Source organism: Lepisma saccharinum, chromosome 13 (assembly GCF_977018435.1).
Source record: "Lepisma saccharinum chromosome 13, izLepSacc3.1, whole genome shotgun sequence".
In the NCBI taxonomy this organism is placed as follows: domain Eukaryota; kingdom Metazoa; phylum Arthropoda; class Insecta; order Zygentoma; family Lepismatidae; genus Lepisma; species Lepisma saccharinum.
Window position 1 is genome coordinate 15,034,903 of NC_139241.1, and position 221,898 is coordinate 15,256,800.

Genomic DNA, 221,898 nt, shown 5'->3' on the forward strand with positions numbered 1-221,898 from the left:
TGATTTGTCGAAAAGGATATATTTTTTTAAAAATAAAACTTTTAAACAAAATGCCAAGATGCCATTTTTTTTAAGAATAATGAATAATAAAATATCTGTTGAACATCCAAGGATGGATTGTGTTCATATTACAAGCAAACGCTTGACTATTTTTTTAAAATACACATTTATGTTAGTCTTAAATCTCGCCTGTACGCTGTTCGAGAAGCTCCAACTAATCCACAGTTTCCAGGTCACACTGAGTCCACGTGGTAGCTTCTGATTAATTATCATCGTGAATGGAACTAAATCTTAAACACCTGCATAAATCATAGCCATGAATTTTAAATGTGGCCCACGGTATTCATCACCATATGTGTGTTATTTGATGTACATTTTGAGCCACTGAGCAGATTCTAATGCACAATGAAGAGAATGATACTCATTTAAAGAAAACGCGTAGTTACAAAACACACAAATAATCACAAACTATCAAACGTCAAGTATCAAAATATGTGTTTTAAACAAATCTGAAAAGAAACGTGTTTCAAACGCCTTGTGTAAACATTTGAAATAAACAAAGATATATGTTTTAAACGGAGAAAACATGTTGTTTAAAACACTTTGTTTTGATCATACTAACTCTGTTTCCATAGAATCCTCTCTGTGAAGTCATTTCCATGTTCGGCTTCGTTGTGAAATGACAACAGCATTTGGGAATTTAGCAGCAAGCGCCCATACAGATCCTCCTGTGTGCAAATTTGAGAAGGTGAGAGATTATCAAGCTGAGCAAGAGCACACATTTTCCCCTACACTTTTCGTTGTGTTTGCTAATCGGGCTCAGTTTGTACCAAGCCTTTAGAATAAATAGTATTAGACTCGTTTGTTGTTCCCCTCCACGGAAATCTTTAGTAAAAGGCGAAAGATTTTTGCGTATGAAGGGAAACCAGAGTTGTTTTCAGGATTTTTTTTTTGGATTTGACTTCAGGATTTGTGTATCCTAGCATATTGTTTATTTAACATTAACTGGAATCGACAATAATTTACAATACTGTTACAATAATTACTTTTCTTTACATCAATGTTTTACAAAAACTAACGCAACTGTCGCGTTAGTACAATTTACAATGTTCCCAGAAAATCCCCAAAATCTACTCACTACTACATATATATGAACATTCACAATCACAATCATTACATTAACTTGCTTGTCATTTCATTTATCTGGTTTATTGATTGATTGATTGAATTAAAATTTGTGGGTGCGTCGGCACTTAAAGCCATTTCGCACCCTTCTGTGTATACGGGGAAATGTCCCCTTATCTAAAATTCTGACTTAAAATTTAAAAAAGGGGTGTAGATATCCCCTTGGAAAAAACTAAAAGTGCAAGGTAGTAAAGAGACCTGCACGAGACAAACACAACACATTAAAAAGTCAGAAAAAACAAACTAAAAACCTCCTTACAGACGGTGGAAGAGTCCAGCTCTTCGCAAAAAACTAAAAACATGGGATAAAATACTGCTGTCATCACCCAAGAGGGATGACAAACAGCCGGAAAGGTTAAAAGTCTGCCGGAGGTAAGCAAGATCGACACATTCAACGAGAATGTGTCGGATGCCTAAAATAACATTACAAGCACGACACAACGGAGGGTCCAGCCCTTGGAGCAGGTGACCATGCGTTAGACGGCTGTGTCCTATACGCATGCGGGTAAGAATAACTTCTTCTCGCCGAGAGGGACGGGATGAGGAACGCCAAGCACCTATGGTGGGTTTAACAGCATGAAGCTTGTTCCCCGTTTCCGTATCCCACTCGGCCTGCCAAGTGTCAAGAAGGCGACAACGGAACACGTTCTGCAGGTCGCTAGCAGGCAAAAGGTGGACGAGAACATCGCCATCTGCATCAGCAGACTTGGCAGCAGCATCAGCTGCTTCGTTCCCCTGGATGCCCACGTGGCTAGGGACCCAACAGAAGTGTACATCCGCACTGGCTGATAAGGACACAAGCCGTCTGAATATGCGTTGCGCTACCGGATGCCGGGAATACGGCGAATCCAGGGTCTGTAACACGCTGGTCGAATCACTGCACACAAGGACTTTCTTCAGACCATTGACGTCTGCAAAGTCCAGTGCCTTTAGAATTGCATATAACTCTGCCGTAAAGATGGAACACGCAGGATGAAGCGAGTAACTGGAACTTTGAGAGTCTAGGACGAAGGCGCAACCAACTGATTCCACTGTCTTGGACCCATCCGTGTAAAATACATTAAAATTGGGGTGCTTCGCACGAAGTTCTAAAAACCGTTGCTGGTATACAACCATTGGTGTTTCTGCTTTTGGAAGAGCAGTTAGAGAAAAATCGATGGAAGGTGCAGGAAACTCCCAGGTAGGGAGAGGCAGAATGAGTGGAGAGACGCCAGGAAGATCACTGTCAACACCAAGTGCTGACAGGATCTCGTCTGCACGAACACCAAATGGTCTAGTGACACTAGGATGGAGCCGATACCTTTCCAGCCTATTCATGTCTGAGATGGTGTGAAATGAGGGATGTGAAGGCATCGAGCGAAGATGGAGGAAGTAGTTCACTACCAGCCGCTGTCTTCGCAGAGACAGCGACGGCTCAGATGCCTCTACGTACAAACTGGCGATAGGGCTGGTCCGAAAAGCACCAGAGCACACACGTATACCAGCATGGTGGACGGTGTCTAGGATGCGAAGTCTAGATGGGCGGGCAGAAGAATACACAACACATCCATAATCAAGCTTCGACCTGATGAGTGCACGATACAATCGAAGCAGTACCGTCGTATCAGCACCCCAGGAAGTATGGGATAAAACACGTAAAAGGTTGAGAACTCGAAGACAAGAGAACTTTAACTGGCGAAGGTGAGGTAGCCATGTTAATTTCTTATCGAAAATGAGGCCCAGGAAGCGGACCTCATTCACGAAGCACAGGGGAGATTTCCCCATGTACAGGTCAGGATCGAAATGACATGTACGTTGACGACAAAAGTGAACACACACGGATTTCTCGGATGAGAAGGTGAAACCTGTTTGGGAGGACCACTCAACCAAACGGTTTATCGTCAGTTGGAGTTGACGAGAAGCTGCCGCGAGATTCCGTGAGCGACAAAAGATCGTGAGGTCGTCTACATACAGAAGACCATGTACAGGGGCAACAATGCTCGCCATAACACTGTTCACTGCTATGGCAAACAGAGTCACACTTAATACGCTGCCCTGCGGGACACCGTTCTCTTGTTCTTGAAGATCCGAAAAGGAGTTCCCAACACGTACGCGGAAAAAACGATCAGATAAAAAGTTTTTAATAAAGTACGCCATATGGCCACGGACGCCCCAAGAATGGAGCTGCTTTAGGATGCCAAAACGCCACGTTGTGTCATATGCTTTTTGGAGGTCAAAGAAAACTGCAACTGAATGTTCCTTGTTGAGGAATGCATCCTGAATGTGTGTTTCCAGCTGAACCAGATGGTCCAGTGTGGAACGGTTGGAGCGAAAACCACATTGAAAATTACTTATCAAGCAGTTTTCCTCCAAAAACCAGGTGAGACGCTTGTTGATCATGCGTTCCATCAACTTGCACACACAGCTAGTTAAGGCAATAGGTCTATAACTCGAGGCTGCGGTGCGTTGTTTACCTGGTTTCAGGATGGGAACAATAATAGCTTCTTTCCAGGAAGTGGGGAAAGAGTCCTCCAACCAAAGCCTGTTGAATACCGCCAAAATGAAATTTCTTCCTCCAATGGGCAGATGACGAAGCATCTCATAGTGGATCTTGTCCACTCCAGGAGCTGTGTTCTTAGAATCTCGAAGTGCCTGATCGAACTCCCGTTCAGTGAATGGAGAGTTGTATGGCTCGGTGTTATGACTTCGAAAAACGAGAGGGCGTCGTTCCTGACGGTCCTTCTCACGGCGGAAACGTGGTTCATAATTTACAGAGCTAGACGCACCAGAAAACTGCGTGGCCAAGATATTAGCTATGTCTCCGGAATCTGTGTACAACGTCCCATCGTGCTCCAGAGCGCTCAGAGGAGTAGATGCACCCCCCTGGATGCGACGTACTTTGGTCCAAACGGCTTTCGACGAAGCCTGCTTCGTCAGAGAAGACACGTATTGGACCCAGTATGACGGTTATTGTCATATGGCATCATAATATTAAAAGAATGTAATGAATGTTGAGAACATTTAAATAACCTACTTACGTCCGTAAACCGGTACAATACGAAGTTCAGAAAATAACGCTAGATGGCACCATTTGTAAGTCATTATAAAGTAAAATTCTTAAATCACATTTTACGTGAATGTTATTTTGAAGTTAAATTCAAAGTCACGGTTTTGCAAGTGCCTTTATAACAAATTTTAATCTCTTGTTGTTGAAGATCTCATTGTCGTAAAATTTACCGCCAAAAACAGTTTGCTTTCGCTATGCACAAGGACATTTTGATGTGACGGCGGCTGCACGCAAGGACAATTTGCAGTGATGGCGAAAACCTATAAAAGTTACAGCGTAATATTCTCCATGCTATCGCATGAATATAGGTAGACAGTTTGTTCAAACGTTTATTACAAAAATATCTTGGACATATACATCTGCAAGTATTGTGATAATATACAACTATTTTAACTGACAAATTATCCGAGTTAATTCTGTTGTACAAAAAAGACGGTGGTACAGGTTAGAAGAAGAGAAAGAAAGAAAGCGGTTGGTTCTGGAGCGGAAGAAGCTTGTTGGTGAAGAGAAGGGATAATCTTTTCCCGTAAAATTTGGTGATCACACATTTGTGAAACAAGGACTGAGTGTTGTTTCCACACCGGCAATGGGTGAGGAACGTCTTTAAGATTTGGAGAAGGAAGATGCGTAAGTGATATGTTAAAAATATCCTTGCTGTTGTTTTCCAAACTTTTAGCATGAGCTCATGTCGACGCAAATTAGGTAGATCTACCAAAAAATAACAGTGTACAAATATGCATGCATTCGTGTGAGGCGTGTGTTGCAAGATAAATTACACAAAAATCGTGTGCAACGTCATGATGTACATCAACTGACAGGCGACGTTTTCATTATCTGGTTCGAGCATTCTTTGTTAAAGAAACAAGAATCTTGTATTTTTCTATGATTAATAGTTGAACTGTGTACAGTGTGTTTGTAACTCATTGAGAGTGCATTAAATACCATAAGTGGTAAAGGATTTATGGTAATTTAAATTTTATTCAGAGTGACCTGTGGGGGGGCTTCCTCCAAAACAAGGGAAAATTACTTGTTGGGGTTCTCAGTTCTCCTGGAGCGTAATACGAAAATTACTTATACTCAGATGGGGTTTCTGACGTCATATTTTATTTCGGGTAGTTGATCTCCCCCGGCAAATTTCCTCCCACCTGCGCTTTCAGGCGCTGCGAGAGTGACCTGTGGGGGGGCATCCTCCAAAGTAAGGGATAATACCGGTTGGAGTTCTCAGTTCTCCTGGAGCGTCATACCAGCACGCCTTCTTACTGGCTCGAATGAGCTGACGGGCACGGGCACGTTTAATGCGGAACTGCTCGAGGTTTGCGGCAGTGTGGTTCCTATTAAATCGATCGAGAGCATGATTGCGGTCCTTGATGGCTGCACCGATCTCCGCAGTCCACCAGGGGACTGGGCGTCGCCTCGCAGGTCCACTGGGATGTGGAATGGAGGTGCGTGCAGCATCATGCACTCCTGATACAAAGATGTCTAAGGCGTCGATTGGTGGTAAAGTCGATGCAAGATCGACCTCAAGGTCCACTGCACGCTCGAAGGCTTCCCAGTCGGCCCGACTGAGATTCCAGTGAGGGTGTTGCTCACGTGATTGCTGAAGATGTTCGATGGTAAGAATGAGAGGGAAGTGATCACTCCCACAGAGATCAGTATGAACGCTCCAAGATGTGGTAGGAGCAAGGCTGGGACTGCAAAAGGACAAGTCCAACGCAGAATATGTGCCAGAGGAAGGGCTGAAATATGCGGGAGTCCCATCATTCAGCAACGTTAAATCTGATGCCTCACGGAATTGATCTACAATTTGACCCCGGGGCTCTGTACGAACGGAGCCCCACAAACAATGGTAGGAATTAAAATCGCCCAAAAGAACTACAGGAGACGGAAGTTGTTCAAATATAGAAAGGAGGTCCTCAAGAGAGAATCGCTCCTCCCTTGTGATGTAGACACAGCACACAGATATTGGCTGTGGTAGATGGACCCGCACGGCGACAGCTTGGAGGGGGGTGGTGAGAAAGATTGGCGTTGAGTGGATGTTATCTCGAACACCGATTGCAACACCACCGTGTGCACGACGACCCTCAGGAAGCTTGTCGGTGCGGTAAAGCGTGTATCCGTTCAGAATCACTGATTCATTTGGACGAAAATGTGTCTCTTGGAGACATATAATGGCAGGGTCAAATTCAGATGTTAGAATTTGCAGTTCCTCGAGATGTGTACGGAAACCGTTAAGGTTCCATTGGAGACAATAAGCCATAGCTGTAGGTGTGATTGTTACCTTTTAAGGCGTACTCTATTTCTAGGCCCTGTCACCTTGATAAATTCTTCATCCGCGGCTTCGTCCTGTATCATGTCCTCGGGTAAGGACACAGAGGGCGAAGGGGATGAAGGAGGAGGAGTGGGGGCGGGTGCTTTGAGCTCCCGCCGGGCAGCTTTCAGCTGCGCCTTAAGTTTCAGGGTGGTGGCTGCCACCCTGACTGGAGAGCTACTGGTCTTCAGGAAGTATTCTTTTGTGTGAACCTGCTTCAACTGCTTCTCTGTGGAGCGAGGAGTGGTTGCTGGTTTCCTCGAAGCAGGACGAGCTACTACAGGAAGTGTTGTTGTTTGCGTGGACACGTCGCTGGTTTGTACCCCTATACTGCGACGGGTAAGAGCAGCTGCAGCAACTGTAGCGAATGGCACAGGTAAAGTGGTGCGTATACTGTCACGGAGACGTTGTTTCGCTTCACCAGCAGAGATTTTCTCTGTGACGACCAACTCTCTGATTTTCTTCTCTTGTTGGAAAGAGGGGCAGTCACGATGCCAGACTGGGTGCTCGCCTTGGCAGTTAATGCATTTGGGACCTGAAGAACAAGGTTCGGTCCCATGATCAGGCTTACTACACTTACCACAAAGGGCGGTAGTTGCCTTGCAGGAAGGCTGAGTGTGCCCAAAGTGCTGGCATTTGAAACACCGCATCGGGTTAGGTATGTACGGACGGACTTTGAGTCTCAAATATCCAGCCCGTACAATATCTGGGAGAGTGGTCGTTTGGAAGGTCACTATGAGTGAAGCAGTTGGTACTAGTTCTCCGGACTTACGAGTCTTTATTCGCTGTACTGCGGTCACATGTTGGTCTGAGAGTGCTTCAAGAATCTCTTCCTCCTCAGCATTTAGCAGATCACAGTGGCGAATCACACCTCTACTACTGTTAAGTTGACGGTGAGGTTCAACATTAACAGGGAAGTCGCCCAAAGATCTTAGCTTTAAAAGGTTGTTTGTCTGGCGATCTGTGCTGGTCTGGATAAGTAGACTCCCGTTTCGCAGCTTCTTTATTTCTGGAACATCGGAACCAGCGGCGTAGTCTAGCTGTTTCTTGATAAGGAATGGTGACAAGTCCTTCAATGTAGCAGCTCCGTGTTTCTTTGTTGTTGCAGAAACATCGTTACTATCGGTCTTCTCAACAATACTGATAACAAGGTAACGTGGCACGTTACTTGTCTTTTCCACTAATTGGAGCGGGCTCGAAGGCCGCGCTCGTTTTGGGGGTTTCCCCCCGTTTGAGTTGTTTTTTGTACCCATATACAAAATTATTTTATGGTGGAGGGTCCATAAATTGTCGCCTCGACATGCCCTCTATGCCGAGGAAGGCCTACCCCCAAAAATGGAGGCTACTCGACGACCAAACCGAAATCCCCGAGGCCACGTTCGCGAATGCACCTACCCCTGCAGCCAACACTGTCCCATCGGCACGTGCAACTCACACCTTGGGATAGGGTTTTTTTATCGAGGTTGTCTCCTCTAGCAGGACCCTTAGTTATAGGGAGGTCAAAGATATGGAGATGAATGACGTGATGGAATGGTGAAAACGTGAGATATGGATGTGAAGAATGAGTGAAATGATGAGATGAAAATGACCTCAATACATAAGTTTCTTAGAGGGAGGTCAAAGATATGGAGATGAATGACGTGATGGAATGGTGAAAAACGTGAGATATGGATGTGAAGAATGGGTGAAATGATGAGATGAAATTGACCTCCCTACTAAGCCCCCTCGCCCCGTCAAGGCAGTCCTACATGGAGGGGGATTTATCTGGTTTATATAAACAGTCATGGACGGGGAAGTGAAACCCTCTCTACTCTGGGTTTTATTTGACCTATAGCTTGCACTAATGGGTTTGGATGCATCGTAATCCATCTTTACAGGTTATCCCGGGCGATATGTAGTAAATCTTCAATCCTGGGCTGGTCCATGTTTTCGTGGAGTTGTTGTATACGTGTCGCTAACGGGTAATGTCCAATGTATCTGAGTGCTCTGTTTTGTACATATTGCAATTTCTGTAAATGCGTTTTAGCGGCCTGTAACCATGTAGGGCCGGCATATAATAATATAGGTCTAATCATCATTTGATACAGATGGAGTCTTGTTTCAATTGACAACGCTGGTGATCTTAGTAGAGGCATGAGGTATCCTGTTCTTTGTTTTGCCCTTCTTGCCACCTCATCTAGATGTGGGCCAAATGTCAGTCTTGTGTCAAGGCTTATTCCTAGGTACTTTATCTTATTGAGCATAGGGACTGGCGTCTGGAATATTTGGAGTTTGATTTTCTCCCTAGCTCCACTCGATGCAAAAACTAAGGTGTTGCTTTTTGTTGGATTTATTTTTATTTTCCATTTCTGAGTCCATTTTATTAATTCTGGCACATACTTGTTAATTCGTTTTTCGCAAGTGGACAGTAATTTTGCATGTACTAACAATGCAGTATCATCTGCATATGTTGCTAGTAATCCTTCTTTCGGATATGGAATATCTGCCGTATATAATGAGTATAACGTAGGGGAAAGGACAGAGCCTTGAGGCACCCCTGCTTCAATAGATCTAGAAGTAGATTTCTGCCCTTGTACAGCTACTATGAACTTTCTGTTTTGCAAATAATTCATCATAATTTTTAAGTAGCACTGAGGTAGCGGAAGTTGTTGTAATTTGAGCATTAGTCCACCGTGCCATACTCTATCAAATGCTTGCTGCACGTCCAGAAATAGACCAGCGACACGATGCTTTCCAATACTGGAGAAGTGTTTGGCGTAGGTAAAGTAGACATGGTAATCGTTGTTCGGCTCCAAGATGTTTTAATAACCTCTGCAAAGTTGTTTACTGCTTCATCGATCTCCTCAGCCGTATTCATTGATTGATGGAGGTTCAGTCTCATATGTGATTGCCGGCGAAAAGCATTCCAATCTGTTTTGGGTTCCTGTAGTGCCTGGAACCTATGATAGTAGATGCCCTGGGCAATAGCTGCGATAACAGGGAGATGATCCGAGGTAAGAGCGTCTTCAACATGTGGTGCAGTACTAATGCCTACTCCTTTGTTCAAAAGTACGTCTAAGACATCAGGTGTTCCTCTTCCCCTAGGGTAGAAAGTAGGGTCCAATGGAGCAGATATAGAAAATTCAGTATCTGGCAGCGCTTGCAGTAGAATATTTCCAGACGGGTTAGATATTCTGGAGTGCCATATAGGATGCTTGGCATTAAGATCGCCTCCAACAATAACGTTTGATCCCAGTGTGTCCAATTGTAGTACGTCTTGATAATCCAGCACTGTAGCTGGAGACCGATACGCTGCAACTAATATCAGATCTTCTGAAGTAGTATGCACCTTAATTGCAATTGCCTCAATTGATGTAAATGTGGGTAGTGCTATTCTTGCCGCGTTGATTCCTTGTCTTGTTAATATGAGAAGTCCGCCTTTTCTTTGTTAGAGTCGGTCTTCACGGAAAATTCTATAACGAGAGATGGTCCATTTCATATGTGGTTTGAGGTGAGTCTCGTTAATTAGTGCAACATCTATATTTTTATTGCAAAGTAGATGAGTGAGTTCAGGTGTCTGATTTGCTATGCCATCGGCATTGTATATCAGCAAATTGATGTGTTGAAGCAAATTATGTCGACTAAAAACAGCCATCAGATTGCATTTCCATCAGTATTTGTATTATGATTGGTATTATAGACATTCCAGAGGTTGCTTTGGAGATCTTTTGTAGTCCTCTGGATACATGTTGCCATATCTTGGTAAAGTTCCATGTATTAGCCAGATCCAGGAGTATTTGCAGACCTTGGCCAGCTTGCCCAGTATTTGTTGTAGGTTGGTGACGTTGTCCCATTCGAGACTGTGGGTCAACTCTGTATGCATAAGATGTATAACGTGCTGCTTCAGTGGGCCTGATAGATGTTGAAGCTGGAGCTGGAGCTGAAGCTGCTGGAGCTGTAGTGCTGGTTCTGACTGGCAGTTATCATCTGAGGTTTTCTCTGTTGTTGATCTATTACAGTGAAGATCCGACAGCCTCTAAAGTTTGCCGGATGTTCTCCCCCACAGTTCGCACATGTGGGGGGATCATCCCTCTTCTTCTGACATTTATATGCTTCATGTGGTTTACCACATTTAACACAGCGTGGTATGGTAAAACATTGTTGCTGGGTGTGGCCTAGACGTTGGCATTTATGGCATTGTATGACTGTTGGGGGCTACGACCTCAATCCTACAGATGTTAATACTTTCCAAATCGTAGATCGTTGATGCTGCTGGTGATCTCTTGAGAGTAATAAGGAATAGTGGTATGTTCTTCCTTCCGGGACCTTTTGGGTTACGCTGGCTCATTTGGTGAACAGTCATAACTTCAAATTCATAATCAATGAGCTCCGACATGATGAACTTTGTATCTAGATCTATAGGAAGATGTCGAAAGACAAACCGAAGTGGACGATTTTGACGATTCGGAGCTATGGCGAATCTTTCTCTGTTTGTTTGAAGATATGTTTTTAATTTGTTGAAATCATTTGATGAAGTACATTGGAAACGTATACTATCCATTGTGTAACGCACCCTTGGGTTAATCTTGGTAGTTTCGATAGTTTTCATGACAAAATTATGAGGTGCCGGTTGATGATAGACATAGATCAACGGCTCTCTGGCAGGTTTTGGTGTGGAAACGGAAGGCGATTTCGTTTTCTCCCTCTGTTTGAATCTGCATATTTTCAGGTTGTAATTCCGGTTGGTCTGATGTGAACGCATCATATCTATTTGATGTTTCAATTGTTGATGGTGGATCAGCAGTCACAGTACTGGCCGGAACTGTCTTCCTTGGAGGTACGCGTTGAAACCCATCGGGATCAACGGTCTTGTTTTGTGTGGATTGCATATAACGTTCTCTTCTATCCGTTGGCTTCATAAATAACTTTTCGGAAGATCTGGAATATACTCGTCGTGGTGGGCGCATTTTCCCTCCTTGCGATTTGGGGATGGCTCCCGTGTGAGCGGATACTCTTCTCTCTTCATTTACAACAGAATCTGATGTGTAACCGTACTACGATACAATGCCCCGAGGTTCCCGGTTGTCGATATTGTGCATTTCAGAATCGCTAAGGCGTTCTGTATCTATCATTGGTTGCCTCGATAGCCTATCAGAGGGAGAAATTGGGAACACGATTTGTCCCCCCTGAATGGTTGAGCTCGTTGGCCTATCGGATGATTGGTTTGTTGAACGTCTTCCGTTATTTCCCTGGACGGGGTCGGGTAGGTTGAAATTCCTCACTGACATCGCGTGTCTATGCCGCGGCGATATCGACGTTCGATGGTCTGGAGCTTCGTTGGGCACCGTGAGGTTTCCACTCGAGGTCCCTTCGGACAGAGGGTTTTCAGGCCACCAATTTTTCCTAGCATATGTTGCAGTTCAATTCACTGCTCACGGGAACGTGTAGGTTCCGTAGGAAGTTGCTGTTTTACTTGTTGAAACATAAAACCTTCTTTTGTGTGATTTTCGTTTCTTAAAACGACAGAATAAGGATATAAATCCGTGCCGATTTCTAATTTGCGTCATGTGCACAGACCAACGTACACAAATGATAAACCGACAGCAAATTCTGCCATCTCTCGGCCACCATTTCAACTATTGGGGACTTGTACTTTGACAACAAATTCCGTTTCACGTAGAATTTTCAGTTTACATGTTCTCATATACAAGACGATTATACTTTCGGGTTTCTCCCACAGGCATGCTTAATAATGTTTCGTAAAGAAACCAAACCGAAGCAAGAAAGAAAATCACCGCAGTTATTTCGGTTGTGACGGGACACTTTCATGTCATGCGATTCTTGCACGTATATATGTAGTGATGGAATCTCGAAATTTACTGTAGATTGGGCAATAGCCATGAATATAGAACAAGATAGTTCCGTGAAAATTACTTAATGTAATAATTCTCGGCATCAAAGCAAGTTACATTTCGACAATTGTAAATTAGAGAGAAAGAAATAAGTAACAGGAATTTTGTGTTCCAAAATTTCCTATCTTTCGCTAACGACTTCATTTTCACAATGTTACTTCCATACAGGGTTGGCAAAATTTGTGTTTTTTCTTTGTTTTAACATGCTTTTAATGTTGATTTGTCGAAAAGGATATATTTTTTTTAAAATATAAAACTTTTAAAACAAAATGCCAAGATGACATTTTTTTTAAGAATAATGAATAATAAGGTATCTGTTGAACATCCAAGGATGGATTGGGTTCATATTACAAGCAAACGCTTCACTGACTTCTTAAAATACACATTTATGTTAGTCTTAAATCTCGCCTGTACGCTGTTCGAGAAGCTCCAACTAATCCACAGATGCCAGGCCCCACTGTATCCACGTGGTAGCTTCTGATTATTTATCACCGTGAATGGAACTAAATATTAAACACCTGCATAAATCATAGCCATGAATTTTAAACGTGGCCCACGGTATTCATCACCACATGTGTGTTATTTGATGTACATTTTGAACCACTGAGCAGATTCTAATGCACAATAAAGAGAATGATACTCATTTAAAGAAAACGCGTAGTTACAAAACACACAATTAATCACAAACTATCAAACGTCAAGTATCAGAATGTGTTTTAAACAAATCTGAAAAAAAAACATGTTTCAAACGCTTTGTTTAAACATTTGAAAGAAACAAGGAAATAGGTTTTAAGCGGAGAAAACATGTTGTTTTAAACACTTTGTTTTGATCATGGTAACTCTGTTTCAATACAATCCTCTCTGAGAAGTCATTTCCATGTTCGGCTTCGTTGTGAAATGACAAGAGCATTTGGAAATTTAGCAGCAAGCGCCCATACAGATCCTCCTGCCTGCAAATTTCAGAAGGTGAGAGATTATCAAGCTGAGCAAGAGCACACATTTTCCCCTACACTTTTCGTTGTTTGCTAATCGGGCTCAGTTTGTACCAAGCCTTTAGAAAAATTGTATTAGACTTGTTTGTTGTTCCGCTTCACGGAAATCTTTAGTAAAAGGCGAAAGATTTTTGCGTATGAAGGGAAACCTGAGTTATTTTCAGGCCACCAACATTTCCTAGCATACGTTGCAGTTCAATTCACTGCTCATGGGAACGTGTAGGTTCCGTAGAAATTGCTGCTTACTTGTTTAAACATAAAAGTTCTTTTTGTGTGATTTTCGTTTCTTAACACGAGAGAATAAGGATATAAATCCGTGCCGATTTCTAATTTGCGTCATGTGCACGGACCAACGTACACAAATGATAAACCGACAGCAAATTCTGCCATCTCTCGGCCACCATTTCAACTAGTGGGAACTTGTACTTTGGCAACAAATTCCATTTCACGAAGAATTTTCAGTTTACCTGCTCTCATATACAAGACGATTATACTTTCGGGTTTGTCCCACAGGAATGCTTAATAATGTTTCGTAAAGAAACCAAACCGAAGCAAGAAAGAAAATTACCGCAGTTATTTCGGTTGGGACGGGTCACTTTCATGTCATGCGATTCTTGCACGTATATATGTAGTGATGGAATCTCGAAATTTACTATAGATTGGGCAATAGCCATGAATATAGAACAAGATAGTTCCGTGAAATTTACTTAACGTAATAATTCTCGGCATCAAAGCAAGTTACATTTCGACAATTGTAAATTAGAGAGAAAGAAATAAGTAAAAGTAATTTTGTGTTCCAAAATTTCCTATCTTTCGCTAACGACTTCATTTTCACAATGTTACTTCCATACAGGGTTGGCAAAATTTGTATTATTTTCTATGTTTTAACATGCTTTTAATGTTGATTTGTCGAAAAGGATATATTTTTTTTAAAAAAACAAAACTATTAAAACAAAATGCCAAGATGCCATTTTTCTTAAGAATAATGAATAATAAGGTATCTGTTGAACATCCAAGGATAGATTGTGTTCATATTACAAGCAAACGCTTGACTAACTTCTTAAAATACACATTTATGTTAGTCTTAAATCTTGCTTGTACGCTGTTCGAGAAGCTCCAAGTAATCCACAGCTGCCAGTCCCCACTGAGTCCACGTGGTAGCTTCTGATTAATTATCATCGTGAATGGAACTAAATCTTAAACACCTGCATAAATCATAGCCATGAATTTTAAACGTGGCCCACGGTATTCATCACCATATGTGTGTTATTTGATGTACATTTTGAGCCACTGAGCAGATTCTAATGCACAATAAAGAGAATGATACTCATTTAAAGAAAACGCGTAGTTACAAAACACACAAATAATCACAAACTATCAAACGTCAAGTATCAAAATGTGTTTTAAACAAATCTGAAAAGAAAAATGTTTCAAACGCTTTGTTTAAACATTTGAAAGAAGCAAAGAAATATGTTTTAAACGGAGAAAACATGTTGTTTAAAACACTTTGTTTTGATCATGCTAACTCTGTTTCCATAGAATCCTGTCTCTGAAGTCATTTCCATGTTCGGCTTCGTTGTGAAATGACAAGAGCATTTGGAAATTTAGCAGCAAGCGCCCATACAGATCCTCCTGCCTGCAAATTTCAGAAGGTGAGAGATTATCAAGCTGAGCAAGAGCACACATTTTCCCCTACACTTTTCGTTGTGTTTGCTAATCGGGCTCAGTTTGTACCAAGCCTTTAGAAAAATTGTATTAGACTTGTTTGTTGTTCCGCTTCACGGAAATCTTTAGTAAAAGGCGAAAGATTTTTGCGTATGAAGGGAAAGAAATGTTGTTTTCAGGCCACCAATTTTTCTTAGTATATGTTGCAGTTCAATTCACTGCTCATGGGAACGTGTTGGTTCCGTAGGAAATTTGCTGTTTTACTTGCTGAAACATAAAACCTCGTTTTGTGTGATTTTCGTTTCTTAAAACGAGAGAATAAGGATATAAATCCGTGCCGATTTCTAATTTGCGTCATGTGCACGGACCAACGTACACAAATGATAAACCGAAAGCAAATTCTACCATCTCTGGGCCACCATTTCAACTAGTGGGGACTTGTACTTTGGCAACAAATTTCATTTCACGAAGAATTTTCAGTTTACCTGTTCTCATGTACAAGACGATTATACTTTCGGGTTTGTCCCACAGGAATGCTTAATAATGTTTCGTAAAGAAACCAAACCGAAGCAAGAAAGAAAATTACCGCAGTTATTTCGGTTGGGACGGGTCACTTTCATGTCATGCGATTCTTGCACGTATATATGTAGTGATGGAATCTCGAAATTTACTATAGATTGAGCAATAGCCATGAATATAGAACAAGATAGTTCCGTGAAAATTACTTAACGTAATAATTCTCGGCATCAAAGCAAGTTACATTTCGACAATTGTAAATTAGAGAGAAAGTAATAAGTAAAAGGAATTTTGTGTTCCAAAATTTCCTATCTTTCGCTAACGACTTCATTTTCACAATGTTACTTCCATACAGGGTTGGCAAAATTTGTGTTATTTTCTATGTTTTAACATGCTTTTAATGTTCATTTGTCGAAAAGGATATATATATTTTTTTAAAAAATATAATATTTTTTTAAATAAAACTTTTAAAACAAAATGCCAAGATGACATTTTTTTAAGAATAATGAATAATAAGGTATCTGGTGAACATCCAAGGATGGATTGTGTTCATATTACAAGCAAATGCTTGACTAACTTCTTAAAATACACATTTATGTTAGTCTTATATCTCGCCTGTACGCTGTTCGAGAAGCTCCAACTAATCCACAGTTGCCAGGCCCCACTGAGTCCACGTGGTAGCGAGCCTCTGTCGACTGGCACTATGGCCAGTATAATTTTGTGTGTATTGTCCTGTTTTTTGTCCTTGTGTGTGCTGAGTGCCTGTTGGCAGCCTCAGGTTTTAACAGAAGTCAGAACTTTTTAAGATTTTTAATTATGCAACGTTAGAGTTGTCATATGTAATGGTAAGGGGCTGGCCCCCGTATAATGTGACGGGAGCAAAATAGCCTAAGTGCTGACGCTCCCACAATTTTAAAATCAAATTCAAATTCAAAATCCACGTGGTAGCTTCTGATTAATTATCATCTTAATGCCAAGCATCCTATATGGCACTCCAGAATATCTAACCCGTCTGGAAATATTCTACTGCAAGCGCTGCCAGATACTGAATTTTCTATATCTGCTCCACTGGACCCTACTTTCTACCCTAGGGGTAGAGGAACACCTGATGTCTTAGACGTACTTTTGAACAAAGGAGTAGGCATTAGTACTGCACCACATGCTGAAGACGCTCTTACCTCGGATCATCTCCCTGTTATCGCAGCTATTGTCCAGGGCATCTACTATCGTAGGTTCCAGGCACTACAGGAACCCAAAACAGATTGGAATGCTTTTCGCCGGCAATCACATATGAGACTGAACCTCCATCAATCAATGAATACGGCTGAGGAGATCGATGAAGCAGTAAACAACTTTGCAGAGGTTATTAAAACATCTTGGAACCGGACAACGATTACCATGTCTACTTTACCTACGCCAAACACTTCTCCAGTATTGGAAATTTTACTTTGTTTGACACGATGGGCCCGACGTCGCTGGTATAGAACTCAATCACCCCACCATCTTTACGAATGGAGGTTGCTTGCCAAAGAATTACATAATTTCCTAGTAAGAGAGCGGACCTCCCAATCGGATGAACGTCTACGAAAACTGGAACCACAAGATAGGCAATTTTGGAAGTTAGCGCGCACTCTCAATGCAAGAGATAAGCTAACGTTGAATTCCTTAAATTCTCCAGAAGGACCTATAGTGAATCCTCAGGAATTAGCGGAAACTCTTGCAGACCAATTCCAAACGCATTTCAAACTTAATGCAGAACTTAATGATCAAGAAACAGAGCAAGAGGTTCAAAATATATCCAACCAACTTCTACAACATCCATCGATTCTTGATGCTCCACACGTAATACCTCGTGAAGTCCAAAGGCTGACAAAGAAGCTTAAACCGAAAGCAGCACCTGGCCTAGATGGTATTCCACCTGCGGCACTTCAGAATCTCACAAGAAAGGGGTTTGTGTAACTTGCCAAACTTTTTACTAACATTATACGACTGGGCTATTTTCCAACACAATGGAAAATGGCAAAGATCATAGCTATTCCAAAAATGGGAAAGAATCCGCACGAGAAGACAAACTATAGGCCTAAAAGTCTATTATCTCAAGTTAGTTTGCTTTTCGAAATTGTGTTGTGCCAGCGTCTCACAGTTATTATAGACGAACATCAGCTAATACCAAACCACCAATTTGGCTTTCGGAAAAATCACGGTACTACCGAACAACTTGTCAGAGTCGTTGACTATATTGCTGTTCATAACAACAGAAAGCATCGTGTCGCTGGTCTATTTCTGGACGTGCAGCAAGCATTTGATAGAGTATGGCACGGTGGACTATTGCTCAAATTACAACAACTTCCGCTACCTCAGTGCTACTTAAAAGTTATGATGAATTATCTGCAAAACAGAAAGTTTATAGTAACTGTCAAGGCCAGAAATTTACTTCCAGATCTATTGAAGCAGGGGTGCCTCAAGGCTCTGTCCTTTCCCCTACGTTATACTCATTATATACGGCAGATATTCCATATCCGAAAGAAGGATTACTAGCAACATATGCAGATGATACTGCATTGTTAGTACATGCAAAATTACTGTCCACTTGCGAAAAACGAATAACAAGTATGTGCCAGAATTAATAAAATGGACTCAGAAATGGAAAATAAAAATAAATCCAACAAAAAAGCAACACCATAGTTTTTGCATCGAGTGGAGCTAGGGAGAAAATCAAACTCCAAATATTCCAGACGCCAGTCCCTACGCTCAATAAGATAAAGTACCTAGGAATAAGCCTTGATACAAGACTGACATTTGGCCCACATCTAGATGAGGTGGCAAGAAGGGCAAAACAAAGAACAGGATACCTCATGCCTCTACTAAGATCACCAGCGTTGTCAATTGAAACAAGACTCCATCTGTATCAAATGATGATTAGACCTATATTATTATATGCCGGCCCTACATGGTTACAGGCCGCTAAAACGCATTTACAGAAATTGCAATATGTACAAAACAGAGCACTCAGATACATTGGACATTACACGTTAGCGACACGTATACAACAACTCCACGAAAACATGGACCAGCCCAGGATTGAAGATTTACTACATATCGCCCGGGATAACCTGTAAAGATGGATTACGATGCATCCAAACCCATTAGTGCAAGCTATAGGTCAAATAAAACCCAGAGTAGAGAGGGTTTCACTTCCCCGTCCATGACTGTTTATATAAACCAGATAAATGAAATGACAAGCAAGTTAATGTAATGATTGTGATTGTGAATGTTCATATATATGTAATAGTGAGTAGATTTTGGGGATTTTCTGGGAACATTGTAAATTGTACAAACGCGACAGTTGCGTTAGTTTTTGTAAAACATTGATGTAAAGAAAAGTAATTTTTGTAACAGTATTGTAAATTATTGTCGATTCCAGTTAATGTTAAGTAGTAGTAAATACAATATTATAAACTCAAGAAAGTATGAACCCCCCTCAAGCAGAATTGTCTACACTTAAAACAAGCTCAACATGCCCATATGAGTTTTTTGCTCAAGTGTGGAACCCTGTCTAATCCAAGATTTTTGTAAAAAAGCCCTCATGGATTCCATGAGAAAGTATGAACCCCCTCAGATTGATGTGCCTATACGTACAAAAGGCACTTTTGTGAGATTGCTGTCCATAAACTTGTCAAAAATATGCCCCTCTTGATGGCCACACTTAAAACTAGGCCAGGACACACACACACACACACATATATACACCCATCCACACATACACATATTTACTTCTTGTTTAAGTTCAATTGGATACCAGGTTCAAATTGTATATTAAAACAATGCAATATGCAGAGACCCTCTAGAATTGCTCCGTGACTCTCTCATTTCTTACATCATAAACATATGATTTTTCTCCTATGAGAATAACACTACATATGGTGTTATCAGGTAATGCCTCATGGAATTCACAGATAATTTTAATGTTTGTCCTGTCATTCACCACAACTTGTTTTCTTTTTGAAGTGTTGATTACAAACATGGGTCTCTGTGCTTTGAATTCATCTGGAGTGTAATACATATCAGTATTGCCTGTAGTGACACGTTTGAAGGAAGAAAATGCCTCATATAATTTGAGGAAATCATCCTTGGACATGTCTAAATTGTAATTTTCTCTAGGAAAGACCTCATTTCTGCCATTTTTAAGATATATGTTCTTGATGTTGCAGGTATCAAATTTACTTGAATTTTTTTCCTGATTGTTGTGTCTTCCAGTCTGAAACAATACCACTACAAAATCAGGCATGTCGTATTGTATGCTGGAGAATGAATTTGTAGCATCAAATTCATAATATGTACCAGTTGCGGGCTTCTGTACACATTGATATGTATAAAATTGTAGAGGAATCTGTGGATTTTTTATTATATCTGCTTTGTATTTAAGAGCATAACTGGCTTCATATTCAACAACAGGGATTCTTAACTCCATAGTCTGAATAATGCATTTGCCTGCATCAGGTAGGGTATTGGGCAGAGCTTCTCCTGTGGGGTTTATTGCACTGTACCTCATCAAAGCATTGTTATCATTTGCAGCTCTTCTAAATGTAATTCTTAACCCACCCTTCCACATAATTTCTTTATAATCTGAGAAGAATCCTGGCAATAGGCGCATAGGGAACAGCACAGTGTGGTTTTTAGATAATATCTTATCACCAGCCTCAAATCCACCTATTTTGTAGTATGAAGCCTCGGTTTTGGATAATTTTAATGTGGCCAAAGCTGTGGAGGTAATGCCGGGATAATCTATTCTGTTTATAACAACGCCATGCTTTCTGATCTCAATTTCAGAGAACAGATGAGGCACAAAATTATCTACAAGTCTTATATTTGTATTTGCCGGATAATCTGTTCCATCGAGCTTTACAACATCAAATTTGATGTATAGATCTGCTCTGTGGGGGTGTATAAATCCATCCCCTACATCAAGATCAACCTCAATTTCTGTGTTGGGTTGATTTAAATTTGCAAAGGTCCTCCTGTTTGGGGGGAATGATTGTAGCTCATAACTCTCAATATTTTCCATTTTCTTCTTGTATGTATTTTTATTTAAATGTTAATCTCTATGATTGCAGTTGTTGTGGCTCCGGCAAAATCAACTAATTCTTCTTTTTCATTAGTGACCATCAATTCAATATTATCTATTCTGTTATGACACACAGGAAAATATAATGTTGGGGATGGATTGTAGATAATAGGCTCCATGAATTCAGAATTAGGCTTGAATGTTGCAATGATGCCTGTTTGTTTGTGAGTGCCTATGCCATTTGATTTGGTGATCATACCCTCAGCCACATTGCAGTGAATATTCAGAGTCTCTATGGCTAAGAATTTAGGTATATTCATAGCAGTGTGTTTGATGCCTGGTTCAAGTTTTGTGTTGTTCTCAAATCCCAACAGCTCTCCTATAGTAGCCAGATCCACTGTTTCTGTAGCAGATACAATCTCTACTCTGTGAGTGACAGAATTTTGACTTAATACTACACCTCTGGGTAATTGAGCATTTAGAGTGGAGAGATTATATTGCCCTGGAGTGATGACAATTTTTTCATCCCCTACTGCAATTGTGTTGTTGTGGTGTGTAATATTAGGGATTAGGTACATGCCATAAAATGCTCTGAGAGCTATTGTTTTGGGATACACTATGTCATCATGTAATTTGAGTTTCAATATTGAATTTTGGCTGGTGAGATGAAATACCCCCATGATGTTTCAGATACCACAAGGCTTTTTGAAAATCTTCAATTGATGGTTTATTTATTTGAGACATGTATCTAAGAACAGATAAACACAAATGTCCGCAATTAACATCTCTGAAATTTTGAACACGGGCATTATTGTAATAAAGATTAGATGAATTTAGATATTTTATTAAATTTTCAGGTGGAACACCTCCAAATGAATCAAACACAAATGCCTTATTTTTTAAATATTTAAGATAACAGATCCAGTGAGTGCCCTGATTTTTGTACTTATCCAAATTGACAATGCCACACTCTTTGTTGAGTGGTTGTTCTGGTAAAGAATCAGACATGTACACACCTCTAAAATGTTTGATGCCCAGTGGCTTGATTAAAGCTTCAATATCTTGGTTTGTAAGCGGCTCTTGTTTTTTTTAAACTTATTCATGGCTCTCTTAACACCTTTGCCTTGTTTCTCCATGGCCAGGTTATGGCGCTTCTGCTCATCTAATTCTGCCCTATTCTTCTTGGCATCTATTACTGTTTTTGCTATGGCAGCTGATCCCCCAGCCAAGCTCCCCACAGCCCCGAGAGCAGCTAAGATGGCAGGGATGGTAAATATAAATCCCCCCACATGTGATTTTTTCCTTGATTGCTGTAATTTTTTTAATTGGGGGGTACTAAGCAACAATTTCATACCATGCCCCTTTGCAATACAAGAATTTTTTTTCTTGCGCTGCTTTTTTGTTAAGAGACTGTCAATAGTTTTAAGAGATTTGAGACCTGCATAAGGTACTTGATACATAACACCCTTGGCCTTCATTGTAGGTTTATTATATACATATTCACAACCCCCACCCCAGTTTTTGTTTGGTGCTCATAGCTATGGTGGTTCCCAATGCTGCTATTTTTTCACTCAAAGAAGCATCTTTGCTTACAAATCTGCCAAATGCAGCCTCTTCTAATTTCTTGTCTGCAACATGTCTCTTGTCAAGATCAGAATGTGTGTTGTATGCAATATCATGGTCTCTACAAGCAGCATCTAAGGGATTAACACCAGGATCCCCTCTGTTTAATCTATGGTCCAATTTTGTACCGGGACCACAATATTGATAGCCTGGAATATGTAATTCAAATGGCAGCTTGTTTATAATATCATTAACAAGGCCCCGACCCTCAGAAATATTCCAAAATTTAGGTGGTAGAGTGTTAATAATTTTTATAAGATATCCAATCCCTTTAGTGTCATTTACTATAAAATTAGACAATTTTGTGCTTATCATGTCCATAATTCCAACCTTTTCATTGTAAAAATTGTGATTCCCAGCATTTTCCTCCCCAGCTATCACCAATAACCTATCTACAAGTTTCCTGACATCATCAACCCACACAAATTCTTTAGGCAGGGTGTTGTATTGTTTGATTCCACTGCCAGTCTTGATTTGTGACCATATGGGCTTGATTAAATTGTTGTATTTTGCCCCACTGCTAGACTTGACTCTTTTTTTGTGTGGGATCATTGTTCTGGTATAGAGCATCTGATTTTACTAATATTTCTTTGTAATGCTCATAATCTTGATCTGTATAGCTGCCAGGTCTCTTCCTGGTCATGAGTTCCCACAATCCAGGTGTTCCGGAGTACTTAACAAAAGCACTTTTTTCTCCAAGTCGAGATTCTGAATATACAATTATATCATCTCCCATAAATGTTACTCTGAAATTGCCAATTCTATGTATGATGCTGCCATCAAGCTCTGTGTCAGCATATAAGCCAAAGACCTCATCTTTATTGTCTTTAGGTGTGGTTAAATATTTTTGAGCAAGAAGACCCAATTCAATAGGATCCTGACTAGCCTCAATTCTTCTAGGAGCAATAGGACTAGGTGTATGAATACTGGAAAGTGGGGTGAATGGATAATCTAATATGTTCCTAGCAGCTACAGGTACAAGCTCTGTGAGCAAGTTTTGATTTTGCTCTGTAACAGTTTTGATATTCTTACCTAAATTATTAATAGCATCAATTACAGGCTGTTCTGTTTGTTTGTGTTTTTCATAAATTCCACGGTTCTCTGATTTCCATCCCTTAAATCTTTTTACAAGATAATCTCTTAACTTAAGATCATCAATGATTGGCCTTTTCATGGTTATTTATATATGTTTCAATATCTAAAAAATTGTTGATTTTATTTCTGTATTTGCCACTATTGGGTGTTCTTGTCATATCAATTGTAACAAACCCATAACTGTCCTGGCTCCAGCACTTGCTGCAAAATTTAGAAAAATCATTGTAGCTCAAGTCCCCACCTACATATTCATCATGTATGTGTTTGAGGTTGGTATGGTCTTGATGAAACACACATATAAAATTGCTGTTGTCTCGAATCAGTTGCTTGGGTATTTTTGAAAAAGTCTGTGCCAGGTAGAAGCAATCAATGTTTTTGTGCCGGCCCTGTGTAAAAAAATTCCTAACCTTGTTTTGATTATCTAATATAATATCATCAAACACAACAACAGAATTATCGAGATAGTCATGAAGTGGCTTAACATCTGGTTCAAAAGTGGCAATATCCAATCCATCATATAGCTTCATCAGCTGCTGATATTTTAATTGTTCCAAGCTCTTAGAGAAGATATACAAGTGCCTGTTTTTCCAGTCTAACCAGTTGGGTGCCAATAAAAAATTATCAACCATTAGTGTAGTTTTACCACAAGCAGATGGCCCAACAATAAGACACCTAATATTATCAGGTAGCAACTTGCCATTTCTCTTATTCTGCTGTTCAGGTTCTGGCAGCCTTTTTATAACATCCCAGGTGTTCATATTATCACTTTGTCTGCATCGATCCAGCTGTGTTCTGGAAGTCCTAGCCATTTGACAAATAACTTGTTGCCTTTTCTGCGGATAATTTTTTCTATGAGATATGTGTCAGGCTGTTTAGTTTTGCTGAGCTCTTGTTCATAGAACCTGCCTTTGAGAATTTCTCCTCGGTGATCCTTTATTATATATGTGTTAAGGGTCCCGGGTTTAACTTGAACCACTGTAAATAATTCAGTGCTCCAGTTTCTTGTAAAGCCTCTCTTGAATAAGTGCTTATATTTGCTGATTCTTACTTGATCACCCACCTTGTATTTGGCCTTTCTTGTTGTTGGCTGATATTTAGGATAATAAACAGTGCTGATCAATTTTTGCTCATCAGATGAAGTTACTTCAGAGGGTTTCATGTTGATTGTGGAATGGACCGAGTTGTTATATTTTTGTAGAAGTTCTGGAAGAATATTAATCCATTTATAATTACCTTGAAGTGTAAATTGTTTATACATAAGATTTTTTAAGGTTCTGTTGAATCTCTCTACAATTGAGGCTTTGAGATCACTGTAACTCGAGTAATGTTGTATTGCCTGGCTTTTAATAAATTGTTGAAACACTGAATTATAAAATTCCTTGCCATTATCTGTTTGCAAATAGCGCGGGGATCTTCCACTCTGATTGATGATTGTCCTGAGGGCTTCTGTAACACATGTTCCAGTCTTGGATTTGAGTGGCACAGCCCAGGCAAATTTTGAAAATGTGTCTATTACAGTGAGTAGATACTTGTAGCCCTTGTTGATTTTGTCTAAGTTTTTCAACTGTCCACTTGCCATTTCAATCAAGTCGCTCTGCCATAAATCATCTATGCTTTTTGTGACTACTGGGAGTCTCTTAAAATTATGTCGGGCTTGTCTGTGTAATTCATCAACAATAATTTTTCTAGACATAATATGTAAACAAGAATATTGCAACTATAGGGTGTTCAGCAGCTGAGACTGCAGGATTTTCTAAATATAATTTGTCCCCTATTTGTATTTTAAATTCCAAAGAGCCATCATCTTCAACATAAGATGTTTCTAATGTATTGGGATCTGTAAAATCCTCCAATTCTACACTGGTGATTTTCACTTTGTTATCAGCATTTGTTATTGATAAGGTGGGGTAGTGGTGTGCCTGTGGCTGAAGCCAATATTTGATCTTGATTGGTCTCAATGTGCCCCCAACAAAAAATTGGTAATAAAATTGTGCAGGGGACAGCATATATATTTTGCCTCCTGGTGTAAATGGAGAATCATATTCTTTGTTGGGGATGCTGTACAATTCAAGAATTACTGAATGTTTTGGATTCTCGATTATGCCTGTTATTTCTTTTTCTGCTGTAAGCAATCTGCTTGTTACAGATTCAAGGTGCTCATTGATGGTCCTAACAATCTCATCGTGCCCAGGCTTGATTCTTATGTCAACAGCAAGTTTTTTGTATTGTTGCACAATTTCTTGGAGCTGGGTGGCAAAAACAGACACAGCATTTGCTTGATTGGATTCCATGATCCCTAGCTGTTGCTTGATATTAGCAACAATTTGTTGCAAATTTTCAACAATTGCCAATTTTGAATTTTGAGCTGTAAGATCATGGACCTGTCTTCTGATATCCTCAAACAGGGCATGCAGTTCATTAATATGTTGATTTGTTGGTAGAGTGGCCACTGTCTGATTGAGTTGTTTGATCTCTGCTTGGATATTCTTGATATCTTCTGATTTCAATATCCTATTCACTGCTCTCTTAATATTTTTAAGTTCCTGTGATGTAGGCAGATTTGACACTGTATTTTGTAAAAATTCAAGTGCCAATTTTACATCATTTAATTCAGAAGCATGAGCCACATTTTGCATAGCATTTTGGAGCAGGGCTATATCTGCCTGAGAGGGTGTGGATTGTTGTAAAATTTCAAGTTTTGTTTGGACATCATCTATCAAGTGATGAAAATGAGATAGTTCAGATTCAGTGTTGAGGTTTTCAAGCTTTGTGATTTGTTGCTGGACACTGACAAGGGTATCTACAATCCCAGGCAATCGGGATTCTTGTATATTTGCCAAATCACTTTGCACTGCTGCTATTGTACCTTCAAGATGGGTTATGGAACTTTGAATTTTTCCAAAATCTTCATATGTTTCAAGTTGCAGCTTAATATTTGCTACACTCCGAGTTATTGCATTCAAAGCATCAGAAGATGGCAAGTTGTTCATAAAATTTTCAAGTGTCTCAATTTTTTCTTTAACCTCGGCTATGGCATTGTTCAGAGGATCCAGATTAGGTATTTGGAGTGACTGAATCTGTTCCTTTAGAGTGGAAATCACTAGATCAAAATCTTCTTGTGATTTTATGCTTTTGACAATTGTTTGGAGTTGTGTCTGGACATTATTTATTTGCTCTTCCAATTGCTGTTTCAATTGCTCAGAGTTGTTAGCCTGGGTCTTAAATCTGGCTTGAAGAGCTGCTACAGCCTCTTCCAAACTTTGAAAATTATCCAATGTCGCCAGGTCAGTATATTTCTGAAGCAATAATTTGAGTTCAGAATCAATTTTAAGAAGAGGGTCCATGCATTGTGATTGCAAATTTGTAATTTCTAATTGAAGACTGGCATTGAGTGTGGTTTGTAAAGCTTGTAAATCACTTCTTAATTTCTTGACTCTGACATCAAGCATCAGAATCTCATCACTGTGATCTTCATGTCTTGTATGGCCAAAAATATCATTAGGCATTTTGTTTAGTGGTTATTTATTATTGAATATCTGATTCTTAATTCTATAAAAAAGGGTATAAGCTTATCATAAGATCCAGGGACTTCAATATATAAGCAGTCACCAGCAGAAACAGTATAAACAGTACCAGAAATCATGTTTGAGTGCTTAATTCTGTAAATATTTCTCCCTACTGAAATTTTAACATCACCCTCAGGGGTTGTAATAAATTGCAATTGCCCACCTACAGGTAATTGGTAATGATTTAAATTATTGTTAAATATGTACAATATTTTGCCTGTTTCATCATCAACATCTGTAAATATGCTGTTCAGATGAATAATTAACAAGCCACTCAGTTTAGACATTATATCAGAAGAGGGTTGTGGTGTTGGCAGCTCCATAATACCTTGTTTTTTGAACCCAAATAAGTTCATAGGCATGTTTATTTATTTCAAATCATGCTCTGTACTTGTGCATTGTTTGCCATTTTTCAAATCACAATGACCCCATGGTAGAGTATGTATGCCACATGATAAAATGCATCTCTTATCATCATGTGGGTCCAGAGCCACTTTTCTTACAATATTGCTAGTCAATAAGTGATCCACACTCTGGATTCTGGATTCTGATGTTTTGATTAAATTCTGGGATTTGATGCAATTTTTATAATCTTCAAATTGGAGCTCTTTTTCAACAGTTACTCTGCCAATACCCTTGGCTTTTTTGACAACAGCACTACATGTTTTAAAACTATACATCTTGGCACTTAACCCAGCAAATTCCACAATAACATCACCAAGTGTCTCATCTTTTAACTTGCCAGGCACTTTTTTGTTGTGGTGGTGTTGAATCTCTGTATGTTCACTGGTATCAAAGTATTTAATCAATTCAGGCTGTGCTATATCTTGATAAACATTTTCTGTTTGAATATCAAGAACAAAACTATCCGTGTCCATGTACATCAATTTTACTCTATCACCATAAAAAGGTTTCAACACATCATAATACAATATTAACATATGTAATTTGGCCAATTCCAATATTGCAGCCCCTACATAAATAGGTTTATCAAACTTAATCTTTGTTTTTTTCATGTTGAAAAGTGCCATATTTTCATCATAAATTCTTCTATAATTAAAATTAGGCTTTGCAACCAATTTTTTGCTCAGGCTGGGGTCAGTAATTATTTTAACATCGGTATGTTTTCTGACATTTTCAATAGTTTTACCATACACAGAATTGACCATCAATTTAAACAAGGCCTTATCAAATTGGCTCTTTGCAGATGTTCGAAGCTCCGTGTTTGTATCAATATATGATTTCAACCATTTTGAGTGCCTGAACCTCAAAACTTTGCCAAGTTTGGTCACTTGAACACCATGTTTCATCAGGAACTGGAGGTTCTTGTAATATATGACATAGCCTTGTTTTGGATCCAGTGTCATCATGAGCTTCTTCTGTTTAGAGCCAGGTGAGCACTGAACCTCGGGAATTGGGGGCAGATCAGAAAATTTGTTATGTAAATGATCTGGAATTATCAGATGAACCTCTAAGAAGAGGCCATATTCACGGTCATCATAGTTCTGAAGATCCTCAATATTAAAATCTTCAACCCATTCAAGCCTTGCATATGGCAGTTTTTGCATCATGGCATGACCATAGAGGCTGTTTGCATCTACATACACTATATAATTTGATGGCCGTGCTGGATCATAATCAGGCATATATTTGTTATTTGCTCTGGCATATCTCTGAGAGCATTGCACCATGCCTCCTCTTATATCTTCCTCGATAAACAGATACATATTTTGATCTTGGATCAGATCCAATTGCTTTTTGGTGTTGAAAAACATTGAAGACCATGCTAGGTCCGGTGCACTGAAAAAATACACTGGGTCCAGTTTATAATTTTGCATCGAAGATTTTCTGAATGCCTGCATTATATCAGCTAAGAGAGTGACATCAAGTTTCAAATATGCCATGTGATAATCACCAAATGTCTGGCATTTTAAATTGTTCCACATCAATTGGGCATGGTGATAATCATCATCAGTGATTCCAGATGCTCTGATTTTGCTGTAAAACTGTTCTTGTGGTGGCAGGGAACACTCATCAAATTTAGAAAAATCTGTAACATAATCATATGGATATACACCCTTCCGCCTAATTAATTTCAGGTCCTGATTTGGAAACAATGCACGTGTGATTTTGAATTGATCATCAGATAATTGAGTGGCCAGTGTAGCCAGGCTAGCAGATAAAATTCTGTAAGAATCAAGAAATCTTATGTGAATAGGAGCACCATTAACTTTAATTATTTTGCTAATAGATATATATTTCTCATCATTTTCAGCTAAAATATTTAAATTCTGCTTGTCAAACCCCTCATATCTGATCAGATGATGGAAATCATAATTGGATGCTCCATGGCAAAATATGGGGACAAATCTTGGTCTCTTGATCTTAATATTACAGCTATTACACAGGGCCATTAAGAATTTACCATCTGTATGAGAATGGTGTTTCACCTTGATTTTTGTATCTGAAAATTCAGAATCACATACCGGGCATTTTTCTGCATTGTTGAAATCCTCAATCTGTTTCTCTGTTAAAGGCAACATGGGTTTTGATTTTAATAAGATGTTAGATGCTATGTCACGGCACTCATTTTCTATTCTATGTGCAAATTTTTTGATGGCATCTGGCCCCAAGTATGAATATTCTTTAGTAACAACACCATCCTGTACAATCACATAACAAAAGCTGGAAGGTTCATGTAGCTGGTATGGTGTAATTGAAGATTCTTCAGGATCTGGATTGCAGGATGCAAGAGATTTGAGGATTGATTCAAAATCACAGACAATATATGCTGGGTGTTCCAACAAGGCTTCAAACTTTTTGAATTTGCAATTCTCACTTGGCATTGGCATCACCATATGAACAGGTTTATGATTGCCACAATATTTCAGATGCTCAATTAACTTGTTTTTTGCAATTTCTGCATTTACTTCCCGAACCCCCTTCACTATTTTTTGACCATCAAAAACAGTTAAGCATCTTCTGCACAACTTGAATATTGTATTGGATTTGTCTAGTTGTGTTCTCACTAAAGCTTCAAGATTATGTATCAGAGTGTAATGATATGTGCCATCCCCTTCAATTAAGAGCAAATCAATCGGAATAGCAGAATCATCATCAAATGTACTGATTCTGAGAGGTTCTATCGGGCAATTGCCAGTGGAACAAATAAATACATTAATAGATAATTGTTTGCCATTGATATGCCTGGCCTTTTTTTCAAATTTATCAATATTCTGAACAGACATTGGATATTCTAAACCCTCCATTGCATCGTCAAAAAGATGTTCATGTTGTTTGTAATAACTTATTCTCTGAGGATTCCTTGAAACTGGATACAAAACAGCTAATATACACCACAAAAAGCATTTCTGGTCGGTATTTTCAATATTAACCACGGCTCTTTTGTTTTTAATATTGTCAGGTAATGGCAGATATGTAGATCCTTGTAATGGGCAGAATTCAGAAATATGAACATATAACTTGTGTGGAGAACCGCATAGGCTCCATCCAGACTCTTTTGCCGCAAATTCAGAGTGTTTAATATTCAATTGATCTATCAACCTGCTTATTATTCTGTCTGAATTTGTATTTGAATATACCGGTACAGTTTCTGTTTTGTGGGGCTGTGTAAATTTTGTGCCGTTTGGCTTCTTATATTGTGTAAACAATTTCAGGGAGAGCTTATAAGAGCCATTTTGTGCATTTAGAATTGCCTGCAGATCAGGATTTACACTGCTCAAAAAATTCTGAATACCACATCTTGGCTCTGATACAAACCGATAATCCCTAAGTTGGGCATTAAAACTGCTATGGATGGGTGCATAGCATGGCTGCTTTGCTGCTCTGGCATTAAGAGGTGCTTCATGCTTCCTTTTCAGACCAGATGTGGATGGTTGTGGGGGCAATATTGATGACTGTGCAGAACAAGTATCTTTATGTATATATGAGAAGTATTGCATGTTATATTTTCTATTGCATTTGGGGCATATTTTTGTGGGAGTTCTGTATTTGTCTGGGTCACAAATCTTTTGGTGCTTGGCCCAATTGGGCTTGATATATTCTTATTGCATTGATTACAATATTTTTGATTCGGCATTTTTGTTCTTGTTTATTATATACAATTTCCTGGGCTTCAATTCAAAATTCTATGCTGGATAAAAATATCAGTTGGGTTCAGCACTGTGCTTTGTGTGTGTGTATGTGTGTATGTGTATGTGTGTTAATATTTTTGGCTTTGGTATTTATATACAATTTCTTGGGGTTCAAATCAAATCACTATACTGGATAAAAAATATCAGTTGGGTTCAGTACAGACAAAAAAACTGCATAGCTCTATGTCAATTAGTTCTTGATTCCCGGGCGAGGAATATTAATCCCACAGCTCTGCGGGGCAAGAATCTGAGAAACTGCCCCGAATATTGATCCCACAACTCCGCGACGCGAGAATAGAACTGCCCGGGCGGGGAATATTGATCCCACAACTCCACGGCGCAGGAATCTGAGAAACTGCACCGAGTATTGATCCGTGCAGAGGAACTGTCCGTGCCGCAGCTCCTCGGTGCGAGAATCTGAGAAACTGCCCCGAGTATTGATCCGTGCAGAGGAACTGGCCGTGCCACAGGCTCTTTTTTCCCCCTTTTCCCCCTTTTTGCCAAAAATTGGCTTTTATTGTATTAGTGTATATTGTTTCTATGACCTTACTTGGGTTATTCCTCCAAATTATATGCTTCAATTCTCCTATACTTTGGTGGAGCCTGTTCAGGTTCTGCCCCCCACTTGTGGGTTCCACTGCCGATCCAGCAATAGTGAAGAATCTGCACTGTGCCCTGGCTTATATAGATTTATACAGCCAATAGGAGCCCTGCTTATTTAAACCAATCAAAACTTTGTTTGTTTTAACTAATCAAAATTTCTGTTTATTAATTGTCCAATCTTGTTTATTCTTGTCCTGTCTTGTTGAATTTTGTTTGGACTGGTTCTAACCTGTAATATTGTGTCCTGTCTTGTTGAATTTTGTCTATTCTTGTCCTGTCTTGTTGAATTTTGTTTGGACTGGTCCTAACCTGTAATATTGTGTCCTGTCTTGTTGAATTTTGTTTGTACTGGTCCTAACCTGTAATATTGTGTCCTGTCTTGTTGAATTTTGTTTGGACTGGTCCTAACCTGTAATATTGTGTCCTGTCTTGTTGAATTTTGTTTGGACTGGTTCTAACCTGTAATATTGTGTTCTGTCTTGTTGAATCCTGTCTATTCTTGTCCTGTCTTGTTGAATTTTGTTTGGACTGGTCCTAACCTGTAATATTGTGTCCTGTCTTGTTGAATTTTGTTTGGACTGGTCCTAACCTGTAATATTGTGTCCTGTCTTGTTGAATTTTGTTTGGACTGGTCCTAACCTGTAATATTGTGTCCTGTCTTGTTGAATTTTGTTTGGACTGGTTCTAACCTGTAATATTGTGTTCTGTCTTGTTGAATCTTGTCTAATCTTGTCCTGTCTTGTTGAATTTTGTTTGGACTGGTCCTAACCTGTAATATTGTGTCCTGTCTTGTTGAATTTTGTTTGGACTGGTCCTAACCTGTAATATTGTGTCCTGTCTTGTTGAATTTTGTCTATTCTTGTCCTGTCTTGTTGAATTTTGTTTGGACTGGTCCTAACCGGAAGTAAATATGTGTGGGTGGGTGTGGGTAGCTCATATGAGTATTTTTGGCCTAGTTTTAAGTGTGGCCAAAAAAAATATCAAGAGGGGCATATTTTTGACAAGTTTATGGACAGCAATCTCACAGAAGTGCCTTTTGTAAGTATAGGCACATCAATCTGAGGGGGTTCATACTCTCTCATGGAATCCATGAGGGCTTTTTTACAAAAATCTTGGATTAGACAGGGTTCCACACTTGAGCAAAAAACTCATATGGGCATGTTGAGCTTGTTTTAAGTGTAGACAATTCTGCTTGAGGGGGGTTCATACTTTCTTGAGTTTATAATATTGTATTTACTACTACTATGTTAAATAAACAATATGCTGGGATACACAAATCCTGACGTCAAATCCAAAAAAAAAATAAAAAAATTGCGTCATGTGCACGGACCAACGTACACAAATGATAAACCGACAGCAAATTCTGCCATCTCTCGGACACCATTTCAACTAGTGGGAAGTTGTACTTTGGCAACAAATTCCATTTCACGAAGAATTTTCAGTTTACCTGTTCTCATATGCAAGACGATTACACTTTCGGGTTTCTCCCACAGGCATGCTTAATAATGTTTCGTAAAGAAACCAAACCGAAGCAAGAAAGAAAATTACCGCAGTTATTTCGGTTGTGACGGGTCACTTTCATGTCATGCGATTCTTGCACGTATATATGTAGTGATGGAATCTCGAAATTTACTATAGATTGAGCAATAGCCATGAATATAAAACAAGATAGTTCCGTGGAAATTACTTAACGTAATAATTCTCGGCATCAAAGCAAGTTACATTTCGACAATTGTAAATTAGAGAGAAAGAAATAAGTAAAAGGAATTTTGTGTTCCAAAATTTCCTATCATACGCTAACGACTTCTTTTTCACAATGTTACTTCCATACAGGGTTGGCAAATTTGTGTTCTTTTGTTTGTTTTAACATGCTTTTAATGTTGATTTGTCGAAAAGGATATATTTTTTTTTAAAAAATAAAACTTTTAAACAAAATGCCAAGATGACATTTTTTTAAGAATAATGAAAAATAATGTATCTGTAGAACATCCAAGGATAGATTGTGTTCATATTACAAGCAAACGCTTGACTAACTTCTTAAAATACACATTTATGTTAGTCTTAAATCTCGCCTGTACGCTGTTCGAGAAGCTCCAACTAATCCACAGTTTCCAGGCCCCACTGAGTCCAAGTGGTAGCTTCTGATTAATTAACATCGTGAATGGATCTAAATCTTAAACATCTGCATAAATCATAGCCATGAATTTTAAACGTGGCCCACGGTATTCATCACCATATGTGTGTTATTTGATGTACATTTTGAACCACTGAGCAGATTCTAATGCACAATAAAGAGAATGATACTCATTTAAAGAAAACGCGTAGTTACAAAACACACAAATAATCACAAACTATCAAACGTCAAGTATCAAAATGTGTTTTAAACAAATCTGAAAAGAAACATGTTTCAAACGCTTTGTTTAAAATTTGAAATAAACAAAGAAATATGTTTTAAACGGAGAATTCATATTGTTTAAAACACTTTGTTTTGATCATGCTAACTCTGTTTCCATACAATCCTCCCTGTGAAGTCATTTCCATGTTCGGCTTCGTTGTGAAATGACAAGCGCATTTGGAAATTTAGCAGCAAGCGCCCATACAGATCCTCCTGCCTGCAAATTTCAGAAGGTGAGAGATTATCAAGCTGAGCAAGAGCACACATTTCCACCTACAGTTTTCGTTGTGTTTGCTAATCGGGCTCAGTTTGTACCAAGCCTTTATAAAAAATAATATTACACTCGTTTGTTGTTCCCCTCCATGGAAATCTTTAGTAAAAGGCGAAAGATTTTTGCGTATGAAGAGAAACCAGAGTTGTTTCCAGGCCACCAATTTTTCCTAGCCTATGTTGCAGTTCTATTCACTGCTCATGGGAACGTCTAGGTTCCGTAGGAAATTGCTGTTTTACTTGTTGAAACATAAAACCTCGTTTTGTGTGATTTTCGTTTCTTAAAACGAGAGAATAAAGATATAAATCCGTGCCGATTTCTAATTTGCGTCATGTACACGGACCAACGTACACAAATGATATACCGACAGCAAATTCTGTCATCTCTCGGCCACCATTTCAACTAGTGGGAACTTGTACTTTGGCAACACATTCCATTTCACGAAGAATTTTCAGTTTACCTGTTCTCATATGCAAGACTATTACACTTTCGGGTTTCTCCCACAGGCATGCTTAATAATGTTTCGTAAAGAAACCAAACCGAAGCAAGATAGAAAATTACCGCAGTTATTTCGGTTGTGACGGGTCACTTTCATGTCATGCGATTCTTGCACGTATATATGTAGTGATGGAATCTCGAAATTTACTATAGATTGGGCAATAGCCATGAATATAAAACAAGATAGTTCCGTGGAAATTACTTAACGTAATAATTCTCGGCATCAAAGCAAGTTACATTTCGACAATTGTAAATAAGAGAGAAAGAAATAAGTAAAAGGAATTTTGTGTTCCAAAATTTCCTATCATACGCTAACGACTTCTTTTTCACAATGTTACTTCCATACAGGGTTGGCAAATTTGTGTTCTTTTGTTTGTTTTAACATGCTTTTAATGTTGATTTGTCGAAAAGGATATATTTTTTTTTAAAAAATAAAACTTTTAAACAAAATGCCAAGATGACATTTTTTTAAGAATAATGAAAAATAATGTATCTGTAGAACATCCAAGGATTGATTGTGTTCATATTACAAGCAAACGCTTGACTAACTTCTTAAAATACACATTTATGTTAGTCTTAAATCTCGCCTGTACGCTGTTCGAGAAGCTCCAACTAATCCACAGTTTCCAGTCCCCACTGAGTCCAAGTGGTAGCTTCTGATTAATTATCATCGTGAATGGATCTAAATCTTAAACATCTGCATAAATCATAGCCATGAATTTTAAACGTGGCCCACGGTATTCATCACCATATGTGTGTTATTTGATGTACATTTTGAACCACTGAGCAGATTCTAATGCACAATAAAGAGAATGTAACTCATTTAAAAAAACGCGTAGTTACAAAACACACAAATAATCACAAACTATCAAACGTCAAGTATCAAAATGTTTTTAAACAAATCTGAAAAGAAACATGTTTCAAACGCTTTGTTTAAACATTTGAAATAAACAAAGAAATATGTTTTAAACGGAGAAAACATATTGTTTAAAACACTTTGTTTTGATCATGCTAACTCTGTTTCCATACAATCCTCCCTGTGAAGTCATTTCCATGTTCAGCTTCGTATGTGAAATGACAAGAGCATTTGAAAATTTAGCAGCAAGCGCCCATACAGATCCTTGTGCCTGCAAATTTCAGAAGGTGAGAGATTATCAAGCTGAGCAAGAGCACACATTTCCACCTACAGTTTTCGTTGTGTTTGCTAATCGGGCTCAGTTTGTACCAAGCCTTTATAAAAAATAATATTAGACTCGTTTGTTGTTCCCCTCCACGGAAATCTTTAGTAAAAGGCGAAAGATTTTTGAGTATGAAGGAAAACCAGAGTTGTTTCCAGGCCACCAATTTTTCCTAGAGTATGTTGCAGTTCAATTTACTGCTCATGGGAACGTGTAGGTTCCGTAGGAAATTGCTGTTTTACTTGTTGAAACATAAAACCTCGTTTTGTGTGATTTTCATTTCATAAAACGAGAGAATAAGGATATAAATCCGTTCCGATTTCTAATTTGCGTCATGTGCACGGACCAACGTACACAAATGATAAACCGACAGCAAATTCTGCCATCTCTCGGCCACCATTTCAACTAGTGGGAACTTGTATTTTGGCAACAAATTCCATTTCACGAAGATTTTTCAGTTTACCTGTTCTCATATACAAGACGATTACACTTTCGGGTTTCTCCCACAGGCATGCTTAATAATGTTTCGTAAAGATACCAAACCGAAGCAAGAAATAAAATTACCGCAGTTATTTCGGTTGTGACGGGTCACTTTCATGTCATGCGATTCTTGCACGTATATATGTAATGATGGAATCTCGAAATTTAGTATAGATTGAGCAATAGCCATGAATATAAAACAAGATAGTTCCGTGGAAATTACTTAACGTAATAATTCTCGGCATCAAAGCAAGTTACATTTCGACAATTGTAAATAAGAGAGAAAGAAATAGGTAAAAGGAATTTTGTGTTCCAAAATTTCCTATCATACGCTAACGACTTCTTTTTCACAATGTTACTTCCATACAGGGTTGGCAAATTTGTGTTCTTTTGTTTGTTTTAACATGCTTTTAATGTTGATTTGTCGAAAAGGATATATTTTTTTTAAAAAATAAAACTTTTAAACAAAATGCCAAGATGACATTTTTTTTAAGAATAATGCAAAATAATGTATCTGTTGAACATCCAAGGATTGATTGTGTTCATATTACAAGCAAACGCTTGACTAACTTCTTAAAATACACATTTATGTTAGTCTTAAATCTCGCCTGTACGCTGTTCGAGAAGCTCCAACTAATCCACAGTTTCCTGGCCCCACTGTGTCCAAGTGGTAGCTTCTGATTAATTAACATCGTGAATGGATCTAAATCTTAAAGATCTGCATAAATCATAGCCACGAATTTTAAACGTGGCCCACGGTAATCATCACCATATGTGTGTTATTTGATGTACATTTTGAACCACTGAGCAGATTCTAATGCACAATGAAAAGAATGATACTCATTTAAAGAAAACGCGTAGTTACAAAACACACAAATTATCACAAACTATCAAACGTCAAGTATCAAAATGTGTTTTAAACAAATCTGAAAAGAAACATGTTTCAAACGCTTTGTTTAAACATTTGAAATAAACAAAGAAATATGTTTTAAACGGAGAAAACATATTGTTTAAAACACTTTGTTTTGATCATGCTAACTCTGTTTCCATACAATCCTCCCTGTGAAGTCATTTCCATGTTCGGCTTCGTTTGTGAAATGACAAGAGCATTTGGAAATTTAGCAGCAAGCGCCCATACAGATCCTCCTGCCTGCAAATTTCAGAAGGTGAGAGATTATCAAGCAAGAGCACACATTTCCACCTACAGTTTTCGTTGTGTTTGCTAATCGGGCTCAGTTTGTACCAAGCCTTTATAAAAAATAATATTAGACTCGCTTGTTGTTCCCCTCCACGGAAATCTTTAGTAAAAGGCGAAAGATTTTTGCGTATGAAGGGAAACCAGAGTTGTTTCCAGGTTTTTTTATTTTTTTTTTTTTTATTTATAGTCAGGAATTTTCATGTCCAGCATATTGTTTATTGACTGGAATGTGGGTTGTTTACATAATTTTTGTGTACAGGAATCATTGATAATGACATTTACATTTGTGTTTCCTGCTACTGTCGCAGGAGACAGGTCGTGGGTATGTGCCCAACATATACAATTAACTACAAACAATACATACAAGAGATACAAGATATACAAGGATTAATCATGATAATTTACACGAAATTTGAATACAAGCACAAGTGCACAGATTATACATTTGTTAAAAACCATATGAAAGATTACTTAGGTTCCCTAAAATCTGAGTGTAATTCACTTCGTCATGGTCGTGGTAGAGGTACCTTACGCCGTCGGGGACGGAGTGTCCCGATGGAGTTGATCAGTGGATTGGTGTGGGCTCGAACCTTGGCCCATATGCGTTGTTTGGCGATTTGGAGCGTCTCCTCTATCATGGGATATTGCAGATCATCATGAATCTGGGTGATACGGGTGTCCATGGGGTAGGAACCAATCATGCGTAGCGCTCTGTTCTGCACAATCTGGATCTTCTTGTGATGGGTCTGTGCCATCTGGGTCCATACCGGGCTGGCATAGAGTAGAATAGGACGAACCATCGAAGTGAACACATGGAGGCGTGTGGCAAAAGGAAGAGTGTGCGCACGTAGCAATGGAGATAGGTAGCCAAGACGCATGCGCGCGCGCTTGCAGGCCGCATCTGTGTGAGGGCCAAATTTCAGTCGTCTGTCCAGGAGGACACCCAGATACTTCACTTGATCACGATGAGGCACTCGGCGTCTGAAGAGGGTGACTTGAGCTCGTTCTGGTACGGGGCCCAAGCCGAAGACCGTAACAAAACTCTTCTCTGGGTTTATCCTGATCTTCCATTTTGTGGCCCATTTCTCGAAACGGGTGGTGTACTTCTTCAGTTTGTCTTCACAGTTTTCAAGACGTTTGTCCCAGACAAATACTGCAGTATCATCGGCATACGTGGCTAGCATGCCTGTTTCAGGTGGTGGAATGTCAGCTGCATAGAGAGCAAACAGGAGAGGGGAAAGCACTGCACCTTGTGGAACGCCGGCCAGAATGGGACGTGAAGACGACTGGTGGCCGTTGATGGTGGTAACAAAACTTCTCCCGAAGAGGAAACTGGACAAGATCTGACAATATGTGGTCGGAATGTGCATTCTGTGGAGTTTGTACAAAAGCCCGTGGAGCCACACACTGTCGAAGGCCTTTTGCACGTCCATGAAGAGTCCTAATACTTTTTGCCTGCGGTCAAGTTTGACCGCCACTGTATCTACCACACGTAACAGTTGTTCCGTTGTGCCGTGATGTAACCGGAAGCCAAATTGGTGGTCAGGTATCAAGTGATGAAGGTCACAGAAGTGTGCAAGTCTGGCTCGAAGTACTCGTTCGAAGGTCTTCCCCACATGGGTCAGGAGGCTGATCGGTCTATAGTTGTTGAGTTCTTGCGGGTTTTTACCCGGTTTAGGAATAGCGATTACCTTTGCTAGTTTCCAGTCTCGTGGGAAGTAACCAAGGCGAAGCATGTGTGTGAACAGTTTGGCTAAGAACACGTAGCCTTTTCTTGTCAGGTGTTTGAGCGCTGCTGCAGGAACACGATCGATGCCTGGGGCCGAGCGGGATTTCAGCAGACGAGTCGCTGCAAACACTTCTCGTGGAGTTACATGAGGCACGTCGAGACCGAGTGGCATACGTTTGAGGGAGCGTAGTCCCTCGGTTACCAAACGTGTTGTGGAGGCATCCCGCAAGTCACTGTTGGGGGTGAAACTCTGGGCGAAGTGGTCAGCCATCAATTCGGCCTGTTCCTGAGGATCAAGGACAGGACCATGTTGAGTGTTTATTGCGGAAAGGGGCGCTTTGTCCTTGGTGATCAGCGATCGCGTCAGCTTCCAGAAGGAAGGGTCCATCTGTGAAAGATTTCGAAGTTTGTTGTCCCATCTTGCAACACGATCCCGAAGAAGGAATTGGTGAAGATGCCTTCCTATGAGGGTCCATTCCGCATAGTGTGGCAAATATTGTGTTCTCTGCCATCTTCGGCGCGCCCATCGTGTTAATTTCAGCAGGATGAAGAGCACCGGGGAAGCTGTCGTGGCCACAGGGTCAGGCTTCGTACGGGTGTTTCTTTTCCAGGCGTCTACCAGTACGTTGGAAAAATGGAAGATGGCCATGTCGATCTGCCGAGGGGATCGCAGTGGAATACTGAGATCGAGTTGGTGATGCGTTTCACGACGGAAGTTGTTCCAGTCTGTGATATGTTCCTGCAGGGGACAGAATCGCTGGCAATAGACTCCCTGTGCGATGGAAGCAAAGACTGGCAAATGGTCGGAAAGAAGATCTGTTTCCACATAGGGTGTGGTGCTGTAACCGACTCCTTTAGTAAGGACGACATCTAATACGTCTGGCTGGCCTCGCCCTCTTGGGTAGAAGGTGGGGTCAAGCGGTGCGCTGATGGAAAACTCCGTTTGCGGAAGAAGATCATAAAGTCTATTTCCAGCTGGGTTAGCCACTCTGCTGTTCCATGAGGTATGTTTCGCATTGATGTCTCCCCCTATCACTACGTGTTGGCCAAGGGTCTCTAGTTGCAAGATGTCCTCGTCGTGGAAGGGCACCCGCGGTGAACGGTAGGCTGCGACAAGGATGAGGTCGGAGGTTTTGGTTTTAACTTGAATGGCCAGGACTTCCAGGGAGGTCATCACAGGGGTGGCAATTTGCGCGGCTGGAATGCCCTTGCGCAGGAGTATCATTAATCCACCTTTCTGTTGTCCTTGGCGATCTAGGCGAAAAATTCTGTAATGAGGGTGTCTCCAATCCAGATGAGGTTTGAGGTGTGTTTCATTAATCAGTGCTGCAGTGATATTCTTGGAGTTGAGTAGTTGGCTAAGTTCCTGAGTTTGGTTTTTTATCCCGTCAGCGTTGAAGATGAGCAGGTTCATTTGAGTAAGGTACGATTGTCTATTGAAAGCAGCCATCGTCTTGCATTTCGATCAATGTTTGGATGACTGCCGTGATCATGTTCATACCAGTCGAAGCCTGACTAAGTTTTTGCAAACCCCTCTTAATATGTGTCCAGATTTTGGAGAGGTTCCATTTTGACATTGTGTCGAGGAAGGAAGTGAAGTCTTGATTGGAAGCAGCTTCTTCTTCTCGTCGTTTGTTGGTTTGGCCTCGTAACGCAGCTTGTGCCCTCCCTGCGTAGGATTGCGGCTGCGATCTTGTGATAGGTGCAGCAGGAATCTGAGCAGGGCGAGCTGTGGCGGAGGTCGAGGTGCTTGGAGTCGGTGGAGAAGGTGGGGGTTGACGATTTCTCTGCCTATATTGTTCCATGTCTGTGAACACTTTACATCCACGGAAGTTGGCAGGGTGGTCTCCGTCACAGTTGACGCACTTTGCGGGTCTTCTGCGGTCTTTTTTGGAGCACTCGGCAGTTGGATGATTCATCGCACACTTCACACATCGGGGGGTGGCGTTGCAAGAGGACGCGGTATGCCCGAGCCGTTGGCAACGGTAGCATTGAATGATGGAAGGTTGTTGGTAAGGTGCGATGTGTACATGATAGTACGATATGAACTCTACTTTATAAACACTTGATGAGTTCGGGCCCCTATGGAGAGAGGCTAGATATAGCGGCATTCGCTTCCGCGAATTTGTCTTGGCGTCATATTTGTACATCTGCTTGACAGATTCAACATCAAAGTTCTGTTCTCGAAGGGACTGCACAATCGTCTCACAGCTGTAATCGATGGGTAGGTTGTAGAGTACCACTTTCAGTGGCCGATTTTGCCGTTGAGGGGCAATTGCAAATTCAGTTTGTTTTTCTCGCATGTAAGCAGTAAGTTTGTCAAAGTCAGTTTTACCGCGACACTGGATTCTGATGTTATTCATGGTGATGCGAACACGTAGCGGGTGAATGCCGGTGCGTGCAACAGCATCACCTACGAATCTATTAGCTTCTGGCTGGTTATAGACGAAGATAGGTGGAACCCGAATCCCTGGGGAAGCGGGCGGTAGGTCCAGGTTGTCGGGTTCGACCTGCATGTTGTCATCGTGAAGGTTGTCCTTCTCGGGTGCTTGGATGGAGGAATTGGATAATGCTTCGAACATGTTTGAAGTCTGGACGGTGAATGCCGGAGGTAGTACTGAGTCGTCTTTCCCAGCATATTTGTGCTGCACGTGTTGGAAGCCGTCGGCGTCGTATTCCGGCCGGGTTCGCTTGTTAGGCCGAGATGAATTGTCCTTAATGTCCTTCCGGGCGAGGGAAGAAGCAAGTGGATTCTCTTGTGTCTTGTCCCGCTTGGTGTTGTTGTTCTTGGATGTAACAGTTGATCGCTGCTGCAGCGGTTGGAGTGCAGACAGACAGTGTGGTGATTGGGGTTGTTCATCAATGATGAGCTGGTATGCAGATCTCGAGTCTTGATCTTGGAGTTGTGCATCTGGAACCATGGCGGCCCAATCTGAAGTTCGGACGAATCCTGGTGGATGCGTTCTCGTAGGGCGGCTGTTAGCGGCCCGTCCTGAGGTACTTGCAGCGTCTGACGTCTGGCTGGAAGTGCTTCCGCGGCTGGAGTGCCGCGATCTGGATCTGTCGCTGTTCCGATCAATCGATGACATCGCGGGCGCGTGCTGCGCAGGCGCGAGCGGTGAGTGACCAAGGCTTAGTTGTGCACCGTGAGGTATCCACCTTGGGAACGATTGCTCTGAGGGGCTTCGTTGTGAAATGACAAGAGCATTTGGAAAATTATCAGCAAGCGCCCATACAGATCCTCCTGCCTGCAAATTTCAGAAGGTGAGAGATTATCAAGCTAAGCAAGAGCACACATTTCCACCTACAGTTTTCGTTTTGTTTGCTAATCGGGCTCAGTTTGTACCAAGCCTTTATAAAAAATAATATTAGACTCGTTTATGTTCCCCTCCACGGAAATCTTCAGTAAAAGGCGAAAGATTTTTGCGTATGAAGGGAAACCAGAGTTGTTTCCAGGCCACCAATTTTTCCTAGCCTATGTTGCAGTTCTATTCACTGCTCATGGGAACGTGTAGGTTCCGTAGGAAATCGCTGTTTTACTTGTTGAAACATAAAACCTCGTTTTGTGTGATTTTCGTTTCTTAAAACGAGAGAATAAGGATATAAATCCGTGCCGATTTCTAATTTGCGTCATGTGCACGGACCAACGTACACAAATGATAAACCGACAGCAAATTCTGCCATCTCTCGGCCACCATTTCAACAAGTGGGAACTTGTACTTTGACAACAAATTCCATTTCACGAAGAATTTTCAGTTTACCTGTTCTCATATGCAAGACTATTACACATTCGGGTTTCTCCCACAGGCATGCTTAATAATGTTTCGTAAAGAAACCAAACCGAAGCAAGATAGAAAATTACCGCAGTTATTTCGGTTGTGACGGGTCACTTTCATGTCATGCGATTCTTGCACGTATATATGTAGTGATGGAATCTCGAAATTTAGTATAGATTGGGCAATAGCCATGAATATAAAACAAGATAGTTCCGTGGAAATTACTTAACGTAATAATTCTCGGCATCAAAGCAAGTTACATTTCGACAATTGTAAATTAGAGAGAAAGAAATAAGTAAAAGGAATTTTGTGTTCCAAAATTTCCTACCATACGCTAACGACTTCTTTTTCACAATGTTACTTCCATACAGGGTTGGCAAATTTGTGTTCTTTTGTTTGTTTTAACATGCTTTTAATGTTGATTTGTCGAAAAGGATATATTTTTTTTAAAAAATAAAACTTTTAAACAAAATGCCAAGAAGACATTTTTTTAAGAATAATGAAAAATAATGTATCTGTAGAACATCCAAGGATTGATTGTGTTCATATTACAAGCAAACGCTTGACTAACTTCTTAAAATACACATTTATGTTAGTCTGAAATCTCGCCTGTACGCTGTTCGAGAAGCTCCAAATAATCCACAGTTTCCAGGCCCCACTGAGTCCAAGTGGTAGCTTCTGATTAATTATCATCGTGAATGGATCTAAATCTTAAACATCTGCATAAATCATAGCCATGAATTTTAAACGTGGCCCACGGTATTCATCACCATATGTGTGTTATTTGATGTACATTTTGAACCACTGAGAAGATTCTAATGCACAATGAAGAGAATGATACTCATTTAAAGAAAACGCGTAGTTACAAAACACACAAATAATCACAAACTATCAAACGTCAAGTATCAAAATTTGTTTTAAACAAATCTGAAAAGAAACATGTTTCAAACGCTTTGTTTAAACATTTGAAATAAACAAAGAAATATGTTTTAAACGGAGAAAACATATTGTTTAAAACACTTTGTTTTGATCATGCTAACTCTGTTTCCATACAATCCTCCCTGTGAAGTCATTTCCATGTTCGGCTTCGTTGTGAAATGACAAGAGCATTTGGAAATTTAGCAGCAAGCGCCCATACAGATCCTCCTGCCTGCAAATTTCAGAAGGTGAGAGATTATCAAGCTGAGCAAGAGCACACATTTCCACCTACAGTTTTCGTTGTGTTTGCTAATCGGGCTCAGTTTGTACCAAGCCTTTATAAAAAATAATATTAGACTCGTTTGTTGTTCCCCTCCACGGAAATCTTTAGTAAAAGGCGAAAGATTTTTGCGTATGAAGTGAAACCAGAGTTGTTTCCAGGCCACCAATTTTTCCTAGCCTATGTTGCAGTTCAATGCACTGCTCATGGGAACGTGTAGGTTCCGTAGGAAATTGCTGTTTTACTTGTTGAAATATAAAACCTCGTTTTGTGTGATATTCGTTTCTTAAAACGAGAAAATAGGGATATAAATCCGTGCCGATTTCTAAAATGCGTCATGTGCACGGACCAACGTACACAAATGATAAACCGACAGCAAATTCTGCCATCTCTCGGCCACCATTTCAACTAGTGGGAACTTGTACTTTGGCAACACATTCCATTTCACGAGGAATTTTCAGTTTACCTGTTCTCATATGCAACACGATTACACTTTCGGGTTTCTCCCACAGGCATGCTTAATAATGTTTCGTAAAGAAACCACACCGAAGCAAGAAAGAAAATTACCGCAGTTATTTCGGTTATGACGGGTCACTTTCATGTCATGCGATTCTTGCACGTATATATGTAGTGATGGAATCTCGAAATTTACTATAGATTGGCTAAAATAGCCATGAATATAAAACAAGATAGTTCCGTGGAAATTACTTAACGTAATAATTCTCGGCATCAAAGCAAGTTACATTTCGACAATTGTAAATTAGAGAGAAAGAAATAAGTAAAAGGAATTTTGTGTTCCAAAATTTCCTATCATACGCTAACGACTCCTTTTTCACAATGTTACTTCCATACAGGGTTGGCAAATTTGTGTTCTTTTGTTTGTTTTAACATGCTTTTAATGTTGATTTGTCGAAAAGGATATATTTTTTTTAAAAAAAATAAAACTTTTAAACAAAATGCCAAGATGACATTTTTTTAAGAATAATGAAAAATAATGTATCTGTAGAATATCCAAGGATTAATTGTGTTCATATTACAAGCAAACGCTTGACTAACTTCTTAAAATACACATTTATGTTAGTCTTAAATCTCGCCTGTACGCTGTTCGAGAAGCTCCAACTAATCCACAGTTTCCAGGCCCCACTGAGTCCAAGTGGTAGCTTCTGATTAATTATCATCGTGAATGGATATAAATCTTAAACATCTGCATAAATCATAGCCATGAATTTTAAACGTGGCCCACGGTATTCATCATCTTATGTGTGTTATTTGATGTACATTTCGAACCACTGAGCTGATTCTAATGCACAATAAAGAGAATGATACTCATTTAAAGAAAACGCGTAGTTACAAAACACACAAATAATCACAAACTATCAAACGTCAAGTATCAAAATGTGTTTTAAACAAATCTGAAAAGAAACATGTTTCAAACGCTTTGTTTAAACATTTGAAATAAACAAAGAAATATGTTTTAAACGGAGAAAACATATTGTTTAAATCACTTTGTTTTGATCATGCTAACTCTGTTTCCATACAATCCTCCCTGTGAAGTCATTTCCATGTTCGGCTTCGTTGTGAAATGACAAGAGCATTTGGAAATTTAGCAGGAAGCGCCCATACAGATCCTCCTGCCTGCAAATTTCAGAAGGTGAGAGATTATCAAGCTGAGCAAGAGCACACATTTCCACCTACAGTTTTCGTTGTGTTTGCTAATCGGGCTCAGTTTGTACCAAGCCTTTATAAAAAATAATAATAGACTCGTTTGTTGTTCCCCTCCACGGAAATCTTTAGTAAAAGGCGAAAGATTTTTGCGTATGAAGGGAAACCAGAGTTGTTTCCAGGTCACCAATTTTTCCTAGCCTATGTTGCAGTTCAATTCACTGCTCATGGGAACGTGTAGGTTCCGTAGGAAATCGCTGTTTTACTTGTTGAAACATAAAACCTCGTTTTGTGTGATTTTCGTTTCTTAAAACGAGAAAATAAGGATATAAATCCGTGCCGATTTCTAATTTGCGTCATGTGCACGGAGCAACGTACACAAATGATAAACCGACAGCAAATTCTGCCATCTCTCGGCCACCATTTCAACTAGTGGGAACTTGTACTTTGGCAACACATTCCATTTCACGAAGAATTTTCAGTTTACCTGTTCTCATATGCAACACGATTACACTTTCGGGTTTCTCCCACAGGCATGCTTAATAATGTTTCGTAAAGAAACCACACCGAAGCAGGAAAGAAAATTACCGCAGTTATTTCGGTTATGACGGGTCACTTTCATGTCGTGCGATTCTTGCACGTATATATGTAGTGATGGAATCTCGAAATTTAGTATAGATTGAGCAATAGCCATGAATATAAAACAAGATAGTTCCGTGGAAATTACTTAACGTAATAATTCTCGGCATCAAAGCAAGTTACATTTCGACAATTGTAAATTAGAGAGAAAGAAATAAGTAAAAGGAATTTTGTGTTCCAAAATTTCCTATCATACGCTAACGACTTCTTTTTCACAATGTTACTTCCGTACAGGGTTGGCAAATTTGTGTTCTTTTGTTTGTTTTAACATGCTTTTAATGTTGATTTGTCGAAAAGGATATATTTTTCTTAAAAAAAATAAAACTTTTAAACAAAATGCCAAGATGACATTTTTTTAAGAATAATGAAAAATAATGTATCTGTAGAACATCCAAGGATTGATTGTGTTCATATTACAAGCAAACGCTTGACTAACTTCTTAAAATACACATTTATGTTAGTCTTAAATCTCGCCTGTACGCTGTTCGAGAAGCTCCAACTAATCCACAGTTTCCAGGCCCCACTGAGTCCAAGTGGTAGCTTCTGATTAATTATCATCGTGAATGGATATAAATCTTAAACATCTGCATAAATCATAGCCATGAATTTTAAACGTGGCCCACGGTATTCATCACCTTATGTGTGTTATTTGATGTACATTTCGAACCACTGAGCTGATTCTAATGCACAATAAAGAGAATGATACTCATTTAAAGAAAACGCGTAGTTACAAAACACACAAATAATCACAAACTATCAAACGTCAAGTATCAAAATGTGTTTTAAACAAATCTGAAAAGAAACATGTTTCAAACGCTTTGTTTAAACATTTGAAATAAACAAAGAAATATGTTTTAAACGGAGAAAACATATTGTTTAAAACACTTTGTTTTTATCATGCTAACTCTGTTTCCATACAATCCTCCCTGTGAAGTCATTTCCATGTTCGGCTTCGTTGTGAAATGACAAGAGCATTTGGAAATTTAGCAGGAAGCGCCCATACAGATCCTCCTGCCTGCAAATTTCAGAAGGTGAGAGATTATCAAGCTGAGCAAGAGCACACATTTCCACCTACAGTTTTCGTTGTGTTTGCTAATCGGGCTCAGTTTGTACCAAGCCTTTATAAAAAATAATAATAGACTCGTTTGTTGTTCCCCTCCACGGAAATCTTTAGTAAAAGGCGAAAGATTTTTGCGTATGAAGGGAAACCAGAGTTGTTTCCAGGCCACCAATTTTTCCTAGCCTATGTTGCAGTTCAATTCACTGCTCATGGGAACGTGTAGGTTCCGTAGGAAATCGCTGTTTTACTTGTTGAAATATAAAACCTCGTTTTGTGTGATTTTCGTTTCTTAAAACGAGAAAATAAGGATATAAATCCGTGCCGATTTCTAATTTGCGTCATGTGCACGGACCAACGTACACAAATGATAAACCGACAGCAAATTCTGCCATCTCTCGGCCACCATTTCAACTAGTGGGAACTTGTACTTTGGCAACACATTCCATTTCACGAAGAATTTTCAGTTTACCTGTTCTCATATGCAACACGATTACACTTTCGGGTTTCTCCCACAGGCATGCTTAATAATGTCTCGTAAAGAAACCACACCGAAGCAGGAAAGAAAATTACCGCAGTTATTTCGGTTATGACGGGTCACTTTCATGTCGTGCGATTCTTGCACGTATATATGTAGTGATGGAATCTCGAAATTTAGTATAGATTGGGCAATAGCCATGAATATAAAACAAGATAGTTCCGTGGAAATTACTTAACGTAATAATTCTCGGCATCAAAGCAAGTTACATTTCGACAATTGTAAATTAGAGAGAAAGAAATAAGTAAAAGGAATTTTGTGTTCCAAAATTTCCTATCATACGCTAACGACTTCTTTTTCACAATGTTACTTCCATACAGGGTTGGCAAATTTGTGTTCTTTTGTTTGTTTTAACATGCTTTTAATGTTGATTTGTCGAAAAGGATATATTTTTTTTTAAAAAAATAAAACTTTTATACAAAATGCCAAGATGACATTTTTTTAAGAATAATGAAAAATAATGTATCTGTAGAACATCCAAGGATTGATTGTGTTCATATTACAAGCAAACGCTTGACTAACTTCTTAAAATACACATTTATGTTAGTCTTAAATCTCGCCTGTACGCTGTTCGAGAAGCTCCAACTAATCCACAGTTTCCAGGCCCCACTGAGTCCAAGTGGTAGCTTCTGATTAATTATCATCGTGAATGGATCTAAATCTTAAACATCTGCATAAGTCATAGCCATGAATTTTGAACGTGGCCCACGGTATTCATCACCATATGTGTGTTATTTGATGTACATTTTGAACCACTGATCAGATTCTAATGCACAATAAAGAGAATGACACACATTTAAAGAACACGCCTAGTTACAAAACACACAAATAATCACAAACTATCAAACGTCAAGTATCAAAATGTGTTTTAAACAAATCTGAAAAGAAACATGTTTCAAACGCTTTGTTTAAACATTTGAAATAAACAAAGAAATATGTTTTAAACGGAGAAAACATATTGTTTAAAACACTTTGTTTTGATCATGCTAACTCTGTTTCCATACAATCCTCCCTGTGAAGTCATTTCCATGTTCGGCTTCGTTGTGAAATGACAAGAGCATTTGGAAATTTAGCAGGAAGCGCCCATACAGATCCTCCTGCCTGCAAATTTCAGAAGGTGAGAGATTATCAAGCTGAGCAAGAGCACACATTTCCACCTACAGTTTTCGTTGTGTTTGCTAATCGGGCTCAGTTTGTACCAAGCCCTTATAAAAAATAATAATAGACTCGTTTGTTGTTCCCCTCCACGGAAATCTTTAGTAAAAGGCGAAAGATTTTTGCGTATGAAGGGAAACCAGAGTTGTTTCCAGGCCACCAATTTTTCCTAGCCTATGTTGCAGTTCTATTCACTGCTCATGGGAACGTCTAGGTTCCGTAGGAAATTGCTGTTTTACTTGTTGAAATATAAAACCTCGTTTTGTGTGATTTTCGTTTCTTAAAACGAGAAAATAAGGATATAAATCCGTGCCGATTTCTAATTTGCGTCATGTGCACGGACCAACGTACACAAATGATAAACCGACAGCAAATTCTGCCATCTCTCGGCCACCATTTCAACTAGTGGGAACTTGTACTTTGGCAACACATTCCATTTCACGAGGAATTTTCAGTTTACCTGTTCTCATATGCAACACGATTACACTTTCGGGTTTCTCCCACAGGCATGCTTAATAATGTTTCGTAAAGAAACCACACCGAAGCAAGAAAGAAAATTACCGCAGTTATTTCGGTTATGACGGGTCACTTTCATGTCATGCGATTCTTGCACGTATATATGTAGTGATGGAATCTCGAAATTTACTATAGATTGGGTAAAATAGCCATGAATATAAAACAAGATAGTTCCGTGGAAATCACTTAACGTAATAATTCTCGGCATCAAAGCAAGTTACATTTCGACAATTGTAAATTGGAGAGAAAGAAATAAGTAAAAGGAATTTTGTGTTCCAAAATTTCCTTTCATACGCTAACGACTTGTTTTTCACAATGTTACTTCCATACAGGGTTGGCAAATTTGTGTTCTTTTGTTTGTTTTAACATGCTTTTAATGTTGATTTGTCGAAAAGGATATATTTTTTTTAAAAAAATAAAACTTTTAAACAAAATGCCAAGATGACAATTTTTTAAGAATAATGAAAAATAATGTATCTGTTGAATATCCAAGGATTGATTGTGTTCATATTACAAGCAAACGCTTGACTAACTTCTTAAAATTCACATTTATGTTAGTCTTAAATCTCTCCTGTACGCTGTTCGAGAAGCTCGAACTAATACACAGTTTCCAGGCCTCACTGAGTCCAAGTGGTAGCTTCTGATTAATTATCATCGTGAATGGATCTAAATCTTAAACATCTGCATAAATCATAGCCAAGAATTTTAAACGTGGCCCACGGTATTCATCACCATATGTGTGTTATTTGATGTACATTTTGAACCACTGAGCTGATTCTAATGCACAATAAAGAGAATGATACTCATTTAAAGAAAACGCGTAGTTACAAAACACACAAATAATCACAAACTATCAAACGTCAAGTATCAAAATGTGTTTTAAACAAATCTGAAAAGAAACATGTTTCAAACGCTTTGTTTAAACATTTGAAATAAACAAAGAAATATGTTTTAAACGGAGAAAACATATTGTTTAAAACACTTTGTTTTGATCATGCTAACTCTGTTTCCATACAATCCTCCCTGTGAAGTCATTTCCATGTTCAGCTTCGTATGTGAAATGACAAGAGCATTTGAAAATTTAGCAGCAAGCGCCCATACAGATCCTTGTGCCTGCAAATTTCAGAAGGTGAGAGATTATCAAGCTGAGCAAGAGCACACATTTCCACCTACAGTTTTCGTTGTGTTTGCTAATCGGGCTCAGTTTGTACCAAGCCTTTATAAAAAATAATATTAGACTCGTTTGTTGTTCCCCTCCACGGAAATCTTTAGTAAAAGGCGAAAGATTTTTGAGTATGAAGGAAAACCAGAGTTGTTTCCAGGCCACCAATTTTTCCTAGAGTATGTTGCAGTTCAATTTACTGCTCATGGGAACGTGTAGGTTCCGTAGGAAATTGCTGTTTTACTTGTTGAAACATAAAACCTCGTTTTGTGTGATTTTCATTTCATAAAACGAGAGAATAAGGATATAAATCCGTTCCGATTTCTAATTTGCGTCATGTGCACGGACCAACGTACACAAATGATAAACCGACAGCAAATTCTGCCATCTCTCGGCCACCATTTCAACTAGTGGGAACTTGTATTTTGGCAACAAATTCCATTTCACGAAGATTTTTCAGTTTACCTGTTCTCATATACAAGACGATTACACTTTCGGGTTTCTCCCACAGGCATGCTTAATAATGTTTCGTAAAGATACCAAACCGAAGCAAGAAATAAAATTACCGCAGTTATTTCGGTTGTGACGGGTCACTTTCATGTCATGCGATTCTTGCACGTATATATGTAATGATGGAATCTCGAAATTTAGTATAGATTGAGCAATAGCCATGAATATAAAACAAGATAGTTCCGTGGAAATTACTTAACGTAATAATTCTCGGCATCAAAGCAAGTTACATTTCGACAATTGTAAATAAGAGAGAAAGAAATAGGTAAAAGGAATTTTGTGTTCCAAAATTTCCTATCATACGCTAACGACTTCTTTTTCACAATGTTACTTCCATACAGGGTTGGCAAATTTGTGTTCTTTTGTTTGTTTTAACATGCTTTTAATGTTGATTTGTCGAAAAGGATATATATTTTTTAAAAAATAAAACTTTTAAACAAAATGCCAAGATGACATTTTTTTTAAGAATAATGCAAAATAATGTATCTGTTGAACATCCAAGGATTGATTGTGTTCATATTACAAGCAAACGCTTGACTAACTTCTTAAAATACACATTTATGTTAGTCTTAAATCTCGCCTGTACGCTGTTCGAGAAGCTCCAACTAATCCACAGTTTCCTGGCCCCACTGTGTCCAAGTGGTAGCTTCTGATTAATTAACATCGTGAATGGATCTAAATCTTAAAGATCTGCATAAATCATAGCCACGAATTTTAAACGTGGCCCACGGTAATCATCACCATATGTGTGTTATTTGATGTACATTTTGAACCACTGAGCAGATTCTAATGCACAATGAAAGGAATGATACTCATTTAAAGAAAACGCGTAGTTACAAAACACACAAATTATCACAAACTATCAAACGTCAAGTATCAAAATGTGTTTTAAACAAATCTGAAAAGAAACATGTTTCAAACGCTTTGTTTAAACATTTGAAATAAACAAAGAAATATGTTTTAAACGGAGAAAACATATTGTTTAAAACACTTTGTTTTGATCATGCTAACTCTGTTTCCATACAATCCTCCCTGTGAAGTCATTTCCATGTTCGGCTTCGTTTGTGAAATGACAAGAGCATTTGGAAATTTAGCAGCAAGCGCCCATACAGATCCTCCTGCCTGCAAATTTCAGAAGGTGAGAGATTATCAAGCAAGAGCACACATTTCCACCTACAGTTTTCGTTGTGTTTGCTAATCGGGCTCAGTTTGTACCAAGCCTTTATAAAAAATAATATTAGACTCGCTTGTTGTTCCCCTCCACGGAAATCTTTAGTAAAAGGCGAAAGATTTTTGCGTATGAAGGGAAACCAGAGTTGTTTCCAGGTTTTTTTTTTTTTTTTTTTTTTATTTATAGTCAGGAATTTTCATGTCCAGCATATTGTTTATTGACTGGAATGTGGGTTGTTTACATAATTTTTGTGTACAGGAATCATTGATAATGACATTTACATTTGTGTTTCCTGCTACTGTCGCAGGAGACAGGTCGTGGGTATGTGCCCAACATATACAATTAACTACAAACAATACATACAAGAGATACAAGATATACAAGGATTAATCATGATAATTTACACGAAATTTGAATACAAGCACAAGTGCACAGATTATACATTTGTTAAAAACCATATGAAAGATTACTTAGGTTCCCTAAAATCTGAGTGTAATTCACTTCGTCATGGTCGTGGTAGAGGTACCTTACGCCGTCGGGGACGGAGTGTCCCGATGGAGTTGATCAGTGGATTGGTGTGGGCTCGAACCTTGGCCCATATGCGTTGTTTGGCGATTTGGAGCGTCTCCTCTATCATGGGATATTGCAGATCATCATGAATCTGGGTGATACGGGTGTCCATGGGGTAGGAACCAATCATGCGTAGCGCTCTGTTCTGCACAATCTGGATCTTCTTGTGATGGGTCTGTGCCATCTGGGTCCATACCGGGCTGGCATAGAGTAGAATAGGACGAACCATCGAAGTGAACACATGGAGGCGTGTGGCAAAAGGAAGAGTGTGCGCACGTAGCAATGGAGATAGGTAGCCAAGACGCATGCGCGCGCGCTTGCAGGCCGCATCTGTGTGAGGGCCAAATTTCAGTCGTCTGTCCAGGAGGACACCCAGATACTTCACTTGATCACGATGAGGCACTCGGCGTCTGAAGAGGGTGACTTGAGCTCGTTCTGGTACGGGGCCCAAGCCGAAGACCGTAACAAAACTCTTCTCTGGGTTTATCCTGATCTTCCATTTTGTGGCCCATTTCTCGAAACGGGTGGTGTACTTCTTCAGTTTGTCTTCACAGTTTTCAAGACGTTTGTCCCAGACAAATACTGCAGTATCATCGGCATACGTGGCTAGCATGCCTGTTTCAGGTGGTGGAATGTCAGCTGCATAGAGAGCAAACAGGAGAGGGGAAAGCACTGCACCTTGTGGAACGCCGGCCAGAATGGGACGTGAAGACGACTGGTGGCCGTTGATGGTGGTAACAAAACTTCTCCCGAAGAGGAAACTGGACAAGATCTGACAATATGTGGTCGGAATGTGCATTCTGTGGAGTTTGTACAAAAGCCCGTGGAGCCACACACTGTCGAAGGCCTTTTGCACGTCCATGAAGAGTCCTAATACTTTTTGCCTGCGGTCAAGTTTGACCGCCACTGTATCTACCACACGTAACAGTTGTTCCGTTGTGCCGTGATGTAACCGGAAGCCAAATTGGTGGTCAGGTATCAAGTGATGAAGGTCACAGAAGTGTGCAAGTCTGGCTCGAAGTACTCGTTCGAAGGTCTTCCCCACATGGGTCAGGAGGCTGATCGGTCTATAGTTGTTGAGTTCTTGCGGGTTTTTACCCGGTTTAGGAATAGCGATTACCTTTGCTAGTTTCCAGTCTCGTGGGAAGTAACCAAGGCGAAGCATGTGTGTGAACAGTTTGGCTAAGAACACGTAGCCTTTTCTTGTCAGGTGTTTGAGCGCTGCTGCAGGAACACGATCGATGCCTGGGGCCGAGCGGGATTTCAGCAGACGAGTCGCTGCAAACACTTCTCGTGGAGTTACATGAGGCACGTCGAGACCGAGTGGCATACGTTTGAGGGAGCGTAGTCCCTCGGTTACCAAACGTGTTGTGGAGGCATCCCGCAAGTCACTGTTGGGGGTGAAACTCTGGGCGAAGTGGTCAGCCATCAATTCGGCCTGTTCCTGAGGATCAAGGACAGGACCATGTTGAGTGTTTATTGCGGAAAGGGGCGCTTTGTCCTTGGTGATCAGCGATCGCGTCAGCTTCCAGAAGGAAGGGTCCATCTGTGAAAGATTTCGAAGTTTGTTGTCCCATCTTGCAACACGATCCCGAAGAAGGAATTGGTGAAGATGCCTTCCTATGAGGGTCCATTCCGCATAGTGTGGCAAATATTGTGTTCTCTGCCATCTTCGGCGCGCCCATCGTGTTAATTTCAGCAGGATGAAGAGCACCGGGGAAGCTGTCGTGGCCACAGGGTCAGGCTTCGTACGGGTGTTTCTTTTCCAGGCGTCTACCAGTACGTTGGAAAAATGGAAGATGGCCATGTCGATCTGCCGAGGGGATCGCAGTGGAATACTGAGATCGAGTTGGTGATGCGTTTCACGACGGAAGTTGTTCCAGTCTGTGATATGTTCCTGCAGGGGACAGAATCGCTGGCAATAGACTCCCTGTGCGATGGAAGCAAAGACTGGCAAATGGTCGGAAAGAAGATCTGTTTCCACATAGGGTGTGGTGCTGTAACCGACTCCTTTAGTAAGGACGACATCTAATACGTCTGGCTGGCCTCGCCCTCTTGGGTAGAAGGTGGGGTCAAGCGGTGCGCTGATGGAAAACTCCGTTTGCGGAAGAAGATCATAAAGTCTATTTCCAGCTGGGTTAGCCACTCTGCTGTTCCATGAGGTATGTTTCGCATTGATGTCTCCCCCTATCACTACGTGTTGGCCAAGGGTCTCTAGTTGCAAGATGTCCTCGTCGTGGAAGGGCACCCGCGGTGAACGGTAGGCTGCGACAAGGATGAGGTCGGAGGTTTTGGTTTTAACTTGAATGGCCAGGACTTCCAGGGAGGTCATCACAGGGGTGGCAATTTGCGCGGCTGGAATGCCCTTGCGCAGGAGTATCATTAATCCACCTTTCTGTTGTCCTTGGCGATCTAGGCGAAAAATTCTGTAATGAGGGTGTCTCCAATCCAGATGAGGTTTGAGGTGTGTTTCATTAATCAGTGCTGCAGTGATATTCTTGGAGTTGAGTAGTTGGCTAAGTTCCTGAGTTTGGTTTTTTATCCCGTCAGCGTTGAAGATGAGCAGGTTCATTTGAGTAAGGTACGATTGTCTATTGAAAGCAGCCATCGTCTTGCATTTCGATCAATGTTTGGATGACTGCCGTGATCATGTTCATACCAGTCGAAGCCTGACTAAGTTTTTGCAAACCCCTCTTAATATGTGTCCAGATTTTGGAGAGGTTCCATTTTGACATTGTGTCGAGGAAGGAAGTGAAGTCTTGATTGGAAGCAGCTTCTTCTTCTCGTCGTTTGTTGGTTTGGCCTCGTAACGCAGCTTGTGCCCTCCCTGCGTAGGATTGCGGCTGCGATCTTGTGATAGGTGCAGCAGGAATCTGAGCAGGGCGAGCTGTGGCGGAGGTCGAGGTGCTTGGAGTCGGTGGAGAAGGTGGGGGTTGACGATTTCTCTGCCTATATTGTTCCATGTCTGTGAACACTTTACATCCACGGAAGTTGGCAGGGTGGTCTCCGTCACAGTTGACGCACTTTGCGGGTCTTCTGCGGTCTTTTTTGGAGCACTCGGCAGTTGGATGATTCATCGCACACTTCACACATCGGGGGGTGGCGTTGCAAGAGGACGCGGTATGCCCGAGCCGTTGGCAACGGTAGCATTGAATGATGGAAGGTTGTTGGTAAGGTGCGATGTGTACATGATAGTACGATATGAACTCTACTTTATAAACACTTGATGAGTTCGGGCCCCTATGGAGAGAGGCTAGATATAGCGGCATTCGCTTCCGCGAATTTGTCTTGGCGTCATATTTGTACATCTGCTTGACAGATTCAACATCAAAGTTCTGTTCTCGAAGGGACTGCACAATCGTCTCACAGCTGTAATCGATGGGTAGGTTGTAGAGTACCACTTTCAGTGGCCGATTTTGCCGTTGAGGGGCAATTGCAAATTCAGTTTGTTTTTCTCGCATGTAAGCAGTAAGTTTGTCAAAGTCAGTTTTACCGCGACACTGGATTCTGATGTTATTCATGGTGATGCGAACACGTAGCGGGTGAATGCCGGTGCGTGCAACAGCATCACCTACGAATCTATTAGCTTCTGGCTGGTTATAGACGAAGATAGGTGGAACCCGAATCCCTGGGGAAGCGGGCGGTAGGTCCAGGTTGTCGGGTTCGACCTGCATGTTGTCATCGTGAAGGTTGTCCTTCTCGGGTGCTTGGATGGAGGAATTGGATAATGCTTCGAACATGTTTGAAGTCTGGACGGTGAATGCCGGAGGTAGTACTGAGTCGTCTTTCCCAGCATATTTGTGCTGCACGTGTTGGAAGCCGTCGGCGTCGTATTCCGGCCGGGTTCGCTTGTTAGGCCGAGATGAATTGTCCTTAATGTCCTTCCGGGCGAGGGAAGAAGCAAGTGGATTCTCTTGTGTCTTGTCCCGCTTGGTGTTGTTGTTCTTGGATGTAACAGTTGATCGCTGCTGCAGCGGTTGGAGTGCAGACAGACAGTGTGGTGATTGGGGTTGTTCATCAATGATGAGCTGGTATGCAGATCTCGAGTCTTGATCTTGGAGTTGTGCATCTGGAACCATGGCGGCCCAATCTGAAGTTCGGACGAATCCTGGTGGATGCGTTCTCGTAGGGCGGCTGTTAGCGGCCCGTCCTGAGGTACTTGCAGCGTCTGACGTCTGGCTGGAAGTGCTTCCGCGGCTGGAGTGCCGCGATCTGGATCTGTCGCTGTTCCGATCAATCGATGACATCGCGGGCGCGTGCTGCGCAGGCGCGAGCGGTGAGTGACCAAGGCTTAGTTGTGCACCGTGAGGTATCCACCTTGGGAACGATTGCTCTGAGGGGCTTCGTTGTGAAATGACAAGAGCATTTGGAAAATTATCAGCAAGCGCCCATACAGATCCTCCTGCCTGCAAATTTCAGAAGGTGAGAGATTATCAAGCTAAGCAAGAGCACACATTTCCACCTACAGTTTTCGTTGTGTTTGCTAATCGGGCTCAGTTTGTACCAAGCCTTTATAAAAAATAATATTAGACTCGTTTATGTTCCCCTCCACGGAAATCTTCAGTAAAAGGCGAAAGATTTTTGCGTATGAAGGGAAACCAGAGTTGTTTCCAGGCCACCAATTTTTCCTAGCCTATGTTGCAGTTCTATTCACTGCTCATGGGAACGTGTAGGTTCCGTAGGAAATCGCTGTTTTACTTGTTGAAACATAAAACCTCGTTTTGTGTGATTTTCGTTTCTTAAAACGAGAGAATAAGGATATAAATCCGTGCCGATTTCTAATTTGCGTCATGTGCACGGACCAACGTACACAAATGATAAACCGACAGCAAATTCTGCCATCTCTCGGCCACCATTTCAACAAGTGGGAACTTGTACTTTGACAACAAATTCCATTTCACGAAGAATTTTCAGTTTACCTGTTCTCATATGCAAGACTATTACACATTCGGGTTTCTCCCACAGGCATGCTTAATAATGTTTCGTAAAGAAACCAAACCGAAGCAAGATAGAAAATTACCGCAGTTATTTCGGTTGTGACGGGTCACTTTCATGTCATGCGATTCTTGCACGTATATATGTAGTGATGGAATCTCGAAATTTAGTATAGATTGGGCAATAGCCATGAATATAAAACAAGATAGTTCCGTGGAAATTACTTAACGTAATAATTCTCGGCATCAAAGCAAGTTACATTTCGACAATTGTAAATTAGAGAGAAAGAAATAAGTAAAAGGAATTTTGTGTTCCAAAATTTCCTACCATACGCTAACGACTTCTTTTTCACAATGTTACTTCCATACAGGGTTGGCAAATTTGTGTTCTTTTGTTTGTTTTAACATGCTTTTAATGTTGATTTGTCGAAAAGGATATATTTTTTTTAAAAAATAAAACTTTTAAACAAAATGCCAAGAAGACATTTTTTTAAGAATAATGAAAAATAATGTATCTGTAGAACATCCAAGGATTGATTGTGTTCATATTACAAGCAAACGCTTGACTAACTTCTTAAAATACACATTTATGTTAGTCTGAAATCTCGCCTGTACGCTGTTCGAGAAGCTCCAAATAATCCACAGTTTCCAGGCCCCACTGAGTCCAAGTGGTAGCTTCTGATTAATTATCATCGTGAATGGATCTAAATCTTAAACATCTGCATAAATCATAGCCATGAATTTTAAACGTGGCCCACGGTATTCATCACCATATGTGTGTTATTTGATGTACATTTTGAACCACTGAGAAGATTCTAATGCACAATGAAGAGAATGATACTCATTTAAAGAAAACGCGTAGTTACAAAACACACAAATAATCACAAACTATCAAACGTCAAGTATCAAAATTTGTTTTAAACAAATCTGAAAAGAAACATGTTTCAAACGCTTTGTTTAAACATTTGAAATAAACAAAGAAATATGTTTTAAACGGAGAAAACATATTGTTTAAAACACTTTGTTTTGATCATGCTAACTCTGTTTCCATACAATCCTCCCTGTGAAGTCATTTCCATGTTCGGCTTCGTTGTGAAATGACAAGAGCATTTGGAAATTTAGCAGCAAGCGCCCATACAGATCCTCCTGCCTGCAAATTTCAGAAGGTGAGAGATTATCAAGCTGAGCAAGAGCACACATTTCCACCTACAGTTTTCGTTGTGTTTGCTAATCGGGCTCAGTTTGTACCAAGCCTTTATAAAAAATAATATTAGACTCGTTTGTTGTTCCCCTCCACGGAAATCTTTAGTAAAAGGCGAAAGATTTTTGCGTATGAAGTGAAACCAGAGTTGTTTCCAGGCCACCAATTTTTCCTAGCCTATGTTGCAGTTCAATGCACTGCTCATGGGAACGTGTAGGTTCCGTAGGAAATTGCTGTTTTACTTGTTGAAATATAAAACCTCGTTTTGTGTGATATTCGTTTCTTAAAACGAGAAAATAGGGATATAAATCCGTGCCGATTTCTAAAATGCGTCATGTGCACGGACCAACGTACACAAATGATAAACCGACAGCAAATTCTGCCATCTCTCGGCCACCATTTCAACTAGTGGGAACTTGTACTTTGGCAACACATTCCATTTCACGAGGAATTTTCAGTTTACCTGTTCTCATATGCAACACGATTACACTTTCGGGTTTCTCCCACAGGCATGCTTAATAATGTTTCGTAAAGAAACCACACCGAAGCAAGAAAGAAAATTACCGCAGTTATTTCGGTTATGACGGGTCACTTTCATGTCATGCGATTCTTGCACGTATATATGTAGTGATGGAATCTCGAAATTTACTATAGATTGGCTAAAATAGCCATGAATATAAAACAAGATAGTTCCGTGGAAATTACTTAACGTAATAATTCTCGGCATCAAAGCAAGTTACATTTCGACAATTGTAAATTAGAGAGAAAGAAATAAGTAAAAGGAATTTTGTGTTCCAAAATTTCCTATCATACGCTAACGACTCCTTTTTCACAATGTTACTTCCATACAGGGTTGGCAAATTTGTGTTCTTTTGTTTGTTTTAACATGCTTTTAATGTTGATTTGTCGAAAAGGATATATTTTTTTTTAAAAAAATAAAACTTTTAAACAAAATGCCAAGATGACATTTTTTTAAGAATAATGAAAAATAATGTATCTGTAGAATATCCAAGGATTAATTGTGTTCATATTACAAGCAAACGCTTGACTAACTTCTTAAAATACACATTTATGTTAGTCTTAAATCTCGCCTGTACGCTGTTCGAGAAGCTCCAACTAATCCACAGTTTCCAGGCCCCACTGAGTCCAAGTGGTAGCTTCTGATTAATTATCATCGTGAATGGATATAAATCTTAAACATCTGCATAAATCATAGCCATGAATTTTAAACGTGGCCCACGGTATTCATCACCTTATGTGTGTTATTTGATGTACATTTCGAACCACTGAGCTGATTCTAATGCACAATAAAGAGAATGATACTCATTTAAAGAAAACGCGTAGTTACAAAACACACAAATAATCACAAACTATCAAACGTCAAGTATCAAAATGTGTTTTAAACAAATCTGAAAAGAAACATGTTTCAAACGCTTTGTTTAAACATTTGAAATAAACAAAGAAATATGTTTTAAACGGAGAAAACATATTGTTTAAATCACTTTGTTTTGATCATGCTAACTCTGTTTCCATACAATCCTCCCTGTGAAGTCATTTCCATGTTCGGCTTCGTTGTGAAATGACAAGAGCATTTGGAAATTTAGCAGGAAGCGCCCATACAGATCCTCCTGCCTGCAAATTTCAGAAGGTGAGAGATTATCAAGCTGAGCAAGAGCACACATTTCCACCTACAGTTTTCGTTGTGTTTGCTAATCGGGCTCAGTTTGTACCAAGCCTTTATAAAAAATAATAATAGACTCGTTTGTTGTTCCCCTCCACGGAAATCTTTAGTAAAAGGCGAAAGATTTTTGCGTATGAAGGGAAACCAGAGTTGTTTCCAGGTCACCAATTTTTCCTAGCCTATGTTGCAGTTCAATTCACTGCTCATGGGAACGTGTAGGTTCCGTAGGAAATCGCTGTTTTACTTGTTGAAACATAAAACCTCGTTTTGTGTGATTTTCGTTTCTTAAAACGAGAAAATAAGGATATAAATCCGTGCCGATTTCTAATTTGCGTCATGTGCACGGAGCAACGTACACAAATGATAAACCGACAGCAAATTCTGCCATCTCTCGGCCACCATTTCAACTAGTGGGAACTTGTACTTTGGCAACACATTCCATTTCACGAAGAATTTTCAGTTTACCTGTTCTCATATGCAACACGATTACACTTTCGGGTTTCTCCCACAGGCATGCTTAATAATGTTTCGTAAAGAAACCACACCGAAGCAGGAAAGAAAATTACCGCAGTTATTTCGGTTATGACGGGTCACTTTCATGTCGTGCGATTCTTGCACGTATATATGTAGTGATGGAATCTCGAAATTTAGTATAGATTGAGCAATAGCCATGAATATAAAACAAGATAGTTCCGTGGAAATTACTTAACGTAATAATTCTCGGCATCAAAGCAAGTTACATTTCGACAATTGTAAATTAGAGAGAAAGAAATAAGTAAAAGGAATTTTGTGTTCCAAAATTTCCTATCATACGCTAACGACTTCTTTTTCACAATGTTACTTCCGTACAGGGTTGGCAAATTTGTGTTCTTTTGTTTGTTTTAACATGCTTTTAATGTTGATTTGTCGAAAAGGATATATTTTTCTTAAAAAAAATAAAACTTTTAAACAAAATGCCAAGATGACATTTTTTTAAGAATAATGAAAAATAATGTATCTGTAGAACATCCAAGGATTGATTGTGTTCATATTACAAGCAAACGCTTGACTAACTTCTTAAAATACACATTTATGTTAGTCTTAAATCTCGCCTGTACGCTGTTCGAGAAGCTCCAACTAATCCACAGTTTCCAGGCCCCACTGAGTCCAAGTGGTAGCTTCTGATTAATTATCATCGTGAATGGATATAAATCTTAAACATCTGCATAAATCATAGCCATGAATTTTAAACGTGGCCCACGGTATTCATCACCTTATGTGTGTTATTTGATGTACATTTCGAACCACTGAGCTGATTCTAATGCACAATAAAGAGAATGATACTCATTTAAAGAAAACGCGTAGTTACAAAACACACAAATAATCACAAACTATCAAACGTCAAGTATCAAAATGTGTTTTAAACAAATCTGAAAAGAAACATGTTTCAAACGCTTTGTTTAAACATTTGAAATAAACAAAGAAATATGTTTTAAACGGAGAAAACATATTGTTTAAAACACTTTGTTTTTATCATGCTAACTCTGTTTCCATACAATCCTCCCTGTGAAGTCATTTCCATGTTCGGCTTCGTTGTGAAATGACAAGAGCATTTGGAAATTTAGCAGGAAGCGCCCATACAGATCCTCCTGCCTGCAAATTTCAGAAGGTGAGAGATTATCAAGCTGAGCAAGAGCACACATTTCCACCTACAGTTTTCGTTGTGTTTGCTAATCGGGCTCAGTTTGTACCAAGCCTTTATAAAAAATAATAATAGACTCGTTTGTTGTTCCCCTCCACGGAAATCTTTAGTAAAAGGCGAAAGATTTTTGCGTATGAAGGGAAACCAGAGTTGTTTCCAGGCCACCAATTTTTCCTAGCCTATGTTGCAGTTCAATTCACTGCTCATGGGAACGTGTAGGTTCCGTAGGAAATCGCTGTTTTACTTGTTGAAATATAAAACCTCGTTTTGTGTGATTTTCGTTTCTTAAAACGAGAAAATAAGGATATAAATCCGTGCCGATTTCTAATTTGCGTCATGTGCACGGACCAACGTACACAAATGATAAACCGACAGCAAATTCTGCCATCTCTCGGCCACCATTTCAACTAGTGGGAACTTGTACTTTGGCAACACATTCCATTTCACGAAGAATTTTCAGTTTACCTGTTCTCATATGCAACACGATTACACTTTCGGGTTTCTCCCACAGGCATGCTTAATAATGTCTCGTAAAGAAACCACACCGAAGCAGGAAAGAAAATTACCGCAGTTATTTCGGTTATGACGGGTCACTTTCATGTCGTGCGATTCTTGCACGTATATATGTAGTGATGGAATCTCGAAATTTAGTATAGATTGGGCAATAGCCATGAATATAAAACAAGATAGTTCCGTGGAAATTACTTAACGTAATAATTCTCGGCATCAAAGCAAGTTACATTTCGACAATTGTAAATTAGAGAGAAAGAAATAAGTAAAAGGAATTTTGTGTTCCAAAATTTCCTATCATACGCTAACGACTTCTTTTTCACAATGTTACTTCCATACAGGGTTGGCAAATTTGTGTTCTTTTGTTTGTTTTAACATGCTTTTAATGTTGATTTGTCGAAAAGGATATATTTTTTTTTAAAAAAATAAAACTTTTATACAAAATGCCAAGATGACATTTTTTTAAGAATAATGAAAAATAATGTATCTGTAGAACATCCAAGGATTGATTGTGTTCATATTACAAGCAAACGCTTGACTAACTTCTTAAAATACACATTTATGTTAGTCTTAAATCTCGCCTGTACGCTGTTCGAGAAGCTCCAACTAATCCACAGTTTCCAGGCCCCACTGAGTCCAAGTGGTAGCTTCTGATTAATTATCATCGTGAATGGATCTAAATCTTAAACATCTGCATAAGTCATAGCCATGAATTTTGAACGTGGCCCACGGTATTCATCACCATATGTGTGTTATTTGATGTACATTTTGAACCACTGATCAGATTCTAATGCACAATAAAGAGAATGACACACATTTAAAGAACACGCCTAGTTACAAAACACACAAATAATCACAAACTATCAAACGTCAAGTATCAGAATGTGTTTTAAACAAATCTGAAAAGAAACATGTTTCAAACGCTTTGTTTAAACATTTGAAATAAACAAAGAAATATGTTTTAAACGGAGAAAACATATTGTTTAAATCACTTTGTTTTGATCATGCTAACTCTGTTTCCATACAATCCTCCCTGTGAAGTCATTTCCATGTTCGGCTTCGTTGTGAAATGACAAGAGCATTTGGAAATTTAGCAGGAAGCGCCCATACAGATCCTCCTGCCTGCAAATTTCAGAAGGTGAGAGATTATCAAGCTGAGCAAGAGCACACATTTCCACCTACAGTTTTCGTTGTGTTTGCTAATCGGGCTCAGTTTGTACCAAGCCTTTATAAAAAATAATAATAGACTCGTTTGTTGTTCCCCTCCACGGAAATCTTTAATAAAAGGCGAAAGATTTTTGCGTATGAAGGGAAACCAGAGTTGTTTCCAGGCCACCAATTTTTCCTAGCCTATGTTGCAGTTCAATTCACTGCTCATGGGAACGTGTAGGTTCCGTAGGAAATTGCTGTTTTACTTGTTGAAATATAAAACCTCGTTTTGTGTGATATTCGTTTCTTAAAACGAGAAAATAAGGATATAAATCCGTGCCGATTTCTAAAATGCGTCATGTGCACGGACCAACGTACACAAATGATAAACCGACAGCAAATTCTGCCATCTCTCGGCCACCATTTCAACTAGTGGGAACTTGTACTTTGGCAACACATTCCATTTCACGAGGAATTTTCAGTTTACCTGTTCTCATATGCAACACGATTACACTTTCGGGTTTCTCCCACAGGCATGCTTAATAATGTTTCGTAAAGAAACCACACCGAAGCAGGAAAGAAAATTACCGCAGTTATTTCGGTTATGACGGGTCACTTTCATGTCATGCGATTCTTGCACGTATATATGTAGTGATGGAATCTCGAAATTTACTATAGATTGGGTAAAATAGCCATGAATATAAAACAAGATAGTTCCGTGGAAATTACTTAACGTAATAATTCTCGGCATCAAAGCAAGTTACATTTCGACAATTGTAAATTAGAGAGAAAGAAAAAGTAAAAGGAATTTTGTGTTCCAAAATTTCCTATCATACGCTAACGACTCCTTTTTCACAATGTTACTTCCATACAGGGTTGGCAAATTTGTGTTCTTTTGTTTGTTTTAACATGCTTTTAATGTTGATTTGTCGAAAAGGATATATTTTTTTTTAAAAAAATAAAACTTTTAAACAAAATGCCAAGATGACATTTTTTTAAGAATAATGAAAAATAATGTATCTGTAGAATATCCAAGGATTAATTGTGTTCATATTACAAGCAAACGCTTGACTAACTTCTTAAAATACACATTTATGTTAGTCTTAAATCTCGCCTGTACGCTGTTCGAGAAGCTCCAACTAATCCACAGTTTCCAGGCCCCACTGAGTCCAGTTGGTAGCTTCTGATTAATTATCATCGTGAATGGATATAAATCTTAAACATCTGCATAAATCATAGCCATGAATTTTAAACGTGGCCCACGGTATTCATCACCTTATGTGTGTTATTTGATGTACATTTCGAACCACTGAGCTGATTCTAATGCACAATAAAGAGAATGATACTCATTTAAAGAAAACGCGTAGTTACAAAACACACAAATAATCACAAACTATCAAACGTCAAGTATCAAAATGTGTTTTAAACAAATCTGAAAAGAAACATGTTTCAAACGCTTTGTTTAAACATTTGAAATAAACAAAGAAATATGTTTTAAACGGAGAAAACATATTGTTTAAAACACTTTGTTTTGATCATGCTAACTCTGTTTCCATACAATCCTCCCTGTGAAGTCATTTCCATGTTCGGCTTCGTTGTGAAATGACAAGAGCATTTGGAAATTTAGCAGGAAGCGCCCATACAGATCCTCCTGCCTGCAAATTTCAGAAGGTGAGAGATTATCAAGCTGAGCAAGAGCACACATTTCCACCTACAGTTTTCGTTGTGTTTGCTAATCGGGCTCAGTTTGTACCAAGCCCTTATAAAAAATAATAATAGACTCGTTTGTTGTTCCCCTCCACGGAAATCTTTAGTAAAAGGCGAAAGATTTTTGCGTATGAAGGGAAACCAGAGTTGTTTCCAGGCCACCAATTTTTCCTAGCCTATGTTGCAGTTCTATTCACTGCTCATGGGAACGTCTAGGTTCCGTAGGAAATTGCTGTTTTACTTGTTGAAATATAAAACCTCGTTTTGTGTGATTTTCGTTTCTTAAAACGAGAAAATAAGGATATAAATCCGTGCCGATTTCTAATTTGCGTCATGTGCACGGACCAACGTACACAAATGATAAACCGACAGCAAATTCTGCCATCTCTCGGCCACCATTTCAACTAGTGGGAACTTGTACTTTGGCAACACATTCCATTTCACGAGGAATTTTCAGTTTACCTGTTCTCATATGCAACACGATTACACTTTCGGGTTTCTCCCACAGGCATGCTTAATAATGTTTCGTAAAGAAACCACACCGAAGCAAGAAAGAAAATTACCGCAGTTATTTCGGTTATGACGGGTCACTTTCATGTCATGCGATTCTTGCACGTATATATGTAGTGATGGAATCTCGAAATTTACTATAGATTGGGTAAAATAGCCATGAATATAAAACAAGATAGTTCCGTGGAAATCACTTAACGTAATAATTCTCGGCATCAAAGCAAGTTACATTTCGACAATTGTAAATTGGAGAGAAAGAAATAAGTAAAAGGAATTTTGTGTTCCAAAATTTCCTTTCATACGCTAACGACTTGTTTTTCACAATGTTACTTCCATACAGGGTTGGCAAATTTGTGTTCTTTTGTTTGTTTTAACATGCTTTTAATGTTGATTTGTCGAAAAGGATATATTTTTTTTTAAAAAAATAAAACTTTTAAACAAAATGCCAAGATGACAATTTTTTAAGAATAATGAAAAATAATGTATCTGTTGAATATCCAAGGATTGATTGTGTTCATATTACAAGCAAACGCTTGACTAACTTCTTAAAATTCACATTTATGTTAGTCTTAAATCTCGCCTGTACGCTGTTCGAGAAGCTCCAACTAATCCACAGTTTCCAGGCCCCACTGAGTCCAAGTGGTAGCTTCTGATTAATTATCATCGTGAATGGATCTAAATCTTAAACATCTCCATAAATCATAGCCAAGAATTTTAAACGTGGCCCACGGTATTCATCACCATATGTGTGTTATTTGATGTACATTTTGAACCACTGAGCTGATTCTAATGCACAATAAAGAGAATGATACTCATTTAAAGAAAACGCGTAGTTACAAAACACACAAATAATCACAAACTATCAAACGTCAAGTATGAGAATGTGTTTTAAACAAATCTGAAAAGAAACATGTTTCAAACGCTTTGTTTAAACATTTGAAATAAACAAAGAAATATGTTTTAAACGGAGAAAACATATTGTTTAAAACACTTTGTTTTGATCATGCTAACTCTGTTTCCATACAATCCTCCCTCTGAAGTCATTTCCATGTTCGGCTTCGTTTGTGAAATTACAAGAGCATTTGGAAATTTAGCAGCAAGCGCCCATACAGATCCTCCTGCCTGCAAATTTCAGAAGGTGAGAGATTATTAGGCTGAGCAAGAGCACACATTTCCACCTACAGTTTTCGTTGTGTTTGCTAATCGGGCTCAGTTTGTACCAAGCCTTTATAAAAAATAATAATAGACTCGTTTGTTGTTCCCCTCCACGGAAATCTTTAGTAAAAGGCGAAAGATTTTTGCGTATGAAGGGAAACCAGAGTTGTTTCCAGGCCACCAATTTTTCCTAGCCTATGTTGCAGTTCTATTCACTGCTCATGGGAACGTGTAGGTTCCGTAGGAAATTGCTGTTTTACTTGCTGAAACATAAAACCTCGTTTTGTGTGATTTTCGTTTCTTAAAACGAGAGAATAAGGATATAAATCCGTGCCGATTTCTAATTTGCGTCATGTGCACGGAGCAACGTACACAAATGATAAACCGACAGCAAATTCTGCCATCTCTCGGCCACCATTTCAACTAGTGGGAACTTGTATTTTGGCAACAAATTCCATTTCACGAAGATTTTTCAGTTTATCTGTTCTCATATGCAACACGATTACACTTTCGGGTTTCTCCCACAGGCATGCTTAATAATGTTTCGTAAAGAAACCAAACCGAAGCAAGAAAGAAAATTACCGCAGTTATTTCGGTTGTGACGGGTCACTTTCATGTCATGCGATTCTTGCACGTATATATGTAGTGATGGAATCTCGAAATTTACTATAGATTGGGAAATAGCCATGAATATAAAACAAGATAGTTCCGTTGAAATTACTTAACGTAATAATTCTCGGCATCAAAGCAAGTTACATTTCGACAATTGTAAATTATAGAGAAAGAAATAAGTAAAAGGAATTTTGTGTTCCAAAATTTCCTATCGTACGCTAACGACTTCTTTTTCACAATGTTACTTCCATACAGGGTTGGCAAATTTGTGTTCTTTTGTTTGTTTTAACATGCTTTTAATGTTGATTTGTCGAAAAGGATATATTTTTTTTTAAAAAAATAAAACTTTTAAACAAAATGCCAAGATGACAATTTTTTAAGAATAATGAAAAATAATGTATCTGTAGAACGTCCAAGGATTGATTGTGTTCATATTACAAGCAAACGCTTGACTAACTTCTTAAAATACACATTTATGTTAGTCTTAAATCTCTCCTGTACGCTGTTCGAGAAGCTCGAACTAATACACAGTTTCCAGGCCTCACTGAGTCCAAGTGGTAGCTTCTGATTAATTATCATCGTGAATGGATCTAAATCTTAAACATCTGCATAAATCATAGCCAAGAATTTTAAACGTGGCCCACGGTATTCATCACCATATGTGTGTTATTTGATGTACATTTTGAACCACTGAGCTGATTCTAATGCACAATAAAGAGAATGATACTCATTTAAAGAAAACGCGTAGTTACAAAACACACAAATAATCACAAACTATCAAACGTCAAGTATCAAAATGTGTTTTAAACAAATCTGAAAAGAAACATGTTTCAAACGCTTTGTTTAAACATTTGAAATAAACAAAGAAATATGTTTTAAACGGAGAAAACATATTGTTTAAAACACTTTGTTTTGATCATGCTAACTCTGTTTCCATACAATCCTCCCTGTGAAGTCATTTCCATGTTCGGCTTCGTTTGTGAAATGACAAGAGCATTTGGAAATTTAGCAGCAAGCGCTAACGTGTAGGTTCCGTTGGAAATTGCTGTTTTACTTGCTGAAACATAAAACCTCGTTTTGTGTGATTTTCGTTTCTTAAAACGAGAGAATAAGGATATAAATCCGTGCCGATTTCTAATTTGCGTCATGTGCACGGACCAACGTACAAAAATGATAAACCGACAGCAAATTCTGCCATCTCTCGGCCACCATTTCAACTAGTGGGAACTTGTACTTTGGCAACACATTCCATTTCACGAGGAATTTTCAGTTTACCTGTTCTCATATGCAACACGATTACACTTTCGGGTTTCTCCCACAGGCATGCTTAATAATGTTTCGTAAAGAAACCACACCGAAGCAAGAAAGAAAATTACCGCAGTTATTTCGGTTATGACGGGTCACTTTCATGTCATGCGATTCTTGCACGTATATATGTAGTGATGGAATCTCGAAATTTACTATAGATTGGGTAAAATAGCCATGAATATAAAACAAGATAGTTCCGTGGAAATTACTTAACGTAATAATTCTCGGCATCAAAGCAAGTTACATTTCGACAATTGTAAATTAGAGAGAAAGAAATAAGTAAAAGGAATTTTGTGTTCCAAAATTTCCTATCATACGCTAACGACTCCTTTTTCACAATGTTACTTCCATACAGGGTTGGCAAATTTGTGTTCTTTTGTTTGTTTTAACATGCTTTTAATGTTGATTTGTCGAAAAGGATATATTTTTTTTTAAAAAAATAAAACTTTTAAACAAAATGCCAAGATGACATTTTTTTAAGAATAATGAAAAATAATGTATCTGTAGAATATCCAAGGATTAATTGTGTTCATATTACAAGCAAACGCTTGACTAACTTCTTAAAATACACATTTATGTTAGTCTTAAATCTCGCCTGTACGCTGTTCGAGAAGCTCCAACTAATCCACAGTTTCCAGGCCCCACTGAGTCCAAGTGGTAGCTTCTGATTAATTATCATCGTGAATGGATATAAATCTTAAACATCTGCATAAATCATAGCCATGAATTTTAAACGTGGCCCACGGTATTCATCACCTTATGTGTGTTATTTGATGTACATTTCGAACCACTGAGCTGATTCTAATGCACAATAAAGAGAATGATACTCATTTAAAGAAAACGCGTAGTTACAAAACACACAAATAATCACAAACTATCAAACGTCAGGTATCAAAATGTGTTTTAAACAAATCTGAAAAGAAACATGTTTCAAACGCTTTGTTTAAACATTTGAAATAAACAAAGAAATATGTTTTAAAAGGAGAAAACATATTGTTTAAAACACTTTGTTTTGATCATGCTAACTCTGTTTCCATACAATCCTCCCTGTGAAGTCATTTCCATGTTCGGCTTCGTTGTGAAATGACAAGAGCATTTGGAAATTTAGCAGGAAGCGCCCATACAGATCCTCCTGCCTGCAAATTTCAGAAGGTGAGAGATTATCAAGCTGAGCAAGAGCACACATTTCCACCTACAGTTTTCGTTGTGTTTGCTAATCGGGCTCAGTTTGTACCAAGCCTTTATAAAAAATAATAATAGACTCGTTTGTTGTTTCCCTCCACGGAAATCTTTAGTAAAAGGCGAAAGATTTTTGCGTATGAAGGGAAACCAGAGTTGTTTCCAGGCCACCAATTTTTCCTAGCCTATGTTGCAGTTCAATTCACTGCTCATGGGAACGTGTAGGTTCCGTAGGAAATCGCTGTTTTACTTGTTGAAATATAAAACCTCGTTTTGTGTGATTTTCGTTTCTTAAAACGAGAAAATAAGGATATAAATCCGTGCCGATTTCTAATTTGCGTCATGTGCACGGACCAACGTACACAAATGATAAACCGACAGCAAATTCTGCCATCTCTCGGCCACCATTTCAACTAGTGGGAACTTGTACTTTGGCAACACATTCCATTTCACGAGGAATTTTCAGTTTACCTGTTCTCATATGCAACACGATTACACTTTCGGGTTTCTCCCACAGGCATGCTTAATAATGTTTCGTAAAGAAACCACACCGAAGCAAGAAAGAAAATTACCGCAGTTATTTCGGTTATGACGGGTCACTTTCATGTCATGCGATTCTTGCACGTATATATGTAGTGATGGAATCTCGAAATTTACTATAGATTGGGTAAAATAGCCATGAATATAAAACAAGATAGTTCCGTGGAAATCACATAACGTAATAATTCTCGGCATCAAAGCAAGTTACATTTCGACAATTGTAAATTGGAGAGAAAGAAATAAGTAAAAGGAATTTTGTGTTCCAAAATTTCCTTTCATACGCTAACGACTTGTTTTTCACAATGTTACTTCCATACAGGGTTGGCAAATTTGTGTTCTTTTGTTTGTTTTAACATGCTTTTAATGTTGATTTGTCGAAAAGGATATATTTTTTTTTAAAAAAAATAAAACTTTTAAACAAAATGCCAAGATGACAATTTTTTAAGAATAATGAAAAATAATGTATCTGTTGAATATCCAAGGATTGATTGTGTTCATATTACAAGCAAACGCTTGACTAACTTCTTAAAATTCACATTTATGTTAGTCTTAAATCTCGCCTGTACGCTGTTCGAGAAGCTCGAACTAATCCACAGTTTCCAGGCCCCACTGAGTCCAAGTGGTAGCTTCTGATTAATTATCATCGTGAATGGATCTAAATCTTAAACATCTGCATAAATCATAGCCAAGAATTTTAAACGTGGCCCACGGTATTCATCACCATATGTGTGTTATTTGATGTACATTTTGAACCACTGAGCTGATTCTAATGCACAATAAAGAGAATGATACTCATTTAAAGAAAACGCGTAGTTACAAAACACACAAATAATCACAAACTATCAAACGTCAAGTATCAAAATGTGTTTTAAACAAATCTGAAAAGAAACATGTTTCAAACGCTTTGTTTAAACATTTGAAATAAACAAAGAAATATGTTTTAAACGGAGAAAACATATTGTTTAAAACACTTTGTTTTGATCATGCTAACTCTGTTTCCATACAATCCTCCCTGTGAAGTCATTTCCATGTTCGGCTTCGTTTGTGAAATGACAAGAGCATTTGGAAATTTAGCAGCAAGCGCTAACGTGTAGGTTCCGTTGGAAATTGCTGTTTTACTTGCTGAAACATAAAACCTCGTTTTGTGTGATTTTCGTTTCTTAAAACGAGAGAATAAGGATATAAATCCGTGCCGATTTCTAATTTGCGTCATGTGCACGGACCAACGTACACAAATGATAAACCGACAGCAAATTCTGCCATCTCTCGGCCACCATTTCAACTAGTGGGAACTTGTACTTTGGCAACAAATTCCATTTCACGAAGATTTTTCAGTTTATCTGTTCTCATATGCAACACGATTACACTTTCGGGTTTCTCCCACAGGCATGCTTAATAATGTTTCGTAAAGAAACCAAACCGAAGCAAGAAAGAAAATTACCGCAGTTATTTCGGTTGTGACGGGTCACTTTCATGTCATGCGATTCTTGCACGTATATATGTAGTGATGGAATCTCGAAAATTACTATAGATTGGGAAATAGCCATGAATATAAAACAAGATAGTTCCGTGGAAATTACTTAACGTAATAATTCTCGGCATCAAAGCAAGTTACATTTCGACAATTGTAAATTAGAGAGAAAGAAATAAGTAAAAGGAATTTTGTGTTCCAAAATTTCCTATCGTACGCTAACGACTCCTTTTTCACAATGTTACTTCCATACAGGGTTGGCAAATTTGTGTTCTTTTGTTTGTTTTAACATGCTTTTAATGTTGATTTGTCGAAAAGGATATATTTTTTTTAAAAAAATAAAACTTTTAAACAAAATGCCAAGATGACATTTTTTTAAGAATAATGAAAAATAATGTATCTGTAGAACATCCAAGGATTGATTGTGTTCATATTACAAGCAAACGCTTGACTAACTTCTTTAAATACACATTTATGTTAGTCTTAAATCTCGCCTGTACGCTGTTCGAGAAGCTCCAACTAATCCACAGTTTCCAGGCCCCACTGAGTCCAAGTGGTAGCTTCTGATTAATTATCATCGTGAATGGATCTAAATCTTAAACATCTGCATAAGTCATAGCCATGAATTTTGAACGTGGCCTACGGTATTCATCACCATATGTGTGTTATTTGATGTACATTTTGAACCACTGAGCAGATTCTAATGCACAATAAAGAGAATGATACACATTTAAAGAACACGCCTAGTTACAAAACACACAAATAATCACAAACTATCAAACGTCAAGTATGAGAATGTGTTTTAAACAAATCTGAAAAGAAACATGTTTCAAACGCTTTGTTTAAACATTTGAAATAAACAAAGAAATATGTTTTAAACGGAGAAAACATATTGTTTAAATCACTTTGTTTTGATCATGCTAACTCTGTTTCCATACAATCCTCCCTGTGAAGTCATTTCCATGTTCGGCTTCGTTGTGAAATGACAAGAGCATTTGGAAATTTAGCAGGAAGCGCCCATACAGATCCTCCTGCCTGCAAATTTCAGAAGGTGAGAGATTATCAAGCTGAGCAAGAGCACACATTTCCACCTACAGTTTTCGTTGTGTTTGCTAATCGGGCTCAGTTTGTACCAAGCCTTTATAAAAAATAATAATAGACTCGTTTGTTGTTCCCCTCCACGGAAATCTTTAGTAAAAGGAGAAAGATTTTTGCGTATGAAGGGAAACCAGAGTTGTTTCCAGGCCACCAATTTTTCCTAGCCTATGTTGCAGTTCAATTCACTGCTCATGGGAACGTGTAGGTTCCGTAGGAAATTGCTGTTTTACTTGTTGAAATATAAAACCTCGTTTTGTGTGATATTCGTTTCTTAAAACGAGAAAATAAGGATATAAATCCGTGCCGATTTCTAAAATGCGTCATGTGCACGGACCAACGTACACAAATGATAAACCGACAGCAAATTCTGCCATCTCTCGGCCACCATTTCAACTAGTGGGAACTTGTACTTTGGCAACACATTCCATTTCACGAGGAATTTTCAGTTTACCTGTTCTCATATGCAACACGATTACACTTTCGGGTCTCTCCCACAGGGATGCTTAATAATGTTTCGTAAAGAAACCACACCGAAGCAAGAAAGAAAATTACCGCAGTTATTTCGGTTATGACGGGTCACTTTCATGTCATGCGATTCTTGCACGTATATATGTAGTGATGGAATCTCGAAATTTACTATAGATTGGGTAAAATAGCCATGAATATAAAACAAGATAGTTCCGTGGAAATTACTTAACGTAATAATTCTCGGCATCAAAGCAAGTTACATTTCGACAATTGTAAATTAGAGAGAAAGAAATAAGTAAAACGAATTTTGTGTTCCAAAATTTCCTATCGTACGCTAACGACTTCTTTTTCACAATGTTACTTCCATACAGGGTTGGCAAATTTGTGTTCTTTTGTTTGTTTTAACATGCTTTTAATGTTGATTTGTCGAAAAGGATATATTTTTTTTTTAAAAAATAAAACTTTTAAACAAAATGCCAAGATGACAATTTTTTAAGAATAATGAAAAATAATGTATCTGTAGAACGTCCAAGGATTGATTGTGTTCATATTACAAGCAAACGCTTGACTAACTTCTTAAAATACACATTTATGTTAGTCTTAAATCTCGCCTGTACGCTGTTCGAGAAGCTCCAACTAATCCACAGTTTCCAGGCCCCACTGAGTCCAAGTGGTAGCTTCTGATTAATTATCATCGTGAATGGATATAAATCTTAAACATCTGCATAAATCATAGCCATGAATTTTAAACGTGGCCCACGGTATTCATCATCTTATGTGTGTTATTTGATGTACATTTCGAACCACTGAGCTGATTCTAATGCACAATAAAGAGAATGATACTCATTTAAAGAAAACGCGTAGTTACAAAACACACAAATAATCACAAACTATCAAACGTCAAGTATCAAAATGTGTTTTAAACAAATCTGAAAAGAAACATGTTTCAAACGCTTTGTTTAAACATTTGAAATAAACAAAGAAATATGTTTTAAACGGAGAAAACATATTGTTTAAAACACTTTGTTTTGATCATGCTAACTCTGTTTCCATACAATCCTCCCTGTGAAGTCATTTCCATGTTCGGCTTCGTTGTGAAATGACAAGAGCATTTGGAAATTTAGCAGGAAGCGCCCATACAGATCCTCCTGCCTGCAAATTTCAGAAGGTGAGAGATTATCAAGCTGAGCAAGAGCACACATTTCCACATACAGTTTTCGTTGTGTTTGCTAATCGGGCTCAGTTTGTACCAAGCCTTTATAAAAAATAATAATAGACTCGTTTGTTGTTCCCCTCCACGGAAATCTTTAGTAAAAGGCGATAGATTTTTGCGTATGAAGGGATACCAGAGTTGTTTCCAGGCCACCAATTTTTCCTAGACTATGTTGCAGTTCAATTCACTGCTCATGGGAACGTGTAGGTTCCGTAGGAAATCGCTGTTTTACTTGTTGAAACATAAAACCTCGTTTTGTGTGATTTTCGTTTCTTAAAACGAGAAAATAAGGATATAAATCCGTGCCGATTTCTAATTTGCGTCATGTGCACGGACCAACGTACACAAATGATAAACCGACAGCAAATTCTGCCATCTCTCGGCCACCATTTCAACTAGTGGGAACTTGTACTTTGGCAACACATTCCATTTCACGAAGAATTTTCAGTTTACCTGTTCTCATATGCAACACGATTACACTTTCGGGTTTCTCCCACAGGCATGCTTAATAATGTTTCGTAAAGAAACCACACCGAAGCAGGAAAGAAAATTACCGCAGTTATTTCGGTTATGACGGGTCACTTTCATGTCGTGCGATTCTTGCACGTATATATGTAGTGATGGAATCTCGAAATTTAGTATAGATTGGGCAATAGCCATGAATATAAAACAAGATAGTTCCGTGGAAATTACTTAACGTAATAATTCTCGGCATCAAAGCAAGTTACATTTCGACAATTGTAAATTGGAGAGAAAGAAATAAGTAAAAGGAATTTTGTGTTCCAAAATTTCCTTTCATACGCTAACGACTTGTTTTTCACAATGTTACTTCCATACAGGGTTGGCAAATTTGTGTTCTTTTGTTTGTTTTAACATGCTTTTAATGTTGATTTGTCGAAAAGGATATATTTTTTTTTAAAAAAATAAAACTTTTAAACAAAATGCCAAGATGACAATTTTTTAAGAATAATGAAAAATAATGTATCTGTAGAATATCCAAGGATTGATTGTGTTCATATTACAAGCAAACGCTTGACTAACTTCTTAAAATTCACATTTATGTTAGTCTTAAATCTCGCCTGTACGCTGTTCGAGAAGCTCCAACTAATCCACAGTTTCCAGGCCCCACTGAGTCCAAGTGGTAGCTTCTGATTAATTATCATCGTGAATGGATCTAAATCTTAAACATCTCCATAAATCATAGCCAAGAATTTTAAACGTGGCCCACGGTATTCATCATTATATGTGTGTTATTTGATGTACATTTTGAACCACTGAGCTGATTCTAATGCACAATAAAGAGAATGATACTCATTTAAAGAAAACGCGTAGTTACAAAACACACAAATAATCACAAACTATCAAACGTCAAGTATCAAAATTTGTTTTAAACAAATCTGAAAAGAAACATGTTTCAAACGCTTTGTTTAAACATTTGAAATAAACAAAGAAATATGTTTTAAACGGTGAAAACATATTGTTTAAAACACTTTGTTTTGATCATGCTAACTCTGTTTCCATACAATCCTCCCTGTGAAGTCATTTCCATGTTCGGCTTCGTTTGTGAAATGACAAGAGCATTTGGAAATTTAGCAGCAAGCGCCCATACAGATCCTCCTGCCTGCAAATTTCAGAAGGTGAGAGATTATTAGGCTGAGCAAGAGCACACATTTCCACCTACAGTTTTCGTTGTGTTTGCTAATCGGGCTCAGTTTGTACCAAGCCTTTATAAAAAATAATATTAGACTCGTTTGTTGTTCCCCTCCACGGAAATCTTTAGTAAAAGGCGAAAGATTTTTGCGTATGAAGGGAAACCAGAGTTGTTTCCAGGCCACCAATTTTTCCTAGCCTATGTTGCAGTTCAATTCACTGCTCATGGGAACGTGTAGGTTCCGTAGGAAATTGCTGTTTTACTTGCTGAAACATAAAACCTCGTTTTGTGTGATTTTCGTTTCTTAAAACGAGAGAATAAGGATATAAATCCGTGCCGATTTCTAATTTGCGTCATGTGCACGGAGCAACGTACACAAATGATAAACCGACAGCAAATTCTGCCATCTCTCGGCCACCGTTTCAACTAGTGGGAACTTGTATTTTGGCAACAAATTCCATTTCACGAAGATTTTTCAGTTTATCTGTTCTCATATGCAACACGATTACACTTTCGGGTTTCTCCCACAGGCATGCTTAATAATGTTTCGTAAAGAAACCAAACCGAAGCAAGAAAGAAAATTACCGCAGTTATTTCGGTTGTGACGGGTCACTTTCATGTCATGCGATTCTTGCACGTATATATGTAGTGATGGAATCTCGAAATTTACTATAGATTGGGAAATAGCCATGAATATAAAACAAGATAGTTCCGTTGAAATTACTTAACGTAATAATTCTCGGCATCAAAGCAAGTTACATTTCGACAATTGTAAATTAGAGAGAAAGAAATAAGTAAAAGGAATTTTGTGTTCCAAAATTTCCTATCGTACGCTAACGACTTCTTTTTCACAATGTTACTTCCATACAGGGTTGGCAAATTTGTGTTCTTTTGTTTGTTTTAACATGCTTTTAATGTTGATTTGTCGAAAAGGATATATTTTTTTTTAAAAAACAAAACTTTTAAACAAAATGCCAAGATGACATTTTTTTAAGAATAATGAAAAATAATGTATCTGTAGAACATCCAAGGATTGATTGTGTTCATATTACAAGCAAACGCTTGACTAACTTCTTAAAATACACATTTATGTTAGTCTTAAATCTCTCCTGTACGCTGTTCGAGAAACTCGAACTAATCCACAGTTTCCAGGCCTCACTGAGTCCAAGTGGTAGCTTCTGATTAATTATCATCGTGAATGGATCTAAATCTTAAACATCTGCATAAATCATAGCCAAGAATTTTAAACGTGGCCCACGGTATTCATCACCATATGTGTGTTATTTGATGTACATTTTGAACCACTGAGCTGATTCTAATGCACAATAAAGAGAATGATACTCATTTAAAGAAAACGCGTAGTTACAAAACACACAAATAATCACAAACTATCAAACGTCAAGTATCAAAATTTGTTTTAAACAAATCTGAAAAGAAACATGTTTCAAACGCTTTGTTTAAACATTTGAAATAAACAAAGAAATATGTTTTAAACGGAGAAAACATATTGTTTAAAACACTTTGTTTTGATCATGCTAACTCTGTTTCCATACAATCCTCCCTGTGAAGTCATTTCCATGTTCGGCTTCGTTTGTGAAATGACAAGAGCATTTGGAAATTTAGCAGCAAGCGCTAACGTGTAGGTTCCGTTGGAAATTGCTGTTTTACTTGCTGAAACATAAAACCTCGTTTTGTGTGATTTTCGTTTCTTAAAACGAGAGAATAAGGATATAAATCCGTGCCGATTTCTAATTTGCGTCATGTGCACGGACCAACGTACACAAATGATAAACCGACAGCAAATTCTGCCATCTCTCGGCCACCATTTCAACTAGTGGGAACTTGTATTTTGGCAACAAATTCCATTTCACGAAGATTTTTCAGTTTACCTGTTCTCATATACAAGACGATTACACTTTCGGGTTTCTCCCACAGGCATGCTTAATAATGTTTCGTAAAGAAACCAAACCGAAGCAAGAAATAAAATTACCGCAGTTATTTCGGTTGTGACGGGTCACTTTCATGTCATGCGATTCTTGCACGTATATATGTAATGATGGAATCTCGAAATTTAGTATAGATTGAGCAATAGCCATGAATATAAAACAAGATAGTTCCGTGGAAATTACTTAACGTAATAATTCTCGGCATCAAAGCAAGTTACATTTCGACAATTGTAAATAAGAGAGAAAGAAATAGGTAAAAGGAATTTTGTGTTCCAAAATTTCCTATCATACGCTAACGACTTCCTTTTCACAATGTTACTTCCATACAGGGTTGGCAAATTTGTGTTCTTTTGTTTGTTTTAACATGCTTTTAATGTTGATTTGTCGAAAAGGATATATATTTTTTAAAAAATAAAACTTTTAAACAAAATGCCAAGATGACATTTTTTTTAAGAATAATGCAAAATAATGTATCTGTAGAACATCCAAGGATTGATTGTGTTCATATTACAAGCAAACGCTTGACTAACTTCTTAAAATACACATTTATGTTAGTCTTAAATCTCGCCTGTACGCTGTTCGAGAAGCTCCAACTAATCCACAGTTTCCTGGCCCCACTGTGTCCAAGTGGTAGCTACTGATTAATTAACATCGTGAATGGATCTAAATCTTAAAGATCTGCATAAATCATAGCCACGAATTTTAAACGTGGCCCACGGTAATCATCACCATATGTGTGTTATTTGATGTACATTTTGAACCACTGAGCAGATTCTAATGCACAATGAAAAGAATGATACTCATTTAAAGAAAACGCGTAGTTACAAAACACACAAATTATCACAAACTATCAAACGTCAAGTATCAAAATGTGTTTTAAACAAATCTGAAAAGAAACATGTTTCAAACGCTTTGTTTAAACATTTGAAATAAACAAAGAAATATGTTTTAAACGGAGAAAACATATTGTTTAAAACACTTTGTTTTGATCATGCTAACTCTGTTTCCATACAATCCTCCCTGTGAAGTCATTTCCATGTTCGGCTTCGTTTGTGAAATGACAAGAGCATTTGGAAATTTAGCAGCAAGCGCCCATACAGATCCTCCTGCCTGCAAATTTCAGAAGGTGAGAGATTATCAAGCTGAGCAAGAGCACACATTTCCACCTACAGTTTTCGTTGTGTTTGCTAATCGGGCTCAGTTTGTACCAAGCCTTTATAAAAAAAAAAAATTAGACTCGTTTGTTGTTCCCCTCCACGGAAATCTTTAGTAAAAGGCGAAAGATTTTTGCGTATGAAGCGAAACCAGAGTTGTTTCCAGGCCACCAATTTTTCCTAGCCTATGTTGCAGTTCTAATCACTGCTCATGGGAACGTGTAGGTTCCGTAGGAAATTGCTGTTTTACTTGCTGAAACATAAAACCTCGTTTTGTGTGATTTTCGTTTCTTAAAACGAGAGAATAAGGATATAAATCCGTGCCGATTTCTAATTTGCGTCATGTGCACGGAGCAACGTACACAAATGATAAACCGACAGCAAATTCTGCCATCTCTCGGCCACCATTTCAACTATTGGGAACTTGTATTTTGGCAACAAATTCCATTTCACGAAGATTTTTCAGTTTATCTGTTCTCATATGCAACAGGATTACACTTTCGGGTTTCTCCCACATACATGCTTAATGATGTTTCGTAAAGAAACCAAACCGAAGCAAGAAAGAAAATTACCGCAGTTATTTTGGTTGTGAAGGGTCACTTTCATGTCATGCGATTCTTGCACGTATAGATGTAGTGATGGAATCTCGAAATTTACTATAGATTGGGCAATAGCCATGATTATAAAACAAGATAGTTCCGTGGAAATTACTTAACGTAATAATTCTCGGCATCAAAGCAAGTTACATTTCGACAATTGTAAATTAGAGAGAAAGAAATAAGTAAAAGGAATTTTGTGTTCCAAAATTTCCTATCATACGCTAACGACTTCTTTTTCACAATGTTACTTCCATACAGGGTTGGAAAATTTGTGTTCTTTTGTTTGTTTTAACATGCTTTTAATGTTGATTTGTCGAAAAGGATATATTTTTTTTTAAAAAACAAAACTTTTAAACAAAATGCCAAGATGACATTTTTTTAAGAATAATGAAAAATAATGTATCTGTAGAACATCCAAGGATTGATTGTGTTCATATTACAAGCAAACGCTTGACTAACTTCTTAAAATACACATTTATGTTAGTCTTAAATCTCTCCTGTACGCTGTTCGAGAAACTCGAACTAATCCACAGTTTCCAGGCCTCACTGAGTCCAAGTGGTAGCTTCTGATTAATTATCATCGTGAATGGATCTAAATCTTAAACATCTGCATAAATCATAGCCAAGAATTTTAAACGTGGCCCACGGTATTCATCACCATATGTGTGTTATTTGATGTACATTTTGAACCACTGAGCTGATTCTAATGCACAATAAAGAGAATGATACTCATTTAAAGAAAACGCGTAGTTACAAAACACACAAATAATCACAGACTATCAAACGTCAAGTATCAAAATTTGTTTTAAACAAATCTGAAAAGAAACATGTTTCAAACGCTTTGTTTAAACATTTGAAATAAACAAAGAAATATGTTTTAAACGGAGAAAACATATTGTTTAAAACACTTTGTTTTGATCATGCTAACTCTGTTTCCATACAATCCTCCCTGTGAAGTCATTTCCATGTTCGGCTTCGTTTGTGAAATGACAAGAGCATTTGGAAATTTAGCAGCAAGCGCTAACGTGTAGGTTCCGTTGGATATTGCTGTTTTACTTGCTGAAACATAAAACCTCGTTTTGTGTGATTTTCGTTTCTTAAAACGAGAGAATAAGGATATAAATCCGTGCCGATTTCTAATTTGCGTCATGTGCACGGACCAACGTACACAAATGATAAACCGACAGCAAATTCTGCCATCTCTCGGCCACCATTTCAACTAGTGGGAACTTGTATTTTGGCAACAAATTCCATTTCACGAAGATTTTTCAGTTTACCTGTTCTCATATACAAGACGATTACACTTTCGGGTTTCTCCCACAGGCATGCTTAATAATGTTTCGTAAAGAAACCAAACCGAAGCAAGAAATAAAATTACCGCAGTTATTTCGGTTGTGACGGGTCACTTTCATGTCATGCGATTCTTGCACGTATATATGTAATGATGGAATCTCGAAATTTAGTATAGATTGAGCAATAGCCATGAATATAAAACAAGATAGTTCCGTGGAAATTACTTAACGTAATAATTCTCGGCATCAAAGCAAGTTACATTTCGACAATTGTAAATAAGAGAGAAAGAAATAGGTAAAAGGAATTTTGTGTTCCAAAATTTCCTATCATACGCTAACGACTTCCTTTTCACAATGTTACTTCCATACAGGGTTGGCAAATTTGTGTTCTTTTGTTTGTTTTAACATGCTTTTAATGTTGATTTGTCGAAAAGGATATATATTTTTTAAAAAATAAAACTTTTAAACAAAATGCCAAGATGACATTTTTTTTAAGAATAATGCAAAATAATGTATCTGTAGAACATCCAAGGATTGATTGTGTTCATATTACAAGCAAACGCTTGACTAACTTCTTAAAATACACATTTATGTTAGTCTTAAATCTCGCCTGTACGCTGTTCGAGAAGCTCCAACTAATCCACAGTTTCCAGGCCCCACTGAGTCCAAGTGGTAGCTTCTGATTAATTATCATCGTGAATGGATCTAAATCTTAAACATCTGCATAAGTCATAGCCATGAATTTTGAACGTGGCCCACGGTATTCATCACCATATGTGTGTTATTTGATGTACATTTTGAACCACTGAGCAGATTCTAATGCACAATGAAAAGAATGATACTCATTTAAAGAAAACGCGTAGTTACAAAACACACAAATTATCACAAACTATCAAACGTCAAGTATCAAAATGTGTTTTAAACAAATCTGAAAAGAAACATGTTTCAAACGCTTTGTTTAAACATTTGAAATAAACAAAGAAATATGTTTTAAACGGAGAAAACATATTGTTTAAAACACTTTGTTTTTATCATGCTAACTCTGTTTCCATACAATCCTCCCTGTGAAGTCATTTCCATGTTCGGCTTCGTTTGTGAAATGACAAGAGCATTTGGAAATTTAGCAGCAAGCGCCCATACAGATCCTCCTGCCTGCAAATTTCAGAAGGTGAGAGATTATTAGGCTGAGCAAGAGCACACATTTCCACCTACAGTTTTCGTTGTGTTTGCTAATCGGGCTCAGTTTGTACCAAGCCTTTATAAAAAATAATATTAGACTCGTTTGTTGTTCCCCTCCACGGAAATCTTTAGTAAAAGGCGAAAGATTTTTGCGTATGAAGGGAAACCAGAGTTGTTTCCAGGCCACCAATTTTTCCTAGCCTATGTTGCAGTTCAATTCACTGCTCATGGGAACGTGTAGGTTCCGTAGGAAATTGCTGTTTTACTTGCTGAAACATAAAACCTCGTTTTGTGTGATTTTCGCTTCTTAAAACGAGAGAATAAGGATATAAATCCGTGCCGATTTCTGATTTGCGTCATGTGCACGGAGCAACGTACACAAATGATAAACCGACAGCAAATTCTGCCATCTCTCGGCCACCGTTTCAACTAGTGGGAACTTGTATTTTGGCAACAAATTCCATTTCACGAAGATTTTTCAGTTTATCTGTTCTCATATGCAACACGATTACACTTTCGGGTTTCTCCCACAGGCATGCTTAATAATGTTTCGTAAAGAAACCAAACCGAAGCAAGAAAGAAAATTACCGCAGTTATTTCGGTTGTGACGGGTCACTTTCATGTCATGCGATTCTTGCACGTATATATGTAGTGATGGAATCTCGAAATTTACTATAGATTGGGAAATAGCCATGAATATAAAACAAGATAGTTCCGTGGAAATTACTTAACGTAATAATTCTCGGCATCAAAGCAAGTTACATTTCGACAATTGTAAATTAGAGAGAAAGAAATAAGTAAAACGAATTTTGTGTTCCAAAATTTCCTATCGTAAGCTAACGACTTCTTTTTCACAATGTTTCTTCCATACAGGGTTGGCAAATTTGTGTTCTTTTGTTTGTTTTAACATGCTTTTAATGTTGATTTGTCGAAAAGGATATATTTTTTTTTAAAAAAATAAAACTTTTAAACAAAATGCCAAGATGACAATTTTTTAAGAATAATAAAAAATAATGTATCTGTAGAACGTCCAAGGATTGATTGTGTTCATATTACAAGCAAACGCTTGACTAACTTCTTAAAATACACATTTATGTTAGTCTTAAATCTCGCCTGTACGCTGTTCGAGAAGCTCCAACTAATCCACAGTTTCCAGGCCCCAATGAGTCCAAGTGGTAGCTTCTGATTAATTATCATCGTGAATGGATATAAATCTTAAACATCTGCATAAATCATAGCCATGAATTTTAAACGTGGCCCACGGTATTCATCACCTTATGTGTGTTATTTGATGTACATTTCGAACCACTGAGCTGATTCTAATGCACAATAAAGAGAATGATACTCATTTAAAGAAAACGCGTAGTTACAAAACACAAATAATCACAAACTATCAAACGTCAAGTATCAAAATGTGTTTTAAACAAATCTGAAAAGAAACATGTTTCAAACGCTTTGTTTAAACATTTGAAATAAACAAAGAAATATGTTTTAAACGGAGAAAACATATTGTTTAAAACACTTTGTTTTGATCATGCTAACTCTGTTTCCATACAATCCTCCCTGTGAAGTCATTTCCATGTTCGGCTTCGTTGTGAAATGACAAGAGCATTTGGAAATTTAGCAGGAAGCGCCCATACAGATCCTCCTGCCTGCAAATTTCAGAAGGTGAGAGATTATCAAGCTGAGCAAGAGCACACATTTCCACCTACAGTTTTCGTTGTGTTTGCTAATCGGGCTCAGTTTGTACCAAGCCTTTATAAAAAATAATAATAGACTCGTTTGTTGTTCCCCTCCACGGAAATCTTTAGTAAAAGGCGAAAGATTTTTGCGTATGAAGGGAAACCAGAGTTGTTTCCAGGCCACCAATTTTTCCTAGCCTATGTTGCAGTTCAATTCACTGCTCATGGGAACGTGTAGGTTCCGTAGGAAATCGCTGTTTTACTTGTTGAAATATAAAACCTCGTTTTGTGTGATTTTCGTTTCTTAAAACGAGAAAATAAGGATATAAATCCGTGCCGATTTCTAATTTGCGTCATGTGCACGGACCAACGTACACAAATGATAAACCGACAGCAAATTCTGCCATCTCTCGGCCACCATTTCAACTAGTGGGAACTTGTACTTTGGCAACACATTCCATTTCACGAAGAATTTTCAGTTTACCTGTTCTCATATGCAACACGATTACACTTTCGGGTTTCTCCCACAGGCATGCTTAATAATGTTTCGTAAAGAAACCACACCGAAGCAGGAAAGAAAATTACCGCAGTTATTTCGGTTATGACGGGTCACTTTCATGTCATGCGATTCTTGCACGTATATATGTAGTGATGGAATCTCGAAATTTACTATAGATTGGGCAATAGCCATGAATATAAAACAAGATAGTTCCGTGGAAATTACTTAACGTAATAATTCTCGGCATCAAAGCAAGTTACATTTCGACAATTGTAAATTGGAGAGAAAGAAATAAGTAAAAGGAATTTTGTGTTCCAAAATTTCCTTTCATACGCTAACGACTTGTTTTTCACAATGTTACTTCCATACAGGGTTGGCAAATTTGTGTTCTTTTGTTTGTTTTAACATGCTTTTAATGTTGATTTGTCGAAAAGGATATATTTTTTTTTTAAAAAATAAAACTTTTAAACAAAATGCCAAGATGACAATTTTTTAAGAATAATGAAAAATAATGTATCTGTAGAATATCCAAGGATTGATTGTGTTCATATTACAAGCAAACGCTTGACTAACTTCTTAAAATTCACATTTATGTTAGTCTTAAATCTCGCCTGTACGCTGTTCGAGAAGCTCCAACTAATCCACAGTTTCCAGGCCCCACTGAGTCCAAGTGGTAGCTTCTGATTAATTATCATCGTGAATGGATCTAAATCTTAAACATCTCCATAAATCATAGCCAAGAATTTTAAACGTGGCCCACGGTATTCATCATTATATGTGTGTTATTTGATGTACATTTTGAACCACTGAGCTGATTCTAATGCACAATAAAGAGAATGATACTCATTTAAAGAAAACGCGTAGTTACAAAACACACAAATAATCACAAACTATCAAACGTCAAGTATGAGAATGTGTTTTAAACAAATCTGAAAAGAAACATGTTTCAAACGCTTTGTTTAAACATTTGAAATAAACAAAGAAATATGTTTTAAACGGAGAAAACATATTGTTTAAAACACTTTGTTTTGATCATGCTAACTCTGTTTCCATACAATCCTCCCTGTGAAGTCATTTCCATGTTCGGCTTCGTTTGTGAAATGACAAGAGCATTTGGAAATTTAGCAGCAAGCGCCCATACAGATCCTCCTGCCTGCAAATTTCAGAAGGTGAGAGATTATTAGGCTGAGCAAGAGCACACATTTGCACCTACAGTTTTCGTTGTGTTTGCTAATCGGGCTCAGTTTGTACCAAGCCTTTATAAAAAATAATATTAGACTCGTTTGTTGTTCCCCTCCACGGAAATCTTTAGTAAAAAGCGAAAGATTTTTGCGTATGAAGGGAAACCAGAGTTGTTTCCAGGCCATCAATTTTTCCTAGCCTATGTTGCAGTTCAATTCACTGCTCATGGGAACGTGTAGGTTCCGTAGGAAATTGCTGTTTTACTTGCTGAAACATAAAACCTCGTTTTGTGTGATTTTCGTTTCTTAAAACGAGAGAATAAGGATATAAATCCGTGCCGATTTCTAATTTGCGTCATGTGCACGGAGCAACGTACACAAATGATAAACCGACAGCAAATTCTGCCATCTCTCGGCCACCATTTCAACTAGTGGGAACTTGTATTTTGGCAACAAATTCCATTTCACGAAGATTTTTCAGTTTACCTGTTCTCATATACAAGACGATTACACTTTCGGGTTTCTCCCACAGGCATGCTTAATAATGTTTCGTAAAGAAACCAAACCGAAGCAAGAAATAAAATTACCGCAGTTATTTCGGTTGTGACGGGTCACTTTCATGTCATGCGATTCTTGCACGTATATATGTAATGATGGAATCTCGAAATTTAGTATAGATTGAGCAATAGCCATGAATATAAAACAAGATAGTTCCGTGGAAATTACTTAACGTAATAATTCTCGGCATCAAAGCAAGTTACATTTCGACAATTGTAAATAAGAGAGAAAGAAATAGGTAAAAGGAATTTTGTGTTCCAAAATTTCCTATCATACGCTAACGACTTCCTTTTCACAATGTTACTTCCATACAGGGTTGGCAAATTTGTGTTCTTTTGTTTGTTTTAACATGCTTTTAATGTTGATTTGTCGAAAAGGATATATATTTTTTAAAAAATAAAACTTTTAAACAAAATGCCAAGATGACATTTTTTTTAAGAATAATGCAAAATAATGTATCTGTAGAACATCCAAGGATTGATTGTGTTCATATTACAAGCAAACGCTTGACTAACTTCTTAAAATACACATTTATGTTAGTCTTAAATCTCGCCTGTACGCTGTTCGAGAAGCTCCAACTAATCCACAGTTTCCAGGCCCCACTGAGTCCAAGTGGTAGCTTCTGATTAATTATCATCGTGAATGGATCTAAATCTTAAACATCTGCATAAGTCATAGCCATGAATTTTGAACGTGGCCCACGGTATTCATCACCATATGTGTGTTATTTGATGTACATTTTGAACCACTGAGCAGATTCTAATGCACAATGAAAAGAATGATACTCATTTAAAGAAAACGCGTAGTTACAAAACACACAAATTATCACAAACTATCAAACGTCAAGTATCAAAATGTGTTTTAAACAAATCTGAAAAGAAACATGTTTCAAACGCTTTGTTTAAACATTTGAAATAAACAAAGAAATATGTTTTAAACGGAGAAAACATATTGTTTAAAACACTTTGTTTTGATCATGCTAACTCTGTTTCCATACAATCCTCCCTGTGAAGTCATTTCCATGTTCGGCTTCGTTTGTGAAATGACAAGAGCATTTGGAAATTTAGCAGCAAGCGCCCATACAGATCCTCCTGCCTGCAAATTTCAGAAGGTGAGAGATTATTAGGCTGAGCAAGAGCACACATTTCCACCTACAGTTTTCGTTGTGTTTGCTAATCGGGCTCAGTTTGTACCAAGCCTTTATAAAAAATAATATTAGACTCGTTTGTTGTTCCCCTCCACGGAAATCTTTAGTAAAAGGCGAAAGATTTTTGCGTATGAAGGGAAACCAGAGTTGTTTCCAGGCCACCAATTTTTCCTAGCCTATGTTGCAGTTCAATTCACTGCTCATGGGAACGTGTAGGTTCCGTAGGAAATTGCTGTTTTACTTGCTGAAACATAAAACCTCGTTTTGTGTGATTTTCGCTTCTTAAAACGAGAGAATAAGGATATAAATCCGTGCCGATTTCTGATTTGCGTCATGTGCACGGAGCAACGTACACAAATGATAAACCGACAGCAAATTCTGCCATCTCTCGGCCACCGTTTCAACTAGTGGGAACTTGTATTTTGGCAACAAATTCCATTTCACGAAGATTTTTCAGTTTATCTGTTCTCATATGCAACACGATTACACTTTCGGGTTTCTCCCACAGGCATGCTTAATAATGTTTCGTAAAGAAACCAAACCGAAGCAAGAAAGAAAATTACCGCAGTTATTTCGGTTGTGACGGGTCACTTTCATGTCATGCGATTCTTGCACGTATATATGTAGTGATGGAATCTCGAAATTTACTATAGATTGGGAAATAGCCATGAATATAAAACAAGATAGTTCCGTGGAAATTACTTAACGTAATAATTCTCGGCATCAAAGCAAGTTACATTTCGACAATTGTAAATTAGAGAGAAAGAAATAAGTAAAACGAATTTTGTGTTCCAAAATTTCCTATCGTAAGCTAACGACTTCTTTTTCACAATGTTTCTTCCATACAGGGTTGGCAAATTTGTGTTCTTTTGTTTGTTTTAACATGCTTTTAATGTTGATTTGTCGAAAAGGATATATTTTTTTTTAAAAAAATAAAACTTTTAAACAAAATGCCAAGATGACAATTTTTTAAGAATAATAAAAAATAATGTATCTGTAGAACGTCCAAGGATTGATTGTGTTCATATTACAAGCAAACGCTTGACTAACTTCTTAAAATACACATTTATGTTAGTCTTAAATCTCGCCTGTACGCTGTTCGAGAAGCTCCAACTAATCCACAGTTTCCAGGCCCCAATGAGTCCAAGTGGTAGCTTCTGATTAATTATCATCGTGAATGGATATAAATCTTAAACATCTGCATAAATCATAGCCATGAATTTTAAACGTGGCCCACGGTATTCATCACCTTATGTGTGTTATTTGATGTACATTTCGAACCACTGAGCTGATTCTAATGCACAATAAAGAGAATGATACTCATTTAAAGAAAACGCGTAGTTACAAAACACAAATAATCACAAACTATCAAACGTCAAGTATCAAAATGTGTTTTAAACAAATCTGAAAAGAAACATGTTTCAAACGCTTTGTTTAAACATTTGAAATAAACAAAGAAATATGTTTTAAACGGAGAAAACATATTGTTTAAAACACTTTGTTTTGATCATGCTAACTCTGTTTCCATACAATCCTCCCTGTGAAGTCATTTCCATGTTCGGCTTCGTTGTGAAATGACAAGAGCATTTGGAAATTTAGCAGGAAGCGCCCATACAGATCCTCCTGCCTGCAAATTTCAGAAGGTGAGAGATTATCAAGCTGAGCAAGAGCACACATTTCCACCTACAGTTTTCGTTGTGTTTGCTAATCGGGCTCAGTTTGTACCAAGCCTTTATAAAAAATAATAATAGACTCGTTTGTTGTTCCCCTCCACGGAAATCTTTAGTAAAAGGCGAAAGATTTTTGCGTATGAAGGGAAACCAGAGTTGTTTCCAGGCCACCAATTTTTCCTAGCCTATGTTGCAGTTCAATTCACTGCTCATGGGAACGTGTAGGTTCCGTAGGAAATCGCTGTTTTACTTGTTGAAATATAAAACCTCGTTTTGTGTGATTTTCGTTTCTTAAAACGAGAAAATAAGGATATAAATCCGTGCCGATTTCTAATTTGCGTCATGTGCACGGACCAACGTACACAAATGATAAACCGACAGCAAATTCTGCCATCTCTCGGCCACCATTTCAACTAGTGGGAACTTGTACTTTGGCAACACATTCCATTTCACGAAGAATTTTCAGTTTACCTGTTCTCATATGCAACACGATTACACTTTCGGGTTTCTCCCACAGGCATGCTTAATAATGTTTCGTAAAGAAACCACACCGAAGCAGGAAAGAAAATTACCGCAGTTATTTCGGTTATGACGGGTCACTTTCATGTCATGCGATTCTTGCACGTATATATGTAGTGATGGAATCTCGAAATTTACTATAGATTGGGCAATAGCCATGAATATAAAACAAGATAGTTCCGTGGAAATTACTTAACGTAATAATTCTCGGCATCAAAGCAAGTTACATTTCGACAATTGTAAATTGGAGAGAAAGAAATAAGTAAAAGGAATTTTGTGTTCCAAAATTTCCTTTCATACGCTAACGACTTGTTTTTCACAATGTTACTTCCATACAGGGTTGGCAAATTTGTGTTCTTTTGTTTGTTTTAACATGCTTTTAATGTTGATTTGTCGAAAAGGATATATTTTTTTTTTAAAAAATAAAACTTTTAAACAAAATGCCAAGATGACAATTTTTTAAGAATAATGAAAAATAATGTATCTGTAGAATATCCAAGGATTGATTGTGTTCATATTACAAGCAAACGCTTGACTAACTTCTTAAAATTCACATTTATGTTAGTCTTAAATCTCGCCTGTACGCTGTTCGAGAAGCTCCAACTAATCCACAGTTTCCAGGCCCCACTGAGTCCAAGTGGTAGCTTCTGATTAATTATCATCGTGAATGGATCTAAATCTTAAACATCTCCATAAATCATAGCCAAGAATTTTAAACGTGGCCCACGGTATTCATCATTATATGTGTGTTATTTGATGTACATTTTGAACCACTGAGCTGATTCTAATGCACAATAAAGAGAATGATACTCATTTAAAGAAAACGCGTAGTTACAAAACACACAAATAATCACAAACTATCAAACGTCAAGTATGAGAATGTGTTTTAAACAAATCTGAAAAGAAACATGTTTCAAACGCTTTGTTTAAACATTTGAAATAAACAAAGAAATATGTTTTAAACGGAGAAAACATATTGTTTAAAACACTTTGTTTTGATCATGCTAACTCTGTTTCCATACAATCCTCCCTGTGAAGTCATTTCCATGTTCGGCTTCGTTTGTGAAATGACAAGAGCATTTGGAAATTTAGCAGCAAGCGCCCATACAGATCCTCCTGCCTGCAAATTTCAGAAGGTGAGAGATTATTAGGCTGAGCAAGAGCACACATTTGCACCTACAGTTTTCGTTGTGTTTGCTAATCGGGCTCAGTTTGTACCAAGCCTTTATAAAAAATAATATTAGACTCGTTTGTTGTTCCCCTCCACGGAAATCTTTAGTAAAAAGCGAAAGATTTTTGCGTATGAAGGGAAACCAGAGTTGTTTCCAGGCCATCAATTTTTCCTAGCCTATGTTGCAGTTCAATTCACTGCTCATGGGAACGTGTAGGTTCCGTAGGAAATTGCTGTTTTACTTGCTGAAACATAAAACCTCGTTTTGTGTGATTTTCGTTTCTTAAAACGAGAGAATAAGGATATAAATCCGTGCCGATTTCTAATTTGCGTCATGTGCACGGAGCAACGTACACAAATGATAAACCGACAGCAAATTCTGCCATCTCTCGGCCACCGTTTCAACTAGTGGGAACTTGTATTTTGGCAACAAATTCCATTTCACGAAGATTTTTCAGTTTATCTGTTCTCATATGCAACACGATTACACTTTCGGGTTTCTCCCACAGGCATGCTTAATAATGTTTCGTAAAGAAACCAAACCGAAGCAAGAAAGAAAATTACCGCAGTTATTTCGGTTGTGACGGGTCACTTTCATGTCATGCGATTCTTGCACGTATATATGTAGTGATGGAATCTCGAAATTTACTATAGATTGGGAAATAGCCATGAATATAAAACAAGATAGTTCCGTGGAAATTACTTAACGTAATAATTCTCGGCATCAAAGCAAGTTACATTTCGACAATTGTAAATTAGAGAGAAAGAAATAAGTAAAAGGAATTTTGTGTTCCAAAATTTCCTATCGTACGCTAACGACTTCTTTTTCACAATGTTACTTCCATACAGGGTTGGCAAATTTGTGTTCTTTTGTTTGTTTTAACATGCTTTTAATGTTGATTTGTCGAAAAGGATATATTTTTTTTTAAAAAAAATAAAACTTTTAAACAAAATGCCAAGATGACAATTTTTTAAGAATAATGAAAAATAATGTATCTGTAGAACGTCCAAGGATTGATTGTGTTCATATTACAAGCAAACGCTTGACTAACTTCTTAAAATACACATTTATGTTAGTCTTAAATCTCTCCTGTACGCTGTTCGAGAAGCTCGAACTAATACACAGTTTCCAGGCCTCACTGAGTCCAAGTGGTAGCTTCTGATTAATTATCATCGTGAATGGATCTAAATCTTAAACATCTGCATAAATCATAGCCATGAATTTTAAACGTGGCCCACGGTATTCATCACCATATGTGTGTTATTTGATGTACATTTTGAACCACTGAGCAGATTCTAATGCACAATAAAGAGAATGATACACATTTAAAGAAAACGCGTAGTTACAAAACACACAAATAATCACAAACTATCAAACATCAAGTATCAGAATGTGTTTTAAACAAATCTGAAAAGAAACATGTTTCAAACGCTTTGTTTAAACATTTGAAATAAACAAAGAAATATGTTTTAAACGGAGAAAACATATTGTTTAAAACACTTTGTTTTGATCATGCTAACTCTGTTTCCATACAATCCTCCCTGTGAAGTCATTTCCATGTTCGGCTTCGTTGTGAAATGACAAGAGCATTTGGAAATTTAGCAGCAAGCGCCCATACAGATCCTCCTGCCTGCAAATTTCAGAAGGTGAGAGATTATCAAGCTGAGCAAGAGCACACATTTCCACCTACAGTTTTCGTTGTGTTTGCTAATCGGGCTCAGTTTGTACCAAGCCTTTATAAAAAAAAAAATTAGACTCGTTTGTTGTTCCCCTCCACGGAAATCTTTAGTAAAAGGCGAAAGATTTTTGCGTATGACGCGAAACCAGAGTTGTTTCCAGGCCACCAATTTTTCCTAGCCTATGTTGCAGTTCTAATCACTGCTCATGGGAACGTCTAGGTTCCGTAGGAAATTGCTGTTTTACTTGCTGAAACATAAAACCTCGTTTTGTGTGATTTTCGTTTCTTAAAACGAGAGAATAAGGATATAAATCCGTGCCGATTTCTAATTTGCGTCATGTGCACGGAGCAACGTACACAAATGATAAACCGACAGCAAATTCTGCCATCTCTCGGCCACCATTTCAACTATTGGGAACTTGTATTTTGGCAACAAATTCCATTTCACGAAGATTTTTCAGTTTATCTGTTCTCATATGCAACACGATTACACTTTCGGGTTTCTCCCACAGGCATGCTTAATAATGTTTCGTAAAGAAACCAAACCGAAGCAAGAAAGAAAATTACCGCAGTTATTTCGGTTGTGACGGGTCACTTTCATGTCATGCGATTCTTGCACGTATATATGTAGTGATGGAATCTCGAAATTTACTATAGATTGGGAAATAGCCATGAATATAAAACAAGATAGTTCCGTGGAAATTACTTAACGTAATAATTCTCGGCATCAAAGCAAGTTACATTTCGACAATTGTAAATAAGAGAGAAAGAAATAAGTAAAAGGAATTTTGTGTTCCAAAATTTCCTATCGTACGCTAACGACTTCTTTTTCACAATGTTACTTCCATACAGGGTTGGCAAATTTGTGTTCTTTTGTTTGTTTTAACATGCTTTTAATGTTGATTTGTCGAAAAGGATATATTTTTTTTAAAAAAATAAAACTTTTAAACAAAATGCCAAGAAGACAATTTTTTAAGAATAATGAAAAATAATGTATCTGTAGAACATCCAAGGATTGATTGTGTTCATATTACAAGCAAACGCTTGACTAACTTCTTAAAATACACATTTATGTTAGTCTTAAATCTCTCCTGTACGCTGTTCGAGAAGCTCGAACTAATCCACAGTTTCCAGGCCTCACTGAGTCCAAGTGGTAGCTTCTGATTAATTATCATCGTGAATGGATCTAAATCTTAAACATCTGCATAAATCATAGCCATGAATTTTAAACGTGGCCCACGGTATTCATCACCATATGTGTGTTATTTGATGTACATTTTGAACCACTGAGCAGATTCTAATGCACAATAAGGAGAATGATACTCATTTAAAGAAAACGCGTAGTTACAAAACACACAAATAATCACAAACTATCAAACATCAAGTATCAGAATGTGTTTTAAACAAATCTGAAAAGAAACATGTTTCAAACGCTTTGTTTAAACATTTGAAATAAACAAAGAAATATGTTTTAAACGGAGAAAACATATTGTTTAAAACACTTTGTTTTGATCATGCTAACTCTGTTTCCATACAATCCTCCCTGTGAAGTCAATTCCATGTTCGGCTTCGTTGTGAAATGACAAGAGCATTTGGAAATTTAGCAGCAAGCGCCCATACAGATCCTCCTGCCTGCAAATTTCAGAAGGTGAGAGATTATCAAACTGAGCAAGATTACACATTTCCACCTACAGTTTTCGTTGTGTTTGCTAATCGGCCTCAGTTTGTACCAAGCCTTTATAAAAAATAATATTAGACTCGCTTGTTGTTCCCCTCCACGGAAATCTTTAGTAAAAGGCGAAAGATTTTTGCGTATGAAGGGAAACCAGAGTTGTTTCCAGGCCACCAATTTTTCCTAGCCTATGTTGCAGTTCTATTCACTGCTCATGGGAACGTGTAGGTTCCGTAGGAAATTGCTGTTTTACTTGTTGAAACATAAAACCTCGTTTTGTGTGATTTTCGTTTCTTAAACGAGAGAATAAGGATATAAATCCGTGCCGATTTCTAATTTGCGTCATGTGCACGGAGCAACGTACACAAATGATAAACCGACAGCAAATTCTGCCATCTCTCGGCCACCATTTCAACTAGTGGGAACTTGTACTTTGGCAACAAATTCCATTTCACGAAAAATTTTCAGTTTATCTGTTCTCATATGCAACAGGATTACACTTTCGGGTTTCTCCCACATACATGCTTAATGATGTTTCGTAAAGAAACCAAACCGAAGCAAGAAAGAAAATTACCGCAGTTATTTTGGTTGTGAAGGGTCACTTTCATGTCATGCGATTCTTGCACGTATAGATGTAGTGATGGAATCTCGAAATTTACTATAGATTGGGCAATAGCCATGAATATAAAACAAGATAGTTCCGTGGAAATTACTTAACGTAATAATTCTCGGCATCAAAGCAAGTTACATTTCGACAATTGTAAATTAGAGAGAAAGAAATAAGTAAAAGGAATTTTGTGTTCCAAAATTTCCTATCATACGCTAACGACTTCTTTTTCACAATGTTACTTCCATACAGGGTTGGAAAATTTGTGTTCTTTTGTTTGTTTTAACATGCTTTTAATGTTGATTTGTCGAAAAGGATATTTTTTTTTTTAAAAAACAAAACTTTTAAACAAAATGCCAAGATGACATTTTTTTAAGAATAATGAAAAATAATGTATCTGTAGAACATCCAAGGATTGATTGTGTTCATATTACAAGCAAACGCTTGACTAACTTCTTAAAATACACATTTATGTTAGTCTTAAATCTCTCCTGTACGCTGTTCGAGAAACTCGAACTAATCCACAGTTTCCAGGCCTCACTGAGTCCAAGTGGTAGCTTCTGATTAATTATCATCGTGAATGGATCTAAATCTTAAACATCTGCATAAATCATAGCCAAGAATTTTAAACGTGGCCCACGGTATTCATCACCATATGTGTGTTATTTGATGTACATTTTGAACCACTGAGATGCATCTAATGCACAATAAAGAGAATGATACTCATTTAAAGAAAACGCGTAGTTAAAAAACACACAAATAATCACAAACTATCAAACGTCAAGTATCAAAATTTGTTTTAAACAAATCTGAAAAGAAACATGTTTCAAACGCTTTGTTTAAACATTTGAAATAAACAAAGAAATATGTTTTAAACGGAGAAAACATATTGTTTAAAACACTTTGTTTTGATCATGCTAACTCTGTTTCCATACAATCCTCCCTGTGAAGTCATTTCCATGTTCGGCTTCGTTTGTGAAATGACAAGAGCATTTGGAAATTTAGCAGCAAGCGCTAACGTGTAGGTTCCGTTGGAAATTGCTGTTTTACTTGCTGAAACATAAAACCTCGTTTTGTGTGATTTTCGTTTCTTAAAACGAGAGAATAAGGATATAAATCCGTGCCGATTTCTAATTTGCGTCATGTGCACGGACCAACGTACACAAATGATAAACCGACAGCAAATTCTGCCATCTCTCGGCCACCATTTCAACTAGTGGGAATTTGTACTTTGGCAACAAATTCCATTTCACGAAGAATTTTCAGTTTACCTGTTCTCATATGCAACACGATTACACTTTCGGGTTTCTCCCACAGGCATGCTTAATAATGTTTCGTAAAGAAACCAAACCGAAGCAAGAAAGAAAATTACCGCAGTTATTTCGGTTGTGAAGGGTCACTTTCATGTCATGCGATTCTTGCACGTATAGATGTAGTGATGGAATCTCGAAATTTACTATAGATTGGGAAATAGCCATGAATATAAAACAAGATAGTTCCGTGGAAATTACTTAACGTAATAATTCTCGGCATCAAAGCAAGTTACATTTCGACAATTGTAAATTAGAGAGAAAGAAATAAGTAAAAGGAATTTTGTGTTCCAAAATTTCCTATCATACGCTAACGACTTCCTTTTCACAATGTTACTTCCATACAGGGTTGGCAAATTTGTGTTCTTTTGTTTGTTTTAACATGCTTTTAATGTTGATTTGTCGAAAAGGATATATTTTTTTTAAAAAAATAAAACTTTTAAACAAAATGCCAAGATGACATTTTTTTAAGAATAATGAAAAATAATGTATCTGTAGAACATCCAAGGATTGATTGTGTTCATATTACAAGCAAACGCTTGACTAACTTCTTAAAATACACATTTATGTTAGTCTTAAATCTCGCCTGTACGCTGTTCGAGAAGCTCCAACTAATCCACAGTTTCCAGGCCCCACTGAGTCCAAGTGGTAGCTTCTGATTAATTATCATCGTGAATGGATCTAAATCTTAAACATCTGCATAAGTCATAGCCATGAATTTTGAACGTGGCCCACGGTATTCATCACCATATGTGTGTTATTTGATGTACATTTTGAACCACTGAGCAGATTCTAATGCACAATAAAGAGAATGACACACATTTAAAGAACACGCGTAGTTACAAAACACACAAATAATCACAAACTATCAAACGTCAAGTATCAGAATGTGTTTTAAACAAATCTGAAAAGAAACATGTTTCAAACGCTTTGTTTAAACATTTGAAATAAACAAAGAAATATGTTTTAAACGGAGAAAACATATTGTTTAAATCACTTTGTTTTGATCATGCTAACTCTGTTTCCATACAATCCTCCCTGTGAAGTCATTTCCATGTTCGGCTTCGTTGTGAAATGACAAGAGCATTTGGAAATTTAGCAGGAAGCGCCCATACAGATCCTCCTGCCTGCAAATTTCAGAAGGTGAGAGATTATCAAGCTGAGCAAGAGCACACATTTCCACCTACAGTTTTCGTTGTGTTTGCTAATCGGGCTCAGTTTGTACCAAGCCTTTATAAAAAATAATAATAGACTCGTTTGTTGTTCCCCTCCACGGAAATCTTTAGTAAAAGGCGAAAGATTTTTGCGTATGAAGGGAAACCAGAGTTGTTTCCAGGCCACCAATTTTTCCTAGCCTATGTTGCAGTTCAATTCACTGCTCATGGGAACGTGTAGGTTCCGTAGGAAATCGCTGTTTTACTTGTTGAAATATAAAACCTCGTTTTGTGTGATATTCGTTTCTTAAAACGAGAAAATAAGGATATAAATCCGTGCCGATTTCTAAAATGCGTCATGTGCACGGACCAACGTACACAAATGATAAACCGACAGCAAATTCTGCCATCTCTCGGCCACCATTTCAACTAGTGGGAACTTGTACTTTGGCAACACATTCCATTTCACGAGGAATTTTCAGTTTACCTGTTCTCATATGCAACACGATTACACTTTCGGGTTTCTCCCACAGGCATGCTTAATAATGTTTCGTAAAGAAACCACACCGAAGCAAGAAAGAAAATTACCGCAGTTATTTCGGTTATGACGGGTCACTTTCATGTCATGCGATTCTTGCACGTATATATGTAGTGATGGAATCTCGAAATTTACTATAGATTGGGTAAAATAGCCATGAATATAAAACAAGATAGTTCCGTGGAAATTACTTAACGTAATAATTCTCGGCATCAAAGCAAGTTACATTTCGACAATTGTAAATTGGAGAGAAAGAAATAAGTAAAAGGAATTTTGTGTTCCAAAATTTCCTATCATACGCTAACGACTCCTTTTTCACAATGTTACTTCCATACAGGGTTGGCAAATTTGTGTTCTTTTGTTTGTTTTAACATGCTTTTAATGTTGATTTGTCGAAAAGGATATATTTTTTTTTTAAAAAAAATAAAACTTTTAAACAAAATGCCAAGATGACATTTTTTTAAGAATAATGAAAAATAATGTATCTGTAGAATATCCAAGGATTAATTGTGTTCATATTACAAGCAAACGCTTGACTAACTTCTTAAAATACACATTTATGTTAGTCTTAAATCTCGCCTGTACGCTGTTCGAGAAGCTCCAACTAATCCACAGTTTCCAGGCCCCACTGAGTCCAAGTGGTAGCTTCTGATTAATTATCATCGTGAATGGATCTAAATCTTAAACATCTCCATAAATCATAGCCAAGAATTTTAAACGTGGCCCACGGTATTCATCATTATATGTGTGTTATTTGATGTACATTTTGAACCACTGAGCTGATTCTAATGCACAATAAAGAGAATGATACTCATTTAAAGAAAACGCGTAGTTACAAAACACACAAATAATCACAAACTATCAAACGTCAAGTATGAGAATGTGTTTTAAACAAATCTGAAAAGAAACATGTTTCAAACGCTTTGTTTAAACATTTGAAATAAACAAAGAAATATGTTTTAAACGGAGAAAACATATTGTTTAAAACACTTTGTTTTGATCATGCTAACTCTGTTTCCATACAATCCTCCCTGTGAAGTCATTTCCATGTTCGGCTTCGTTTGTGAAATGACAAGAGCATTTGGAAATTTAGCAGCAAGCGCCCATACAGATCCTCCTGCCTGGAAATTTCAGAAGGTGAGTGATTATTAGGCTGAGCAAGAGCACACATTTCCACCTACAGTTTTCGTTGTGTTTGCTAATCGGGCTCAGTTTGTACCAAGCCTTTATAAAAAATAATATTAGACTCGTTTGTTGTTCCCCTCCACAGAAATCTTTAGTAAAAGGCGAAAGATTTTTGCGTATGAAGGGAAACCAGTGTTGTTTCCAGGCCACCAATTTTTCCTAGCCTATGTTGCAGTTCAATTCACTGCTCATGGGAACGTGTAGGTTCCGTAGGAAATTGCTGTTTTACTTGCTGAAACATAAAACCTCGTTTTGTGTGATTTTCGATTCTTAAAACGAGAGAATAAGGATATAAATCCGTGCCGATTTCTAATTTGCGTCATGTGCACGGAGCAACGTACACAAATGATAAACCGACAGCAAATTCTGCCATCTCTCGGCCACCGTTTCAACTAGTGGGAACTTGTATTTTGGCAACAAATTCCATTTCACGAAGATTTTTCAGTTTATCTGTTCTCATATGCAACACGATTACACTTTCGGGTTTCTCCCACAGGCATGCTTAATAATGTTTCGTAAAGAAACCAAACCGAAGCAAGAAAGAAAATTACCGCAGTTATTTCGGTTGTGACGGGTCACTTTCATGTCATGCGATTCTTGCACGTATATATGTAGTGATGGAATCTCGAAATTTACTATAGATTGGGAAATAGCCATGAATATAAAACAAGATAGTTCCGTGGAAATTACTTAACGTAATAATTCTCGGCATCAAAGCAAGTTACATTTCGACAATTGTAAATTAGAGAGAAAGAAATAAGTAAAAGGAATTTTGTGTTCCAAAATTTCCTATCGTACGCTAACGACTTCTTTTTCACAATGTTACTTCCATACAGGGTTGGCAAATTTGTGTTCTTTTGTTTGTTTTAACATGCTTTTAATGTTGATTTGTCGAAAAGGATATATTTTTTTTAAAAAAAATAAAACTTTTAAACAAAATGCCAAGATGACAATTTTTTAAGAATAATGAAAAATAATGTATCTGTAGAACGTCCAAGGATTGATTGTGTTCATATTACAAGCAAACGCTTGACTAACTTCTTAAAATACACATTTATGTTAGTCTTAAATCTCTCCTGTACGCTGTTCGAGAAGCTCGAACTAATACACAGTTTCCAGGCCTCACTGAGTCCAAGTGGTAGCTTCTGATTAATTATCATCGTGAATGGATCTAAATCTTAAACATCTGCATAAATCATAGCCATGAATTTTAAACGTGGCCCACGGTATTCATCACCATATGTGTGTTATTTGATGTACATTTTGAACCACTGAGCTGATTCTAATGCACAATAAAGAGAATGATACTCATTTAAAGAAAACGCGTAGTTACAAAACACACAAATAATCACAAACTATCAAACGTCAAGTATCAAAATTTGTTTTAAACAAATCTGAAAAGAAACATGTTTCAAACGCTTTGTTTAAACATTTGAAATAAACAAAGAAATATGTTTTAAACGGAGAAAACATATTGTTTAAAACACTTTGTTTTGATCATGCTAACTCTGTTTCCATACAATCCTCCCTGTGAAGTCATTTCCATGTTCGGCTTCGTTTGTGAAATTACAAGAGCATTTGGAAATTTAGCAGCAAGCGCCCATACAGATCCTCCTGCCTGCAAATTTCAGAAGGTGAGAGATTATCAAGCTGAGCAAGAGCACACATTTCCACCTACAGTTTTCGTTGTGTTTGCTAATCGGGCTCAGTTTGTACCAAGCCTTTATAAAAAAAAAAATTAGACTCGTTTGTTGTTCCCCTCCACGGAAATCTTTAGTAAAAGGCGAAAGATTTTTGCGTATGAAGCTAAACCAGAGTTGTTTCCAGGCCACCAATTTTTCCTAGCCTATGTTGCAGTTCAATTCACTGCTCATGGGAACGTGTAGGTTCCGTAGGAAATTGCTGTTTTACTTGTTGAAATATAAAACCTCGTTTTGTGTGATATTCGTTTCTTAAAACGAGAAAATAAGGATATAAATCCGTGCCGATTTCTAAAATGCGTCATGTGCACGGACCAACGTACACAAATGATAAACCGACAGCAAATTCTGCCATCTCTCGGCCACCATTTCAACTAGTGGGAACTTGTACTTTGGCAACACATTCCATTTCACGAGGAATTTTCAGTTTACCTGTTCTCATATGCAACACGATTACACTTTCGGGTTTCTCCCACAGGCATGCTTAATAATGTTTCGTAAAGAAACCACACCGAAGCAAGAAAGAAAATTACCGCAGTTATTTCGGTTATGACGGGTCACTTTCATGTCATGCGATTCTTGCACGTATATATGTAGTGATGGAATCTCGAAATTTACTATAGATTGGGTAAAATAGCCATGAATATAAAACAAGATAGTTCCGTGGAAATTACTTAACGTAATAATTCTCGGCATCAAAGCAAGTTACATTTCGACAATTGTAAATTGGAGAGAAAGAAATAAGTAAAAGGAATTTTGTGTTCCAAAATTTCCTATCATACGCTAACGACTCCTTTTTCACAATGTTACTTCCATACAGGGTTGGCAAATTTGTGTTCTTTTGTTTGTTTTAACATGCTTTTAATGTTGATTTGTCGAAAAGGATATATTTTTTTTTTAAAAAAAATAAAACTTTTAAACAAAATGCCAAGATGACATTTTTTTAAGAATAATGAAAAATAATGTATCTGTAGAATATCCAAGGATTAATTGTGTTCATATTACAAGCAAACGCTTGACTAACTTCTTAAAATACACATTTATGTTAGTCTTAAATCTCGCCTGTACGCTGTTCGAGAAGCTCCAACTAATCCACAGTTTCCAGGCCCCACTGAGTCCAAGTGGTAGCTTCTGATTAATTATCATCGTGAATGGATCTAAATCTTAAACATCTCCATAAATCATAGCCAAGAATTTTAAACGTGGCCCACGGTATTCATCATTATATGTGTGTTATTTGATGTACATTTTGAACCACTGAGCTGATTCTAATGCACAATAAAGAGAATGATACTCATTTAAAGAAAACGCGTAGTTACAAAACACACAAATAATCACAAACTATCAAACGTCAAGTATGAGAATGTGTTTTAAACAAATCTGAAAAGAAACATGTTTCAAACGCTTTGTTTAAACATTTGAAATAAACAAAGAAATATGTTTTAAACGGAGAAAACATATTGTTTAAAACACTTTGTTTTGATCATGCTAACTCTGTTTCCATACAATCCTCCCTGTGAAGTCATTTCCATGTTCGGCTTCGTTTGTGAAATGACAAGAGCATTTGGAAATTTAGCAGCAAGCGCCCATACAGATCCTCCTGCCTGGAAATTTCAGAAGGTGAGAGATTATTAGGCTGAGCAAGAGCACACATTTCCACCTACAGTTTTCGTTGTGTTTGCTAATCGGGCTCAGTTTGTACCAAGCCTTTATAAAAAATAATATTAGACTCGTTTGTTGTTCCCCTCCACAGAAATCTTTAGTAAAAGGCGAAAGATTTTTGCGTATGAAGGGAAACCAGTGTTGTTTCCAGGCCACCAATTTTTCCTAGCCTATGTTGCAGTTCAATTCACTGCTCATGGGAACGTGTAGGTTCCGTAGGAAATTGCTGTTTTACTTGCTGAAACATAAAACCTCGTTTTGTGTGATTTTCGATTCTTAAAACGAGAGAATAAGGATATAAATCCGTGCCGATTTCTAATTTGCGTCATGTGCACGGAGCAACGTACACAAATGATAAACCGACAGCAAATTCTGCCATCTCTCGGCCACCGTTTCAACTAGTGGGAACTTGTATTTTGGCAACAAATTCCATTTCACGAAGATTTTTCAGTTTATCTGTTCTCATATGCAACACGATTACACTTTCGGGTTTCTCCCACAGGCATGCTTAATAATGTTTCGTAAAGAAACCAAACCGAAGCAAGAAAGAAAATTACCGCAGTTATTTCGGTTGTGACGGGTCACTTTCATGTCATGCGATTCTTGCACGTATATATGTAGTGATGGAATCTCGAAATTTACTATAGATTGGGAAATTGCCATGAATATAAAACAAGATAGTTCCGTGGAAATTACTTAACGTAATAATTCTCGGCATCAAAGCAAGTTACATTTCGACAATTGTAAATTAGAGAGAAAGAAATAAGTAAAAGGAATTTTGTGTTCCAAAATTTCCTATCGTACGCTAACGACTTCTTTTTCACAATGTTACTTCCATACAGGGTTGGCAAATTTGTGTTCTTTTGTTTGTTTTAACATGCTTTTAATGTTGATTTGTCGAAAAGGATATATTTTTTTTAAAAAAAATAAAACTTTTAAACAAAATGCCAAGATGACAATTTTTTAAGAATAATGAAAAATAATGTATCTGTAGAACGTCCAAGGATTGATTGTGTTCATATTACAAGCAAACGCTTGACTAACTTCTTAAAATACACATTTATGTTAGTCTTAAATCTCTCCTGTACGCTGTTCGAGAAGCTCGAACTAATACACAGTTTCCAGGCCTCACTGAGTCCAAGTGGTAGCTTCTGATTAATTATCATCGTGAATGGATCTAAATCTTAAACATCTGCATAAATCATAGCCATGAATTTTAAACGTGGCCCACGGTATTCATCACCATATGTGTGTTATTTGATGTACATTTTGAACCACTGAGCTGATTCTAATGCACAATAAAGAGAATGATACTCATTTAAAGAAAACGCGTAGTTACAAAACACACAAATAATCACAAACTATCAAACGTCAAGTATCAAAATTTGTTTTAAACAAATCTGAAAAGAAACATGTTTCAAACGCTTTGTTTAAACATTTGAAATAAACAAAGAAATATGTTTTAAACGGAGAAAACATATTGTTTAAAACACTTTGTTTTGATCATGCTAACTCTGTTTCCATACAATCCTCCCTGTGAAGTCATTTCCATGTTCGGCTTCGTTTGTGAAATTACAAGAGCATTTGGAAATTTAGCAGCAAGCGCCCATACAGATCCTCCTGCCTGCAAATTTCAGAAGGTGAGAGATTATCAAGCTGAGCAAGAGCACACATTTCCACCTACAGTTTTCGTTGTGTTTGCTAATCGGGCTCAGTTTGTACCAAGCCTTTATAAAAAAAAAAATTAGACTCGTTTGTTGTTCCCCTCCACGGAAATCTTTAGTAAAAGGCGAAAGATTTTTGCGTATGAAGCTAAACCAGAGTTGTTTCCAGGCCACCAATTTTTCCTAGCCTATGTTGCAGTTCTAATCACTGCTCATGGGAACGTGTAGGTTCCGTAGGAAATTGCTGTTTTACTTGCTGAAACATAAAACCTCGTTTTGTGTGATTTTCGTTTCTTAAAACGAGAGAATAAGGATATAAATCCGTGCCGATTTCTAATTTGCGTCATGTGCACGGAGCAACGTACACAAATGATAAACCGACAGCAAATTCTGCCATCTCTCGGCCACCATTTCAACTATTGGGAACTTGTATTTTGGCAACAAATTCCATTTCACGAAGATTTTTCAGTTTATCTGTTCTCATATGCAACACGATTACACTTTCGGGTTTCTCCCACAGGCATGCTTAATAATGTTTCGTAAAGAAACCAAACCGAAGCAAGAAAGAAAATTACCGCAGTTATTTCGGTTGTGACGGGTCACTTTCATGTCATGCGATTCTTGCACGTATATATGTAGTGATGGAATCTCGAAATTTACTATAGATTGGGAAATAGCCATGAATATAAAACAAGATAGTTCCGTGGAAATTACTTAACGTAATAATTCTCGGCATCAAAGCAAGTTACATTTCGACAATTGTAAATAAGAGAGAAAGAAATAAGTAAAAGGAATTTTGTGTTCCAAAATTTCCTATCGTACGCTAACGACTTCTTTTTCACAATGTTACTTCCATACAGGGTTGGCAAATTTGTGTTCTTTTGTTTGTTTTAACATGCTTTTAATGTTGATCTGTCGAAAAGGATATATTTTTTTTAAAAAAATAAAACTTTTAAACAAAATGCCAAGAAGACAATTTTTTAAGAATAATGAAAAATAATGTATCTGTAGAACATCCAAGAATTGATTGTGTTCATATTACAAGCAAACGCTTGACTAACTTCTTAAAATACACATTTATGTTAGTCTTAAATCTCTCCTGTACGCTGTTCGAGAAGCTCGAACTAATCCACAGTTTCCAGGCCTCACTGAGTCCAAGTGGTAGCTTCTGATTAATTATCATCGTGAATGGATCTAAATCTTAAACATCTGCATAAATCATAGCCATGAAGTTTAAACGTGGCCCACGGTATTCATCACCATATGTGTGTTATTTGATGTACATTTTGAACCACTGAGCAGATTCTAATGCACAATAAGGAGAATGATACTCATTTAAAGAAAACGCGTAGTTACAAAACACACAAATAATCACAAACTATCAAACATCAAGTATCAGAATGTGTTTTAAACAAATCTGAAAAGAAACATGTTTCAAACGCTTTGTTTAAACATTTGAAATAAACAAAGAAATATGTTTTAAACGGAGAAAACATATTGTTTAAAACACTTTGTTTTGATCATGCTAACTCTGTTTCCATACAATCCTCCCTGTGAAGTCATTTCCATGTTCGGCTTCGTTGTGAAATGACAAGAGCATTTGGAAATTTAGCAGCAAGCGCCCATACAGATCCTCCTGCCTGCAAATTTCAGAAGGTGAGAGATTATCAAGCTGAGCAAGAGCACACATTTCCACCTACAGTTTTCGTTGTGTTTGCTAATCGGCCTCAGTTTGTACCAAGCCTTTATAAAAAATAATATTAGACTCGCTTGTTGTTCCCCTCCACGGAAATCTTTAGTAAAAGGCGAAAGATTTTTGCGTATGAAGGGAAACCAGAGTTGTTTCCAGGCCACCAATTTTTCCTAGCCTATGTTGCAGTTCTATTCACTGCTCATGGGAACGTGTAGGTTCCGTAGGAAATTGCTGTTTTACTTGTTGAAACATAAAACCTCGTTTTGTGTGATATTTGTTTCTTAAAACGAGAGAATAAGGATATAAATCCGTGCCGATTTCTAATTTGCGTCATGTGCACGGAGCAACGTACACAAATGATAAACCGACAGCAAATTCTGCCATCTCTCGGCCACCATTTCAACTAGTGGGAACTTGTACTTTGGCAAAAAATTCCATTTCACGAAAAATTTTCAGTTTATCTGTTCTCATATGCAACAGGATTACACTTTCGGGTTTCTCCCACATACATGCTTAATGATGTTTCGTAAAGAAACCAAACCGAAGCAAGAAAGAAAATTACCGCAGTTATTTTGGTTGTGAAGGGTCACTTTCATGTCATGCGATTCTTGCACGTATAGATGTAGTGATGGAATCTCGAAATTTACTATAGATTGGGCAATAGCCATGAATATAAAACAAGATAGTTCCGTGGAAATTACTTAACGTAATAATTCTCGGCATCAAAGCAAGTTACATTTCGACAATTGTAAATTAGAGAGAAAGAAATAAGTAAAAGGAATTTTGTGTTCCAAAATTTCCTATCATACGCTAACGACTTCTTTTTCACAATGTTACTTCCATACAGGGTTGGAAAATTTGTGTTCTTTTTTTTGTTTTAACATGCTTTTAATGTTGATTTGTCGAAAAGGATATATTTTTTTTTAAAAAACAAAACTTTTATACAAAATGCCAAGATGACATTTTTTTAAGAATAATGAAAAATAATGTATCTGTAGAACATCCAAGGATTGATTGTGTTCATATTACAAGCAAACGCTTGACTAACTTCTTAAAATACACATTTATGTTAGTCTTAAATCTCTCCTGTACGCTGTTCGAGAAACTCGAACTAATCCACAGTTTCCAGGCCTCACTGAGTCCAAGTGGTAGCTTCTGATTAATTATCATCGTGAATGGATCTAAATCTTAAACATCTGCATAAATCATAGCCAAGAATTTTAAACGTGGCCCACGGTATTCATCACCATATGTGTGTTATTTGATGTACATTTTGAACCACTGAGCTGATTCTAATGCACAATAAAGAGAATGATACTCATTTAAAGAAAACGCGTAGTTACAAAACACACAAATAATCACAAACTATCAAACGTCAAGTATCAAAATTTGTTTTAAACAAATCTGAAAAGAAACATGTTTCAAACGCTTTGTTTAAACATTTGAAATAAACAAAGAAATATGTTTTAAACGGAGAAAACATATTGTTTAAAACACTTTGTTTTGATCATGCTAACTCTGTTTCCATACAATCCTCCCTGTGAAGTCATTTCCATGTTCGGCTTCGTTGTGAAATGACAAGAGCATTTGGAAATTTAGCAGCAAGCGCTAACGTGTAGGTTCCGTTGGAAATTGCTGTTTTACTTGCTGAAACATAAAACCTCGTTTTGTGTGATTTTCGTTTCTTAAAACGAGAGAATAAGGATATAAATCCGTGCCGATTTCTAATTTGCGTCATGTGCACGGACCAACGTACACAAATGATAAACCGACAGCAAATTCTGCCATCTCTCGGCCACCATTTCAACTAGTGGGAACTTGTATTTTGGCAACAAATTCCATTTCACGAAGATTTTTCAGTTTACCTGTTCTCATATACAAGACGATTACACTTTCGGGTTTCTCCCACAGGCATGCTTAATAATGTTTCGTAAAGAAACCAAACCGAAGCAAGAAATAAAATTACCGCAGTTATTTCGGTTGTGACGGGTCACTTTCATGTCATGCGATTCTTGCACGTATATATGTAATGATGGAATCTCGAAATTTAGTATAGATTGAGCAATAGCCATGAATATAAAACAAGATAGTTCCGTGGAAATTACTTAACGTAATAATTCTCGGCATCAAAGCAAGTTACATTTCGACAATTGTAAATAAGAGAGAAAGAAATAGGTAAAAGGAATTTTGTGTTCCAAAATTTCCTATCATACGCTAACGACTTCCTTTTCACAATGTTACTTCCATACAGGGTTGGCAAATTTGTGTTCTTTTGTTTGTTTTAACATGCTTTTAATGTTGATTTGTCGAAAAGGATATATATTTTTTAAAAAATAAAACTTTTAAACAAAATGCCAAGATGACATTTTTTTTAAGAATAATGCAAAATAATGTATCTGTAGAACATCCAAGGATTGATTGTGTTCATATTACAAGCAAACGCTTGACTAACTTCTTAAAATACACATTTATGTTAGTCTTAAATCTCGCCTGTACGCTGTTCGAGAAGCTCCAACTAATCCACAGTTTCCAGGCCCCACTGAGTCCAAGTGGTAGCTTCTGATTAATTATCATCGTGAATGGATCTAAATCTTAAACATCTGCATAAGTCATAGCCATGAATTTTGAACGTGGCCCACGGTATTCATCACCATATGTGTGTTATTTGATGTACATTTTGAACCACTGAGCAGATTCTAATGCACAATAAAGAGAATGACACACATTTAAAGAACACGCGTAGTTACAAAACACACAAATAATCACAAACTATCAAACGTCAAGTATCAGAATGTGTTTTAAACAAATCTGAAAAGAAACATGTTTCAAACGCTTTGTTTAAACATTTGAAATAAACAAAGAAATATGTTTTAAACGGAGAAAACATATTGTTTAAATCACTTTGTTTTGATCATGCTAACTCTGTTTCCATACAATCCTCCCTGTGAAGTCATTTCCATGTTCGGCTTCGTTGTGAAATGACAAGAGCATTTGGAAATTTAGCAGGAAGCGCCCATACAGATCCTCCTGCCTGCAAATTTCAGAAGGTGAGAGATTATCAAGCTGAGCAAGAGCACACATTTCCACCTACAGTTTTCGTTGTGTTTGCTAATCGGGCTCAGTTTGTACCAAGCCTTTATAAAAAATAATAATAGACTCGTTTGTTGTTCCCCTCCACGGAAATCTTTAGTAAAAGGCGAAAGATTTTTGCGTATGAAGGGAAACCAGAGTTGTTTCCAGGCCACCAATTTTTCCTAGCCTATGTTGCAGTTCAATTCACTGCTCATGGGAACGTGTAGGTTCCGTAGGAAATTGCTGTTTTACTTGTTGAAATATAAAACCTCGTTTTGTGTGATATTCGTTTCTTAAAACGAGAAAATAAGGATATAAATCCGTGCCGATTTCTAATTTGCGTCATGTGCACGGAGCAACGTACACAAATGATAAACCGACAGCAAATTCTGCCATCTCTCGGCCACCATTTCAACTAGTGGGAACTTGTACTTTGGCAACACATTCCATTTCACGAGGAATTTTCAGTTTACCTGTTCTCATATGCAACACGATTACACTTTCGGGTTTCTCCCACAGGCATGCTTAATAATGTTTCGTAAAGAAACCACACCGAAGCAAGAAAGAAAATTACCGCAGTTATTTCGGTTATGACGGGTCACTTTCATGTCATGCGATTCTTGCACGTATATATGTAGTGATGGAATCTCGAAATTTACTATAGATTGGGTAAAATAGCCATGAATATAAAACAAGATAGTTCCGTGGAAATTACTTAACGTAATAATTCTCGGCATCAAAGCAAGTTACATTTCGACAATTGTAAATTAGAGAGAAAGAAATAAGTAAAAGGAATTTTGTGTTCCAAAATTTCCTATCATACGCTAACGACTCCTTTTTCACAATGTTACTTCCATACAGGGTTGGCAAATTTGTGTTCTTTTGTTTGTTTTAACATGCTTTTAATGTTGATTTGTCGAAAAGGATATATTTTTTTTTTAAAAAAAATAAAACTTTTAAACAAAATGCCAAGATGACATTTTTTTAAGAATAATGAAAAATAATGTATCTGTAGAATATCCAAGGATTAATTGTGTTCATATTACAAGCAAACGCTTGACTAACTTCTTAAAATACACATTTATGTTAGTCTTAAATCTCGCCTGTACGCTGTTCGAGAAGCTCCAACTAATCCACAGTTTCCAGGCCCCACTGAGTCCAAGTGGTAGCTTCTGATTAATTATCATCGTGAATGGATCTAAATCTTAAACATCTGCATAAGTCATAGCCATGAATTTTGAACGTGGCCCACGGTATTCATCACCATATGTGTGTTATTTGATGTACATTTTGAACCACTGAGCAGATTCTAATGCACAATAAAGAGAATGACACACATTTAAAGAACACGCGTAGTTACAAAACACACAAATAATCACCAACTATCAAACGTCAAGTATCAGAATGTGTTTTAAACAAATCTGAAAAGAAACATGTTTCAAACGCTTTGTTTAAACATTTGAAATAAACAAAGAAATATGTTTTAAACGGAGAAAACATATTGTTTAAAACACTTTGTTTTGATCATGCTAACTCTGTTTCCATACAATCCTCCCTGTGAAGTCATTTCCATGTTCGGCTTCGTTGTGAAATGACAAGAGCATTTGGAAATTTAGCAGGAAGCGCCCATACAGATCCTCCTGCCTGCAAATTTCAGAAGGTGAGAGATTAGCAAGCTGAGCAAGAGCACACATTTCCACCTACAGTTTTCGTTGTGTTTGCTAATCGGGCTCAGTTTGTACCAGGCCTTTATAAAAAATAATAATAGACTCGTTTGTTGTTCCCCTCCACGGAAATCTTTAGTAAAAGGCGAAAGATTTTTGCGTATGAAGGGAAACCAGAGTTGTTTCCAGGCCACCAATTTTTCCTAGCCTATGTTGCAGTTCAATTTACTGCTCATGGGAACGTGTAGGTTCCGTAGGAAATTGCTGTTTTACTTGTTGAAATATAAAACCTCGTTTTGTGTGATATTCGTTTCTTAAAACGAGAAAATAAGGATATAAATCCGTGCCGATTTCTAAAATGCGTCATGTGCACGGACCAACGTACACAAATGATAAACCGACAGCAAATTCTGCCATCTCTCGGCCACCATTTCAACTAGTGGGAACTTGTACTTTGGCAACACATTCCATTTCACGAGGAATTTTCAGTTTACCTGTTCTCATATGCAACACGATTACACTTTCGGGTTTCTCCCACAGGCATGCTTAATAATGTTTCGTAAAGAAACCACACCGAAGCTAGAAAGAAAATTACCGCAGTTATTTCGGTTATGACGGGTCACTTTCATGTCATGCGATTCTTGCACGTATATATGTAGTGATGGAATCTCGAAATTTACTATAGATTGGGTAAAATAGCCATGAATATAAAACAAGATAGTTCCGTGGAAATTACTTAACGTAATAATTCTCGGCATCAAAGCAAGTTACATTTCGACAATTGTAAATTAGAGAGAAAGAAATAAGTAAAAGGAATTTTGTGTTCCAAAATTTCCTATCATACGCTAACGACTCCTTTTTCACAATGTTACTTCCATACAGGGTTGGCAAATTTGTGTTCTTTTGTTTGTTTTAACATGCTTTTAATGTTGATTTGTCGAAAAGGATATATTTTTTTTTTAAAAAAAATAAAACTTTTAAACAAAATGCCAAGATGACATTTTTTTAAGAATAATGAAAAATAATGTATCTGTAGAATATCCAAGGATTAATTGTGTTCATATTACAAGCAAACGCTTGACTAACTTCTTAAAATACACATTTATGTTAGTCTTAAATCTCGCCTGTACGCTGTTCGAGAAGCTCCAACTAATCCACAGTTTCCAGGCCCCACTGAGTCCAAGTGGTAGCTTCTGATTAATTATCATCGTGAATGGATATAAATCTTAAACATCTGCATAAATCATAGCCATGAATTTTAAACGTGGCCCACGGTATTCATCACCTTATATGTGTTATTTGATGTACATTTCGAACCACTGAGCTGATTCTAATGCACAATAAAGAGAATGATACTCATTTAAAGAAAACGCGTAGTTACAAAACACACAAATAATCACAAACTATCAAACGTCAAGTATCAAAATGTGTTTTAAACAAATCTGAAAAGAAACATGTTTCAAACGCTTTGTTTAAACATTTGAAATAAACAAAGAAATATGTTTTAAACGGAGAAAACATATTGTTTAAAACACTTTGTTTTGATCATGCTAACTCTGTTTCCATACAATCCTCCCTGTGAAGTCATTTCCATGTTCGGCTTCGTTGTGAAATGACAAGAGCATTTGGAAATTTAGCAGCAAGCGCCCATACAGATCCTCCTGCCTGCAAATTTCAGAAGGTGAGAGATTATCAAGCTGAGCAAGAGCACACATTTCCACCTACAGTTTTCGTTGTGTTTGCTAATCGGGCTCAGTTTGTACCAAGCCTTTATAAAAAATAATAATAGACTCGTTTGTTGTTCCCCTCCACGGAAATCTTTAGTAAAAGGCGAGAGATTTTTGCGTATGAAGGGAAACCAGAGTTGTTTCCAGGCCACCAATTTTTCCTAGCCTATGTTGCAGTTCAATTCACTGCTCATGGGAACGTGTAGGTTCCGTAGGAAATCGCTGTTTTACTTGTTGAAATATAAAACCTCGTTTTGTGTGATTTTCGTTTCTTAAAACGAGAAAATAAGGATATAAATCCGTGCCGATTTCTAATTTGCGTCATGTGCACGGACCAACGTACACAAATGATAAACCGACAGCAAATTCTGCCATCTCTCGGCCACCATTTCAACTAGTGGGAACTTGTACTTTGGCAACACATTCCATTTCACGAAGAATTTTCAGTTTACCTGTTCTCATATGCAACACGATTACACTTTCGGGTTTCTCCCACAGGCATGCTTAATAATGTTTCGTAAAGAAACCACACCGAAGCAGGAAAGAAAATTACCGCAGTTATTTCGGTTATGACGGGTCACTTTCATGTCGTGCGATTCTTGCACGTATATATGTAGTGATGGAATCTCGAAATTTAGTATAGATTGGGCAATAGCCATGAATATAAAACAAGATAGTTCCGTGGAAATTACTTAACGTAATAATTCTCGGCATCAAAGCAAGTTACATTTCGACAATTGTAAATTAGAGAGAAAGAAATAAGTAAAAGGAATTTTGTGTTCCAAAATTTCCTATCATACGCTAACGACTTCTTTTTCACAATGTTACTTCCATACAGGGTTGGCAAATTTGTGTTCTTTTGTTTGTTTTAACATGCTTTTAATGTTGATTTGTCGAAAAGGATATATTTTTTTTAAAAAAAATAAAACTTTTAAACAAAATGCCAAGATGACATTTTTTTAAGAATAATGAAAAATAATGTATCTGTAGAACATCCAAGGATTGATTGTGTTCATATTACAAGCAAACGCTTGACTAACTTCTTAAAATACACATTTATGTTAGTCTTAAATCTCGCCTGTACGCTGTTCGAGAAGCTCCAACTAATCCACAGTTTCCAGGCCCCACTGAGTCCAAGTGGTAGCTTCTGATTAATTATCATCGTGAATGGATCTAAATCTTAAACATCTGCATAAGTCATAGCCATGAATTTTGAACGTGGCCCACGGTATTCATCACCATATGTGTGTTATTTGATGTACATTTTGAACCACTGAGCAGATTCTAATGCACAATAAAGAGAATGACACACATTTAAAGAACACGCGTAGTTACAAAACACACAAATAATCACAAACTATCAAACGTCAAGTATCAGAATGTGTTTTAAACAAATCTGAAAAGAAACATGTTTCAAACGCTTTGTTTAAACATTTGAAATAAACAAAGAAATATGTTTTAAACGGAGAAAACATATTGTTTAAATCACTTTGTTTTGATCATGCTAACTCTGTTTCCATACAATCCTCCCTGTGAAGTCATTTCCATGTTCGGCTTCGTTGTGAAATGACAAGAGCATTTGGAAATTTAGCAGGAAGCGCCCATACAGATCCTCCTGCCTGCAAATTTCAGAAGGTGAGAGATTAGCAAGCTGAGCAAGAGCACACATTTCCACCTACAGTTTTCGTTGTGTTTGCTAATCGGGCTCAGTTTGTACCAAGCCTTTATAAAAAATAATAATAGACTCGTTTGTTGTTCCCCTCCACGGAAATCTTTAGTAAAAGGCGAAAGATTTTTGCGTATGAAGGGAAACCAGAGTTGTTTCCAGGCCACCAATTTTTCCTAGCCTATGTTGCAGTTCAATTCACTGCTCATGGGAACGTGTAGGTTCCGTAGGAAATTGCTGTTTTACTTGTTGAAATATAAAACCTCGTTTTGTGTGATATTCGTTTCTTAAAACGAGAAAATAAGGATATAAATCCGTGCCGATTTCTAAAATGCGTCATGTGCACGGACCAACGTACACAAATGATAAACCGACAGCAAATTCTGCCATCTCTCGGCCACCATTTCAACTAGTGGGAACTTGTACTTTGGCAACACATTCCATTTCACGAGGAATTTTCAGTTTACCTGTTCTCATATGCAACACGATTACACTTTCGGGTTTCTCCCACAGGCATGCTTAATAATGTTTCGTAAAGAAACCACACCGAAGCAAGAAAGAAAATTACCGCAGTTATTTCGGTTATGACGGGTCACTTTCATGTCATGCGATTCTTGCACGTATATATGTAGTGATGGAATCTCGAAATTTACTATAGATTGGGTAAAATAGCCATGAATATAAAACAAGATAGTTCCGTGGAAATTACTTAACGTAATAATTCTCGGCATCAAAGCAATTTACATTTCGACAATTGTAAATTAGAGAGAAAGAAATAAGTAAAAGGAATTTTGTGTTCCAAAATTTCCTATCATACGCTAACGACTCCTTTTTCACAATGTTACTTCCATACAGGGTTGGCAAATTTGTGTTCTTTTGTTTGTTTTAACATGCTTTTAATGTTGATTTGTCGAAAAGGATATATTTTTTTTTAAAAAAATAAAACTTTTAAACAAAATGCCAAGATGACATTTTTTTAAGAATAATGAAAAATAATGTATCTGTAGAATATCCAAGGATTAATTGTGTTCATATTACAAGCAAACGCTTGACTAACTTCTTAAAATACACATTTATGTTAGTCTTAAATCTCGCCTGTACGCTGTTCGAGAAGCTCCAACTAATCCACAGTTTCCAGGCCCCACTGAGTCCAAGTGGTAGCTTCTGATTAATTATCATCGTGAATGGATATAAATCTTAAACATCTGCATAAATCATAGCCATGAATTTTAAACGTGGCCCACGGTATTCATCACCTTATGTGTGTTATTTGATGTACATTTCGAACCACTGAGCTGATTCTAATGCACAATAAAGAGAATGATACTCATTTAAAGAAAACGCGTAGTTACAAAACACACAAATAATCACAAACTATCAAACGTCAAGTATCAAAATGTGTTTTAAACAAATCTGAAAAGAAACATGTTTCAAACGCTTTGTTTAAACATTTGAAATAAACAAAGAAATATGTTTTAAACGGAGAAAACATATTGTTTAAAACACTTTGTTTTGATCATGCTAACTCTGTTTCCATACAATCCTCCCTGTGAAGTCATTTCCATGTTCGGCTTCGTTGTGAAATGACAAGAGCATTTGGAAATTTAGCAGGAAGCGCCCATACAGATCCTCCTGCCTGCAAATTTCAGAAGGTGAGAGATTAGCAAGCTGAGCAAGAGCACACATTTCCACCTACAGTTTTCGTTGTGTTTGCTAATCGGGCTCAGTTTGTACCAGGCCTTTATAAAAAATAATAATAGACTCGTTTGTTGTTCCCCTCCACGGAAATCTTTAGTAAAAGGCGAAAGATTTTTGCGTATGAAGGGAAACCAGAGTTGTTTCCAGGCCACCAATTTTTCCTAGCCTATGTTGCAGTTCAATTTACTGCTCATGGGAACGTGTAGGTTCCGTAGGAAATTGCTGTTTTACTTGTTGAAATATAAAACCTCGTTTTGTGTGATATTCGTTTCTTAAAACGAGAAAATAAGGATATAAATCCGTGCCGATTTCTAAAATGCGTCATGTGCACGGACCAACGTACACAAATGATAAACCGACAGCAAATTCTGCCATCTCTCGGCCACCATTTCAACTAGTGGGAACTTGTACTTTGGCAACACATTCCATTTCACGAGGAATTTTCAGTTTACCTGTTCTCATATGCAACACGATTACACTTTCGGGTTTCTCCCACAGGCATGCTTAATAATGTTTCGTAAAGAAACCACACCGAAGCTAGAAAGAAAATTACCGCAGTTATTTCGGTTATGACGGGTCACTTTCATGTCATGCGATTCTTGCACGTATATATGTAGTGATGGAATCTCGAAATTTACTATAGATTGGGTAAAATAGCCATGAATATAAAACAAGATAGTTCCGTGGAAATTACTTAACGTAATAATTCTCGGCATCAAAGCAAGTTACATTTCGACAATTGTAAATTAGAGAGAAAGAAATAAGTAAAAGGAATTTTGTGTTCCAAAATTTCCTATCATACGCTAACGACTCCTTTTTCACAATGTTACTTCCATACAGGGTTGGCAAATTTGTGTTCTTTTGTTTGTTTTAACATGCTTTTAATGTTGATTTGTCGAAAAGGATATATTTTTTTTTTAAAAAAAATAAAACTTTTAAACAAAATGCCAAGATGACATTTTTTTAAGAATAATGAAAAATAATGTATCTGTAGAATATCCAAGGATTAATTGTGTTCATATTACAAGCAAACGCTTGACTAACTTCTTAAAATACACATTTATGTTAGTCTTAAATCTCGCCTGTACGCTGTTCGAGAAGCTCCAACTAATCCACAGTTTCCAGGCCCCACTGAGTCCAAGTGGTAGCTTCTGATTAATTATCATCGTGAATGGATATAAATCTTAAACATCTGCATAAATCATAGCCATGAATTTTAAACGTGGCCCACGGTATTCATCACCTTATATGTGTTATTTGATGTACATTTCGAACCACTGAGCTGATTCTAATGCACAATAAAGAGAATGATACTCATTTAAAGAAAACGCGTAGTTACAAAACACACAAATAATCACAAACTATCAAACGTCAAGTATCAAAATGTGTTTTAAACAAATCTGAAAAGAAACATGTTTCAAACGCTTTGTTTAAACATTTGAAATAAACAAAGAAATATGTTTTAAACGGAGAAAACATATTGTTTAAAACACTTTGTTTTGATCATGCTAACTCTGTTTCCATACAATCCTCCCTGTGAAGTCATTTCCATGTTCGGCTTCGTTGTGAAATGACAAGAGCATTTGGAAATTTAGCAGCAAGCGCCCATACAGATCCTCCTGCCTGCAAATTTCAGAAGGTGAGAGATTATCAAGCTGAGCAAGAGCACACATTTCCACCTACAGTTTTCGTTGTGTTTGCTAATCGGGCTCAGTTTGTACCAAGCCTTTATAAAAAATAATAATAGACTCGTTTGTTGTTCCCCTCCACGGAAATCTTTAGTAAAAGGCGAGAGATTTTTGCGTATGAAGGGAAACCAGAGTTGTTTCCAGGCCACCAATTTTTCCTAGCCTATGTTGCAGTTCAATTCACTGCTCATGGGAACGTGTAGGTTCCGTAGGAAATCGCTGTTTTACTTGTTGAAATATAAAACCTCGTTTTGTGTGATTTTCGTTTCTTAAAACGAGAAAATAAGGATATAAATCCGTGCCGATTTCTAATTTGCGTCATGTGCACGGACCAACGTACACAAATGATAAACCGACAGCAAATTCTGCCATCTCTCGGCCACCATTTCAACTAGTGGGAACTTGTACTTTGGCAACACATTCCATTTCACGAAGAATTTTCAGTTTACCTGTTCTCATATGCAACACGATTACACTTTCGGGTTTCTCCCACAGGCATGCTTAATAATGTTTCGTAAAGAAACCACACCGAAGCAGGAAAGAAAATTACCGCAGTTATTTCGGTTATGACGGGTCACTTTCATGTCGTGCGATTCTTGCACGTATATATGTAGTGATGGAATCTCGAAATTTAGTATAGATTGGGCAATAGCCATGAATATAAAACAAGATAGTTCCGTGGAAATTACTTAACGTAATAATTCTCGGCATCAAAGCAAGTTACATTTCGACAATTGTAAATTAGAGAGAAAGAAATAAGTAAAAGGAATTTTGTGTTCCAAAATTTCCTATCATACGCTAACGACTTCTTTTTCACAATGTTACTTCCATACAGGGTTGGCAAATTTGTGTTCTTTTGTTTGTTTTAACATGCTTTTAATGTTGATTTGTCGAAAAGGATATATTTTTTTTAAAAAAAATAAAACTTTTAAACAAAATGCCAAGATGACATTTTTTTAAGAATAATGAAAAATAATGTATCTGTAGAACATCCAAGGATTGATTGTGTTCATATTACAAGCAAACGCTTGACTAACTTCTTAAAATACACATTTATGTTAGTCTTAAATCTCGCCTGTACGCTGTTCGAGAAGCTCCAACTAATCCACAGTTTCCAGGCCCCACTGAGTCCAAGTGGTAGCTTCTGATTAATTATCATCGTGAATGGATCTAAATCTTAAACATCTGCATAAGTCATAGCCATGAATTTTGAACGTGGCCCACGGTATTCATCACCATATGTGTGTTATTTGATGTACATTTTGAACCACTGAGCAGATTCTAATGCACAATAAAGAGAATGACACACATTTAAAGAACACGCGTAGTTACAAAACACACAAATAATCACAAACTATCAAACGTCAAGTATCAGAATGTGTTTTAAACAAATCTGAAAAGAAACATGTTTCAAACGCTTTGTTTAAACATTTGAAATAAACAAAGAAATATGTTTTAAACGGAGAAAACATATTGTTTAAATCACTTTGTTTTGATCATGCTAACTCTGTTTCCATACAATCCTCCCTGTGAAGTCATTTCCATGTTCGGCTTCGTTGTGAAATGACAAGAGCATTTGGAAATTTAGCAGGAAGCGCCCATACAGATCCTCCTGCCTGCAAATTTCAGAAGGTGAGAGATTAGCAAGCTGAGCAAGAGCACACATTTCCACCTACAGTTTTCGTTGTGTTTGCTAATCGGGCTCAGTTTGTACCAAGCCTTTATAAAAAATAATAATAGACTCGTTTGTTGTTCCCCTCCACGGAAATCTTTAGTAAAAGGCGAAAGATTTTTGCGTATGAAGGGAAACCAGAGTTGTTTCCAGGCCACCAATTTTTCCTAGCCTATGTTGCAGTTCAATTCACTGCTCATGGGAACGTGTAGGTTCCGTAGGAAATTGCTGTTTTACTTGTTGAAATATAAAACCTCGTTTTGTGTGATATTCGTTTCTTAAAACGAGAAAATAAGGATATAAATCCGTGCCGATTTCTAAAATGCGTCATGTGCACGGACCAACGTACACAAATGATAAACCGACAGCAAATTCTGCCATCTCTCGGCCACCATTTCAACTAGTGGGAACTTGTACTTTGGCAACACATTCCATTTCACGAGGAATTTTCAGTTTACCTGTTCTCATATGCAACACGATTACACTTTCGGGTTTCTCCCACAGGCATGCTTAATAATGTTTCGTAAAGAAACCACACCGAAGCAAGAAAGAAAATTACCGCAGTTATTTCGGTTATGACGGGTCACTTTCATGTCATGCGATTCTTGCACGTATATATGTAGTGATGGAATCTCGAAATTTACTATAGATTGGGTAAAATAGCCATGAATATAAAACAAGATAGTTCCGTGGAAATTACTTAACGTAATAATTCTCGGCATCAAAGCAATTTACATTTCGACAATTGTAAATTAGAGAGAAAGAAATAAGTAAAAGGAATTTTGTGTTCCAAAATTTCCTATCATACGCTAACGACTCCTTTTTCACAATGTTACTTCCATACAGGGTTGGCAAATTTGTGTTCTTTTGTTTGTTTTAACATGCTTTTAATGTTGATTTGTCGAAAAGGATATATTTTTTTTTAAAAAAATAAAACTTTTAAACAAAATGCCAAGATGACATTTTTTTAAGAATAATGAAAAATAATGTATCTGTAGAATATCCAAGGATTAATTGTGTTCATATTACAAGCAAACGCTTGACTAACTTCTTAAAATACACATTTATGTTAGTCTTAAATCTCGCCTGTACGCTGTTCGAGAAGCTCCAACTAATCCACAGTTTCCAGGCCCCACTGAGTCCAAGTGGTAGCTTCTGATTAATTATCATCGTGAATGGATATAAATCTTAAACATCTGCATAAATCATAGCCATGAATTTTAAACGTGGCCCACGGTATTCATCACCTTATGTGTGTTATTTGATGTACATTTCGAACCACTGAGCTGATTCTAATGCACAATAAAGAGAATGATACTCATTTAAAGAAAACGCGTAGTTACAAAACACACAAATAATCACAAACTATCAAACGTCAAGTATCAAAATGTGTTTTAAACAAATCTGAAAAGAAACATGTTTCAAACGCTTTGTTTAAACATTTGAAATAAACAAAGAAATATGTTTTAAACGGAGAAAACATATTGTTTAAAACACTTTGTTTTGATCATGCTAACTCTGTTTCCATACAATCCTCCCTGTGAAGTCATTTCCATGTTCGGCTTCGTTGTGAAATGACAAGAGCATTTGGAAATTTAGCAGGAAGGGCCCATACAGATCCTCCTGCCTGCAAATTTCAGAAGGTGAGAGATTATCAAGCTGAGCAAGAGCACACATTTCCACCTACAGTTTTCGTTGTGTTTGCTAATCGGGCTCAGTTTGTACCAAGCCTTTATAAAAAATAATAATAGACTCGTTTGTTGTTCCCCTCCACGGAAATCTTTAGTAAAAGGCGAAAGATTTTTGCGTATGAAGGGAAACCAGAGTTGTTTCCAGGCCACCAATTTTTCCTAGCCTATGTTGCAGTTCAATTCACTGCTCATGGGAACGTGTAGGTTCCGTAGGAAATCGCTGTTTTACTTGTTGAAATATAAAACCTCGTTTTGTGTGATTTTCGTTTCTTAAAACGAGAAAATAAGGATATAAATCCGTGCCGATTTCTAATTTGCGTCATGTGCACGGACCAACGTACACAAATGATAAACCGACAGCAAATTCTGCCATCTCTCGGCCACCATTTCAACTAGTGGGAACTTGTACTTTGGCAACACATTCCATTTCACGAAGAATTTTCAGTTTACCTGTTCTCATATGCAACACGATTACACTTTCGGGTTTCTCCCACAGGCATGCTTAATAATGTTTCGTAAAGAAACCACACCGAAGCAGGAAAGAAAATTACCGTAGTTATTTCGGTTATGACGGGTCACTTTCATGTCGTGCGATTCTTGCACGTATATATGTAGTGATGGAATCTCGAAATTTAGTATAGATTGGGCAATAGCCATGAATATAAAACAAGATAGTTCCGTGGAAATTACTTAACGTAATAATTCTCGGCATCAAAGCAAGTTACATTTCGACAATTGTAAATTGGAGAGAAAGAAATAAGTAAAAGGAATTTTGTGTTCCAAAATTTCCTTTCATACGCTAACGACTTGTTTTTCACAATGTTACTTCCATACAGGGTTGGCAAATTTGTGTTCTTTTGTTTGTTTTAACATGCTTTTAATGTTGATTTGTCGAAAAGGATATATTTTTTTTTTAAAAAATAAAACTTTTAAACAAAATGCCAAGATGACAATTTTTTAAGAATAATGAAAAATAATGTATCTGTTGAATATCCAAGGATTGATTGTGTTCATATTACAAGCAAACGCTTGACTAACTTCTTAAAATTCACATTTATGTTAGTCTTAAATCTCGCCTGTACGCTGTTCGAGAAGCTCCAACTAATCCACAGTTTCCAGGCCCCACTGAGTCCATGTGGTAGCTTCTGATTAATTATCATCGTGAATGGATCTAAATCTTAAACATCTCCATAAATCATAGCCAAGAATTTTAAACGTGGCCCACGGTATTCATCACCATATGTGTGTTATTTGATGTACATTTTGAACCACTGAGATGCATCTAATGCACAATAAAGAGAATGATACTCATTTAAAGAAAACGCGTAGTTACAAAACACACAAATAATCACAAACTATCAAACGTCAAGTATCAAAATTTGTTTTAAACAAATCTGAAAAGAAACATGTTTCAAACGCTTTGTTTAAACATTTGAAATAAACAAAGAAATATGTTTTAAACGGAGAAAACATATTGTTTAAAACACTTTGTTTTGATCATGCTAACTCTGTTTCCATACAATCCTCCCTGTGAAGTCATTTCCATGTTCGGCTTCGTTTGTGAAATGACAAGAGCATTTGGAAATTTAGCAGCAAGCGCCCATACAGATCCTCCTGCCTGCAAATTTCAGAAGGTGAGAGATTATTAGGCTGAGCAAGAGCACACATTTCCACCTACAGTTTTCGTTGTGTTTGCTAATCGGGCTCAGTTTGTACCAAGCCTTTATAAAAAATAATAATAGACTCGTTTGTTGTTCCCCTCCACGGAAATCTTTAGTAAAAGGCGAAAGATTTTTGCGTATGAAGGGAAACCAGAGTTGTTTCCAGGCCACCAATTTTTCCTAGCCTATGTTGCAGTTCTATTCACTGCTCATGGGAACGTGTAGGTTCCGTAGGAAATTGCTGTTTTACTTGCTGAAACATAAAACCTCGTTTTGTGTGATTTTCGTTTCTTAAAACGAGAGAATAAGGATATAAATCCGTGCCGATTTCTAATTTGCGTCATGTGCACGGAGCAACGTACACAAATGATAAACCGACAGCAAATTCTGCCATCTCTCGGCCACCATTTCAACTAGTGGGAACTTGTATTTTGGCAACAAATTCCATTTCACGAAGATTTTTCAGTTTATCTGTTCTCATATGCAACACGATTACACTTTCGGGTTTCTCCCACAGGCATGCTTAATAATGTTTCGTAAAGAAACCACACCGAAGCAAGAAAGAAAATTACCGCAGTTATTTCGGTTGTGACGGGTCACTTTCATGTCATGCGATTCTTGCACGTATATATGTAGTGATGGAATCTCGAAATTTACTATAGATTGGGAAATAGCCATGAATATAAAACAAGATAGTTCCGTGGAAATTACTTAACGTAATAATTCTCGGCATCAAAGCAAGTTACATTTCGACAATTGTAAATTAGAGAGAAAGAAATAAGTAAAAGGAATTTTGTGTTCCAAAATTTCCTATCGTACGCTAACGACTTCTTTTTCACAATGTTACTTCCATACAGGGTTGGCAAATTTGTGTTCTTTTGTTTGTTTTAACATGCTTTTAATGTTGATTTGTCGAAAAGGATATATTTTTTTTTAAAAAAAATAAAACTTTTAATCAAAATGCCAAGATGACAATTTTTTAAGAATAATGAAAAATAATGTATCTGTAGAACGTCCAAGGATTGATTGTGTTCATATTACAAGCAAACGCTTGACTAACTTCTTAAAAAACACATTTATGTTAGTCTTAAATCTCTCCTGTACGCTGTTCGAGAAGCTCGAACTAATACACAGTTTCCAGGCCTCACTGAGTCCAAGTGGTAGCTTCTGATTAATTATCATCGTGAATGGATCTAAATCTTAAACATCTGCATAAATCATAGCCAAGAATTTTAAACGTGGCCCACGGTATTCATCACCATATGTGTGTTATTTGATGTACATTTTGAACCACTGAGCTGATTCTAATGCACAATAAAGAGAATGATACTCATTTAAAGAAAACGCGTAGTTACAAAACACACAAATAATCACAAACTATCAAACGTCAAGTATCAAAATTTGTTTTAAACAAATCTGAACAGAAACATGTTTCAAACGCTTTGTTTAAACATTTGAAATAAACAAAGAAATATGTTTTAAACGGAGAAAACATATTGTTTAAAACACTTTGTTTTGATCATGCTAACTCTGTTTCCATACAATCCTCCCTGTGAAGTCATTTCCATGTTCGGCTTCGTTTGTGAAATGACAAGAGCATTTGGAAATTTAGCAGCAAGCGCTAACGTGTAGGTTCCGTTGGAAATTGCTGTTTTACTTGCTGAAACATAAAACCTCGTTTTGTGTGATTTTCGTTTCTTAAAACGAGAGAATAAGGATATAAATCCGTGCCGATTTCTAATTTGCGTCATGTGCACGGAGCAACGTACACAAATGATAAACCGACAGCAAATTCTGCCATCTCTCGGCCACCGTTTCAACTAGTGGGAACTTGTATTTTGGCAACAAATTCCATTTCACGAAGATTTTTCAGTTTATCTGTTCTCATATGCAACACGATTACACTTTCGGGTTTCTCCCACAGGCATGCTTAATAATGTTTCGTAAAGAAACCAAACCGAAGCAAGAAAGAAAATTACCGCAGTTATTTCGGTTGTGACGGGTCACTTTCATGTCATGCGATTCTTGCACGTATATATGTAGTGATGGAATCTCGAAATTTACTATAGATTGGGAAATAGCCATGAATATAAAACAAGATAGTTCCGTGGAAATTACTTAACGTAATAATTCTCGGCATCAAAGCAAGTTACATTTCGACAATTGTAAATTAGAGAGAAAGAAATAAGTAAAAGGAATTTTGTGTTCCAAAATTTCCTATCGTACGCTAACGACTTCTTTTTCACAATGTTACTTCCATACAGGGTTGGCAAATTTGTGTTCTTTTGTTTGTTTTAACATGCTTTTAATGTTGATTTGTCGAAAAGGATATATTTTTTTTAAAAAAAATAAAACTTTTAAACAAAATGCCAAGATGACAATTTTTTAAGAATAATGAAAAATAATGTATCTGTAGAACGTCCAAGGATTGATTGTGTTCATATTACAAGCAAACGCTTGACTAACTTCTTAAAATACACATTTATGTTAGTCTTAAATCTCTCCTGTACGCTGTTCGAGAAGCTCGAACTAATACACAGTTTCCAGGCCTCACTGAGTCCAAGTGGTAGCTTCTGATTAATTATCATCGTGAATGGATCTAAATCTTAAACATCTGCATAAATCATAGCCAAGAATTTTAAACGTGGCCCACGGTATTCATCACCATATGTGTGTTATTTGATGTACATTTTGAACCACTGAGATGCATCTAATGCACAATAAAGAGAATGATACTCATTTAAAGAAAACGCGTAGTTACAAAACACACAAATAATCACAAACTATCAAACGTCAAGTATCAAAATTTGTTTTAAACAAATCTGAAAAGAAACATGTTTCAAACGCTTTGTTTAAACATTTGAAATAAACAAAGAAATATGTTTTAAACGGAGAAAACATATTGTTTAAAACACTTTGTTTTGATCATGCTAACTCTGTTTCCATACAATCCTCCCTGTGAAGTCATTTCCATGTTCGGCTTCGTTTGTGAAATGACAAGAGCATTTGGAAATTTAGCAGCAAGCGCCCATACAGATCCTCCTGCCTGCAAATTTCAGAAGGTGAGAGATTATTAGGCTGAGCAAGAGCACACATTTCCACCTACAGTTTTCGTTGTGTTTGCTAATCGGGCTCAGTTTGTACCAAGCCTTTATAAAAAATAATAATAGACTCGTTTGTTGTTCCCCTCCACGGAAATCTTTAGTAAAAGGCGAAAGATTTTTGCGTATGAAGGGAAACCAGAGTTGTTTCCAGGCCACCAATTTTTCCTAGCCTATGTTGCAGTTCTATTCACTGCTCATGGGAACGTGTAGGTTCCGTAGGAAATTGCTGTTTTACTTGCTGAAACATAAAACCTCGTTTTGTGTGATTTTCGTTTCTTAAAACGAGAGAATAAGGATATAAATCCGTGCCGATTTCTAATTTGCGTCATGTGCACGGAGCAACGTACACAAATGATAAACCGACAGCAAATTCTGCCATCTCTCGGCCACCATTTCAACTAGTGGGAACTTGTATTTTGGCAACAAATTCCATTTCACGAAGATTTTTCAGTTTATCTGTTCTCATATGCAACACGATTACACTTTCGGGTTTCTCCCACAGGCATGCTTAATAATGTTTCGTAAAGAAACCAAACCGAAGCAAGAAAGAAAATTACCGCAGTTATTTCGGTTGTGACGGGTCACTTTCATGTCATGCGATTCTTGCACGTATATATGTAGTGATGGAATCTCGAAATTTACTATAGATTGGGAAATAGCCATGAATATAAAACAAGATAGTTCCGTGGAAATTACTTAACGTAATAATTCTCGGCATCAAAGCAAGTTACATTTCGACAATTGTAAATTAGAGAGAAAGAAATAAGTAAAAGGAATTTTGTGTTCCAAAATTTCCTATCGTACGCTAACGACTTCTTTTTCACAATGTTACTTCCATACAGGGTTGGCAAATTTGTGTTCTTTCGTTTGTTTTAACATGCTTTTAATGTTGATTTGTCGAAAAGGATATATTTTTTTAAAAAAAATAAAACTTTTAAACAAAATGCCAAGATGACAATTTTTTAAGAATAATGAAAAATAATGTATCTGTAGAACATCCAAGGATTGACTGTGTTCATATTACAAGCAAACGCTTGACTAACTTCTTAAAATACACATTTATGTTAGTCTTAAATCTCTCCTGTACGCTGTTCGAGAAGCTCGAACTAATCCACAGTTTCCAGGCCTCACTGAGTCCAAGTGGTAGCTTCTGATTAATTATCATCGTGAATGGATATAAATCTTAAACATCTGCATAAATCATAGCCATGAATTTTAAACGTGGCCCACGGTATTCATCACCATATGTGTGTTATTTGATGTACATTTTGAACCACTGAGCAGATTCTAATGCACAATAAAGAGAATGATACTCATTTAAAGAAAACGCGTAGTTACAAAACACACAAATAATCACAAACTATCAAACGTCAAGTATCAAAATTTGTTTTAAACAAATCTGAAAAGAAACATGTTTCAAACGCTTTGTTTAAACATTTGAAATAAACAAAGAAATATGTTTTAAACGGAGAAAACATATTGTTTAAAACACTTTGTTTTGATCATGCTAACTCTGTTTCCATACAATCCTCCCTGTGAAGTCATTTCCATGTTCGGCTTCGTTTGTGAAATGACAAGAGCATTTGGAAATTTAGCAGCAAGCGCCCATACAGATCCTCCTGCCTGCAAATTTCAGAAGGTGAGAGATTATCAAGCTGAGCAGGAGCACACATTTCCACCTACAGTTTTCGTTGTGTTTGCTAATCGGGCTCAGTTTGTACCAAGCCTTTATAAAAAATAATATTAGACTCGTTTGTTGTTCCCCTCCACGGAAATCTTTAGTAAAAGGCGAAAGATTTTTGCGTATGAAGGGAAACCAGAGTTGTTTCCAGGCCACCAATTTTTCCTAGCCTATGTTGCAGTTCTATTCACTGCTCATGGGAACGTGTAGGTTCCGTAGGAAATCGCTGTTTTACTTGTTGAAATATAAAACCTCGTTTTGTGTGATTTTCGTTTCTTAAAACGAGAAAATAAGGATATAAATCCGTGCCGATTTCTAATTTGCGTCATGTGCACGGACCAACGTACACAAATGATAAACCGACAGCAAATTCTGCCATCTCTCGGCCACCATTTCAACTAGTGGGAACTTGTACTTTGGCAACACATTCCATTTCACGAAGAATTTTCAGTTTACCTGTTCTCATATGCAACACGATTACACTTTCGGGTTTCTCCCACAGGCATGCTTAATAATGTTTCGTAAAGAAACCACACCGAAGCAGGAAAGAAAATTACCGCAGTTATTTCGGTTATGACGGGTCACTTTCATGTCGTGCGATTCTTGCACGTATATATGTAGTGATGGAATCTCGAAATTTAGTATAGATTGGGCAATAGCCATGAATATAAAACAAGATAGTTCCGTGGAAATTACTTAACGTAATAATTCTCGGCATCAAAGCAAGTTACATTTCGACAATTGTAAATTGGAGAGAAAGAAATAAGTAAAAGGAATTTTGTGTTCCAAAATTTCCTTTCATACGCTAACGACTTGTTTTTCACAATGTTACTTCCATACAGGGTTGGCAAATTTGTGTTCTTTTGTTTGTTTTAACATGCTTTTAATGTTGATTTGTCGAAAAGGATATATTTTTTTTTTAAAAAATAAAACTTTTAAACAAAATGCCAAGATGACAATTTTTTAAGAATAATGAAAAATAATGTATCTGTTGAATATCCAAGGATTGATTGTGTTCATATTACAAGCAAACGCTTGACTAACTTCTTAAAATTCACATTTATGTTAGTCTTAAATCTCGCCTGTACGCTGTTCGAGAAGCTCCAACTAATCCACAGTTTCCAGGCCCCACTGAGTCCATGTGGTAGCTTCTGATTAATTATCATCGTGAATGGATCTAAATCTTAAACATCTCCATAAATCATAGCCAAGAATTTTAAACGTGGCCCACGGTATTCATCACCATATGTGTGTTATTTGATGTACATTTTGAACCACTGAGATGCATCTAATGCACAATAAAGAGAATGATACTCATTTAAAGAAAACGCGTAGTTACAAAACACACAAATAATCACAAACTATCAAACGTCAAGTATCAAAATTTGTTTTAAACAAATCTGAAAAGAAACATGTTTCAAACGCTTTGTTTAAACATTTGAAATAAACAAAGAAATATGTTTTAAACGGAGAAAACATATTGTTTAAAACACTTTGTTTTGATCATGCTAACTCTGTTTCCATACAATCCTCCCTGTGAAGTCATTTCCATGTTCGGCTTCGTTTGTGAAATGACAAGAGCATTTGGAAATTTAGCAGCAAGCGCCCATACAGATCCTCCTGCCTGCAAATTTCAGAAGGTGAGAGATTATTAGGCTGAGCAAGAGCACACATTTCCACCTACAGTTTTCGTTGTGTTTGCTAATCGGGCTCAGTTTGTACCAAGCCTTTATAAAAAATAATAATAGACTCGTTTGTTGTTCCCCTCCACGGAAATCTTTAGTAAAAGGCGAAAGATTTTTGCGTATGAAGGGAAACCAGAGTTGTTTCCAGGCCACCAATTTTTCCTAGCCTATGTTGCAGTTCTATTCACTGCTCATGGGAACGTGTAGGTTCCGTAGGAAATTGCTGTTTTACTTGCTGAAACATAAAACCTCGTTTTGTGTGATTTTCGTTTCTTAAAACGAGAGAATAAGGATATAAATCCGTGCCGATTTCTAATTTGCGTCATGTGCACGGAGCAACGTACACAAATGATAAACCGACAGCAAATTCTGCCATCTCTCGGCCACCATTTCAACTAGTGGGAACTTGTATTTTGGCAACAAATTCCATTTCACGAAGATTTTTCAGTTTATCTGTTCTCATATGCAACACGATTACACTTTCGGGTTTCTCCCACAGGCATGCTTAATAATGTTTCGTAAAGAAACCACACCGAAGCAAGAAAGAAAATTACCGCAGTTATTTCGGTTGTGACGGGTCACTTTCATGTCATGCGATTCTTGCACGTATATATGTAGTGATGGAATCTCGAAATTTACTATAGATTGGGAAATAGCCATGAATATAAAACAAGATAGTTCCGTGGAAATTACTTAACGTAATAATTCTCGGCATCAAAGCAAGTTACATTTCGACAATTGTAAATTAGAGAGAAAGAAATAAGTAAAAGGAATTTTGTGTTCCAAAATTTCCTATCGTACGCTAACGACTTCTTTTTCACAATGTTACTTCCATACAGGGTTGGCAAATTTGTGTTCTTTTGTTTGTTTTAACATGCTTTTAATGTTGATTTGTCGAAAAGGATATATTTTTTTTTAAAAAAAATAAAACTTTTAAACAAAATGCCAAGATGACAATTTTTTAAGAATAATGAAAAATAATGTATCTGTAGAACGTCCAAGGATTGATTGTGTTCATATTACAAGCAAACGCTTGACTAACTTCTTAAAAAACACATTTATGTTAGTCTTAAATCTCTCCTGTACGCTGTTCGAGAAGCTCGAACTAATACACAGTTTCCAGGCCTCACTGAGTCCAAGTGGTAGCTTCTGATTAATTATCATCGTGAATGGATCTAAATCTTAAACATCTGCATAAATCATAGCCAAGAATTTTAAACGTGGCCCACGGTATTCATCACCATATGTGTGTTATTTGATGTACATTTTGAACCACTGAGCAGATTCTAATGCACAATAAGGAGAATGATACACATTTAAAGAAAACGCGTAGTTACAAAACACACAAATAATCACAAACTATCAAACATCAAGTATCAGAATGTGTTTTAAACAAATCTGAAAAGAAACATGTTTCAAACGCTTTGTTTAAACATTTGAAATAAACAAAGAAATATGTTTTAAACGGAGAAAACATATTGTTTAAAACACTTTGTTTTGATCATGCTAACTCTGTTTCCATACAATCCTCCCTGTGAAGTCATTTCCATGTTCGGCTTCGTTTGTGAAATGACAAGAGCATTTGGAAATTTAGCAGCAAGCGCTAACGTGTAGGTTCCGTTGGAAATTGCTGTTTTACTTGCTGAAACATAAAACCTCGTTTTGTGTGATTTTCGTTTCTTAAAACGAGAGAATAAGGATATAAATCCGTGCCGATATCTAATTTGCGTCATGTGCACGGACCAACGTACACAAATGATAAACCGACAGCAAATTCTGCCATCTCTCGGCCACCATTTCAACTAGTGGGAACTTGTACTTTGGCAACAAATTCCATTTCACGAAGATTTTTCAGTTTATCTGTTCTCATATGCAACACGATTACACTTTCGGGTTTCTCCCACAGGCATGCTTAATAATGTTTCGTAAAGAAACCAAACCGAAGCAAGAAAGAAAATTACCGCAGTTATTTCGGTTGTGACGGGTCACTTTCATGTCATGCGATTCTTTTACGTACTTATATGTAGTGATGGAATCTCGAAATTTACTATAGATTGGGAAATAGCCATGAATATAAAACAAGATAGTTCCGTGGAAATTACTTAACGTAATAATTCTCGGCATCAAAGCAAGTTACATTTCGACAATTGTAAATTAGAGAGAAAGAAATAAGTAAAAGGAATTTTTTGTTCCAAAATTTCCTATCGTACGCTAACGACTTCTTTTTCACAATGTTACTTCCATACAGGGTTGGCAAATTTGTGTTCTTTCGTTTGTTTTAACATGCTTTTAATGTTGATTTGTCGAAAAGGATATATTTTTTTTAAAAAAATAAAACTTTTAAACAAAATGCCAAGATGACAATTTTTTAAGAATAATGAAAAATAATGTATCTGTAGAACATCCTAGGATTGATTGTGTTCATATTACAAGCAAACGCTTGACTAACTTCTTAAAATACACATTTATGATAGTCTTAAATCTCTCCTGTACGCAGTTCGAGAAGCTCGAAGTAATCCTCAGTTTCCAGGCCTCACTGAGTCCAAGTGGTAGCTTCTGATTAATTATCATCGTGAATGGATCTAAATCTTAAACATCTGCATAAATCATAGCCATGAATTTTAAACGTGGCCCACGGTATTCATCACCATATGTGTGTTATTTGATGTACATTTTGAACCACTGAGCAGATTCTAATGCACAATAAGGAGAATGATACACATTTAAAGAAAACGCGTAGTTACAAAACACACAAATAATCACAAACTATCAAACATCAAGTATCAGAATGTGTTTTAAACAAATCTGAAAAGAAACATGTTTCAAACGCTTTGTTTAAACATTTGAAATAAACAAAGAAATATGTTTTAAACGGAGAAAACATATTGTTTAAAACACTTTGTTTTGATCATGCTAACTCTGTTTCCATACAATCCTCCCTGTGAAGTCATTTCCATGTTCGGCTTCGTTGTGAAATGACAAGAGCATTTGGAAATTTAGCAGCAAGCGCCCATACAGATCCTCCTGCCTGCAAATTTCAGAAGGTGAGAGATTATCAAGCTGAGCAAGAGCACACATTTCCACCTACAGTTTTCGTTGTGTTTGCTAATCGGGCTCAGTTTGTACCAAGCCTTTATAAAAAATAATATTACACTCGTTTGTTGTTCCCCTCCATGGAAATCTTTAGTAAAAGGCGAAAGATTTTTGCGTATGAAGGGAAACCAGAGTTGTTTCCAGGCTTTTTTTTTTTTTTTTTTTTTTTTTTTTTTTTTTTTTTTTGCTAGTGTTAACCCGTTGAGAGGGTTATGCCCTCACTTCGGTAAGTGATTTCATTGTAAGTTATGTGTCTTTCATCATTTTGGATGGTCTAAGTGCTTTTTTATATTGCAGAAAATTTTTCTTATTAAGATTGGTGATGCGTATGTGTTATCTTACTTTTGGGCGTGGTTGAGAAGATTGTAAATATGGATTTCGATATTTGGAGTCGGAGTATTGTTGGTACTGCTTAGGCTGTAGTGGTGGGATAAATATGGCATGATAACTGCGATGGATGATATATATCGTATTCGTGTTTCTGTGGGTCTAGATCATCTAGATAACATGAATACATGGTGAGCAGGTGTTGTAATGGCGTATAAATATGTGTAGGTGCTGCATCATGTCGGATATCAAGATGAATGGTATTCCAGAATACTGGGTTTTCGGATATCATGGCTTTGTTTATGTATCGTTGGCGAAGGCTCTCGACGTGATACAGAATAGTCGGGAAGGAAATTCTGTCATACAGTAGTGCTGTGGGATAAGGTAATTTAATCCGGAAAGCCAATCTAAATGCGTGCCGTTCAAAGATTTCCAGTTGGTCGTAGAAGGAGGCAGAAGCGTCATTCCAAGCAATATGCCCGTGAGTGATGGCTGGGCGCAAGAACATTTTGTAGGTGGTTAGGACTGTTGTCGGGTGTAATCCCCAAGATGTACCCACCAGTTTCCATAATAGGTTTAGGCGGTTCTTTACCTTCTTCTTTATCCTTTCTAAGTGTGGGCGCCAGGTCAGTTTTTCATCTATGGTAACCCCAAGGTATGTTACGTGTTTTGAAGGTAAGATGCGTCTCCCCTCTATTTTAATCTCCAAGAGTTTGGGGTTTCGGTGTACTTTGGAGTGACAGTGGGGAGGTAGGAAAACTACTGCCTGAGTTTTTGAAGAGTTTATTGATAGTTTCCATTGGTTGCACCAGCGAATAAAGGAGTCTACGGCCTTTTGGAGTGTTTTATTAATGGATTGAACTGTTTTCCCGTTTCCAGGCCACCAATTTTTCCTAGCCTATGTTGCAGTTCTATTCACTGCTCATGGGAACGTGTAGGTTCCGTAGGAAATTGCTGTTTTACTTGCTGAAACATAAAACCTCGTTTTGTGTGATTTTCGTTTCTTAAAACGAGAGAATAAGGATATAAATCCGTGCCGATTTCTAATTTGCGTCATGTGCACGGAGCAACGTACACAAATGATAAACAGACAGCAAATTCTGCCATCTCTCGGCCACCATTTCAACTAGTGGGAACTTGTACTTTGGCAACAAATTCCATTTCACGAAGAATTTTCAGTTTACCTGTTCTCATATGCAACACGATTACACTTTCGGGTTTCTCCCACAGGCATGCTTAATAATGTTTCGTAAAGAAACCAAACCGAAGCAAGAAAGAAAATTACCGCAGTTATTTCGGTTGTGAAGGGTCACTTTCATGTCATGCGATTCTTGCACGTATAGATGTAGTGATGGAATCTCGAAATTTACTATTGATTGGGAAATAGCCATGAATATAAAACAAGATAGTTCCGTGGAAATTACTTAACGTAATAATTCTCGGCATCAAAGCAAGTTACATTTCGACAATTGTAAATTAGAGAGAAAGAAATAAGTAAAAGGAATTTTGTGTTCCAAAATTTCCTATCATACGTTAACGACTTCTTTTTCACAATGTTACTTCCATACAGGGTTGGCAAAAATGTGTTCTTTTGTTTGTTTTAACATGCTTTTAATGTTGATTTGTCAAAAAGGATATATTTTTTTTTAAAAAATAAAACTTTTAAACAAAATGCCAAGATGACATTTTTTTAAGAATAATGAAAAATAATGTATCTGTAGAACATCCAAGGATTGATTGTGTTCATATTACAAGCAAACGCTTGACTAACTTCTTAAAATACACATTTATGTTAGTCTTAAATCTCGCCTGTACGCTGTTCGAGAAGCTCCAACTAATCCACAGTTTCCAGGCCCCACTGAGTCCAAGTGGTAGCTTCTGATTAATTATCATCGTGAATGGATCTAAATCTTAAACATCTGCATAAATCATAGCCATGAATTCTAAACGTGGCCCACGGTATTCATCACCATATGTGTGTTATTTGATGTACATTTTGAACCACTGAGCAGATTCTAATGCACAATAAAGAGAATGATACATATTTAAAGAACACGCGTAGTTACAAAACACACAAATAATCACAAACTATCAAACATCAAGTATCAGAATGTGTTTTAAACAAATCTGAAAAGAAACATGTTTCAAACGCTTTGTTTAAACATTTGAAATAAACAAAGAAATATGTTTAAACGGAGAAAACATATTGTTTAAAACACTTTGTTTTGATCATGCTAACTCTGTTTCCATACAATCCTCCCTGTGAAGTCATTTCCATGTTCGGCTTCGTTGTGAAATGACAAGAGCATTTGGAAATTTAGCAGCAAGCGCCCATACAGATCCTCCTGCCTGCAAATTTCAGAAGGTGAGAGATTATCAAGCTGAGCAAGAGCACACATTTCCACCTACAGTTTTCGTTGTGTTTGCTAATCGGGCTCAGTTTGTACCAAGCCTTTATAAAAAATAATATTAGACTCGTTTGTTGTTCCCCTCCACGGAAATCTTTAGTAAAAGGCGAAAGATTTTTGCGTTTGAAGGGAAACCAGAGTTGTTTCCAGGCCACCAATTTTTCCTAGCCTATGTTGCAGTTCTATTCACTGCTCATGGGAACGTGTAGGTTCCGTAGGAAATTGCTGTTTTACTTGTTGAAACATAAAACCTCGTTTTGTGTGATTTTCGTTTCTTAAAACGAGAGAATAAGGATATAAATCCGTGCCGATTTCTAATTTGCGTCATGTGCACGGAGCAACGTACACAAATGATAAACCGACAGCAAATTCTGCCATCTCTCGGCCACCATTTCAACTAGTGGGAACTTGTACTTTGGCAACAAATTCCATTTCACGAAGAATTTTCAGTTTACCTGTTCTCATATGCAACACGATTACACTTTCGGGTTTCTCCCACAGGCATGCTTAATAATGTTTCGTAAAGAAACCAAACCGAAGCAAGAAAGAAAATTACCGCAGTTATTTCGGTTGTGAAGGGTCACTTTCATGTCATGCGATTCTTGCACGTATAGATGTAGTGATGGAATCTCGAAATTTACTATTGATTGGGAAATAGCCATGAATATAAAACAAGATAGTTCCGTGGAAATTACTTAACGTAATAATTCTCGGCATCAAAGCAAGTTACATTTCGACAATTGTAAATTAGAGAGAAAGAAATAAGTAAAAGGAATTTTGTGTTCCAAAATTTCCTATCATACGTTAACGACTTCTTTTTCACAATGTTACTTCCATACAGGGTTGGCAAATTTGTGTTCTTTTGTTTGTTTTAACATGCTTTTAATGTTGATTTGTCGAAAAGGATATATTTTTTTTAAAAAAAAAAAAACTTTTAAACAAAATGCCAAGATGACATTTTTTTAAGAATAATGAAAAATAATGTATCTGTAGAACATCCAAGGATTGATTGTGTTCATATTACAAGCAAACGCTTGACTAACTTCTTAAAATACACATTTATGTTAGTCTTAAATCTCGCCTGTACGCTGTTCGAGAAGCTCCAACTAATCCACAGTTTCCAGGCCCCACTGAGTCCAAGTGGTAGCTTCTGATTAATTATCATCGTGAATGGATCTAAATCTTAAACATCTGCATAAATCATAGCCATGAATTTTAAACGTGGCCCACGGTATTCATCACCATATGTGTGTTATTTGATGTACATTTTGAACCACTGAGCAGATTCTAATGCACAATAAAGAGAATGATACACATTTAAAGAACACGCGTAGTTACAAAACACACAAATAATCACAAACTATCAAACGTGAAGTATCAGAATGGGTTTTAAACAAATCTGAAAAGAAACATGTTTCAAACGCTTTGTTTAAACATTTGAAATAAACAAAGAAATATGTTTTAAACGGAGAAAACATATTGTTTAAAACACTTTGTTTTGATCATGCTAACTCTGTTTCCATACAATCCTCCCTGTGAAGTCATTTCCATGTTCGGCTTCGTTGTGAAATGACAAGAGCATTTGGAAATTTAGCAGCAAGCGCCCATACAGATCCTCCTGCCTGCAAATTTCAGAAGGTGAGAGATTATCAAGCTGAGCAAGAGCACACATTTCCACCTACAGTTTTCGTTGTGTTTGCTAATCGGCCTCAGTTTGTACCAAGCCTTTATAAAAATAATATTAGACTCGCTTGTTGTTCCCCTCCACGGAAATCTTTAGTAAAAGGCGAAAGATTTTTGCATATGAAGGGAAACCAGAGTTGTTTCCAGGCCACCAATTTTTCCTAGCCTATGTTGCAGTTCTATTCACTGCTCATGGGAACGTGTAGGTTCCGTAGGAAATTGCTGTTTTACTTGTTGAAACATAAAACCTCGTTTTGTGTGATTTTCGTTTCTTAAAACGAGAGAATAAGGATATAAATCCGTGCCGATTTCTAATTTGCGTCATGTGCACGGAGCAACGTACACAAATGATAAACAGACAGCAAATTCTGCCATCTCTCGGCCACCATTTCAACTAGTGGGAACTTATACTTTGGCAACAAATTCCATTTCACGAAGAATTTTCAGTTTACCTGTTCTCATATGCAACACGATTACACTTTCGGGTTTCTCCCACAGGCATGCTTAATAATGTTTCGTAAAGAAACCAAACCGAAGCAAGAAAGAAAATTACCGCAGTTATTTCGGTTGTGAAGGGTCACTTTCATGTCATGCGATTCTTGCACGTATAGATGTAGTGATGGAATCTCGAAATTTAGTATAGATTGGGCAATAGCCATGAATATAAAACAATATAGTTCCGTGGAAATTACTTAACGTAATAATTCTCGGCATCAAAGCAAGTTACATTTCGACAATTGTAAATTAGAGAGAAAGAAATAAGTAAAAGGAATTTTGTGTTCCAAAATTTCCTATCATACGTTAACGACTTCTTTTTCACAATGTTACTTCCATACAGGGTTGGCAAATTTGTGTTCTTTTGTTTGTTTTAACATGCTTTTAATGTTGATTTGTCGAAAAGGATATATTTTTTTTTTAAAAATAAAACTTTTAAACAAAATGCAAAGATGACATTTTTTTAAGAATAATGAAAAATAATGTATCTGTAGAACATCCAAGGATTGATTGTGTTCATATTACAAGCAAACGCTTGAATAACTTCTTAAAATACACATTTATGTTAGTCTTAAATCTCGCCTGTACGCTGTTCGAGAAGCTCCAACTAATCCACAGTTTCCAGGCCCCACTGAGTCCAAGTGGTAGCTTCTGATTAATTATCATCGTGAATGGATCTAAATCTTAAACATCTGCATAAATCATAGCCATGAATTTTAAACGTGGCCCGCGGTATTCATCACCATATGAGTGTTATTTGATGTACATTTTGAACCACTGAGCAGATTCTAATGCACAATAAAGAGAATGATACACATTTAAAGAATACGCGTAGTTACAAAACACACAAATAATCATAAACTATCAAACGTCAAGTATCAGAATGTGTTTTAAACAAATCTGAAAAGAAACATGTTTCAAACGCTTTGTTTAAACATTTGAAATAAACAAAGAAATATGTTTTAAACGGAGAAAACATATTGTTTAAAACACTTTGTTTTGATCATGCTAACTCTGTTTCCATACAATCCTCCCTGTGAAGTCATTTCCATGTTCGGCTTCGTTGTGAAATGACAAGAGCATTTGGAAATTTAGCAGCAAGCGCCCATACAGATCCTCCTGCCTGCAAATTTCAGAAGGTGAGAGATTATCAAGCTGAGCAAGAGCACACATTTCCACCTACAGTTTTCGTTGTGTTTGCTAATCGGGCTCAGTTTGTACCAAGCCTTTATAAAAAATAATAATAGACTCGTTTGTTGTTCCCCTCCACGGAAATCTTTAGTAAAAGGCGAAAGATTTTTGCGTATGAAGGGAAACCAGAGTTGTTTCCAGGCTTTTTTTTTTTTTTTTTTTTTTTTTTTTTTTTTTTTTTGCTAGTGTTAACCCGTTGAGAGGGTTATGCCCTCACTTCGGTAAGTGATTTCATTGTAAGTTATGTGTCTTTCATCATTTTGGATGGTCTAAGTGCTTTTTTATATTGCAGAATATTTTTTCTTATTAAGATTGGTGATTCGTATGTGTTATCTTACTTTTGGGCGTGGTTGAGAAGATTGTAAATATGGATTTCGATATTTGGAGTCGGAGTATTGTTGGTACTGCTTAGGCTGTAGTGGTGGGATAAATATGGCATGATAACTGCGATGGATGATATATATCGTATTCGTGTTTCTGTGGGTCTAGATCATCTAGATAACATGAATACATGGTGAGCAGGTGTTGTAATGGCGTATAAATATGTGTAGGTGCTGCATCATGTCGGATATCAAGATGAATGGTATTCCAGAATACTGGGTTTTCGGATATCATGGCTTTGTTTATGTATCGTTGGCGAAGGCTCTCGACGTGATACAGAATAGTCGGGAAGGAAATTCTGTCATACAGTAGTGCTGTGGGATAAGGTAATTTAATCCGGAAAGCCAATCTAAATGCGTGCCGTTCAAAGATTTCCAGTTGGTCGTAGAAGGAGGCAGAAGCGTCAATCCAAGCAATATGCCCGTGAGTGATGGCTGGGCGCAAGAACATTTTGTAGGTGGTTAAGACTGTTGTCGGGTGTAATCCCCAAGATGTACCCACCAGTTTCCATAATAGGTTTAGGCGGTTCTTTACCTTCTTCTTTATCCTTTCTAAGTGTGGGCGCCAGGTCAGTTTTTCATCTATGGTAACCCCAAGGTATGTTACGTGTTTTGAAGGTAAGATGCGTCTCCCCTCTATTTTAATCTCCAAGAGTTTGGGGTTTCGGTGTACTTTGGAGCGACAGTGGGGAGGTAGGAAAACTACTGCCTGAGTTTTTGAAGAGTTTATTGATAGTTTCCATTGGTTGCACCAGCGAATAAAGGAGTCTACGGCCTTTTGGAGTGTTTTATTAATGGATTGAACTGTTTTCCCAAGAGCTAGGAAAGCAGTGTCATCTGCAAATTGGAATACGTGTGTGCTGGTATCCATGGTCGGCATATCTGTTACATACATTAAATATAATAGCGGTGACAAAACAGACCCCTGTGGGACTCCTGTGTGCAAGAAGATGGGATAGGATGTTGCCGAGTTCAGAGAGATGTATGCCATGCGGCCTGCCAGGAACGAATGGATAAGGCGAATGTAGCATTGAGGAAGCTGGAATTTGTGGAGTTTATATATTAATCCCGAATGCCATACTTTGTCAAACGCCTTTTCGAGATCGAATAAAAGAAGACACGATGGCAAGGACTTGTTATAGTGGTTTGTTATAGTAGTTATCAATCTCAGAAGTTGGTCGTTGAGGCTGATAGATGGTCGGAAGCCTGCTTGATGTGCGGGTAGGAGCTTCTTGGATGAAAGGTGTTGGTGCAATCTGCGTACAAGTACTTTTTCAAAGATTTTGCTGAGGGTCGATGTGAGCTGTATTGGTCTGTAAGAGGATACTTCGCGAACAGGTTTCCCGGGTTTGGCGAACAGCAGCATTTTGGAAACTTTCCATTCTGTCGGAAAGTAGCCTGTTCGTAGTATATATGTATATATGGTGGCCAGGATGAGCAGAAAGGTTCTTGGAGCCTCTCTGACGAGTCGGTAGGTTACCGAGTCGAAGCCTGGAGCAGTGTTTCTTTTCCGAGATATGGCGCATTCTATGTCTTCTGGTGTTATAGGTGAGGTTAGAGGTTCATTTTCATCCATACTATGGTCATTGTTAGGTTTGAGAGCTCGGTTATGTGGGTTTGAGACACGTTGTACTGTACGTGAAAGGGTTGTTTTGTGTAATGGTTTAGTTTGTGGTGTAAAGATTCCTTGAAAGTGGTGTGCAAAGACGTTTGCTTTCTCTTGGTCGTCGTCTATGGATTTCCCATCGACTATAATGGGATATGTAGTTCTTGACCTTTTCCCTGTGAGTTTGTTAAATTGCTGCCAGTATTTGGATGGATGTGATGTATCAGCCAGTGTATTGCACGTTTTTATCCAATTCCTTCTTTTATATGCAATGATATAGTTTTGTACCGTTCGGAGGAGTTGTCTATGATGCCGTAACGCTTCAGGATTTTTTGTTACAGCATACTCTCGGAAGGCACGCCTGGAGGCTGAAATCAGTTTTAGATAGTTCGGCGGTAATTTTGGTTTATATAGATTGATGGTTTGAAGTGGGATGGTATTTTTCGCAGCTTCGGTTAAGGCAGAAGTGAGTAATGGGACTACATCATCCAGATCCCTATCGTTTGTTGGCGTATCTGCGTTTTGCACGGTGTTTTCGATTGCATTACGATATTTTTCCCAGTCTGCTTGATCGTAGGAGTACCTTGTTATGAGAAAGGGTTTGTGAGGAGTTGGTGCAGGTGCGTCAACTGTAAAGATTATAGGTGCGTGATCGCTACCAATGGGTTCAAGTACATCCACGTTGCTATTTGTAAGGAGGGAAGTCGATGTAAGTACAACATCTGGAGAAGTACTGCTGATTGGTCTAGATGGTTTCGGAAGTTGGTGGAAATGGCAATTTTGGCAGCTGTCTATAGTTTGGTGAAATTGTCGCTTTTCGGCTTGTGGTCGACTATGGAGATTTATGTCGGCCATGATTATGTAATGCTTGTAGTTGTTTTCGATATAGTTGATAAAGTTGTATGGTATAGGATGTCCAGGCCGGACATAGATGGTTGCTAGGGTAATGCTTCTGTGCCTCAGATATATTGTTGCTATGCTGTATTCCGGCAAGTTGAAATGCGGTGGTAATGTGTGTTCTCTGTGCGGATATGATTTTCGAAAGCCAATTGCAGTCCCTCCATTTGCACGTTGAGCTTCCGTTGGCCCATCATGTCGAATCAGAGTATATCCGCTGATCTTGGGTTTGAGTTTTGGCGTTAGGAATGTTTCGTTGAGGGCGAAAGCTGATATATTCTTTTCCTGCAAGACAGTCTCAAATAAGCTTTTGTGTTTTGTTAAAGAGCGAATATTTAAGAAGAGAAAATAATAGCCCATGATTGTTATGAAGAGTCTGAAAACTGTTTTAGGATGTACTTGTGTTTTCAAGAGGGTTGATATTGAAATGGACATGTGGTCCCGTATACGTAGCGTGTAACTGCAGTTTGAAAAGTGTTTTTGCAGCGAGTATGACTTGGTCCAGAATATGTGTGCGTAGAAATGGCTGGATGTTTTGAGTTGTAATAGTAAAGAATCGTAGCAGATCTTCCACAGTGATTGGGTCCATTAGTGAATTTGCCGGTTTGGTTGAGCTATCTATAGTTCGGATGGGAACAACAAGCTCAGGGTGATTTGGTTCTGGGTTAGGTCTGGCTTGGCATTTATAGCTGTAAGTAGGATGTCCTTCAGAGCATGTGTTGCATTTAGGCGGGTTCTGGATGTTTGTACAAGTGTTGGTAGAATGTGGCCCAGAACAGTATCCACAGATTGCTGAATTTGGACAGTTGGTTGTAGTGTGCTGATTGTATGTTTGACAACGTTCACAACGCACGGGCAGTGGTGTTGACGTCCTGGAAGGTTCGACTCTGTGCTTTCGACAATATATATAGGCTCCATTGTGCAATAGTTCGTCCACGGTATCTTTATCTACTGTCAGTATTCGAACCATATAGGTTGGTCCGTTGTCATTTCGGATTCTCATGCACTTGTGGATGGTGTGACCTTCTGCCTGAATTTCTTCAGCGATTTCTGTTTCGGTGTATTCAGGGGGAACACCCCGAATCACAACTGATAGCATTGGTGCTCGTTTAGGCGGAGGAGGTTGCTTTGGACGTGTAGAGGTTAGTGGCTTCATATTGGCATTTGTACCAAAAATTTGGTAGGAGGCCTTGTCTCTGATAATGGTGGAGAAATGTGGGTCAGTAGATTTTATAAGTATTCCGTTCCTGGTGAAGACTATTTCATTAACTGAAGCTCTTGGCACATATTTTAGGATTTGATTTAGGATATGTTTTGGCGTCTTGTATTTGGTGTCGTAGTTCGAAAGAAGGAAATTGTACAACACTGGTGTCTGTGTGTTTACGTCGGTTTTGTTCTGTCTGGAGTCTGTTCTCTCTGGAAGTTTCTGCTTTTTGTTGGCAAGTGGTGACCTAGATCGATCGCGGGAATCCATGGAAGAGCTTCGGGAATTTGGATTTTCTAGCTTGTTCCGGCCTCTGGCTCTGACATCTCTAGGGACAGTACCCCCAACTTGTTGGGGGAGCCCTTTATGCATCGCTTCCCTTGCACTACTTTGCAATCGGCGAGTGAGTGTGGAAGCTGCACTTTGCACGTGATGGAGAGAGTCAGAGTCAAAGTCTCGGAACAGACACTTACCAAACAAGATTTTAGAACCAAGCAGTCACTGAGAAACGAGGACAGAAACCAGAGCCAACGAAAGAAAGAAAGGATTGGTACTGTGACCAGAGCTCTACGGGTGAATGTTTGGGGCTACAACCTAGTTGCGGCCACCTGAAAAGTGTCGTTCGAGCTAGATATCCCTTCGCAGCAAGGCGTTCAACAATGTACCTCGGAAACACCAAACCACTGTATAGACTGCAATTACCTCCAGTCGTCCGTTCCAAACGTACTGAAATTACAGTCACAGCGAATGTTCCAAGGGGGTTTTCTCTCGACGCACTGACGTGTGGTTTCCAGGCCACCAATTTTTCCTAGCCTATGTTGCAGTTCTATTCACTGCTCATGGGAACGTGTAGGTTCCGTAGGAAATTGCTGTTTTACTTGCTGAAACATAAAACCTCGTTTTGTGTGATTTTCGTTTCTTAAAACGAGAGAATAAGGATATAAATCCGTGCCGATTTCTAATTTGCGTCATGTGCACGGACCAACGTACACAAATGATAAACCGACAGCAAATTCTGCCATCTCTCGGCCACCATTTCAACTAGTGGGAACTTGTACTTTGGCAACAAATTCCATTTCACGAAGATTTTTCAGTTTATCTGTTCTCATATGCAACACGATTACACTTTCGGGTTTCTCCCACAGGCATGCTTAATAATGTTTCGTAAAGAAACCACACCGAAGCAGGAAAGAAAATTACCGCAGTTATTTCGGTTGTGACGGGTCACTTTCATGTCATGCGATTCTTGCACGTATATATGTAGTGATGGAATCTCGAAATTTACTATAGATTGGGAAATAGCCATGAATATAAAACAAGATAGTTCCGTGGAAATTACTTAACGTAATAATTCTCGGCATCAAAGCAAGTTACATTTCGACAATTGTAAATTAGAGAGAAAGAAATAAGTAAAAGGAATTTTGTGTTCTTAATTTCCTATCGTACGCTAACGACTTCTCTTTCATAATGTTACTTCCATACAGGGTTGGCAAATTTGTGTTCTTTCGCTTGTCTTAACATGCTTTTAATGTTGATTTGTCGAAAAGGATATATTTTTTTTTAAAAAATAAAACTTTTAAACAAAATGCCAAGATGACAATTTTTTAAGAATAATGAAAAATAATGTATCTGTAGAACATCCAAGGATTGATTGTGTTCATATTACAAGCAAACGCTTGACTAACTTCTTAAAATACACATTTATGTTAGTCTTAAATCTCTCCTGTACGCTGTTCGAGAAGCTCGAACTAATCCACAGTTTCCAGGCCTCACTGAGTCCAAGTGGTAGCTTCTGATTAATTATCATCGTGAATGGATCTAAATCTTAAACACCTGCATAAATCATAGCCATGAATTTTAAACGTGGCCCACGGTATTCATCACCATATGTGTGTTATTTGATGTACATTTTGAACCACTGAGCAGATTCTAATGCACAATAAAGAGAATGATACACATTTAAAGAAAACGCGTAGTTACAAAACACACAAATAATCACAAACTATCAAACGTCAAGTATCAGAATGTGTTTTAAACAAATCTGAAAAGAAACATGTTTCAAACGCTTTGTTTAAACATTTGAAATAAAAAAAGAAATATGTTTTAAACGGAGAAAACATATTGTTTAAAACACTTTGTTTTGATCATGCTAACTCTGTTTCCATACAATCCTCCCTGTGAAGTCATTTCCATGTTCGGCTTCGTTGTGAAATGACAAGAGCATTTGGAAATTTAGCAGCAAGCGCCCATACAGATCCTCCTGCCTGCAAATTTCAGAAGGTGAGAGATTATCAAGCTGAGCAAGAGCACACATTTCCACCTACAGTTTTCGTTGTGTTTGCTAATCGGGCTCAGTTTGTACCAAGCCTTTATAAAAAATAATATTAGACTCGTTTGTTGTTCCCCTCCACGGAAATCTTTAGTAAAAGGCGAAAAATTTTTGCGTATGAAGGGAAACCAGAGTTGTTTCCAGGCCATCAATTTTTCCTAGCCTATGTTGCAGTTCAATTCACTGCTCATGGGAACGTGTAGGTTCCGTTGGAAATTGCTGTTTTATTTGTTGAAACATAAAACCTCGTTTTGTGTGATTTTCGTTTCTTAAAACGAGAGAATAAGGATATAAATCCGTGCCGATTTCTAATTTGCGTAATGTGCACGGACCAACGTACACAAATGATAAACCGACAGCAAATTCTGCCATCTCTCGGCCACCATTTCAACTAGTGGGAACTTGTACTTTGGCAACAAATTCCATTTCACGAAGAATTTTCAGTTTACCTGTTCTCATATGCAACACGATTACACTTTCGGGTTTCTCCCACAGGCATGCTTAATAATGTTTCGTAAAGAAACCAAACCGAAGCAAGAAAGAAAATTACCGCAGTTATTTCGGTTATGACGGGTCACTTTCATGTCATGCGATTCTTGCACGTATATATGTATTGATGGAATCTCGAAATTTACTATAGATTGGGCAATAGCCATGAATATAAAACAAGATAGTTCCGTGGAAATTACTTAACGTAATAATTCTCGGCATCAAAGCAAGTTACATTTCGACAATTGTAAATTAGAGAGTAAGAAATAAGTAAAAGGAATTTTGTGTTCCAAAATTTCCTATCATACGCTAACGACTTCTTTTTCACAATGTTACTTCCATACAGGGTTGGCAAATTTGTGTTCTTTTGTTTGTTTTAACATGATTTTAATGTTGATTTGTCGAAAAGGATATATTTTTTTTAAAAAATAAAACTTTTAAACAAAATGCCAAGATGACATTTTTTTAAGAATAATGAAAAATAATGTATCTGTAGAACATCCAAGGATTGATTGTGTTCATATTACAAGCAAACGCTTGACTAACTTCTTAAAATACACATTTATGTTAGTCTTAAATCTCGCCTGTACGCTGTTCGAGAAGCTCCAACTAATCCACAGTTTCCAGGCCCCACTGAGTCCAAGTGGTAGCTAGCTTCTGATTAATTATCATCGTAAATGGATCTAAATCTTAAACATAGCCATGAATTTTAAACGTGGCCCACGGTATTCATCACCATATGTGTGTTATTTGATGTACATTTTGAACCACTGAGAAGATTCTAATGCACAATAAAGAGAATGATACTCATTTAAAGAAAACGCGTAGTTACAAAACACACAAATAATCACAAACTATCAAACGTCAAGTATCAAAATTTGTTTTAAACAAATCTGAAAAGAAACATGTTTCAAACGCTTTGTTTAAACATTTGAAATAAACAAAGAAATATGTTTTAAACGGAGAAAACATATTGTTAAAAACACTTTGTTTTGATCATGCTAACTCTGTTTCCATACAATCCTCCCTGTGAAGTCATTTCCATGTTCGGCTTCGTTGTGAAATGACAAGAGCATTTGGAAATTTAGCAGGAAGCGCCCATACAGATCCTCCTGCCTGCAAATTTCAGAAGGTGAGAGATTATCAAGCTGATCAAGAGCACACATTTCCACCTACAGTTTTCGTTGTGTTTGCTAATCGGGCTCAGTTTGTACCAAGCCTTTATAAAAAATAATATTAGACTCGTTTGTTGTTCCCCTCCACGGAAATCTTTAGTAAAAGGCGAAAAATTTTTGCGTATGAAGGGAAACCAGAGTTGTTTCCAGGCCACCAATTTTTCCTAGCCTATGTTGCAGTTCTATTCACTGCTCATGGGAACGTGTTGGTTCCGTAGGAAATTGCTGTTTTACTTGTTGAAACATAAAACCTCGTTTTGTGTGATTTTCGTTTCTTAAAACAAGAGAATAAGGATATAAATCCGTGCCGATTTCTAATTTGCGTCATGTGCACGGACCAACGTACACAAATGATAAACCGACAGCAAATTCTGCCATCTCTCGGCCACCATTTCAACTAGTGGGAACTTGTACTTTGGCAACACATTCCATTTCACGAAGAATTTTCAGTTTACCTGTTCTCATATGCAACACGATTACACTTTCGGGTTTCTCCCACAGGCATGCTTAATAATGTTTCGTAAAGAAACCAAACCGAAGCAAGAAAGAAAATTACCGCAGTTATTTCGGTTGTGACGGGTCACTTTCATGTCATGCGATTCTTGCACGTATATATGTAGTGATGGAATGTCGAAATTTACTATAGATTGGGAAATAGCCATGAATATAAAACAAGATAGTTCCGTGGAAATTACTTAACGTAATAATTCTCGGCATCAAAGCAAGTTACATTTCGACAATTGTAAATTAGAGAGAAAGAAATAAGTAAAAGGAATTTTGTGTTCCAAAATTTCCTATCATACGCTAACGACTTCTTTTTCACAATGTTACTTCCATACAGGGTTGGCAAATTTGTGTTCTTTCGTTTGTTTTAACACGATTTTAATGTTGATTTGTCGAAAAGGATATATTTTTTTAAGAAAAATAAAACTTTTAAACAAAATGCCAAGATGACATTTTTTTAAGAATAATGAAAAATAATGTATCTGTAGAACATCCAAGGATTGATTGTGTTCATATTACAAGCAAACGCTTGACTAACTTCTTAAAATACACATTTATGTTAGTCTTAAATCTCTCCTGTACGCTGTTCGAGAAGCTCCAACTAATCCACAGTTTCCAGGCCCCACTGAGTCCAAGTGGTAGCTTCTGATTAATTATCATCGTGAATGGATCTAAATCATAAACATCTGCATAAATCATAGCCATGAATTTTAAACGTGGCCCACGGTATTCATCACCATATATGTGTTATTTGATGTACATTTTGAACCACTGAGAAGATTCTAATGCACAATAAAGAGAATGATACTCATTTAAAGAAAACGCGTAGTTACAAAATACACAAATAATCACAAACTATCAAACGTCAAGTATCAAAATTTGTTTTAAACAAATCTGAAAAGAAACATGTTTCAAACGCTTTGTTTAAACATTTGAAATAAAAAAAGAAATATGTTTTAAACGGAGAAAACATATTGTTTAAAACACATTGTTTTGATCATGCTAACTTTGTTTCCATACAATCCTCCCTGTGAAGTCATTTCCATGTTCGGCTTCGTTTGTGAAATTACAAGAGCATTTGGAAATTTAGCAGCAAGCGCCCATACAGATCCTCCTGCCTGCAAATTTCAGAAGGTGAGAGACTATCAAGCTGAGCAAGAGCACACATTTCCACCTACAGTTTTCGTTGTGTTTGCTAATCGGGCTCAGTTTGTACCAAGCCTTTATGAAAAATAATATTAGACTCGTTTGTTGTTCCCCTCCACGGAAATCTTTAGTAAAAGGCGAAAGATTTTTGCGTATGAAGGGAAACCAGAGTTGTTTCCAGGCCACCAATTTTTCCTAGCCTATGTTGCAGTTCTATTCACTGCTCATGGGAACGTGTTGGTTCCGTAGGAAATTGCTGTTTTACTTGTTGAAACATAAAACCTCGTTTTGTGTGATTTTTGTTTCTTAAAACAAGAGAATAAGGATATAAATCCGTGCCGATTTCTAATTTGCGTCATGTGCACGGACCAACGTACACAAATGATAAACCGACAGCAAATTCTGCCATCTCTCGGCCACCATTTCAACTAGTGGGAACTTGTACTTTGGCAACAAATTCCATTTCACGAAGAATTTTCAGTTTACCTGTTCTCATATGCAACACGATTACACTTTCGGGTTTCTCCCACAGGCATGCTTAATAATGTTTCGTAAAGAAACCAAACCGAAGCAAGAAAGAAAATTACCGCAGTTATTTCGGTTGTGACGGGTCACTTTCATGTCATGCGATTCTTGCACGTATATATGTAGTGATGGAATGTCGAAATTTACTATAGATTGGGAAATAGCCATGAATATAAAACAAGATAGTTCCGTGGAAATTACTTAACGTAATAATTCTCGGCATCAAAGCAAGTTACATTTCGACAATTGTAAATTAGAGAGAAAGAAATAAGTAAAAGGAATTTTGTGTTCCAAAATTTCCTATCATACGCTAACGACTTGTTTTTCACAATGTTACTTCCATACAGGGTTGGCAAATTTGTGTTCTTTTGTTTGTTTTAACATGCTTTTAATGTTGATTTGTCGAAAAGGATATATTTTTTTTTAAAAAAATAAAACTTTTAAACAAAATGCCAAGATGACATTTTTTTAAGAATAATGAAAAATAATGTATCTGTAGAACATCCAAGGATTGATTGTGTTCATATTACAAGCAAACGCTTGACTAACTTCTTAAAATACACATTTATGTTAGTCTTAAATCTCGCCTGTACGCTGTTCGAGAAGCTCCAACTAATCCACAGTTTCCAGGCCCCACTGAGTCCAAGTGGTAGCTTCTGATTAATTATCATCGTGAATGGATATAAATCTTAAACATCTGCATAAATCATAGCCATGAATTTTAAACGTGGCCCACGGTATTCATCACCTTATGTGTGTTATTTGATGTACATTTCGAACCACTGAGCTGATTCTAATGCACAATAAAGAGAATGATACTCATTTAAAGAAAACGCGTAGTTACAAAACACACAAATAATCACAAACTATCAAACGTCAAGTATCAAAATGTGTTTTAAACAAATCTGAAAAGAAACATGTTTCAAACGCTTTGTTTAAACATTTGAAATAAACAAAGAAATATGTTTTAAACGGAGAAAACATATTGTTTAAAACACTTTGTTTTGATCATGCTAACTCTGTTTCCATACAATCCTCCCTGTGAAGGCATTTCCATGTTCGGCTTCGTTGTGAAATGACAAGAGCATTTGGAAATTTAGCAGGAAGCGCCCATACAGATCCTCCTGCCTGCAAATTTCAGAAGGTGAGAGATTATCAAGCTGAGCAAGAGCACACATTTCCACCTACAGTTTTCGTTGTGTTAGCTAATCGGGCTCAGTTTGTACCAAGCCTTTATAAAAATAATAATAGACTCGTTTGTTGTTCCCCTCCACGGAAATCTTTAGTAAAAGGCGAAAGATTTTTGCGTATGAAGGGAAACCAGAGTTGTTTCCAGGCCACCAATTTTTCCTAGCCTATGTTGCAGTTCAATTCACTGCTCATGGGAACGTGTAGGTTCCGTAGGAAATCGCTGTTTTACTTGTTGAAATATAAAACCTCGTTTTGTGTGATTTTCGATTCTTAAAACGAGAAAATAAGGATATAAATGCGTGCCGATTTCTAATTTGCGTCATGTGCACGGACCAACGTACACAAATGATAAACCGACAGCAAATTCTGCCATCTCTCGGCCACCATTTCAACTAGTGGGAACTTGTACTTTGGCAACACATTCCATTTCACGAGGAATTTTCAGTTTACCTGTTCTCATATGCAACACGATTACACTTTCGGGTTTCTCCCACAGGCATGCTTAATAATGTTTCGTAAAGAAACCACACCGAAGCAAAAAAGAAAATTACCGCAGTTATTTTGGTTATGACGGGTCACTTTCATGTCATGCGATTCTTGCACGTATTTATGTAGTGATGGAATCTCGAAATTTACTATAGATTGGGTAAAATAGCCATGAATATAAAACAAGATAGTTCCGTGGAAATTACTTAACGTAATAATTCTCGGCATCAAAGCAAGTTACATTTCGACAATTGTAAATTAGAGAGAAAGAAATAAGTAAAAGGAATTTTGTGTTCCAAAATTTCCTATCATACGCTAACGACTCCTTTTTCACAATGTTACTTCCATACAGGGTTGGCAAATTTGTGTTCTTTTGTTTGTTTTAACATGCTTTTAATGTTGATTTGTCGAAAAGGATATATTTTTTTTTTAAAAAATAAAACTTTTAAACAAAATGCCAAGATGACATTTTTTTAAGAATAATGAAAAATAATGTATCTGTAGAATATCCAAGGATTAATTGTGTTCATATTACAAGCAAACGCTTGACTAACTTCTTAAAATACACATTTATGTTAGTCTTAAATCTCGCCTGTACGCTGTTCGAGAAGCTCCAACTAATCCACAGTTTCCAGGCCCCACTGAGTCCAAGTGGTAGCTTCTGATTAATTATCATCGTGAATGGATCTAAATCTTAAACATCTGCATAAATCATAGCCATGAATTTTAAACGTGGCCCACGGTATTCATCACCTTATGTGTGTTATTTGATGTACATTTCGAACCACTGAGCTGATTCTAATGCACAATAAAGAGAATGATACTCATTTAAAGAAAACGCGTAGTTACAAAACACACAAATAATCACAAACTATCAAACGTCAAGTATCAAAATGTGTTTTAAACAAATCTGAAAAGAAACATGTTTCAAACGCTTTGTTTAAACATTTGAAATAAACAAAGAAATATGTTTTAAACGGAGAAAACATATTGTTTAAAACACTTTGCTTTGATCATGCTAACTCTGTTTCCATACAATTCTCCCTGTGAAGTCATTTCCATGTTCGGCTTCGTTGTGAAATGACAAGAGCATTTGGAAATTTAGCAGGAAGCGCCCATACAGATCCTCCTGCCTGCAAATTTCAGAAGGTGAGAGATTATCAAGCTGAGCAAGAGCACACATTTCCACCTACAGTTTTCGTTGTGTTTGCTAATCGGGCTCAGTTTGTACCAAGCCTTTATAAAAAATAATAATAGACTCGTTTGTTGTTCCCCTCCACGGAAATCTTTAGTAAAAGGCGAAAGATTTTTGCGTATGAAGGGAAACCAGAGTTGTTTCCAGGCCACCAATTTTTCCTAGCCTATGTTGCAGTTCAATTCACTGCTCATGGGAACGTGTAGGTTCCGTAGGAAATCGCTGTTTTACTTGTTGAAATATAAAACCTCGTTTTGTGTGATTTTCGTTTCTTAAAACGAGAAAATAAGGATATAAATCCGTGCCGATTTCTAATTTGCGTCATGTGCACGGACCAACGTACACAAATGATAAACCGACAGCAAATTCTGCCATCTCTCGGCCACCATTTCAACTAGTGGGAACTTGTACTTTGGCAACACATTCCATTTCACGAAGAATTTTCAGTTTACCTGTTCTCATATGCAACACGATTACACTTTCGGGTTTCTCCCACAGGCATGCTTAATAATGTTTCGCAAAGAAACCACACCGAAGCAGGAAAGAAAATTACCGCAGTTATTTCGGTTATGACGGGTCACTTTCATGTCGTGCGATTCTTGCACGTATATATGTAGTGATGGAATCTCGAAATTTAGTATAGATTGGGCAATAGCCATGAATATAAAACAAGATAGTTCCGTGGAAATTACTTAACGTAATAATTCTCGGCATCAAAGCAAGTTACATTTCGACAATTGTAAATTAGAGAGAAAGAAATAAGTAAAAGGAATTTTGTGTTCCAAAATTTCCTATCATACGCTAACGACTTCTTTTTCACAATGTTACTTCCATACAGGGTTGGCAAATTTGTGTTCTTTTGTTTGTTTTAACATGATTTTAATGTTGATTTGTCGAAAAGGATATATTTTTTTTAAAAAAATAAAACTTTTAAACAAAATGCCAAGATGACATTTTTTTAAGAATAATGAAAAATAATGTATCTGTAGAACATCCAAGGATTGATTGTGTTCATATTACAAGCAAACGCTTGACTAACTTCTTAAAATACACATTTATGTTAGTCTTAAATCTCGCCTGTACGCTGTTCGAGAAGCTCCAACTAATCCACAGTTTCCAGGCCCCACTGAGTTCAAGTGGTAGCTTCTGATTAATTATCATCGTGAATGGATCTAAATCTTAAACATCTGCATAAATCATAGCCACGAATTTTAAACGTGGCCCACGGTAATCATCACCATATGTGTGTTATTTGATGTACATTTTGAACCACTGAGCAGATTCTAATGCACAATGAAAAGAATGATACTCATTTAAAGAAAACGCGTAGTTACAAAACACACAAATTATCACAAACTATCAAACGTCAAGTATCAAAATGTGTTTTAAACAAATCTGAAAAGAAACATGTTTCAAACGCTTTGTTTAAACATTTGAAATAAACAAAGAAATATGTTTTAAACGGAGAAAACATATTGTTTAAAACACTTTGTTTTTATCATGCTAACTCTGTTTCCATACAATCCTCCCTGTGAAGTCATTTCCATGTTCGGCTTCGTTTGTGAAATGACAAGAGCATTTGGAAATTTAGCAGCAAGCGCCCATACAGATCCTCCTGCCTGCAAATTTCAGACGGTGAGAGATTATCAAGCAAGAGCACACATTTCCACCTACAGTTTTCGTTGTGTTTGCTAATCGGGCTCAGTTTGTACCAAGCCTTTATAAAAAATAATATTAGACTCGCTTGTTGTTCCCCTCCACGGAAATCTTTAGTAAAAGGCGAAAGATTTTTGCGTATGAAGGGAAACCAGAGTTGTTTCCAGGCCACCAATTTTTCCTAGCCTATGTTGCAGTTCTATTCACTGCTCATGGGAACGTGTAGGTTCCGTAGGAAATTGCTGTTTTACTTGCTGAAACATAAAACCTCGTTTTGTGTGATTTTCGTTTCTTAAAACGAGTGAATAAGGATATAAATCCGTGCCGATTTCTAATTTGCGTCATGTGCACGGACCAACGTACACAAATGATAAACCGACAGCAAATTCTGCCATCTCTCGGCCACCATTTCAACTAGTGGGAACTTGTACTTTGGCAACAAATTCCATTTCACGAAGAATTTTCAGTTTACCTGTTCTCATATGCAACACGATTACACTTTCGGGTTTCTCCCACAGGCATGCTTAATAATGTTTCGTAAAGAAACCAAACCGAAGCAAGAAAGAAAATTACCGCAGTTATTTCGGTTATGACGGGTCACTTTCATGTCATGCGATTCTTGCACGTATAGATGTAGTGATGGAATCTCGAAATTTACTATAGATTGGGAAATAGCCATGAATATAAAACAAGATAGTTCCGTGGAAATTACTTAACGTAATAATTCTCGGCATCAAAGCAAGTTACATTTCGACAATTGTAAATTAGAGAGAAAGAAATAAGTAAAAGGAATTTTGTGTTCCAAAATTTCCTATCATACGCTAACGACTTGTTTTTCACAATGTTACTTCCATACAGGGTTGGCAAATTTGTGTTCTTTTGTTTGTTTTAACATGCTTTTAATGTTGATTTGTCGAAAAGGATATATTTTTTTTTAAAAAAATAAAACTTTTAAACAAAATGCCAAGATGACATTTTTTTAAGAATAATGAAAAATAATGTATCTGTAGAACATCCAAGGATTGATTGTGTTCATATTACAAGCAAACGCTTGACTAACTTCTTAAAATACACATTTATGTTAGTCTTAAATCTCGCCTGTACGCTGTTCGAGAAGCTCCAACTAATCCACAGTTTCCAGGCCCTACTGAGTCCAAGTGGTAGCTTCTGATTAATTATCATCGTGAATGGATCTAAATCTTAAACATCTGCATAAGTCATAGCCATGAATTTTGAACGTGGCCCACGGTATTCATCACCATATGTGTGTTATTTGATGTACATTTTGAACCACTGAGCAGATTCTAATGCACAATGAAGAGAATGATACTCATTTAAAGAAAACGCGTAGTTACAAAACACACAAATAATCACAAACTATCAAACGTCAAGTATCAAAATGTGTTTTAAACAAATCTGAAAAGAAACATGTTTCAAACGCTTTGTTTAAACATTTGAAATAAACAAAGAAATATGTTTTAAACGGAGAAAACATATTGTTTAAAACACTTTGTTTTGATCATGCTAACTCTGTTTCCATACAATCCTCCCTGTGAAGTCATTTCCATGTTCGGCTTCGTTGTGAAATGACAAGAGCATTTGGAAATTTAGCAGGAAGCGCCCATACAGATCCTCCTGCCTGCAAATTTCAGAAGGTGAGAGATTATCAAGCTGAGCAAGAGCACACATTTCCACCTACAGTTTTCGTTGTGTTTGCTAATCGGGCTCAGTTTGTACCAAGCCTTTATAAAAAATAATAATAGACTCGTTTGTTGTTCCCCTCCACGGAAATCTTTAGTAAAAGGCGAAAGATTTTTGCGTATGAAGGGAAACCAGAGTTGTTTCCAGGCCACCAATTTTTCCTAGCCTATGTTGCAGTTCAATTCACTGCTCATGGGAACGTGTAGGTTCCGTAGGAAATCGCTGTTTTACTTGTTGAAATATAAAAACTCGTTTTGTGTGATTTTCGATTCTTAAAACGAGAAAATAAGGATATAAATCCGTGCCGATTTCTAATTTGCGTCATGTGCACGGACCAACGTACACAAATGATAAACCGACAGCAAATTCTGCCATCTCTCGGCCACCATTTCAACTAGTGGGAACTTGTACTTTGGCAACACATTCCATTTCACGAAGAATTTTCAGTTTACCTGTTCTCATATGCAGCACGATTACACTTTCGGGTTTCTCCCACAGGCATGCTTAATAATGTTTCGTAAAGAAACCACACCGAAGCAGGAAAGAAAATTACCGCAGTTATTTCGGTTATGACGGGTCACTTTCATGTCGTGCGATTCTTGCACGTATATATGTAGTGATGGAATCTCGAAATTTAGTATAGATTGGGCAATAGCCATGAATATAAAACAAGATAGTTCCGTGGAAATTACTTAACGTAATAATTCTCGGCATCAAAGCAAGTTACATTTCGACAATTGTAAATTAGAGAGAAAGAAATAAGTAAAAGGAATTTTGTGTTCCAAAATTTCCTATCATACGCTAACGACTTCTTTTTCACAATGTTACTTCCATACAGGGTTGGCAAATTTGTGTTCTTTTGTTTGTTTTAACATGCTTTTAATGTTGATTTGTCGAAAAGGATATATTTTTTTTTAAAAAATAAAACTTTTAAACAAAATGCCAAGATGACATTTTTTTAAGGATAATGAAAAATAATGTATCTGTAGAACATCCAAGGATTGATTGTGTTCATATTACAAGCAAACGCTTGACTAACTTCTTAAAATACACATTTATGTTAGTCTTAAATCTCGCCTGTACACTGTTCGAGAAGCTCCAACTAATCCACAGTTTCCAGGCCCCACTGAGTCCAAGTGGTAGCTTCTGATTAATTATCATCGTGAATGGATCTAAATCTTAAACATCTGCATAAGTCATAGCCATGAATTTTGAACGTGGCCCACGGTATTCATCACCATATGTGTGTTATTTGATGTACATTTTGAACCACTGAGCAGATTCTAATGCACAATAAAGAGAATGACACACATTTAAAGAACACGCGTAGTTACAAAACACACAAATAATCACAAACTATCAAACGTCAAGTATCAGAATGTGTTTTAAACAAATCTGAAAAGAAACATGTTTCAAACGCTTTGTTTAAACATTTGAAATAAACAAAGAAATATGTTTTAAACGGAGAAAACATATTGTTTAAATCACTTTGTTTTGATCATGCTAACTCTGTTTCCATACAATCCCCCTGTGAAGTCATTTCCATGTTCGGCTTCGTTGTGAAATGACAAGAGCATTTGGAAATTTAGCAGGAAACGCCCATACAGATCCTCCTGCCTGCAAATTTCAGAAGGTGAGAGATTATCAAGCTGAGCAAGAGCACACATTTCCACCTACAGTTTTCGTTGTGTTTGCTAATCGGGCTCAGTTTGTACCAAGCCTTTATAAAAAATAATAATAGACTCGTTTGTTGTTCCCCTCCACGGAAATCTTTAGTAAAAGGCGAAAGATTTTTGCGTATGAAGGGAAACCAGAGTTGTTTCCAGGCCACCAATTTTTCCTAGCCTATGTTGCAGTTCAATTCACTGCTCATGGGAACGTGTAGGTTACGTAGGAAATTGCTGTTTTACTTGTTGAAATATAAAACCTCGTTTTGTGTGATATTCGTTTCTTAAAACGAGAAAATAAGGATATAAATCCGTGCCGATTTCTAATTTGCGTCATGTGCACGGACCAACGTACACAAATGATAAACCGACAGCAAATTCTGCCATCTCTCGGCCACCATTTCAACTAGTGGGAACTTGTACTTTGGCAACACATTCCATTTCACGAGGAATTTTCAGTTTACCTGTTCTCATATGCAACACGATTACACTTTCGGGTTTCTCCCACAGGCATGCTTAATAATGTTTCGTAAAGAAACCACACCGAAGCAAGAAAGAAAATTACCGCAGTTATTTTGGTTATGACGGGTCACTTTCATGTCATGCGATTCTTGCACGTATTTATGTAGTGATGGAATCTCGAAATTTACTATAGATTGGGTAAAATAGCCATGAATATAAAACAAGATAGTTCCGTGGAAATTACTTAACGTAATAATTCTCGGCATCAAAGCAAGTTACATTTCGACAATTGTAAATTAGAGAGAAAGAAATAAGTAAAAGGAATTTTGTGTTCCAAAATTTCCTATCATACGCTAACGACTCCTTTTTCACAATGTTACTTCCATACAGGGTTGGCAAATTTGTGTTCTTTTGTTTGTTTTAACATGCTTTTAATGTTGATTTGTCGAAAAGGATATATTTTTTTTTAAAAAAATAAAACTTTTAAACAAAATGCCAAGATGACATTTTTTTAAGAATAATGAAAAATAATGTATCTGTAGAATATCCAAGGATTAATTGTGTTCATATTACAAGCAAACGCTTGACTAACTTCTTAAAATACACATTTATGTTAGTCTTAAATCTCGCCTGTACGCTGTTCGAGAAGCTCCAACTAATCCACAGTTTCCAGGCCCCACTGAGTCCAAGTGGTAGCTTCTGATTAATTATCATCGTGAATGGATATAAATCTTAAACATCTGCATAAATCATAGCCATGAATTTTAAACGTGGCCCACGGTATTCATCACCTTATGTGTGTTATTTGATGTACATTTCGAACCACTGAGCTGATTCTAATGCACAATAAAGAGAATGATACTCATTTAAAGAAAACGCGTAGTTACAAAACACACAAATAATCACAAACTATCAAAAGTCAAGTATCAAAATGTGTTTTAAACAAATCTGAAAAGAAACATGTTTCAAACGCTTTGTTTAAACATTTGAAATAAACAAAGAAATATGTTTTAAACGGAGAAAACATATTGTTTAAAACACTTTGTTTTGATCATGCTAACTCTGTTTCCATACAATCCTCCCTGTGAAGTCATTTCCATGTTCGGCTTCGTTGTGAAATGACAAGAGCATTTGGAAATTTAGCAGGAAGCGCCCATACAGATCCTCCTGCCTGCAAATTTCAGAAGGTGAGAGATTATCAAGCTGAGCAAGAGCACACATTTCCACCTACAGTTTTCGTTGTGTTTGCTAATCGGGCTCAGTTTGTACCAAGCCTTTATAAAAAATAATAATAGACTCGTTTGTTGTTCCCCTCCACGGAAATCTTTAGTAAAAGGCGAAAGATTTTTGCGTATGAAGGGAAACCAGAGTTGTTTCCAGGCCACCAATTTTTCCTAGCCTATGTTGCAGTTCAATTCACTGCTCATGGGAACGTGTAGGTTCCGTAGGAAATCGCTGTTTTACTTGTTGAAATATAAAAACTCGTTTTGTGTGATTTTCGATTCTTAAAACGAGAAAATAAGGATATAAATCCGTGCCGATTTCTAATTTGCGTCATGTGCACGGACCAACGTACACAAATGATAAACCGACAGCAAATTCTGCCATCTCTCGGCCACCATTTCAACTAGTGGGAACTTGTACTTTGGCAACACATTCCATTTCACGAAGAATTTTCAGTTTACCTGTTCTCATATGCAGCACGATTACACTTTCGGGTTTCTCCCACAGGCATGCTTAATAATGTTTCGTAAAGAAACCACACCGAAGCAGGAAAGAAAATTACCGCAGTTATTTCGGTTATGACGGGTCACTTTCATGTCGTGCGATTCTTGCACGTATATATGTAGTGATGGAATCTCGAAATTTAGTATAGATTGGGCAATAGCCATGAATATAAAACAAGATAGTTCCGTGGAAATTACTTAACGTAATAATTCTCGGCATCAAAGCAAGTTACATTTCGACAATTGTAAATTAGAGAGAAAGAAATAAGTAAAAGGAATTTTGTGTTCCAAAATTTCCTATCATACGCTAACGACTTCTTTTTCACAATGTTACTTCCATACAGGGTTGGCAAATTTGTGTTCTTTTGTTTGTTTTAACATGCTTTTAATGTTGATTTGTCGAAAAGGATATATTTTTTTTTAAAAAAATAAAACTTTTAAACAAAATGCCAAGATGACATTTTTTTAAGGATAATGAAAAATAATGTATCTGTAGAACATCCAAGGATTGATTGTGTTCATATTACAAGCAAACGCTTGACTAACTTCTTAAAATACACATTTATGTTAGTCTTAAATCTCGCCTGTACACTGTTCGAGAAGCTCCAACTAATCCACAGTTTCCAGGCCCCACTGAGTCCAAGTGGTAGCTTCTGATTAATTATCATCGTGAATGGATCTAAATCTTAAACATCTGCATAAGTCATAGCCATGAATTTTGAACGTGGCCCACGGTATTCATCACCATATGTGTGTTATTTGATGTACATTTTGAACCACTGAGCAGATTCTAATGCACAATAAAGAGAATGACACACATTTAAAGAACACGCGTAGTTACAAAACACACAAATAATCACAAACTATCAAACGTCAAGTATCAGAATGTGTTTTAAACAAATCTGAAAAGAAACATGTTTCAAACGCTTTGTTTAAACATTTGAAATAAACAAAGAAATATGTTTTAAACGGAGAAAACATATTGTTTAAATCACTTTGTTTTGATCATGCTAACTCTGTTTCCATACAATCCCCCTGTGAAGTCATTTCCATGTTCGGCTTCGTTGTGAAATGACAAGAGCATTTGGAAATTTAGCAGGAAGCGCCCATACAGATCCTCCTGCCTGCAAATTTCAGAAGGTGAGAGATTATCAAGCTGAGCAAGAGCACACATTTCCACCTACAGTTTTCGTTGTGTTTGCTAATCGGGCTCAGTTTGTACCAAGCCTTTATAAAAAATAATAATAGACTCGTTTGTTGTTCCCCTCCACGGAAATCTTTAGTAAAAGGCGAAAGATTTTTGCGTATGAAGGGAAACCAGAGTTGTTTCCAGGCCACCAATTTTTCCTAGCCTATGTTGCAGTTCAATTCACTGCTCATGGGAACGTGTAGGTTACGTAGGAAATTGCTGTTTTACTTGTTGAAATATAAAACCTCGTTTTGTGTGATATTCGTTTCTTAAAACGAGAAAATAAGGATATAAATCCGTGCCGATTTCTAATTTGCGTCATGTGCACGGACCAACGTACACAAATGATAAACCGACAGCAAATTCTGCCATCTCTCGGCCACCATTTCAACTAGTGGGAACTTGTACTTTGGCAACACATTCCATTTCACGAGGAATTTTCAGTTTACCTGTTCTCATATGCAACACGATTACACTTTCGGGTTTCTCCCACAGGCATGCTTAATAATGTTTCGTAAAGAAACCACACCGAAGCAAGAAAGAAAATTACCGCAGTTATTTTGGTTATGACGGGTCACTTTCATGTCATGCGATTCTTGCACGTATTTATGTAGTGATGGAATCTCGAAATTTACTATAGATTGGGTAAAATAGCCATGAATATAAAACAAGATAGTTCCGTGGAAATTACTTAACGTAATAATTCTCGGCATCAAAGCAAGTTACATTTCGACAATTGTAAATTAGAGAGAAAGAAATAAGTAAAAGGAATTTTGTGTTCCAAAATTTCCTATCATACGCTAACGACTCCTTTTTCACAATGTTACTTCCATACAGGGTTGGCAAATTTGTGTTCTTTTGTTTGTTTTAACATGCTTTTAATGTTGATTTGTCGAAAAGGATATATTTTTTTTTAAAAAAATAAAACTTTTAAACAAAATGCCAAGATGACATTTTTTTAAGAATAATGAAAAATAATGTATCTGTAGAACATCCAAGGATTAATTGTGTTCATATTACAAGCAAACGCTTGACTAACTTCTTAAAATACACATTTATGTTAGTCTTAAATCTCGCCTGTACGCTGTTCGAGAAGCTCCAACTAATCCACAGTTTCCAGGCCCCACTGAGTCCAAGTGGTAGCTTCTGATTAATTATCATCGTGAATGGATCTAAATCTTAAACATCTGCATAAGTCATAGCCATGAATTTTGAACGTGGCCCACGGTATTCATCACCATATGTGTGTTATTTGATGTACATTTTGAACCACTGAGCAGATTCTAATGCACAATAAAGAGAATGACACACATTTAAAGAACACGCGTAGTTACAAAACACACAAATAATCACAAACTATCAAACGTCAAGTATCAGAATGTGTTTTAAACAAATCTGAAAAGAAACATGTTTCAAACGCTTTGTTTAAACATTTGAAATAAACAAAGAAATATGTTTTAAACGGAGAAAACATATTGTTTAAATCACTTTGTTTTGATCATGCTAACTCTGTTTCCATACAATCCCCCTGTGAAGTCATTTCCATGTTCGGCTTCGTTGTGAAATGACAAGAGCATTTGGAAATTTAGCAGGAAACGCCCATACAGATCCTCCTGCCTGCAAATTTCAGAAGGTGAGAGATTATCAAGCTGAGCAAGAGCACACATTTCCACCTACAGTTTTCGTTGTGTTTGCTAATCGGGCTCAGTTTGTACCAAGCCTTTATAAAAAATAATAATAGACTCGTTTGTTGTTCCCCTCCACGGAAATCTTTAGTAAAAGGCGAAAGATTTTTGCGTATGAAGGGAAACCAGAGTTGTTTCCAGGCCACCAATTTTTCCTAGCCTATGTTGCAGTTCAATTCACTGCTCATGGGAACGTGTAGGTTACGTAGGAAATTGCTGTTTTACTTGTTGAAATATAAAACCTCGTTTTGTGTGATATTCGTTTCTTAAAACGAGAAAATAAGGATATAAATCCGTGCCGATTTCTAATTTGCGTCATGTGCACGGACCAACGTACACAAATGATAAACCGACAGCAAATTCTGCCATCTCTCGGCCACCATTTCAACTAGTGGGAACTTGTACTTTGGCAACACATTCCATTTCACGAGGAATTTTCAGTTTACCTGTTCTCATATGCAACACGATTACACTTTCGGGTTTCTCCCACAGGCATGCTTAATAATGTTTCGTAAAGAAACCACACCGAAGCAAGAAAGAAAATTACCGCAGTTATTTTGGTTATGACGGGTCACTTTCATGTCATGCGATTCTTGCACGTATTTATGTAGTGATGGAATCTCGAAATTTACTATAGATTGGGTAAAATAGCCATGAATATAAAACAAGATAGTTCCGTGGAAATTACTTAACGTAATAATTCTCGGCATCAAAGCAAGTTACATTTCGACAATTGTAAATTAGAGAGAAAGAAATAAGTAAAAGGAATTTTGTGTTCCAAAATTTCCTATCATACGCTAACGACTCCTTTTTCACAATGTTACTTCCATACAGGGTTGGCAAATTTGTGTTCTTTTGTTTGTTTTAACATGCTTTTAATGTTGATTTGTCGAAAAGGATATATTTTTTTTTAAAAAAATAAAACTTTTAAACAAAATGCCAAGATGACATTTTTTTAAGAATAATGAAAAATAATGTATCTGTAGAATATCCAAGGATTAATTGTGTTCATATTACAAGCAAACGCTTGACTAACTTCTTAAAATACACATTTATGTTAGTCTTAAATCTCGCCTGTACGCTGTTCGAGAAGCTCCAACTAATCCACAGTTTCCAGGCCCCACTGAGTCCAAGTGGTAGCTTCTGATTAATTATCATCGTGAATGGATATAAATCTTAAACATCTGCATAAATCATAGCCATGAATTTTAAACGTGGCCCACGGTATTCATCACCTTATGTGTGTTATTTGATGTACATTTCGAACCACTGAGCTGATTCTAATGCACAATAAAGAGAATGATACTCATTTAAAGAAAACGCGTAGTTACAAAACACACAAATAATCACAAACTATCAAACGTCAAGTATCAAAATGTGTTTTAAACAAATCTGAAAAGAAACATGTTTCAAACGCTTTGTTTAAACATTTGAAATAAACAAAGAAATATGTTTTAAACGGAGAAAACATATTGTTTAAAACACTTTGTTTTGATCATGCTAACTCTGTTTCCATACAATCCTCCCTGTGAAGTCATTTCCATGTTCGGCTTCGTTGTGAAATGACAAGAGCATTTGGAAATTTAGCAGGAAGCGCCCATACAGATCCTCCTGCCTGCAAATTTCAGAAGGTGAGAGATTATCAAGCTGAGCAAGAGCACACATTTCCACCTACAGTTTTCGTTGTGTTTGCTAATCGGGCTCAGTTTGTACCAAGCCTTTATAAAAAATAATAATAGACTCGTTTGTTGTTCCCCTCCACGGAAATCTTTAGTAAAAGGCGAAAGATTTTTGCGTATGAAGGGAAACCAGAGTTGTTTCCAGGCCACCAATTTTTCCTAGCCTATGTTGCAGTTCAATTCACTGCTCATGGGAACGTGTAGGTTCCGTAGGAAATCGCTGTTTTACTTGTTGAAATATAAAAACTCGTTTTGTGTGATTTTCGATTCTTAAAACGAGAAAATAAGGATATAAATCCGTGCCGATTTCTAATTTGCGTCATGTGCACGGACCAACGTACACAAATGATAAACCGACAGCAAATTCTGCCATCTCTCGGCCACCATTTCAACTAGTGGGAACTTGTACTTTGGCAACACATTCCATTTCACGAAGAATTTTCAGTTTACCTGTTCTCATATGCAGCACGATTACACTTTCGGGTTTCTCCCACAGGCATGCTTAATAATGTTTCGTAAAGAAACCACACCGAAGCAGGAAAGAAAATTACCGCACTTATTTCGGTTATGACGGGTCACTTTCATGTCGTGCGATTCTTGCACGTATATATGTAGTGATGGAATCTCGAAATTTAGTATAGATTGGGCAATAGCCATGAATATAAAACAAGATAGTTCCGTGGAAATTACTTAACGTAATAATTCTCGGCATCAAAGCAAGTTACATTTCGACAATTGTAAATTAGAGAGAAAGAAATAAGTAAAAGGAATTTTGTGTTCCAAAATTTCCTATCATACGCTAACGACTTCTTTTTCACAATGTTACTTCCATACAGGGTTGGCAAATTTGTGTTCTTTTGTTTGTTTTAACATGCTTTTAATGTTGATTTGTCGAAAAGGATATATTTTTTTTTAAAAAAATAAAACTTTTAAACAAAATGCCAAGATGACATTTTTTTAAGGATAATGAAAAATAATGTATCTGTAGAACATCCAAGGATTGATTGTGTTCATATTACAAGCAAACGCTTGACTAACTTCTTAAAATACACATTTATGTTAGTCTTAAATCTCGCCTGTACACTGTTCGAGAAGCTCCAACTAATCCACAGTTTCCAGGCCCCACTGAGTCCAAGTGGTAGCTTCTGATTAATTATCATCGTGAATGGATCTAAATCTTAAACATCTGCATAAGTCATAGCCATGAATTTTGAACGTGGCCCACGGTATTCATCACCATATGTGTGTTATTTGATGTACATTTTGAACCACTGAGCAGATTCTAATGCACAATAAAGAGAATGACACACATTTAAAGAACACGCGTAGTTACAAAACACACAAATAATCACAAACTATCAAACGTCAAGTATCAGAATGTGTTTTAAACAAATCTGAAAAGAAACATGTTTCAAACGCTTTGTTTAAACATTTGAAATAAACAAAGAAATATGTTTTAAACGGAGAAAACATATTGTTTAAATCACTTTGTTTTGATCATGCTAACTCTGTTTCCATACAATCCCCCTGTGAAGTCATTTCCATGTTCGGCTTCGTTGTGAAATGACAAGAGCATTTGGAAATTTAGCAGGAAGCGCCCATACAGATCCTCCTGCCTGCAAATTTCAGAAGGTGAGAGATTATCAAGCTGAGCAAGAGCACACATTTCCACCTACAGTTTTCGTTGTGTTTGCTAATCGGGCTCAGTTTGTACCAAGCCTTTATAAAAAATAATAATAGACTCGTTTGTTGTTCCCCTCCACGGAAATCTTTAGTAAAAGGCGAAAGATTTTTGCGTATGAAGGGAAACCAGAGTTGTTTCCAGGCCACCAATTTTTCCTAGCCTATGTTGCAGTTCAATTCACTGCTCATGGGAACGTGTAGGTTACGTAGGAAATTGCTGTTTTACTTGTTGAAATATAAAACCTCGTTTTGTGTGATATTCGTTTCTTAAAACGAGAAAATAAGGATATAAATCCGTGCCGATTTCTAATTTGCGTCATGTGCACGGACCAACGTACACAAATGATAAACCGACAGCAAATTCTGCCATCTCTCGGGCACCATTTCAACTAGTGGGAACTTGTACTTTGGCAACACATTCCATTTCACGAAGAATTTTCAGTTTACCTGTTCTCATATGCAGCACGATTACACTTTCGGGTTTCTCCCACAGGCATGCTTAATAATGTTTCGTAAAGAAACCACACCGAAGCAGGAAAGAAAATTACCGCACTTATTTCGGTTATGACGGGTCACTTTCATGTCGTGCGATTCTTGCACGTATATATGTAGTGATGGAATCTCGAAATTTAGTATAGATTGGGCAATAGCCATGAATATAAAACAAGATAGTTCCGTGGAAATTACTTAACGTAATAATTCTCGGCATCAAAGCAAGTTACATTTCGACAATTGTAAATTAGAGAGAAAGAAATAAGTAAAAGGAATTTTGTGTTCCAAAATTTCCTATCATACGCTAACGACTTCTTTTTCACAATGTTACTTCCATACAGGGTTGGCAAATTTGTGTTCTTTTGTTTGTTTTAACATGCTTTTAATGTTGATTTGTCGAAAAGGATATATTTTTTTTTAAAAAAATAAAACTTTTAAACAAAATGCCAAGATGACATTTTTTTAAGGATAATGAAAAATAATGTATCTGTAGAACATCCAAGGATTGATTGTGTTCATATTACAAGCAAACGCTTGACTAACTTCTTAAAATACACATTTATGTTAGTCTTAAATCTCGCCTGTACACTGTTCGAGAAGCTCCAACTAATCCACAGTTTCCAGGCCCCACTGAGTCCAAGTGGTAGCTTCTGATTAATTATCATCGTGAATGGATCTAAATCTTAAACATCTGCATAAGTCATAGCCATGAATTTTGAACGTGGCCCACGGTATTCATCACCATATGTGTGTTATTTGATGTACATTTTGAACCACTGAGCAGATTCTAATGCACAATAAAGAGAATGACACACATTTAAAGAACACGCGTAGTTACAAAACACACAAATAATCACAAACTATCAAACGTCAAGTATCAGAATGTGTTTTAAACAAATCTGAAAAGAAACATGTTTCAAACGCTTTGTTTAAACATTTGAAATAAACAAAGAAATATGTTTTAAACGGAGAAAACATATTGTTTAAATCACTTTGTTTTGATCATGCTAACTCTGTTTCCATACAATCCCCCTGTGAAGTCATTTCCATGTTCGGCTTCGTTGTGAAATGACAAGAGCATTTGGAAATTTAGCAGGAAGCGCCCATACAGATCCTCCTGCCTGCAAATTTCAGAAGGTGAGAGATTATCAAGCTGAGCAAGAGCACACATTTCCACCTACAGTTTTCGTTGTGTTTGCTAATCGGGCTCAGTTTGTACCAAGCCTTTATAAAAAATAATAATAGACTCGTTTGTTGTTCCCCTCCACGGAAATCTTTAGTAAAAGGCGAAAGATTTTTGCGTATGAAGGGAAACCAGAGTTGTTTCCAGGCCACCAATTTTTCCTAGCCTATGTTGCAGTTCAATTCACTGCTCATGGGAACGTGTAGGTTACGTAGGAAATTGCTGTTTTACTTGTTGAAATATAAAACCTCGTTTTGTGTGATATTCGTTTCTTAAAACGAGAAAATAAGGATATAAATCCGTGCCGATTTCTAATTTGCGTCATGTGCACGGACCAACGTACACAAATGATAAACCGACAGCAAATTCTGCCATCTCTCGGCCACCATTTCAACTAGTGGGAACTTGTACTTTGGCAACACATTCCATTTCACGAGGAATTTTCAGTTTACCTGTTCTCATATGCAACACGATTACACTTTCGGGTTTCTCCCACAGGCATGCTTAATAATGTTTCGTAAAGAAACCACACCGAAGCAAGAAAGAAAATTACCGCAGTTATTTTGGTTATGACGGGTCACTTTCATGTCATGCGATTCTTGCACGTATTTATGTAGTGATGGAATCTCGAAATTTACTATAGATTGGGTAAAATAGCCATGAATATAAAACAAGATAGTTCCGTGGAAATTACTTAACGTAATAATTCTCGGCATCAAAGCAAGTTACATTTCGACAATTGTAAATTAGAGAGAAAGAAATAAGTAAAAGGAATTTTGTGTTCCAAAATTTCCTATCATACGCTAACGACTCCTTTTTCACAATGTTACTTCCATACAGGGTTGGCAAATTTGTGTTCTTTTGTTTGTTTTAACATGCTTTTAATGTTGATTTGTCGAAAAGGATATATTTTTTTTTAAAAAAATAAAACTTTTAAACAAAATGCCAAGATGACATTTTTTTAAGAATAATGAAAAATAATGTATCTGTAGAATATCCAAGGATTAATTGTGTTCATATTACAAGCAAACGCTTGACTAACTTCTTAAAATACACATTTATGTTAGTCTTAAATCTCGCCTGTACGCTGTTCGAGAAGCTCCAACTAATCCACAGTTTCCAGGCCCCACTGAGTCCAAGTGGTAGCTTCTGATTAATTATCATCGTGAATGGATATAAATCTTAAACATCTGCATAAATCATAGCCATGAATTTTAAACGTGGCCCACGGTATTCATCACCTTATGTGTGTTATTTGATGTACATTTCGAACCACTGAGCTGATTCTAATGCACAATAAAGAGAATGATACTCATTTAAAGAAAACGCGTAGTTACAAAACACACAAATAATCACAAACTATCAAACGTCAAGTATCAAAATGTGTTTTAAACAAATCTGAAAAGAAACATGTTTCAAACGCTTTGTTTAAACATTTGAAATAAACAAAGAAATATGTTTTAAACGGAGAAAACATATTGTTTAAAACACTTTGTTTTGATCATGCTAACTCTGTTTCCATACAATCCTCCCTGTGAAGTCATTTCCATGTTCGGCTTCGTTGTGAAATGACAAGAGCATTTGGAAATTTAGCAGGAAGCGCCCATACAGATCCTCCTGCCTGCAAATTTCAGAAGGTGAGAGATTATCAAGCTGAGCAAGAGCACACATTTCCACCTACAGTTTTCGTTGTGTTTGCTAATCGGGCTCAGTTTGTACCAAGCCTTTATAAAAAATAATAATAGACTCGTTTGTTGTTCCCCTCCACGGAAATCTTTAGTAAAAGGCGAAAGATTTTTGCGTATGAAGGGAAACCAGAGTTGTTTCCAGGCCACCAATTTTTCCTAGCCTATGTTGCAGTTCAATTCACTGCTCATGGGAACGTGTAGGTTCCGTAGGAAATCGCTGTTTTACTTGTTGAAATATAAAAACTCGTTTTGTGTGATTTTCGATTCTTAAAACGAGAAAATAAGGATATAAATCCGTGCCGATTTCTAATTTGCGTCATGTGCACGGACCAACGTACACAAATGATAAACCGACAGCAAATTCTGCCATCTCTCGGCCACCATTTCAACTAGTGGGAACTTGTACTTTGGCAACACATTCCATTTCACGAAGAATTTTCAGTTTACCTGTTCTCATATGCAGCACGATTACACTTTCGGGTTTCTCCCACAGGCATGCTTAATAATGTTTCGTAAAGAAACCACACCGAAGCAGGAAAGAAAATTACCGCAGTTATTTCGGTTATGACGGGTCACTTTCATGTCGTGCGATTCTTGCACGTATATATGTAGTGATGGAATCTCGAAATTTAGTATAGATTGGGCAATAGCCATGAATATAAAACAAGATAGTTCCGTGGAAATTACTTAACGTAATAATTCTCGGCATCAAAGCAAGTTACATTTCGACAATTGTAAATTAGAGAGAAAGAAATAAGTAAAAGGAATTTTGTGTTCCAAAATTTCCTATCATACGCTAACGACTTCTTTTTCACAATGTTACTTCCATACAGGGTTGGCAAATTTGTGTTCTTTTGTTTGTTTTAACATGCTTTTAATGTTGATTTGTCGAAAAGGATATATTTTTTTTTAAAAAATAAAACTTTTAAACAAAATGCCAAGATGACATTTTTTTAAGGATAATGAAAAATAATGTATCTGTAGAACATCCAAGGATTGATTGTGTTCATATTACAAGCAAACGCTTGACTAACTTCTTAAAATACACATTTATGTTAGTCTTAAATCTCGCCTGTACACTGTTCGAGAAGCTCCAACTAATCCACAGTTTCCAGGCCCCACTGAGTCCAAGTGGTAGCTTCTGATTAATTATCATCGTGAATGGATCTAAATCTTAAACATCTGCATAAGTCATAGCCATGAATTTTGAACGTGGCCCACGGTATTCATCACCATATGTGTGTTATTTGATGTACATTTTGAACCACTGAGCAGATTCTAATGCACAATAAAGAGAATGACACACATTTAAAGAACACGCGTAGTTACAAAACACACAAATAATCACAAACTATCAAACGTCAAGTATCAGAATGTGTTTTAAACAAATCTGAAAAGAAACATGTTTCAAACGCTTTGTTTAAACATTTGAAATAAACAAAGAAATATGTTTTAAACGGAGAAAACATATTGTTTAAATCACTTTGTTTTGATCATGCTAACTCTGTTTCCATACAATCCCCCTGTGAAGTCATTTCCATGTTCGGCTTCGTTGTGAAATGACAAGAGCATTTGGAAATTTAGCAGGAAGCGCCCATACAGATCCTCCTGCCTGCAAATTTCAGAAGGTGAGAGATTATCAAGCTGAGCAAGAGCACACATTTCCACCTACAGTTTTCGTTGTGTTTGCTAATCGGGCTCAGTTTGTACCAAGCCTTTATAAAAAATAATAATAGACTCGTTTGTTGTTCCCCTCCACGGAAATCTTTAGTAAAAGGCGAAAGATTTTTGCGTATGAAGGGAAACCAGAGTTGTTTCCAGGCCACCAATTTTTCCTAGCCTATGTTGCAGTTCAATTCACTGCTCATGGGAACGTGTAGGTTACGTAGGAAATCGCTGTTTTACTTGTTGAAATATAAAACCTCGTTTTGTGTGATATTCGTTTCTTAAAACGAGAGAATAAGGATATAAATCCGTGCCGATTTCTAATTTGCGTCATGTGCACGGACCAACGTACACAAATGATAAACCGACAGCAAATTCTGCCATCTCTCGGCCACCATTTCAACTAGTGGGAACTTGTACTTTGGCAACACATTCCATTTCACGAGGAATTTTCAGTTTACCTGTTCTCATATGCAACACGATTACACTTTCGGGTTTCTCCCACAGGCATGCTTAATAATGTTTCGTAAAGAAACCACACCGAAGCAAGAAAGAAAATTACCGCAGTTATTTTGGTTATGACGGGTCACTTTCATGTCATGCGATTCTTGCACGTATTTATGTAGTGATGGAATCTCGAAATTTACTATAGATTGGGTAAAATAGCCATGAATATAAAACAAGATAGTTCCGTGGAAATTACTTAACGTAATAATTCTCGGCATCAAAGCAAGTTACATTTCGACAATTGTAAATTAGAGAGAAAGAAATAAGTAAAAGGAATTTTGTGTTCCAAAATTTCCTATCATACGCTAACGACTCCTTTTTCACAATGTTACTTCCATACAGGGTTGGCAAATTTGTGTTCTTTTGTTTGTTTTAACATGCTTTTAATGTTGATTTGTCGAAAAGGATATATTTTTTTTTAAAAAATAAAACTTTTAAACAAAATGCCAAGATGACATTTTTTTAAGAATAATGAAAAATAATGTATCTGTAGAATATCCAAGGATTAATTGTGTTCATATTACAAGCAAACGCTTGACTAACTTCTTAAAATACACATTTATGTTAGTCTTAAATCTCGCCTGTACGCTGTTCGAGAAGCTCCAACTAATCCACAGTTTCCAGGCCCCACTGAGTCCAAGTGGTAGCTTCTGATTAATTATCATCGTGAATGGATATAAATCTTAAACATCTGCATAAATCATAGCCATGAATTTTAAACGTGGCCCACGGTATTCATCACCTTATGTGTGTTATTTGATGTACATTTCGAACCACTAAGCTGATTCTAATGCACAATAAAGAGAATGATACTCATTTAAAGAAAACGCGTAGTTACAAAACACACAAATAATCACAAACTATCAAACGTCAAGTATCAAAATGTGTTTTAAACAAATCTGAAAAGAAACATGTTTCAAACGCTTTGTTTAAACATTTGAAATAAACAAAGAAATATGTTTTAAACGGAGAAAACATATTGTTTAAAACACTTTGTTTTGATCATGCTAACTCTGTTTCCATACAATCCTCCCTGTGAAGTCATTTCCATGTTCGGCTTCGTTGTGAAATGACAAGAGCATTTGGAAATTTAGCAGGAAGCGCCCATACAGATCCTCCTGCCTGCAAATTTCAGAAGGTGAGAGATTATCAAGCTGAGCAAGAGCACACATTTCCACCTACAGTTTTCGTTGTGTTTGCTAATCGGGCTCAGTTTGTACCAAGCCTTTATAAAAAATAATAATAGACTCGTTTGTTGTTCCCCTCCACGGAAATCTTTAGTAAAAGGCGAGAGATTTTTGCGTATGAAGGGAAACCAGAGTTGTTTCCAGGCCACCAATTTTTCCTAGCCTATGTTGCAGTTCAATTCACTGCTCATGGGAACGTGTAGGTTCCGTAGGAAATCGCTGTTTTACTTGTTGAAATATAAAACCTCGTTTTGTGTGATTTTCGTTTCTTAAAACGAGAAAATAAGGATATAAATCCGTGCCGATTTCTAATTTGCGTCATGTGCACGGACCAACGTACACAAATGATAAACCGACAGCAAATTCTGCCATCTCTCGGCCACCATTTCAACTAGTGGGAACTTGTACTTTGGCAACACATTCCATTTCACGAAGAATTTTCAGTTTACCTGTTCTCATATGCAACACGATTACACTTTCGGGTTTCTCCCACAGGCATGCTTAATAATGTTTCGCAAAGAAACCACACCGAAGCAGGAAAGAAAATTACCGCAGTTATTTCGGTTATGACGGGTCACTTTCATGTCGTGCGATTCTTTCACGTATATATGTAGTGATGGAATCTCGAAATTTAGTATAGATTGGGCAATAGCCATGAATATAAAACAAGATAGTTCCGTGGAAATTACTTAACGTAATAATTCTCGGCATCAAAGCAAGTTACATTTCGACAATTGTAAATTAGAGAGAAAGAAATAAGTAAAAGGAATTTTGTGTTCCAAAATTTCCTATCATACGCTAACGACTTCTTTTTCACAATGTTACTTCCATACAGGGTTGGCAAATTTGTGTTCTTTTGTTTGTTTTAACATGCTTCTAATGTTGATTTGTCGAAAAGGATATATTTTTTTTTAAAAAAATAAAACTTTTAAACAAAATGCCAAGATGACATTTTTTTAAGAATAATGAAAAATAATGTATCTGTAGAACATCCAAGGATTGATTGTGTTCATATTACAAGCAAACGCTTGACTAACTTCTTAAGATACACATTTATGTTAGTCTTAAATCTCGCCTGTACGCTGTTCGAGAAGCTCCAACTAATCCACAGTTTCAAGGCCCCACTGAGTCCAAGTGGTAGCTTCTGATTAATTATCATCGTGAATGGATCTAAATCTTAAACATCTGCATAAGTCATAGCCATGAATTTTGAACGTGGCCCACGGTATTCATCACCATATGTGTGTTATTTGATGTACATTTTGAACCACTGAGCAGATTCTAATGCACAATAAAGAGAATGACACACATTTAAAGAACACGCGTAGTTACAAAACACACAAATAATCACAAACTATCAAACGTCAAGTATCAGAATGTGTTTTAAACAAATCTGAAAAGAAACATGTTTCAAACGCTTTGTTTAAACATTTGAAATAAAAAAAGAAATATGTTTTAAACGGAGAAAACATATTGTTTAAATCACTTTGTTTTGATCATGCTAACTCTGTTTCCATACAATCCTCCCTGTGAAGTCATTTCCATGTTCGGCTTCGTTGTGAAATGACAAGAGCATTTGGAAATTTAGCAGGAAGCGCCCATACAGATCCTCCTGCCTGCAAATTTCAGAAGGTGAGAGATTATCAAGCTGAGCAAGAGCACACATTTCCACCTACAGTTTTCGTTGTGTTTGCTAATCGGGCTCAGTTTGTACCAAGCCTTTATAAAAAATAATAATAGACTCGTTTGTTGTTCCCCTCCACGGAAATCTTTAGTAAAAGGCGAAAGATTTTTGCGTATGAAGGGAAACCAGAGTTGTTTCCAGGCCACCAATTTTTCCTAGCCTATGTTGCAGTTCAATTCACTGCTCATGGGAACGTGTAGGTTCCGTAGGAAATCGCTGTTTTACTTGTTGAAATATAAAACCTCGTTTTGTGTGATTTTCGTTTCTTAAAACGAGAAAATAAGGATATAAATCCGTGCCGATTTCTAACTTGCGTCATGTGCACGGACCAACGTACACAAATGATAAACCGACAGCAAATTCTGCCATCTCTCGGCCACCATTTCAACTAGTGGGAACTTGTACTTTGGCAACACATTCCATTTCACGAAGAATTTTCAGTTTACCTGTTCTCATATGCAACACGATTACACTTTCGGGTTTCTCCCACAGGCATGCTTAATAATGTTTCGTAAAGAAACCACACCGAAGCAGGAAAGAAAATTACCGCAGTTATTTCGGTTATGAAGGGTCACTTTCATGTCGTGCGATTCTTGCACGTATATATGTAGTGATGGAATCTCGAAATTTAGTATAGATTGGGCAATAGCCATGAATATAAAACAAGATAGTTCCGTGGAAATTACTTAACGTAATAATTCTCGGCATCAAAGCAAGTTACATTTCGACAATTGTAAATTGGAGAGAAAGAAATAAGTAAAAGGAATTTTGTGTTCCAAAATTTCCTTTCATACGCTAACGACTTGTTTTTCACAATGTTACTTCCATACAGGGTTGGCAAATTTGTGTTCTTTTGTTTGTTTTAACATGCTTTTAATGTTGATTTGTCGAAAAGGATATATTTTTTTTAAAAAAAATAAAACTTTTAAACAAAATGCCAAGATGACAATTTTTTAAGAATAATGAAAAATAATGTATCTGTTGAATATCCAAGGATTGATTGTGTTCATATTACAAGCAAACGCTTGACTAACTTCTTAAAATTCACATTTATGTTAGTCTTAAATCTCGCCTGTACGCTGTTCGAGAAGCTCCAACTAATCCACAGTTTCCAGGCCCCACTGAGTCCAAGTGGTAGCTTCTGATTAATTATCATCGTGAATGGATATAAATCTTAAACATCTGCATAAATCATAGCCATGAATTTTAAACGTGGCCCACGGTATTCATCACCTTATGTGTGTTATTTGATGTACATTTCGAACCACTGAGCTGATTCTAATGCACAATAAAGAGAATGATACTCATTTAAAGAAAACGCGTAGTTACAAAACACACAAATAATCACAAACTATCAAACGTCAAGTATCAAAATGTGTTTTAAACAAATCTGAAAAGAAACATGTTTCAAACGCTTTGTTTAAACATTTGAAATAAACAAAGAAATATGTTTTAAACGGAGAAAACATATTGTTTAAAACACTTTGTTTTGATCATGCTAACTCTGTTTCCATACAATCCTCCCTGTGAAGTCATTTCCATGTTCGGCTTCGTTGTGAAATGACAAGAGCATTTGGAAATTTAGCAGGAAGCGCCCATACAGATCCTCCTGCCTGCAAATTTCAGAAGGTGAGAGATTATCAAGCTGAGCAAGAGCACACATTTCCACCTACAGTTTTCGTTGTGTTTGCTAATCGGGCTCAGTTTGTACCAAGCCTTTATAAAAAATAATAATAGACTCGTTTGTTGTTCCCCTCCACGGAAATCTTTAGTAAAAGGCGAAAGATTTTTGCGTATGAAGGGAAACCAGAGTTGTTTCCAGGCCACCAATTTTTCCTAGCCTATGTTGCAGTTCAATTCACTGCTCATGGGAACGTGTAGGTTCCGTAGGAAATCGCTGTTTTACTTGTTGAAATATAAAACCTCGTTTTGTGTGATTTTCGTTTCTTAAAACGAGAAAATAAGGATATAAATCCGTGCCGATTTCTAATTTGCGTCATGTGCAGGGACCAACGTACACAAATGATAAACCGACAGCAAATTCTGCCATCTCTCGGCCACCATTTCAACTAGTGGGAACTTGTACTTTGGCAACACATTCCATTTCACGAAGAATTTTCAGTTTACCTGTTCTCATATGCAACACGATTACACTTTCGGGTTTCTCCCACAGGCATGCTTAATAATGTTTCGCAAAGAAACCACACCGAAGCAGGAAAGAAAATTACCGCAGTTATTTCGGTTATGACGGGTCACTTTCATGTCGTGCGATTCTTTCACGTATATATGTAGTGATGGAATCTCGAAATTTAGTATAGATTGGGCAATAGCCATGAATATAAAACAAGATAGTTCCGTGGAAATTACTTAACGTAATAATTCTCGGCATCAAAGCAAGTTACATTTCGACAATTGTAAATTAGAGAGAAAGAAATAAGTAAAAGGAATTTTGTGTTCCAAAATTTCCTATCATACGCTAACGACTTCTTTTTCACAATGTTACTTCCATACAGGGTTGGCAAATTTGTGTTCTTTTGTTTGTTTTAACATGCTTCTAATGTTGATTTGTCGAAAAGGATATATTTTTTTTTAAAAAAATAAAACTTTTAAACAAAATGCCAAGATGACATTTTTTTAAGAATAATGAAAAATAATGTATCTGTAGAACATCCAAGGATTGATTGTGTTCATATTACAAGCAAACGCTTGACTAACTTCTTAAGATACACATTTATGTTAGTCTTAAATCTCGCCTGTACGCTGTTCGAGAAGCTCCAACTAATCCACAGTTTCCAGGCCCCACTGAGTCCAAGTGGTAGCTTCTGATTAATTATCATCGTGAATGGATCTAAATCTTAAACATCTCCATAAATCATAGTCAAGAATTTTAAACGTGGCCCACGGTATTCATCACCATATGTGTGTTATTTGATGTACATTTTGAACCACTGAGCTGATTCTAATGCACAATAAAGAGAATGATACTCATTTAAAGAAAACGCGTAGTTACAAAACACACAAATAATCACAAACTATCAAACGTCAAGTATCAAAATTTGGTTTAAACAAATCTGAAAAGAAACATGTTTCAAACGCTTTGTTTAAACATTTGAAATAAACAAAGAAATATGTTTTAAACGGAGAAAACATATTGTTTAAAACACTTTGTTTTGATCATGCTAACTCTGTTTCCATACAATCCTCCCTGTGAAGTCATTTCCATGTTCGGCTTCGTTTGTGAAATGACAAGAGCATTTGGAAATTTAGCAGCAAGCGCCCATACAGATCCTCCTGCCTGCAAATTTCAGAAGGTGAGAGATTATTAGGCTTAGCAAGAGCACACATTTCCACCTACAGTTTTCGTTGTGTTTGCTAATCGGGCTCAGTTTGTACCAAGCCTTTATAAAAAATAATATTAGACTCGTTTGTTGTTCCCCTCCACGGAAATCTTTAGTAAAAGGCGAAAGATTTTTGCGTATGAAGGGAAACCAGAGTTGTTTCCAGGCCTTTTTTTTTTTTCCCGTTCATCCGTTTAGAGGGTTATGTCCCTCTCTTCGGTATTTCCAGGCCACCAATTTTTCCTAGCCTATGTTGCAGTTCTATTCACTGCTCATGGGAACGTGTAGGTTCCGTAGGAAATTGCTGTTTTACTTGCTGAAACATAAAACCTCGTTTTGTGTGATTTTCGTTTCTTAAAACGAGAGAATAAGGATATAAATCCGTGCCGATTTCTAATTTGCGTCATGTGCACGGAGCAACGTACACAAATGATAAACCGACAGCAAATTCTGCCATCTCTCGGACACCATTTCAACTAGTGGGAACTTGTATTTTGGCAACAAATTCCATTTCACGAAGATTTTTCAGTTTATCTGTTCTCATATGCAACACGATTACACTTTCGGTTTTCTCCCACAGGCATGCTTAATAATGTTTCGTAAAGAAACCAAACCGAAGCAAGAAAGAAAATTACCGCAGTTATTTCGGTTGTGACGGGTCACTTTCATGTCATGCGATTCTTGCACGTATATATGTAGTGATGGAATCTCGAAATTTACTATAGATTGGGAAATAGCCATGAATATAAAACAAGATAGTTCCGTGGAAATTACTTAACGTAATAATTCTCGGCATCAAAGCAAGTTACATTTCGACAATTGTAAATTAGAGAGAAAGAAATAAGTAAAAGGAATTTTGTGTTCCAAAATTTCCTATCGTACGCTAACGACTTCTTTTTCACAATGTTACTTCCATACAGGGTTGGCAAATTTGTGTTCTTTTGTTTGTTTTAACATGCTTTTAATGTTGATTTGTCGAAAAGGATATATTTTTTTTAAAAAAATAAAACTTTTAAACAAAATGCCAAGATGACAATTTTTTAAAAATAATGAAAAATAATGTATCTGTAGAACATCCAAGGATTGATTGTGTTCATATTACAAGCAAACGCTTGACTAACTTCTTAAAATACACATTTATGTTAGTCTTAAATCTCTCCTGTACGCTGTTCGAGAAGCTCGAACTAATACACAGTTTCCAGGCCTCACTGAGTCCAAGTGGTAACTTCTGATTAATTATCATCGTGAATGGATCTAAATCTTAAACATCTGCATAAATCATAGCCAAGAATTTTAAACGTGGCCCACGGTATTCATCACCATATGTGTGTTATTAGATGTACATTTTGAACCACTGAGCTGATTCTAATGCACAATAAAGAGAATGATACTCATTTAAAGAAAACGCGTAGTTACAAAACACACAAATAATCACAAACTATCAAACGTCAAGTATCAAAATTTGTTTTAAACAAATCTGAAAAGAAACATGTTTCAAACGCTTTGTTTAAACATTTGAAATAAACAAAGAAATATGTTTTAAACGGAGAAAACATATTGTTTAAAACACTTTGTTTTGATCATGCTAACTCTGTTTCCATACAATCCTCCCTGTGAAGTCATTTCCATGTTCGGCTTCGTTTGTGAAATGACAAGAGCATTTGGAAATTTAGCAGCAAGCGCTAACGTGTAGGTTCCGTTGGAAATTGCTGTTTTACTTGCTGAAACATAAAACCTCGTTTTGTGTGATTTTCGTTTCTTAAAACGAGAGAATAAGGATATAAATCCGTGCCGATTTCTAATTTGCGTCATGTGCACGGAGCAACGTACACAAATGATAAACCGACAGCAAATTCTGCCATCTCTCGGACACCATTTCAACTAGTGGGAACTTGTATTTTGGCAACAAATTCCATTTCACGAAGATTTTTCAGTTTATCTGTTCTCATATGCAACACGATTACACTTTCGGTTTTCTCCCACAGGCATGCTTAATAATGTTTCGTAAAGAAACCAAACCGAAGCAAGAAAGAAAATTACCGCAGTTATTTCGGTTGTGACGGGTCACTTTCATGTCATGCGATTCTTGCACGTATATATGTAGTGATGGAATCTCGAAATTTAGTATAGATTGGGCAATAGCCATGAATATAAAACAAGATAGTTCCGTGGAAATTACTTAACGTAATAATTCTCGGCATCAAAGCAAGTTACATTTCGACAATTGTAAATTAGAGAGAAAGAAATAAGTAAAAGGAATTTTGTGTTCCAAAATTTCCTATCATACGCTAACGACTTCTTTTTCACAATGTTACTTCCATACAGGGTTGCCAAATTTGTGTTCTTTTGTTTGTTTTCACATGCTTTTAATGTTGATTTGTCGAAAAGGATATATTTTTTTTTAAAAAGATAAAACTTTTAAACAAAATGCCAAGATGACATTTTTTTAAGAATAATGAAAAATAATGTATCTGTAGAACATCCAAGGATTGATTGTGTTCATATTACAAGCAAACGCTTGACTAACTTCTTAAAATACACATTTATGTTAGTCTTAAATCTCGCCTGTACGCTGTTCGAGAAGCTCCAACTAATCCACAGTTTCCAGGCCCCACTGAGTCCAAGTGGTAGCTTCTGATTAATTATCATCGTGAATGGATCTAAATCTTAAACATCTGCATAAGTCATAGCCATGAATTTTGAACGTGGCCCACGGTATTCATCACCATATGTGTGTTATTTGATGTACATTTTGAACCACTGAGCAGATTCTAATGCACAATAAAGAGAATGACACACATTTAAAGAACACGCGTAGTTACAAAACACACAAATAATCACAAACTATCAAACGTCAAGTATCAGAATGTGTTTTAAACAAATCTGAAAAGAAACATGTTTCAAACGCTTTGTTTAAACATTTGAAATAAACAAAGAAATATGTTTTAAACGGAGAAAACATATTGTTTAAATCACTTTGTTTTGATCATGCTAACTCTGTTTCCATACAATCCTCCCTGTGAAGTCATTTCCATGTTCGGCTTCGTTGTGAAATGACAAGAGCATTTGGAAATTTAGCAGGAAGCGCCCATACAGATCCTCCTGCCTGCAAATTTCAGAAGGTGAGAGATTATCAAGCTGAGCAAGAGCACACATTTCCACCTACAGTTTTCGTTGTGTTTGCTAATCGGGCTCAGTTTGTACCAAGCCTTTATAAAAAATAATAATAGACTCGTTTGTTGTTCCCCTCCACGGAAATCTTTAGTAAAAGGCGAAAGATTTTTGCGTATGAAGGGAAACCAGAGTTGTTTCCAGGCCACCAATTTTTCCTAGCCTATGTTGCAGTTCAATTCACTGCTCATGGGAACGTGTAGGTTCCGTAGGAAATCGCTGTTTTACTTGTTGAAATATAAAACCTCGTTTTGTGTGATTTTCGTTTCTTAAAACGAGAAAATAAGGATATAAATCCGTGCCGATTTCTAATTTGCGTCATGTGCACGGACCAACGTACACAAATGATAAACCGACAGCAAATTCTGCCATCTCTCGGCCACCATTTCAACTAGTGGGAACTTGTACTTTGGCAACACATTCCATTTCACGAAGAATTTTCAGTTTACCTGTTCTCATATGCAACACGATTACACTTTCGGGTTTCTCCCACAGGCATGCTTAATAATGTTTCGTAAAGAAACCACACCGAAGCAGGAAAGAAAATTACCGCAGTTATTTCGGTTATGACGGGTCACTTTCATGTCGTGCGATTCTTGCACGTATATATGTAGTGATGGAATCTCGAAATTTAGTATAGATTGGGCAATAGCCATGAATATAAAACAAGATAGTTCCGTGGAAATTACTTAACGTAATAATTCTCGGCATCAAAGCAAGTTACATTTCGACAATTGTAAATTAGAGAGAAAGAAATAAGTAAAAGGAATTTTGTGTTCCAAAATTTCCTATCATACGCTAACGACTTCTTTTTCACAATGTTACTTCCATACAGGGTTGGCAAATTTGTGTTCTTTTGTTTGTTTTAACATGCTTTTAATGTTGATTTGTCGAAAAGGATATATATTTTTTTTAAAAAATAAAACTTTTAAACAAAATGCCAAGATGACATTTTTTTAAGGATAATGAAAAATAATGTATCTGTAGAACATCCAAGGATTGATTGTGTTCATATTACAAGCAAACGCTTGACTAACTTCTTAAAATACACATTTATGTTAGTCTTAAATCTCGCCTGTACACTGTTCGAGAAGCTCCAACTAATCCACAGTTTCCAGGCCCCACTGAGTCCAAGTGGTAGCTTCTGATTAATTATCATCGTGAATGGATCTAAATCTTAAACATCTGCATAAGTCATAGCCATGAATTTTGAACGTGGCCCACGGTATTCATCACCATATGTGTGTTATTTGATGTACATTTTGAACCACTGAGCAGATTCTAATGCACAATAAAAAGAATGACACACATTTAAAGAACACGCGTAGTTACAAAACACACAAATAATCACAAACTATCAAACGTCAAGTATCAGAATGTGTTTTAAACAAATCTGAAAAGAAACATGTTTCAAACGCTTTGTTTAAACATTTGAAATAAACAAAGAAATATGTTTTAAACGGAGAAAACATATTGTTTAAATCACTTTGTTTTGATCATGCTAACTCTGTTTCCATACAATCCCCCTGTGAAGTCATTTCCATGTTCGGCTTCGTTGTGAAATGACAAGAGCATTTGGAAATTTAGCAGGAAGCGCCCATACAGATCCTCCTGCCTGCAAATTTCAGAAGGTGAGAGATTATCAAGCTGAGCAAGAGCACACATTTCCACCTACAGTTTTCGTTGTGTTTGCTAATCGGGCTCAGTTTGTACCAAGCCTTTATAAAAAATAATAATAGACTCGTTTGTTGTTCCCCTCCACGGAAATCTTTAGTAAAAGGCGAAAGATTTTTGCGTATGAAGGGAAACCAGAGTTGTTTCCAGGCCACCAATTTTTCCTAGCCTATGTTGCAGTTCAATTCACTGCTCATGGGAACGTGTAGGTTACGTAGGAAATTGCTGTTTTACTTGTTGAAATATAAAACCTCGTTTTGTGTGATATTCGTTTCTTAAAACGAGAAAATAAGGATATAAATCCGTGCCGATTTCTAATTTGCGTCATGTGCACGGACCAACGTACACAAATGATAAACCGACAGCAAATTCTGCCATCTCTCGGCCACCGTTTCAACTAGTGGGAACTTGTACTTTGGCAACACATTCCATTTCACGAGGAATTTTCAGTTTACCTGTTCTCATATGCAACACGATTACACTTTCGGGTTTCTCCCACAGGCATGCTTAATAATGTTTCGTAAAGAAACCACACCGAAGCAAGAAAGAAAATTACCGCAGTTATTTTGGTTATGACGGGTCACTTTCATGTCATGCGATTCTTGCACGTATTTATGTAGTGATGGAATCTCGAAATTTACTATAGATTGGGTAAAATAGCCATGAATATAAAACAAGATAGTTCCGTGGAAATTACTTAACGTAATAATTCTCGGCATCAAAGCAAGTTACATTTCGACAATTGTAAATTAGAGAGAAAGAAATAAGTAAAAGGAATTTTGTGTTCCAAAATTTCCTATCATACGCTAACGACTCCTTTTTCACAATGTTACTTCCATACAGGGTTGGCAAATTTGTGTTCTTTTGTTTGTTTTAACATGCTTTTAATGTTGATTTGTCGAAAAGGATATATTTTTTTTTAAAAAAATAAAACTTTTAAACAAAATGCCAAGATGACATTTTTTTAAGAATAATGAAAAATAATGTATCTGTAGAATATCCAAGGATTAATTGTGTTCATATTACAAGCAAACGCTTGACTAACTTCTTAAAATACACATTTATGTTAGTCTTAAATCTCGCCTGTACGCTGTTCGAGAAGCTCCAACTAATCCACAGTTTCCAGGCCCCACTGAGTCCAAGTGGTAGCTTCTGATTAATTATCATCGTGAATGGATATAAATCTTAAACATCTGCATAAATCATAGCCATGAATTTTAAACGTGGCCCACGGTATTCATCACCTTATGTGTGTTATTTGATGTACATTTCGAACCACTGAGCTGATTCTAATGCACAATAAAGAGAATGATACTCATTTAAAGAAAACGCGTAGTTACAAAACACACAAATAATCACAAACTATCAAACGTCAAGTATCAAAATGTGTTTTAAACAAATCTGAAAAGAAACATGTTTCAAACGCTTTGTTTAAACATTTGAAATAAACAAAGAAATATGTTTTAAACGGAGAAAACATATTGTTTAAAACACTTTGTTTTGATCATGCTAACTCTGTTTCCATACAATCCTCCCTGTGAAGTCATTTCCATGTTCGGCTTCGTTGTGAAATGACAAGAGCATTTGGAAATTTAGCAGGAAGCGCCCATACAGATCCTCCTGCCTGCAAATTTCAGAAGGTGAGAGATTATCAAGCTGAGCAAGAGCACACATTTCCACCTACAGTTTTCGTTGTGTTTGCTAATCGGGCTCAGTTTGTACCAAGCCTTTATAAAAAATAATAATAGACTCGTTTGTTGTTCCCCTCCACGGAAATCTTTAGTAAAAGGCGAAAGATTATTGCGTATGAAGGGAAACCAGAGTTGTTTCCTGGCCACCAATTTTTCCTAGCCTATGTTGCAGTTCAATTCACTGCTCATGGGAACGTGTAGGTTCCGTAGGAAATCGCTGTTTTACTTGTTGAAATATAAAGCCTCGTTTTGTGTGATTTTCGTTTCTTAAAACGAGAAAATAAGGATATAAATCCGTGCCGATTTCTAATTTGCGTCATGTGCACGGACCAACGTACACAAATGATAAACCGACAGCAAATTCTGCCATCTCTCGGCCACCATTTCAACTAGTGGGAACTTGTACTTTGGCAACACATTCCATTTCACGAAGAATTTTCAGTTTACCTGTTCTCATATGCAACACGATTACACTTTCGGGTTTCTCCCACAGGCATGCTTAATAATTTTTCGCAAAGAAACCACACCGAAGCAGGAAAGAAAATTACCGCAGTTATTTCGGTTATGACGGGTCACTTTCATGTCGTGCGATTCTTTCACGTATATATGTAGTGATGGAATCTCGAAATTTAGTATAGATTGGGCAATAGCCATGAATATAAAACAAGATAGTTCCGTGGAAATTACTTAACGTAATAATTCTCGGCATCAAAGCAAGTTACATTTCGACAATTGTAAATTAGAGAGAAAGAAATAAGTAAAAGGAATTTTGTGTTCCAAAATTTCCTATCATACGCTAACGACTTCTTTTTCACAATGTTACTTCCATACAGGGTTGGCAAATTTGTGTTCTTTTGTTTGTTTTAACATGCTTCTAATGTTGATTTGTCGAAAAGGATATATTTTTTTTTTAAAAAATAAAACTTTTAAACAAAATGCCAAGATGACATTTTTTTAAGAATAATGAAAAATAATGTATCTGTAGAACATCCAAGGATTGATTGTGTTCATATTACAAGCAAACGCTTGACTAACTTCTTAAGATACACATTTATGTTAGTCTTAAATCTCGCCTGTACGCTGTTCGAGAAGCTCCAACTAATCCACAGTTTCCAGGCCCCACTGAGTCCAAGTGGTAGCTTCTGATTAATTATCATCGTGAATGGATCTAAATCTTAAACATCTGCATAAGTCATAGCCATGAATTTTGAACGTGGCCCACGGTATTCATCACCATATGTGTGTTATTTGATGTACATTTTGAACCACTGAGCAGATTCTAATGCACAATAAAGAGAATGACACACATTTAAAGAACACGCGTAGTTACAAAACACACAAATAATCACAAACTATCAAACGTCAAGTATCAGAATGTGTTTTAAACAAATCTGAAAAGAAACATGTTTCAAACGCTTTGTTTAAACATTTGAAATAAAAAAAGAAATATGTTTTAAACGGAGAAAACATATTGTTTAAATCACTTTGTTTTGATCATGCTAACTCTGTTTCCATACAATCCTCCCTGTGAAGTCATTTCCATGTTCGGCTTCGTTGTGAAATGACAAGAGCATTTGGAAATTTAGCAGGAAGCGCCCATACAGATCCTCCTGCCTGCAAATTTCAGAAGGTGAGAGATTATCAAGCTGAGCAAGAGCACACATTTCCACCTACAGTTTTCGTTGTGTTTGCTAATCGGGCTCAGTTTGTACCAAGCCTTTATAAAAAATAATAATAGACTCGTTTGTTGTTCCCCTCCACGGAAATCTTTAGTAAAAGGCGAAAGATTTTTGCGTATGAAGGGAAACCAGAGTTGTTTCCAGGCCACCAATTTTTCCTAGCCTATGTTGCAGTTCAATTCACTGCTCATGGGAACGTGTAGGTTCCGTAGGAAATCGCTGTTTTACTTGTTGAAATATAAAACCTCGTTTTGTGTGATTTTCGTTTCTTAAAACGAGAAAATAAGGATATAAATCCGTGCCGATTTCTAATTTGCGTCATGTGCACGGACCAACGTACACAAATGATAAACCGACAGCAAATTCTGCCATCTCTCGGCCACCATTTCAACTAGTGGGAACTTGTACTTTGGCAACACATTCCATTTCACGAAGAATTTTCAGTTTACCTGTTCTCATATGCAACACGATTACACTTTCGGGTTTCTCCCACAGGCATGCTTAATAATGTTTCGTAAAGAAACCACACCGAAGCAGGAAAGAAAATTACCGCAGTTATTTCGGTTATGACGGGTCACTTTCATGTCGTGCGATTCTTGCACGTATATATGTAGTGATGGAATCTCGAAATTTAGTATAGATTGGGCAATAGCCATGAATATAAAACAAGATAGTTCCGTGGAAATTACTTAACGTAATAATTCTCGGCATCAAAGCAAGTTACATTTCGACAATTGTAAATTGGAGAGAAAGAAATAAGTAAAAGGAATTTTGTGTTCCAAAATTTCCTTTCATACGCTAACGACTTGTTTTTCACAATGTTACTTCCATACAGGGTTGGCAAATTTGTGTTCTTTTGTTTGTTTTAACATGCTTTTAATGTTGATTTGTCGAAAAGGATATATTTTTTTTAAAAAAAATAAAACTTTTAAACAAAATGCCAAGATGACAATTTTTTAAGAATAATGAAAAATAATGTATCTGTTGAATATCCAAGGATTGATTGTGTTCATATTACAAGCAAACGCTTGACTAACTTCTTAAAATTCACATTTATGTTAGTCTTAAATCTCGCCTGTACGCTGTTCGAGAAGCTCCAACTAATCCACAGTTTCCAGGCCCCACTGAGTCCAAGTGGTAGCTTCTGATTAATTATCATCGTGAATGGATCTAAATCTTAAACATCTCCATAAATCATAGTCAAGAATTTTAAACGTGGCCCACGGTATTCATCACCATATGTGTGTTATTTGATGTACATTTTGAACCACTGAGCTGATTCTAATGCACAATAAAGAGAATGATACTCATTTAAAGAAAACGCGTAGTTACAAAACACACAAATAATCACAAACTATCAAACGTCAAGTATCAAAATTTGTTTTAAACAAATCTGAAAAGAAACATGTTTCAAACGCTTTGTTTAAACATTTGAAATAAACAAAGAAATATGTTTTAAACGGAGAAAACATATTGTTTAAAACACTTTGTTTTGATCATGCTAACTCTGTTTCCATACAATCCTCCCTGTGAAGTCATTTCCATGTTCGGCTTCGTTTGTGAAATGACAAGAGCATTTGGAAATTTAGCAGCAAGCGCCCATACAGATCCTCCTGCCTGCAAATTTCAGAAGGTGAGAGATTATTAGGCTTAGCAAGAGCACACATTTCCACCTACAGTTTTCGTTGTGTTTGCTAATCGGGCTCAGTTTGTACCAAGCCTTTATAAAAAATAATATTAGACTCGTTTGTTGTTCCCCTCCACGGAAATCTTTAGTAAAAGGCGAAAGATTTTTGCGTATGAAGGGAAACCAGAGTTGTTTCCAGGCCTTTTTTTTTTTTCCCCGTTCATCCGTTTAGAGGGTTATGTCCCTCTCTTCGGTATTTCCAGGCCACCAATTTTTCCTAGCCTATGTTGCAGTTCTATTCACTGCTCATGGGAACGTGTAGGTTCCGTAGGAAATTGCTGTTTTACTTGCTGAAACATAAAACCTCGTTTTGCGTGATTTTCGTTTCTTAAAACGAGAGAATAAGGATATAAATCCGTGCCGATTTCTAATTTGCGTCATGTGCACGGAGCAACGTACACAAATGATAAACCGACAGCAAATTCTGCCATCTCTCGGACACCATTTCAACTAGTGGGAACTTGTATTTTGGCAACAAATTCCATTTCACGAAGATTTTTCAGTTTATCTGTTCTCATATGCAACACGATTACACTTTCGGTTTTCTCCCACAGGCATGCTTAATAATGTTTCGTAAAGAAACCAAACCGAAGCAAGAAAGAAAATTACCGCAGTTATTTCGGTTGTGACGGGTCACTTTCATGTCATGCGATTCTTGCACGTATATATGTAGTGATGGAATCTCGAAATTTACTATAGATTGGGAAATAGCCATGAATATAAAACAAGATAGTTCCGTGGAAATTACTTAACGTAATAATTCTCGGCATCAAAGCAAGTTACATTTCGACAATTGTAAATTAGAGAGAAAGAAATAAGTAAAAGGAATTTTGTGTTCCAAAATTTCCTATCGTACGCTAACGACTTCTTTTTCACAATGTTACTTCCATACAGGGTTGGCAAATTTGTGTTCTTTTGTTTGTTTTAACATGCTTTTAATGTTGATTTGTCGAAAAGGATATATTTTTTTTTAAAAAAATAAAACTTTTAAACAAAATGCCAAGATGACAATTTTTTAAGAATAATGAAAAATAATGTATCTGTAGAACGTCCAAGGATTGATTGTGTTCATATTACAAGCAAACGCTTGACTAACTTCTTAAAATACACATTTATGTTAGTCTTAAATCTCTCCTGTACGCTGTTCGAGAAGCTCGAACTAATACACAGTTTCCAGGCCTCACTGAGTCCAAGTGGTAACTTCTGATTAATTATCATCGTGAATGGATCTAAATCTTAAACATCTGCATAAATCATAGCCAAGAATTTTAAACGTGGCCCACGGTATTCATCACCATATGTGTGTTATTTGATGTACATTTTGAACCACTGAGCTGATTCTAATGCACAATAAAGAGAATGATACTCATTTAAAGAAAACGCGTAGTTACAAAACACACAAATAATCACAAACTATCAAACGTCAAGTATCAAAATTTGTTTTAAACAAATCTGAAAAGAAACATGTTTCAAACGCTTTGTTTAAACATTTGAAATAAACAAAGAAATATGTTTTAAACGGAGAAAAAATATTGTTTAAAACACTTTGTTTTGATCATGCTAACTCTGTTTCCATACAATCCTCCCTGTGAAGTCATTTCCATGTTCGGCTTCGTTTGTGAAATGACAAGAGCATTTGGAAATTTAGCAGCAAGCGCTAACGTGTAGGTTCCGTTGGAAATTGCTGTTTTACTTGCTGAAACATAAAACCTCGTTTTGTGTGATTTTCGTTTCTTAAAACGAGAGAATAAGGATATAAATCCGTGCCGATTTCTAATTTGCGTCATGTGCACGGAGCAACGTACACAAATGATAAACCGACAGCAAATTCTGCCATCTCTCGGACACCATTTCAACTAGTGGGAACTTGTATTTTGGCAACAAATTCCATTTCACGAAGATTTTTCAGTTTATCTGTTCTCATATGCAACACGATTACACTTTCGGTTTTCTCCCACAGGCATGCTTAATAATGTTTCGTAAAGAAACCAAACCGAAGCAAGAAAGAAAATTACCGCAGTTATTTCGGTTGTGACGGGTCACTTTCATGTCATGCGATTCTTGCACGTATATATGTAGTGATGGAATCTCGAAATTTAGTATAGATTGGGCAATAGCCATGAATATAAAACAAGATAGTTCCGTGGAAATTACTTAACGTAATAATTCTCGGCATCAAAGCAAGTTACATTTCGACAATTGTAAATTAGAGAGAAAGAAATAAGTAAAAGGAATTTTGTGTTCCAAAATTTCCTATCATACGCTAACGACTTCTTTTTCACAATGTTACTTCCATACAGGGTTGCCAAATTTGTGTTCTTTTGTTTGTTTTCACATGCTTTTAATGTTGATTTGTCGAAAAGGATATATTTTTTTTTAAAAAGATAAAACTTTTAAACAAAATGCCAAGATGACATTTTTTTAAGAATAATGAAAAATAATGTATCTGTAGAACATCCAAGGATTGATTGTGTTCATATTACAAGCAAACGCTTGACTAACTTCTTAAAATACACATTTATGTTAGTCTTAAATCTCGCCTGTACGCTGTTCGAGAAGCTCCAACTAATCCACAGTTTCCAGGCCCCACTGAGTCCAAGTGGTAGCTTCTGATTAATTATCATCGTGAATGGATCTAAATCTTAAACATCTGCATAAGTCATAGCCATGAATTTTGAACGTGGCCCACGGTATTCATCACCATATGTGTGTTATTTGATGTACATTTTGAACCACTGAGCAGATTCTAATGCACAATAAAGAGAATGACACACATTTAAAGAACACGCGTAGTTACAAAACACACAAATAATCACAAACTATCAAACGTCAAGTATCAGAATGTGTTTTAAACAAATCTGAAAAGAAACATGTTTCAAACGCTTTGTTTAAACATTTGAAATAAACAAAGAAATATGTTTTAAACGGAGAAAACATATTGTTTAAATCACTTTGTTTTGATCATGCTAACTCTGTTTCCATACAATCCTCCCTGTGAAGTCATTTCCATGTTCGGCTTCGTTGTGAAATGACAAGAGCATTTGGAAATTTAGCAGGAAGCGCCCATACAGATCCTCCTGCCTGCAAATTTCAGAAGGTGAGAGATTATCAAGCTGAGCAAGAGCACACATTTCCACCTACAGTTTTCGTTGTGTTTGCTAATCGGGCTCAGTTTGTACCAAGCCTTTATAAAAAATAATAATAGACTCGTTTGTTGTTCCCCTCCACGGAAATCTTTAGTAAAAGGCGAAAGATTTTTGGGTATGAAGGGAAACCAGAGTTGTTTCCAGGCCACCAATTTTTCCTAGCCTATGTTGCAGTTCAATTCACTGCTCATGGGAACGTGTAGGTTCCGTAGGAAATCGCTGTTTTACTTGTTGAAATATAAAACCTCGTTTTGTGTGATTTTCGTTTCTTAAAACGAGAAAATAAGGATATAAATCCGTGCCGATTTCTAATTTGCGTCATGTGCACGGACCAACGTACACAAATGATAAACCGACAGCAAATTCTGCCATCTCTCGGCCACCATTTCAACTAGTGGGAACTTGTACTTTGGCAACACATTCCATTTCACGAAGAATTTTCAGTTTACCTGTTCTCATATGCAACACGATTACACTTTCGGGTTTCTCCCACAGGCATGCTTAATAATGTTTCGTAAAGAAACCACACCGAAGCAGGAAAGAAAATTACCGCAGTTATTTCGGTTATGACGGGTCACTTTCATGTCGTGCGATTCTTGCACGTATATATGTAGTGATGGAATCTCGAAATTTAGTATAGATTGGGCAATAGCCATGAATATAAAACAAGATAGTTCCGTGGAAATTACTTAACGTAATAATTCTCGGCATCAAAGCAAGTTACATTTCGACAATTGTAAATTGGAGAGAAAGAAATAAGTAAAAGGAATTTTGTGTTCCAAAATTTCCTTTCATACGCTAACGACTTGTTTTTCACAATGTTACTTCCATACAGGGTTGGCAAATTTGTGTTCTTTTGTTTGTTTTAACATGCTTTTAATGTTGATTTGTCGAAATGGATATATTTTTTTTAAAAAAAATAAAACTTTTAAACAAAATGCCAAGATGACAATTTTTTAAGAATAATGAAAAATAATGTATCTGTTGAATATCCAAGGATTGATTGTGTTCATATTACAAGCAAACGCTTGACTAACTTCTTAAAATTCACATTTATGTTAGTCTTAAATCTCGCCTGTACGCTGTTCGAGAAGCTCCAACTAATCCACAGTTTCCAGGCCCCACTGTGTCCAAGTGGTAGCTTCTGATTAATTATCATCGTGAATGGATCTAAATCTTAAACATCTCCATAAATCATAGCCAAGAATTTTAAACGTGGCCCACGGTATTCATCACCATATGTGTGTTATTTGATGTACATTTTGAACCACTGAGCTGATTCTAATGCACAATAAAGAGAATGATACTCATTTAAAGAAAACGCGTAGTTACAAAACACACAAATAATCACAAACTATCAAACGTCAAGTATCAAAATTTGTTTTAAACAAATCTGAAAAGAAACATGTTTCAAACGCTTTGTTTAAACATTTGAAATAAACAAAGAAATATGTTTTAAACGGAGAAAACATATTGTTTAAAACACTTTGTTTTGATCATGCTAACTCTGTTTCCATACAATCCTCCCTGTGAAGTCATTTCCATGTTCGGCTTCGTTTGTGAAATGACAAGAGCATTTGGAAATTTAGCAGCAAGCGCCCATACAGATCCTCCTGCCTGCAAATTTCAGAAGGTGAGAGATTATTAGGCTGAGCAAGAGCACACATTTCCACCTACAGTTTTCGTTGTGTTTGCTAATCGGGCTCAGTTTGTACCAAGCCTTTATAAAAAATAATATTAGACTCGTTTGTTGTTCCCCTCCACGGAAATCTTTAGTAAAAGGCGAAAGATTTTTGCGTATGAAGGGAAACCAGAGTTGTTTCCAGGCCTTTTTTTTTTTTTTTTTCCCGTTCATCCGTTTAGAGGGTTATGTCCCTCTCTTCGGTATTTCCAGGCCACCAATGTTTCCTAGCCTATGTTGCAGTTCTATTCACTGCTCATGGGAACGTGTAGGTTCCGTAGGAAATTGCTGTTTTACTTGCTGAAACATAAAACCTCGTTTTGTGTGATTTTCGTTTCTTAAAACGAGAGAATAAGGATATAAATCCGTGCCGATTTCTAATTTGCGTCATGTGCACGGACCAACGTACACAAATGATAAACCGACAGCAAATTCTGCCATCTCTCGGACACCATTTCAACTAGTGGGAACTTGTATTTTGGCAAAAAATTCCATTTCACGAAGATTTTTCAGTTTATCTGTTCTCATATGCAACACGATTACACTTTCGGTTTTCTCCCACAGGCATGCTTAATAATGTTTCGTAAAGAAACCAAACCGAAGCAAGAAAGAAAATTACCGCAGTTATTTCGGTTGTGACGGGTCACTTTCATGTCATGCGATTCTTGCACGTATATATGTAATGATGGAATCTCGAAATTTACTATAGATTGGGAAATAGCCATGAATATAAAACAAGATAGTTCCGTGGAAATTACTTAACGTAATAATTCTCGGCATCAAAGCAAGTTACATTTCGACAATTGTAAATTAGAGAGAAAGAAATAAGTAAAAGGAATTTTGTGTTCCAAAATTTCCTATCGTACGCTAACGACTTCTTTTTCACAATGTTACTTCCATACAGGGTTGGCAAATTTGTGTTCTTTTGTTTGTTTTAACATGCTTTTAATGTTGATTTGTCGAAAAGGATATATTTTTTTTTAAAAAAATAAAACTTTTAAACAAAATGCCAAGATGACAATTTTTTAAGAATAATGAAAAATAATGTATCTGTAGAACGTCCAAGGATTGATTGTGTTCATATTACAAGCAAACGCTTGACTAACTTCTTAAAATACACATTTATGTTAGTCTTAAATCTCTCCTGTACGCTGTTCGAGAAGCTCGAACTAATACACAGTTTCCAGGCCTCACTGAGTCCAAGTGGTAACTTCTGATTAATTATCATCGTGAATGGATCTAAATCTTAAACATCTGCATAAATCATAGCCAAGAATTTTAAACGTGGCCCACGGTATTCATCACCATATGTGTGTTATTTGATGTACATTTTGAACCACTGAGCTGATTCTAATGCACAATAAAGAGAATGATACTCATTTAAAGAAAACGCGTAGTTACAAAACACACAAATAATCACAAACTATCAAACGTCAAGTATCAAAATTTGTTTTAAACAAATCTGAAAAGAAACATGTTTCAAAAGCTTTGTTTAAACATTTGAAATAAACAAAGAAATATGTTTTAAACGGAGAAAACATATTGTTTAAAACACTTTGTTTTGATCATGCTAACTCTGTTTCCATACAATCCTCCCTGTGAAGTCATTTCCATGTTCGGCTTCGTTTGTGAAATGACAAGAGCATTTGGAAATTTAGCAGCAAGCGCTAACGTGTAGGTTCCGTTGGAAATTGCTGTTTTACTTGCTGAAACATAAAACCTCGTTTTGTGTGATTTTCGTTTCTTAAAACGAGAGAATAAGGATATAAATCCGTGCCGATTTCTAATTTGCGTCATGTGCACGGAGCAACGTACACAAATGATAAACCGACAGCAAATTCTGCCATCTCTCGGACACCATTTCAACTAGTGGGAACTTGTATTTTGGCAACAAATTCCATTTCACGAAGATTTTTCAGTTTATCTGTTCTCATATGCAACACGATTACACTTTCGGTTTTCTCCCACAGGCATGCTTAATAATGTTTCGTAAAGAAACCAAACCGAAGCAAGAAAGAAAATTACCGCAGTTATTTCGGTTGTGACGGGTCACTTTCATGTCATGCGATTCTTGCACGTATATATGTAGTGATGGAATCTCGAAATTTACTATAGATTGGGAAATAGCCATGAATATAAAACAAGATAGTTCCGTGGAAATTACTTAACGTAATAATTCTCGGCATCAAAGCAAGTTACATTTCGACAATTGTAAATTAGAGAGAAAGAAATAAGTAAAAGGAATTTTGTGTTCCAAAATTTCCTATCGTACGCTAACGACTTCTTTTTCACAATGTTACTTCCATACAGGGTTGGCAAATTTGTGTTCTTTTGTTTGTTTTAACATGCTTTTAATGTTGATTTGTCGAAAAGGATATATTTTTTTTAAAAAAAATAAAACTTTTAAACAAAATGCCAAGATGACATTTTTTTAAGAATAATGAAAAATAATGTATCTGTAGAATATCCAAGGATTAACTGTGTTCATATTACAAGCAAACGCTTGACTAACTTCTTAAAATACACATTTAAGTTAGTCTTAAATCTCGCCTGTACGCTGTTCGAGAAGCTCCAACTAATCCACAGTTTCCAGGCCCCAGTGAGTCCAAGTGGTAGCTTCTGATTAATTATCATCGTGAATGGATATAAATCTTAAGCATCTGCATAAATCATAGCCATGAATTTTAAACGTGGCCCACGGTATTCATCACCTTATGTGTGTTATTTGATGTACATTTTGAACCACTGAGCTGATTCTAATGCACAATAAAGAGAATGATACTCATTTAAAGAAAACGCGTAGTTACAAAACACACAAATAATCACAAACTATCAAACGTCAAGTATCAAAATGTGTTTTAAACAAATCTGAAAAGAAACATGTTTCAAACGCTTTGTTTAAACATTTGAAATAAACAAAGAAATATGTTTTAAACGGAGAAAACATATTGTTTAAAACACTTTGTTTTGATCATGCTAACTCTGTTTCCATACAATCCTCCCTGTGAAGTCATTTCCATGTTCGGCTTCGTTTGTGAAATGACAAGAGCATTTGGAAATTTAGCAGGAAGCGCCCATACAGATCCTCCTGCCTGCAAATTTCAGAAGGTGAGAGATTATCAAGCTGAGCAACAGCACACATTTCCACCTACAGTTTTCGTTGTGTTTGCTAATCGGGCTCAGTTTGTACCAAGCCTTTATAAAAAATAATAATAGACTCGTTTGTTGTTCCCCTCCACGGAAATCTTTAGTAAAAGGCGAAAGATTTTTGCGTATGAAGGGAAACCAGAGTTGTTTCCAGGCCACCAATTTTTCCTAGCCTATGTTGCAGTTCAATTCACTGCTCATGGGAACGTGTAGGTTCCGTAGGAAATCGCTGTTTTACTTGTTGAAATATAAAACCTCGTTTTGTGTGATTTTCGTTTCTTAAAACGAGAAAATAAGGATATAAATCCGTGCCGATTTCTAATTTGCTTCATGTGCACGGACCAACGTACACAAATGATAAACCGACAGCAAATTCTGCCATCTCTCGGCCACCATTTCAACTAGTGGGAACTTTGGCAACACATTCCATTTCACGAAGAATTTTCAGTTTACCTGTTCTCATATGCAACACGATTACACTTTCGGGTTTCTCCCACAGGCATGCTTAATAATGTTTCGTAAAGAAACCACACCGAAGCAGGAAAGAAAATTACCGCAGTTATTTCGGTTATGACGGGTCACTTTCATGTCGTGCGATTCTTGCACGTATATATGTAGTGATGGAATCTCGAAATTTACTATAGATTGGGCAATAGCCATGAATATAAAACAAGATAGTTCCGTGGAAATTACTTAACGTAATAATTCTCGGCATCAAAGCAAGTTACATTTCGACAATTGTAAATTGGAGAGAAAGAAATAAGTAAAAGGAATTTTGTGTTCCAAAATTTCCTTTCATACGCTAACGACTTGTTTTTCACAATGTTACTTCCATACAGGGTTGGCAAATTTGTGTTCTTTTGTTTGTTTTAACATGCTTTTAATGTTGATTTGTCGAAATGGATATATTTTTTTTAAAAAAAATAAAACTTTTAAACAAAATGCCAAGATGACAATTTTTTAAGAATAATGAAAAATAATGTATCTGTAGAATATCCAAGGATTGATTGTGTTCATATTACAAGCAAACGCTTGACTAACTTCTTAAAATTCACATTTATGTTAGTCTTAAATCTCGCCTGTACGCTGTTCGAGAAGCTCCAACTAATCCACAGTTTCCAGGCCCCACTGAGTCCAAGTGGTAGCTTCTGATTAATTATCATCGTGAATGGATCTAAATCTTAAACATCTCCATAAATCATAGCCAAGAATTTTAAACGTGGCCCACGGTATTCATCATTATATGTGTGTTATTTGATGTACATTTTGAACCACTGAGCTGATTCTAATGCACAATAAAGAGAATGATACTCATTTAAAGAAAACGCGTAGTTACAAAACACACAAATAATCACAAACTATCAAACGTCAAGTATCAAAATTTGTTTTAAACAAATCTGAAAAGAAACATGTTTCAAACGCTTTGTTTAAACATTTGAAATAAACAAAGAAATATGTTTTAAACGGAGAAAACATATTGTTTAAAACACTTTGTTTTGATCATGCTAACTCTGTTTCCATACAATCCTCCCTGTGAAGTCATTTCCATGTTCGGCTTCGTTTGTGAAATGACAAGAGCATTTGGAAATTTAGCAGCAAGCGCCCATACAGATCCTCCTGCCTGCAAATTTCAGAAGGTGAGAGATTATCAAGCTGAGCAAGAGCACACATTTCCACCTACAGTTTTCGTTGTGTTTGCTAATCGGGCTCAGTTTGTACCAAGCCTTTATATAAAAAAAAAAAATTAGACTCGTTTGTTGTTCCCCTCCACGGAAATCTTTAGTAAAAGGCGACAGATTTTTGCGTATGAAGGGAAACCAGAGTTGTTTCCAGGCCACCAATTTTTCCTAGCCTATGTTGCAGTTCTAATCACTGCTCATGGGAACGTGTAGGTTCCGTAGGAAATTGCTGTTTTACTTGCTGAAACATAAAACCTCGTTTTGTGTGATTTTCGTTTCTTAAAACGAGAGAATAAGGATATAAATCCGTGCCGATTTCTAATTTGCGTCATGTGCAATGACCAACGTACACAAATGATAAACCGACAGCAAATTCTGCCATCTCTCGGCCACCATTTCAACTAGTGGGAACTTGTACTTTGGCAACAAATTCCATTTCACGAAGATTTTTCAGTTTATCTGTTCTCATATGCAACACGATTACATTTTCGGGTTTCTCCCACAGGCATGCTTAATAATGTTTCGTAAAGAAACCAAACCGAAGCAAGAAAGAAAATTACCGCAGTTATTTCGGTTGTGACGGGTCACTTTCATGTCATGCGATTCTTGCACGTATATATGTAGTGATGGAATCTCGAAATTTACTATAGATTGGGAAATAGCCATGAATATAAAACAAGATAGTTCCGTGGAAATTACTTAACGTAATAATTCTCGGCATCAAAGCAAGTTACATTTCGACAATTGTAAATTAGAGAGAAAGAAATAAGTAAAAGGAATTTTGTGTTCCAAAATTTCCTATCGTACGCTAACGACTTCTTTTCACAATGTTACTTCCATACAGGGTTGGCAAATTTGTGTTCTTTTGTTTGTTTTAACATGCTTTTAATGTTGATTTGTCGAAAAGGATATATTTTTTTTTAAAAAAATAAAACTTTTAAACAAAATGCCAAGATGACAATTTTTTAAGAATAATGAAAAATAATGTATCTGTAGAACGTCCAAGGATTGATTGTGTTCATATTACAAGCAAACGCTTGACTAACTTCTTAAAATACACATTTATGTTAGTCTTAAATCTCTCCTGTACGCTGTTCGAGAAGCTCGAACTAATACACAGTTTCCAGGCCTCACTGAGTCCAAGTGGTAGCTTCTGATTAATTATCATCGTGAATGGATCTAAATCTTAAACATCTGCATAAATCATAGCCATGAATTTTAAACGTGGCCCACGGTATTCATCACCATATGTGTGTTATTTGATGTACATTTTGAACCACTGAGCTGATTCTAATGCACAATAAAGAGAATGATACTCATTTAAAGAAAACGCGTAGTTACAAAACACACAAATAATCACAAACTATCAAACATCAAGTATCAGAATGTGTTTTAAACAAATCTGAAAAGAAACATGTTTCAAACGCTTTGTTTAAACATTTGAAATAAACAAAGAAATATGTTTTAAACGGAGAAAACATATTGTTTAAAACACTTTGTTTTGATCATGCTAACTCTGTTTCCATACAATCCTCCCTGTGAAGTCATTTCCATGTTCGGCTTCGTTGTGAAATGACAAGAGCATTTGGAAATTTAGCAGCAAGCGCCCATACAGATCCTCCTGCCTGCAAATTTCAGAAGGTGAGAGATTATCAAGCTGAGCAAGAGCACACATTTCCACCTACAGTTTTCGTTGTGTTTGCTAATCGGCCTCAGTTTGTACCAAGCCTTTATAAAAAATAATATTAGACTCGCTTGTTGTTCCCCTCCACGGAAACCTTTAGTAAAAGGCGAAAGATTTTTGCGTATGAAGGGAAACCAGAGTTGTTTCCAGGCCACCAATTTTTCCTAGCCTATGTTGCAGTTCTATTCACTGCTCATGGGAACGTGTAGGTTCCGTAGGAAATTGCTGTTTTACTTGCTGAAACATAAAACCTCGTTTTGTGTGATTTTCGTTTCTTAAAACGAGAGAATAAGGATATAAATCCGTGCCGATTTCTAATTTGCGTCATGTGCACGGAGCAACGTACACAAATGATAAACCGACAGCAAATTCTGCCATCTCTCGGCCACCGTTTCAACTAGTGGGAACTTGTATTTTGGCAACAAATTCCATTTCACGAAGATTTTTCAGTTTATCTGTTCTCATATGCAACACGATTACACTTTCGGGTTTCTCCCACAGGCATGCTTAATAATGTTTCGTAAAGAAACCAAACCGAAGCAAGAAAGAAAATTACCGCAGTTATTTCGGTTGTGACGGGTCACTTTCATGTCATGCGATTCTTGCACGTATATATGTAGTGATGGAATCTCGAAATTTACTATAGATTGGGAAATAGCCATGAATATAAAACAAGATAGTTCCGTGGAAATTACTTAACGTAATAATTCTCGGCATCAAAGCAAGTTACATTTCGACAATTGTAAATTAGAGAGAAAGAAATAAGTAAAAGGAATTTTGTGTTCCAAAATTTCCTATCGTACGCTAACGACTTCTTTTTCACAATGTTACTTCCATACAGGGTTGGCAAATTTGTGTTCTTTTGTTTGTTTTAACATGCTTTTAATGTTGATTTGTCGAAAAGGATATATTTTTTTTAAAAAAATAAAACTTTTAAACAAAATGCCAAGATGACAATTTTTTAAGAATAATGAAAAATAATGTATCTGTAGAACGTCCAAGGATTGATTGTGTTCATATTACAAGCAAACGCTTGACTAACTTCTTAAAATACACATTTATGTTAGTCTTAAATCTCTCCTGTACGCTGTTCGAGAAGCTCGAAATAATACACAGTTTCCAGGCCTCACTGAGTCCAAGTGGTAGCTTCTGATTAATTATCATCGTGAATGGATCTAAATCTTAAACATCTGCATAAATCATAGCCAAGAATTTTAAACGTGGCCCACGGTATTCATCACCATATGTGTGTTATTTGATGTACATTTTGAACCACTGAGCTGATTCTAATGCACAATAAAGAGAATGATACTCATTTAAAGAAAAGGCGTAGTTACAAAACACACAAATAATCACAAACTATCAAACGTCAAGTATCAAAATTTGTTTTAAACAAATCTGAAAAGAAACATGTTTCAAACGCTTTGTTTAAACATTTGAAATAAACAAAGAAATATGTTTTAAACGGAGAAAACATATTGTTTAAAACACTTTGTTTTGATCATGCTAACTCTGTTTCCATACAATCCTCCCTGTGAAGTCATTTCCATGTTCGGCTTCGTTTGTGAAATGACAAGAGCATTTGGAAATTTAGCAGCAAGCGCCCATACAGATCCTCCTGCCTGCAAATTTCAGAAGGTGAGAGATTATCAAGCTGAGCAAGAGCACACATTTCCACCTACAGTTTTCGTTGTGTTTGCTAATCGGGCTCAGTTTGTACCAAGCCTTTATAAAAAAAAAAAAAAATAGACTCGTTTGTTGTTCCCCTCCACGGAAATCTTTAGTAAAAGGCGAAAGATTTTTGCGTATGAAGGGAAACCAGAGTTGTTTCCAGGCCACCAATTTTTCCTAGCCTATGTTGCAGTTCTAATCACTGCTCATGGGAACGTGTAGGTTCCGTAGGAAATTGCTGTTTTACTTGCTGAAACATAAAACCTCGTTTTGTGTGATTTTCGTTTCTTAAAACGAGAGAATAAGGATATAAATCCGTGCCGATTTCTAATTTGCGTCATGTGCAATGACCAACGTACACAAATGATAAACCGACAGCAAATTCTGCCATCTCTCGGCCACCATTTCAACTAGTGGGAACTTGTACTTTGGCAACAAATTCCATTTCACGAAGATTTTTCAGTTTATCTGTTCTCATATGCAACACGATTACACTTTCGGGTTTCTCCCACAGGCATGCTTAATAATGTTTCGTAAAGAAACCAAACCGAAGCAAGAAAGAAAATTACCGCAGTTATTTCGGTTGTGACGGGTCACTTTCATGTCATGCGATTCTTGCACGTATATATGTAGTGATGGAATCTCGAAATTTACTATAGATTGGGAAATAGCCATGAATATAAAACAAGATAGTTCCGTGGAAATTACTTAACGTAATAATTCTCGGCATCAAAGCAAGTTACATTTCGACAATTGTAAATTAGAGAGAAAGAAATAAGTAAAAGGAATTTTGTGTTCCAAAATTTCCTATCGTACGCTAACGACTTCTTTTTCACAATGTTACTTCCATACAGGGTTGGCAAATTTGTGTTCTTTTGTTTGTTTTAACATGCTTTTAATGTTGATTTGTCGAAAAGGATATATTTTTTTTAAAAAAAATAAAACTTTTAAACAAAATGCCAAGATGACAATTTTTTAAGAATAATGAAAAATAATGTATCTGTAGAACGTCCAAGGATTGATTGTGTTCATATTACAAGCAAACGCTTGACTAACTTCTTAAAATACACATTTATGTTAGTCTTAAATCTCTCCTGTACGCTGTTCGAGAAGCTCGAACTAATACACAGTTTCCAGGCCTCACTGAGTCCAAGTGGTAGCTTCTGATTAATTATCATCGTGAATGGATCTAAATCTTAAACATCTGCATAAATCATAGCCATGAATTTTAAACGTGGCACACGGTATTCATCACCATATGTGTGTTATTTGATGTACATTTTGAACCACTGAGCAGATTCTAATGCACAATAAAGAGAATGATACTCATTTAAAGAAAACGCGTAGTTACAAAACACACAAATAATCACAAACTATCAAACATCAAGTATCAGAATGTGTTTTAAACAAATCTGAAAAGAAACATGTTTCAAACGCTTTGTTTAAACATTTGAAATAAAAAAAGAAATATGTTTTAAACGGAGAAAACATATTGTTTAAAACACTTTGTTTTGATCATGCTAACTCTGTTTCCATACAATCCTCCCTGTGAAGTCATTTCCATGTTCGGCTTCGTTGTGAAATGACAAGAGCATTTGGAAATTTAGCAGCAAGCGCCCATACAGATCCTCCTGCCTGCAAATTTCAGAAAGTGAGAGATTATCAAGCTGAGCAAGAGCACACATTTCCACCTACAGTTTTCGTTGTGTTTGCTAATCGGCCTCAGTTTGTACCAAGCCTTTATAAAAAATAATATTAGACTCGTTTGTTGTTCCCCTCCACGGAAATCTTTAGTAAAAGGCGAAAGATTTTTGCGTATGAAGGGAAACCAGAGTTGTTTCCAGGCCACCAATTTTTCCTAGCCTATGTTGCAGTTCTATTCACTGCTCATGGGAACGTGTAGGTTCCGTAGGAAATTGCTGTTTTACTTGTTGAAACATAAAACCTCGTTTGTGTGATTTTCGTTTCTTAAAACGAGAGAATAAGGATATAAATCCGTGCCGATTTCTAATTTGCGTCATGTGCACGGACCAACGTACACAAATGATAAACCGACAGCAAATTCTGCCATCTCTCGGCCACCATTTCAACTAGTGGGAACTTGTACTTTGGCAACAAATTCCATTTCACGAAAAATTTTCAGTTTATCTGTTCTCATATGCAACAGGATTACACTTTCGGGTTTCTCCCACATACATGCTTAATGATGTTTCGTAAAGAAACCAAACCGAAGCAAGAAAGAAAATTACCGCAGTTATTTCGGTTGTGAAGGGTCACTTTCATGTCATGCGATTCTTGCACGTATAGATGTAGTGATGGAATCTCGAAATTTACTATAGATTGGGCAATAGCCATGAATATAAAACAAGATAGTTCCGTGGAAATTACTTAACGTAATAATTCTCGGCATCAAAGCAAGTTACATTTCGACAATTGTAAATTAGAGAGAAAGAAATAAGTAAAAGGAATTTTGTGTTCCAAAATTTCCTATCATACGCTAACGACTTCTTTTTCACAATGTTACTTCCATACAGGGTTGGCAAATTTGTGTTCTTTTGTTTGTTTTAACATGCTTTTAATGTTGATTTGTCGAAAAGGATATATTTTTTTTTAAAAAACAAAACTTTTAAACAAAATGCCAAGATGACATTTTTTTAAGAATAATGAAAAATAATGTATCTGTAGAACATCCAAGGATTGATTGTGTTCATATTACAAGCAAACGCTTGACTAACTTCTTAAAATACACATTTATGTTAGTCTTAAAACTCTCCTGTACGCTGTTCGAGAAACTCGAACTAATCCACAGTTTCCAGGCCCCACTGAGTCCAAGTGGTAGCTTCTGATTAATTATCATCGTGAATGGATCTAAATTTTAAACATCTGCATAAATCATAGCCAAGAATTTTAAACGTGGCCCACGGTATTCATCACCATATGTGTGTTATTTGATGTACATTTTGAACCACTGAGCTGATTCTAATGCACAATAAAGAGAATGATACTCATTTAAAGAAAACGCGTAGTTACAAAACACACAAATAATCACAAACTATCAAACATCAAGTATCAGAATGTGTTTTAAACAAATCTGAAAAGAAACATGTTTCAAACGCTTTGTTTAAACATTTGAAATAAACAAAGAAATATGTTTTAAACGGAGAAAACATATTGTTTAAAACACTTTGTTTTGATCATGCTAACTCTGTTTCCATACAATCCTCCCTGTGAAGTCATTTCCATGTTCGGCTTCGTTGTGAAATGACAAGAGCATTTGGAAATTTAGCAGCAAGCGCCCATACAGATCCTCCTGCCTGCAAATTTCAGAAGGTGAGAGATTATCAAGCTGAGCAAGAGCACACATTTCCACCTACAGTTTTCGTTGTGTTTGCTAATCGGCCTCAGTTTGTACCAAGCCTTTATAAAAAATAATATTAGACTCGCTTGTTGTTCCCCTCCACGGAAACCTTTAGTAAAAGGCGAAAGATTTTTGCGTATGAAGGGAAACCAGAGTTGTTTCCAGGCCACCAATTTTTCCTAGCCTATGTTGCAGTTCTATTCACTGCTCATGGGAACGTGTAGGTTCCGTAGGAAATTGCTGTTTTACTTGCTGAAACATAAAACCTCGTTTTGTGTGATTTTCGTTTCTTAAAACGAGAGAATAAGGATATAAATCCGTGCCGATTTCTAATTTGCGTCATGTGCACGGAGCAACGTACACAAATGATAAACCGACAGCAAATTCTGCCATCTCTCGGCCACCGTTTCAACTAGTGGGAACTTGTATTTTGGCAACAAATTCCATTTCACGAAGATTTTTCAGTTTATCTGTTCTCATATGCAACACGATTACACTTTCGGGTTTCTCCCACAGGCATGCTTAATAATGTTTCGTAAAGAAACCAAACCGAAGCAAGAAAGAAAATTACCGCAGTTATTTCGGTTGTGACGGGTCACTTTCATGTCATGCGATTCTTGCACGTATATATGTAGTGATGGAATCTCGAAATTTACTATAGATTGGGAAATAGCCATGAATATAAAACAAGATAGTTCCGTGGAAATTACTTAACGTAATAATTCTCGGCATCAAAGCAAGTTACATTTCGACAATTGTAAATTAGAGAGAAAGAAATAAGTAAAAGGAATTTTGTGTTCCAAAATTTCCTATCGTACGCTAACGACTTCTTTTTCACAATGTTACTTCCATACAGGGTTGGCAAATTTGTGTTCTTTTGTTTGTTTTAACATGCTTTTAATGTTGATTTGTCGAAAAGGATATATTTTTTTTAAAAAAATAAAACTTTTAAACAAAATGCCAAGATGACAATTTTTTAAGAATAATGAAAAATAATGTATCTGTAGAACGTCCAAGGATTGATTGTGTTCATATTACAAGCAAACGCTTGACTAACTTCTTAAAATACACATTTATGTTAGTCTTAAATCTCTCCTGTACGCTGTTCGAGAAGCTCGAAATAATACACAGTTTCCAGGCCTCACTGAGTCCAAGTGGTAGCTTCTGATTAATTATCATCGTGAATGGATCTAAATCTTAAACATCTGCATAAATCATAGCCAAGAATTTTAAACGTGGCCCACGGTATTCATCACCATATGTGTGTTATTTGATGTACATTTTGAACCACTGAGCTGATTCTAATGCACAATAAAGAGAATGATACTCATTTAAAGAAAAGGCGTAGTTACAAAACACACAAATAATCACAAACTATCAAACGTCAAGTATCAAAATTTGTTTTAAACAAATCTGAAAAGAAACATGTTTCAAACGCTTTGTTTAAACATTTGAAATAAACAAAGAAATATGTTTTAAACGGAGAAAACATATTGTTTAAAACACTTTGTTTTGATCATGCTAACTCTGTTTCCATACAATCCTCCCTGTGAAGTCATTTCCATGTTCGGCTTCGTTTGTGAAATGACAAGAGCATTTGGAAATTTAGCAGCAAGCGCCCATACAGATCCTCCTGCCTGCAAATTTCAGAAGGTGAGAGATTATCAAGCTGAGCAAGAGCACACATTTCCACCTACAGTTTTCGTTGTGTTTGCTAATCGGGCTCAGTTTGTACCAAGCCTTTATAAAAAAAAAAAAAAATAGACTCGTTTGTTGTTCCCCTCCACGGAAATCTTTAGTAAAAGGCGAAAGATTTTTGCGTATGAAGGGAAACCAGAGTTGTTTCCAGGCCACCAATTTTTCCTAGCCTATGTTGCAGTTCTAATCACTGCTCATGGGAACGTGTAGGTTCCGTAGGAAATTGCTGTTTTACTTGCTGAAACATAAAACCTCGTTTTGTGTGATTTTCGTTTCTTAAAACGAGAGAATAAGGATATAAATCCGTGCCGATTTCTAATTTGCGTCATGTGCAATGACCAACGTACACAAATGATAAACCGACAGCAAATTCTGCCATCTCTCGGCCACCATTTCAACTAGTGGGAACTTGTACTTTGGCAACAAATTCCATTTCACGAAGATTTTTCAGTTTATCTGTTCTCATATGCAACACGATTACACTTTCGGGTTTCTCCCACAGGCATGCTTAATAATGTTTCGTAAAGAAACCAAACCGAAGCAAGAAAGAAAATTACCGCAGTTATTTCGGTTGTGACGGGTCACTTTCATGTCATGCGATTCTTGCACGTATATATGTAGTGATGGAATCTCGAAATTTACTATAGATTGGGAAATAGCCATGAATATAAAACAAGATAGTTCCGTGGAAATTACTTAACGTAATAATTCTCGGCATCAAAGCAAGTTACATTTCGACAATTGTAAATTAGAGAGAAAGAAATAAGTAAAAGGAATTTTGTGTTCCAAAATTTCCTATCGTACGCTAACGACTTCTTTTTCACAATGTTACTTCCATACAGGGTTGGCAAATTTGTGTTCTTTTGTTTGTTTTAACATGCTTTTAATGTTGATTTGTCGAAAAGGATATATTTTTTTTAAAAAAAATAAAACTTTTAAACAAAATGCCAAGATGACAATTTTTTAAGAATAATGAAAAATAATGTATCTGTAGAACGTCCAAGGATTGATTGTGTTCATATTACAAGCAAACGCTTGACTAACTTCTTAAAATACACATTTATGTTAGTCTTAAATCTCTCCTGTACGCTGTTCGAGAAGCTCGAACTAATACACAGTTTCCAGGCCTCACTGAGTCCAAGTGGTAGCTTCTGATTAATTATCATCGTGAATGGATCTAAATCTTAAACATCTGCATAAATCATAGCCATGAATTTTAAACGTGGCACACGGTATTCATCACCATATGTGTGTTATTTGATGTACATTTTGAACCACTGAGCAGATTCTAATGCACAATAAAGAGAATGATACTCATTTAAAGAAAACGCGTAGTTACAAAACACACAAATAATCACAAACTATCAAACATCAAGTATCAGAATGTGTTTTAAACAAATCTGAAAAGAAACATGTTTCAAACGCTTTGTTTAAACATTTGAAATAAAAAAAGAAATATGTTTTAAACGGAGAAAACATATTGTTTAAAACACTTTGTTTTGATCATGCTAACTCTGTTTCCATACAATCCTCCCTGTGAAGTCATTTCCATGTTCGGCTTCGTTGTGAAATGACAAGAGCATTTGGAAATTTAGCAGCAAGCGCCCATACAGATCCTCCTGCCTGCAAATTTCAGAAAGTGAGAGATTATCAAGCTGAGCAAGAGCACACATTTCCACCTACAGTTTTCGTTGTGTTTGCTAATCGGCCTCAGTTTGTACCAAGCCTTTATAAAAAATAATATTAGACTCGTTTGTTGTTCCCCTCCACGGAAATCTTTAGTAAAAGGCGAAAGATTTTTGCGTATGAAGGGAAACCAGAGTTGTTTCCAGGCCACCAATTTTTCCTAGCCTATGTTGCAGTTCTATTCACTGCTCATGGGAACGTGTAGGTTCCGTAGGAAATTGCTGTTTTACTTGTTGAAACATAAAACCTCGTTTGTGTGATTTTCGTTTCTTAAAACGAGAGAATAAGGATATAAATCCGTGCCGATTTCTAATTTGCGTCATGTGCACGGACCAACGTACACAAATGATAAACCGACAGCAAATTCTGCCATCTCTCGGCCACCATTTCAACTAGTGGGAACTTGTACTTTGGCAACAAATTCCATTTCACGAAAAATTTTCAGTTTATCTGTTCTCATATGCAACAGGATTACACTTTCGGGTTTCTCCCACATACATGCTTAATGATGTTTCGTAAAGAAACCAAACCGAAGCAAGAAAGAAAATTACCGCAGTTATTTCGGTTGTGAAGGGTCACTTTCATGTCATGCGATTCTTGCACGTATAGATGTAGTGATGGAATCTCGAAATTTACTATAGATTGGGCAATAGCCATGAATATAAAACAAGATAGTTCCGTGGAAATTACTTAACGTAATAATTCTCGGCATCAAAGCAAGTTACATTTCGACAATTGTAAATTAGAGAGAAAGAAATAAGTAAAAGGAATTTTGTGTTCCAAAATTTCCTATCATACGCTAACGACTTCTTTTTCACAATGTTACTTCCATACAGGGTTGGCAAATTTGTGTTCTTTTGTTTGTTTTAACATGCTTTTAATGTTGATTTGTCGAAAAGGATATATTTTTTTTTAAAAAACAAAACTTTTAAACAAAATGCCAAGATGACATTTTTTTAAGAATAATGAAAAATAATGTATCTGTAGAACATCCAAGGATTGATTGTGTTCATATTACAAGCAAACGCTTGACTAACTTCTTAAAATACACATTTATGTTAGTCTTAAAACTCTCCTGTACGCTGTTCGAGAAACTCGAACTAATCCACAGTTTCCAGGCCCCACTGAGTCCAAGTGGTAGCTTCTGATTAATTATCATCGTGAATGGATCTAAATTTTAAACATCTGCATAAATCATAGCCAAGAATTTTAAACGTGGCCCACGGTATTCATCACCATATGTGTGTTATTTGATGTACATTTTGAATCACTGAGCTGATTCTAATGCACAATAAAGAGAATGATACTCATTTAAAGAAAACGCGTAGTTACAAAACACACAAATAATCACAAACTATCAAACGTCAAGTATCAAAATTTGTTTTAAACAAATCTGAAAAGAAACATGTTTCAAACGCTTTGTTTAAACATTTGAAATAAACAAAGAAATATGTTTTAAACGGAGAAAACATATTGTTTAAAACACTTTGTTTTGATCATGCTAACTCTGTTTCCATACAATCCTCCCTGTGAAGTCATTTCCATGTTCGGCTTCGTTTGTGAAATGACAAGAGCATTTGGAAATTTAGCAGCAAGCGCTAACGTGTAGGTTCCGTTGGAAATTGCTGTTTTACTTGCTGAAACATAAAACCTCGTTTTGTGTGATTTTCGTTTCTTAAAACGAGAGAATAAGGATATAAATCCGTGCCGATTTCTAATTTGCGTCATGTGCACGGACCAACGTACACAAATGATAAACCGACAGCAAATTCTGCCATCTCTCGGCCACCATTTCAACTAGTGGGAACTTGTACTTTGGCAACAAATTCCATTTCACGAAGATTTTTCAGTTTATCTGTTCTCATATGCAACAGGATTACACTTTCGGGTTTCTCCCACAGGCATGCTTAATAATGTTTCGTAAAGAAACCAAACCGAAGCAAGAAAGAAAATTACCGCAGTTATTTCGGTTGTGACGGGTCACTTTCATGTCATGCGATTCTTGCACGTATATATGTAGTGATGGAATCTCGAAATTTACTATAGATTGGGAAATAGCCATGAATATAAAACAAGATAGTTCCGTGGAAATTACTTAACGTAATAATTCTCGGCATCAAAGCAAGTTACATTTCGACAATTGTAAATTAGAGAGAAAGAAATAAGTAAAAGGAATTTTGTGTTCCAAAATTTCCTATCGTACGCTAACGACTTCTTTTTCACAATGTTACTTCCATACAGGGTTGGCAAATTTGTGTTCTTTCGTTTGTTTTAACATGCTTTTAATGTTGATTTGTCGAAAAGGATATATTTTTTTTAAAAAAATAAAACTTTTAAACAAAATGCCAAGATGACAATTTTTTAAGAATAATGAAAAATAATGTATCTGTAGAACATCCAAGGATTGATTGTGTTCATATTACAAGCAAACTCTTGACTAACTTCTTAAAATACACATTTATGTTAGTCTTAAATCTCTCCTGTACGCTGTTCGAGAAGCTCGAACTAATCCACAGTTTCCAGGCTTCACTGAGTCCAAGTGGTAGCTTCTGATTAATTATCATCGTGAATGGATCTAAATCTTAAACATCTGCATAAATCATAGCCATGAATTTTAAACGTGGCCCACGGTATTCATCACCATATGTGTGTTATTTGATGTACATTTTGAACCACTGAGCAGATTCTAATGCACAATAAAGAGAATGATACTCATTTAAAGAAAACGCGTAGTTACAAAACACACAAATAATCACAAACTATCAAACGTCAAGTATCAAAATTTGTTTTTAACAAATCTGAAAAGAAACATGTTTCAAACGCTTTGTTTAAACATTTGAAATAAACAAAGAAATATGTTTTAAACGGAGAAAACATATTGTTTAAAACACTTTGTTTTGATCATGCTAACTCTGTTTCCATACAATCCTCCCTGTGAAGTCATTTCCATGTTCGGCTTCGTTTGTGAAATGACAAGAGCATTTGGAAATTTAGCAGCAAGCGCCCATACAGATCCTCCTGCCTGCAAATTTCAGAAGGTGAGAGATTATCAAGCTGAGCAGGAGCACACATTTCCACCTACAGTTTTCGTTGTGTTTGCTAATCGGGCTCAGTTTGTACCAAGCCTTTATAAAAAATAATATTAGACTCGTTTGTTGTTCCCCTCCACGGAAATCTTTAGTAAAAGGCGAAAGATTTTTGCGTATGAAGGGAAACCAGAGTTGTTTCCAGGCCACCAATTTTTCCTAGCCTATGTTGCAGTTCTATTCACTGCTCATGGGAACGTATAGGTTCCGTAGGAAATTGCTGTTTTACTTGCTGAAACATAAAACCTCGTTTTGTGTGATTTTCGTTTCTTAAAACGAGAGAATAAGGATATAAATCCGTGCCGATTTCTAATTTGCGTCATGTGCACGGACCAACGTACACAAATGATAAACCGACAGCAAATTCTGCCATCTCTCGGCCACCATTTCAACTAGTGGGAACTTGTACTTTGGCAACAAATTCCATTTCACGAAGATTTTTCAGTTTATCTGTTCTCATATGCAACAGGATTACACTTTCGGGTTTCTCCCACAGGCATGCTTAATAATGTTTCGTAAAGAAACCAAACCGAAGCAAGAAAGAAAATTACCGCAGTTATTTCGGTTGTGACGGGTCACTTTCATGTCATGCGATTCTTGCACGTATATATGTAGTGATGGAATCTCGAAATTTACTATAGATTGGGCAATAGCCATGAATATAAAACAAGATAGTTCCGTGGAAATTACTTAACGTAATAATTCTCGGCATCAAAGCAAGTTACATTTCGACAATTGTAAATTAGAGAGAAAGAAATAAGTAAAAGGAATTTTGTGTTCCAAAATTTCCTATCGTACGCTAACGACTTCTTTTTCACAATGTTACTTCCATACAGGGTTGGCAAATTTGTGTTCTTTTGTTTGTTTTAACATGCTTTTAATGTTGATTTGTCGAAAAGGATATATTTTTTAAAAAAATAAAACTTTTAAACAAAATGCCAAGAAGACAATTTTTTAAGAATAATGAAAAATAATGTATCTGTAGAACATCCAAGGATTGATTGTGTTCATATTACAAGCAAACGCTTGACTAACTTCTTAAAATACACATTTATGTTAGTCTTAAATCTCTCCTGTACGCTGTTCGAGAAGCTCGAACTAATACACAGTTTCCAGGCCTCACTGAGTCCAAGTGGTAGCTTCTGATTAATTATCATCGTGAATGGATCTAAATCTTAAACATCTGCATAAATCATCGCCATGAATTTTAAACGTGGCACACGGTATTCATCACCATATGTGTGTTATTTGATGTACATTTTGAACCACTGAGCTGATTCTAATGCACAATAAAGAGAATGATACTCATTTAAAGAAAACGCGTAGTTACAAAACACACAAATAATCACAAACTATCAAACATCAAGTATCAGAATGTGTTTTAAACAAATCTGAAAAGAAACATGTTTCAAACGCTTTGTTTAAACATTTGAAATAAACAAAGAAATATGTTTTAAACGGAGAAAACATATTGTTTAAAACACTTTGTTTTGATCATGCTAACTCTGTTTCCATACAATCCTCCCTGTGAAGTCAATTCCATGTTCGGCTTCGTTGTGAAATGACAAGAGCATTTGGAAATTTAGCAGCAAGCGCCCATACAGATCCTCCTGCCTGCAAATTTCAGAAGGTGAGAGATTATCAAGCTGAGCAAGAGCACACATTTCCACCTACAGTTTTCGTTGTGTTTGCTAATCGGCCTCAGTTTGTACCAAGCCTTTATAAAAAATAATATTAGACTCGCTTGTTGTTCCCCTCCACGGAAATCTTTAGTAAAAGGCGAAAGATTTTTGCGTATGAAGGGAAACCAGAGTTGTTTCCAGGCCACCAATTTTTCCTAGCCTATGTTGCAGTTCTATTCACTGCTCATGGGAACGTGTAGGTTCCGTAGGAAATTGCTGTTTTACTTGTTGAAACATAAAACCTCGTTTTGTGTGATTTTCGTTTCTTAAAACGAGAGAATAAGGATATAAATCCGTGCCGATTTCTAATTTGCGTCATGTGCACGGACCAACGTACACAAATGATAAACCGACAGCAAATTCTGCCATCTCTCGGCCACCATTTCAACTAGTGGGAACTTGTACTTTGGCAACAAATTCCATTTCACGAAAAATTTTCAGTTTATCTGTTCTCATATGCAACAGGATTACACTTTCGGGTTTCTCCCACATACATGCTTAATGATGTTTCGTAAAGAAACCAAACCGAAGCAAGAAAGAAAATTACCGCAGTTATTTCGGTTGTGAAGGGTCACTTTCATGTCATGCGATTCTTGCACGTATAGATGTAGTGATGGAATCTCGAAATTTACTATAGATTGGGCAATAGCCATGAATATAAAACAAGATAGTTCCGTGGAAATTACTTAACGTAATAATTCTCGGCATCAAAGCAAGTTACATTTCGACAATTGTAAATTAGAGAGAAAGAAATAAGTAAAAGGAATTTTGTGTTCCAAAATTTCCTATCATACGCTAACGACTTGTTTTTCACAATGTTACTTCCATACAGGGTTGGCAAATTTGTGTTCTTTTGTTTGTTTTAACATGCTTTTAATGTTGATTTGTCGAAAAGGATATATTTTTTTTTAAAAAACAAAACTTTTAAACAAAATGCCAAGATGACATTTTTTTAAGAATAATGAAAAATAATGTATCTGTAGAACATCCAAGGATTGATTGTGTTCATATTACAAGCAAACGCTTGACTAACTTCTTAAAATACACATTTATGTTAGTCTTAAAACTCTCCTGTACGCTGTTCGAGAAACTCGAACTAATCCACAGTTTCCAGGCCTCACTGAGTCCAAGTGGTAGCTTCTGATTAATTATCATCGTGAATGGATCTAAATTTTAAACATCTGCATAAATCATAGCCAAGAATTTTAAACGTGGCCCACGGTATTCATCACCATATGTGTGTTATTTGATGTACATTTTGAACCACTGAGCTGATTCTAATGCACAATAAAGAGAATGATACTCATTTAAAGAAAACGCGTAGTTACAAAACACACAAATAATCACAAACTATCAAACGTCAAGTATCAAAATTTGTTTTAAACAAATCTGAAAAGAAACATGTTTCAAACGCTTTGTTTAAACATTTGAAATAAACAAAGAAATATGTTTTAAACGGAGAAAACATATTGTTTAAAACACTTTGTTTTGATCATGCTAACTCTGTTTCCATACAATCCTCCCTGTGAAGTCATTTCCATGTTCGGCTTCGTTTGTGAAATGACAAGAGCATTTGGAAATTTAGCAGCAAGCGCTAACGTGTAGGTTCCGTTGGAAATTGCTGTTATACTTGCTGAAACATAAAACCTCGTTTTGTGTGATTTTCGTTTCTTAAAACGAGAGAATAAGGATATAAATCCGTGCCGATTTCTAATTTGCGTCATGTGCACGGACCAACGTACACAAATGATAAACCGACAGCAAATTCTGCCATCTCTCGGCCACCATTTCAACTAGTGGGAACTTGTACTTTGGCAACAAATTCCATTTCACGAAGATTTTTCAGTTTATCTGTTCTCATATGCAACAGGATTACACTTTCGGGTTTCTCCCACAGGCATGCTTAATAATGTTTCGTAAAGAAACCAAACCGAAGCAAGAAAGAAAATTACCGCAGTTATTTCGGTTGTGACGGGTCACTTTCATGTCATGCGATTCTTGCACGTATATATGTAGTGATGGAATCTCGAAATTTACTATAGATTGGGAAATAGCCATGAATATAAAACAAGATAGTTCCGTGGAAATTACTTAACGTAATAATTCTCGGCATCAAAGCAAGTTACATTTCGACAATTGTAAATTAGAGAGAAAGAAATAAGTAAAAGGAATTTTGTGTTCCAAAATTTCCTATCGTACGCTAACGACTTCTTTTTCACAATGTTACTTCCATACAGGGTTGGCAAATTTGTGTTCTTTCGTTTGTTTTAACATGCTTTTAATGTTGATTTGTCGAAAAGGATATATTTTTTTTAAAAAAATAAAACTTTTAAACAAAATGCCAAGATGACAATTTTTTAAGAATAATGAAAAATAATGTATCTGTAGAACATCCAAGGATTGATTGTGTTCATATTACAAGCAAACTCTTGACTAACTTCTTAAAATACACATTTATGTTAGTCTTAAATCTCTCCTGTACGCTGTTCGAGAAGCTCGAACTAATCCACAGTTTCCAGGCTTCACTGAGTCCAAGTGGTAGCTTCTGATTAATTATCATCGTGAATGGATCTAAATCTTAAACATCTGCATAAATCATAGCCATGAATTTTAAACGTGGCCCACGGTATTCATCACCATATGTGTGTTATTTGATGTACATTTTGAACCACTGAGCAGATTCTAATGCACAATAAAGAGAATGATACTCATTTAAAGAAAACGCGTAGTTACAAAACACACAAATAATCACAAACTATCAAACGTCAAGTATCAAAATTTGTTTTTAACAAATCTGAAAAGAAACATGTTTCAAACGCTTTGTTTAAACATTTGAAATAAACAAAGAAATATGTTTTAAACGGAGAAAACATATTGTTTAAAACACTTTGTTTTGATCATGCTAACTCTGTTTCCATACAATCCTCCCTGTGAAGTCATTTCCATGTTCGGCTTCGTTTGTGAAATGACAAGAGCATTTGGAAATTTAGCAGCAAGCGCCCATACAGATCCTCCTGCCTGCAAATTTCAGAAGGTGAGAGATTATCAAGCTGAGCAGGAGCACACATTTCCACCTACAGTTTTCGTTGTGTTTGCTAATCGGGCTCAGTTTGTACCAAGCCTTTATAAAAAATAATATTAGACTCGTTTGTTGTTCCCCTCCACGGAAATCTTTAGTAAAAGGCGAAAGATTTTTGCGTATGAAGGGAAACCAGAGTTGTTTCCAGGCCACCAATTTTTCCTAGCCTATGTTGCAGTTCTATTCACTGCTCATGGGAACGTGTAGGTTCCGTAGGAAATTGCTGTTTTACTTGCTGAAACATAAAACCTCGTTTTGTGTGATTTTCGTTTCTTAAAACGAGAGAATAAGGATATAAATCCGTGCCGATTTCTAATTTGCGTCATGTGCACGGACCAACGTACACAAATGATAAACCGACAGCAAATTCTGCCATCTCTCGGCCACCATTTCAACTAGTGGGAACTTGTACTTTGGCAACAAATTCCATTTCACGAAGATTTTTCAGTTTATCTGTTCTCATATGCAACAGGATTACACTTTCGGGTTTCTCCCACAGGCATGCTTAATAATGTTTCGTAAAGAAACCAAACCGAAGCAAGAAAGAAAATTACCGCAGTTATTTCGGTTGTGACGGGTCACTTTCATGTCATGCGATTCTTGCACGTATATATGTAGTGATGGGATCTCGAAATTTACTATAGATTGGGCAATAGCCATGAATATAAAACAAGATAGTTCCGTGGAAATTACTTAACGTAATAATTCTCGGCATCAAAGCAAGTTACATTTCGACAATTGTAAATTAGAGAGAAAGAAATAAGTAAAAGGAATTTTGTGTTCCAAAATTTCCTATCGTACGCTAACGACTTCTTTTTCACAATGTTACTTCCATACAGGGTTGGCAAATTTGTGTTCTTTTGTTTGTTTTAACATGCTTTTAATGTTGATTTGTCGAAAAGGATATATTTTTTTAAAAAAATAAAACTTTTAAACAAAATGCCAAGAAGACAATTTTTTAAGAATAATGAAAAATAATGTATCTGTAGAACATCCAAGGATTGATTGTGTTCATATTACAAGCAAACGCTTGACTAACTTCTTAAAATACACATTTATGTTAGTCTTAAATCTCTCCTGTACGCTGTTCGAGAAGCTCGAAGTAATCCACAGTTTCCAGGCCTCACTGAGTCCAAGTGGTAGCGTCTGATTAATTATCATCGTGAATGGATCTAAATCTTAAACATCTGCATAAATCATAGCCATGAATTTTAAACGTGACCCACGGTATTCATCACCATATGTGTGTTATTTGATGTACATTTTGAACCACTGAGCAGATTCTAATGCACAATAAGGAGAATGATACACATTTAAAGAAAACGCGTAGTTACAAAACACACAAATAATCACAAACTATCAAACATCAAGTATCAGAATGTGTTTTAAACAAATCTGAAAAGAAACATGTTTCAAACGCTTTGTTTATACATTTGAAATAAACAAAGAAATATGTTTTAAACGGAGAAAACATATTGTTTAAAACACTTTGTTTTGATCATGCTAACTCTGTTTCCATACAATCCTCCCTGTGAAGTCATTTCCATGTTCGGCTTCGTTGTGAAATGACAAGAGCATTTGGAAATTTAGCAGCAAGCGCCCATACAGATCCTCCTGCCTGCAAATTTCAGAAGGTGAGAGATTATCAAGCTGAGCAAGAGCACACATTTCCACCTACAGTTTTCGTTGTGTTTGCTAATCGGCCTCAGTTTGTACCAAGCCTTTGTAAAAAATAATATTAGACTCGCTTGTTGTTCCCCTCCACGGAAATCTTTAGTAAAAGGCGAAAGATTTTTGCATATGAAGGGAAACCAGAGTTGTTTCCAGGCCACCAATTTTTCCTAGCCTATGTTGCAGTTCTATTCACTGCTCATGGGAACGTGTAGGTTCCGTAGGAAATTGCTGTTTTACTTGCTGAAACATAAAACCTCGTTTTGTGTGATTTTCGTTTCTTAAAACGAGAGAATAAGGATATAAATCCGTGCCGATTTCTAATTTGCGTCATGTGCACGGACCAACGTACACAAATGATTAACCGACAGCAAATTCTGCCATCTCTCGGCCACCATTTCAACTAGTGGGAACTTGTACTTTGGCAACAAATTCCATTTCACGAAGAATTTTCAGTTTACCTGTTCTCATATGCAACACGATTACACTTTCGGGTTTCTCCCACAGGCATGCTTAATAAAGTTTCGTAAAGAAACCAAACCGAAGCAAGAAAGAAAATTACCGCAGTTATTTCGGTTGTGAAGGGTCACTTTCATGTCATGCGATTCTTGCACGTATAGATGTAGTGATGGAATCTCGAAATTTACTATTGATTGGGAAATAGCCATGAATATAAAACAAGATAGTTCCGTGGAAATTACTTAACGTAATAATTCTCGGCATCAAAGCAAGTTACATTTCGACAATTGTAAATTAGAGAGAAAGAAATAAGTAAAAGGAATTTTGTGTTCCAAAATTTCCTATCATACGTTAACGACTTCTTTTTCACAATGTTACTTCCATACAGGGTTGGCAAAAATGTGTTCTTTTGTTTGTTTTAACATGCTTTTAATGTTGATTTGTCAAAAAGGATATATTTTTTTTTAAAAAATAAAACTTTTAAACAAAATGCCAAGATGACATTTTTTTAAGAATAATGAAAAATAATGTATCTGTAGAACATCCAAGGATTGATTGTGTTCATATTACAAGCAAACGCTTGACTAACTTCTTAAAATACACATTTATGTTAGTCTTAAATCTCGCCTGTACGCTGTTCGAGAAGCTCCAACTAATCCACAGTTTCCAGGCCTCACTGAGTCCAAGTGGTAGCTTCTGATTAATTATCATCGTGAATGGATCTAAATCTTAAACATCTGCATAAATCATAGCCATGAATTCTAAACGTGGCCCACGGTATTCATCACCATATGTGTGTTATTTGATGTACATTTTGAACCACTGAGCAGATTCTAATGCACAATAAAGAGAATGATACACATTTAAAGAACACGCGTAGTTACAAAACACACAAATAATCACAAACTATCAAACATCAAGTATCAGAATGTGTTTTAAACAAATCTGAAAAGAAACATGTTTCAAACGCTTTGTTTAAACATTTGAAATAAACAAAGAAATATGTTTAAACGGAGAAAACATATTGTTTAAAACACTTTGTTTTGATCATGCTAACTCTGTTTCCATACAATCCTCCCTGTGAAGTCATTTCCATGTTCGGCTTCGTTGTGAAATGACAAGAGCATTTGGAAATTTAGCAGCAAGCGCCCATACAGATCCTCCTGCCTGCAAATTTCAGAAGGTGAGAGATTATCAAGCTGAGCAAGAGCACACATTTCCACCTACAGTTTTCGTTGTGTTTGCTAATCGGGCTCAGTTTGTACCAAGCCTTTATAAAAAATAATATTAGACTATCTTGTTGTTCCCCTCCACGGAAATCTTTAGTAAAAGGCGAAAGATTTTTGCATATGAAGGGAAACCAGAGTTGTTTCCAGGCCACCAATTTTTCCTAGCCTATGTTGCAGTTCTATTCACTGCTCATGGGAACGTGTAGGTTCCGTAGGAAATTGCTGTTTTACTTGTTGAAACATAAAACCTCTTTTTGTGTGATTTTCGTTTCTTAAAACGAGAGAATAAGGATATAAATCCGTGCCGATTTCTAATTTGTGTCATGTGCACGGAGCAACGTACACAAATGATAAACCGACAGCAAATTCTGCCATCTCTCGGCCACCATTTCAACTAGTGGGAACTTGTACTTTATCAACAAATTCCATTTCACGAAGAATTTTCAGTTTACCTGTTCTCATATGCAACACGATTACACTTTCGGGTTTCTCCCCCAGGCATGCTTAATAATGTTTCGTAAAGAAACCAAACCGAAGCAAGAAAGAAAATTACCGCAGTTATTTCGGTTGTGAAGGGTCACTTTCATGTCATGCGATTCTTGCACGTATAGATGTAGTGATGGAATCTCGAAATTTACTATTGATTGGGAAATAGCCATGAATATAAAACAAGATAGTTCCGTGGAAATTACTTAACGTAATAATTCTCGGCATCAAAGCAAGTTACATTTCGACAATTGTAAATTAGAGAGAAAGAAATAAGTAAAAGGAATTTTGTGTTCCAAAATTTCCTATCATACGTTAACGACTTCTTTTTCACAATGTTACTTCCATACAGGGTTGGCAAATTTGTGTTCTTTTGTTTGTTTTAACATGCTTTTAATGTTGATTTGTCGAAAAGGATATATTTTTTTTTAAAAAATAAAACTTTTAAACAAAATGCCAAGATGACATTTTTTTAAGAATAATGAAAAATAATGTATCTGTAGAACATCCAAGGATTGATTGTGTTCATATTACAAGCAAACGCTTGACTAACTTCTTAAAATACACATTTATGTTAGTCTTAAATCTCGCCTGTACGCTGTTCGAGAAGCTCCAACTAATCCACAGTTTCCAGGCCCCACTGAGTCCAAGTGGTAGCTTCTGATTAATTATCATCGTGAATGGATCTAAATCTTAAACATCTGCATAAATCATAGCCATGAATTTTAAACGTGTCCCACGGTATTCATCACCATATGTGTGTTATTTGATGTACATTTTGAACCACTGAGCAGATTCTAATGCACAATAAAGAGAATGATACACATTTAAAGAACACGCGTAGTTACAAAACACACAAATAATCACAAACTATCAAACGTCAAGTATCAAAATTTGTTTTTAACAAATCTGAAAAGAAACATGTTTCAAACGCTTTGTTTAAACATTTGAAATAAACAAAGAAATATGTTTTAAACGGAGAAAACATATTGTTTAAAACACTTTGTTTTGATCATGCTAACTCTGTTTCCATACAATCCTCCCTGTGAAGTCATTTCCATGTTCGGCTTCGTTTGTGAAATGACAAGAGCATTTGGAAATTTAGCAGCAAGCGCCCATACAGATCCTCCTGCCTGCAAATTTCAGAAGGTGAGAGATTATCAAGCTGAGCAGGAGCACACATTTCCACCTACAGTTTTCGTTGTGTTTGCTAATCGGGCTCAGTTTGTACCAAGCCTTTATAAAAAATAATATTAGACTCGTTTGTTGTTCCCCTCCACGGAAATCTTTAGTAAAAGGCGAAAGATTTTTGCGTATGAAGGGAAACCAGAGTTGTTTCCAGGCATGGCATGGCATGGCATGGCATAAATCTGACGTTTTGAAGTTGAGTGTCGAGCTGTTTTGGCCCTTGACTCTATGAAAAGTGTATAAGTGAAGTGTGTGTGGGATTAATGAAAAGTGCCTGTGGCTATACGTGGATCTTGTGTGTGCAACTGTCGCAACACAAGGAATGCTTCATATGGAAATTATGTTTCATGGCCGTGGCATTGGATATGTGTGTCTGAAGGGATTTGCTGTTCCCATATGTTCTATTTCCGGATTTGTATGTCTCGGCAGGGTTTGCCAGAATTTTTGGTGAGCGTCTCGAAGCTGCTGGATCACTGGAGTTAATTCCAGATCCTCCAAAACTTGGGTGCTGCGTGTATAGATGTCGTGGCCTGAGATTATCCGAGCTGCTTTGCTTTGCACCCGTTCCAATCGTTTAAGATGTGAATAGGCGGCATGCTGCCAGGCTGGGCCCGCGTAGGTCAAAGTTGGAATGATGTACATCTGGAGTAGATGTAGCCTCGTCTGTAGTGTGAGTTCCGGACATGTGAACATAACGAAAAGTGCAAATACTTTTCGTAGTCCTCTGTTGGCCACATCTTGGATGTGAGAGGCAAACGTGAGTCCTCGATCTAGGGTGACCCCTAGATATTTGACTTTGTCTTCATGTGGCACTGCTTGTCCGTAATATGAAAGTTGTCTGAGTTCATACTTTCTTCTTTTTGTGTGGATGACACATACACTTTTCCCGGTGTTCACCTTCAGACGCCATTTGCGAGCCCACGCTTGGAACTCATCGAGTTGTTGTTGAAGGTAGCGGTAGCATAAGGCTATTCGACGACTGGCTGCAAAAAATGCGGTGTCGTCAGCATATGTGGCTTGGAAACATCTCTCTGAAGTTGGGACATCTGCTGTATATAGCGTGTACAATAGTGGAGAGAGTACTGCTCCTTGAGGTACACCTGCTAATATGAGCCGGGTTTGGGACGTTGCACCTGAGAAGGAGACAAAGAACTGCGTTTGCTCAGGTAAGATTGGAGGAGTCGGACATAGCAATCCAGGAAACCTTGCCGTAATAGTTTATATATGAGACCAGAGTGCCAGACTCGGTCAAAGGCCTTGCTTATATCGAGGTAAACCCCTATTGCGAACTGTTTTCTATTGAATGCCGTTGTGATGTAGTCTACCACACGGACCAGTTGAGAGGTGGTACTGTGGTAGGCTCTAAAACCAAATTGGTGGTGTGGTAGGAGCGAGGAGGTTTCTACGTGTGTCATGAGTCTTGAGAGAAATACTCTTTCGAAGAGTTTTCCAAGGTGTGAAAGGAGACTTATTGGCCTATAATTCTCCGGTTTGAGAGTACTCTTTCCAGGTTTGGGCAATGTTATTACCTTTGCCTTCTTCCATGCAGTGGGAAAGTAGCCTAGTTGTAGGATGGCATTGAATATGTATGTAATGTATACAAGTAATTTGCGAGTGGGATGTCGCAGCAGTTCGGGTCGTATACCATCTGGCCCGGAAGCCTTGTTTTTAGGCAGTCTTCGGATTTGGCGTTCTACCTCTCGAGGTGACGTCAGCTTTGGCATGTGCTCCATTTCTCTGGTGGTAAAGGTGTGTATCGCCCTGTTTACATGTGCGATTGTATGTTCATCTGATGGATCTTCATTTGGGGTGAATTGTTCTTCGAGAGCATTTGCAAAGACTTCAACCTGATCTTGTGGTTCATGTAACAGTCCGGTTAATCCTTCTATGACTCTGGTG

At 36.8% G+C, this 221,898-nt stretch overlaps 96 non-coding genes across 96 annotated transcripts; all 96 read right to left on the reverse strand.

Moving 5' to 3' along the window:
- Nucleotides 1-816: 816 nt before the first annotated feature.
- Nucleotides 817-934, reverse strand: LOC145997674 (U5 spliceosomal RNA). The gene has a single exon (XR_014443070.1). It is a non-coding gene; the product is annotated as a U5 spliceosomal RNA (small nuclear RNA).
- Nucleotides 935-13,461: 12,527 nt separating this feature from the next.
- LOC145997802 (U5 spliceosomal RNA) lies at nt 13,462-13,579 on the reverse strand. Its single transcript, XR_014443193.1, has one exon. It is a non-coding gene; the product is annotated as a U5 spliceosomal RNA (small nuclear RNA).
- Nucleotides 13,580-15,141: 1,562 nt separating this feature from the next.
- LOC145997850 (U5 spliceosomal RNA) lies at nt 15,142-15,259 on the reverse strand. The gene has a single exon (XR_014443238.1). It is a non-coding gene; the product is annotated as a U5 spliceosomal RNA (small nuclear RNA).
- A 19,146-nt stretch (nt 15,260-34,405) lies between these two features.
- LOC145997788 (U5 spliceosomal RNA) lies at nt 34,406-34,523 on the reverse strand. Its single transcript, XR_014443180.1, has one exon. It is a non-coding gene; the product is annotated as a U5 spliceosomal RNA (small nuclear RNA).
- A 1,561-nt stretch (nt 34,524-36,084) lies between these two features.
- Nucleotides 36,085-36,202, reverse strand: LOC145997746 (U5 spliceosomal RNA). Its single transcript, XR_014443141.1, has one exon. It is a non-coding gene; the product is annotated as a U5 spliceosomal RNA (small nuclear RNA).
- A 1,558-nt stretch (nt 36,203-37,760) lies between these two features.
- Nucleotides 37,761-37,878, reverse strand: LOC145997654 (U5 spliceosomal RNA). The gene has a single exon (XR_014443051.1). It is a non-coding gene; the product is annotated as a U5 spliceosomal RNA (small nuclear RNA).
- Nucleotides 37,879-42,790: 4,912 nt separating this feature from the next.
- On the reverse strand, nt 42,791-42,907 carry LOC145997776 (U5 spliceosomal RNA). The gene has a single exon (XR_014443168.1). It is a non-coding gene; the product is annotated as a U5 spliceosomal RNA (small nuclear RNA).
- Nucleotides 42,908-44,468: 1,561 nt separating this feature from the next.
- Nucleotides 44,469-44,586, reverse strand: LOC145997670 (U5 spliceosomal RNA). Its single transcript, XR_014443066.1, has one exon. It is a non-coding gene; the product is annotated as a U5 spliceosomal RNA (small nuclear RNA).
- A 1,565-nt stretch (nt 44,587-46,151) lies between these two features.
- LOC145997599 (U5 spliceosomal RNA) lies at nt 46,152-46,269 on the reverse strand. The gene has a single exon (XR_014443000.1). It is a non-coding gene; the product is annotated as a U5 spliceosomal RNA (small nuclear RNA).
- A 1,563-nt stretch (nt 46,270-47,832) lies between these two features.
- Nucleotides 47,833-47,950, reverse strand: LOC145997600 (U5 spliceosomal RNA). The gene has a single exon (XR_014443001.1). It is a non-coding gene; the product is annotated as a U5 spliceosomal RNA (small nuclear RNA).
- A 1,563-nt stretch (nt 47,951-49,513) lies between these two features.
- Nucleotides 49,514-49,631, reverse strand: LOC145997869 (U5 spliceosomal RNA). The gene has a single exon (XR_014443255.1). It is a non-coding gene; the product is annotated as a U5 spliceosomal RNA (small nuclear RNA).
- A 1,565-nt stretch (nt 49,632-51,196) lies between these two features.
- LOC145997748 (U5 spliceosomal RNA) lies at nt 51,197-51,314 on the reverse strand. The gene has a single exon (XR_014443142.1). It is a non-coding gene; the product is annotated as a U5 spliceosomal RNA (small nuclear RNA).
- A 1,558-nt stretch (nt 51,315-52,872) lies between these two features.
- LOC145997655 (U5 spliceosomal RNA) lies at nt 52,873-52,990 on the reverse strand. Its single transcript, XR_014443052.1, has one exon. It is a non-coding gene; the product is annotated as a U5 spliceosomal RNA (small nuclear RNA).
- A 4,912-nt stretch (nt 52,991-57,902) lies between these two features.
- On the reverse strand, nt 57,903-58,019 carry LOC145997777 (U5 spliceosomal RNA). The gene has a single exon (XR_014443169.1). It is a non-coding gene; the product is annotated as a U5 spliceosomal RNA (small nuclear RNA).
- Nucleotides 58,020-59,580: 1,561 nt separating this feature from the next.
- LOC145997672 (U5 spliceosomal RNA) lies at nt 59,581-59,698 on the reverse strand. Its single transcript, XR_014443068.1, has one exon. It is a non-coding gene; the product is annotated as a U5 spliceosomal RNA (small nuclear RNA).
- Nucleotides 59,699-61,263: 1,565 nt separating this feature from the next.
- On the reverse strand, nt 61,264-61,381 carry LOC145997601 (U5 spliceosomal RNA). Its single transcript, XR_014443002.1, has one exon. It is a non-coding gene; the product is annotated as a U5 spliceosomal RNA (small nuclear RNA).
- A 1,563-nt stretch (nt 61,382-62,944) lies between these two features.
- LOC145997602 (U5 spliceosomal RNA) lies at nt 62,945-63,062 on the reverse strand. The gene has a single exon (XR_014443003.1). It is a non-coding gene; the product is annotated as a U5 spliceosomal RNA (small nuclear RNA).
- A 1,563-nt stretch (nt 63,063-64,625) lies between these two features.
- Nucleotides 64,626-64,743, reverse strand: LOC145997732 (U5 spliceosomal RNA). Its single transcript, XR_014443127.1, has one exon. It is a non-coding gene; the product is annotated as a U5 spliceosomal RNA (small nuclear RNA).
- Nucleotides 64,744-66,307: 1,564 nt separating this feature from the next.
- LOC145997880 (U5 spliceosomal RNA) lies at nt 66,308-66,425 on the reverse strand. The gene has a single exon (XR_014443266.1). It is a non-coding gene; the product is annotated as a U5 spliceosomal RNA (small nuclear RNA).
- A 1,566-nt stretch (nt 66,426-67,991) lies between these two features.
- On the reverse strand, nt 67,992-68,109 carry LOC145997603 (U5 spliceosomal RNA). The gene has a single exon (XR_014443004.1). It is a non-coding gene; the product is annotated as a U5 spliceosomal RNA (small nuclear RNA).
- Nucleotides 68,110-71,080: 2,971 nt separating this feature from the next.
- Nucleotides 71,081-71,198, reverse strand: LOC145997597 (U5 spliceosomal RNA). The gene has a single exon (XR_014442998.1). It is a non-coding gene; the product is annotated as a U5 spliceosomal RNA (small nuclear RNA).
- A 2,971-nt stretch (nt 71,199-74,169) lies between these two features.
- On the reverse strand, nt 74,170-74,287 carry LOC145997744 (U5 spliceosomal RNA). Its single transcript, XR_014443139.1, has one exon. It is a non-coding gene; the product is annotated as a U5 spliceosomal RNA (small nuclear RNA).
- A 1,565-nt stretch (nt 74,288-75,852) lies between these two features.
- Nucleotides 75,853-75,970, reverse strand: LOC145997826 (U5 spliceosomal RNA). Its single transcript, XR_014443215.1, has one exon. It is a non-coding gene; the product is annotated as a U5 spliceosomal RNA (small nuclear RNA).
- Nucleotides 75,971-77,534: 1,564 nt separating this feature from the next.
- Nucleotides 77,535-77,652, reverse strand: LOC145997923 (U5 spliceosomal RNA). The gene has a single exon (XR_014443306.1). It is a non-coding gene; the product is annotated as a U5 spliceosomal RNA (small nuclear RNA).
- A 2,968-nt stretch (nt 77,653-80,620) lies between these two features.
- Nucleotides 80,621-80,739, reverse strand: LOC145997800 (U5 spliceosomal RNA). Its single transcript, XR_014443191.1, has one exon. It is a non-coding gene; the product is annotated as a U5 spliceosomal RNA (small nuclear RNA).
- Nucleotides 80,740-83,707: 2,968 nt separating this feature from the next.
- On the reverse strand, nt 83,708-83,825 carry LOC145997924 (U5 spliceosomal RNA). The gene has a single exon (XR_014443307.1). It is a non-coding gene; the product is annotated as a U5 spliceosomal RNA (small nuclear RNA).
- Nucleotides 83,826-85,386: 1,561 nt separating this feature from the next.
- Nucleotides 85,387-85,504, reverse strand: LOC145997604 (U5 spliceosomal RNA). Its single transcript, XR_014443005.1, has one exon. It is a non-coding gene; the product is annotated as a U5 spliceosomal RNA (small nuclear RNA).
- A 1,564-nt stretch (nt 85,505-87,068) lies between these two features.
- Nucleotides 87,069-87,186, reverse strand: LOC145997713 (U5 spliceosomal RNA). The gene has a single exon (XR_014443109.1). It is a non-coding gene; the product is annotated as a U5 spliceosomal RNA (small nuclear RNA).
- A 1,563-nt stretch (nt 87,187-88,749) lies between these two features.
- On the reverse strand, nt 88,750-88,867 carry LOC145997502 (U5 spliceosomal RNA). Its single transcript, XR_014442906.1, has one exon. It is a non-coding gene; the product is annotated as a U5 spliceosomal RNA (small nuclear RNA).
- Nucleotides 88,868-90,428: 1,561 nt separating this feature from the next.
- Nucleotides 90,429-90,546, reverse strand: LOC145997606 (U5 spliceosomal RNA). The gene has a single exon (XR_014443006.1). It is a non-coding gene; the product is annotated as a U5 spliceosomal RNA (small nuclear RNA).
- Nucleotides 90,547-92,110: 1,564 nt separating this feature from the next.
- On the reverse strand, nt 92,111-92,228 carry LOC145997714 (U5 spliceosomal RNA). Its single transcript, XR_014443110.1, has one exon. It is a non-coding gene; the product is annotated as a U5 spliceosomal RNA (small nuclear RNA).
- Nucleotides 92,229-93,792: 1,564 nt separating this feature from the next.
- On the reverse strand, nt 93,793-93,910 carry LOC145997819 (U5 spliceosomal RNA). Its single transcript, XR_014443209.1, has one exon. It is a non-coding gene; the product is annotated as a U5 spliceosomal RNA (small nuclear RNA).
- A 1,566-nt stretch (nt 93,911-95,476) lies between these two features.
- LOC145997708 (U5 spliceosomal RNA) lies at nt 95,477-95,590 on the reverse strand. The gene has a single exon (XR_014443104.1). It is a non-coding gene; the product is annotated as a U5 spliceosomal RNA (small nuclear RNA).
- Nucleotides 95,591-98,556: 2,966 nt separating this feature from the next.
- Nucleotides 98,557-98,674, reverse strand: LOC145997607 (U5 spliceosomal RNA). The gene has a single exon (XR_014443007.1). It is a non-coding gene; the product is annotated as a U5 spliceosomal RNA (small nuclear RNA).
- A 1,568-nt stretch (nt 98,675-100,242) lies between these two features.
- Nucleotides 100,243-100,360, reverse strand: LOC145997804 (U5 spliceosomal RNA). The gene has a single exon (XR_014443195.1). It is a non-coding gene; the product is annotated as a U5 spliceosomal RNA (small nuclear RNA).
- A 1,564-nt stretch (nt 100,361-101,924) lies between these two features.
- LOC145997834 (U5 spliceosomal RNA) lies at nt 101,925-102,042 on the reverse strand. The gene has a single exon (XR_014443223.1). It is a non-coding gene; the product is annotated as a U5 spliceosomal RNA (small nuclear RNA).
- Nucleotides 102,043-103,610: 1,568 nt separating this feature from the next.
- LOC145997805 (U5 spliceosomal RNA) lies at nt 103,611-103,728 on the reverse strand. The gene has a single exon (XR_014443196.1). It is a non-coding gene; the product is annotated as a U5 spliceosomal RNA (small nuclear RNA).
- A 1,564-nt stretch (nt 103,729-105,292) lies between these two features.
- LOC145997835 (U5 spliceosomal RNA) lies at nt 105,293-105,410 on the reverse strand. Its single transcript, XR_014443224.1, has one exon. It is a non-coding gene; the product is annotated as a U5 spliceosomal RNA (small nuclear RNA).
- A 1,566-nt stretch (nt 105,411-106,976) lies between these two features.
- On the reverse strand, nt 106,977-107,090 carry LOC145997709 (U5 spliceosomal RNA). Its single transcript, XR_014443105.1, has one exon. It is a non-coding gene; the product is annotated as a U5 spliceosomal RNA (small nuclear RNA).
- Nucleotides 107,091-110,056: 2,966 nt separating this feature from the next.
- LOC145997608 (U5 spliceosomal RNA) lies at nt 110,057-110,174 on the reverse strand. The gene has a single exon (XR_014443008.1). It is a non-coding gene; the product is annotated as a U5 spliceosomal RNA (small nuclear RNA).
- Nucleotides 110,175-111,741: 1,567 nt separating this feature from the next.
- Nucleotides 111,742-111,859, reverse strand: LOC145997676 (U5 spliceosomal RNA). Its single transcript, XR_014443072.1, has one exon. It is a non-coding gene; the product is annotated as a U5 spliceosomal RNA (small nuclear RNA).
- A 1,567-nt stretch (nt 111,860-113,426) lies between these two features.
- Nucleotides 113,427-113,544, reverse strand: LOC145997749 (U5 spliceosomal RNA). Its single transcript, XR_014443143.1, has one exon. It is a non-coding gene; the product is annotated as a U5 spliceosomal RNA (small nuclear RNA).
- A 1,563-nt stretch (nt 113,545-115,107) lies between these two features.
- LOC145997609 (U5 spliceosomal RNA) lies at nt 115,108-115,225 on the reverse strand. The gene has a single exon (XR_014443009.1). It is a non-coding gene; the product is annotated as a U5 spliceosomal RNA (small nuclear RNA).
- Nucleotides 115,226-116,790: 1,565 nt separating this feature from the next.
- Nucleotides 116,791-116,908, reverse strand: LOC145997677 (U5 spliceosomal RNA). Its single transcript, XR_014443073.1, has one exon. It is a non-coding gene; the product is annotated as a U5 spliceosomal RNA (small nuclear RNA).
- Nucleotides 116,909-118,475: 1,567 nt separating this feature from the next.
- On the reverse strand, nt 118,476-118,593 carry LOC145997750 (U5 spliceosomal RNA). The gene has a single exon (XR_014443144.1). It is a non-coding gene; the product is annotated as a U5 spliceosomal RNA (small nuclear RNA).
- A 1,563-nt stretch (nt 118,594-120,156) lies between these two features.
- Nucleotides 120,157-120,274, reverse strand: LOC145997612 (U5 spliceosomal RNA). The gene has a single exon (XR_014443012.1). It is a non-coding gene; the product is annotated as a U5 spliceosomal RNA (small nuclear RNA).
- Nucleotides 120,275-121,839: 1,565 nt separating this feature from the next.
- On the reverse strand, nt 121,840-121,957 carry LOC145997613 (U5 spliceosomal RNA). Its single transcript, XR_014443013.1, has one exon. It is a non-coding gene; the product is annotated as a U5 spliceosomal RNA (small nuclear RNA).
- A 1,564-nt stretch (nt 121,958-123,521) lies between these two features.
- On the reverse strand, nt 123,522-123,639 carry LOC145997614 (U5 spliceosomal RNA). The gene has a single exon (XR_014443014.1). It is a non-coding gene; the product is annotated as a U5 spliceosomal RNA (small nuclear RNA).
- Nucleotides 123,640-126,610: 2,971 nt separating this feature from the next.
- LOC145997615 (U5 spliceosomal RNA) lies at nt 126,611-126,728 on the reverse strand. The gene has a single exon (XR_014443015.1). It is a non-coding gene; the product is annotated as a U5 spliceosomal RNA (small nuclear RNA).
- Nucleotides 126,729-128,291: 1,563 nt separating this feature from the next.
- Nucleotides 128,292-128,409, reverse strand: LOC145997503 (U5 spliceosomal RNA). The gene has a single exon (XR_014442907.1). It is a non-coding gene; the product is annotated as a U5 spliceosomal RNA (small nuclear RNA).
- A 1,564-nt stretch (nt 128,410-129,973) lies between these two features.
- Nucleotides 129,974-130,091, reverse strand: LOC145997616 (U5 spliceosomal RNA). The gene has a single exon (XR_014443016.1). It is a non-coding gene; the product is annotated as a U5 spliceosomal RNA (small nuclear RNA).
- A 2,971-nt stretch (nt 130,092-133,062) lies between these two features.
- LOC145997745 (U5 spliceosomal RNA) lies at nt 133,063-133,180 on the reverse strand. The gene has a single exon (XR_014443140.1). It is a non-coding gene; the product is annotated as a U5 spliceosomal RNA (small nuclear RNA).
- A 2,623-nt stretch (nt 133,181-135,803) lies between these two features.
- Nucleotides 135,804-135,921, reverse strand: LOC145997636 (U5 spliceosomal RNA). The gene has a single exon (XR_014443034.1). It is a non-coding gene; the product is annotated as a U5 spliceosomal RNA (small nuclear RNA).
- A 1,562-nt stretch (nt 135,922-137,483) lies between these two features.
- Nucleotides 137,484-137,601, reverse strand: LOC145997797 (U5 spliceosomal RNA). The gene has a single exon (XR_014443188.1). It is a non-coding gene; the product is annotated as a U5 spliceosomal RNA (small nuclear RNA).
- Nucleotides 137,602-139,163: 1,562 nt separating this feature from the next.
- LOC145997619 (U5 spliceosomal RNA) lies at nt 139,164-139,281 on the reverse strand. The gene has a single exon (XR_014443018.1). It is a non-coding gene; the product is annotated as a U5 spliceosomal RNA (small nuclear RNA).
- A 6,301-nt stretch (nt 139,282-145,582) lies between these two features.
- LOC145997657 (U5 spliceosomal RNA) lies at nt 145,583-145,700 on the reverse strand. Its single transcript, XR_014443054.1, has one exon. It is a non-coding gene; the product is annotated as a U5 spliceosomal RNA (small nuclear RNA).
- A 1,552-nt stretch (nt 145,701-147,252) lies between these two features.
- On the reverse strand, nt 147,253-147,370 carry LOC145997658 (U5 spliceosomal RNA). Its single transcript, XR_014443055.1, has one exon. It is a non-coding gene; the product is annotated as a U5 spliceosomal RNA (small nuclear RNA).
- Nucleotides 147,371-148,933: 1,563 nt separating this feature from the next.
- Nucleotides 148,934-149,051, reverse strand: LOC145997680 (U5 spliceosomal RNA). Its single transcript, XR_014443076.1, has one exon. It is a non-coding gene; the product is annotated as a U5 spliceosomal RNA (small nuclear RNA).
- A 1,562-nt stretch (nt 149,052-150,613) lies between these two features.
- Nucleotides 150,614-150,731, reverse strand: LOC145997644 (U5 spliceosomal RNA). The gene has a single exon (XR_014443042.1). It is a non-coding gene; the product is annotated as a U5 spliceosomal RNA (small nuclear RNA).
- A 1,565-nt stretch (nt 150,732-152,296) lies between these two features.
- On the reverse strand, nt 152,297-152,414 carry LOC145997620 (U5 spliceosomal RNA). Its single transcript, XR_014443019.1, has one exon. It is a non-coding gene; the product is annotated as a U5 spliceosomal RNA (small nuclear RNA).
- Nucleotides 152,415-153,972: 1,558 nt separating this feature from the next.
- LOC145997656 (U5 spliceosomal RNA) lies at nt 153,973-154,090 on the reverse strand. Its single transcript, XR_014443053.1, has one exon. It is a non-coding gene; the product is annotated as a U5 spliceosomal RNA (small nuclear RNA).
- Nucleotides 154,091-155,653: 1,563 nt separating this feature from the next.
- Nucleotides 155,654-155,771, reverse strand: LOC145997621 (U5 spliceosomal RNA). Its single transcript, XR_014443020.1, has one exon. It is a non-coding gene; the product is annotated as a U5 spliceosomal RNA (small nuclear RNA).
- Nucleotides 155,772-157,332: 1,561 nt separating this feature from the next.
- Nucleotides 157,333-157,450, reverse strand: LOC145997622 (U5 spliceosomal RNA). Its single transcript, XR_014443021.1, has one exon. It is a non-coding gene; the product is annotated as a U5 spliceosomal RNA (small nuclear RNA).
- A 1,565-nt stretch (nt 157,451-159,015) lies between these two features.
- LOC145997623 (U5 spliceosomal RNA) lies at nt 159,016-159,133 on the reverse strand. The gene has a single exon (XR_014443022.1). It is a non-coding gene; the product is annotated as a U5 spliceosomal RNA (small nuclear RNA).
- A 1,562-nt stretch (nt 159,134-160,695) lies between these two features.
- Nucleotides 160,696-160,813, reverse strand: LOC145997625 (U5 spliceosomal RNA). Its single transcript, XR_014443024.1, has one exon. It is a non-coding gene; the product is annotated as a U5 spliceosomal RNA (small nuclear RNA).
- A 1,564-nt stretch (nt 160,814-162,377) lies between these two features.
- On the reverse strand, nt 162,378-162,495 carry LOC145997626 (U5 spliceosomal RNA). The gene has a single exon (XR_014443025.1). It is a non-coding gene; the product is annotated as a U5 spliceosomal RNA (small nuclear RNA).
- Nucleotides 162,496-164,060: 1,565 nt separating this feature from the next.
- LOC145997627 (U5 spliceosomal RNA) lies at nt 164,061-164,178 on the reverse strand. Its single transcript, XR_014443026.1, has one exon. It is a non-coding gene; the product is annotated as a U5 spliceosomal RNA (small nuclear RNA).
- Nucleotides 164,179-165,740: 1,562 nt separating this feature from the next.
- On the reverse strand, nt 165,741-165,858 carry LOC145997628 (U5 spliceosomal RNA). Its single transcript, XR_014443027.1, has one exon. It is a non-coding gene; the product is annotated as a U5 spliceosomal RNA (small nuclear RNA).
- A 1,562-nt stretch (nt 165,859-167,420) lies between these two features.
- LOC145997629 (U5 spliceosomal RNA) lies at nt 167,421-167,538 on the reverse strand. The gene has a single exon (XR_014443028.1). It is a non-coding gene; the product is annotated as a U5 spliceosomal RNA (small nuclear RNA).
- A 1,565-nt stretch (nt 167,539-169,103) lies between these two features.
- On the reverse strand, nt 169,104-169,221 carry LOC145997630 (U5 spliceosomal RNA). Its single transcript, XR_014443029.1, has one exon. It is a non-coding gene; the product is annotated as a U5 spliceosomal RNA (small nuclear RNA).
- A 1,561-nt stretch (nt 169,222-170,782) lies between these two features.
- On the reverse strand, nt 170,783-170,900 carry LOC145997631 (U5 spliceosomal RNA). The gene has a single exon (XR_014443030.1). It is a non-coding gene; the product is annotated as a U5 spliceosomal RNA (small nuclear RNA).
- A 1,564-nt stretch (nt 170,901-172,464) lies between these two features.
- LOC145997752 (U5 spliceosomal RNA) lies at nt 172,465-172,582 on the reverse strand. The gene has a single exon (XR_014443146.1). It is a non-coding gene; the product is annotated as a U5 spliceosomal RNA (small nuclear RNA).
- A 1,563-nt stretch (nt 172,583-174,145) lies between these two features.
- Nucleotides 174,146-174,263, reverse strand: LOC145997632 (U5 spliceosomal RNA). The gene has a single exon (XR_014443031.1). It is a non-coding gene; the product is annotated as a U5 spliceosomal RNA (small nuclear RNA).
- A 1,563-nt stretch (nt 174,264-175,826) lies between these two features.
- Nucleotides 175,827-175,944, reverse strand: LOC145997634 (U5 spliceosomal RNA). Its single transcript, XR_014443032.1, has one exon. It is a non-coding gene; the product is annotated as a U5 spliceosomal RNA (small nuclear RNA).
- Nucleotides 175,945-177,508: 1,564 nt separating this feature from the next.
- Nucleotides 177,509-177,626, reverse strand: LOC145997504 (U5 spliceosomal RNA). Its single transcript, XR_014442908.1, has one exon. It is a non-coding gene; the product is annotated as a U5 spliceosomal RNA (small nuclear RNA).
- A 3,031-nt stretch (nt 177,627-180,657) lies between these two features.
- LOC145997635 (U5 spliceosomal RNA) lies at nt 180,658-180,775 on the reverse strand. The gene has a single exon (XR_014443033.1). It is a non-coding gene; the product is annotated as a U5 spliceosomal RNA (small nuclear RNA).
- A 1,562-nt stretch (nt 180,776-182,337) lies between these two features.
- Nucleotides 182,338-182,455, reverse strand: LOC145997637 (U5 spliceosomal RNA). Its single transcript, XR_014443035.1, has one exon. It is a non-coding gene; the product is annotated as a U5 spliceosomal RNA (small nuclear RNA).
- A 1,565-nt stretch (nt 182,456-184,020) lies between these two features.
- On the reverse strand, nt 184,021-184,138 carry LOC145997712 (U5 spliceosomal RNA). The gene has a single exon (XR_014443108.1). It is a non-coding gene; the product is annotated as a U5 spliceosomal RNA (small nuclear RNA).
- A 1,563-nt stretch (nt 184,139-185,701) lies between these two features.
- On the reverse strand, nt 185,702-185,819 carry LOC145997638 (U5 spliceosomal RNA). Its single transcript, XR_014443036.1, has one exon. It is a non-coding gene; the product is annotated as a U5 spliceosomal RNA (small nuclear RNA).
- Nucleotides 185,820-187,383: 1,564 nt separating this feature from the next.
- LOC145997505 (U5 spliceosomal RNA) lies at nt 187,384-187,501 on the reverse strand. Its single transcript, XR_014442909.1, has one exon. It is a non-coding gene; the product is annotated as a U5 spliceosomal RNA (small nuclear RNA).
- Nucleotides 187,502-190,534: 3,033 nt separating this feature from the next.
- LOC145997702 (U5 spliceosomal RNA) lies at nt 190,535-190,652 on the reverse strand. Its single transcript, XR_014443098.1, has one exon. It is a non-coding gene; the product is annotated as a U5 spliceosomal RNA (small nuclear RNA).
- A 1,564-nt stretch (nt 190,653-192,216) lies between these two features.
- LOC145997506 (U5 spliceosomal RNA) lies at nt 192,217-192,334 on the reverse strand. The gene has a single exon (XR_014442910.1). It is a non-coding gene; the product is annotated as a U5 spliceosomal RNA (small nuclear RNA).
- Nucleotides 192,335-195,372: 3,038 nt separating this feature from the next.
- On the reverse strand, nt 195,373-195,490 carry LOC145997639 (U5 spliceosomal RNA). Its single transcript, XR_014443037.1, has one exon. It is a non-coding gene; the product is annotated as a U5 spliceosomal RNA (small nuclear RNA).
- A 1,558-nt stretch (nt 195,491-197,048) lies between these two features.
- LOC145997832 (U5 spliceosomal RNA) lies at nt 197,049-197,169 on the reverse strand. Its single transcript, XR_014443221.1, has one exon. It is a non-coding gene; the product is annotated as a U5 spliceosomal RNA (small nuclear RNA).
- A 1,566-nt stretch (nt 197,170-198,735) lies between these two features.
- LOC145997795 (U5 spliceosomal RNA) lies at nt 198,736-198,849 on the reverse strand. Its single transcript, XR_014443186.1, has one exon. It is a non-coding gene; the product is annotated as a U5 spliceosomal RNA (small nuclear RNA).
- Nucleotides 198,850-200,412: 1,563 nt separating this feature from the next.
- LOC145997728 (U5 spliceosomal RNA) lies at nt 200,413-200,533 on the reverse strand. The gene has a single exon (XR_014443124.1). It is a non-coding gene; the product is annotated as a U5 spliceosomal RNA (small nuclear RNA).
- Nucleotides 200,534-202,100: 1,567 nt separating this feature from the next.
- On the reverse strand, nt 202,101-202,214 carry LOC145997666 (U5 spliceosomal RNA). The gene has a single exon (XR_014443062.1). It is a non-coding gene; the product is annotated as a U5 spliceosomal RNA (small nuclear RNA).
- Nucleotides 202,215-203,779: 1,565 nt separating this feature from the next.
- Nucleotides 203,780-203,893, reverse strand: LOC145997796 (U5 spliceosomal RNA). The gene has a single exon (XR_014443187.1). It is a non-coding gene; the product is annotated as a U5 spliceosomal RNA (small nuclear RNA).
- Nucleotides 203,894-205,456: 1,563 nt separating this feature from the next.
- On the reverse strand, nt 205,457-205,577 carry LOC145997729 (U5 spliceosomal RNA). Its single transcript, XR_014443125.1, has one exon. It is a non-coding gene; the product is annotated as a U5 spliceosomal RNA (small nuclear RNA).
- Nucleotides 205,578-207,144: 1,567 nt separating this feature from the next.
- LOC145997667 (U5 spliceosomal RNA) lies at nt 207,145-207,258 on the reverse strand. Its single transcript, XR_014443063.1, has one exon. It is a non-coding gene; the product is annotated as a U5 spliceosomal RNA (small nuclear RNA).
- Nucleotides 207,259-210,225: 2,967 nt separating this feature from the next.
- LOC145997508 (U5 spliceosomal RNA) lies at nt 210,226-210,343 on the reverse strand. Its single transcript, XR_014442912.1, has one exon. It is a non-coding gene; the product is annotated as a U5 spliceosomal RNA (small nuclear RNA).
- Nucleotides 210,344-211,907: 1,564 nt separating this feature from the next.
- LOC145997710 (U5 spliceosomal RNA) lies at nt 211,908-212,021 on the reverse strand. Its single transcript, XR_014443106.1, has one exon. It is a non-coding gene; the product is annotated as a U5 spliceosomal RNA (small nuclear RNA).
- Nucleotides 212,022-214,989: 2,968 nt separating this feature from the next.
- On the reverse strand, nt 214,990-215,107 carry LOC145997509 (U5 spliceosomal RNA). Its single transcript, XR_014442913.1, has one exon. It is a non-coding gene; the product is annotated as a U5 spliceosomal RNA (small nuclear RNA).
- A 1,562-nt stretch (nt 215,108-216,669) lies between these two features.
- On the reverse strand, nt 216,670-216,786 carry LOC145997793 (U5 spliceosomal RNA). The gene has a single exon (XR_014443184.1). It is a non-coding gene; the product is annotated as a U5 spliceosomal RNA (small nuclear RNA).
- A 1,561-nt stretch (nt 216,787-218,347) lies between these two features.
- On the reverse strand, nt 218,348-218,465 carry LOC145997813 (U5 spliceosomal RNA). Its single transcript, XR_014443203.1, has one exon. It is a non-coding gene; the product is annotated as a U5 spliceosomal RNA (small nuclear RNA).
- A 1,563-nt stretch (nt 218,466-220,028) lies between these two features.
- On the reverse strand, nt 220,029-220,146 carry LOC145997510 (U5 spliceosomal RNA). Its single transcript, XR_014442914.1, has one exon. It is a non-coding gene; the product is annotated as a U5 spliceosomal RNA (small nuclear RNA).
- Nucleotides 220,147-221,898: the final 1,752 nt, after the last annotated feature.